The sequence below is a fragment of the Osmerus eperlanus genome, chromosome 5 (genome assembly GCF_963692335.1).
Source record: "Osmerus eperlanus chromosome 5, fOsmEpe2.1, whole genome shotgun sequence".
NCBI lineage: Eukaryota > Metazoa > Chordata > Actinopteri > Osmeriformes > Osmeridae > Osmerus > Osmerus eperlanus.
Window position 1 is genome coordinate 19,994,028 of NC_085022.1, and position 281,130 is coordinate 20,275,157.

The 281,130-nt window shown below is 45.5% G+C and overlaps 23 protein-coding genes and 1 non-coding gene across 35 annotated transcripts in view; 14 read left to right on the top strand and 10 right to left on the bottom strand.

Annotated features, from left to right (window-relative positions):
• Positions 1 to 3,231, bottom strand: part of scamp5a (secretory carrier membrane protein 5a) — a 4,105-nt gene extending 874 nt beyond the window's left edge. Inside the window, exons 1-6 of the mRNA XM_062462476.1 lie at positions 3,056 to 3,231; positions 2,065 to 2,145; positions 1,587 to 1,706; positions 578 to 734; positions 372 to 473; positions 1 to 115 (exon numbers count right to left, since the gene is read on the bottom strand). The exon at positions 1 to 115 is cut by the window's left edge and continues 3 nt beyond it. Of these exons, the coding sequence (XP_062318460.1) occupies positions 1 to 115; positions 372 to 473; positions 578 to 734; positions 1,587 to 1,706; positions 2,065 to 2,071 (501 nt within the window). The 5' untranslated portion in view covers positions 2,072 to 2,145; positions 3,056 to 3,231. The remainder of the gene's footprint in view (positions 116 to 371; positions 474 to 577; positions 735 to 1,586; positions 1,707 to 2,064; positions 2,146 to 3,055) is intronic.
• Positions 3,232 to 3,726: 495 nt separating this feature from the next.
• parp16 (poly (ADP-ribose) polymerase family, member 16) lies at positions 3,727 to 7,540 on the top strand. Its single transcript, XM_062462475.1, has 7 exons — positions 3,727 to 3,880; positions 4,483 to 4,679; positions 4,785 to 4,922; positions 5,259 to 5,465; positions 5,655 to 5,826; positions 5,940 to 6,081; positions 6,610 to 7,540. The coding sequence occupies exons 2-7, from the start codon at positions 4,491 to 4,493 to the stop codon at positions 6,743 to 6,745; spliced, it is 984 nt and encodes a 327-aa protein (XP_062318459.1). The 5' UTR covers positions 3,727 to 3,880; positions 4,483 to 4,490; the 3' UTR covers positions 6,746 to 7,540.
• A 321-nt stretch (positions 7,541 to 7,861) lies between these two features.
• Positions 7,862 to 9,756, bottom strand: si:ch73-330k17.3 (IGFBP domain-containing protein). The gene is made up of 4 exons (XM_062460835.1): positions 9,429 to 9,756; positions 8,921 to 9,008; positions 8,629 to 8,824; positions 7,862 to 8,221 (listed from the first exon to the last, which is right to left on the bottom strand). The coding sequence occupies exons 1-4, from the start codon at positions 9,754 to 9,756 to the stop codon at positions 8,162 to 8,164; spliced, it is 672 nt and encodes a 223-aa protein (XP_062316819.1). The 3' UTR covers positions 7,862 to 8,161.
• Positions 9,757 to 12,654: 2,898 nt separating this feature from the next.
• On the top strand, positions 12,655 to 14,283 carry LOC134021530 (UDP-glucuronosyltransferase 2A2-like). Its single transcript, XM_062462468.1, has one exon. The coding sequence runs from the start codon at positions 12,660 to 12,662 to the stop codon at positions 14,250 to 14,252; it is 1,593 nt and encodes a 530-aa protein (XP_062318452.1). The 5' UTR covers positions 12,655 to 12,659; the 3' UTR covers positions 14,253 to 14,283.
• A 2,899-nt stretch (positions 14,284 to 17,182) lies between these two features.
• On the top strand, positions 17,183 to 26,459 carry LOC134021534 (neuroplastin-like). Its single transcript, XM_062462477.1, has 8 exons — positions 17,183 to 17,467; positions 22,032 to 22,206; positions 22,313 to 22,407; positions 23,638 to 23,771; positions 23,969 to 24,242; positions 25,835 to 25,856; positions 26,056 to 26,132; positions 26,337 to 26,459. The coding sequence occupies exons 1-7, from the start codon at positions 17,380 to 17,382 to the stop codon at positions 26,114 to 26,116; spliced, it is 849 nt and encodes a 282-aa protein (XP_062318461.1). The 5' UTR covers positions 17,183 to 17,379; the 3' UTR covers positions 26,117 to 26,132; positions 26,337 to 26,459.
• A 2,554-nt stretch (positions 26,460 to 29,013) lies between these two features.
• On the top strand, positions 29,014 to 42,105 carry LOC134021536 (potassium/sodium hyperpolarization-activated cyclic nucleotide-gated channel 3-like). Its single transcript, XM_062462478.1, has 8 exons — positions 29,014 to 30,211; positions 33,131 to 33,554; positions 34,106 to 34,267; positions 34,895 to 35,113; positions 35,900 to 36,046; positions 36,567 to 36,807; positions 37,995 to 38,159; positions 38,450 to 42,105. The coding sequence occupies exons 1-8, from the start codon at positions 29,562 to 29,564 to the stop codon at positions 40,045 to 40,047; spliced, it is 3,606 nt and encodes a 1,201-aa protein (XP_062318462.1). The 5' UTR covers positions 29,014 to 29,561; the 3' UTR covers positions 40,048 to 42,105.
• A 486-nt stretch (positions 42,106 to 42,591) lies between these two features.
• On the bottom strand, positions 42,592 to 49,397 carry LOC134021537 (pyruvate kinase PKM-like). The gene is made up of 11 exons (XM_062462479.1): positions 49,365 to 49,397; positions 47,560 to 47,744; positions 47,325 to 47,416; positions 46,268 to 46,399; positions 45,964 to 46,150; positions 45,587 to 45,857; positions 45,331 to 45,481; positions 45,054 to 45,206; positions 44,144 to 44,310; positions 43,362 to 43,543; positions 42,592 to 43,262 (listed from the first exon to the last, which is right to left on the bottom strand). Exons 2-11 carry the CDS (start codon positions 47,714 to 47,716, stop codon positions 43,156 to 43,158), a joined length of 1,599 nt encoding a protein of 532 aa, XP_062318463.1. The 5' UTR covers positions 47,717 to 47,744; positions 49,365 to 49,397; the 3' UTR covers positions 42,592 to 43,155.
• A 4,076-nt stretch (positions 49,398 to 53,473) lies between these two features.
• LOC134020573 (protein mono-ADP-ribosyltransferase PARP6-like) lies at positions 53,474 to 61,528 on the top strand. Of its 2 annotated transcripts, none has more exons than XM_062460729.1 (22): positions 53,474 to 53,773; positions 53,903 to 54,049; positions 54,317 to 54,394; positions 54,986 to 55,080; positions 55,233 to 55,293; positions 55,455 to 55,545; positions 56,193 to 56,259; positions 56,401 to 56,550; positions 56,733 to 56,871; positions 57,191 to 57,322; positions 57,792 to 57,887; positions 58,193 to 58,411; positions 58,512 to 58,586; positions 58,710 to 58,777; positions 58,866 to 58,914; positions 59,124 to 59,236; positions 59,511 to 59,583; positions 59,705 to 59,774; positions 59,919 to 59,998; positions 60,109 to 60,172; positions 60,256 to 60,340; positions 60,706 to 61,528. In XM_062460729.1, exons 2-22 carry the CDS (start codon positions 54,047 to 54,049, stop codon positions 60,800 to 60,802), a joined length of 1,905 nt encoding a protein of 634 aa, XP_062316713.1. In that variant the 5' UTR covers positions 53,474 to 53,773; positions 53,903 to 54,046; the 3' UTR covers positions 60,803 to 61,528. The 2 variants fall into 2 exon arrangements, with proteins under 2 accessions (XP_062316713.1, XP_062316714.1); XM_062460730.1 differs by having other exon boundaries at positions 58,512 to 58,577.
• A 2,202-nt stretch (positions 61,529 to 63,730) lies between these two features.
• On the top strand, positions 63,731 to 119,408 carry LOC134021547 (cytochrome c oxidase subunit 5A, mitochondrial-like). Of its 2 annotated transcripts, XM_062462500.1 has the most exons (6): positions 63,731 to 63,889; positions 64,739 to 64,855; positions 65,098 to 65,219; positions 65,383 to 65,500; positions 65,586 to 65,622; positions 119,384 to 119,408. In XM_062462500.1, exons 1-4 carry the CDS (start codon positions 63,817 to 63,819, stop codon positions 65,494 to 65,496), a joined length of 426 nt encoding a protein of 141 aa, XP_062318484.1. In that variant the 5' UTR covers positions 63,731 to 63,816; the 3' UTR covers positions 65,497 to 65,500; positions 65,586 to 65,622; positions 119,384 to 119,408. The 2 variants fall into 2 exon arrangements, with proteins under 2 accessions (XP_062318484.1, XP_062318482.1); XM_062462498.1 differs by lacking the exon at positions 119,384 to 119,408 and having other exon boundaries at positions 65,586 to 65,741.
• On the top strand, positions 66,204 to 75,267 carry LOC134021546 (AT-rich interactive domain-containing protein 3B-like). The gene is made up of 10 exons (XM_062462497.1): positions 66,204 to 66,400; positions 66,644 to 66,724; positions 67,524 to 68,111; positions 70,487 to 70,564; positions 70,670 to 70,742; positions 71,974 to 72,157; positions 72,845 to 73,095; positions 73,422 to 73,676; positions 73,799 to 73,888; positions 73,992 to 75,267. The coding sequence occupies exons 2-10, from the start codon at positions 66,698 to 66,700 to the stop codon at positions 74,129 to 74,131; spliced, it is 1,686 nt and encodes a 561-aa protein (XP_062318481.1). The 5' UTR covers positions 66,204 to 66,400; positions 66,644 to 66,697; the 3' UTR covers positions 74,132 to 75,267.
• Positions 72,473 to 72,623, top strand: LOC134021788 (small nucleolar RNA U109). The gene has a single exon (XR_009930572.1). It is a non-coding gene; the product is annotated as a small nucleolar RNA U109 (small nucleolar RNA).
• LOC134020574 (uncharacterized) lies at positions 76,255 to 79,379 on the top strand. Its single transcript, XM_062460731.1, has 5 exons — positions 76,255 to 76,598; positions 76,736 to 77,718; positions 78,108 to 78,276; positions 78,796 to 78,962; positions 79,077 to 79,379. Exons 1-5 carry the CDS (start codon positions 76,454 to 76,456, stop codon positions 79,278 to 79,280), a joined length of 1,668 nt encoding a protein of 555 aa, XP_062316715.1. The 5' UTR covers positions 76,255 to 76,453; the 3' UTR covers positions 79,281 to 79,379.
• LOC134020575 (golgin subfamily A member 6-like protein 7) lies at positions 79,682 to 83,433 on the bottom strand. 2 transcript variants are annotated; one of them, XM_062460734.1, is made up of 11 exons: positions 83,404 to 83,433; positions 83,228 to 83,300; positions 82,774 to 82,905; positions 82,603 to 82,676; positions 82,387 to 82,471; positions 82,082 to 82,169; positions 81,797 to 81,879; positions 81,594 to 81,707; positions 81,387 to 81,488; positions 81,031 to 81,240; positions 79,682 to 79,940 (listed from the first exon to the last, which is right to left on the bottom strand). In XM_062460734.1, exons 1-11 carry the CDS (start codon positions 83,406 to 83,408, stop codon positions 79,932 to 79,934), a joined length of 975 nt encoding a protein of 324 aa, XP_062316718.1. In that variant the 5' UTR covers positions 83,409 to 83,433; the 3' UTR covers positions 79,682 to 79,931. The 2 variants fall into 2 exon arrangements, with proteins under 2 accessions (XP_062316718.1, XP_062316716.1); XM_062460732.1 differs by having other exon boundaries at positions 82,774 to 82,908.
• Positions 83,907 to 87,449, bottom strand: LOC134020577 (myosin-10). Its single transcript, XM_062460735.1, has 12 exons — positions 87,336 to 87,449; positions 86,775 to 86,953; positions 86,629 to 86,693; positions 86,267 to 86,546; positions 85,990 to 86,087; positions 85,733 to 85,874; positions 85,503 to 85,628; positions 85,284 to 85,409; positions 84,889 to 85,182; positions 84,548 to 84,777; positions 84,178 to 84,442; positions 83,907 to 84,059 (listed from the first exon to the last, which is right to left on the bottom strand). Exons 2-12 carry the CDS (start codon positions 86,940 to 86,942, stop codon positions 83,931 to 83,933), a joined length of 1,923 nt encoding a protein of 640 aa, XP_062316719.1. The 5' UTR covers positions 86,943 to 86,953; positions 87,336 to 87,449; the 3' UTR covers positions 83,907 to 83,930.
• Positions 88,118 to 93,644, top strand: edc3 (enhancer of mRNA decapping 3 homolog (S. cerevisiae)). The gene is made up of 7 exons (XM_062462480.1): positions 88,118 to 88,260; positions 88,679 to 88,848; positions 88,981 to 89,213; positions 89,312 to 89,665; positions 90,029 to 90,182; positions 90,432 to 90,649; positions 90,786 to 93,644. Exons 2-7 carry the CDS (start codon positions 88,685 to 88,687, stop codon positions 91,118 to 91,120), a joined length of 1,458 nt encoding a protein of 485 aa, XP_062318464.1. The 5' UTR covers positions 88,118 to 88,260; positions 88,679 to 88,684; the 3' UTR covers positions 91,121 to 93,644.
• LOC134021539 (tyrosine-protein kinase CSK-like) lies at positions 94,659 to 104,996 on the top strand. Its single transcript, XM_062462482.1, has 13 exons — positions 94,659 to 95,132; positions 100,190 to 100,281; positions 100,430 to 100,543; positions 100,691 to 100,803; positions 101,433 to 101,652; positions 102,158 to 102,251; positions 102,372 to 102,437; positions 102,599 to 102,698; positions 102,816 to 102,906; positions 102,997 to 103,070; positions 103,439 to 103,634; positions 103,740 to 103,826; positions 103,954 to 104,996. Exons 2-13 carry the CDS (start codon positions 100,270 to 100,272, stop codon positions 104,134 to 104,136), a joined length of 1,350 nt encoding a protein of 449 aa, XP_062318466.1. The 5' UTR covers positions 94,659 to 95,132; positions 100,190 to 100,269; the 3' UTR covers positions 104,137 to 104,996.
• On the top strand, positions 105,092 to 108,372 carry adal (adenosine deaminase-like). Its single transcript, XM_062462483.1, has 10 exons — positions 105,092 to 105,248; positions 105,328 to 105,458; positions 105,607 to 105,667; positions 105,770 to 105,857; positions 105,940 to 106,021; positions 106,433 to 106,559; positions 106,791 to 106,871; positions 107,457 to 107,595; positions 107,671 to 107,771; positions 107,860 to 108,372. The coding sequence occupies exons 1-10, from the start codon at positions 105,204 to 105,206 to the stop codon at positions 108,049 to 108,051; spliced, it is 1,047 nt and encodes a 348-aa protein (XP_062318467.1). The 5' UTR covers positions 105,092 to 105,203; the 3' UTR covers positions 108,052 to 108,372.
• nat10 (N-acetyltransferase 10) lies at positions 108,902 to 206,442 on the bottom strand. 5 transcript variants are annotated; one of them, XM_062462492.1, is made up of 29 exons: positions 116,923 to 116,947; positions 116,474 to 116,591; positions 116,294 to 116,385; positions 116,041 to 116,212; positions 115,825 to 115,947; positions 115,641 to 115,702; positions 115,319 to 115,433; positions 115,114 to 115,221; positions 114,868 to 115,001; positions 114,632 to 114,725; positions 114,443 to 114,541; positions 114,185 to 114,321; positions 113,554 to 113,678; positions 113,301 to 113,451; positions 113,103 to 113,199; positions 112,870 to 112,986; positions 112,677 to 112,778; positions 112,510 to 112,584; positions 112,279 to 112,395; positions 111,703 to 111,836; positions 111,304 to 111,352; positions 111,114 to 111,210; positions 110,914 to 111,024; positions 110,290 to 110,462; positions 110,055 to 110,174; positions 109,868 to 109,966; positions 109,485 to 109,558; positions 109,319 to 109,399; positions 108,902 to 109,235 (listed from the first exon to the last, which is right to left on the bottom strand). In XM_062462492.1, the coding sequence occupies exons 2-29, from the start codon at positions 116,585 to 116,587 to the stop codon at positions 109,112 to 109,114; spliced, it is 3,096 nt and encodes a 1,031-aa protein (XP_062318476.1). In that variant the 5' UTR covers positions 116,588 to 116,591; positions 116,923 to 116,947; the 3' UTR covers positions 108,902 to 109,111. The 5 variants fall into 5 exon arrangements, with proteins under 5 accessions (XP_062318476.1, XP_062318474.1, XP_062318475.1 ...); XM_062462490.1 differs by having other exon boundaries at positions 116,831 to 116,928; XM_062462491.1 differs by lacking the exon at positions 116,923 to 116,947 and adding an exon at positions 116,872 to 116,912.
• On the bottom strand, positions 117,121 to 125,103 carry caprin1b (cell cycle associated protein 1b). 3 transcript variants are annotated; one of them, XM_062462495.1, is made up of 18 exons: positions 124,956 to 125,103; positions 123,996 to 124,175; positions 123,262 to 123,324; positions 123,064 to 123,150; positions 122,322 to 122,560; positions 122,137 to 122,219; positions 121,001 to 121,177; positions 120,840 to 120,892; positions 120,672 to 120,755; positions 120,358 to 120,522; positions 119,968 to 120,076; positions 119,801 to 119,862; positions 119,577 to 119,687; positions 119,072 to 119,212; positions 118,703 to 118,856; positions 118,061 to 118,246; positions 117,821 to 117,927; positions 117,121 to 117,710 (listed from the first exon to the last, which is right to left on the bottom strand). In XM_062462495.1, exons 2-18 carry the CDS (start codon positions 124,173 to 124,175, stop codon positions 117,624 to 117,626), a joined length of 2,088 nt encoding a protein of 695 aa, XP_062318479.1. In that variant the 5' UTR covers positions 124,956 to 125,103; the 3' UTR covers positions 117,121 to 117,623. The 3 variants fall into 3 exon arrangements, with proteins under 3 accessions (XP_062318479.1, XP_062318480.1, XP_062318478.1); XM_062462496.1 differs by having other exon boundaries at positions 118,061 to 118,243; positions 124,890 to 125,068; XM_062462494.1 differs by having other exon boundaries at positions 124,890 to 125,066.
• Positions 128,342 to 130,612, top strand: lmo2 (LIM domain only 2 (rhombotin-like 1)). Its single transcript, XM_062462484.1, has 3 exons — positions 128,342 to 128,937; positions 129,654 to 129,869; positions 130,029 to 130,612. Exons 1-3 carry the CDS (start codon positions 128,897 to 128,899, stop codon positions 130,249 to 130,251), a joined length of 480 nt encoding a protein of 159 aa, XP_062318468.1. The 5' UTR covers positions 128,342 to 128,896; the 3' UTR covers positions 130,252 to 130,612.
• On the top strand, positions 149,234 to 165,694 carry LOC134021542 (homeobox protein aristaless-like 4). Of its 2 annotated transcripts, none has more exons than XM_062462485.1 (4): positions 149,234 to 149,897; positions 158,057 to 158,370; positions 162,921 to 163,079; positions 163,205 to 165,694. In XM_062462485.1, exons 1-4 carry the CDS (start codon positions 149,552 to 149,554, stop codon positions 163,523 to 163,525), a joined length of 1,140 nt encoding a protein of 379 aa, XP_062318469.1. In that variant the 5' UTR covers positions 149,234 to 149,551; the 3' UTR covers positions 163,526 to 165,694. The 2 variants fall into 2 exon arrangements, with proteins under 2 accessions (XP_062318469.1, XP_062318470.1); XM_062462486.1 differs by having other exon boundaries at positions 162,921 to 163,049.
• LOC134021543 (tetraspanin-18B-like) lies at positions 176,346 to 206,234 on the bottom strand. The gene is given in 10 exon segments (XM_062462487.1): positions 176,346 to 177,174; positions 177,378 to 177,461; positions 178,236 to 178,374; positions 178,376 to 178,413; positions 178,728 to 178,826; positions 178,932 to 179,006; positions 179,367 to 179,561; positions 181,860 to 181,955; positions 189,448 to 189,532; positions 205,851 to 206,234. Coding segments are annotated over 9 exon segments (777 nt in total). The 5' UTR covers positions 189,451 to 189,532; positions 205,851 to 206,234; the 3' UTR covers positions 176,346 to 177,126.
• A 23,207-nt stretch (positions 206,443 to 229,649) lies between the features above and the next one.
• Positions 229,650 to 246,258, bottom strand: cd82b (CD82 molecule b). Its single transcript, XM_062462501.1, has 9 exons — positions 246,135 to 246,258; positions 240,564 to 240,636; positions 239,154 to 239,226; positions 235,019 to 235,143; positions 234,142 to 234,216; positions 232,144 to 232,242; positions 231,481 to 231,654; positions 230,782 to 230,865; positions 229,650 to 230,445 (listed from the first exon to the last, which is right to left on the bottom strand). The coding sequence occupies exons 2-9, from the start codon at positions 240,624 to 240,626 to the stop codon at positions 230,368 to 230,370; spliced, it is 771 nt and encodes a 256-aa protein (XP_062318485.1). The 5' UTR covers positions 240,627 to 240,636; positions 246,135 to 246,258; the 3' UTR covers positions 229,650 to 230,367.
• Positions 246,259 to 248,270: 2,012 nt separating this feature from the next.
• On the bottom strand, positions 248,271 to 275,753 carry LOC134021549 (tumor protein p53-inducible protein 11-like). 2 transcript variants are annotated; one of them, XM_062462503.1, is made up of 7 exons: positions 275,741 to 275,753; positions 258,564 to 258,703; positions 253,110 to 253,168; positions 252,850 to 252,898; positions 252,288 to 252,384; positions 251,335 to 251,436; positions 248,271 to 250,727 (listed from the first exon to the last, which is right to left on the bottom strand). In XM_062462503.1, the coding sequence occupies exons 2-7, from the start codon at positions 258,690 to 258,692 to the stop codon at positions 250,594 to 250,596; spliced, it is 570 nt and encodes a 189-aa protein (XP_062318487.1). In that variant the 5' UTR covers positions 258,693 to 258,703; positions 275,741 to 275,753; the 3' UTR covers positions 248,271 to 250,593. The 2 variants fall into 2 exon arrangements, with proteins under 2 accessions (XP_062318487.1, XP_062318486.1); XM_062462502.1 differs by lacking the exon at positions 275,741 to 275,753 and adding an exon at positions 275,583 to 275,730.
• Between the last annotated feature and the right edge of the window lie 5,377 nt (positions 275,754 to 281,130).

A 281,130-nucleotide genomic window follows, 5' to 3' on the forward strand; every position in this document is an offset into this window, starting at 1 on the left:
AGTGAGGGCAATGAAGGACAGCACTGCCACAGCAGTGAACATGATGGTGGGGATCAGCATGACCACAGCCGAGCCAACGTTTGTGCTGAAGAAGGTGATGGTAGCCAGCCAGCCACTGGTGGGGAAGAAAAACTAAAGGTTAATTCAGGATAGTAAGCTTACTGTGCAAAGGAATATGCCTCCAAATTAACAGTCACACCACATCTTACAGCTCAGTAATTGTTTAACTACGACAATTCTACGGTGGGATCATATTTCTGTGATATTAAGCCAACTGATCTATTAACACACATAAACTACACATTACACATACATTATAGATTTTCTACCCTTTGTTGTCTAATAATAAACTGAATGAAAGTGGGACTTACCACACTCCCCAGCCAGGGATTCCCACAGTTTGGATGATACTGATTACAACCTGGGCCATGAAGACGAAGAAGAATGCCATGAAGTTGAAGGAGCTGTCGGTCCTGTAGAATATATCAATATGTTGCTGTTTTCACAATTGTTGACACTGAAGAATCACCAAATAAAGAAGCCAATCACAAGGTTAATCTAAATGCTGTGTACGTACTTGAGGGCCTTGTAGATGGGTCTGAACCAGCATACATAGGAGCAGGGGGTAAAGAGGATGAGCCATAGAATGGCCATACCAAAGTTAGTGGCTCCACCCCCGCCACACATCCATGCCAGGCAGCCAATCAGATTAACAGCCAAAGTTGCACTGTTCACTGTTAACAACATACAGGAAATAAATTAAATACATGACAGGTAAAACTTGGATAATTTGATAATAAAGTGCATCAATATGACCCATAAAGGATGAGGCTAAGTATAATACAGATAGAATTGAGTAGAAATTAAGGTGTAAAATTGTTTAGAAATAGACAACCAGAAAAGCTTCTCTAACAAGGGATCTATAATAAACTAAATTAAACTACATTTACCTCTAGTATACTCAACACACAATACCATTTCTAAACAAAACACCACCATCTAATGGTAAACTAATCCATTATTTATATTTCAGATAAGACTTACATATGTTTTTCAAATAATTCCCAACCAGAGTGACAGTGAAACATGTCTGTATCCTGTATCCTGTATGTGTCATCCATTTCATTAGTAGACAGAATCAGCTCCTGTTATCTAGTCAGGTATATACTGTAGAAAACAATTATTCGGTAGGGACAGATATGACACTGAGAAATGCTGTCATACTATTGGCTAAAAGTTTTATTTTAATGTCAGGTGGAAGGTGGAAGAATATCAATCTATATCAGATACGGTACACATATGGTGACATTAGTTTGACACAAGTAGCATTAAAACTAGAAGACCTGCTAGGCTTGTTTTCCCCTCCCATAATGTTTTGGGTAAAACAAGAGAGAGAGACTATGCTAGACTAAACTTCTGCTTGTGAGGGGTTGAATTACACAATGAATCTAAGCGATGGAGATGAGACCATTACTTAATCATTTCACAAATATAATGTAATAACTATAATAAATATATCTTCCAAATATAGAGAAGGTTTTAGATGCTCAATGAATCCTGTCAACCCCGTTCATAGCAACACTCACATATCCATAGATAATAGAGCCTCTTGCACATGGTGCGGTGTACATCTGGGATCTCATTGAAGTCTTGATAAAAGCATGGCTTCAAGGGGATGAAGCGAGGCAGGGGTGGGAAATTGTTTTCTGTGATAGAAGAACACTGTTGTTACATATCAAAACAATTTCTATAAGAAAGTTCTGTAAAGACCTAAAGAGGTAGCATATATGAACCAAGTGTACATACTTACAGTAACTGATGAGTAAGCAATTGCAATAGCACCCTCTGGATACAATAGTTTGGTAAACTAAGTGAACTAAGCATGAACTAAAATGGCAATGGAAAAGTTGAATTGTAATCTATGAAAATCATAGTTAGCTTATACGAACAGTCTAGGAATATACTCATGTTAATCGTCTATTGTTTGTAAATATGGATGCATAAAATAAAAAAATACATTCTCAAAATGGTCCACAAAATCACATGATTAGGACTGGGACTTACCTGCCATTGTGACAGTTGACAGTGGTCCACCTTTTAGGAAGATGTATCACAAACCTCAGTCTTAAAGGCTGTTTACAAAAACTGCATAGAACATAGATACTGCATTAGTAAATCAGTAAATGCATGCAATACAAGTTTATTATGCAATAAGATCATAGAGCATTTGAATCATATAGGGTACACAGGCTACACAAATAATGGAAATACTAATTTAATGATTCCATAAAATGATTGAGTAGGCTCCATTGGTATGCTACTCAAGCGGAAACTAGGCGCTTCCATTATGCGCCCCTAGTCTACATCCCTTCTTTAAATTATGGAAATAAAGAAAGAATTGACATAATTTCGACAGAGCTGCAAAAATGTCCATGCATACATGGCCTTCTGAAACATGTAGGCCTTCATCGCTTTGCGTTGCCTATACTCTCTTTACATATCCTACCCATTGCTCTGTCAAATATTATGCCAAATGTATGTAATGCTATCAAATTCCACAATTCGCATTCTAACGAATTTTAAAACCAATGCCTTAGGTCTAAAATGTGCCTTAGAGGTGAGGCTATCATGAAGGGCATTTTCTCAACATCATTCTGAACATCAAAATAAAATGGTAGCCCAGCCCTTAATCTGATCATAAAAGAAGCATAAAGGAAATGTTTTTGTTTTTTTATAATGCGATATGAGATAGGACATGATACATTATATTTTAGATGTCATATTAAAGATGAGGATGCTCCACGTTAAACAGTTGAATGGAGGACTAGCAATGGAGAAAGCGCCCTTCAGAGGAGCACGAATGCACGATGATGATGTATTTTAAAATGAACGCTATAAAAACGTCAAACCCAGTTATTGCAGCAACATTGGTTTTAGATTTTCGAATACACCAACACAGTAAGACTATTTGTGTAGTGAGTCGGTTATAATACTCCCCGTCATGCAGTTGAATGTGAATGAATGAAATTATAATACTTTTGAATGTATTCCTTACCTCACTTTATTGCAAACAAAGTGGTTACACTGCAACGTCCTTATTTAGCATTAAACTAATTCTTCGGTTTCAACAATCAGCGCTTAAAACGAGCATATATGAGCAAACACAGCCGATTAAATCTGTTTCCTTCCAGCGGAGGTTTGGGAGTAGATTCCTCGCGTGACGTCACGTTTGTCTTCTTTACGCACATAACCATTCCACAAGCTATGGTTTGAGGAAACGGATTTGTTGCTGGCCAGAACCGACCAACAAGAAAACCGCTTACTCGCAAATTTCACTATACACTTTCCCGCCTTTCCACTGCTCTCCGCGGTGCTGAATTTAAAGCCGTATGTGGTTTAACAAACTATGGAGTATGGAAAAAAAACATATATTATTTATTTCCAAGATAACTCCCATATTTTCAGTTTTTCAGAGTGAACTTGACTTGTTTTCATCATTACCGTAATGCTAACTGCATAGGGATATCATCAAAGATATTTGGGGCAAAAACGTTTACTCATACTAAAGGACGTGCATATTAATAGCCTAGTATCAGCTGGCAAGAGATAGCCAAGACTGCAAGAGAGAGAGATGGGTTCGGTGTCCTAACATTTTATCCTGCACAGATTGTGCTACCAGCACACCATGGTCAGGGTTGGGTTTGCGCTAGTATGTAAGTAAATCTTGTAAAATGTAGGACGAATCGACAGAACACCGGGACTACTCACATCTCCACAGTCTCCGGATGCTATCGTCATCATAAGCTGCCAACATACCCGGATGTTTTGACAGTAAAACAACTCAGGAAGCTAAACATGTCTTGCTATGCTTAAAACAAATGTAAGTTTGTCAGTAAGGGATACAGGTATCGATAACATAGTGTTAAATTGATTAATTATTTGCTTATTCTCATTAACATGATGCAAGTACGTGTGGTTTGGCTGTTAATGAACGTAGTCTTTATTTCGTTTTGTCTGTCTCTTATATAAACTGATGCTAGCTAGCGAACTGTTAAGGTAGAAAGAGCAGCAGCTAGAAAGAGCAGCAGCAGGAACTAGCTTGTCCAGCCTCTGGTGTAAAATCGTGGAAACTAGATAACTAGATATTTTTTCACGTTAGAAATGGTTTTGTTTTATGTCAGCAGTCTAGATCTAACTAACGAACCAGGGTGATTTAGTAGTGGTAAACGTAATTTCAGAGAGACGGGATCTAATCAGATGTTAGAATATTTAAGCTACATAGCTGGCTGCATGTCTAGAGTGTATTTTCATATTATTTTGTGAGTAGTTAGAGATAATAGTGATTCTGGACTTTTCTGATGGCTGGGGGCCTAGGCTATACTTTCGCTACACGATTTTGTGATTATACAAAAAAAAAGTTTTAACCCCAGTGTACATGTATGTTAATTTGTCAGTTTACACCTTATTCTCAATTGTTTTCAGTGTTGGGAATGCAGCCGCCACTCCCAGCTGACGCTGTCAGAGAGCTCGTGTCCTCCTGTCTGCACAGGGACCCAGTAGCGGCAGACCTGCGCTGCAGCCTTTTTGTAGCAGCTGCTCAAAACTACAAGCGAGATTCAGTGCTAAGACCTTTTCCACCTAGATACATTAGTGTGGACAGCAAGGAGTTTGATGAGTTGGTGAGCAATAACACATTTTCAAACACAACATTTACTAGCGTGAGTTATTAAAGCTTTCGGACACAGATAAAATGAGTAGTTGTTTAGTTTTTCCGTTTTTTCCAGTTAAGGGAAGTGAGCTCTTTGCCTGGACTGAGAGAGCTGGTGAGGCTGAGGCCTGGTGAGGGAGACCAACATCTGGCTCTCGTTCACTGGGTTCTTTCCTCCAAAAGCTTTGCGGTTAAGACACTACAAAAAGAAGAGGTAGTAGCCAAGCATTTGAATTTCCCCCTTGTTCTGTTTACCGCATATATTATGGTGCATATTATTGTATTCAGACTTGTACAAAATAAATTATTATTAAATAAGAACTCCCCCACAAAAAAGCTAGTTTTGAGTTTCCCTTTGTTGTTCTGTTCAGATACATCTACAGATCTACAGAATTCCATCCAAATTTCAAGAGAACAACTGTTTAGCCACTAATTCTTTTGTGTGGGAGTTCTTAATAATGTCAATTAATTCTTAATCATATATCAAATGTTTTCCACAAATTATTTGATTTGTCCAATTTCTCTGGTCTTGCCTGCTGAACTGAAACAGTATGCTAAACTGTATAACCTGACTGAGAGTGAGGGGATTTCTGCGCCTGTCCCAGACTTCCTGTTTGAGCTGGAATATTGTGACCAAATGAAGGCAAACTTTGAGAAGACAAGAGATGGACGAGACATTTTCTATGCATTCCATGGCAGCCGCTTGGAGAACTTTCATTCTATCATTCACAATGGGCTACACTGTCACCTTAACAAGGTTAGTTTTGTAAAAGTAAACAACAACAAAAATCAGTCCTTCTATAATGTTCATTGTATGGACGGGTATTTCCCAATACCCGTCTCACATGATGTCATGCCTGTAGACGGCAATCAACACATTTTGGTACTGATGGAATGAGAGCGGAGATTGGAAGCCTGACAGCTGTTATATGTGACTTTCCTATAGACCTCACTGTTTGGGGAGGGAACCTACCTCACCAGTGACCTCAGCATGGCTGTACTCTACAGCCCCCATAGCAACGGGTGGCGGGAAAGTCTCCTAGGACCCCTACTGAGCTGTGTTGCCATGTGTGAAGTCATCGATCACCCAGATGTAAAGTGCCAGGTTAAGAGTAAAGGTATGCAAAGGAGTGACATGCAAGCTGCTTCACAAACAGATGAACCACATGTCAACATGTGCATGATTGTTTGTGTTGATCTTAAAATCAGTAAATCCCTATACTGGTTTCAGACAAGACCGTTGATCGCCAGCGCTCCCGGGCCAGAAACAGTGAAGGAGGGGAGGTCCCTCAGAAGTACTTTGTGGTCACCAACAATCAGCTGCTGAGAGTCAAGTACTTGTTTGTGTACTCTCAGAGAAGACACCTGTCCAGGTGAGTCCTGCTTAGAGCTGGATAGAACAGTGTAATACTCCTTTAATACCAGGCGTACTTAGGAGAGTAAAATTGATACATGAGAAGCACAGACTAGGTGTCATTTAAGACATTATGTTATCCCATCCCAATCCAAAGTGTAATACTTCAGTTGGAAGGCCTGTATAGGCACTTCTGTAATTGACTGTAGTTGAGGAGTTTAAATGTTATTATTGCATGGTGGTATTAATGTTTATGTTAATCAATATTACAATCATACAATCAATATTTGATTGTTGCACTAAAGTAGTCTTCTTTGTTCAATGTGCCTGGTAGCTGAGATGAGGTACCTTAGCAATATGGCTAATACGTACAGACTTGACTCTGACTACAAAAATAAGTAGAACTATACACTTATGATCCTTGATCTTTTGTTGTACTTTCATTTTGCAGGATGTGTAAGTCACTTTGGTTAAGAGCATCTGTTAAAAGAATACAATTTAACGTTAAGGAGCAGTATTGTTGATGTTTCTGTCGGTTTGATTTCAGACATTCCCGCGGCACCTCATGGTTAGTCAGACATCATTTTGCCATTATGATGAGCCTCTATCTTCTGTTGCTCATATTCATCGGTGCCTTCAATTCCACCACCTTCCTGTCCTTTTGGCAAAGACTGTTCCGGTGACACAACAGAGGACATTCCTCCTCAGTGCCTTGCCTTACACAGACAATCAAGCCAGAAAGACAAGAGGACATACCATTCTAACTCAGTTTTTCTTCATACATTTACTGTTATCACTGCAACATATTCAGATGATCTCATCATGTAAATTAAAACCACCAATTTCATTTAAAAAAAACTCAGCAGAATATTAAGACTAGACCCAAAAATGAGAAATCTGTATGTTAGATTTTAGAGGGATGCAGCTAAATATAATCGACACGGCACAATACGTTGACCTGCATAAGGATATAAGTATGAAGGGTTTGGTTAGGTGTACTGTACCTACCATACTTAGGAATTAATCATTAAATATATTAACAATGGGATTAATCTAGCTACGCCTTTTATTTCAGTATGATTGATACAGCTGAGACTTTATCACTATTATCACTTCTGGACTCCTTTATATGATGTTCTATGTGTTTCTGGTGTCTGGAGTCTGATGCACCATGTGACTTATTTCAAACGAGAAAGTCAGTGGAATCAGCCCATTTCTATATATTTTTTGGCCTTTTGATTGCCTGCATTTATTGAACACAGGTTTTTCTTTTTTCTTGAACCATAGAGGGTATAGTGACTAAATTCTCACCGTACATTTTAAGTTCATTGTATTTATTATACATGTTGTATTGAAATGGAAGGAAAACTCCTCTAAGGATTTCTTGTTAAGGTCAGTCACGTTTATGTTCATATAGCGTATGCTTTTGGATCCCTTATCACAGATATATTTCTTGAATAATAAATCTTTGAACTAAAAGGTGCCTTTTCCTTTTCAAGCATACATCATGCATTCAAGTTAGCTGCAAAATAACGTTACCTTTTTTCTCTCTGATAAAAGATGTACAAACAAAAAACATGTTTATATGAAGATTTGAAGGAGAGAGAGAACAAACCTGCCTATTGTTACCTGTCTGGTGCTAGTTTTGTAATTGCAGGCTCATAAACGGTCTGTTATTCAGTAACTATTGGTTGTGTGAGACTGTTCTGGGGAACACTGTTTAATGGGGAATATTTTATTGAAATGTGAGAATCCCTCTTCTGTAGAAACTACGTTTAATGAAGCTCAGACAGTTGTAGTAAAGGTCAAGTAGAGTTTAGTTGCAGTTGTGATAAACACAAAACAATGAAATAACAGCACACATTGCAAGTCTACACTCAATTTGGCAAGTATGAGGGCTACATAAAAGGATAATACTATGATATTGTAAAACTGTCTAATTCTGTTCATGATAAGTGTACAAATTCATTTGAAAGTAGATCAATGCATAAGTCATTATCAAGTTATACCAATACAGTTTAGAAAAATAGCTGCCATCTGTTTTACTGCTACATTTCAGTGAAGGTTCACTACTAGGACTTTTCTTTAGTCGCAAAGCATCAGTTTACTGCATTTGGGCAGGCGGGCACGAAGCAGAGAAAGTGTCCTTGAATATTTGTCTGTTGAGAAAAGAGAGGGAAAACACGACTTCATAATCATAGCATGTGACTAGGAGGGTTCCACTGAAATCTAAGGAACGTCAAGTTGGCCAAGAGTGCAAATAAGCATATTAATAGTAAAAAAAAATAGTGCTTGCGATAAAACATGAGAAAGAAGCAAACATTTACATTACATTTAGTAATTTAGCAGACGCTCTTATCCAGAGCGACTTACAGTAAGTACAGGGACATTCCCCCGAGGCAAGTAGGGGGAAGTGCCTTGCCCAAGGACACAACATCAGTTGGCATGACCGGGAATCGAACTGGCAACCTTCGGATTACTAGCCCGATTCCCTCACCGCTCAGCCACCTGACTCCCGTGACTGACTCCCTGACAAACAGTGAGATGGGTTTGGTAAGACACTCACCTGCAGGTTCTGGTGGCAGATAGGGTTATGGGGGGCTAGCATGTGGTTGTGAACACACCTCCCAAAACGATGCAGGCAGGACGGGTCCGAGGGAGGGCATGTTTGGGAGCAGGATGGGGGTCTTAGCACTACACAGCTGGAGCAGGAGGTGTGCTGACAAGGGCCGTGGCAATGTTGCTTCTCCAGCAACACTGACCTACAGCAGACACACAGACTTGTTTTACCATGATACTAAGACACTTTGTGGGAAATAAAATGGTTTTGTGATCTGTTCCTGTCTGCAAACACCCACCTGGCTGAGCAGATCTCGGAGGGGTTGGCCTGGCAGTACTCCAAGGTGCACTCTGGGCGACAGCTCTCCACATCCAGGGACTCAAGAGCTAGAGCGAAAACATGCAATGAAAAATACACTAATTCTGAATGGAAATGTATGGAGAAGAATGATCTTAAACCTGGTAAGTGTAATTATAAATAATACATTTATTACTTGACAATTGTGTGTCAATGGCATGTCTATGGAGAAGACATCTTACATGGGCAAGATAAGAGGTGTAATTATGGTTTAACTGTTTAGAGAAAGTGCTCTTGAATCAAAGGAAGCTTTGACCGCACCATCATTTTTCACAGCTCATAAATCAGTGCAATAATGCACAATTTGCATATTAAACTACTAAAGTTAAGAATCATGCCTGAAGGAGAAGCATGGAAGCTGATGATTCATTATCATAAGAAATCATTTTGAAATACTTTCAATGGTACTCTTCTGGTTTCCACTGCAACTTTGAAGAAAATGTTGTTACCTGCTTTACAGATTCCATTTTGCTCTGCATCTGGTTTGCCATCAGTGGACTCTTGGTAAACACACACCAGACCCTTGTCACACTTGCCCAGATAGTCCCACGTTCCTCCACAACTCTCCCCGACTGTCCGGGCACACGCCGGGCAGCACCCGCAGATGCCGGTCGTGACACCACCCTTGCACTGGAGTTTGAGGGCCCTGCGTGGAGCACAGTGAATACGTTCACACGATGGGCAGTGAAGGCTGTGCAGGGTCTGGACCCTGGGGGAAGGGCTCTCTGACCCTAACCCTAACCCCAAAAAGGTACCCACTACCAAGAGCATCCACATCATTTACTTGTTGTAGCTGTTTCAAAGTAGGAAAACCAGACTTTTATAAGTCGGTCCTTGGGTAAACGTCACTGGCAGAACCTTGCAAGTTTATGAGCTTCCATACCTCCACCCCCATTGACAGCCAATGGATGAAGTGGTAACACAGTAAGTGTGTGTTGTCTAAATGTGCTGTTAATCATCCCCAAGTCTTATCTTTGCAATCTCTTTGTTGTTTTCTTTTGTTTTCCAATATTTCTTTCTTTTGAACACTTTTAGATAAGTTTGGTCCAGGTGTGAAGACCGGTCCCTTTGTAATAGGAGTCACATAAATATCGAAAGGGGCAATTCAGTCTGATCAGATAATGACCTGTTTTTGCTAGAACAAAAGGACAAGATTAAGACATGGCAAGATATCTGATAAACCCTCAAGTCTGCGAGCCTACTGTACAATAGAATAGCCCCAAATAAAAGTGCCATAAATTGTCAAACAAATCTTTATTTTGTCGAGCAGGCATTGAACTAGTGGCCTGCTCTCAGTGAATCAATGTTTTCAACCACTCAAAATATAAAAGTAAAATCGTTACCACAAGAAAATCTTTACATTTCAGAAATCTTTATGAAATACATTACTACAGAACTCAATTCCACAAAAAACGATTGATTATCCATTAAATGCATGCATATTATTATCATTATCAAATAGTAAAAACAGCATGTATACTTTAAATCAGTGTTTCTCATCCCTCGTCCTCGGAACCCACTGTCCTCCTGCATGTTTTAGATGTTTCCCTGCTCCAACACACCTGAGTCTAATGAGGGGACGTTTTGGAAATGCACCCCCATGTAATTTCTGTTCTGTATATCCCAGCATCAAATGATTCTTACTCTACATTGAGGGGATTAGTATGAGTAAACAGAGTAAGTTTCATGCATGTGGCCCTTTCCTAGTCAGAGTTAGCATGAGGTGCATTTCCTGGCAAGACATAATACAGCCCTGCCCTTAAATGCATTTCCAGCCCTGCCCATAAATGCACCCCCCATGTAATTTCTGTTCGGTATATCCCAGCAAACCAAATTATTCAACCGTGCATTGAGGGGACTAGTATGGGCCAGGGAAAACAGGAAAAACAGGAAAACTACACTGTCCTTTGACAAAACACAGGACGGTGAACAACATAAATTGGTCAATACTAGCGCTCTGGGGCGGAGCATCACAGTTCGTGCAAGTTCTTCAGTGAGATTAATTGAAACACTATCCCTGTTGTCAGTGTTCTTGGGTGCCGGTGTGTCAAATGAAGTAATTTCATCATACAATATGAAAAGATAAACTACACAGTGTATTTAAGCAGTGAACAACTTCTTTCTGAATTTTTTTTCCAAACAAGCACAAGCTGGTAGTGTGCACATACTGACCAGATAAGAGAATAATTTACCACCGATGGCAACAGCTCAGTTATGTGTTTTTGCAAAGGTTGAGATTCTGGGAACATTAGTATAAGGAACATTTATTTCCCTAAAATGCACAATTAAACATTTACAAGAAACAAGATACTGTACATAAGATGTAAACAAGAACAATTTACATCAGAAAAGGAGGTCAACTTTGCCCTATAACAACATTCAGCTTACGGTTTTCAAAAATGTTACACAACTAGGCGTCCTTGGACCTGAGGTATAGTGAACACAGGGATTATCTACACATATGAATGGTCAAACTTCTGTTCCTTTGTAATCACCACACCAGAATCGTACTTCAATTCCACAACTCGTCAGCTTTGTGTATGGACTCAAAGATTAGGTGTAACTGAATTCTTACAGTTGTCGTGTGGTTTTCAGAGGGAAGGAGTACACCCTTTCTTGCTCTCACAAAGAATCATTGTTTAACTCTATATCCCTCAAGAAGATAGTATATTTGACGGGAGGCTGGATAACTAGTAGCTTTGAGGTTATTTGAGGACTTTATTGGTAAGTTTAACATTTTGAGTATAACACATTACCTCAGAATGCTGATTTCAAAATGCTGTTGTTGAACTTAAATCTGATTTAGTTGGACGTGATAAACTGTTGTGTGTCCTTACGAAACAAACACTTTCTTCACTAACAGTAAGGCAGGATAATTTATTAACTCAACTTTCGTATTGTTCCATATTAATAACCCTTGCGTAGAAGTTGAGTTGACAGCATATTTATGCCCCAAACGTCCGGACATAAACAAAACAGAGTTGTTACGTCCACCACCTGTTCACCAGCTAATACACCTAATGTGTGTGTGTGTGTGTGTGTGTGTGTGTGTGTGTGTGTGTGTGTGTGTGTGTGTGTGTGTAGCTAAGAAGCCCTATGTTATCATTGAGTTGGATAAAGGTTGGCTATGTAACTGATGTGACTATGAAAACTTTAACCAGTTGATAACACCAACTCTTCTTAAGTTACTTCCTCTGTGTTAGCACTAGGACAACATAAAAAAATTCAGGTAGTATTTGTGTGTGACAAATAGATGAGTGATTAGAAATTGTCAAAAGGTGGCTGCCATGTACAGCTTTTATTGAGTACTAGTTGTTCTAATTGTTTTTAAGTAGTCATTGTTTTTACATGTACAAGACTGTCATACAGTAGGCACTGCCATTTCAGAAGTTAACATTTGATTATTTCTATACAATTTAAAGTGCAGGAAAGAGGGAAAACATAATATGGAAATGAGATACTGTGTATATGTTTGTATCAGGTCAACAAAAAACATCACGCTTTGAAAGAATTTATACAGCTAGATGTTCTTCAACCTAGATGTGATCGTAATGTAATCAGTGTTGCATTACAGATTTAAAAACATACCATTGTAAAATTCAATTTGAAAAGAAACATATTGCTCTAAAAATGATCCTTTTCTCCCTTGTAGTTTAGTGCATTTCTATTGCAGGATTGAGATGTATGACCCAACCCTAGTTATATGTACAGTGCTGCTCAGCATGATGCCCACTATTGATGGAGGGAAGATTCTAGTGTTCCCATTGGATGGGAGTCACTGGGTGAACATGAAAGTCCTCATAGAAGAGCTACACTCCAAAGGCCACGAGATTACATTGATACGGCCTGAAGATAACTGGTACATTAAGGAGAAGTCCTCTTTTTACACATCTATCACCATTCCCAACACAGGTGGATTTGAAGAGGAATTCTTTTCTACATTTGTGTCCCGACAACTGGATATACAAAGACAAGGATTGTCTTTTTTGTCCCAGATTTGGTCTCGTATCAAAATTGAGATGGAGGTACACGAGCAGTTCTTCAAGTTCCACAAGAGGATGAGTGAAATGGTCGTTGAGATATTTGAAAACGAAGAGCTTATTCAATTTCTCCAGAAAGCTGAGTTTGATGTGGTTTTAACAGATCCGAGCATCGGAGGGGGAACAATGTTGGCTCATCATCTCCGCATCCCTCTTGTGTTCAACGTCAGATGGACAATTCAAGGTGAAGCTCATTTTGTTTCTGCCCCATCACCTCTCTCATATTGTCCTTTCACTGCAACACAACTGACTGACAAGATGACTTTCCCTCAAAGGGTCATAAATATTTTGGCTTATACAATGGGGACTTACACGATGGCCTCAATAACTGAACCTAATTATAAACCTTTAGTCCACCGCTACTTTGGTCCTGATGTAGATTATTCATGGTTTTTCCAGGAAGCTGATATCTGGCTGATGAGGAATGATTTTGTCTTTGAGTTTCCTCGTCCTACCATGCCAAACTTTGTTTACATTGCTGGATTTCAATGCAAGCCTGCCAGGCCCCTGCCTCAAGATCTAGAGGAGTTCGTCCAGAGCTCCGGGGAGCATGGGCTCATTGTGATGTCCTTAGGTACGATAGTGGGACAGCTTCCTTTGGATGTAACTGAGGAAATTGCAGCAGCTTTTGCTGAAGTCCCCCAGAAGGTCATCTGGAGGTACATTGGACCAAGACCCATTAACCTGGGTAACAACACCTTACTTGTGGACTGGCTGCCACAGAATGACCTGCTAGGACACCCCAAAACAAGGCTCTTTGTAGCCCATGGAGGCACAAATGGTGTTCAGGAGGCCATCTACCATGGTGTTCCCTTGGTGGGACTGCCTCTTGTTTTCGATCAGCCAGATAACCTTTCCAGAATGAGTGCAAAGGGAGCTGCTACCATAGTGGACTTTTCCACATTAGACCGGAACACCTTCCTGTCAGCCTTAAAGGAAGTCCTATACAAGCCATCTTATAGGGAGAATATGCAAAGGCTTTCAAGGCTGCACAGGGACCAGCCAATCAAACCACTGGACCGAGCTGTGTTCTGGATCGAGTATGTCATGAGACATAAAGGTGCTCCTCACCTGAGGACACAGGCCAGCAAACTGTCCTGGATCGTTTATAACTCTATGGATGTGGTTGTGACTCTTCTGGGAGTGATATTGTTTGCGACACTAGCAGGCATTTCAATCGTAAAGTTTTTGTGGAAAGTTATTTTTTGTACAAGGAAAGTGAAACATGAATGACAAAATCAAACCTGCAGTTATTGACAGAGAAAGAAATACATGGGCAGAATTTTGCCTTTTGACATATTAGTGTATTCTCATAATACAATTGATAATAATACCACCGAGATAGTACATGATCAGAAATTATATTCACAAGGAGGGGTAATAAAAAATGATGAGTATGAACTCATCACACCATTGTTATTGGACCAGGGTTTCTGTCGGTAAAATTGTTTAAAATTGTACATGCTTAATGTTTGGCTCTTTCATGATCTCCATGATCATCAATTGACTACAATGGAAAGGAACTGTACCGCAAAGGTAATGCATCTTTATACAGTTTTGTTTATAATGATCTTAATTGTGTGATATTTGAAATGCAGTACAAAATACCATGTCATACAAATCTTGAAAGGTATATTCTTACCCTAATTTCTGATTAAGGAACCTAAACACAACTGGAAGTATTGATCAAAATATAGGAAAAAAGATTTTATTGATTGTCTTGTATATCTTATGTACATTTTCTTACTGTATTTTGTGATATTCAAAAGTCTGTCACAGACAGAGAATTTCGAGAACTACAATAAAATAATAAGTAATGAGTATCAGTTTTTTGTCATAAAAGTATCATGTCCATGTTTGAGTTACAGGTTGGGTTAAACAGGACGTCACTGCCGCAAACACATTCAAACTGCAGTCTGGAGGTATTATGTAGAAATGTAGAAAACCTGATCTTTGCATCCTCTGCAATTTAACAAAAGATGACCAGTAAAATCATGTCATCTCATAAGTGTTGTTGATTTCCTGGATTTCCTCTTCCTGCTGGCAGCTTTCTCTGATCACATACACTATGAGCCCCACACAGATAAAGATGAGCAGAGCAATGCCAATCACCTAAAGCATGAACCATGGAAAAACACAACAGACTGACTCAGTGTTACAGGCAAAATACAAAAATGACAATAACTTTGACCTAGTTGTATTTACCATTGAGATTTGTAACGATTTTTCAATAGTAGCAATTGCAAATGTAATTTCACAACACACAGACGCTAGTTTGAACTTTCTTTGACGAATCACACAATCACACACCTGTGTTCTTTTCTCACCTGAGATTCAACAAATAATTCCTGAGAGTGAATCATAAGTTCCGGTAATGTGCCATCATCAAGGACTGGCTCACACCACTTCTGAGGTGCAGCTTTGTCAACGATGACAAATCTGCCACTCCAATCTGTCATTGCACAGGCAAAATACTGTCCATCGAGGAACAGCAAGATCAGCCACACAATGGGAGGGACAAGGCTTGATATAGACACAGTTATTGGACACCCTCTATCATATCTGCATCCTTGTATTATCAGCATTAGCATGAAAGCCATGACAGCGGGAATGACAAAGAACGCAGACGAAAACAGTCCGTTCCATTTAGGATCGCAAGGGCACTCAAACTCCAACTCCACTAACTTCTCCAAACCCATGAGTATGAATCCAAAAGCCACATTTGACACAAGAGGGCTGTTGCCAAATTCACTCTTCAATCTTGAAAGCCATTGTTGTTTTCTTTCCATACTAAATGCTACATAAAAAGAGATTTGTACCACAGAAAAACTCTGAGAGAAGGTGCACATTTGTGAACATGTAGAGTTCAGTGATGCATGACTAAAAGTTTTTGTGGGAAGGTTTGCCCTGCAGGCAGAGGACCACATTTCTGGTGTCATTGGTTCACATCAAAGGAAGGCGTACCCATTGTGTCTGCACTTATACAAGCGATTGGATAACTGGGCTTGACAGGAATGGGATCCTGTGAAATCATAACCATCCTGAAACATGGATGAGGGAGGGCATTAAAGTGGAGGGAAATATAAATACCAAATCATTTACATGTATAAGTCATTTAGAGAAATCCTAGTGAAGGTACACTGAAAATGAATGTTATGCTATACCATTTTTGTATAACATAACAAAATTTAAACTTTTCTATGCTCTCTCTTCTCATGTAAGCAGTTATCCATCTCACACAAACAAATGACCTATTCTATGAGGTATCTCCCATTACAATCTTGAGGCCCTTTTAGGTATTTTCTGAAGTGTCCATGGCGTTATACGTGTCTAAATCATTTTGTTCAGTTAGATGTACAGACAATAGAGGATGGAAGAAGTTTACAGTCTTAATTGTGTACCATTACAGGAAAATGTCAATTATATTTTTCTATTAATCCTTCAACCTTCCAGCCTACATAGTCCCTGGACCCTCCTGTGAATCTAGATCAGGGCATTGGATGTGATAGATTTGGACAGTAGATGGCAGTATTATGCAAACTACAAACTGAACCAAGTAAAGATTTGAAATTGATAAAATATAAACTAAAAAATGTGTGGGTTTTGTTAGCATGAACAAAAATAGACAGTGTCATGCTTTCATATCAGTTAACTGGATCAATGCATAACAATACAATGCATCCATGCATAATCATACGGTAACCTTCAGACTCAGCCCACCTTGCAAAAGCATGATCTTAGTTGAGCATTCAATAACATTGAGAAACTATTTCCGGTTATTCATGTTTCAACCCATATTCTCATTGTGCATGACTGCTATGTTACCCTATTTGAGTTTACAGTGAAATAGGATTATAAATCCAATTGCAGTTTGCGCTGCCGTTGAGGTCAGAGCTAAGCCAGGTGTCTGAATTTAACAGCTTGACCCACAAACCACCTGGCAATCTGTGACGGCCGTAGTGGCAGAAACAGAACATCATTCGCTTATAGACGACCTAAAACCGACCACTCTCATCTCAATGTCATTTTCATCTTATTCTCAATCCATAGTAAGACATATGAATAAGGCCCTTGCCCCCACGTAATATGTATACTTCTAGACATGCAGAATCTCGCGGGATTTGCTAAATTAGAATAGGTTCCCATTCGATTCTTGGGTCGAGATCTCGGCGCACTGGGTACACATTCAACCGCTCAGGTATCGTTGGTACCAGCAGCCTGGTCCATCGACGCATTTTTGCGTGGCCCAATTGGGATATTGTACGGGTCGCTTCATCAGCTCAGTAGCATCCTTCATCCTGTCCTGCTTCCCTCAAGCAACCTCACCCCTTACCGGCTTTTCGTCCCTTTATCTTTGTAGATGATACCTGGTAAACGAAAAACTGCAATAATGTACCTCTCGGTGGCGATAGTTGGACTAATGCTGCATTCGGTTGCTTCACAGAACGGTAAGAATGTGCTCGCCTTATAAAAACCGGGGGAATTATGGCTGCTAAACGGCTTTGGAGACTGATGACTGATTTGCCTCTGCCTTAATCAGTTGATTGTGCATGTAACGTATTGCAATGTATATACTTAGAGGCTGTATTTCTGCAGAGTAATGATTGTATTGCCATTTTTCAAATCTTTACGCCAGTAAATTGTTCCGTGTGATTAGAACGCCAGATTTGAAATGTTCTCCTTGTAGGCTATCAATAATAAAATCATCTTAGCTACGTGACATATTAAGATGACGCTGACTATCAACTAATTAACGCAATATATTTTTGTGTTACAATATTTGTTATGTTTCAATACACTACAAGGAAGGCATACGGTGGATGACCATTTAGCGCAAAGGCTGTTCCTTCAGCAAGGACAAGTTAAACGTTGAGAAGGTGAAGGGACGAGGGACGAATTCTAAATCAAGTAGCCTAGCAGGCTACAACCCGCAGTTACATTTTGAATGCATAATATCTTATTTTCCATTACCAACCCCGTTGAAAATAAGTTTGAGTGTTCCCTTTAATTTTCTCGTGTTCTAAATATGCATATATGTTTAATGACTCGGGAATTCAATCCCCCGAATACAAGAATAGGCCTACAGAACTCACACAGGTAGAAATGGATAAGACCATCGCGTTTCAGCAGTTAAAAGCATTAGGCCAAACATGGAAGATGTGTCATGTGTAGGCCCAATGATCTTAAAGATATCTTCTGTACTGTATATAGCAACAGTCCATTCTGCTGCATGTTTCTATTTTTAGACCAGATATGCAGCAAAAGGGAACTAGCTTTAATGTCCTCTCACAACATCTCTCTTCAAGGGTGGAATCATCATTGTGTGTGTGAACTGAGAGAACATAGAAAAATGTGTGTGTGTGTGTGTGTGTGTGTGTGAACTGAGAGAACATAGAAAAAACAAAGCTAAGAATATGAAGTCAATACAATCTCAGTAATTTAAAAAGTAATTGAAAAATCCATAGAATATTCAAATTAGAACAATCTAAGCAGACTTTATTACAAAATAAATCATTAGTGTCAGTCTGTTACCACAAATATTTGCCCTTGTTCTGAAGCAAGTCATTGAGGGTAACAACAGGCCTGGAGAGCTCTTTCCACATGCAGATTTCATCTTCAGTTTGGTTTACGACATCCCAGATAAAGATAAAGCTATCTAGGGTATCAGAGGTCAAATGTCCCAGAAACTCCTCTCCTAACCAGTCCTCCATACACACACATCTTGTAACCTTAGTGTCATGGTGTATGTTTATTTAGGGATTGGTGCTTTGAATCCAACAAGGGTTGGTAATCCAAATTGAATAGTCCAGCAGACTACATTGCTACAAGGTGTTGTGCATAGGGTGTCCACAGGGGAAGACCCATTTATATCTGCTAATAGATGTTCATATGTAGAGGCATCAGATATAACCCTCTGGTAGGCTGCCACTCCCCAAGGCTGTGTGCTCCATTTGGCCTGAATAACATCTAGGTACCAGTATATCTTTTCACTGCGGAGGTCCGTTAATCATTGGATCAGAGAGAACATTGATTTCCCTCTGGATAAAAAAGCATAGGAATTGTGAGGAACGAACATTGTATCATAGAAAGTGTTTTTAAAACTGTGGTGTTAAAAGGGTTCATTGTAATGTCCAGAATACTTTTGTCCCGAGGTGTGAAGAAAGTGATATATTCATCATTTTAACAGTCCCCTTACAAAGAGGCGTAATCAAGTGTGGGCAGTCAGTGTGCTTACACATTGGAACACACTCATATGAAGAGGCTATTAACCATGACAACACAAAATGTGACAAACGAAACTCATTAACATCCAAGAACATCAGAAAAAGAGCCAAGATGTGATAATATTAAGCTATGCAAACAAAAATGTGTGCTTGCTACATCTCGAGAAGTAGACACAGCAGATCTTAGATTGGTGAACCAATGAATTTTATGTTAAGTCTTCTAGGGGCAATATATCACATTCAAAGCACTTTCACACTTGTCAGTTAAGTTGTTCACCGGCCTGTTATTCACTGGCCTGTTATTCACTGTGTTGGAAGGTAGGTGTTTCTGACACATCCACAGTATGTGTGGAGCTAACAGGCTAGCTAGAGCTGTTCTTGTGCTCATGCAGAGTGAAGCACCTGCTTCCATGGCGATGGGGAAGGACTATTACTGTTCGCCTACACTCTCTCCAGAGACTAACAACTGCCTCCTCTATAAATCTCTTCTCAAACTTAGAAACCGCTCAGGAGCACTGCACAGCTCTGTCTACTAGCCCTCCCCCTCTCATGAGATTCATTATGAATTGTTTGTTCCTTTTTCATCTCATGATTTTCTGAAAGAGGCAGTGTCTTCAAATCAGCACACTGTGAGTTGCATGTGGCAGTGTGTGACTGTAAGCCTGTATGTCAGTTTTGCATTGAGTGAACAGGAGAGAAGGGGCCACTACATAGGATTGTGATCGGTCTGAGATTTTCTGCACTGGTTTGTTAATGAACGGGTCACTGGTCAGATTGAGTTAAGATGATAGTTAGGGATGTCAACTCAAGTTAATTCAGTTTATTGTTATGACAAAGTCAAGTTATATTTTATATTTCATAGAGGAAGAAAGTGTTGAAGACTAAATCATGCAACATGCACACCATGCTATACACAGCTCTCAATTTTTATTTCTCTCCTGTCTAACCATCATTTTGATATTTTATAATTTGCTACAATTCTTAATTGATTTATTTCTATTATGATTTCCAGTCTAATCCATCCTCTTTTTATTTTCCAACTGGTTCCTTTTCAATTTATCCTTTCATTTCTCTTGCCTTTTCATCCTACACCTTTACCCTGTTTTTACCCCATCATCCATCCTGCTGGATACACACCCCATCTCTTCAGCTGGGTTTGTCAAGTCGCCCCTATCTGAAACTAAGCTGACAGGAGACACCTTTGAGCTGTACTGTGACGTGGTGGGGAACCCCACCCCGGAGATCCAGTGGTGGTATGCAGAGATCAACAGGGCTGACTCCTTCAGGCAGCTATGGGATGGCGCTCGTAAGCGCCGGGTGTCCATTAACACGGCCTATGGCGCCAATGCGGTGAGCGTGCTGGGAGTCACACGGCTCTTGCTAGACGACGCCGGGACCTATGAGTGCCGAGCCAGCAACGACCCCAGGAGAAACGACCTGCACCAAAACCCAGCCACCACCTGGATCCGTGCTCAGGCCACTATTACTGTGCTGCAGAGTGAGTGGTCAGTGTAGACGGGCTCCTCTAGGGCAGCTCCGCTAGTGCTCCCCATGCTTCTCAACGTCCCCCTTCCTCCAGAGGACCATCAGCTTCCTAGAAGCCTTCCTGCACTGCAAGCCTTCAACACAGAGGCATCAAACGTCCTTTCCATCGTGATCGGGCCTCCGCAGCGCTGTGTTTTGTCCTTCCCTCCGACTTACATTTACATTTAGTCATTTAGCAGACGAGCGACTTACAGTAAGTACAGGGACATTCCCCCGAGGCAAGTAGAGTGAGGTGCCTTGCCCAAAGATACAACGTCATTTTCCTGGTAGGGAATCGAACCGGCAACCTTCTGATTACTAGACCGATTCCCTAACCGCTCAGCCACCTGACTCCCCGACTGGTGACTTTCACAGTCTTCAGCAGTCCCAACACTCCCTGCTCCTAATTTCCCTGTAGTCCAAGTATTAGTTCAGTGCTATATTGTGTTTCCACTGTCTTGAATAGTTACGTAAATACTGTTTCCTTTTCCCTAATGTGTGTGTCCTAATGTTATTAATCCACTGTAGTTTTGTTATCTTTTTCCTGCTTCAATTGTTCCACATTTTGTATGTTGCAATAATGGACCTCAGATCTAAGATCAGTCTAAGATCTAGGAAGATACTATGTGACCAGCTACAGTGTATGCTGGATACTTAATAGTTTGCATCGTGAATTTAGATGGACCCTCTCTAACAGAGAAGCCATTGGGAGAGCAATCAGAAATCATCAAATCTCCCCTCTCAGTCACTCCTCAAAGAGGAGGGTGGGTCCTGACCCCAAGTCAGATCCACTTGCCTCCAGGCTTAACCAACATTTGATAGCTGCAAATGATGTGAGCTGCAATATTACGGGGTTGTCGGACAGAGCCAACAGACATCTATATGCCTAATGTTTCCCTGTTTGCTATAAAACAAATTCACAGGGCCGTCTTGGTGGTATAAGGTATGTATGAATGTGCTTCGTAACTTTTTCTGAGGGATTTATTCCGAAATGACTGGATACATCTCGATGTACAATTCCCACGTTGCGTACGTCAATATTGGCGCCCTTCAGCAGAGCATTCGGGTCAAATATAACTAATAGACGACATTGTTACAAATGTTCCACACTGCTACTCTGTAACATTAGGCTCTCTTTGTGGTTTTCCAGTAAGCCCTCTGCTGCATGTATTTTGTTTGTTCAGATCTGTCAACATATCTCCACACACGCAGGTGGGCAGGAGCGCCATACATCTGTCACACAGTGTCTATGTCTGTGTTTCAGACCCATCAATCAGCGGATCCGATGCCGTCACACTACCCATGGACTCTCACAGCCCCCCCTTTACCCTTCAGTGCAACCTGACCAGCTCCCAGTACCCCCACCAGCAGAGCTACTGGATGAAAAACGGAGAGGAGATTGCGGAGACCCGCAGCGACCTAAAAGACACTGAATACAGGTAGGATCCAGAGCCTCGTGTCTCCTCTGGCCCGACGTCTCTGCTGGTGTTAAACACACTGTTTTAGAGGGCTGACATGCTGTTATTTGTGCTTGTGTCTCTGCAGGCTGAACAAACCAAGAGGAGATGACGCAGCAGAGTACATGTGTGTTTTCACCTTCGCCATGGGTCCCCCCGCCAATTTATCCATTGAGGTTCGAGGTAAGATTCGGAACGGTCATTCGCTTTACAGAAGAACTGAAGGAGCAAGACAAGCTTGAGATGTTACCATTGTTAAGGACCCAACGTGACGGCATGTGAAAAAGCTTGATTGGCTGCTCAGGGGCGTACAATACCCTTGACACCTCCAATCTAATGATTGGACAGCTCAGTGGTGGCAGATGGTGTCTTGTCTGTTTGATAACTGGGATTAGGTCTCAATGCTGAAAAAGCCCCCAGCTTTTTCCACTGGCTGAGGTGGAGCTGTTGATGCAAAAAGGAAATTTTGGTTAAGGACCCTCGGATTTCATGGCTGATTCCTGACATACTGATAAATGATTGAATTGTTCACTAATACTGTGTACATCTCCTGTGAAAGGTCATTCTTTTAGAATACCTTCACTCGTCGTCGATCTAGTAGGAAGGATTTCACCCACCTATTCAAATCTATTCTCTTACAAACTGGGACCGGAATTAGAAAAGGCATGCAAAGAGAATGATCATGACCTTATAATCTATTGCTGTTTGATCCTCTAAAATCGTGTCTGTTTTGAGGCCAGTTTTAACAACATGCACAATGAGTGAAATTCTAAAGGGACCCCCCATGTGACTTTGATGAATGACTGCTTTTCTGATGACTGTTTATCCCATTTGGAGTCACTGTGTATGTGTGTCCATTTGTTCAGCTGAGAGACTTCCCTATGACGCTCTCTTCTAATCGTGCCTAAAAGACTTAGCAGGAATTACCTTAATTTAGTGGATTAGAGAGAGCGTCTATGATTTCGCTGCTGCACAGCAGCTGTTGAAAGCCAGAGAGCACAGCTACACAGCAAATGTATAAAAGTGTGCTCTCGTGTCTATGAAAATGTGTATTCTGTTACAAAGTACTGCCGTGGTTGTTGTATTATGAATACAAATCTATCTATTTCTATCAATTGAAGAAGTTGAATTTATCCATTTAATTCTGCCATTGTACAGCAATTTGATGGCTCATCATCATTTAACAAATGAATGAACCAAGGTCTAACCAACCAGTTTAGTTAGAATAACTAAAGCGTTTAGCTAGAAACGCAAACAAACATGGTAATGTTTATTGTTTGAAGATGTACCAATGCTATTATTTTAAGATGTACCAATGCTAATATGTTAAGAGCATTCTATACAGAAGTCCTCAGTACATACTTCCCGCCTTTACTGTAGGTCAATGATCACTGATCTTGTTCCTTGTCGTAGCTGCCCCTGACATCATAGGCCACAAACGAAGTGAGAACAAAAATGAAGGCCAGCGGGCCGTCCTCCACTGTAAGGCTGTGGGTTACCCCTACCCCATCTGGTCCTGGCGCAAACTGGACAACGGTGTCTACATGGTAGGACCTACTCCCCCTGCGTAGCAATGGGCGTCACTAAATGTTCCTGTAGCGGGACTTATAAAATGCAGGGAATGTCTTACAAAAGGAATGAGCACAGAATCTGATGTGATAACCAGCGGTAGTGAAGGCTAAATCTATGTCGTTTCTTCACATTGTAAACCACTCTTTTCTTTTCCCCCTCCCTCTGTCTGTAGGATATTGATAACTCCTCTGGACGTTTCTTCATCAACAACAAAGACAACTATACCGAGCTGAGCATTGCCAACCTGGATATTGGGAAGGACCCGGGAGACTACCAGTGCAACGCCACAAACATGATCGGCACCTCCTCCATGATCTCTGTGCTCCGAGTTCGCAGCTACCTGGCACCTCTCTGGCCACTGCTGGGAGTTTTGGCAGAGGTCCTCCTTCTGGTGATCATCATTGTGGTGTACGAGAAACGCAAGAAGCCTGACGATATGCAAGACGGTGAGTCTCTACAATGGCGGTCGTGTTTCAATTGCTGTTGAGTTGCAGATGTTTTCCTGGAAACTGGGTTCCCAGAAGATGTCTGTACCACTGGTGTATCTTTTGATTGTAATCAAACCACAGTGAGGGTGTGAAGTCGGGGAAACAGTTCATTGGTTGCTGCTTGGTTTAGTTCTCTCACAGGAGACATGAGATCAGTCACCTGACACTGTCCTTGCACCTTCACTCAATAATTCAGCCCCGACCACGTTCTCAACATACGGACATTGTTGCAGCTGGATACACCTTTCTAGGACAGTTTTACTGATTCGATATTCATGAGAAAGAAGACACTGCACGTAGCAAAGGTTTTTAATTATTCACGTCTGTCAGGGACCTTGTCATGGCAAAGTTGTCCTCATGGGACTTCACTAAGTACCTAACTGTGACAACATTCAGGGATTCAAGTTTTTTTTACTAAATGTGTTTGACCAGGAAATATGTATTTTTCAGTTACCTTTATTTTCTGAGACAGGTGTATATTTAGTCACTATTCTAGTCTAGTACATTTTGGGTAGGTCAATTACTAATCTTGTAATTTTCAGTTTTTGTATTTTTCGTAATTTATTTCCTCTAAACCTTTAGCATAACGCCATACAGTGCCATGAAGTGGTTGCACACTAGTGCTCCTCTGACCTCAAATATTTCTGTTTGGTATGGTTGTGTTTACATATTAAGATAGCTACTATAATATCTTCCCCTCCCTTTTCCAAATTGCATAACCTAAACCATGTTTGTGGTAAGTGAGAGACTTTGCATGCCTCTTGAGTTTCAATAAGCATTCAATCTCATCTCCTTCCCGGCAATACTATTTCCCACGTGTACAGGATCTGTACCTGAGTACAAGAGCATACAGCATATGTGCTGTATCTCTTGTATGACATTAAATAAACGATTGAAGTCTAATTTCTTAATCAGTTTCTTGTTCAACATGCTAAATCCCCATTTTGGCTGGCTAATGTTTCCGTTTTGTCATTGTTACTCAAGAAATGGATTGTTGTTGTCCTGTTTAAAGGACATGCCAAGGGCGTCTTAACTTTTGAACATATATACAGGATCCCTATACATCTCTCAAATCTGAGTAAATCTATCTCTGTGTGTGGTGCTTGTCTGTGCATGATAATTGAGAAAAAACTAAACTGGCCTTTTGCCTGACGTTGTCAGACAGTGTCCTCTTGGAGTTCTGTTGGTGTTGTGCTTGTTTGGCATTATTTCCTGTTTGTGAGTGACCTCATGCCCAGTTTCGAGCTGGTTTTCCTCCAGCACATGATGGAACTGCACATGAGGGAACCGCTCCACATCCTCACCTCCATTCCTGCTCCATTCCATCAGCATGACTGCGCTTCATGTCTGATCCTACTCATTCCCATATTACAAAGGAATAACGAAGACAACATGCGCCTTGTTACAGTGCTGCCACTGTAATATGTTGCGCTCCACAATGCTCCTTAAAAAAATAAAAAATAAAAAAAATCCCATTTCATCGGGTTGCACAGCATCTCTCCAGTGATTCATTTGTACTGAATTCTCAACACTTTCCTTTCCTGCCTCAGATGATGAACCAGCTGGACCAATGTAAGTACAACTTTGTTCTAGATGTATTGCAATGACAAATATGCTTTTTTACAGTTTCTCAACTACAGAATTACTTGCCTCTATGGTATATATTGTTAACACTGAAAGTTTGAGTATGTCTTGTGTTCTACGGTTGTGTGTTGTATCACTCTCCTGGGTGAAATCTGCCTAATTTCGTCAATTACATATCCCATTTCAGGAAAACTAATTCCACCAACAACCACAAAGACAAAAACCTGCGCCAGAGGAATACAAACTGAACAGATTGTCAACTAAGTGAGTATTTCATCTCCCTCCTCTCTCATTAGTGTCAAGAGATGGAAATGAACTGCTGATCACACTGTTTATCCAGTGAACACGGTTTTGTTAAGCATCATGTCAAGTCTTGAGTTCTGTCATATTGCTAGAATGACTGTATGTCAACATTGAAATTGCTTTGAAATCCGTTTCGACTGACTTTTCTCTGCTCTTCATTTACAGATAGAAACATATTCTCGATGTATTGACCATATGAAGGTAAACAAGGCGGGGATTCATAGCAATTGTTCATAAACATGTATCTGCCATTAAGTATGGATGAAGAGGAGCCAACTGGCTATAATGTATGGGGCATGCCTTATGATTTTATTGTGTAAGGTTCACGGACCCAGAGCGGCCCATTCCTTATAGAGTTGTTACCATTATAACCACTGTTGCTGCATGTCGTTGTGTATGATTTTGTCCCAATTATCAGATTATTATATTTTGACTGATTCCCGAGGAGCATGCAAGATATTAACCTTCTGTTTTATACAGAAATGGCTTTTTGGTTTGTTCATTTGAGAGTGGCTTTACGTAGATCAACATTTGTGTTCTAGGAGCATCATTAACTTTGCAATGTAAAAGAAAATGACACCAGATATGGTATGACAGTTTTGTACAGTTTCTCATTCCGCTGTATACTATTTTATAAGTTGGTACTTGTTTAACATTTTAAGGGCTTTGCAATGTCCCACTGAATTTGACAGAGGTATAATTTAATGGTACTTGTATGTATTTATGTATCAACATCACCTAATATAACTAAACATGTAGTAATATGAAGGCTATTCATACTGTGTGATACATTTAAAAGTTGGAAATAATGGAGAATATGTACAAACTTCATTCAGTAAATGTACTCTGATCCTATAAACATATTGATTTAGATTTTAAGTATGCATATTGTATAGCATGGCTATTCTATCCTATGCAATTATTATCCTTATTGACATGTATTGAAAACTTATAATAACTTTTGAGTTCTCTCTGTAATAAAGCTTTAAAATAGTTGTCACTGTTAGAGCTTTAACATAGCTATGACACAACTGCATGGATTCTTTATAGCTAAAGTGGGAGACAGTGCAAAAGGGCCTATGTCAGGTTTGAAACTTGTCAAGCAATCCCAAAATCCTTATTCATTTTTAAGAATAAAAATCTAAAAAGAAAATGGATTGCTTGTTTAAATTTGGTTGTGTTTTATAGACTGCAATGTGAGTGCATCTACACTATATTGCAAGGAATCTTTGGGCACTGCACTAGTTTTCAATAATGGCAGGTAAGACATCAGCTTAAACGAACTGCTCTTAGTTTTTTATTGTTGCACATGAAAACAGCACCACCCTATGGACATTCGAAAGATTTACAGTTGACCTCCCAACATGCAGGCAGCTCCAGTGTGAAGTTCTCTTAAAGAATGCCAAAGCTAAATATACAAATGTATAGCCCAATGAAGACCATATAAACTAATTATAGACAAAAGTTTCACAAGGTCAGTTTCTTCCTTTGGATCTTGAACCGGGTCTTTGCACATGAGCATACCGAGATGTTGCCTTTTCGAGTACACTTCTGTGTTTTGGAATCAGCGACGGTCTTGATATTAACAAATTGAGAATTTGAACTGTCCATTTAAACAGTGATGATTGTTACCATCCAGTTATTTTCTGTCAGCAATAAGAGCACGGCTGTGTCTAATCAGTGGCACCTGGCGTCCTCCCCTCATCTCTCCGTCAGCAGAATCAATTTGATGAAACTGGAGAGAAGCGTTGAAACTAAGCACAGTGAAATACGTCTCTTTTTACGTATTTACCACTAGGGAATGAGTCAACAGGAGAAGGGTCACTTCATAAACAATTGAGATGAGCGCGGGCGTAGCAGTTGAATCCACATGGCCATTGGACTTTGTTAAATTGGTACGCAACGCATCTGAAACTGCACAATCACACCTGGAGGGGGCACCATTGACTCAGAAAATAAGATGTACAATTAACTGTCAGGCTGTTACACATCAGGATTTAGACTGTTGCATGATATATTTCACGTTTCAGTGGTAGGCATTTTTTTTTTTTTATGTTTTCATCTAGGTTTAGGATAGCATAGAAATATAGACGAAAACACTTAGTTTATACAAAAATCCACATACACTTTTCTATTTAAAAAGTTGGTGATCATATACAGACAGCCAGCTATGTATGCAGCCAGAAATGTAAAGGTCTCTGTTCTGGGTGTGAGTCTTTCCGAGATATTCTTCAAAACCATTCCACGAAAGAGAAAAATAAATCGCTATCAGATTAATTAGACTTTAACAATGAGTGTGCAGAATTACCATCTGTGTGCAGCTAGATCCTGGGCACTCAACAGTTTTCAGTAATCAGCAGGCTATGGCTTATAAATGAACACAGATTTTTGGTGTCTATCCTTTTCAGGCATTTGGGGTTGAGATTGAATCCACACAATTTAGCAGGTTAATGTGTTACCATAGAAATATTGACAGCTAGAATTTTTTTTTTTTTATCTTTCTTTACATTTTAACCAAATACTGCAATTTAATTGGGTAGGCTACCCATGCATGCCTACGTAGCCATGTGAGTTAGAGAGCTATTCAATGTTCAACGAATTCAAAGTATTCAGTGTTTCCAGATTGTAAGGTAATTTGAGTAGGAACTAAACAACACAAATTAATCACTTTTCAAATAAAACTTGGATGCGGACGTAACCTACAACAATTATCTAGCTGCACTATACAGACACCACTTTTATTCAGCACCGAAAACCACAGGCATTTTAAATTCCAAACAGGTGGTTAAAAAACGAGCCATGAAGTCAAAATAAGTGACCAACACAACGGCAAATACTTGAATCATCCTTTAAAATATCCAGACTGGAAAGGGCTGGGCGCATGTGCCGTATTTGCGCCTATGGCAACCCCATTAGCTCCAATAATATTCACGTTATTAGAGAGCACGAGGATGGTGGAGGATCAGTGATGTCAGTGGTTTTTGAATGCTGGTACGGACTGCGTGAATGCGTGTTATCGTTTGCAATTGACAGGACTCAAATATTTGAGCATGAGATGCTTTGTCATTGAGGATCACACACTCTGGTACGTCCTACACACAGCATGCTGCATCCTGGTGTGATCTCATGTACACCTTGATTTTCGGATTTCACGCATCTCATGTCTAATATCGTCGGACTGAAGCGGCACGTTTTAATGGAACATCTCAATGGTTGAAACCGGGAGCACGTTCCAAGTGTCAAAGACTCGACCTGTCCCTGCTGATGCTCCGTCACTGCTTGTTGAATTCTGAACCACTAAGTCTGTAAGATTTATGTTTAGTCATTGCTCCATTTTCCGTCCCTTTGTTCACGGAATTCTTCTAAATCACATTTCTTTTTATTTACATAATGGAGATATTCCATTCTTCCATGCGAAAACGTCTCTACAGCTTGCCGCAAAACATTGGACAAAAAGCCTTTATGACTGACGAAGGAGATAGCGGTGACAAGGACACCAAAAAGAAAAGTATTGGATTGAGGCATTTGCACTCACCGTCCCCCGCAAGCAGTTGCAAAAGCATTGGTCACACCAAGAACGGAGACTTGGAAACTGATGTTACCGTGAAGACCAACTTGAACGGGGACTGTCGCCTGTTTAGAGGCAGTCTTTCCTCCATCACCGGCCGACATACGGTGGGATCGGATCCAGCTGAGCAGCGGCGCCTTATCCCCGAGGCAGATGCTAGTGTCAACGAAGAGAGTTTCCTGGGAGAACATGGCCCAGGGGGCGAACAAGGAGCACTGGGTAGCCGTGGTGGCGCGGCGTCTCTTTTTGACCAGTCGAGTTTTATCAAGTTAGAAGGAACCGATCAAATTATGCCTGACGACGACAGGTTGTATCAAGCGGGCTTCATGCACCGTCAGTTTGGGGCGATGCTTCAACCGGGAGTCAACAAGTTCTCTTTGCGAATGTTAGGGAGTGAGAGGGCCGTGGAGCACGAGCGAGAGCGCGTGAAATCCGCAGGATTCTGGATAATTCACCCATACAGTGATTTTAGGTATTATTTGTTGTATAGATGACCTTTAACTCTCTGATCATGTATTTTTGTTTGATGTAAATTGACAGGTCTAAAACTCCCTGAGGTGATATAATATTACAATATTGCTATATAATAATCATAAAATGTATGCCTATGTTTGAGTGAAGTCACATGTCATATACTCAAATGAATAGCCTATTTAACCAAGGTGTTGCCAAGGGTATAGTGCCAAACAGGCGTTTGAGTGGATATTAGCTAATAGATCCAATAATTGACTTGCCTCTATGATCACTAATTGAAGCATACCTTTCTTTGACTCGTGGAATCCATTTTTTTCAGTGTTGGCTTGCATGATAAAGGATTTAACTCATATTTAAAATCCTCTTACAGCTACACTTACAACTAGCTCATAGGCACAAAAAAACGATAAAAAAAAATATGCATGTGGTAATTGAGAAAGAACGATAAAGAGGTAGAGACTAAAAAATCCAATATTCTTAATGTATAAAATGTCTGTTAGACATTAAATGGAATGTGGAATAGATTTCCAATTGTCACAGACACACTAAAATATTAATTTCATGACATTTAACCTTGAAGTACCCACTTATCGTATTTCACTAGGCAGTAGGCCATCCTGATGTGTGTCACTGCCGTTTTTTCCACTCAGTTGAATTACACTTTTTTATCAGTTAGTGAGGGCAATGGATTACAGAGAGTGCATCAGGGGCTTGGGAATGTGGTAATCAAAATAGGGTAACATGACCATTCAAGATATTAGAAGCACACACCAGAGGAGATTATTACAGCACAATTAGTCTAATGGAGCAGATATGGTGTTGTTGGGGAGGGAACAGCACTCATAACACAGCAGCAGAGAAAGAGATTGGAATAAAAATGATGAGAGTGAGAAATCAGGACGTTCAAGCAAATAGGTCTACCAGCTGTCAGCCCTGCGGTGCGTTTGAGGTGTCACTGCCCTGGGCTTTGTTTGTGTAGAAGCTAATACTCTACAGCTCAGAATGAAATGGTTTGGACATGATGCAACCACTGTTGAAGTCGTAGTGGACAACTCTCAATATCACAGACCCAGATTTGCAAATACGGTGGTAACTTCAACAAAATTCTTAATTTAGTGTAGTTAAAGATTTAGCTTCCACAAAATCCTCGTACACCCAGGGTGCATTCATACTTGCACTTTGTGGTTCTTAACATAGTACATACTTTATGTAATGGACCTACATTTCTAACTTCACGGTTTGCTAAATCACAAGCAGACGTCAATTCCCTCATTAAGCATTTAGTCAGTTCCATAGTTGTGATGTTCAAAAGCGGTGTAAATATTACTACAGGACTCCACTGTCCTCGCAGTCCTGCCCTGGCCCACAGGTGTGTGTATAGGAAAGCGTTGAGCAAGGTTACCACTGTTATCCTTGTACTTTCCTCTGGCAACAAGAAATAAGTACCCAGAACAAATATGATCCCTTTTTCAGCTGACCTGATTGATCTAAGCTTCTTTGACCATTTTTAAGCCTTTTTGTGTTCACTTTGCTTGTAGTTCCCTCCCTCCATCCCTTGTGTACTTTGACATCCCTGTCTGATTCCAACCCACATAAGACTCGTCTCCTAGACCCAACGGATAGGACTTCTTCATACTGCTCTGTGTGCTTATGACCCTCAGGGAATTAGAGGATGTCCCGCAAAGTGGAGGTGGTGCGAGGCGACTGTATGTACGTGGGCCATAATGCACTGCCCTTTCGGTCCAGCTGTTTGTGCAGAGCGGTAATGCTAACTACTCAACATCTGGCTGCTGAGCGCTGACTCCTGGAGATGACATAGACTCCTGGGAGATAACGGTGGATTTAGCTAGAGAGGGGAAGTGCAATTAGGACCAGTGTGTCACTGCAGAGATGAACAAAAATGCAAATGCTTTGTTTGGCAGAGAATAACAGAAAGCTGATTATAACAAATGGTGGCCCTGTCCTTGATGCATTGTGCTTTTTGTGAGGTTACAGTGTCCTCTGGACTCTTCAGTGTTATGTCCTCCCGCTTGCAACAGGCCACGGGAAGCTCATTTGAAAGCAGAACATGTCACCATTTCAGTTATGCATCTTGGGCCCTGTGTCACTGTGGGTCTATTATTTTAACTGCGTACATTTATTGGTCTTCTGAACTCTGCTGAAAAGTGTATTTATTATCTGCAGGCTGAGAAACCTGGCCACTGAAGCATCCATCCATTCAATCACTGTTCACTTTTCATTACTGCTTATACTGTATACTGTAGGTATGGCTGCAGATATCCTCTCGCACGTGATCCGCTTCATGTGCTGGGTTTTGTGTCGGATGAATAAGAAGACATGGGAGATGTCCTTCAGAATATGCAGTTGTCAATAGCTGTACAATACAGGTTATGCTATGATTTTAATATAAAACATTCTAGAAGGAAGGGTAGATGCATGCATCCTCACAGGCCTTCTTCGTAATCCATGCTAGGCTGTGCTGTGTATCATTCTCCTCCTGAATCGATTGCTGGTTAATTACAACAAAGTGATGGAGGGGAATACACAACTAAACACTTGCTGCACGGTACACAAACACTGTTCAAGCTTAGTTGTAGTTCTCCTCTTCCTACATGGTTATATAGCATTCCATTCTTCTAAGATATTTTATTTTGTGGTCTGTTCTTTAGGCAGATCTATGCCTTAATCTCAATTTCACTGGTTAGCCATGTAATAATTGCAACCATAGTTAGTGCAATAGTGCATGCAATAGTTGCTAATCGTTGTAAACAGAAGCTCATACCATATACAGGGATGGTTTTACACCAACACAATAAGAAGCTTATTTCCAGTCACATCGGCAGGTGTGTGAAGGTACAGTACGTTATGATGATCATGTGATTGGCCAGACTTTAAACTCTGGTTGAACCGGTTGCAGGTTCTACTGGGATCTGATCATGTTGCTGCTGATGGTGGGGAACCTGATCATCATCCCCGTGGGCATCACCTTCTTCAAGGACGAGCACACGCCTCCTTGGATCGTCTTCAACGTGGTCTCCGACACCTTCTTCCTCATGGACCTGGTCCTCAACTTCCGCACGGGCATCGTGAAGGAGGACAACACGGAGATCATCCTGGACCCGCAGAAGATCAAGATCAAGTATCTAAAGAGCTGGTTCGTGGTGGACTTCATCTCCTCCATCCCCGTCGACTACATCTTCCTCATCGTGGAGACGCGCATAGATTCAGACTTCTACAAGACGGCCCGGGCGCTGAGGATCGTCCGCTTCACCAAGATCCTCAGCTTGCTCCGTCTGCTGCGCCTCTCCAGACTAATCCGCTACATCCACCAGTGGGAGGAGGTAAGGCATGCTGGGACATGTAGTCCTACTGTCTCACATAGAAGTCTGTGTGTGAACATGGCAGCCCGAGCAATGAAGAATCTGTGCCTCACATTTCCTTTTAATGTTTACTGTAGTTTATAGATATAATAACCACTCAAAAGTTATCCTTGGTTTTACATACTCTATCCTTGAAGCTACATCACCTTGAATTTCACCCATCTCTAACCTCATTGCATCATCAGGCTTCCCCCTGCAAATGGTCACTGAGAAAAAAGGGATAGTCCCTTGCATGATGTTTTCCCTGTAATTCCCACCAAGATCACAGCCCCTTTGTGGGCCATTAGGGACGTTTGCAGAGGATTACATAACACTGAATATCCCTTGTGCTGGTGGTCTAAGGCAGATTAAGAACAATGCAGTCTGGAAGAGGGACTCATATGACAAGCGACCCGCAAAACCACTTTGTTAATCCTGGGCACAAATGTATATTTCATATTTGCACACACTAAGAAATTAATTCACGTTCTGTGATTGAACCCTGATTAATGCTTCTAATCTGTACTTTATAGATTTTTCATATGACCTATGACCTGGCTAGCGCCATGGTGCGCATTGTCAACCTGATTGCCATGATGCTGCTGCTGTGTCACTGGGATGGTTGTCTGCAGTTCCTGGTACCCATGCTGCAGGACTTTCCATCAGACTGCTGGGTAACCAGGAACAAGATGGTGGTGAGTAAACCGAGGAAGAGACGAAAAAAGAAGAACATGCTTTTACAGCCATAAAAATGTGTGACCTTTGGTCACTTGAGCAAAACCACTTGGACAGGACATCGACCATAGATATATATAAAGGGTAGATGTCTCGTCCGCGTTGCCGGACAATGGAGTCGAACGTCCGCACATGGCAGCCATCTTGCTACAGACAACTCGCTCACCCATAACATTGTGTTGATGCTACATGTACTTTTTAAATGACCATAACTTGCTAAATTTTCAACCGATTTTTTGAAACGGTTTGGTTTGTTATCAACGTCAGAGATGTCCTTATGCCACTGCATACTTCTATATATTTAAAAAAAAACATAATTATTCATAAGTATGCAGTGGCATAAGGACATCTCTGACGTTGATAACAAACCAAACCTTTTCAAAATCTGTTGAAAATTGAGCAAGTAATGGTCCTTTAAAAAGTACATGTAGCATCAACACAATGTTATGAGTGAGCGAGTTGTCTGTAGCAAGATGGCTGCCATGTGCGGACGTTCTAGATTCCGCCGTAAGACATCTAGTCTTTATATATATCTATGACATCGACCTCCCCTCCCCCTTCCCCCAACTCCTCTCTCTCTCCTGTAGAATGACACCTGGGGACAGCAGTACTCCTACGCCCTCTTTAAGGCCATGAGCCACATGCTGTGTATTGGGTATGGCCTGTACCCTCCTATTGGCATGGCTGACGTGTGGCTGACGATCCTCAGCATGATCGTTGGTGCCACCTGCTTCGCCATGTTTGTAGGACATGCCACAGCCCTGATCCAATCCCTGGACTCGTCTCGACGACAGTACCAGGAGAAAGTGAGTGATTTCGAAGAAAAAAACGTGACAGCATATGCTTGTCACAAACTGGGCCATAAAAATGGACTATAAACTATTTAAAAAGTTGTAGAAAGCTAAAGGTCAAGAAGATAATGAAAATTGACAAGCAATAAATTATATATATAATAATTTACATATATTATATATATAAAACAGAGACATGGCCCACAGGAAGTGGGTCCAAGTAGAATGGCCTCCCCAAGGATAAGAGTGAGAGGAAAGAGGGGAGAATATGGAGGGAATTTAAGAGGTGAAAAAAAACAGGAGAAAGCATCCACACTTTTGTATTAGAGGTGGATTGGCTGTCCTTGTAGGGCAGACTGGTAAACATGATTACATGCAGACTGCTGACAACAGCTGAATTTATCTGATGCATCAGGTGTGTGTGTGTGTGTGTGGGGGGGGGGGGGGGCTGTCAGGACAGTTTTGAGGACATTACTTAGGATACACACCTTTCCATAATACGGGCGGCAGCCTATACTAATGATTGCCAGTCAGATATTCTGTCGGGAACAGTCCCTATTCTCCCAAACAAATCCGATCAACTGAAGCCACAGAGCAATTACCAAATGGTTGTACAACAACAACAGCAGTTTTGGTACGCTAGTGTTCAGGGACTTAATTCACAGGCACAGGAGTAACCTAATGGGAGATATGACCTACATGCCTAACAAACAGCTGTCTGAATACAGATGTCCCACAGATCACTTCTCTTAAATGAACTCTTCCGCTCATGAATGTGTTCTGTTTATTTTTTTTTTGCAGTACAAGCAGGTGGAACAGTACATGTCTTTCCACAAGCTTCCAGCCGGCATGAGGCAGAGGATCCATGACTACTATGAACATCGTTACCAGGGCAAGATGTTTGACGAGGAGAGCATCTTAGATGAGCTGAACGAACCGCTCCAAGAGGTTAGATCTTTCCGCCATGTCACGTACATTGTCGTGACAGATGCAGCCAAAAGGTTTCTGCTGAGTCATCAAACTTCTTATGCTGTGGCTGCTGTTATGTGCCACCATGAGCATCGACGCTTTAGCAAGTCAAGATGGAATTCAAGTTAATGTTAAGTGTTAATCGTTTTGGTCGTCAAATGAGTGAAAAACTGCACTTCATACAGACCCAGAAATATCAGATTTATATGTAGAATTTAATGTGACCACCTCTTTGCTGGCATCATACTGATAAATGACCATCCATATATGGATATAGCTAAAGGTTACAAATTCCCAGACCTATTCATAGTTTTACTACCACTTAAAGAATGAATTACTGACAGGCCTTTTTTTATTGTCAATTCGAGAAAATAACATGCACAATTAAGCCTTTGTTTTCACATCTCTCATAGAAGTGTCATATGTTCATACTCTTGGTGTCATGATTCTTTAGTTAAGATGGCCTGGAGCCGCCTCTGGAATGTGTATGTTATTGCAGGAGATCATCAATTTCAACTGTCGAAAGCTGGTGGCATCCATGCCTCTGTTTGCCAACGCCGACCCCAACTTTGTGACCTCCATGTTGACCAAACTGCGTTTCGAGGTCTTCCAACCGGCGGATTATATAATCCGTGAAGGCACCATCGGCCAGAAGATGTACTTCATTCAGCACGGGGTGGTGAGCGTGCTGACCAAGAGCATCAAGGACACAAAGTTGTCAGATGGGTCCTATTTTGGGGGTAAGTGTATATGTGGTTTCTGAGTGTGAGGATGCATTGTTATATTTTACCCAAGGGATCTACCAGTGAATTGAGATATTTCAGAAGCTGGGGAAAGTCCTCTTAAACGTAAGCCATTGATTCATCAGATTATATTCTGTGACGAGTTCAAATGGGAAAATTAAAAGCGTTTGGGATTTAGTGGGAGCTTTCTCGTCTCTGCCTCAAACAAATCAAACAGCTTTTCCATTGTGAACAACTATGTGTGCTTTACTTTACATGAAGAGATCCACTCATTTGTACCGCTATTGAAGATTGGAAATCCGACAGCAGAAATGTCTATTGATGAAGCCTACATGTACACATAGCAGCACAGATATTAGAGAAATCGTTCTCTACTTGCGTGTTTGCGCGATACAGTAAATAGATAAGATAAACATAATGAAATGAGGACAGAGAGAGGTAGGGACAGAGTGTCCTTAGCCGTAAAATGTCTGTCCTGAAAAATACTCCCAACTTTATAAAATGGAGGGTTATTTTATTTTCCTGATCTGGCAGAACAGATGAAATCAGGACAAACTCTAAGCTGCAAAAAAAGTATTAAGTGCTCCATCTGTGAAACACAGCTCTTTTTGTGTTTTATCATCTTATGGTGATGATATAATTTTGGACTCTGCTCTCAAACATGGTTCTGAAAGCACTAAAACAGAGAGGAATGGTAAAAATATTTAAAGAGAATTAAGAGATTTTTTTGGAAGTATGAAGATTTACAATGTATCCTAGGGTTGATCCTTTTTAAACTAGAATTAAATTCTAAGCGATCTGTACCTTCCACCTGAAATTGTGCTAATGCGATCTTGGAAATAGCGTATACAAACTAGCATTGAGTATCCCAACATAGCACTATTTAAACAATCCCTCAAAACCCACCTTTTCAACCTCGCCTTCACCTGAACATGCCCTGCTCCCTCCCCTCCACTATTAGACTTATATGTTAGTTTTTTTCTATTTAATGTTCTGTTTGTCTGTTTTGTTCAATCCTTTGTCTTTATATTTTACTGTTGTCTTGTTTTGCTTGTCTTCACACTTGTAAAGCGACTTTGGGTATTTAGAAATGCACTATAAAAAAAATAATAATTATTATTATTATTAGTATGCTAGTCCGGTGAGTAGACAGAGGACATATTTGAATTTACGTCTCCATACAGAAATTTGTTTGCTGACTCGAGGCAGAAGGACAGCGAGTGTGAGGGCTGACAACTACTGTCGTCTCTACTCGCTGTCTGTGGACAACTTCAACGAGGTGCTGGAGGAATTCCCCATGATGAGACGAGCCTTCGAGACCGTCGCTCTTGATCGTCTGGACCGAATAGGTGAGGACTGCACTTAGCAACCTAACCGGAACTAACATGTTTGTCCTTTATACAGTGTGCCATCAACCAAGTGGATTAGTCACCAATACCCTTAATAACGTGTGAAAAGGAGACGTAAACATTTAGTTAAAGTAAAGCAAGCTGGAAGACAGACCATGTCAGCACATTCCCAACCCAAATTCTAAACAAGGAATGTTTTTAACGTGTTTAAAAGACCTAATTGGGTCACCCAGCTAATACTATTCACCAGTCTTGGCGGTAATGACTGTATCTCATTCTATTCTCAAAAGGGAAAAGGAACTCGGTCCTGCGACACAAAGTCCAACACCACCTGAGCGCAGGAACCCTCAACCTCCAAGAAAGCGAGATCATCCAGAGGATCGTGCAGCACGACAGAGACATGGCTCACAACGCACAGCTGATCCAGACGGCAGCCGCTCAGAACCTAGCAGCTCTACCCATGCCACCCTCACCCACCCCAGTCATCTGGGCTCCCCTGGTCCAGGCACCCCTCCAGGCTGCTGCCACCACCACCCCTCTGGCTCTGGCTTTGAGCCACCATGCTCAGCTCCCTCCCATCCTCTTCCACCACCCCCTCTCCATGTCTGGCTCCTTCAAGGACTCGTCGGGCCACATGAGGAGAGTCCATGTGGGGGCTCCTACGGCCAGCTGCTGTGGCTCGGGGCCTGGCTCCCCTGCTAGCTCCAGCAAGTTCCGCTCCGGGGTGGACACTCCTATTCTGGCCTCCCTCAGGGTACAGCATCTCTCCACAGCTTGCACCTCGCCTATCTCCACCTTCCTACCGACCTCCAACAGCAGCATGCACGCCCAGCTCCAGACCCAAATCCAGGCCCAGCTTCAGAGCCACATCCAGACCCAGACCCATACCCATACCCAGCTCAGTTCAGCCTCCTCCTTCCCCATGAGACAGGCCTCCCTAAGGAGGTCACCCTCCATTTGCACAGCTCAACTCCACCCTCAGCCCTTCTCCTGCGCCTCATCCACCCCAGCCCAGCCGGCCAGGCATCCCCTGCAGGGGTCAGCAGGGAGGCCGTCAGGGAGATTCCCAGCCCCCTCTGCTTCCGGGATAAGCCCACTGATCTCCAGCTCAGTCAGCCCCATACTAAGCCAGCTGCAGTCCTCTCACGCCAGCAGCACTCAGCAGATGGAATCCAGTCATGAGAGAGCGGGCCGGACATTCGCTGGTCTGAACATCCCTCACTCTTCGTTCACCAGCGGCACTCAATTCCCCGGCGGATATCTGCACGAGCAGCCAGTCACTGGAGCTGAGGTCCCGTCCTCCCTCATGCAGCGAAGTCTGCCGAGCCTGCAGTCAGTCCTGCTCCCGCAGGTTCTCCCGGAGCATTCCGCGCTAGCGTCTCTGGCTCAGTACGGCTCTAGAGACGCCTCGCCCTGTTACACACCCACATCCCACAGTCCCATCTTTCAGAGCCCTGTGCGAGCCCAGACTGGGTCTCACAGTGACCCCCCTAGTGCTGTCGGCTCGCATCTCTCCCTCACCCCCCAGAGCCCCTGCCCTGGCAGGGTCATCGATCCCCCTAGAGAGAGAGCAGAGTCCTTGCTGGAGCTCTTCACCCAGGAAGTCAGGACTATCTCCTCCTCGCACAACCTCCTGCCTCAGGGAGAGCCTCTGGGCATGGGCTACTCCTCAGAGGGATCAGGTGGGTTCTTTACGTCCCCGATGGCCGTCAGTAGACCCTACAGTCCCATCCCCGGGCACGTGGCGCCCCTGAGCCAGACGCTCTCAGGGACCGGACCTCACACTCAGTTCTCCGGAGCTCAACCCTCCCAGCCCAGTCACGGCGGCTCCCCTGCCAAGACGTCAGAGATGGAGCACGGACTCTCCAAACTCCCTTCTAACTTGTGAGGCGATGAAACGCCCTGCCTGTAATGTCTGGGAAGTTGTTTTTCCTTTCACGGCATTGTCTTTTTCACTCCTAGTATTTTATATTAAAGGAGGAGAGTTTGTGAACTCATCTATATTGGAGGTCTCTGACTTAGCTATGTTTTCTACTAAGAGTGAATGAAGGGAGGTAAAGGGTCAAAGGTGAGGGTTTTCTATAGAACATGGCTACTTTGAATACAGTGGTGCACAGCAAATATTTATTCGTGAATACTGTACATGTAAAACTGCATCAGAAAAGTCATACAATATACTGGACGTGTATTGTACCACACTCTGTGAATTGTGATACTAAAAAAGGTTATCTGAACCATTTAGTTTTACCTTTTGCCCTTTTAGTTGAAAGATTTTCAGCAGTTATATGCAGTTTGGAATTAACCAAAATCCTTTCCTTTTATGAACTTTATGACTATATTGTATATTGTGAAAATGAGGTGAATTCAGTGCCACCCCAAAAAGACTTCATGACATGGGGACCTCACTGCACTATGGTTACCTCAAAGAGTACAGGAATTAAAGTATATAAAATACTTTGCAGATGAGGGTATGTCTTCCATAATCTATTTTCAGCAATACCTGGACATTCTCACAAATTACTTCTTCAGAGGTCAGGAATGAATGGTGGACAAAACTTTGGAATAGTTTTAGAAATTGAGTATGTGGGTGAAATGGTTAAAAAAAAAGAAATTTTACTTTCAGTTGTGGACATTTCTCGCTGTTCCTCCTGTTTCAGATCTATTTTCAGTCCGCCAGCCTTCAGCATCCCATTGAATCAAGAACAATGGCTATTTTCTTTTAAGACCTTGGCCGAGATGATAGTGAATGCCTGTGAGCAGTAGCTAGAGTGGTGTCATTCTGTCTATTCAACAGCTCTGCCATTTTGGTTACAGTTGTGCCCTGATTTCAACTGTCGGATTATAAGGTTATGGAACCTGCAACTGAAGCCTGTGTGTGCCGTTTCCACTTCATGCAATAAGCTGTCTGAATGTATGGGGATAGAGAGATACTAGGAATTGCTGGGGTAGTGGATAATTTAGGTGGTTTCCGGTAAAGAGGTCTACAGCCTCTGGAAACTGAAGTATTGATCCAGATTATTTTAAACTGAAAGCAATGTTGATGCACTGAGACTCAAATCAGAATTTTTATTGCAACAATCAAAGGGCTAAAAGTGGTTACCGGGACACATGGTCGATGAGAAACCCTTGAATATTATATTTCAGCGTATTTTATCCATGTATTTTTTTTTAAATGAAAGATTATCTAATGTTCTATCTATTGTTAAATATCTTTTGTTAAAAACTTGTATTGAAATACTGCTGCTTATGATGCTATGCCGAATCAATAATGAGTCAGTTACTAAAGACCCTTTTGAAAAAGTCTCTTGGTAACACTCAATATATTTGTGTCCTGTTCTTTAATATATATATATATAATTTCATTGTTGTTGAATTGTACAATTATCTCAACCTAACTTGTCAATGACTAAGATTCGCTGGTCACAATGTCAATGTCGTTGACACAGAGTACTCTGTTGCCTAGTGACTGAGCCGAAGGGTTAGGTGTTCTGAAGCTCTGTCGTGTTCTGACTCCAACACTGTTGCTGTGGGAATAGAGATACCATCATTCACTGGTGTCAATCCTACATTACCATTCCTCCCCGACCCCCGTCACAACACCCGCAATGGATCTTGGTCGCAGCTTGACTGCACTTTCATGTGGATGTTGACATAAGGATGCTATGGGATCATATTTAGTATGTGTTTTTATTTTCATATTGTTGCCTTTTTAATCAACCTACAAAACAGTTCCATTACTTATGTTTGACATTTTATTTTTATGTATTGAATTAAATGCAATAAAATAATTTATGGTTTAAGGACTCTCTGAAATTGTTGGTTTTCATATGGGCAGTGGGTATTATAACGTGAGAGAGAATCTGATGAAATAGAAGTCACAGAGTTTAAGACGGATTATAAGTAATTTGTAACTGCATACTGTCATCTAGTGTTGATATTAAAAAAAGACTGGATTATTTTCTTCAATGTTTTTTTTTTTTTTACACAAAGAAAATTACCGGGCATGCACATATTAAGTGTCAAGTTAATCCATACTTCTCCACTAAAGCAAAAATAACTGCATGATGATTCTACAAATACTTTAACTACTAATACATTTCTGTTCTCAGCTACTTTTGCTTGATGAAATAATAGTAGTTAAATTAGTTATAATAGTATTATAATAGTTATATCTCAATTCTATCCATACACCTTTTATTTGTTATTTAATCTATCCTCTTAGCTTGTTTGAATGTACTATTGTTTTTTTGTTTTTTTTTGCCTGTAGTTCTTCAAAGTAACACTAGATGGTGCACTATTCCACTGCAATTTTCCAATTCAGTCAAGAAAGTGTGTCATTTGAGAATTGTGCATAATTTGTTGACTGTAGCTAACTTCTACAGATACATATATTTAGTCGTTCAAATGATGAAAGAACAAAAACAAATGGGTGTCAGGTGTTCAACTCTTTAATGCATGGAATCCCATTTAACAACCTAGATTAGCACATAATCGAGTCCCATATCTTTAACGTCAGTCGAGCCCAATCTGTCAATACAGGAGGACACATGCTTGACTCTAAATTACATTGATATTCCAGATGAATGTACCAGTAAAGGAACTGACAGAGTGGTCCTGAAATGCATAGGTGATAACAATCTTAACTCCTCACACCTGGCAAACTCAAGTCAGGCATGATACATGACATGATGCAAGACAGAAGATTTTGCAGCAAAGTGTCAAAGGAGTACAGCTTCTGGGTTGGATGACTTGGATGATACAGGAGATGAAACATCTGTAGGTTTTTGGAATCAAGTAGTGTGGAAAGTGACTGTCTTTGTTTGAATGGCCCTGCCAAACATCCTTTGGAGAAGTGACCTGCCGTTGGCTTCCAGTGGCTGAGGATTCTGTTTGGGGGGAGTCTGGAGGGGAGTAAAGGACAGCTGGCCTCTATGGGAGTGGAAGGGGGGTTACAGGAGAGGGGAGAAGGGGGATTGGTAATGTCCTTTATTGGTGTTCAAGGCACAAGAACAACACGCATGGTGTTGGTGTAACCAGAACCTGGACGCCATCCGGTCACAACAATGACCACATCACCAGACTTGAAGAACATGCGGTGCTTGCCTGAGGAGCGGAAAGAAGAAGGCTGTTAATGGCGGACCAGTGTCGGTTCTTGATACTCTTCAATTAAAACGTCAAATAACATAGGGTTTTATTACTTACCCATCTCCATGGCAAAGTTGACGCGGAGGTCGACATCCTCGGCCCAGACATCATTGGCGGGCTTGGTGTACATCACGGGGAAGATGCCGCGGTACAAGTGGGACTGGCGGGCGGTCTGACCGCAACGGGTCACAGCAATGATGGGGGCGCGGGGCCTATACCTGGACAGCAGCTGAGCAGATCTGTAGACGCAGAACCAGGGGGTTACACACACTGAGGCTAAGCGACAGTGCAAATACCAAACAATAACAATTATTGAGTTATTTAATTGTGGCACTGTTGATTGCAAATTGCTAGACCTAAAACATGAGACTTTTTGACAGAGCTTCTGTTAAAAAGGCAGAGGGAATCCAGTCATGAGAGCGCGACTACAGCGGTTTAAAGCATGCTCGCTCTCTGACATTTGTCTCTGAAGGGGAGAGAGAGGAATGAGGAGTTAAAATTAACCCTGTGCAAATGTCAGGGACCCCCCCCCCCCAGCTAAAAGGTTGGGTGTACATGTTAGATTGACCCTGGTGAAAGGTGGCAGGTTTGGCATGAGCTTGGGCCCTGGAGGAAGTGGATCGCGAATCAGGTGGCTGAGCAGTTAGGGAATCGGGCTAGTAATCAGAAGGTTGCCGGTTCGACTCCCGGCCGTTAAAAATTATGTGTCCTTGGGCAAGACACTTCACCCTACTTGCCTCGGGGGGAATGTCCCTGTACTTACTGTAAGTCGCTCTGGATAAGAGTGTCTGCTAAATGTAAATGTAAGTGGAGAGGGGAAAACACTGTACGGGTCCCACCTGCCAGACTTGGTGAGCACGATGATGGCGCTGGCGCAGCACTTGAAGGAAGCCTCGACGGCTCCGATGGCGACGGACTCGGTGGGGTCACGGGTCAGGTGAGAGGTGCGGCGGAGCTCTTCAAACATCTGCCTGTGGAACATGGCAGCCTCGGCCTCGCGGGCGATCTGAGCGCGTGCGGACAGACGGAGAAACAAGATGTCACGTTCCGGTCGTTCACTTCCAACATTTTTGCGACTAACATTTCACCGTTGCATGCAAAGGTCAGTTCAAAAGGGGCAATAATGTTATGCATCATGCCACATAACAGACACTGGAGGAGGCGGGTCAGAAAATAGTGGAGGAACATATTCTGCAGGACCGATGGGGTTAGTCTCTGTGTGCGTACTGTACCTGAGAGGACACTGAGGCCTGTTGCTAAACAACAGCAGCTTCCTAGTAGCCGTGGTGAAAACCAGAAGACATCCAGAGGCTTAGAGTGTTGGGGTGCAGGTCCTCAGACACATGCTCCTAGGAAAATCTAACCACATGGTTTGACAGCACAATGCAGAGGAGTGGGCCAGATGCAAGAGGGTTGATTATAGGTAGAGGAGAGGGTTGGGGTGGAGATAGAGGCAGGTGCACAAGTGAGGTTAATACTCATTGTAAAAGCAGTTAGTAGATTATGCCAAAAACACACAACAGGCTGCTTTATGTTCATTTTCTGTACATACTATATGTCTATATTGTCTATCATTGATATGTTGATATTATATAATTGATGGCATTAGTTGTAGCTTGACATGTTGTCTTTGTAATTTGAGTTTTACAACATGACAAAGACACCCAACAGGCTGGTCACTACCACACTGAATCCATGCTCCAAAAACCGGACTGAACGAGCCACTTGAGCCTGCGGGCCGAGACTCACCCTGTGCTGTGTGCGGACAGCCTCCAGTGGGTACTCTCCCTTGGCGGTCTCCCCGCTCAGCATGATGCAGTCAGCACCGTCCAGCACGGCGTTTGCCACGTCGCTGCCCTCGGCACGGGTGGGGCGGGGCTTCTTGATCATGCTTTCCAGCATCTGCCCAACCGCAATCAGTAACACGGGTTCATTAAAATAGGGGTTTCAGGTCAGACTTCACTTTGATTGGGTTTCACAGAATCTATTATTTTCTATTTGAAGGTGCACTAATGATGTCACAGACCTGTGTAGCGCAGGTGATGGGCTTGCCCATCCTGTTGCTGCGGCCAATCATCATCTTCTGGGCCAGGAAGACCTTCTCTGTGGGGATCTCGATACCCAGGTCACCACGGGCAACCATGATGCCATCGCTAGCCTCCAGAATCTCATCAAACCTACCAAGAAGCAGTAGGATTACTTAATTGACATTATAAGCAACCATAAACGAAAAGCACTCACAGAACATGATGAAAAGCTAAAAGGCTACAGATAGCACTCACTTGCGCACTCCCTCAAGGTTCTCCACCTTGCTGATGATCTTGATGTCCTTGCCCTTCTCACCCAGCACCTTCCTGACAGCGTGCACATCGGCGGCCTTGCGGATGAAAGAGGCGAAGACCATGTCGACGCCCTGCTCCACGCCGAACTGCAGGTCCTGTATGTCCTTCTCAGACACAGCGGGCAGGTCCACGGCCGCACCAGGGAGGTTCACTCCCTTCTTGCTGCCGAGCATCCCTCCATTCTCAATCTCACACATCAGGAAGTCGCCGCCTGTGGAACCACACAGGGAGTAAAGAGCCGGGGGTTCAACAAACCTGAAAGGAGAAGGTTTGAAAGGATGTGGTCGCAGGTCGTGAAGGTGCGCTGCGACACTTACCAACTTCCAACACCTTGAGGGACATGAGACCATCGTCGATGTAGACGTGACCTCCAACTTGCACAACCTTGGTGATGTTCTTGTAGTCGAGCCACAAGTTGTTCTCATCGCAGTTGTCCTTGAATCCGTCATTCAGGGTGAGCTTGATTTTGCCGCCCTTCTTCAACTCGACCTCAGCGGTGCCGCTCTACACAAGAGAATCAACTTTGATCTGAGATCTAACACTACCAGACACGTATGTAAATGAGCAGGTTATAATATAATAAGGCAAGTCTCTTTCTATAAGTATTTATGGTGTACTCACGCCCTTGATGAGTCCAGTCCTGATTTCAGGTCCCTTGGTGTCCAGAGCAATAGAAACTGGTCTGTACTCAACGGTTCCAGGTACAAAGCTCTCTGCGGCTTCACGGACGTTCTTGATGGTTTCAGCATGGTACTGTTCGGAAAACACACAGTTTTTTAGGGATCAAACAACTGTATTTTTTTTGTTACACGTAATTATGTTACAAATCAGATAATGAAACCCTCAGTCCCTCCATCCAATCCATGAACAATAACTGTGTTGGTTACATAACAGACGGTAATGAAACTCTCTCTCGGTCTCTTAGCAACTGACCCACCTGTTGCCCTGTTGCTGCAAAGCCTTATGAGGTGTGTGGTGTATATTAAGTATGACCTATGACTGCATCCCAGTGTCCATTTCTAACATGCTATAAATAAGCAGCCCTACTGGTCATGGCTTAGAGCCTTATCTGTTATGAAAAGCACAATGACACATACTTAAAAGTGCTTGGCACCAGACAGGCGATGTCTCAACTCTGTCTGTCCTTGGTATTCTAAGGAAATTTACAACACAAAAATGTTGTCTTGCTTCTCCTGACCTTATGCCAAGTTTGTTTGCATGTTGCTAAACTCTGACCCTCCGAGACATATAGACTGTCACTGTTTTCTACATGTAAATGTAGTGCAGGAAACTATGGATTCACACCTCCTGACACATGAGGATTCAGCGTTAAAGCAGCAACAAAATGGGTCTCTTCTAACTACATCCTCAGGGAAACTTTACAGTTAATTAAATGAGCCAAGACTAAAGAGGAGAGGTCAGCCATTTTTAGTCCAGACAGGACAGCTAATGCCAAGAAGCAGGTGTGACTGTAATAGAGCTCGTATCAGCTTACAAATAATGACATTCAAAGGGAATATGCATGAGTGTAGCAGCAGTAACCTTATGTTTAAAAACCTTGCCAAGGAATCTGTTAAGAGGCGTGGCAAGCCATGAAGCAGCTAGATATTCAAGAACACTCCCCGCAGATGATGCAATTGAGGTTTTATGGTTATTTGTGCAACTGTCTCAAACTGACCTCATGAGTTCCGTGAGAGAAGTTCATTCTCGCAATGTTCATCCCAGCCTTGATCATTTCCTTCAGCATGTTCACAGAGCTTGAGGCCGGTCCTACACAGACAACAGACATACAACTTTAAAGAAACGACTTCAAAACACAATGGGATTTGGGGTCTAGGCCCAGTGTTAAGAGGACAACATGTAAAAGGTAAATGGATGGGATAAAGGGAGGGGTAGGTGTTGGGTTGGCTAACCGATGGTGCAGATGATGCCGGTGTTGCGAGACTTGGTAGGGGTGGAGTCAATGTCCAGCAGACACATGTGCTCCAGGAAGGTGTCAGCCATGGCAGCGTGCAACTGCTGGGTCTGGATGAAGGCAGAGCCCATATCTTTATTCTTTCCTTGGGACATGATTGGATCAGTGTCTGCTGGTCAACTCCTGCAGCAGATAGAAGGGGAAAAGGGAGATTTGAATCAGTTGATGTTCAGTTTAGTGCCAGAGGAACTCTTTCATGCTCTGTCAATATTTGGACCTATTTTGTTTAATTTATCTTTGCATTGCTGAATAAATGTAATGTGTAGTATAGGGATGAAACACAGAAAATGTGTAGATGAAATATCAATTAGGCGGTCTCAAAAGGCGAGCAAAAGTAAACCTAAACCTAACTATTTCTAATAATAGGGGTTTGAGTCTTGTAATGTTAGGAATCCCAGTATTGGATGCCCAGGTTTTTCCAGTCAGCATTAAGAGCTATACTAATAGCCCAGCACAAGCCAACTGCAACAAATGCGTGTTTGAATGCGTGACTGCACACACACACACACACACCCCCTGACACACCCACACATTCCCACAGAGCAGTTATGCAGAGGCATCCTCGAGGAGCCGCTCACTCTAGCCAGGTGTTTGTGGGGATAAACACATTAAGTGGGAAACTTTCAAATGTATTTTGCACACCTGAATTGCCTTGAGGTGAAGTGTGAAGTGAAGTGTGTGAAGGACAGAAGTCATTGAACAATTATGCCTAAATTAGGCTTCAAAATGTTCATACAAAATGCCATACTGAGAACATTACTAATTGAAACATGTTTTAAAGATAAATGCCGCCTTATCAGACCAATGGACTTGCTGACAAGTCCACTGCATGACAAATGAGGGTTGTCTCCTTGGTCTTGATTTAGATTTAGCCCATCCCACGGCACAGCCTATGTTATGTTATGTAAAAAGCACCTGGGTTTTTTACATAACATAACAACACAGCACCTGGCATGTACCCTGCCAGGTGCTGTGCCAACTTTCAACATTCTTTAGACAGATATAAAGTCATGGCAGCACATTTTTGGTGCTGTCTTTTCTTAGCAAGCACCTGACATACATCCAGACTGCCTCACTATACCATCTCTACTTCTGGGAGAGAGTCATTTATTATTTTGTTTGCAGTATGCATGCTATAATATGTCCCTTTGGAACACATTTGATCAAATTGTATCAAGTTTTGCACAGCAGTTCAATTGCACTTGTAACTGGAAGGCTCCTCAACTTAAAAGGTTTTTGTCCTGCAGTAATATCAGAAATTAAACACATAGCTTGAAATAATGTAGTTGATATAATCAAGACAGCAAAGACCTTCAAGTTAGGTAGGGCTGCACATTCTATGTCTTACAATACCCCAGAGTAAAAAATAAATAAAAACCGATGAAAATCAATAGCACAAAATATTTTTGGCCATCCACAATTGTTAAACTCTGAAACAATACGCATATAATCCTAATTATGTATTTGTGACATATTGCACACAAAACATTAGTGTCAATATTTGAATCCTGATTATTGCATTCACATTGAGTTTGAAATTAAGATAATGCAACCACCACTTGCAGATAATGTCTTGACAATTTAATGAGCTACCTACACAGACCCATTCAAGAATCGTTTCAATCAATATCACATTGATCAATATGACTACAATATTGTGGGATACGCGCACTATATTTTGCAAGGATTGTAAGTTCCAATAGAAAAGTAGTGGAGTAATTATGTTAAGATGCTGAGACTCACCTTCTGGGTGAACTTTGCAGGACCAATGCACTCTGCTGCTGTGCACCGGCGAAATTAATCTCCCAACTGACCGGTACTACTTTATTGTGCACACACTGTGTATCCCTCCAACGAGGTTAGAGTAAGTAGTGCCTCACAGTTTTTCAGATACAAAATGTTCAATATGTTAAATAAATAAATAAAACATTCATATTTGCGTAGAATAATTATAGTTAACATCATAAGTGAATTTATTTAAATAATAAATACGTGTATTACAGTCTGAAATATAATATCCATAGTGGAATGTTACAATGTAGTTGCAGGCGTTCTACGGCACGCTCCAAGACCAATACCATTGGCTCCTCGCGGTACTTAAACATGAGCCCTGATGATGAAAACAAATCTTTCCCATGGACAACAGGAGACTAGAATAACACAACAAGCAGTTTTATATGCTTGGTTCTTTTTCTTTGTAATGTTTTTCTATAAAAAAATTTTTTTTACAAAATGTGTTTATAAAAATTGTTTTCGTTATAAAAGCATGAGTAGGTTATTACTAGTATACTTTGTATAAAGATTGCCTATTGTCTACATTTTTGCGGCTGTAACTGGATCGTGCTGCACAGCCCAAGCCTTTTGGGTGGGGGATTAGGTAACTAGAAGAAAAGTGAATCGAACAGATGCACATTGCTGTCAGCCTCATACTGTACAGTATAGCCTCCAATGCTGTCATGTCAAATATATCATGGTACAGTATGATAATTACCGTACCGTACATGAAGGTTGTTTACATCATAGATACCCATTTTGAATCCTCATTTTACATTGGTTATGCATTTTCTAAGGTGTTTTTGAACAGAATCTAAATAATGCTAATTCAATCCAGGAACTGTATTATTATAAAATATTGATGTACCTACGAATTTCTATCGTTGTATTATGTATCATTTTGAGTGTATGTACAGGAGAGTATGCCAAAGGATCTAGTCTAACCTAAGACAGAATCTGTCATTATTAATGGCCCCGATGAAGGTCTATACTTATATAGACAAAACCAGATCAAAGGAAAGATTATACAGCATGCCATAACATGACTAGATTAGATTAGAATCCATATAATTTCTGTCTTTTTTTACTTTCATCTTAAAATATAAAATATTAGATATAAGAATATTTAGGATTTTGCATAGGTGTGGCTTAATTGTTCCTAGATTTGTCAATGCATAGTAAATCAGGGGTCCTGCAAAATAGTCTTGCAGTGCAACGTGCAACATTTCAAGGCAACAATGCCACTCACGTTGAATTTTGCATTTTATTCATGAAGTTTATCAGTCATGTTTTCTGGCTATAATTGTGCATTCAAGGGGTTGCAGGGCAAAGTAGAGAGCATTTGGCCAATCGGAAGCAAAAGGGGATAGTTATGAGTATTGGCAGCCAATATGCAAAGTCACCAAGAGAACTTATCATTCAGCAAGTATCACGGTGAAATGAATTTGAGAGTCCAGATCTCTCTTTAGTGTGCAGTCTTTGTGTCACAGTCAGCTCAAGTTAACATGATTTGTTCCTATAATACATATATGGTTGTCTAGTTCAGCAGCAGGTATATTTTAAGAATTGAGTCCCTTGGCTACCACAGATGGGCTGTTACAGGATTCCACATGACATGATGTGTAACATGACAAGAACATTCTGTGCCAGTGGATAGATTTACATGTGCTCCCATTCCTCTCATGGTGACTACGATCCACACGAAGACTGACCGCTAGCTGGAGCGTTATTCCAAAGGCTGGGCCTCTCTCTTAGTCATATGATAATATGCATTGCTGCTGTTTATTGAAATATATATGGGTCTGGTCATAGATGCCTTCCAGCCTGAAATGGTTTTACTTTTGCTAAGTATGAACCATAACTGTTTATTCCTATTTCCTCTGAGGTCCTCACAGCTCAAACTTTTCACACTATGATCTCCATAAACTTTCAAACTAAGCTAAAGAAGAACCATCCAAACTTAGTAGGCTAAATAATGTGTAAAAAAATAACTAGTTTGATTCTGCCCATTATTATTTAGTTTGTTTGACCAGTGGGTTGTTGATTGTTTTTGTGAAGCCTAATTTTTGTTGAAAACCGTGTATGATTCTAAATGTGCAACCTAATTTTTTCCTTGTTGCATAGCACAACAACGTTGTTGTGCTATCAGCTTTTTTTACCTACATTTCACTGAAGCACAGTATACTCGAGATGAAAGCTAAGTGTAGAAGCCTGAATATCATCTTCAGACAAAACAAATATTTCAGAGTTGAGCAAAGAGGTCTCAGCTTGTTAACTTTCTTCAGTCCAGTTTCCCAGACATGGATCTTGGAAAATGTTTTCAATCTTCATTGCATGTTTCGCTTACTTTAGGACTAGGTTTAATCAATTTCTGGAAAACTAGGCCTTGATGTTTGATGTCTACATTTGTATGAATCTAGAACTGCTTACCGTATCAGAATAACACATTATGGAGAAAAAGAAGCTGAACAAAGGAATGCAAAAACAAATATACTCAGGGATGGGGACTGAACTGGTTTTCAACGTGCACACATGGCCTCCTTCTTGTAACATTCAACACTGAGCATGTGTTTGACATATATATAAAATCCATATTTAGTCATAAAAGCAATTTTGATGCAATATAGAAGACATAGCTACTGACGGATACACATCAGTGACGGCTAAGTTTAGCACTCAGTGAAGACGGCTCTTTTACAGTTTGCACTTACCAAAGCAGATGGCATTAGCAACACTCAACAACCTCCCCCTCACAATCTCTCTAAATATAGTTCAGTTAGGACTGTATTCAGTTCTCATTTGATCCTTGATGACATACAATCAAGTACGTAGTGACAATATACAGTACTAACAAGGGGCACAGAAAACACTGTCATTGATTAGACTAGTAAGTGTAACCAATACTCCCTAACCCAGGACTAAATGGATTACACAAAAAGGAGGCACTTGCTGAAAAGAGTGTGGGCAGCCTGGCCAGATTTATGCCAGTACATGTAGTCATTTAGCAGACGCTCTTATCCAGAGCGACTTACAGTAAGTACAGGGACATTCCCCCGAGGCAAGTAGGGTGAAGTGCCTTGCCCAAGGACACAACGTCATTTGTCACGGCCGGGAATCGAACTGGCAACCTTCAGATTACTCGTCCGATTCCCTAACCGCTCAGCCACCTGACTCCAGTAGAACATGTCTAATCTGACCTGACTGAATAGCAGCAGGTGACAGCCAACAAGGGTAACTGCTGATTAAGGTCACACTGCATCCGACAGGGAGATTTCAGGCTGGTATCCGATCTCAAACATCCATTTGATTTGTTTTCCAGAAACTCGCACAGACAACACAAGTCTCTGTAGATCAGTATAGTCTTTGTGAGAAACATTTATCCCTAATCTAGTACACAGTCTATAGTTGCTAATCCTAGGTGCTAAAAATAGTCCTTGATGGTTTGGTGCCTCCTTGTCACAAGCCCATCCCTTTCAGATTAGGGTGGTATGATACTAATCATGTTTAACAAGCTTGAGACTGAAGGTGGCATCTGTCTGTCCATGACCCTCGCTCCCCTTTCAGGTGACCCCTGTCTCTGCATGCTGCCTATGGAGGTTGGCAAACACAGAGCTGGCTTACAGAGCTGTATCAGAGCTGCCAACTCTCAGGGTTTTGCCGTGTGACACATGCATTTCAACCATTTCTCACGCTCTCACGCCACACCTTGTATATCTCACGCTGAAAAGGCAACGCCAAACAAGTAGCCAAGCTAACCTTGTAAACAGTAACGGACGAGGAGCAGGTTAACGGAGTGAAGCATCATTGACGCGTAAACAGCCGTGTAAGCTCGCCTAAGCTACCAAATCTCACGCCAAGGTTTTTGGAAAAGTTGGCAGCCCTGCTGTATACATCCCTGTAAACGACCTCATACAATAGAGAAACATCCAAATAATTTTGGTTTATTGGTATCACCGACAAAATATGTCATTTGTTAAGCATGATCTGGTTTCAGGCATCAAATCCCATGCTTCTCATGTCTTTGCCTTTCTCTGGATCTGGGTCAGTTGACCAGCCTCAGTGCTACCTGGAGATGGTCATGTGACCCTGAAGCTCAGGACTGAGCATGTGTGGCTGTCGTGTGTGGTTCAGCAAAACTAGTTGGTGCAGGGTGAGAGCCAAGCACCACAAGCAGACGTACACACAGACAAACAGCGAGACACCCTCTGAGACACTTTGGAGATACAGGGTCGTATGGGATACCTACATATTAGTCCATCTTTTTTTACTGCATCATCTTAAACAGCTTTTCTTCTTTTTAGTTGTTTTTGGGGGGCTCCTCTGTTCTCATGTCTCAGCAAAAGACAGATTTTGGAGGTACAAATTATCGTCTTTAAAAGGTAAGGATGTTAAGTGGGTATTTGTTTGTTCATGTGTGGAGAGAACAGATGTCCAAGTTCAGAGGAGACCACAAATAAAACTGCCATACAATGACGTGAATAAAGACATTTCTTCTGACGTTGTTGCAGATGAAATCCTCATGGGAGCAGCTAAAGTGGTTAAGGTCGTTTATCTTGATCACCATAGCCTGTTGTTTTATGGTGTCAATCATAACTGGAATGGCTGGTATAGACCGTTGACACTTGTTGAAGAGGTGCAAATGAACTGAGCAAATGGTGAGTTCCACAATATTGAGTTTTCTTTTCATTTCACCTAAACCCAAATCTCCCCTTTGAATCTATCAATTTATTTTCAAAGGTCCGGGAATCGAACTGGCAACCTTCGGATTACTAGTCCGACTCCCTCACCGCTCAGCCACCTGACTCTGTCTACCCAAATAACTAAATAAATAATTGGGTAGACAGACAGGAAGGTTGAGTGGGTATAAGCTGAGGGCACGGGAGATTTAGTGGACAAATCTTTTTCCATTTCACTACCAACAGGATATCGAGTGCCAGGACTGGACAGACAGCCAATCAGATGAAGACAGTGACCTAGAGGAGTTCCGATACGGAATCCAAGTAAAAAGATATTTTCCTTAGTGTTGGAACTTCACTCTAAATCCTAACATTAGTTTAATACACTGTATACTTACTTCCATAATGATGTATTGAATTTAAACAGTGCCATTGAGTGAGACAAACTTGCCCACCTATTGTGTGGGGTATTAGTGTTGCTTTGTGGGGGAGCTAGACAAGGCTAACATATGGCCTGTGCTCGACACACTAGCTGATCCTATTGCCTCTTAAGTCAGTTCAAAGCAAAGCTTCCCATGAGTGACACATCCTCACACACTTGCATACAGTCCTTGAGGGTTTAGGTTTGGTTGAGGGGCCGTTCTATGGGCGTATGTGAAGCCCTCTGTGACGTGCTTGCGTGTAAAAAGGGCTAGACAAATACATTTTGATTTGATTGGATTTGAGTGCTGCACTCGTACCACAACGAACCCTCTGAAAGGTCTAATAATGGCACACATACCTTCCCATCTCATGTGAAGCCATCTTTCACATTAACTGCTGAGAGAATAATTACACATGCACCTCCCTGTGGTAACATGTGGTGGACTGATCGGGGCCATCCGTTTGATCGTGTTTGTGTTTGTGTGTCTGCAGGAGCGCTGTGATGCTGACCAGTATCGTCACCCCCAGCTAGACACTGACATAGAGGCAGCCAGAGGTCTTTACTCTGACACAGCAGTCTCCGTCAGGTATGTGACGACCTGTCACTCACTTGAACCAGTCTCAGAGGAACGTCTCGCACGCCAGGATCTCGTGTTTTTCATTTTAAAATGGCGTTTCGTGGTTTTAATGTCAAGTTCTTGTTGCGGAACACTTTTTTTCTATTTCTCTTCCCCTCCAGAGAGTATGCGACGATTGACGATGTGGATGTGGACTTGCAAATCAATGTCGGCTTCTTGGACGTAAGTAAAGCAGGACTGTTCCACACCATGACGTGGTAGATGAGTCTAATACCCTCGGTGTCCTCTATTGATTCATGAATAATGTAAGCACACAGGAAATCCACATTTCTTCCACAGTGTCCTGTGTGTCTTGTTTTAGTGCTGACACTTTGTCTCCCCAGGGGGAAGTGGCCAGGGCCTGGAAGATCAACCCGACAGAACCGATTGTTGTCCGTCTACGCTTCTCTCTGTCCCACTACCTCGATGGTCCTAGTAAGCAAAATCTCTCTCTCTTTCTCTCTCTCTCTCTCTCTCAGTTCAGTTCAGTTCAGTTCAAAGGGCTTTATTGGCATGAAAACAACAATTGTTCATATTGCCAAAGCAACGGTAGAATTACAGAAATATTAATCAATGTAAATCATGGCCTTATATATACTTATATTTCACACACTCACATACAGAGACACACACGGCAGTTTAACATATACAGTGTATCTACACCACACAGGTGTACAACTTGTATCCATGTTATTATTATTCAAGTTGGTATATTATTAATGTTGCCAAATAATCTGTATAAATAAGTAAATAGATACACACACACATATGTATATATACATATATATATGTGTACGCATACACACATGTATACACACACACACGTATATATATACACACATATACCCATACACATACATACATACGCACATCTCTCTCTCTCTCTCTCTCTCTCTCTCTCTCTCTCTCTCTCTCTCTCTCTCTCTCTCTCTCTCTCTCTCTCTCTCTTTCTCTCTCTCTCTCTCTCTCTCTCTATCTCTTTCTCTCTCTCTCTCTCTCTCTGTCTCTCTCTCTCTCTTTCACGTTGTCCTGCTCGTTTTAATGTGACTCAAATAAATCCGAACTAATCCGTTGCACCACAGTACCTTCAGTGGAGGTTTTCCAACCCTCTAACAGAGATGGCTTCAGCCTTGGACTGCAACTTCAGAAGTGAGCATTCAGTACAACACTATCTGGCAGACATATCAGCTGCTGTCTGACTGATTGGAGAGGATTACACTATCAAATCAAACAACAAATTACAATATGAAAGATGGCGTCAAGATTTGACTTGTTGTTCCTCTCCTGCAGGGTCCTCGGCATGTTCATATCTCAACAGTGGAAACATCTCACTAATGACATCATCACAACCCAGCAGAAGACCAGACATAATTGGTTCAAACCCGGAGGAACTATCAAGAGGTTCCGTGCCAGACTTAACATTTGGTCACCCATGTCCAGGTACACAAATATACCCTGCTCTACTGCCTGTCAGTACAAATACATGCCCCACATACCTACTCTACTACCTAGCAGTACATACGTACCCTACTCTACTACTTAGCAGTACACATACCCTTCTCAAATACTTTTTCTTGGTGGGTTATGTGGGTTATAATCGCTGTTTCATGACTGTGATCCAGGTCAAATACCCAGGAGCAAACGCTGAAGGCCAAACCACTGGTGCCTGACCTGAAAGTAAACCGTCTGATGAATAGAACAATATCCTACACGATCAAGAATCCCAATGGAGAGCTCTTTACTTACACACCCAATGGAAAGGTGAAGCCCAGTCTACACTGCACTCTCACACTCAATAACAATCAAGATCAATTTCGTTCGAGAGTCAGGTGGCTGAGCGGTTAGGGAATCGGGCTAGTAATCTGAAGGTTGTCAGTTCGATTCCCGGCCGTGTCAAATGACGTTGTGTCCTTGGGCAAGGCACTTCACCTTACTTGCCTCGGGGGGAATGTCCCTGTACTTACTGTAAGTCGCTCTGGAGAAGAGCGTCGTCTTATTTAATCACTGATTATTCAGTCAACACATTCTCTAGTGGTTGTTAGAAACCCTCACATCACATATGTTTTGTTGCACTCTACAGAGAGTGGTGGTGTCCGCGGTCAAGTCTCCAGCCCATATCAGCACTAAACAGCTGTTCGAGCTGCTCTTTTCATCTCAAGCTATTCAGCACTGCAAGAACCCCCCAACACTGCAACATGGCTTCTTAGTTCAGGTAAAGTCTCACTGTAGTATGTTATACTGGAGTCAGTTGGCTGAGCGGTGAGGGAGTCGGGCTAGTAATCCGAAGGTTGCCAGTTCGATTCCCGGTCATGCCAACTGACGTTGTGTCCTTGGGCAAGGCACTTCACCCTACTTGCCTCGGGGGAATGTCCCTGTACTTACTGTAAGTCGCTCTGGATAAGAGCGTCTGCTAAATGACTAAATGTAAATGTATACTACAAACCTAGACAAGGCACTTTACTACAAAACCAGGCAACGAACGGCAAAATTAAATCAAATCAAAAAATGTTACTGTCATGCTATGAAGGCAATGCAAAGCATCATAGGTTATATCTGTGTTTTACCATACTAAACCAGTTTGATTCAAACGGCTAAATAGCAGTACTTAAGAAGTTGTTATGGTGTTTTCATATGTGGTAGAGGTCCCGTTATATTTCACTGTCTATCTCTTCTGTTCATAGATAATAAAGTATGCGGAGCAGAGGATCCCCACACTGAATGAGTACTGTGTGGTCTGTGATGAGCGACATGTCTTTCAGAATGGCTCCATGTTAAAGGTACACTGATCCAGGAACACAATGTGTGTGAGCAACAGTGAAAGTAGGGTCAGTGCAAGGGTCAGATGGCTGAGCGGTTAGGGAATCGGGCTATTAATCGGAAGGTTGCCGGTCCGTGCCAAATGATGTTGTGTCCTTGGGCAAAGCACTTCACCCTACTTGCCTCGGGGGGGAATGTCCCTGTACTTACTGTGAGTCGCTCTGGATAAGAGCGTCTGCTAAAATGACTAAATGTAAGTAAAAATGTAACTTCTTGGCAAATGACACCAAATCTGAAGCTGGTTCTTCTGTCTCTGTGTTTCCAGCCAGCCGTTTGCACCAGGGAGCTGTGTGTGTTTTCCTTCTACACTCTAGGAGTGATGTCTGGGGCTGCCGAGGAGGTAGCCACAGGAGTGGAGGTGGTGGACCTGCTGGTGGGCATGTGCAGGGCAGCGCTTGAGTCCTCACGCAAGAGCATCATTTTTGAGCCGTACCCTTCTGTGGTTGATCCTTGCAACCCTAAGACTCTGGCTTTCAGTCCCAAGGTACTGAGGAAATGTGTGCATTTGAGTTTGAACCGAACTGTTTTCAAATCCCTCAAAACGTCATTTAAAAAAACGGAACATTACACCATTTCTGTTGCAGAGGAAGAGTTATGAAAGGTTGCAAAAAGCCTTGGACAGCGTCATGTCCATCAGGAAGATGACGCAGGTGACTAAAGTAAACATTTGAGCCTACACACCTACCCATATTGTCTATCAATATATAATCAATTATGATTAACATCGGGTTGTTTCTAATGTGATGGATTGGATTTTGTTTTTTAAATGAATCAATTTCCAGGGTCCCTATTCTGAAATCAAGAAGCAGATGGACAAAACGGATCCCCTTGCACACCCCTTACTGCAGTGGTAAGACAGCAACTCCATCCACATCTCTTAGCCTTTCACACTAAGACCGCACACACTCTGACCTGTCTGTTTGTATGTTTGATACCAGGATTATATCAAGCAACAGATCCCATATTGTCAAGCTGCCACTAAACAGGGTACGAGAATATAGCTGTTTCTGTGACTAGTCCATAGTTTGTGATTGAGGGCTAACTGATAGCGGCTAGTTCCAGTAACCAGGGTCCTCTAAAAGGGCTATTTGACTTGACCTCGATCCATGTCACTCTTGTCAACCTCGTCTCTCCATGTGTTTCTCATTCTTGTGCAACAGTAACAGTAACTAGTGTCCCTCTCTGTTGTACAACAGCAGCTGAAGTTCATGCACACACCACATCAGTTCCTGCTCATCAGTAGCCCACCTGCCAAAGAGGCTCATTTCCAAGCAGCCCGGAAGCTCCATGGCAGCACTTTTGCCTTTCAGTGAGTGAAATTACATTTTACACACACACACACATTTACATTTAGTCATTTAGCAGACGCTCTTATCCAGAGCGACTTACAGTAAGTACAGGGACATTCCCCCTGAGGCAAGTAGGGTAAAGTGCCTTGCCCAAGGACACAACGTCATTTTCACAGACGGGAATCGAACCGGTAACCTTCAGATTACTAGCCCGACTCCCTAACCGCTCAGCCACCTGACTTCCCCGAACACGTCTCGATGTTCGTTATCATTGTCTTGATTTTATCTCCTCAGTGGTTCACACATAGAGAACTGGCACTCCATCCTCAGAAATGGACTGGTTAACGCCTCCTACACAAAGCTGCAGGTTTGTTGCAATTAATATAGCAGCATTGGGCAAATTAAATGAAGTTATTGTTGGGAATAACTTGGGAATAGTTTATCAAAATAACCATTGGTAAACTTGACTCTGCTCTGCACTATTAAAGCTACATGGAGCTGCGTATGGGAAGGGCATCTACTTGAGTCCTATCTCAAGCATATCTTTTGGATATTCAGGTAATGATACCAAAACATGTTGTTTATACTTAGCAGTCCCAGTTCAGGTTTAAACCAATATTATGTTAGTTACGTTCACCCATCCTTATCCCTTGTGTCTAACTGATCTATCCCTGTAACATGACGTTTTTGTTGTATAATCAGGGATGGGTAAAGGTCAACACCAGATTCCCTCCAAAGAAGAGCTTATCAAACACTGTAACCGTCTGAACACTGTAGAACAGGTACAGTGTTTCACTTACAAATACTTGAAACAAATACAGTTCGAGACAGAATTGTGGCTTATCTCATGGTACTTTTGAATCGTCATTATTTTCCAGTTTTGTTCTTTCAGGAATGTTCAGGGCAGGCCAGATTTCTCCAGAGCAGAAATTTAAACTGCATAGCACTTTGTGAAGGTAAACAATCTGTTTTATGTTAGACATGAGGACAGAGCTAAGTAGCTATTGACTATCAATTTGGGGATTTGTGTTCCCCTCAGTCATAACATCAAAGGACCTTCTTAGACATGGAAACATCTGGGTATGCCCCACGCCAGACCACGTATGCACGCGCTTCTTTTTTGTGTAAGTACAGCACAGCAGAGAACACGAGCTAAACCCTATGTAGTGACGTACACTGTAGTGCTTAAGTCAACATTGGACATTGGTCTCAACCCAACCCCCGACTCTGACCCCTCCGAACAACATATTTACATTTAGTCATATAGCAGACGCTCTTATCCAGAGCGACTTACAGTAAGTACAGGGACACAACCCCCCAAAGGCAAGTAGGGTAAAGTGCCTTGCCCAAGGACACAACGTCATTTTGCACGGCCAGGAATCGAACCAGCAACCTTCTGAGTAATAGCCCGATTCCCTAACCGCTCAGCCATCTGACCCCCTTATTATGACCCCCCCCCCCCTCCCCCCACCCTATATTTCTGTGATAGGTACGAGAACGGGCAAGTGGGAGATGCTAACATCAACACCCAAGATGTCCAGATCCAAAAGGAGATTTTCCAAGTGACCGGGACAGAAATCTGCTGAAGGGAACGATGGAAAATTACACAAACATCAGGGACCACTGTGGTGTCGAAGATCATATCTACACTTTAAGATATGGCTGGATTTACCATTTTGATCATCTGTGGCTAGATTTCTCATAGCAATTCATCCTGATCAAAATGTCCCTATTCATTCTGCTCACTCATTGGATTCGATTTTTTACAAAGGAGAAAAATTACAAAAAAGTTACATGTGCTCAATTTTGTAGCATTTAACATTTTTCCCTGAGTGATATCATTTGTAAAAAGATACGTTTGGAAAGTTGAATCCAAGCAGGACACAAACAGTTGATCACATATGTAGATCTGCGTTATGTGATATTCTGAGAAACTGTCTGGCTTTTTATTGGATTCCTGGATTTTTGATACAGTGGAGATTTTCTAACCTGAGATTGTCGTGGTCTCTCAATGGTGTGTCATTGATGACATCCGTTTTGCATTTCAAGGAGAGAAGTTTATCCTGAAATATGGGCTGAGCTAAATTGGAGAAGTTTAACTCTGAGATCATCTCCTCTCCTATATATTTTTGTGTACATGGAATTGCCACAGAGCAATTAATTTGACTTGCCTTTAACCTGTTTCACAGTCTCCACGTGATTTGTTTTAAGAGTAATCACTCTTGGCACAACTGAATATGTCTGGTGTATCTAAGATGTTTTGATATGACAATTTCTTATCGTTTTTTTTTATTAAAGTTTGTCAGAACCCATTGTTTTCGTTCAATGAGTCTAAATACACATACACAAGTTTAGCTATCCACTATCTTTAGAACACTTCAGCTAAATCCTTCCTGTGTTCTGCCACATGGGGGCGATATTTACCACAGACATTCTCCTCCAACTCGTGCACATGTTGTACGTGACTCAAACAGTTCTCCTTTTACATGGTACAGTGAAGTGTGGTCAGTTTCCACGAGGGGGGGGCATAGACTTGAAGGTCTTCATATTTATATCATTTCATATTATTTCCTAATTATGGGCATTTGTCTTCATGAATTGAATCTAAATTATGGGTGTGTGTGTTTGGATTTAAACATACAGGTAAAAATGTAATGTGTAAAATAAATGTTTATAAAAATTGTTGATCAGGAACAGAGTAGAGACATCGATGAAGCAGCTGTGAGCCTCAGATGGAATCAGTGCACTGTTCTAATGCTGCATTTCTGCTTCGCAGAACATGCAATGCCAGCCAGTCACTAACTTTCACAGCTAGGACAAATATGTAGTCCCCTAGGGAGAGTATTTAAAACAAGCCCAACATTTTGGGTCATGTATACACAAATGTGTGTGCATAAATCACACAAGTACACAGACATCCACACACACCCCCCCCACACACACAGGCATTGTTCTCACAGTGTGCTAATAGACATTTTAATAAAAGTGCAATGTTTGTGTTTGTGCCTTTAAGAGAATTTTCCATCACTCATTGTACTTGGCTCTCTTTGAACCTCATGTGTTTGGTTGGCGGCAGCTGTTTTCCATATTCATCAGGGTGAGGGACCTCTTTCCTTCACTGTCAGTGAACAGATTCAAGAGAAGATCCTAACCTAAACTGGAAAAGGCAAAAAGTGGATTCTACAAACTGATTGGAAAGCAGATGCATATGCACTTTGGGAAGATATTTTCAAGGATTCAGCGAGGACTCTATCCTTTATACAGAGGACAGGAACTCCTCTAAAGAACCCAGGATTCGGTATGTTTAAGGTTCGAGTTTCAAGAGGATAGTGGGATCTACCTTGCATTCCAAAGATTAAACCACAATTACAGGAGAACAGTTGAGCTGGTTGATGTATATTAAAAAAAAACATGTCTCTACCTATTAGAGGAGACATCAACACCATCTCATGCACCTCTACATGCAATATTGCCGATGTAGAAGCCCTTCAGTCTGACCTGTCCACCCCAGCACTCCCATTCTGCTCCTCGCTCCCATTCTGCTCCTCGGCCGCTCACCAGCACCAGAGAGGCTTCAGGAGAATCAGCATAACCGAGGAACCCAGGCCTTGCCCGTTCCACGGACGAGCTCAAGGAGTGCTCGAGATGCGGGTGAAAGAGGGAAGCAAGATCCGAAACCTCTTGGGATTTGCCACAGCTCGCATGCGGGGAGATGGAGGGGATGTCGGTCGCGCCGGACTTAGACAGGTGGTTTTCACAGGGTCAGGTATGGGAGTTACAAAGACAATCACCTGTGCTGAGATCCTGAAACGTAAACTCGGGGGATTACACCAGCTGTCTAGGGTCTACTTTAAAACAGTACAGGAAGTCTGGGAAAACATGGATCGTTGTGGGCCAAGGATGACAATGCAGAAGACTGTCCCTGCCATCAGCATACTGCTTTCTAAAGATCCAATGGATCCCCAGGAGAATGGGTATCAGGCACCTCGACTACCCAAAGCACTTTTAGATGACAGGGAAAGAGAGGGCTCTCCTTTTGCTATAAAGATGACACCTTGCAGACCTTGTTTACAGCATGTGGCAAAAAGAGTCTGTCTGGAAGACCACTTACCTCAAACTTCCTCAGTGTGATAAATTTATGAGGAATTGCAAAAATTCAATTTTTTCGTTATTGATAACTATCATATATATGAAGTATGTAATATGCTGATTTTTTGAATATGACTATAGGGCAGTAATATACATATTGTGTGACAAGATAATAATCAAATGTATTTTGACATAACCCTAATCCTGTGTTCTTTTATGTTCTAATCTCAGTCACCTAAATAAATGTGTATATGGAATTTATTTTTGTATTCTGTGTTGCCTACTCGGCTTTGTAAGTTTTGTGATTTATTCACATAACTTGATCATACTTTATAATTATTAATAGACACAGTCTAACAATAAACCTTCATACTCCACCAAGTTACACAATTTAAGTTAAATGTAGATTTTATAACAACATCTTTGCGCATGCGCAAAGTGTACGCAAGTGACAATCCAACATCCTGTGCTAGCAAGATAGCCGGCCGCTAGTACCTGCTTGTCCCGCATCATGTTCAGAGCCGCCGTCCGATTCTCAGTCTCCGGTGCCCGGAGTTTAACACGTGCACGGCCTGCGTATCAAGGTTAGTGTTGATTATATGAGTTATACGTTTTTTTTTTTTTTTTTTTATTAAAAGGTTCGTGGAGTAGGTTCAAGTTTGAGCGGAAATCAGTGAGGACTTGAGGAAATCCTAACTTGACCAGCTGGATGGCTAACCTAGCTAACTAGCTCTAGGTAGAACAAGCCAGCTTACTAGCTCATTGATGTATTGCGAATTGAATAGCTATAGTGAGGATAACAACTAGGTATTGTGTGATATTTCATATCAGACTTGTTGTGTGCTTAAAATACGTACGTTGTGTAGCTAAGCTGGTCCTAGCTAGTATTACAGAAATAATTGACAAACGGTGTCCTTGCAATGACCCGCTAGTGCTAATATGCTAGCCTTTTCGCCATATAGCTAGCTACCGTAACGTTTCAAGTAGCTAGCAAGCTAAAGAGCGGTACTAATATTCTTGTTTACATGGTGATCATCTCACACATCTGTAATTCTGTTTATTGCAGGTAGCTAAGAACAATATAATGGTGGTTAGTACAATAAACAGTATTGTAATGCTAAGTTGTTTATCAGCAGTTGAAAATGAAATGTGCTTTTTATACAGCTAGCTCGAACTACAGTTGTAGTAGCAGTGGATCCTGTAGTATAAACAGAGCAATGCAGTTTAGTATAAAATATTACTTATATTTGAGTAGTATCGATGAACCCGGCTCGGTGGGTTATGGAAGGACACACTGGCAAAGAGCCAACTATACTCAACAACCTTTCCCAGTTTACTATCCAGCCATACCCTTGACTGCGTGTGTAGACACATATTCTGTTCTCTGGCCGTATATATGAAATGTGTCATCTGTTTTCTTTCTCACCCTGTAGCTCCGTTGGCCTCAAGGTGTTACTCTCATGGGAAAGTGGAGACAGATGAAGAGTTTGATGCCCGTTGGGTCACGTATTTCAATAAGACAGACATTGATGCATGGGAACTGAGGAAAGGTAAACAGAAACATTTTCAAAGATGTCACCAAAAATAATAGATTTTTCCCTAGATTGGTCTGCATGTTCTATTTCAGGTACGGTGTTAAATATAGTGTGGTTTAAAATTTAATAAAAAATACCATTACACAGTGTCAAAATGTTTTCCTAGGGACACAGACGTAAATTAATTTCAAGTAATGAAGACTTCTAAGTAAAATATGTTTCTGATTGTCTCTTCTTTAACTAACATTGTTTTACAGGGATGAACACACTGATTGGGTACGATCTGGTACCCGAACCAAAAATTATTGACGCAGCTCTGCGGGCCTGTCGAAGGTTAGATGATTTGGCTAGTGCAATTCGGATTTTGGAGGCTGTGAAAGTAAGTTGTGACAGCATTTTTCATTATTATTATTCCTATTTTAAGTTAATACAGTATTCTAGGCATGAATGACAAAAGGCAACAGTAGCAAAGCATTAACATTTATACAATTCTTCATAACCTTGGTCAAAGCATTCTCCTTACTCTTAAATTATTCTCACAGGACAAATCTGGCCCTCACAAAGAAATCTATCCATACCTGATTCAAGAGCTGCGGCCAACTTTGGATGAGCTTGGGATTTCCACACCTGAAGAGCTTGGCATTGACAAAGTATAGAAGGGTAGGTATGAATGCTCACTGCCTCTTTAATTTCCAAAGACAATTACCAAGCAGTCTAACATTTTTTTTCTGAATGTTTCTTCCAGTTTTCTGACAGCGGTTGATGTCATTGGGACATGGGAGCTCTGTACTTGTTATTGCTTCGTTTAATCCTGTGTGTGGTATTTAATTTGGACTTTATTAAGTTCTTATGCTTGTAAACTATTGATGGACCTAATAAAGGAAATTATCTGTGTTGAAAACGTGTCAAAAAATGTCTGGTTTCCAACCATTGGTGGAGTCACATTGAATGTTTTTTAACTGTAATTATCTCAAGCATTACTTACCATGACTGTACTGTACTTGAATGAACTGTGGTAGTAGGCTACTTGTAAAACGCACTGTCTACATTCGTTTGTCAGTTAAACGAATTTAAAGGGGAAAACAACGTGTAATTATGTCAGACCACCAGAGAGCAGAATGGAACCTTTCATTGAAAAGTCTGTGTATTTGTGTCCAACCTCTAGTTGCGTCGTCTTATGTATTTTAAGTGTGTCTTAAGTGATAAAGAAATCTAATCAATATTAGACAGTTCACTTTTTACCTTGTGTTTTAACAAGGTAAAACATTTTGCATAAGACATTTTGCAATGTCATGAGTAACAGTTGAAGACAGTAGGCTACAATTAATCGTGTAATTAAAGTTTTGGTTAATGGAAGTCGATGCAGACCTTCCAAAATTCCATAGTAGGCCGAGGTTAAAGTTGAACTTTGTCCTAAATTGCTTTCATGGCGTAGGCCCAGTAGCCTTTCGCACTATTTGTCAGTTGTAAAACTTAAGCCGCGCCAAATGACGAACAGTATTAACAGGTTTCTAATGATTTCACAATACTAACTTGGAGTATCGTCGTGAATTGCACAGCGTAAGGTCAACTAAGTTTCAAGTCTGGGCGGGTCTTCGTGTACAATTTGGGGGGTGGGGTATTCTGTAAAGATCAGGCTAGGGATGTTTGAGTTTCTATACGCTGTGGCCAGGGTAGGTGAGGCGGCTGGGCAGAGCTGTTTACTGCCCTCGCCAGTTTTAATCACCAAGGTTCTGAGATATTTTTGGTATCGCTTTTATTTTTGATTTAATAATCTGTGGAGAGATATGATCGTGTAAATAGATTTTCGACAAGCAACAGAAAGACAGTAGAAAAGGTGTGCCTGGAAGTGGTCTAATGATGGACAAATCAAAGGCTGAAATGGTAAGTTCGGCGTTTAACATGTGGAAGTGATCTGATCAAGTAATTGTCACTTTTCAACTATTGGCTACATTGCAATTAAATAAAAAATGCAGCGCACCTTAAAGTTTGTACTGGATAATTAGATAATTTTAAAACCCTCATTGTAGCCTACTTAGCAGATAATTTGGGACTTGTTTGTAGCTAAGTGACCCGAGATACTTCCGACTAGCTTTGAAACGATGAGTCGTTTTATTATATTACATTCATGTTGTAATTATTTCCCATTTTAAACACAGCCTTTATCACTTTCGGCCAATGTGCCGGGGTTTCAATTATAAATCAAGCTCTCAAATGAACCTAAATTTGACCTGCTCGGGCACGTGTAGGTCAGCTTGCCAACGAAGAATAATTTCTACTGGATCAATGTGAAATTATTTACTGTAGTAGGCCTACCTTCTCCCACTATGTTTCTGCTGTTTAAATCTTTTTACCAGGTTGTTTGAGCACATTCAAGGAAAACTTTAAGCACATTTGTATTATTGAAACAAAGGATACGTTATTGCCCTATTAGTAGCGTATCACAGTGTGCCTTCTGTGATCCTGAAGCCACAAATTAGTTGTAGCTACGATTTGGCTCTCCTGTGCCGCCATTTTATTTTCAAGTTAACGCATACAGCTGTTGCTGTCTGAAGGCTAGCCCTAGAGTTTACGGTAAGACTGTCGTGAGTGTCAATTTTATTTATGATTTAGCTCCACCTATTTGACCTGTATATGACATAACATATGTTTTTCTTTATCTTGTTAAATCTTATTCCTGCAGGACAGTTTGGGAGCAGGGTGCCATGGAAGTCCAGTTGGCGTTCGACTGGGGGCAGTGATGGAACATCTCCAGAGGCAGCAAGAAGCCAAACTGCAGTTGGAACGCGAGGAAAAGCACCTTCGTCAAGCCCAGCTCGCGTTTGCCAAGCATGTGGCTGCAGCAAGAGTCTCAGGGGCCCCACTAGACTCGACTTTCCGAGGAAAGAGCATCGAGAGGACACGAACAGAGCAGCAGCAGACTGGTGATCGCCACCAGAGCAGTATAGGTTATGAGAACGAAGAAGACGAACACGGCTCTGAAGGGGAAGACGATGAAGAGGATGACGACATGGATGACGAGGAGCACAGTGAGGGAGAAGAGGGCGAAGATGCTCTGGCACTCAACTTAAAGAAACCCCCACTCCAACAAAAGCCCATTTTTTCTTTTACTCCTTTTTCAACATCACTTCCCACTGATCAGCCAGCCTCGTCACCTCCAATGACTTTCAAACAAGAACCCGAGGAAAAGGAGCTGTCTCCCATCGACCAGCATTCATTCACATCACCCAATGGACTTACTGACTGGAGTTTTGATGAGCAATTCAAGAAAGTAAGTTGGTATACAGTATTGGTGATCATTGTGACCCTGTTACTATATTGGCATACCATCGGCCCCTGTCAAATGCGCCAATCATTGAGGATGTTTTTTCGAACAATCTACATCCATGTGATGTTTTTTGCCCTTCTTACAAACTAACAGGTCAGACAGACTTCTTATAAAAATAATAATTGCATCAAATGGCATGCTGCACAGAGGGAAAGAAATGGAACATAATTCCCCCCCTCCGGCTATTGTATGTGATTCTATCCTGCTCTCATTGTTGACCTGCTCCTGTTGGGGGTGGAGGTCTTATCTCTGGCACGCTGATCCTGGGGGAGGCCTCCTGTTGTGAAGGAAGATGTGTGTCCTCTTTGGTAGGGAGCCAACTGCAGCAGGGCTTACTTCGGCTGCAGTTCCCACCTCAGACTTTTCTTCACCTCATGTGGCTTTTCGGAGAAAGGGTTCTTGGCAGGACTCAGCGGTGCTGGCACTGGTCCAATCCTCCCGTGTTTGGTGTGAACTCTGAAACAGCTGGTTGAGATGTAATAGGGGTGAGGGTGACGCAGAGAACTGGAGTGATGTCATGTTGTAGTATAGACTATAGCGCGCTGGCTGTATGTTGTGCATGGTATGCAGATTACAAATTTCACCTACTGACTCAAATTGATGGGTAGGGAGTGATTTTGCTTTAATACCATTCTGTACATTTCCATCTCCCGGCAACGGTTTATGGCACAGCTGCAAGTGGTCAATTTACAATTTTGTAGACTGTGTTCTCGCGGTGTGTTTTATTTCAAGTGATTCGTTTTTTTAGTTTGCCTGGGTAGTTGACAAGGATCACCTGTGTGGGGGTACAAACAATAGCAGGAGCATTATGAGAACACCAAGATGGTTTAGAGTTTTGCTTTCTGTTTCTCTTGGCATCTGATTCTGACTATCCAATGTTGACAACTACAAGCTATAATAGGCTCTTTAAAATCGAAAGAATTAACATGGTGTGATAATGTTGATGGTATTGCAAAGGATCTAGATGGAAACCACGGGATGCATCCGATAGACGCCTGGATCAAGTAGACTTGCAGCCAGAATCACAGCGTGGGGCCAGATACATTTTCACTCGGACAGGAGAATAGAGGCCAAATAATTCAATTTGGATTAAAGATTCGCCCCCTCCTGTGGCAGTGTGTCTGGGTCAGAGTATACAGCTGCTTGGAAACTATCCAAATGAAATTAATCTTATGAGTCCCCCCCCCAAAAAAAAAAAAAACCTTCAGTACTCATAATGTACAGTAAGATTGGCTTGTCTTAAGTGACTGTTATTGTTTAAATTGAGTAAGTGTATAATAGTTGGTTGACCTACAATATTTGAGCGTTCTACTGGTTGTAGAAGTAGCAATTAAGGGGGCTCTTTGTGAATAGATCCACAGCAGGTCTCTGCCTCACCAATGAGGGGGGGAGGGGGTTTATTATTTTCGCTTGATGACTGAGGGACGAGCCATTTTGATCTCCCTCCACTGTCAATAGGCTGCAGGGGAGATGGGCTGCCACTATTCAAATGGCTTTGTCGAAGCGATGGGTCAACAGATGTATTCTCAGGGGCACTGTAGGGTGATTGCAATGCGGCCAGAACAATTGAACACAACTCCCTGAAAAAACGCCGAATAGGGTAGATTGTCCAAACGTCACCCTACCACCAAAGCATCTTGGGGTCAATGTGACAGGATTTTTGCGTAGGCCACTTTTGGACCAGTTTTTTCTTTTTACTAAACTTTTATCTGCCGTCATGGCTCTCGATCAGTGCTGACCCAGACACAATACATCCCAGTGTGCTTTTCCACACGGTTGCACAGATTCGTGTCACATTCTTGGCCCTCTCAACTGTCAGATATGATATGGACTGGGGGGGGTGGAGGACTAATGAGTTTCATATGAAAGAGCCTAACGAGCAGGGCCCCTTTCATTGACCCTTCATTCTAGCATGCTATGCCTTAGACGACCACTGGCCAAACCTCCCCAGATGTAACGCTGGAGACTCTTAGCATGTTGCCATCCCCCGCCCAGGCTGGTCTTCACGCTTGGGAAGAGAACAGGTTTTTTTGACATCGGGGGTGGAACAAGTCCTAGTGTCCTTCGGCCCAAAACTGGATGTCTTATAATCAATCGTTGCAGCTGTATAAATGAACACAGTCACACAGAAGTCACCGTATGCAAATAAATGCAAGACCCCCCCCCCGCCTCCCCCCCTCTTTCTTTCCTAACGGCGTTCCTGATATCCTTGCAGCTGCTGGTTGATTTTGGCCAGAGGGCAGAGGCCTTGAACACAGTGTACCTAGCGACATGGCTGTTTTCATTGAGTGTTCCTTTCCTTTGCTGTTTGTTTCCAGAAAGGTAGCGTGAGCTGGGCTGAGGAGAATGAAGAGCAGAGTCGTGCCAGAGCAGAGCCGTCCAGAGACTTCGCCAAGGTAACGGAGACGGCCACGCAACACGTTGTTGAGGCAACAGCAGCTAAATACTGGTTGTTCCACCAGTGTTTAACTCCCGTGTTCACAGTTGGTTTCTACCCACAGCTCTACGAATTGGACGGTGACCCAAATCGCAAGGAGTTCCTGGATGAGTTGTTCATCTTCATGCAGAAAAGAGGTAAACGTGGTGTTTTTTTACAGTCCCAAAATCCACTTCAGCATGATCAACCGTACAAGCTTCAGAAGCGGTCACCCACACTGTAGTTTCATCAGGTGGACGTCTCCAGCATGCAAGAACACCATTTTCAGTTTGGGCTGTTGGAACAGTTGCCTCAAGCTTGAATGCTATAAAAAATGCCAAGTGCAATCACCTCCCCCCCCGACCAGATTTGCTACTTGAAACCCATCTTTATTTGTGCGTGTGTGTGCACGTCTGGGTAGGCAGTGTTGCGAGGGTGGATTAGGAGGCCCCACTTGTCTAGCTAAGGATGATGGATGACTGTGCCTCACCCAGGGACTCTGCTTCAACACAGGAGGAGAGACGGACGGGACTAGTGGCCCTTCATAAAGTTCTATACTCTTCATGTTGGGGGGGGGGATAATGTTTTTTATGGCTGGTTAGCCCATGGGAACAACAGGTGTCATAAATATCGCGGCCATTCGTGGTGAATACAGCGCCCTTGTTTTCACATCGTAGTGTGACGCAGACTGCAGTATTGTTCGTGACAATAGGCCACGGTTCACCTAGTGTTTGTTGCTCTGCGGAGCTTCTGAATAGATGTTGTGGAGTTGCCATGGTTGACAGTAAATAGCAGACCCTGCACCTCCCCCCTCCCCAGCATTAGCAGAGACCTCCCTTCAAGATGTCAGCCTTTCCATACCACCCCCGAGTTGTAAACATTTCCAAATCCGAAGCCCATGTGTGTTGCACAAATGTCCAAAGGAAGAAGTAATCTCTCGTCCGCAGCAACTGTTGTTTGAGGCCCTTCCTCATAAATTGGATTTATTTCAAGGTAGGATTGGTACCATAAACTGTCACTCCTTGAATTGACAAGCCATGTTGTGTCTAAATCTGACCCACGCCTTGCTGTGCAGCCAATGACTGAGAGGGGGGCTGGATTACCCCCCCCCCCCCCCCCCCCCATCCAATCTGCTTTAAGGAGATTCATTAGAGGGGCCTATCCATACAGATTAGAATTCTAACCCCATGTTAACCTAATGACACGTGCCATTTATCATGCAGGCACTAATTGTCTGCCAGCTGCTTGTTCACCTGCTATTTCAACTACCAATCGTTTTTCCAGATAACAGAAAAATATATTTTGGACCTCCATTTCCAATCAGTCAGCCATCTTGGTTGTCTGGTTGCTCAGTGGCCCCTCTGATGTGCTGTCGCTGTCTTCTCCCAGGCACCCCGGTGAACCGCATCCCCATCATGGCCAAGCAGGTGCTGGACCTGTACAAGCTCTACAAGCTGGTGACGGAGAAGGGAGGCCTGGTGGAGGTCATCAACAAGAAGATCTGGAGGGAGATCACCAAGGGCCTGAACCTGCCCACCTCCATCACCAGCGCTGCCTTCACCCTCCGCACACAGTCAGTTCTCGTCTTATTCACCGTTTTAGTGTCGGTTATATATTCATTTTCGAGGAGCGAACCCGGTGACTGAGCAGGCAGAGCGCGTACCTCGTGGGCTGAGGCCCTGACACAGCGGCCCAGGTTCGATTCAGGGGGTCAGATGGCTGAGCTGTTAGGGCATCGGTCTGTTAATCAGATTCCAGGCCGTGCCAAATGCAGTTGTGTCCTTGGGCAAGGCACTTCACCCTACTTGCCTCGGGGGGAATGTCCCTGTACTTACTGTAAGTCGCTCTGGATAAGAGTGTCTGCTAAATGTCGAATGTCTTTATTGACTTGCATGCTCTGTGACCTCCTCGGATGGTCTTGGCCCCTCTCAGTGTTGGGATACGGGTGTTCAGACATGCTAGAGGAAACCATATGGAGTTAACAGGGCCACCAGTCTCTCGAGAACAGACTGAGTCGGTAGTATAAAACTCCAACAGTCCTAGTTAATGCTCTCTGGATGAACCTCTGACTGCTTGTTGCTAGTGTGCGGTAGATCCAAAGACAGAAATAGTGCATGAGTGTTGGTGTCACCATACACAGCGCGTGTGTTCATCTCGCATGTCTAATTTAAGTCTTCTTCGACTATGGGTATGTTTAGATGGATAAGAGTGTATGTTAATATTTGGATGTACAGTATCTGTTCCCTTGTGGTCCATGCAGGTATATGAAGTACCTGTACCCGTTTGAGTGTGACAAGAAAGGGCTGAGCTCCCCGGGCGAGCTGCAGGCCGCCATCGACGGGAACCGGCGCGAGGGCCGGCGGGCCAGCTTCAACAGCAGCCTGTTCCGCTACTCGCCATCGCAGGCCTCGGGCACCCACGCCCTCCTCTCCTCGCCCAAGATCCACACGCACACCTCCGGACACAACGGCCTGCACTCGCCCCCCAGCCAGGCCCTGAAGAGGAGAGCAGGTTTGTGGCCCCGTCCTGTGGAGGACAGGTTAGCGTGGAACGCTCGGGGGAGTGTTGACATTGAGGTCATTATATAAAAGGAGTCTGTTTTAGGCTTGGCATGCATGGCATCTGTGATCAGCAGTCCCGTCCCGTCCCCCACAAGTGTGCGCCCCACGTGATTAAATGCAACATCGGTGTTCAGGTCATTGCGCCCTCTGCTGTCATGAATGTATTACGACATCCAGGACGTCGCATGTGACAGCGGGGCCAGTCAGGACGCCGTCCTTCATCGGATGACAGGAGTTGAATCAAAGTCCTCCCTCCCTCCCCTTGTGCCTCCTCAGATGACGCGAGCGGCATGCTGCCCGGCCGGCTCCCCATGGCGCAGGGGCAGCAGCAGATGGCCCAGGCTGCCACCCTGGAACACCTGAGGGAGAGGCTGGAGAGGGCCGGAGGGGGCGAGGGGCCAGAGAGGAAGATCGCGCGGCTGGCAGAGGAGCAGCAGCGTCTGATCCAGCAGGCCTTCCAGCAGAACCTGCTGGCCATGGCCTCTCACTTCAACCCTGTGAAGCTCCCAGCAGCAGCCAACCACGACCATGGTCAGTACCCTGCCATGGTGCAGCGCACTGCTGCACATGATGGAGATGGAAACTGCAGTGGTGGTGATGCAGGTTGTTAAAATTGCCCTTCCTCTTACCTACCCATTCCCCCCCCCTCCCAGAGAGCAAACAAGATCTGTCTCTGAGTATTTCCACCAACGGGGCTGCTAGCATCAGTGTGTCAGTGGAGGTGAATGGCACTCTTTACTCAGGTGGGTCATCTTTATTCTCTCTACATGGGTTTGTTGTCTCCATGGTGACCCCTCCCCTCCTCCCCCCCACACACACACACACATTTATCGATCTGCTCTCTAGGAATGCTGTATGCCCAGAAGTCCTCCGCAGCCTCGTTGGTGTCCATGACAACAGCTGGTCAGAGTGGGTTTGGCAGCATGTCGTCGACACACAGCCCCACCTCCTCCTCCTCTCCCTCGTCCTCTAAGGGTCCCAACTGAGTGCATCACTTCTCTCAGCTGAGATGGAGCCGTCAGAGTGCATCTAACAGCTAGATACATCAGCCAAATTCTACCGTGGAAACACTCAATTCCCTTCCCCTTGCCTCGTCATGCACCTCCTGCTTGTCGACAATATTCTCACGCACGAGCTGCTCACAGTGGTTCATCACGTTGTGTGTTACAGGTAAACACTTATTTTTGGTGTCTTTCATTTTCCTGATGTCAACTGTGAATTCAAACTGACTTTGGTCTTTGTGAATTTCTTCCTCATTAACTGTTTGTATTAGCATTAGTCATATCAAGATGGTCTGTAGACTTGATTTTAATTTCTTTATGAAAATATTTAGAATTGCGGAAATGGTAAAGGAGTCTTGTACAAATGCAGCTTTTAAGACGGTAACGCTGTATGATAGTTAAGTTAACAGCCAGCCCAACTGTAGAGTTGGGTGGGTATCTACCTCTGTGGACCAATGAATACAGAATATCACTTGTTTACATGTTCGTCTCTAGCAATAAGACAAAATCATCTGTCTTTGTAACCATTTTGTGTCCATGCATATTTATGGAAAACCCCCCAAAAAAGCCTTGGATACATTTGGCTGCAGTTCAGAAGGGCGAGATGTTTATAATCAATCAACTTCTTACCTCATTTGCTTTTCCATGTTTTGGGAAGGGTCTTTCTCAGGAATGTCTGTTAGGCCAAGATGGATACCCTGATTTACAGTGGCAGTTCATTCTGTTCCAAAACACACCCACACCTTTGTGTTTTTGAATTTTTTTTAATTCATCTTTGCATTGATCTGAAGAATATCAGAGAGACATTCAACCAGGTCTACCTCACTTTCTAACAAAGAGTTGCTTGTGTTCTAATTTAGTAGTTTAGTTTCATTTTTAGATGGAGTGTTTGAATCACTGCAGGAAGCATATGGCCTGTCTTTATTTAATACTGCTGTATGCAATCAGAGAATCAATATCCTGTATACCTCTCACACTACACAGAATGCCTTGGGAGTGCTACAGCTGACAACCAAAGACCTGTTTGGTATTGTAGGAAACAAGTCTTCTTTTTGATAATCACCCAATGTATTTCCTATGTGGACATTGCCTTGAGGAAATAAATCTGATGTGAAAACCTGTATTAAAGCCTGTTTTTTTTGCATCAAGTCTTGATCAAGTGATGTGTGCATCGAACCTACAAAGCCAGATGGTGGTGCTGGCGCCCTCTCCTTAGAGACTTTTCTGGAAAACAGTGCATCGTTGTATTTGTCCGTCTGCGATTTTTAATAATTCAAATTTCTAGAGAGTGTCACTGATGTGAGAGAATTGGAATAGTTTAATCATTTGCAGAATGAGCAAAAGTTCTACGTAAGTTAAATTGATTGTGAGAGTGCACGGAGGAGAATTGAGTGTGTACGTTTAACTGTGGCTAGATAAGAGTTTATCCCTGAATTACCAGACAGATGGCTGAGGACTAATGGAACTGACAGCTTGTGGGTCGGGGTGGTGGAAGGGTTTTCACTGTTGTGGAAGTGGATGTGCACCAGTGACTGCTGGACGGGCATCTGGAGTACAGGAGCGGTGGGAGGTGGAGCGGCCTGATGGGAGGTATCAGGAGCTGTGTCTCCGCCCACGGCCCCCCGCCTTCTCACAGAACAACCACTGATGGTGTAAGCAGGTGGAGCCCGTCTGGATAGATCTCGTAGACTCGGTAGATAGAACATATCCTTTCACAGTTTTCAGAGAAGAGTAAAATATCTTTCAACAGACTTTTTAAGATACTTTTTTTTTGGGTGGGGGGGGGGTGGAGTTCTTTTGTTGTGTTTTGGGATGATGAGCTTAGCGAAGATGCTTTAACGTTGAGGGTGCGCCCATCTGCGTCAGTAGTGAAATGAGCAGGTTGCATGCTGCTCATTGTTGCAACTATTGTTGCAACTACTTTGTCATGTCGTCAAGACTACAACAGAATTGTGATGTTGAACTCTTTCATTGGAACACAAGCAGAGATTTGGCAGGTGTGCCCCAGTGACATCAGCACTCTGAACAAACGCCGGGCATCCAAGAGACTTCTGAAGAGGAAATCTAAAGGAGAGAAAAAGGGAGTCCTCGGATTGATCAGGAAACCAAAAAAAAAGGAGAAACAAATCTGCAGAATATAATTCTGGTTCAGTGGAGACCAAAAACGTTATTGGTCCTTGTAAGAGAACATTACTACTCCAGATGGAATCATGGAATCTGCACTGAACCACTGAGCACTTTCAGTATGGAGTGAGCTCATCTTGTGTTCCATAGTTTCTGCTTCAGGAGGGCACAACGGCAGGCACCATGCCATACCACGACGAAGAGTACCCTGGCCAGTCTCTCTGCCAGTCTGTGGTGCTCTTCTGCTGCAAGGGGATGATCGAAGTCATCATGGTCCTACTCTTCTTCTGGCTGCTCATCCAGGTGTTGTTCACCAAACAACTAGAAGGTAAAGCCCCCTCACATCTTCTTTTAGGTGACAGAAATAGCATAGATGTGATGTGATTCTGCTAGATCGTGCAGTGGCAACGACAATCCTTATCTGTGCGTCTGTTGTAAATGTTGCCATTGTCCACTTTTGTCCAGTTCACCTTCAGGTTCTCCTTATCGTTGGCCTGGTGGTGTTCTGCCTCTGTCTGATCCTGGGCTGTGTCCTGTGCATGAGGATGAGTGAAGTTTGGCCCCACCAAGATAAAGAGCTTGTGACAGCAGTCCTGGTTGAGCCGGTCGCCTTTCCGACGGCGACCGCCGCGGTCCGGGAGCAGTACGAGGATCTGGACGTGGACGTCCAGGAGTTCCCCTCCACCTTCAGCAGCCCGACGGCCTCCAACGACAACTTCATCAGCACGCCCTACTCCCCCCGCTCTCCAGCCTCGGAGATCAAGGAACACCCCAAGTCTTACTCCCCCCTGCGGCGCCTCAGCACCCCCTGCCTCTCCTCCCCCGTCTACAGACCCATGACCCAGGGCCGGGCCTCCTTCGGCTCCCTCCCCAGGCTCGGGGTGCTGTCGAGGACGCGCAGGGCGCCGGAGCGCCGCTGCAGCGCGACGGGGCATCACGCTCGCGACGGCTCTCCGTACAGCGAGCGCAGCAGACTCACCAGCACCTGTTCTTCCTCCGTGCCTGAGGGGCCCATCCCCCTGGCCACGCTGCACTACGGGTCCAGCTGCAGGCAGCCAGGCCCCAGCCTGGACTTCAGTATGGCCTTCTCTCCAGAGCACGGCACCCTCACTGTCAGTGTGCTGGGCATCACCCGGGCCTCCCACAGGCTGGAGGAGGTGTCTGTGCTGGGTAGCCTGGCCCCTATGTGCCCCTGCCCGGTGCAGGCCGCGGTCCGGCCCAGCCTCAGCAGGGAGCTCTACGCCCTGGGTCTGGTGCTGAACGTGGGCTGTGTGGAGGAGCTCCAGCGCTGCGTGCTCAGGCTGGCCGTGTACACGCGCCATCCCCCCAGTGTGAGGGGCTCCCCTCTGGGGGAACTGGAGGTGCAGTGCGGGGGGAAGAACTGGCATCCAGATCGTCCCCTGCATGTCACTGAGGAGCTTAGTCCAAACAAGTGGAAGCTTAAAAAGGTACTTGACGTGGATTGACGCATGTGTAGAGGAAAACACTTTTTTTTTTATATAGTTTTTTTTACCAAAGACAGAAATCAGTTGAAATTGGGGTAATGTGCTGGAAAGAGGGTTATCTTACAGAGAGAAGACAGCATCTAAATGAGTGTTTGTCATTTCATGTGTAGCATATCAAAGTGAAGGGCATGATCTTTTTAGCGATAGGGATCATAGAAACGGCTAAGCTTCCTTTACAAATGCTGCTTTTGGTTCATGTGGAAAAACATTGCCCGAAATGAGATCATCGTAATTACACCTCTCTCTCTCTCTCTCTCTCTCTCTCTCTCTCTCTCTCTCTCTCTCTCATTCTCTCTCTCTCTCTCTGGTGAATTTGTACCCTTTGACCCCAGAGCCTGACCTCCCAGGATGCATCGACAGGCCGAGGAGGAAGCAGCACGCCACAGCCCCTCGGTCAACTCTTCATTCTGCTCCAGTACCAAACTCTAGGCCACCGCATCAAGGCCATGGTGCTGAGAGCTGACAACCTCGTCAAGCTCACACATGGCTCACTATCACCAGGTAGGACCCTTACCTAGGGCTGACCCGCTACAGAGGATATCCATGGTGCCTACAGACCACAGCGTGTAGGGTGATTGTGCAAGCTGCGTGGGCTGTCCTGAGCTTTGCTTTTTAGGGGCAGAGGTATGTAGTAAGCCCTAATGTTTGCTTTTAATGTTTTGGGATTAAAGCGTGTCTTACTGGATGTGAATGCGGCTGGAGATCATCCCTTTTTTAATAACATTGTGGTTTTAATCCCTCACTCGCTACTTCAATCCTCCAGACAATGTTCCAATCCCCTCCAACACTGAATGATCTAACAGAGCCTGTCTTGGTAGTGTCAGACTGACTAGGTTGTTTCCTATTTGTCCATTGACGCGAGAAGCTTGGTACAGATGCAAAAATACGTTTGATTCGATAGGCAGAGAGTATGTTAAACCCGTTTCTTCTGTACATTAGGTTGATGGTAGGTCAGTAATCCTCCAAGCCTTCCTATCTGCAACTGAATGTGTTGTACTGTGTGTCTTCACCTCCACACAGACTACCAGGTGGTCGTGAACCTGCGCCAGGAGGGAGTTGTGATTAGCACAAGGGAGACTAAGGGGGTAGGTGGGGCAAACACAGTGTGGAACTCCCCTTTCCTGTTCGAGCTGCCTCCTGGAGATGTCAATCAACTTCCTCTCCAGTTGGAATTCATTGTCACGCAGGTGGGAACCGCTTTTGGCGCTACCTTCAGCAAAGGAAATATGTATTACCTTACAAAAGATTCCCCTGAATACATCCAGAAATCACAACACCCCTTCCCTGTTCTATTGTGACAGAACCAAACCCATTCAAAGAGCACGGTGCTTGGACGCGTCCTGATTGGTCCTGAGGCCTCCGAGGGAGGTCGAAGCCACTGGAGGGACATGTGCAGCCAGGGACAGGTGGAGAGGGCACGGTGGCACACCGTCCAACCGGAGGTGACTGACTCCGGCAGCCAATCAGGCCCCAGTACTCTAAATTTGAAACCAACTGGGATCTGATGAAAGGAATTATATTCTCTTGTGAGTCTGGTTGACTCCTCCACATGTATCTCTGTACACAAATACATGTATTATCGGCTTTGATCTGTAATAAACCATTTGTTCCATCATTGTTTTCCACACACTTCCACGTTTAATGACAAGTACCATTTATTTCTTCTGTATTCATGTACAAACGCATCACACTCATGACAAGGGTCAGTTGATTGATGTTCACATGGATTAGTCTGGAAAAATGTTTGATTAGTCTCTGATTTGTCTCCACAAACAAGTGCATAATAGGAATCATCAGCAAGCATAGCATTACCCTCCACACAAAGCTGGCCCAAGGTGTTCGATGTTGAGGCTGTGTGTACTGTCTTCACAGTATAGTATTATCACAGCTATCAGTACCCGCTCTCCCCCTGTGAGATGCAACAAGTAACTTGCACCCCCACCCCTTCTACCCCTCCTCCTCCTCCTCTTCGTCAGGACTAGAACAGATCTCCACCTGTCGAGCCAGATAAATTCCATCTCCACAGAGGAGGGGTATCCCAGCCCCCACGTGGTCTTCCTGGGTAGGGTCTGACAGTCTGGGCACCCTGGCCTCTGGTTTCCTCTCAGCATGCTGGGGTGCTGCGGTACGCAGGCCCTGGATCTGCTGCTGGAACCTTAGCTTGGCTAGGTCAACAAAAAATACAAAAGGAATCAAATCCTAAAGGAAGGAATCAAATCCCATGAGCTACGGAATCATGTAGTGCCTGTTGATTTGATGGGCAAAGTAACAGGAAAGGTGCCACACAAGCAAGACTAAAAGAACAGGAGTTATGAACTGGAGAAATATTCAATCGGTTAAGTCAAATCTCTTATTGCTTAAAGATTTTGTTTATATCATGCTGTGTCATTAGGACTTGGTTAAAGTAGGGATGTTTCTCTCGTGGAAAAGCCCCTGTTCAGGGTGTCTTAATGCCCAAAGCTCGTTCCAGAAGAGTAGAAGTAAAACTAAGAGCAGAAAACCCAGATCAAGAGAATATAAATTAATCTACTAGACGACTGGTGATTGTACCCGATTAAGTCACACTTTCACCTTTGAGGAGATTCTCATTTTTTTCTTTCAGATTGCGGATTTCCATGCTCATTGCTGACATCTGGCAAGACAAAATGGTTGTTTTTAGGCCGATGGGTTATCTTGTCTTATTTACCAGTAGGTTTTAATAGGGATCTCCCTTGAGATGTTCGTTTGAAGGATGTTTAGCATGGCCATAATGTAGGATGGCGGCTAACTGCATGTTTGGTGCAAGCTAGTGGTTGGTATGTCCTGGAATGCTATCTGGGTAGTCAGATGTTGTGCATCTGAGCTCTTGACCAGATCGTTCAGTTTCTTAGATAAAATTCTGATTAGTTTCTCAGTGGAGCATCGTATGTGAGATTAACTCAATGCTGTATCCTGAATCCCTTCCCCTATATACTCTTGATTAAGACAGAGACTGGAATTAGGGCAGTCTGCACAAATTTGCTTATATGTATATATGTGTGCAATCCTGATTGGTCCAAGGGGCCCAGAGCGTTAATTTCAGTACTTAATCTGAAGAAGTGTCATGATCATGCCTGTTAACATCATTATGATCTTGGGGGAGGGGTGTGTGTGTGTGTGTGTGTGTGTGAAGATTCATTGGCCATTGAGCCTCCTGTGTTAGAAAGCAGAGAGATTACAGAGAGGGGTTATACGATGATGTCAGTGGTAGGGGGTGAGACCAGGAAGACATCTGACCATATGTGCTTTGTTGTGGAGCTCGTCCCTCAGACAAGCCATCTCCTTCTGCTCCTCCTGCTCTCCCTCCTTCCTGTCTCGGCAGTCCACCTCCTCCCTCCGCTCCTGCTCCGTCAGCCCCGGCTTCAGTCCTGCCCCCTGCTGGTGGCCCCCGTCCCTCAACGGCTCCTGCTGCGTCTTCCTCTGGCCGTGCAGAGTTTCTACCGCATTCTGCCGAAGCAAGGAAGCGAGTGGGATAGATTCGCGTCGTCTGGAACAGGTCTACGTTGACCTTTTCCGAGCACGTCGACGCGAACCCATCCCATCTCGCAAATCTCAGTGGAAATGAGTCGCGACGTGTCTGCTCTGTCCTTTACCTTGATGACTGTGGACTGCTGCGTGCGCCCGTCGCTCGGATCTCCAGCCGAAAGGTCACAGGTCGGCCCCTGCAGCTCGCGCTCTTTAAACAGGGTCTTTAGCTAGAACACACACACGCGCACCAAATGTTTGATCATATTTCCCACAGTTTTGTGGGAAATATGTTTTGAGTGTGTTTTCAGTTGGGTTTTTAAAAATCATTCTACCTGCTCGGTAACCAGTCTTCTCTGTTTCTCCTGGTCCACAATATCCAGAGTAGCCGTTTTCTCCTCTTTTTCCCCCTTCCTCTTCCTGTCGAGAGGAGGCTTCCCTTCTTTACTCTGTGGAGAAGGAGGCGATACCAAACGCTTACAATCTTTCAGTGTAACCAACGTCACAGCATCAGAGTTGTGAAGAGCGCTATGAGGACCTGGTGAAGTTGGCGCAGCGACTGCAGCCTCTGGACCGCTTGGTCTCTGTCCTTCTCCAGCTGACTGGCTTGTCTCCTGCTCTCTGAGATCACATGAACACACACAGCACCGGAGGGGAAAGCCTCTCAACCATGGATGGGATTCAGGATCGATATGTACTTGTTGTTTTAAGTCAGTTGAGGGATTCAATGTCGATTCAGATGCTTTGTGAGTGTTTAATAAGTAACGCCTTCACTCTGTAGAGCAGAGCGTGAAGGAAAGAACAGCTATATGGAGAGACTGACCTTCCAGCTGGGACCGAAGTGCGTTCAGGACGTCCTCTTGGCTCTCACCGCTGTGACCTTCTGCATCCTGGTCCTTCTGTGTAACAAGCTGGATGTCCATGCAAAAAATATTATAAAGTAGATTTTAAAGTAGATTTCTGTACTACAAACCTAGTTGTCAATGATTGCGTGAATTTACAAGATCAGTACATCAGTTCATAGAAACAAATAGTTTGAAAAAAGAAAAAGAAAACATTTTTAATTTTAGAAGGATGGGATGATGAGTAAATGTAATTAAAGGAGATCTTTAATATGATGACTTTTACCTTCAGCTCAAGTGCAGAGATCTTAATTTGTGCCTCTGTTCTCTCTGCATCTCTCAGTCTCTCCAGACTCCTCAAGCTATGCTCCCTGCCACAGAAAACAAAACACACACATTAAAACGTCAGTTGGACATCTGGAACACATCTGGAACACACTACTTAAGTCAACGCTTCAGCCAGTTAGCTCTGATAAGAAGTCCGCAGGGAAGGCATACATACTTTTCCCTAAGTTCCTGCTCTCTCTCGGTCAGTTCCAGATCCAGCCTCTGAACTTCACTAATTTGCTGGTTCATCTAGTCATGGGATGTATAACAACAGATGATGTGTGATGTAGTAAAGGGACTGTATCCTTCCTAAACATCTCTGTCCAGTAGTCCAGGAGTCCTGTACCTGGCCTCTGGCTGACTGAAGCTCCTGGTGTTGCTCCTCCAGCTCACTGTCTCTGTCCCGCAGCATGTCCCATACCTTCTGCAGCTCCACCTTCACCAGGCCCAGCTCCCCATCCACCTCCTCCAGGGAAACCTGCTGTGCGCGCGCAAACAATGCATGACAGTGTGTATGCCACACACCAACATGGCTGCACACACACCAACATGGTTGTGTGTGTGCAGAGACCAAATTGTTTAAGTGGGGTCAGATGGCTGAGCGGTTAGGGGATCGGGCTATTACTCAGAAGGTTGCCGGTTCAATTTCCGGCCGTGTAAAATGACGTTGTTGCCTCGGGCAAGGCATTTCACCCTACTTGCCTCGGGGGGAATGTCCCTGTACTTACTGTAAGTCGCTCTGGATAAGAGTGTCTGCTAAATGACAAAAATATTAATGTAAATGTAGTGATCTGACAGACCTTTGGGCTGGTACTGGGTCCCGAGGGCCTCCGGTCCAGAGTGACGGGCTGTGTCACTGTCTCTGGTGGTACACTAAGTTAGACAAAACAAATCAAAGAAGTAAGTTTTCATGCAATTCTTAAAGATGTATTAATGCAGATGAAAATACAACATCCACACATTAATGTAAACTCACTCCATCTCTGTTCCTATGTCCACAGTCTCCCCACCTACGGACATAGGGATGCAGAAAGGAGGTTTATCGCCCCCTAGTGTTTTTTGACTGCACTAAATCTCTCAAGGGGTCATTACAGGAGTTGCATATGCTCACTAAGTACCAGGTTGATGATAATCACACCGAGGATGTCTTAGACATGGCATGATAATGTTACCTTTCCCTCTCCCTTTGAGTCTGTGCAGCAGACCTTGGCTCCTGCTCGCCTCCAGCTCTAACTGCTGTTTACAGGCGTCCAACTCCAGCCTCAGCAGAGAAGACGTCTCCTTCTGCGGGATAAGAAAGACACATATGGATCATGGCAAATTTGCTCCTGTAATCCAGATGAACACAGTCTAATCCCATGAGCGTCTATGCAGACAAAAGTGGATGGAAATGAGGGAACAGCTGGGAGGGAAGGCCAGCACCTTGACTCTGGACAGATCTGCCTCCGAATCAGCTCTGTTCTGGAGAAGGGTCTGGATCTGATCCCTGGGGAGGAAAGCACCTCATGACTGGTGAACTGTCACAGAAAAACAAAGATTTTTTTGTTTGTTTTCGCACACTTGCCTGTCTTTCTGGCTCTCTGTCTTAAGCCTCTCAACCTCTGCAGTTAGTTGAGAAGCCTCCTTTTGCAACTGTAACGCAAGATATTAGATAGATCAATTGTTCCATGGCCACTGTCCACGAAAAGGATCTAATAGTAAACAGTGTGCTTTTATGTGTTTCATTACGATGGGTTCTTAACAGCCTTACTGCATCCCCGGGGCTGTTCTGCTTGAGGCTCTCTAACTCCCCCTGTGTGGACTGCAACCTCAAAGCAACCTCCTGCCATTTGTCACTCCAGTGAGAGACCACACCCCTCAGCTCCGCCATGGACTGGGCTGTCTCTGCCGCCATTCTCTGCCGCTCCACCTCCTTCTCCTGCAGCTCCTGCTGCCTCGCACGAAGCTCCGCCTCCAGGCACTGGCCGCGGTCCCGCAGAGTGTGGTTGTCTGACTCGAGGGCCTCCTGGAATTCTCTGATGAGAAACGCCTTGTTGTTTTCATTGCAATACCAGCGAGCCACAGGTCGTTTGTAGTACAGTCACATTGTCCACTCCTGTTTGATGTTCCTCATCACTTACCTGAGCTGGTCACACCTCCTCCTCACTTCCTCCAGTTCTTCCTGCCCCTCCTGATGAAGAGTATTCAGCAACTCCTCCTTTTCTCCAATCAGCTGTGAGCGCTCTGTCTCCAGTGCTGCAATCTGATTGGTGTGAATCACATGCTCAGCCTCCAGTTCATGCTGCTGTATCCGTGTAGTTTCAAGCTTCTGTTTCACCATCTCAAGCTCAATTGTGAGCTTCTCGTTAACCTGGAGTGCAATGAGATGGGAACATGGGTAAAGGCCACCACAATGGAGATGAACATCCAAAAACAATGCATGTGTCACGATTAAAACGTCTTCACCATTGATTGCTCTCACCTCTCTGACAGAGTGCAGCTCTTCTGTCAACAAGAGGGTCTCCTGTCCCTGCTTGCAGGTGCTGGCCTTGGCCTCAGCCAGCTCATCATGGAGCTCACACACCTGGTCAGTGAAACCTTCTCTTCCTCGCTGGGCCCTTTCCAGCTGCAGATCCAGACCCTGGGCCTTCTGATGCAGGTCTGCCTTCTCCTGCAGCAGTCGATCTTTGTCCGACAGTGCCCCAGACAGCTTGGCCTTCAGGTCCTCCACGCTGTCCTCCAGCCTCAGCAAGTTGGTGGACAGGAGGTCTCTCTCCTGGGACGGGTTTGGGAGAGGGAGAGACTGGTCATGACAGGAAGTCGTGTAAGATGGAGGATATCATGTTTCAGTTCAGGATAATGGCTGAGGTAACTCACCAGGCTAGCCTGGCCCAGCTTGCAGCGAGCCTCGCTCAGCTGGTCCTGAAGTTCGCTGTGGGACTGAATGGTGTGACTCAGTCTTTGATTTATCTCTTCAGTTTGACTCAACACTGTTAGCTGAGTCTAGGACGGTAGAAGAGAGGTGTGGAAGGAGCAAAACGTTACTAGCAAAATGTGAGTTTGACCGATATTCTCCTTTGTCATGAAAGAACAGACCTCTTTAGAAGAGTGGAGTTGCTGGACAGCCTGGTCTCTCTCTGCCTCCAGTGACTCTGCCCTCTCCTCTGCCTCTTTCAGGGCCTCCTTCAATCGGATCAGCTCTTTTTCGGCCTTCTGCTTCCCCTACATGTTCATAATATCAATGTCATAATTATCAACAACATTGGAATGTTCTGCATTTTCATATTGGAAGAAACTAAGCTTCAAGATTTCTGTTGTTGGGCTACCTGTCTGTAAAAGTCTTCTTGAGTCACAGGTAATGTACTGCTAAGAGATCTAGGATTTTTCTGGATGGAGGCAGACTGGATGTTGCCGCCTCTCTCTAGAGTCGACCTCATTTTCAACATGTCCATCTCCAGCTGCAAGACCCTTAATCATGGTCGTAAATCGTATTAACAACAAACTTCCTGGGCTCTGTATTAGATCATCAGCAAGTCTCCTACGTCACGACGACACACCAGCATCAAACAGTATTAATGCTCACTTGTCTTGCAGTTCTCCACGTCGCCGGCTTTCCTCAAACCGGGACAGCTCAGCTGCGTCCTTCTCCTGTTCAAGAGCGCTCACTGCCTCTGCCAGCTGCTGGGGGAAGAAGCAAGCAGGGGGTGAGACGAGGCTGTGTCACACACACACACACACACACACACACACACACACACACACACACACACACACACACACACACACACAGCAAAGACAACCAGCCAAGAGGAATAAAGAGGTGGAAGACGAATCTAGGTGCTCTAAGGGTATTCTTCTACCTTGTGTTTTATATCCAGAAGTTGCGCTGCGGTTGTGCTGTGGTGTAGGTGTGTGTCTTTGGATTTCAACAGGTCCGTCTGGCTGTCTAATCGTTCGTGAGCCTCCCGCAACCGCTGCACCAGCTCTGCCCGCCGAAAGCCGCTCTCAGTCAGGGCAGCCCGCAGCTCAGATCCTGGAGAGGGGGACAGGGAACGCGGAGCACCCTCTGGAGCCATGCGGGACATCGACTGCCATCTTCTCATCCCTGGCTCATTCTGCCTGAAGCCACCATTGCCAGTGCTGGGACAGAATGAAACATTTGTTTGGACACATTGTTCATTATGAAGTGTGATGAAAACACTGAAAAAGCATTTTCGCTCACCTGGTGCTGAGTTTGGACAGGAAGCCTGCTCCAGAGACACTAGCCACATTGTACCATGCTGAGGACTGAGGAGGAACACAGAAATACAATTTGAAATGGCTCTTAATTTTCTCTCAAGTCAAGATAATCTGCCTATTTGCCATTACCTGAGATTTAAAGTGAGACTTGCTGTCCCACATGTCCAGGTCAGAGAGGGAGAGTGGACTTGAGGCTCGGAGTGAAGGTCTAAGGGTTTTGGCGATTCCACCCAAATCCCAGTCGTCACTGTTCTTTCTAGGGGAAAGCCTCCAGCCCTCACCGTCCCACACTTCCATCCCCGCTGGCTCTGCCCACAAGGACAATGACACGTTTTTTTGTTTTTTCTTTTTACAAAAGTGACAGCTAAGAGTGTACGACTATTCATAGAAGACTTTCCTTGGCTGTGTCAGTGTTTGTTTACTGGATCTTCTCTATTAACTTCCAACAAAGCCCTGACAGTTATCACACTCTGGCTCTGTTCCACAAGCTTTGTCACGCAACCTCTTCAGCAACACATACACATCCACGAACTAACGAGAATGAACATGGACATTTCACTCTAATACACAATCTTAAAAACATCAGCAGTTGTTAAGAATCATCGATAAGTTACGGATTTGTCTACGGATTTCAAAGAAGCAGCAAGATGCATGAGAAAAGCCACTAAAAAGAAGCTGCTTGCCTCCTACCTTCCTGCTTAAGCCCTCTTCTGTTCCCTCAGAATGCCCACTTGCACTGTTACTAATCAAGTCTGCTGTGATTGCAGGAGCAAGCTGTTGAGTATGCACCCCTTAAAGTATCCATGGTAACCAGCACACACAGGACGCTGTGGGTGTGCGAAGTCCAACCCTTGCTAGATACTCTCCACATGACCTCACTGGCTCATTATGTACTGTAATACAAGTGTTTGTTGCTTCTTGTTGTTTTCACAACAGCTCAGCCATTCAAACGAATTAGCTTCCCTCGTATTATACTGTATTTTGATTAATGGAAGGGTATTTGTGTTTTAAATCACGTTTATAAATGTTAGAAAAGCAGTCACTTGTTAATATCCTTGTCCTCCAAAGAACGACAGACATGCTGGTGGTTGATAATATTGTAAGGGAGTGACATAAATGATGACTAGACCATACTTTCACCAATACACAGCTATCTGCCAAGCCTCCACAGCTATATGAGAAATACCACATGCCCGAAGGTCCAAAATAACACTTGTTCCCCATTTATATCATTACAAACCATGTGTGCCAACAACATCCCCTGCTTTTGACTATTTCAGTGTGTTAGTCTAGTTATATGGTCCTAATCAGAAGTGAGTTTCGTTTTTTCACATGTTGAATTAATTAGAATTGGTCTTCATTCTATGTGTGCATCTACCCTAATACCTAAAAATAGAGAGTCTCATGACTTAACTATTTCAACCAAAACACCAATTTTGAAGTTTGAATGGAGAGGGGAGGAAACGGAAGTCGATTGTTTTTAGCATTCACTACTGTACTGATGCGAAGTTAGCAAGCTCACAGCTGGAAGACGCAAATATTTACTTAATAGTCCGATTGAATAATATTATTGGGTTTTATTTTAAAGGATCTGCTAGAAATAATAGCTAAAAAGGTATGTGCGTTTCTTAACAGTACTGCAGCCAATACTGTCTATTGCCATTAGCTACGTCAAAGTGGTGACTGGTTGAGATGCCATGATGCCTGTTAGTCGCTAGCCTGCTTGAATTAGCTGGTTATAGCTACCGAACTCAACATACTATTGTAGCTAGGCTACCTTGTTAATAGCTACGATAAAGGTCTGCCAATTGTTCTCTTAAATATACTGAGTAATTTCAAGGATGGTTTTCCTGTTTATTCCGTCATTTTTGATAGCGATCATGTCATTAAGTGTAGCCTATTCAGTTAATGTGTTCTACTGGTAGCTTTTTTGTCAATACTACAAGTACCTAGTTAACCAGTTAGCAATGCAAGTAACCTTAGTTTTCTAGTTAATTATTATCTTGTCCTGAACCATTGTGTTTCTCCCCCAGGACAGAATGGCGGCAGATTGGTTGGGAAGTTTAGTGTCAATAAACTGTGGTACAACTCTGGGAGTGTACCAAGGAGAAGTTTCATCTGTGGACCAGAGCAGCCAGACCATCTCTCTAAAACAGCCTTTCCACAATGGTGTCAAGTGTCCTGTACCTGAAGTCACTTTCAGGTAAAGAACAGTCAATGTCTTGCCTTATTTGATTAGTAATTAAAGTGTAATGTGCATACTGTTTTTGATCAACTGCGCTGGATGGATGGCGTTTCAGAGTTTAAATGAGCTTTTTGTGTTTGCCAATTGCAGTGCTATGGACATTAAGGAACTAAAGATTTTGGACATCCGGAATGGTCAAGATGGGTGGAGTGGCAGGGGAGGAGGTCAGACCAACAGTGTTCCTATCGCAGTCCCACTCAAAGGTGACCCCAGGACCCAGGAAAGGCTGATCTCTCCCCAGCAGCAGTGTTCTAAAAGCTATGGAGATCCTCATCTCAACGTGCCAGGCCAGCCCAAGGGATTCCGACGGAGACACAACTCCTGTAAGTATAAACAGTGTGCTGCCCGCGACTGTCACAATACTAACCGCTGCTGTTTCAACCAGTTGGAACTTTGGAAACGTTTTATCGTCCTGTCGCAGGGTCGTCAAGTAGCCGAGGAGTAAACCAAGTCACACCTAAGAAGAATGGCGTGAAGAACGGAGGCGGGGGGGGTCCGATGAAGCAAAGGGACGATGAGTGTTTCGGGGACGGCATGGAAGAGAGGTTGGACACGGACTTTGACTTTGAGGGGAACTTGGCGCTGTTTGACAAAGCGGCCGTGTTCTCACAAATAGACACGTCGGAGCGACGGGGCAATGGAACGCGGTCGCGAGGCACGCCAGGGGAGCAGACTCCCTCTCGGTATCGCCACGACGAAAACATCCTGGAGGCAAAACCCATTGTTTACAGGCAGATCGACGTCCCTCAGCCCGGGGCCAAAGAGTACTGCACCGGTGAGTGACTCACACGGACACGTGAGCATTCTTCCCAGGATAACTATGTACACCAGGGTGTCCTGCAGAAAATGTGTTTGTTAGGTGGTAGGGTGGGGGTTGCCGGTGGAGTGGGAAGGAGGAGGGGGGGCGGGCGTTCTGCAGAGAAAGTAGACTGGCGTTGGTCAGGGTTTGGAATGGAAGAGAGAAAACAGGACAACGGCGGATATCGCTATAAATAAAAAAAACTAAAACGACGACGTAGTTAGGCGGAAGGCGTGTGTTGCTTAGACGGCCGCCTTAACTGAAAAAGGCCTGTTTGAAACCCTGTACACCATCCCTTATCCATACAACCAGAGTAATCGTCTCTCTTCCTCTGTGCAGACTCAGGGCTGGTGGTGCCCAGTGTATCTTATGAGCTGCACAAGCGTCTGCTGTTGGTAGCTGAGCGACATGGTCTCTCCTTGGAGCGGAGACTGGAGATGACTGGTGTGTGTACCAGCCAAATGGCGCTGACTTTGCTGGGAGGCCCCAACAGGTGAGTCTGGTCTAGTTGGGTCTAGTCTGGTCTAGTGTGGTCTAGTCTGGTCTACTCTGGTCTACTCTGGTCTAGTCTAGTCTGGTCTAGTCCAAAGGACAGGGCACTGCACCATGCACATAGTCCATTACATATTGCAGATGGTTTATTTATTTGAAACCATTTTGCATATCGTACTTCCTCCCATTCATTTGAGAAAGCCCAACGGATTACGAAAGTATGCCTGCTTTTGTATTGGATCACTTGCAGACTAACCCCCAAGAATGTGCACCAGCGGCCCACTGTGGCCCTGCTGTGTGGCCCTCATGTGCAAGGAGCCCAGGGCATCAGCTGTGGCCGCCACTTGGCCAACCACGAGGTGGAGGTCATCCTCTTCCTGCCCAACTTTGTCAAGATGCTGGACTCTGTTACCAGCGAGCTCACCCTCTTCAGCAAAACGGAGGGCAAGCAGGTGTCCAGTATCAAAGGTATTTGATGTCAAATTTACTGTAACAGTAGCAGAGTTGGTTTATTGCAGGGATGCTATCTGGTTTTCTGGGGTGTGTTAGAGTTTTGGCGGGGGTGGGAATCTTTCTTGAGATTCTGTTTGTTTCTTTTCTGCAGACCTACCAGACAGCCCAGTGGACCTCATCATCAACTGCCTGGACTGTCACGACAACACATTCCTAATGGACCAGCCGTGGTACAGGGCTGCTGCAGATTGGGCCAACCAGAACCGAGCCCCAGTGCTCAGCATAGACCCTCCAGTCAGTGGGCAGGGCCAGGCAGTGGAAGCCAAATGGTCCCTCTCCCTGGGCCTTCCCCTCCCCCTGGCCGAGGGGGCAGGCAGGGTTTACCTCTGTGACATCGGTGTCCCTCGCCAGGTGTTTCAGGAAGTGGGGATCAAGTACCATTCTCCGTTTGGGTGCAAGTTTGTCATTCCATTACACTCAGCATAACTGGACTGCTGGAACAACACAGACTAACACGTTGACCCTTCCTGACCATTTGGGTTCTGGGGATTTTTTTTTTTAAACACAGAACAAGCCTTCAATTCCGGTATATTATTGTGTTTTGATCGTTCATGTTTAGGTATTCTGATTGCAGCTGCGGGGTGCACTGGAATGTGTTACAAAGAGTGTTACAGATGGGATACAACACTTTTTGGTTCAGATCGGATGAGAGCATTGAGTTTGTATCATCCAGGACTCATTGGATGAGAGCATTGAGTTTGTATCATCCAGGACTCATTGGATGAGAGCATTGAGTTTGTATCATCCAGGACTCATTGGATGAGAGCATTGAGTTTGTATCATCCCGGACTCATTGGATGAGAGCATTGAGTTTGTATCATCCAAGATCAAATCTATATTTTTCCTTACATTTCTTTTCATTTGAGTCTGCTCAGCATGTAAACAGTTGAGGATGTTTTCATTGTGACAGATTATTTTAGTGGCATGGGCAGGTAAGGTTTTTTTCCTGAAAATAACTACTTTTAATTGAGCTGTGACTGAGCCTGCCGCTTGAGCTGTGACTTGAGAGATTTCAAGAGTTTGTTCAGACAGTACAGGATATGTGGTGACCCATTGATGGGCCTTTTGCAAACACAATCATCCTGCAGAAATGTAACGGTGAGATATGTAAATTGGTGTAAATTAAATTACACCTGTATTGAAGGCTGATATATATATATTAAATAGACTATTTTATCAATGGAACTATGAATGTAGTATGTGTTTAAAGATGAATAATCAGATTTTTCAATTTTTTATTGGTCCTTTCGATTTACAGTTTTTTAGTCTAAGACCAAGTCTCGTCTTTGATCTCTGTCAGAGGAACATCCTTTGAAGTTATGAGAGCAGCACTGCTGCACAGAAGGAGGTCATGTGAGCAGACCGTTTCCTCGTTGGCAAAGCCAGTTAGTTTGCCTTATTTGTGTAACATCTTGAGAGCGTTGTGCATATTCATGCGCAGTTGATTTCTTACCAAAATACGGACTTGTTCAGTCCTTACATTGTAGAAGATTGCCTTCTCTGTGTGAAGGGCTTAGCTGTTTTGTGTGAATTGATTTGATTCTAGAGAACAGAAAAATCTTAGGACCCTCTGATTCTTCCATACGAGGACTGAAGGGTACATTCTTGTATTTGCTTGCTTGAATTGTAAATCCCCAAATGGTCACGGTTCTTGTCTGTAACATGCATTCATGTACATTTGGCCCAACTCAAGTTGAGAATGTGTTGCGCGAATCTTCACATGTTTCATCTTTTGTTGATGATACATTACTGATAGTATTTTCTGAAAATTTCAGGCTGAAGTATATTTTTTTAGTCTTTTGAAATGTTCAAATTGAAGGACTAAAATGCTGCTCAATTTTGCAGACAATTTGTTAATTTCACAGCAATTATTGAGGCATACCACTATTAATAGTGCTACCTGTCATTATCTCTTTTGTTTAACAGACGATTGTTGTAGTTATAATGTTATTTGGTTACATGACCCTTTGATATATACCACTGGATATTAGCAGACATGTCTGATATGTTAAACATTTTTATTTTCAAGGATTCATTCATTCTTTAAACATTTTGAAGATTTGGCACAATATTTTCTATCTGTTTTACATGTATTCTGAATAATACATGAGGCAAAGGAAAAAAAAATAATCTTAGGTTGATGTCAAAAATCTATTTTACAGATTAATTTGAATTATACTATTAGGCCATAGTAATCCGTTATAGGATCAGCATTCAAATGATCTTACTCAGTTTAATTTAGCTATTGTTAAAGTATGGCAGCGTTTTAAAGGTACAGTCTTCATCTGTGTTCCCTCCTACCTTATACAGACATAAACAAAGACAGAATTCACATATTCAGACAGCCATCATTGATTATTTTCAGAAGTTATTTGATACTTAGAATTCTATTTAAAAAAATATGTTTCTTTGTATGTGCCTGTAAGCAAGATGTTTACAGGACAGTTCTATGTGTCTGCAAGCAGGAACTTGATTGGAAGTTGTTGAATAATGTTGCTGCCTGGTTTGGGACCTTTTCATATCTGCTGGGTGCTTACAAGGTATTATGTGCATATATACTAGAGGACAGCGAAGCTAGATGCTTAATTGAGTATTACCAATTGTATGTACTTTCAGTATCGATGTTCATTTTTTATCATGATTCAATTTAGTTTAATTTGCCTTGTTGTCTCATGTTTTCTTAATGGCAGTGATAACCTTTTTGTGTGTTTTGGATTAATGTACTAATGTGAACATTATATCCTGGGTGTTGCAGCACTGTCTCCATAGACTTAATGAAGCCCTGTCTGAAACACCTCATTGGTGGGATGTGTTTACACGTTACTGACGCCACAGTCATTTAAAAAAAAATGTCAAATGGGTATGTGTGTGTTGGAGGGGATGGGGGTGTTGGCGAGAAACTTACTTTATTCAACATAAGAGACACCATTTAGAGAGAGAGAGAGAGAGAGAGAGAGAGAGAGAGAGAGAGAGAGAGAGAGAGAGAGAGAGAGAGAGAGAGAGAGAGAGAGAGAGAGAGAGAGAGAGAGAGAGAGAGAGAGAGAGAGAGAGAGAGAGAGAGAGAGAGAGAGAGAGAGAGAGAGAGAGAGAGAGAGAGAGAGAGAGAGAGAGAGAGAGAGAGAGAGAGAGAGAGAGAGAGAGAGAGAGAGAGAGAGAGAGAGAGAGAGAGAGAGAGAGAGAGAGAGAGACTCTAAAATACTTCAACCACCGGGGGGCAACAAAATCCAACCGTTTCATTTTCTTTAGTAAACAGACAATAGCGAGTGGCATTGCATTGGAAATTCTTAACTTCTTAAGAATCACTCAAATTCTTTAAACAGTCAGGAGTTATGAGTTCAGTCTGGTGTTAATCCACACATTTACAATTAAATTATAGCCATACATCCTGGTAAATCATTTAGAATTGGATGGAGGTTTGCTACTAATCCTCTTGGATTTATGTGATTGCTTGTCGAAAAGGTTTGGTTCGGAATTCGGCCAAACAACAGAATTTATGTAATAGCCTACCTTTTATTGTTGATTTTTTTTTTTTTTTTTTTTAACATTGGCTATTACAGAACTAGTCCAAGGGACCATGAGTACCATCACAAAGTACCAGGAACACATGCGTAGGTGGGTCTCGAGTTGTTGTCGACAGACATTCACCCACGTGTTTTGATCTAAGTAAGACATTTGTAAACTGCTGTTTCTATCCACATGTTGCGTTATTGTTCAAATTTGGAAAAAATAAACACGTTGAAGAGACTGATTCTGTATAAGCTGGGCTCATTTTATTACATTTAAATTATTTTTGGTTTATATTTTAATAATGGGTATTCATTCTATTGAGTTTATTTGATTCCCTTTCCACAGATAATTAAGTGCAACGCATGCGCGAAACAACACATCAAGGTGGGGCAAAACGTCCAAAACGTTGCAGATAGAAATATGGAACCTAGAGTGTGACAGTAGCTCTCAAACTGGCAACGTGCGTACATTTCTATCTGGAAGTTTTCTCTTCACTGCCCCTTTTGGCGGACTCAGTTTATTTCCTACCCTAGACCGACCAACGTTACCGAAACATCATAGCAGTAGCATGGGGCACGAGTGTTGCATTTCGAGATATCTACGCATTGTTGTAACTTTTTGCTAGTTTGACTACATTCGGCGGACAGTGAAACGTTGACGATATCCGCCTTCCTCACCAAGATCAAGGGTGGATATTGCATTACCGGGATCGTCTTAACAGACTAAACATCAGCTTACAACTCTGAATTAACCCCACTGCATGCTGTTTTAACTACCGCATTAGCAACGATCGCTTGCTGTGTAAACGAGCGAACATTTCTTTCAAGAGTTACATCTGGTTCCTTTCCAATGGATGTAGAGCACTTGAAAACGGACGTCGTACAATAGGGCTAATTGTCTTCTTGCAATATTGCACACCACCTCCTCAAAGGTATGATAATTATCTTGCAGTTATATTTAAGTGCCAACAAACGTATTTATATTTTTCATTTAACATATTTAACAAGTTTTATTTTGTTCTGTTGTATTGCTCGTTGTTGGATATCCGTTTATAACATCCCCTCTAATCAAACAGTATTTCAACCCTTGATTATGGGCCTGTTTTTGATATATAGAATCACCTACGGTAATACCATAGCGCCATTGAGCCGCATGTAAAATATCTGATCACTATCCATCCCAATTACAGATGACATTACATTACATGCCCTTTGTCCATGCCTACACTACATCATGATGCTCAATGATTCAGAACCATGCTAGGAGGTGACACCATACCAATAAAATAGGCCAATAACCAGCCTAGCTGCCTGGCGAAAGGGGTAATACCAGTGGAAGTGGCACACAAACAGAAGACATGCACTCACACACAGACATACTCTCTTCCTCTCTGTGGAAATGCATATCACTTTCCCTGCTTATTTGCTTGTCTAGTTGTTAAGTCTTCTAACCAGCCTCTGTTAAAACCACTTCTCTGGCTCCCAGCGCCTCATGCCGAGCTCACCTAGCTAGTTGATTTGCCAACCATAAGGCCCCAAAATGTAGAGGCAGGGAATTGATCAAAATTCAGCTTGTGGATGTCTGGTGAGTCTTGTCACTGAACTTCAACCATGAACCTCGAGAATAGATGGACATACAGATGTAAAGTATGGATGTGGTACTAATGTTCTTAACTTGGAATAATTTTGCTATACACTCATTGGAAGTCTTTTCTGGAATTTTCATCAATAAATACAAATAAAGAATTTGAAGGTGCCAAGAAATAGCTGGCTAGCTGGTTTGGAAATGCTCTTGCAGCCTCGAGGCAGTAGTTCAGACAGGTCATTGACCCTTCCTTTTTAGACAAATGCCAGCATAGAGGGCATTGTACTCACTTATAGAGGACTCCTCTATGGCTGAATGATTTAAAAAGTTGCTCAGAGACTAGAATGAGCCCGGATGAAATCATGATGACTAAAACTGTTCCCCATGCAGATCTGCAAAACTGGAGTACAGCGGAAGCTTCTTTTTCACACAGAAGTTACTGTTACCCTGGCGATAGTGTAGTGTAATTCTCCAGTTCTCAGGACAGCCAGATAGACAAAACACCAACATTCAGGCAGAGGCTGCAGCTTCTTACTCACGTCTGGTGACTTGGAAATCTGTCTACATTTACCATGCAATTTGTATGTTTACTAGTGTAGGCCTAAACTTTGATCGAGTGTTTTGGGGCATTATTGGGTACATTTGTGGGCATTTCTATAACTCACTGTCACTATTTCCTTGTTTGCTGTTAGAGCTCAGGTATTGCTCTAGGAGACCGTAACGCTTCTGTCAGTGTAGAGTACTATGGAAAGTTTAGTCAAGACCTCTTTTGTGTGGTTTGGCTAATGTTAGCCATCACATGCAAATTTGACAGTAATGTGCTTGGTTTTCAGACTCATGCCATTTATACAGGGACATTCCCGTGCTTGGTTAACAATTTCATTCTGTTAGCCTGAAATGGAAGCTGCTCACAAGGGTTAAACTTAGCTTATATGAGTCTTGGTTTGTGGTCGCAACACCAAAATTCACTTTGTGAATTTTCAACTTTGTGTATATATATATATATATATATATATATATATATATATATATTTTTTTTTTAATCTTAAAAAAAAGTCTGCTTGGTTTGCATTTCTAACCATTTCCTGCAGTTCATACTTCATAGGACAATGAAACAGCACTGTTCAGTCACACAGGGTTTTCTCTATTCTTTCCCTGGAGTTAACTGTAGAGTAAGGGAGGCACTTAGGTACGGCAGAGTCCAGCTGTTGTCCCTGGGGCCATGTTGATTTCCTCCTCCTTTGGCTCCACAGGAACATCTGCAGGCTGTCAGGCCCAGCTGGATGGACCTGTGACACGCTCTGTCACTCGGCCCCTTCACCAGTCTCTCTCGTTCTCTCTCGCTTTCCTGCCCCTCGCTCATTTTCCCATCTCTCGCCCTATCTCTGTGTTCTGCCACTTGGCTTCTACCCTGCTGCTGCTGTAATGCTGATGATAACAGGCCCACGGCAGCATCAAAGCCGGCTGCAGTGCATCCTCAGCCCGCAGGGGCAGGATGAGAGGCTGGCTACCCAGACCCCCCGCAGGGCTGGTTGGGGGGCGGGGTAGGAGTAGAAGGACACACTGGGCCTAATTGCATGATGGTTTAGGAGTTGTTTATGTGTGAGCACCAGGTCCACAGTAGCCATTACAGACCACTGTTGGAAGATTTTGGGGCATTTAATGGCTGACCATTTTTACTTCTGTAGTTCTTTAGTAGTCTGTAGTGTAGACTCTAATCTGTAGTTATTTTTGTATCTGTTTGTTCTACTTAACAAGTAACTTAAGAATCTGGGTAACACTCTCTGTCTGGCTAGGATCACTATATTGAGAAATCTTTACCATCACCAACTAAAGAATGTTGTCCATGGGTTTAGTAATGTTTTATGTTGTTCAGGGCAAGGACATCATAGAACAGACTGCAACAAGTTGCGTGAACGGAATTCTTTAAACCTGTCTCATCTTGCAGCAGCACTTACACTGCTGTTGAAGTTCCTCAGTTTGAACAAACTCTACACTGTTAGAAAACGAAGCCGACACAAGACAATTGACTTATTGAAATAAAATGTTGATCATTCAGTTTGCTTTAAATGCTTGGAGAGGAATGGCTGGAGCAATAGCTGAGATATTTGTAAGGTTATGCCCTCCACTGGCTTTTTTCTTCTTCTTGATTTCTGTTTTTGTCTTTTATCGTGTGTTCTTGTCATGTGCACTACTTTCTTTGTGCTGTATCACAGGGCACATCATGTCTCCATGGCCAGTCTGTCACTGAAGCTAGTTTCCTGGTTCCTGCTATGATGATGTCACGCAGAGCTTTTAGCTACAGCTCGGCTACATTCATCCTAATGCAGACTTTCTGCATTCAGTACCCTCTCACTGGTATTCAAGAATGAAAAGTGTTATTGACATGTAACGAAGGCACCTTTTCAGATAAAATGTTTTACAACAGCTAGTTATCTCCAGACCTGAACTGAAGTGTGTCTGACTGTGTCTGAAGTGAGTGATGATGCCCCCCCCCCCCCCCCCCCCCGGGCAGCCGGGAGCTGATTGTCAGCGGGAACAGGACCACAAAGACGGCCCTGTCTCCCCTCTGAAAAGAGAAAGCTGGAGCTTCACACGGAGCCTTCTGGAAATGTCCGATGTCCTTATCTGTTATGTGACACCAGGACAAGCTGAATCCTGTCCTGTTCACTCATGCTCTGGCCTGGTGACCTGCCTTGACACACTGATGTATTCACTGGCCTAATGGAGAAGAATCCCCCAAACCAGACTTGGCCTGTGTTTATGGATTTCCTGTGTGGTGACATCACTCTTAAATGGGAGACTTTGCCCAAACACACCCAATGGATATCAATGCCAGCAGTGTAGCTAAGTTCCTTATTGCAGCTAATGCATAGATTTTCTGTGGATTGTCCAAAGCAGTTGGTTAATTGTTTTTCTTCTCTGCTGACACAGCGTCTGTTTGGCTGGGATTCTGTGTGTGGGAAGGTTGGGCGACTTATTTTACAGCTAAATCAGTCCCTCAACAATGCAAAATGCCAGCACACCTCTGAGTCATTCATTTTTCTTCATTAGAGAGGCAATGGTTGTTCCACTGGTGTCACAGCTAGGCCCAGGGATGTGGGAATGTGTTCCAGCTAGTCTTCACAACATGGAGACAGTTTTTTTTTTTTTTTTAGACCTGTTTGATTGTTCCTACTATCGAGTATCGACCTACCCACTGGCAACTGTTGAAGATCTGACTCAGGCTCTGTTTAAATTTAGGCTGTCGTAGTGACAGTGGAGGAAGCGTGTGTGTTTTGAAAGGGAAGTACCGTATATCTCTCTGACCAGTTGCCGTAACAGTGATATGAATGCAGATACTGGCTCTGTTTTTTGGTCACCCTGACCCAACCCCATCAAATCATGAAGCACAGTCTGGGCTTTCGTACAGAACATCCTCTGAGCCAGTGGTGTGTGGACATGGTTGGAGGATGTGACCTCATGTGATGGCACTGGATGCACGTTCTGGAGCCAGATCTGCCCCTGAGCTCTGACCGCTGGCTTCCACTGCCTCTCTATGGGAACTGAAGTCGAGGGGAAGTTGTATATTGTGGAATTACTTAATACACTGGCTATTCACCGTGTGCCTCTCAACTGTCATTCTTTTTTGTTCTTTACGTAAATATCAGTAGTCAAAGGTCAAAGGAACTATAGTTCGCTTTTGCCACGTACACTCCAGCCTTTCTTTTCTGTGGTCTATATTTGGCTTAGAGAGAACACATATGTTGAGGTTTTTTCTGTAATGATGCTACCTCAAGTTTACATTCCAGAACTCAAGAGTTCTATCTTGAGGCATCAGTGGGGTGTAGAGAATCAACGTGCCTGTTTTGTATGTATTGGGTTAGTTCATTCAGGAAACAAAGGCTACACAACCCTATGATAGCATAAGTTCATAGTATAAAATATTGCCTATATATGTCTTGTCCAACCCATTGGTGAGCCCGCTCTGACTTCAACATAGTCACAATGAGGACGTCATGGAAAACAGCTCCCCCGAGTTGTGAAAGTGAGAAAAAAACCCAGCTACTTCTGCTTTCTGTAGCTGCAGGTTATTTTTGGCCTTTGCCCAGCGATACTACTCAGACACATTCCTCTCCTCCACCATGGCAAGGTACTTCACTAGATTTGACAACCTGCTCTTCGGTACTGTGAAAATAAAACGTGCTTGTGTCCTGCCATGTACACTGTCTGGATCAGACAGTAAGAGTGTGTGCCGCTGCATGCCGTTTACTGATACTGTGTGTCTTGTGTTCCTGTAGGTGTGTGTGTCGGGTCTGATGGTAGTAACCAGTGTGATACTGTGTGTGTTGTGTTCCTGTAGGTGTGTGTGTCGGGTCTGATGGTAGTAACCAGTGTGATACTGTGTGTCTTGTGTTCCTGTAGGTGTGTGTGTCGGGTCTGATGGTAGTAACCAGTGTGGGTTCCCTGTGAGCGGACACCACCGCCCCCCCTCGTCAAGTGTAATGGAACTTCAGGTGAGGCACACTGCAGTAACACCTGTGTAAGGGGTAACGCAAATAATGTTGGCAGTGAGAAAATGGGCCATTTATTACCGACTTTAGATTAGATGGTTGATTGTATATTAACTGTTAAAAAGCTCTCTGGTTTTCCTTTTGTCTCAAGACACCATGGCCGCAGGGCACAGAGTGCGTGGCCAAGTATAACTTCAAGGGTACAACGGGACAGGATCTGCCTTTCAATAAAGGCGATGTTCTGACTATCATTATGGTCACAAAGGTAATCTGATGTTGATAATGCATTTGAAGTTTATTCAGATACAGAAAATGTGTGAACTTTTAACTGCTGTCCTATAGAATCTTCTAGAAATGTTGTTTCTTTGCGTTGTGTTTCCTAAGAGCTGTGGGGACACATCTTGTCTTTCAGGACCATAACTGGTACAAAGCCAAAAACACAACAGGCCAAGAAGGAACCATCCCTGCAAACTACGTTCAGAAAAGGGAGTGCGTCAAGTCAGGGGGAAAACTGAGTTTAATGCCGTGAGTACAGACATGATTTTATATCTCATCGTAACTGTTGCCATGTACATTTCTCTATTTCAATTCATTAGGGGCATACACGGCCCATTGAATTTGTCTGGCATCATTGACTTTGCACTCCCTCTTGATATAGTGTAGTTAGAGAAGGCAGATGGCCTGTTTGTCGTGGCAGGGTTGCCACTGTGAAGTGGATGTAAACCACAGCTGGGCCGGGCTGGGTTGAGTCCTGGCTCTACAGCCCTGTAATTGCAGTGCACTTGTCTCTGTTTCCCGCTCGGCTGTTTGTGCACTCTGCACAGCTTCCTGTTGTTTCCGTTCAGACACTGGCAATGAAGAACCTCCCAATTTAGCCAAAAGAGTTTCTAAGAATAGGAGTGCGTGAACTTCTGTGGATCTGTCTTTTGTTTTGTGCTTGTGTTAATCTGTGTATGTGTAACTATTAGTTTAACCTATGTGCTCTCACTGGTATTTCTCTGTCACTGGGGAGAGTTTTGTGTGTGCGTGCGTGCGTGCGTGTGTGTGTGTGCGCGCGCGTGCGCATGTACAACAGAGCTAGTATTCTGATGCCAGTCCACTAGTGTGCCCCTAGCTGTACCCCCGTTTATAACGGTGTGTCTCACCCCTTCCAGATGGTTCCATGGGAAGATAACTCGGGACCAGGCAGAACTGTTGCTGCACCCTCCGGAGACTGGCCTATACCTGGTGCGAGAGAGCACAAACTACCCCGGGGACTACACCCTGTGTGTGAGCTGCGAAGGCAAGGTGGAGCACTACCGCATCATCTACCTCGACGGCAAGCTCAGCATCGATGAGGAAGCGTACTTTGAGAACCTCATGCAGTTGGTTGAGGTGAGGAAATTAGATTTGTTGCCAGTTGTGGAATAGCGCCAGTGTAGCCTGAGTGTGTACGCATCGATGTGCAATGTGATTAACCTTTTAATGAGGTCCTCAAACCATTGTCTTACCCCATAGCTCACTTATACTGTAGTTCCTGGAACAAATAATGAACAGGAAGTGACAAAGAGGAAGAGTGAGCGGTACGTTAGAGATCATTGAACCTCTGAAACTAGGGTTTCAATTTCAAGGCCCATCTTGTATTTCTGTAGTTACTAAAATAATGATCAGAAAATGTGTTTAAAATTAAAACTGGCCATACAAGAAACACAACCGACTTGATGGACTTACTTCGATGTTCTTGACCATGCTGCCCCCTCTTGGTCATGAGAAAGTACTGGCAAATTAGTGTTAGTTTCAATTTCTAACACCACCATTTTTGGTCTCCCACTGAAGCCTAAATCTTTATGCACTGATAAGGTTTGCTGTTTAAAGTTTCTGTGCTACCATCTGTATGCAGCACTACACCAAAGATGCGGATGGCTTGTGTACCAAACTGATCAAGCCCAAACTGGAGGAGGGGACAGTGGCAGCACAGGATGAGTTCTCCAGGAGTAAGACCAGCATATTCAGTCTGCTACACTCTGAGCCAATCACTAAGGAAGCAGTTTTTTGGCTGGTGGGCTGTAACTCATTTAAAAAAGGGAAACCATATGTATCCATCCATTTCTCAGGTGGCTGGTTGCTGAACAGAAAAGAGCTCAATGTTCTTCAGTCCATAGGAAAAGGAGAGTTTGGAGGTAAGCTGTCTTTTTTTTCCTCCACTGGCTGTTGAAATTGGTTATGTGACAATACCACGATGTGGTACTGGGATTGTTCTTGTTCTTACTAACAAAGCTCTCTGCTTTTTCAGTGACTGAAAAAAATCCTGCAGTTACTCTAACTGATGTCTTTCTTTCAGATGTCATGGTGGGAGATTACAGAGGCACGAAAGTAGCTGTGAAGTGCATCAAGCATGACGCCACGGCGCAGGCCTTCATCGCTGAAGCTTCAGTCATGACGTGAGTTGCATCCCAGGCCACTGGTCTTTGACCACTTTTTCCCATCAAAAATAACTCAAGATTTTGAGTATTTGGAGTTCCATCAACAAAAGTGAATGCTTTTCTTCCTGCTTGCAGGCAACTGAGACACAACAACCTGGTCCAGCTGTTAGGAGTGATTTTAGAGGAAAAGGGAAGCCTGTTTATAGTCACTGAATACATGGCTAAGGTAGATCAAATGGAATCTATAGTAAATACAATACAACAAGATATAGAATCCCTAACGAAAAGCACTGATCTCCTGTTTGTTCATTTCCAGGGAAGTCTCGTGGACTACCTGCGCTCCAGAGGTCGGACAGTGCTTGGGGGGGATTCTCTCCTGAAGTTCTCACTGTGAGTGTGTCTGTAAATCAGTATCATAAAGACTGGCCTTTTTGTTTCGGTCGGTGATAAAAACCAATGTTACGTTTGATGTGTCAGGTTTTACTGTCAACCTGACACATCAAACGTAACATTGGTTTTATCATTCTGAAGTGTGGTGAAATGTTGATTCTAGGGGTAGGGGGAAAAAATCGATTCACATATGAATCGCGATTCAGTCTTCTAGCGATTCACATCGATTCAAATCGAAATTTGATTTTAAAAATCGGGAATCGATTTTTAATCGAATCGTGACCCCCCAAGAATCGATTCGAATTGTGAGGTACCAAAAGATTCCCACCCCTAGTTGATCCTGGCTCTGCCTTGCCTGTCTTCTGTAGGGACGTGTGTGAAGCGATGGAGTACCTGGAGAACAACAACTTTATCCACCGAGACCTGGCAGCTCGTAATGTGCTCGTGTCAGAGGACAACATTGCCAAGGTCAGCGACTTCGGTCTGACCAAGGAGGCCTCCTCAACACAGGACACTGCCAAACTGCCAGTCAAGTGGACCTCACCAGAGGCCCTGAGGGAAAAGGTACGACTCAATTTTAATGTTGATTTTATACCATTGGTAAGACTGTTCTATGTGCATTGAATGTGATTCTCTGGTACACTGCATTTTTTCTTTGTCTATGGGTAGAAATTCTCCACCAAATCAGACGTGTGGAGTTTTGGAATACTGTTGTGGGAGATCTACTCGTTTGGGCGGGTGCCGTACCCAAGAATTGTAAGTACCACTGTCTCCGATATAATTGAGTTTCTCACGATTCCTTTCCACATTGTATGTTATTGCTCTCTGCCTCATTTTCTACTTTTAATTTTGCTATCTACTTTTTCCATCATCCTCTCCATAGCCACTTAAGGAGGTAGTGCCTCGCGTAGAAAAGGGATACGTGATGGATGCCCCGGATGGTTGCCCTGAGGCGGTGTATAAAGTCATGAAGCAGTGCTGGATCCTGGACCCTGTGGTGCGCCCATGTTTCCGTTTGCTAAAGGAGACAATGGAGAATATCAGAGCCAAGGAGCTTTACCTGTAGAAGGGGGAGGGGGGGCAACAGCACCAGAGAGGTTTGAGAAAACTGTCCTCCATTTTTTTTATTGGACTCTTTTGACCATAGCCCGAGATGTGCACCAGATCTCAAGGACTGCAGAAGCTCCCTTTCTTCATATCTTCAAGAGGAAAACTTTTTTTGTTTTGTTTCGAACGTTTTAATTGGTTGAATGGGTTTCAGGCAGACCTGGGTTGTAAAATGTATCTTTATGTTGATGTTTGCCACATTTAACTTTTTACATCTTCTGAGTTGAAACCCTTACCTCAGGGTGTGTCAATACTAGTAGTACAAGTACTAGACAAGTTCTGCTGTGTCAAATCTACTTTGTAGACACTGATTTGTGGTACTAGTAGGGCACTACACATTCCGTCTCTGATATGCAGTGCAAGTGAATGTGTAACTAACTAGTGTATCAATCTGTGCCAAAGTGCCTCCTGAACAGAGATGCTCCTCAACTTAATTCGTTTTATTTTTTTTACATTTTTATGTTTTGTACTTTTTATTTGCTTTATATGTGTTCACTCTATGACCATTTTTCATCTCAAAGGAAGCATTTAAACTTGAAAATCACAAATCATTTGTCTTGCTAAGGATATATTTTAACATTTCAGGAGAGGTATAAGGGGTTGGAATTGGTTTAATCCTAAATGGTATATATTTACGTTCATGGTAAATATACAGACATACGACATTTTCTGATTTCAGCAGTGGTGAGTACAAGGAAGTTGGTGGGAGCCAATAGGAATAGAGTGCATGTGGATGAAAAATCTTATTTCTACTGATGTTCATTTTGTCCTAATTATAATTATTAAATCATTCCACTTTAAATAAAACAAGAAAACGTGCATTTTTGTGTTTGTCTTAAAACAAATTGTAAAAAAATAAAATAAATACGTTGACAAAAAAAACTGCCTTGCAAGGAGGAACTACTGTATTGGTTGCAAGAGCGAGTCGGAATTGTTTATGTGCTGCGCACTGGTGCAACAAGGAAATGGACACAAAAACAAAGCAACACGCAGAGTACTTAACGTCACAGGCACAGCCACGAAAGAATGGAGACAGAAGCTGATGCTTTTTACCGAGAGCTGCCAAAGGTGGTGAGTAAACATTGGAAGCATTGAATTAGTTAGTTAAGTGGTCATCAGTGTTAAAACCATCCACACTTGTTTGTCTCAGGAGCTGCATGCCCACCTCAACGGTTCTATAAGTTTCGCCACAATCGAGAAACTCATCGCCCGCAAACCTCATCTCAACATTGGACACAGCATGACAGCTATTCAAAGTGGACAACGCAGGACGCTGGAGGAGTGCGTAGGCTATAATAGGATTACCACTGCACTGGGCCGGAATCCAGGATGTGGATTAACTATTGTAATTTACTCGTGAACATTATTTGTTTGACAGTTAGCTGTAGCCTACTCATTTGACTTTGACCTGTAACATTTTCGTTTTCAGATGTTTTCAGGTATTCAAAGTAATTCATCAGTTAGTGGATTCAGAAGAGGATATTTTAATGGTAAAGTAGACCGTGGGTGCCCTTAGTCTATTATGTCACGAATCAGTATTACAACGATATATTTTTTACTATAGCTACATGAAACTTCCGTTCATATTCCAGGTTGCAAAAGATGTCATAAAGGAGTTTGCAGATGATGGAGTAAAGTATCTAGAATTGAGAAGTACACCAAGAGAGGAGAAAAACACTGGCAAGGAGCTTAAAAGTTACTCATTACTTAAATGTGTGGTGTTCTGTATGGTGGTTACTCTGAATCACTTTGTATTATTTAGGATTGACCAAAAAAAACTACGTGGAAACAATCATTGAGGCCATTCACCAGTGTAAAAAGGAGGGAGTTGACACTGAAGTCAGGTAGGCAGCCAATCCAATTTCAGTCGTTTGGATAATTATGTTATTATGCTAACCCCTTTGGTCATTTACCCCAAAACACACATACTAACCCCTTTGGTCATTTCATCCAAAACACACATGCTAACCCCTTTGGTCATTTACCCCAAAACACACATACAAACCCCTTTGGTCATTTTATCCAAAACACACACACTAACCAGAGTGCGAATTATACAATGAAAATCGGGGGGGTCAACTTCTTCTCCAGGGTGTAAAGTAATAATTAGGATTACAGGTAAGAACGATATATAAATGTATCGACCCCCCCGATGGGGTGGACTCCAAGTCTTAATTTCGGGGGGTCAAGCCCCCACCGTAATTCGAATCCTGGTTGTACGTAGACATGGGTTTAACTCAAGTTTCTTTTATAAGGTTCCTTGTAGCTGTTGACCGCAGGAATGGTACTGAAGTGGCTATGGAGACTGTCAAACTGGCAGAGGAATTCATGCTGTCCACTAGCGGTTTGGTGGTCGGACTTGACCTGAGCGGAGATCCAACGGTGAGGGGGACACTGCCTCTGGCAAACGCTCTCACACGGGTGTTCCAACGCTCTCACACGGGTGTTCCAACGCTCTCACACGGGTGTTCCAACGCTCTCACACGGGTGTTCCAACGCTCTCACACGGGTGTTCCAACGCTCACACACGGGTGTTCCAACGCTCACACACAAGTGTTCCAACGCTCACACACGGGTGTTTGTAAAAGAGTAAAACCGTTTTCCCGCCAAAAGGTTGGCCATGGCAAAGATCTACTGCCTGCCTTGGAGAAAGCCAAGCACAGTGGGCTGAAACTAGCACTGCACATGTCAGAGGTGAGTAACCAAATACCAGGGGCGTTGCTATACCCTTTTTACAGTATAAATCTGCTGTGCCCCAGTAAAATCTAATTTCCCCTTTGGTAATTTCATCCAAAACACACATACTAACCCCTTTGCTAATTTAATCCAAAACACACATACTAACCCCTTTGCTAATTTCAATCCAAAACACACATACTCTTTGCTAATTTAATCCAAAACACACATACTAACCCCTTTGCTAATTTCATCCAAAACACACATACTAAACCCTTTGCTAATTTCCTCTTTGCTAATTTCATCCAAAACACACATACTAACCCCTTTGCTAATTTCATGCAAAACACATACTAACCCCTTTGCTAATTTCCTCTTAACTAATTTCATACAAAACACACATACTAACCCCTTTGATAATTTATTACATGTTTGTTATGACGTTACTACACTAGTTACACTGTAGTTACACTGTAGCAGACATGGGAAGTAAATACTTTGTTACTGTACTGTACTCTTTTCAACATGAGTATGTGTACTTCTACTTGACATGTCTGACCATCTGACCAGTGATTTTGATAAGTGCTCCATTGTTTGTTCAAGGTCCCCTCTCAGATGGAGGAGTCTGATTTGCTGCTCAACATTCCACCTCACAGGATTGGTCATGGTACATTTTTACACCCTGAAATGGGCGGGTCCCAGAGCCTTGTTGATAAGGTTCAGAAGAACAACATACCTCTGGGTAAGAAACACTTTTTTTTTTATAAAGGAAAAATATAAGTGGGATAACACTACCTTTTTGTTTTCTTTTTTACAGAATTATGTCTGACCTCTAACGTCAAGGGTCAAACGGTGGCATCCTATTCCCAACACCACTTCCCTTATTGGTACCAGTCAGGACACCCCTGTGTGATCTGTGTAAGTCTGCTTTATACTTGCAACCCTGGCACAGGGACTAACAGGGTAAAGTGCAAGCATGGCATCGTTGTCCTCTGGCCTTTTTCAGACTGACGACAAGGGAGTCTTCTGCACAAACCTCTCTCTGGAGTACCAGCGGGCTGCCTCCACCTTTGGGCTGAGTCACGAAGCCATGTGGAAGCTGTCCCAGCAGGCCATAGACTGTAGCTTCGCCCCGGACGCCCTGAAGGATCAGCTGAAGGAGAGGTGGACCGAGCTGAGGCCAGCAGTACTTCGCTAAAAGTTGTAGTTTTTTTAGTAATCATCTACCGCAGTGGTTCTTGACCATGGTCCTTAGGGACCCCCCTGTCCTGTATGTAGACGTGTCCTTGCGCCAACACACCTGATTCAAATGAATGGGTCGTTTTCTAGCTATGCAGAAGCCTGGTAACAACCATTCATTTGAATCAGGTGTATTTGAACACTGTTCTACCCCGTAGGTGTACTTGGTGTGAGTAGAGGATATTGTCCAAATCCTTTTATATTAGAAGGGAGGGAGGTGTAAAGATGTTTGTTGTTTTTAAACAGTTTGAAGCTCTTAATAAATAATGATTAACTAGAACTTTTGGTTTGTGGATTGGCTGCTTCAGCGTACTGTTGCAAAGGGCAAATCACGATTACGTAGTCAAAGGATTCACAGGGGTCTTAAAAAGTCTAAAATTCTGAACTTTAAATTTAAGGCGTTAAAACCTCTTAAACGGCCACAAACATATATATTACTTAATTGATATCAGTTAAATTAATTATCATTTGGTTGGAGCGAGATTTGAACCAGGGGTACCATGTTTGGCAATAGACTCAATGGTACACGTTTACCCATTGAGCCAGAGGGTTCCTGCAAAGTTACCTTCTACAAGACAGTGTAATTGCCCTTATGACACTACTAAATGCCTAAGGACAAGGTACATTTTGTTTCTGCTAATGCCAAGTTATAAAACAGAATACTCTGCCTTCTAATCATACTTACAAAACAAGTGAAGGATTTCTAAGAACTCGTTCACGAAATACAGTGACGATAAGTACACTTCTTGAATAGACTTATTTATTTCTGCAACACGGTTAAATATTAAACAGAAATGTACAGCTTACCGTCCATTCAGCGGAACAAATGTGTTACAGAATACAATGTCGTTCATAAAAAAGAAAAATATTTTTTGCAAAATATGTCCACTCTGAAGCTTCTCATCCACTGGAACATAAGCAAGTCCATTCTCTCCTTCTCAAACCCAGACACCACAGAGAGGGCTGCAGGTCCTCGGCCCACTGTCCAGTCCTCGGTTACAGGATTGTTTGTTCCAACCTCACGCCCTCTTCCCAAATTTGCCTTTCTTGTCTTTGTCTTTGCTCCTCCTCTTCAGTTTCCCGTGCGGTGAGTCTCCCTGGCTGGCCCCCTTGTTGCCTCCATCCAGCTTCCTCTTCTTGTCACTGTAAGAAAGGACAACGTTAGGAGACGCTCAACACAGACTATACTTTGTCCACACACCATTTTTCTTCTCCCCTCTTCTCACGTTTTGATGCTGATGATGGTCGGGCTCCCTGCTTTCTGCAACACCTGGTCCCATTCCTCGTCGTCTCCACGGATCGTGTACCTGCATGACGACGGGAAGAGTTGACTACAGCAGGAGGCTCCACAAGTGACTGCCCGATGCTCCTTTCCCCTTCCTGCGTACTCACTGTGCCAGGTCCATCTCCTTGACCTTCTCCATATCCTGTTTGTGCTTCTCGTCAAACTCCTTGGCCGCCTCATTCTGAGATGGACAAAAGCTCAGTTACTTTTCATTGCGTTCTAACTGGGACCTTTGGGCTGCTATATTTACATTACATTTTACATTTTGTCATTTAGCAGATGCTCTTCTCCAGAGCGACTTACAGTAAGTACATGGACATTCTCCCCGAGGCAAGTAGGGTGAAGTGCCTTGCCCAAGGACACTACATCTTTTTTCATAGCCAGGAATCGAACCGGCAACCTTCTGATTAATAGCCCGACTCCCTAACCGCTTAGCCATCTGACCCCCTCATTTGTATGTAAACGATGTGTTTGTAAGGGGAGCCCATACCAGATCCTCATTTAGTGACCGCACTGTCGGCTCCATTTCAATTTCTTTGGAAGTGACCATCTCTGCCTCAACGGCCTTCTCCTGGATTCTGTTGAGGAACTAGGGAGAAGAGAAATAACGATCCAATGACAAATCTGTGAATCAACCGGTGGATTCTTTAAAAAACGTCTAAATTCCCTTTGCTCACCTGAACCACTTTGCGAATGAGGCGGTTGAAGAGGCCCATGAGCTGGCTGCTGGGAAGGTTGATCTCCCCTTCTAGAGTGTCCACAGACTTGTGCTGCAGCCCCACTCCCAACAACAACGCCTGGGGGAACACACAGACACACACACACACTCTCAAACGAGGGACTACACTAGACATCCCATAATAAAGGCGGGAAAGCGCCTAACGATGTGCGGTGTGGCGCCGGCTTCCTCACACACTGCGCCGCTGAGAAGGACACGTCTCCCAGCTGCTTGAGGAAGAACACACGGGCCACGGCCGGGATCAGGTCCATGATGAGATGGTAGTCCACCATGTTCCTGGAGTACATCTCCAAACGCTTCAGGTCGTAGGGGCTGAACTGGGCGGCCAGCTCGGAGCTGCTGAGCGCTGTGGACAGATGTTCAGGTAGAGGCTCGTCACACTGAGTTTTGTGGTTGGGTTGTTCTTAGGGGAATTCTTTAGCACTACATTTCAAATTCTTGCCTACGTATAGTAGCTCATAGGTTAGGACTTAATTACAGGCATGGATTTAATCCAGGTTTAGATAGGCCGGTAGGAATTGTCATAAGGAGCAGGACCAAATAATTCCAGAGTACCTGTCCTTGTGACAAATGGTAATAAACAAAACAATACAGTGGAGAGTTACATTTACATTTAGCAGACGCTCTTATCCAGAGCGACTTACAGTAAGTACAGGGACATTCCCCCCAAGGCAAGTAGGGTGAAGTGCCTTGCCCAAGGACACAACGTCATTTGACACAGCCAGGAATCGAACTGGCAACCTTCAGATTACTAGCCCGATTCCCTAACCACTCAGCCACCTGACTCCTAGTCTTACTATAAGGGGGGTCCTGCTTGGCATTCTTGTTCTGGAGGATGTTGAGGGCCATGCTGGGGCTGAAGCTGCTGAACTGGAACGACAGCAGGGCCAGGAAGCGCCTGCGGAAGTCTGCAGGGGAGACAAGTGATGACATTGATCTACGGGGGCTCCATATAGAGGAGTGGCATGAGAGGTGCCCAGTGGGAACAGAGCCTCACCCTTCCAGAACGCAGCCAGCCACTGGCCCTGGTCAGGAGCCTCCTCTGTGTTCAGCTCCTTCAGCATCACACATGAGTGCTCCCCCGTCAGGTCATTCTGGGGGAAAACAAACACCAGAGTTCAGAGGGAGCATCACCGCGGTGTGAATAATAAGACGGGATTCATTTGGACTTGCAGCAAGCTACTTACAGGAGTCTGGCGTAAATACACTGGGATGAAGCCAGCTTTCTTCCAGAACCTGTCAAGTAGATCAATCAATACATCGTTATTGTCCCAGGAGAGCAATTCTGGTGTAGCTTCAAGACAAATACACTGTACATACAGCCACAAAAACACAAACAACGAGCACTAGCAAACACCAAGTTTACTAAATGCAACACATGGAAAAAATAACAAAATCGAAACAGTCAAATAAAATCCCCAAAGTGCAACAATACATTTACATTTATTAATCAAGCAGATGCTTTTATCCAAAGCGACTTCCAAGAGAGATGGTGGACTACTATTCATGGTTGATGGCAGCTACTGCCCTAGCTATCCTAGCTCTGGAGCTCCTCAGCCCAGACTTGGGATGTCTCTAGCACGTACCTGAGCAGCTGGGAGGTGAGGCCGTAGGAGACCCCCAGGTAGTCCAGCCTCTCTGCCCTCCTCTCAGTCAGCTTCAGCAGGAGAGGCGGGAGGTCCTTCCTGGGGGACAGCACCTCGGCCAGGAGACTGACAGCCTACACACAACACAGTTGATGTTTCAATGAAAATGAATAAATCAGGTCTTATCAAAAGCTGAATCTTTAACAAATTTACATGGATTCCAGAATAGCTTAGTATTTTGTATGTTGCACCTGAGCATGGACTCCACGACCTGATGATCCCAGCATGATTACATTTACATTTAGTCATTTAACAGACGCTCTTATCCTGAGCGACTTACAGTAAGTACAGGGACATTCTCCCGAGGCAAGTAGGGTGATGTGCCTTGCCCAAGGACACAACGTCATTTTTGCACGGCCGGGAATCGAACCAGCGACCTTCTGGTTACTAGCCCGACTTTTTAACCGCTCAGCCACCTGACTCCTGATTAGATCATATTCCAGAGAGCTGCTTGTGATGTCACGGAATGCTTCGCTTTCTCTGTCATCCCCCATTAAAAGTTCAATGTGTAGTTACCTCACTGCTGACTGAGGTGATCTCACTGGTAGCAGTCTGGGAGTTCTCATCCATGAAGGGGAACCGGCCCTCATAGTACAGCTGCAACTGCTGCAGGGCCCTGGTGCCATAACCCATCTACACGCACACACACAAAATCAACCACTACTCAGTGGACACCTCATATTCAGTGTCACCATGAACACATCTGTCACTGCTAGAGGAGGAAGAACGCTTCTCTGAAGGACTCACCCCTTGATAGTCTGGGTTGACAGCGATGCGGACCACCCTGCCTCCGGAGAGACTGCCAAACTCTGGATCTTGGAACTGGCAAAAGCAGGACAGCGTATGGGTCATACTGGTATGGATGCGTGGCAGAGCGCTGAATGCAGCGTAACACTAACTGGCCGTGTGCCTACCTGCTCAGACACAGTCCAGGGGATGAGGTCGCCCGAGGCCTTCTTCCCTCTGGACAGGCTGTTGAGGATGGACTGGCGAGAGATCTCTCCCTCCAGACACACCTGCGGGGCACCAGGAGAAATGTTGACCATGGTCCCACATCGAGACACACACACAGTTTCCAGCTCAGTAGAGAGCGTACACATGTCTCACCTGCACCACTGCCAGGACCTCTGGTAGAGAGTTCTGTGTGGGGGGGACAGGAGGCAGCAGGCAGAAGAGGTGGTGCGCCGGGGCGTCAGACAGCAGCTGCAGGTCATTGGGGGTGTTCTGAAAGCAGGAGAGTCATGGTCTAACGTGCAGAAGGAGGCCAACATCGACAGTGCTTAAGTTCCAAACGTTTGGTACACAGTAGACCCTTCAGGCTCTTTATAAGGTCCCCTCACCTTATAGTGCGATGCCACATAGAGGGCCATGAGTCTCTGCAGGAAGGCCTCCGACGCTTTGTGGTAGCAGAAGAGAGTGTCTCTGTTTACGTAGTATCTGCACAACCGGCGCTTAGGAACACAACACCGAAAGGGGGAACGGAATCGGTACATAAAACAAGACATGCTAGCATGTGAGATGGCGTCACTGGAGGATACAGGTCACATGTCTGAGGCAGGGGACAGCCAGAGAGAACCCTGGGGATGTTCATGCAGTCCAGACACAGGATCTCATTCAGCCACTTCTCTACGGGGTCTCCCGGGGCGTACCGAATGGACTCGTGCAGAGACACCTCGTGAAGGGAGCGGGCTGCAGGAACAGGACAGATTCACATTAAGCACAAACCGTTTTCCTAACCAATCAACACGGAGGGTTCCCTGAAGAGCGGTGCTGGTTGGCTGGGTGGCTCACCTGCTGCCAGCCTGGTTGTGTTGGTGTTCCTGTTCTCAGCTGACAGACTCTGCTGGCTGTCTGAGCTCTGCTGCCTCAGCTGCTGAATCAGCTTCAGGGAAAGGGAACAACCTGTGCCCTCGTACCTGACAGAGGGAGGAGTCAAAGATTCAGAATGAGTGAACCAAATCTAAATGAATATTTGTTTAGAAAGCTCCAGAGCTTGCTAGAAACTATTTGACTGGGCATTACAGATGCCCACAGATCAGCATCCAGTTATCCTCTGTACAAATACAGTACGGTCCAGAAGTCTGACACCACACTGAACATTAACTGGGAGAAGTGCAGACTAGGAAAACCCAGCATTCTGTGACATCACAAGAAGCTCTCTGGAATACTGTCAAATCATGCTGGGATCATCAAGTTGTGCACACAGTATAGAGTCCATGCCAGTTTGAATGCATGCTGTCACTCAAGCAAAAGGGGAACATTCCAAATAGTAAAATATTCTGAAATTCTTGTACAAAGACTTACAACTTTAAATAAAATCGTTAATCTGATATCATAATTTGTCATGAATAACGTCAGCGTCTATTTTACTTGTGGTGAGGTCTGAGATGTTTTGGACCCCTGCTGTAAACTCGCTCCTCACCCATTGATGGTGGAGGCCATGAAGACGAGGTAAGGTCCCAGCAGCTTCTTGACCAGGGGGAGGGGGATGGCGGCAGCCTCGTCTATGACCAGCAGCTCTGCCTGCCCCAGCTTCACCGCGTCAGCAGGGTGGATGTACTGTCGGGCGGAAGGTCAACACAGTTCACATACTCCCGCCAACACACACGTCAGAACAAATAAATACAAGAGTTCTCGCACACAACATAGCGAGTGGTGATGACAGCCCGCGCCTGCTAACCTGTATGGTCTGCCGATGTTCTTTGAAGATGTTGACGCGTACCACTGCTTTGTTGAATTCTGGGTTCAAAGACTGGATGATCTCATAATCCAGGTGCTCCTGTTGGTGGGACAGAGACATGAATCGACACAGTAAGCCTTGTGGGATTTCCACTGGAACTACATTTAGAGAACGGGCCTGAGGGATTACCTGGTACTGTAGGCCATCAAAACCTTTGAAGATGAATTCGAACAGGGTGTGCAGGTTGTCTGGGCTGGGTGAGGTTATAAAGATGTTGGAGTACCTGTGGGGAGAGATAGAAAAAAGTGCCCATTACAACAACAACAAGGCAGGGGAGCACCGTACACAAAAGATCCAGAGTATTTGCTGCTAGACTGCATCACTGTAGAAACTCATGGAACTGGTGAAGCAGAGGAAAACCTTACCCAAAAGCCACTGCTCCCGCCACAGCCAATCCCAGTGCAGCAGACTTGCCCCTTCCACGGGCAGCTGTCAGGGCCACGGTGCTCCTCAGGGTCTTCTCTGAGATGGCCTCGATGAACTTCAGCACCCCCTTGGCCTGACGGGAGAAGAGGGAGAGTAAAATCAGGATGGAGTCAACATGGAGATGATTGACGGGTGTTCTGGGAGTGATCCCAAGATGTGACTATAGTCTTAGAGGATCAATGTACCTGGTCCATTGTCTTGCAGCTGTCCACAAGCACACCAACAGGCTGCGTGTCATGCAGAGACTCTTTCAACTCCTTCAACTCCTGTTCCCGTGGAGACAGGCTGTCCTCCTGAAAAAAAAATGGGGGGGGGGGGGGGTCAGATTGTCATTTCAATGCCAATGATTGACATCTTCAGCATGGGATGTTTTGAAGCACACGTGCCTACCTGAGTCTTGGGAGGGACAGGCTTGATATTGGCAATGTGGCTGGAGACGGGAAGGACGTTGAGCTGGTCATCAATGACGACGCAGGTTTTGCAGGATGAAAGAGATAAGATGAACCTGGGAAACAAGCAAGAGTGATTCATGTCACTGCATGACCCCTAGAGTTCAACGTAGGGCTTGGCGACATAACTGAAAAAAATTACATTTTATATAACTATTTTCTTATTACCAAGTGTATCGCTGTACATATCGCTACTGTTTTATGGCCAATGCGTAGTTCAACATAACATATTTAACAGGAACAACAATTCAGCTATAGCTGACCTTTCATTGAATCTTCCCACCACATCTTGATGGGCCTCGGTTCTGTACCGAGAATGGACATCCTGGTTGGACAACAAAATTACAACAAAGCTGAGCTTACTCATACAGGGGCTGAGAGCCTAATAAGGTCCGTAAACAGTACAGTGAGGACATCCCATCTGAAGGCTGAACCGGAGGGGTTTACCATTGTCATTGTGTACAGCTGCTTGAGGGAGTTCATAGTCCTGAGCAGGATGACCACTATGCCCCCTCCTTCTACTGTCTCAATGGTTCTGGCCAGAAGATTGGGAGTGAGAGCTTCAAAGTCCTTTGGGAAAGAGATGACCAGGATCAGTACACTCCAGGTGGATGAACTGGAACACGACAACACGCCTGTCAGTCACGTCAATGTGGGACTTACCTGAAGGACGCACATGCCATATGTGTTACCCAGGATCTTGTGTGTCTCGTTGTAATAACAGTAGCGGATGTTGGTCGCAGCAATGAAGAGCTCAAACGGGTCATCCTGCTTCAGGTTCAAAGTTCCGGTTTTGATCTTCTTCTGCAGCTGCCTCATGCGCTTCTTACGGTTGCTGGGCAACACCACAACAGATTAACACCGACATAGTAACACATCTATGTACATTACACACAGTTAGCAATAGGTTATTTACCTGCTAAATCCCAGCTCTTTTTTGTAGCACCAGAGAACAGATGGTCTGGCTCTGACTGAAGCTTTGGACAACATGTGATGCAAGATGACAACCTAGATGAAATTAGGATGGAATGAAGTTAGAGTTCAAGACCAATTGTATATCTCCAAGGGAAGACAAATTGAAGTTTTAGCCAAGTACCTGGTCTTTTCCATGATCCCCAACCACCACAAACATGGTACGGTGCTGCAGAGACACTCCATTCTCTATCTGCACACGGATCCGGTTATCCACCTTCTTTCGAAATGTGGCCATGATTCTTATTCAGAATAGATTTAGAAAATGCAAATTCAATCCACAGTAAGGAATAACATTGTGTAGGTTTCTAATTTAAAAAACGTGTCAACTCGCCGGTGTAGCTTAGAAAAATAGCTAGCTAGCTCAATGTAGTCTTACATTACAAAAGTTTATATCATACCTAGCACTACAGAATCCCAAGATGGTTTTAAAAGTATTTCTCCACAAACGTAATTATACGCTGTAATACTGTGAACTCACCATCCAACAAGTAACGTAAATTTGTAAGAAAACCAGTTTACATTTGTGAGCTACAGTTTACATGCCAGACGTCATGCTGCAGATACACTCACGTGGGGACGGGTGAAGAAAAAGGACCCCTGATTAGACGTCAGAAAAATGCGACTTGAACACACTGGTGCCTAGTTCATTGCCTGACCTAAAAGTAAACGACCCCATGTTCAAGTTAGTATTTTGTGTGTGAAATGTAGTAAGCTATTAACTACGAATACGATAAGAGACTAGCTAAAATACCAACCACGAAGCAAATATAATGCAACACATCTTTATTGAAACTATTGAAGCAACATCAATTTACAAACGTAAAAATTGGGAGCTTCGTAAGAACTAAAACAAAAAACGCTTTTAGAACCAAATAACGTCATGTTTAAAAAAGGGGGCTGCGCTGCAAAAACAAAATAAAAACTCCCGGGGAATGGACCAGCAGTGGCAGGTATTTTTGTGTTTTATTTTATACAAAAAATAAATTAATGAAATCTTTCAAGTTTACAGGAATATTTGTTTCAAACACAGGCTTGCTTAAAACTGTGACATTAAGGATTTACAGCTTGGCTCATAATTAGAATCATTAAAACATTTAATATTTTCAAATATCAAAGCAGGCATACTTTGATCAAAAAGCCTGGGAATACCGCTGATGAGAAACAAAAAAAGAAAGTGTGAGCTGGGGACAAATGCATTCTCGATTCTCTGAAGGTTAAGTGTGGCGCAGGTTCAGTCGGTCAGCGAGGGTCAGTCACGAACACCAGTCTTATCAGGATCGCACGGCCTGGGCGTTTCCTCTGGGTACTCCTCGGGGTCCCTGGCCCGATCCTCGCTTGTAGTTCGGTTGATAACCATCCTGAAACAGAAACGACAGAGGCAAAATCACTGGCATTGCTTGGACATTTTTTTTACCTGAGGCAAAGGGACTTGAATACAATAAATGACTGACAAAGAGGTGATCCTTACCCGCTGGTAGTTACTGTTGGAATAGTCCCGAGGTGTGCTGAACTGGGCTTGTCCATATCCAGAGTTTGGAGTGTTCGCAAAAGGAGGGCGGTAACCATCATATCCACCTGAGGCCAGATACACCTTAAATCAACTACTTATGGAACATTTGGTGTCCAATACCACTAATAAAAGGAAAATCAAACCAAAAATCCCTCACAAACTTGGCAAATCGAACAAAGTTACAATGTGACTAGCTACCTCTGAAGCCGTTGGATGATCCCCTGTAGCCGTTGACCATGCCCCGGGCGTTGCGGGGCCCACCGCGGGACATGCCCCTGCTGTTGTAGAAGGCCTGTGGCTGCCGGCCAAAACCTGGGCCCTGCTGGGAGGCCTGCTGGTGTCCAGAGCTGGGCAGGGACTGGTCCTGCGAGTGGAAGGCACCTACTGAAGACATGGAAACGTTAGGGGGAATTATGTGGGTGTAGTTAAGTGCTAGACTGTTTGACTGTTAAATCATATTAGAACCTGTCTTTGAATAAATGTGTCTGTTAAATGAATACATTGTACGGTACATTCATGACCTAAAGGTTAAGTTATCTGTGAGGTAAACCTCGAGCATTACAAATACTCACAATTGAGATGGAGACATCACATATTGCAGACTTGTTATCTTGCTAATTAACCCTGCAAGACCCCTGGTTGTAAAATTACAACATCATTTTTAGCTCTCTAATTGGCCATTTTATTTATTTATTTATTTTAAACATATTTGAAAAAAATATTTGCAAATATGTTCTTTGGAGAGCTAAAAGTGACGTAATTTTAAAACCGGGTTTTACAGGGCTAAGCATGTTTTCATCAGCGATACAGCAAACGTCAGCTGGTCCCGCCCCTGCTCACCAGACTGCAGTGGTTCCGACTGCATCTCAGTCTGCTCTGCAGATAGCTGTGATTGGCTGCTGAAGCCCTGGCTGTAGTTGTTCTGGTATTGGCTGGCCTGGTTCAATGCTTCTGTCTCATTCGCTGGTGGGACGGGGGCGTTGAGGTTGAACACCTGAGTATGGAACAAGGACCCACTGCGTTAAACTGAGGTGAAACCGAAGACAGAACCAAAGTTCATCAGGAGTGTGAATAGAATTCTGGGGACCAAAACATTTGAATGGGCTACCAGAGAGCCTGCTACAAATCAAAACATCAATTGCTACTTCAGCAGATTCATCTCGAGTTCCTCTCGAACGCGTTCATTTTATCGACGATAAATACTCTTACTGTCTGCATGGACTGGAATGGCGCTGCATTGACGTTGATGCCGCTTGTGTGGGGGGACTTGCAGACAGGCTGGAAGATCTGTGTCTGAGAGGTGGGGGGGAACGTGGAGGAGGGAGGGGGCTGATCTGACGACAGGGAGGCCTGAGGGAAGGGAAAGAGCCAACATCACCATCATATATAGTGGAGTCAGGTGGCTGAGCGGTTAGGGAAGCGGGCTAGTAATCTGAATGTTGCCAGTTCGATTCCTGGCCGTGCCAAATGACATTGTGTCCTTGGGCAAGGCACTTCACCCTACTTGCCTCGGGGGAATGTCTCTGTACTTACTGTAAGTCGCTCTGGATAAGAGCGTCTGCTAAATGACTAAATGTAAATATACACGACCACATCAAATCCATGTAGACTGACTCAGGCACAGTGCAAAGCTCAGGGGACCTAATTTCAGAGGGCCAGGGCGGGTTAATGCTTTAGGCTGTAGCTCTGTAGGTGGAGGTGGGTCAGGGTGTACCTGGATGGGGTTGATGGAGTCTGTGGGTGGCCGAGGGTCTGGCGTGTGTGAGGGCTGGAACATGGGGGGTGGGGTGGAGTAGGCCTCAGGCGTGGGGGAGACCATGGGGACCTGAGGAAGGGGGGGAGATCACTGATCACACACATCCTTTGTTTACACATCCTTTGTCCAGGCTTTACGTAGAAACGATGCAAACAAATGATCAGACGTCTTCAGTCACTCACTTGCGTGGGTTCAGGCTGTACAGTAACGGGGTTGGGTTGGGACAGACGCGAGTCAGGGTGTACTGGTGAGGAGGAATCATCCAGACTGTTACATGCTGAATTGCATTGTCCACTTGAATGACCCCATAGTGAGGTACTCTCAAAAGGAGAAGTGCGCTGGGACTCACCAGGGGAGCACACCATCTGAGCCAGGTCCATGTTCTGGCCCGGCTTCATCGGCTGAGCTGACACGATGGCTGGGTCGATGGGCTGTCCGTCAAACTCGAGCATGGAATCCTGGGAGAGGAAAAGCGCACACACACAGAGAGATCAGTTAACCTGCAGGGGTGCTGGGCGTCTTCAACTCCAGCTCCAACACACCTGATTGAAACGAGCGGGCCGTTATCAGGCTTCTGCAGAGCTTCGTAATGATCCCTTCACTTGAAACTGATGTGTTGGAGCAGGGAAATGTAAAAAATTAAATTAAAAAAAAATGTAGTGGGCCCTGAGGACCAGGGATGAAGACCACTGCTCTAGATAACGGGCCAATCACAGGAGGGATGAGGGCAGCTCCTCACCTGCATGAAGTCGTAGGGTCCCTGCATCTGTGCCATCAGGTCTTGAACCGCCTGCTTCCTGACAACTGGGTCCGCCGGGGGGGATGGGGTGGCGGCAGACAGCGGGTGGGTTTCCAGCTCCGCGTGGGGAGGGGCTAACTGTACGGTCTGCATCGCACCTGCCACCTGGAAGGAAGGGCGGAGGGTCAGTGGGCGTCATGGTGCCCGATGCCGAAATGGCGCTTTCTACATGCGCCATTTGTGCGTTGCAAAGTGAATGTCATGGAAACGTAAAAGGCGAACAGCTGTATTCAAAACCCACGGGGGACTGTTACCTCTGCTTCTATGGTCCACTCATCTCCCTGATCCTGCTCGCTGCCGCTGTATGTGCCGTCTGGAATGAACTGTCTGTTTACAAACTGCAGAGAGAAACTGCCACGTTAGCGACGGCGCTACAGGTAAAAACAGCGCTCAGAAAACGGCGAGACATGAATCCTTCTCACCTCCGTCGCTTCCACCTCGATGGGCTCCGTGTAGTCCTCTACCACTTCCGCCTCTGGAAAGGACGACACTTTTAAGAACCCAAAACGTACTTAAAATTATATTAGCGTCTTGCAACTGCTTCAAAAGAGAAAGGTTTCTCAGGACGGATAATGAAAGTGACCTGGATGGGCGAACTGCTCCTCGGCCTCCTCCTCCTCCACCTCCTCCTCCTCCACCTCCTCCACCTCCACCTCCACCTCCGGATCCTCCTCGGTGCACACCCCGTTCTGGTGGGACTGGGATCGGTTAAAGTACCCACTTAGCACCACTCTGTCCAAGCTCTCTTTCAGAGCTTTGTCTGGGGAAGAAAGGGAATAATCAAATCAACAACATCAGACCAATCCGATACTGTAGCTAGGACATCCCCTTGCTTTCATAGGTGCTGCATCAACCGTAGCTCCAGCTGAAGTAGCAATCTTATAAATCTCATTCACTAGCCATTATGGTGCTGTTGAGCCATTAATATTCAGAGCAGTGTTTGTCTAAAGGCTGTCCACTGTGCCCCATGCCAAGAGGTCATCTGCCTGAACTAATATTCCCTTAGGGAATTCTCCACTGATGGGGGAGTTTTCCTAGAGGATGTGACAGGCTTGGCCGGTGGCGATCAGCTAAATCGGGTCACCAGTGTTCCTGCAGAAACCCAGAGTGCTTGCCAGGCGGTTCTGTGTGAATGGGCCCTCAGAGGGGAACCACAGGAGACTGGACAGGGCCACTGGCACGCTGCCCCAATGCTGAGTCGGAATAAGCTCTTGGCATTCAGCCTCCTGATAGAATGCAACACTGTGTGTGTGTGTGAGAGACAACATGGCCTGGAGGAACTAAGTCTGCCACCAGCGCTCCCAGCCCTGAAGCAGCCTAAGGGGGTCTCAAGTGGTAGATCTTATGAGGTAAGAGTCAAAAGTTATGGGACAAGAGTTAGGAGACACTGCCGGTTCCTTGTTCCCAATCCAATCTCAACACACACAACAGTCTCTCTGTTTCTGATACTGATTGCTGTCACCACCATCAACCACAATGTCCTGCCAAATAGTTCCCACACCTGCTGTGTAACCAGGCGTCAGGCGTTGCATAATAAATGTGCTTCCTGTCTAACGAACAGTTTTTGACACAAAGTCAATGACCGTGCAGAGTCATGAAACAAGGGAGGAATTTCAAACTCTAGGCAACTTCTACTTAAAATCTGAAAAAGGAGAGGAGGGCTTTTTGGCAGTTTACATCAACACAACCATAAAACGGAATGCTGGTTATATAACCTACATGTTGTTCCTGCCACAGTCCTGTCCTTTCCCTCCAACAGCTCCCAAAGGTGTAGAGAAGCCCCTTCGTACTGGTCAGTCAACCTGAAAGGACTACAGTTACTAAACTCTGTCGATAAATTCGGAATTCAACTCAAGTCATAAGATTTCAGAACTGGCCAGTGTGAGCAAGTGGGTCCCATTGACCTGGTGTTTTGGTCGCGTTCTGGCCCAACGAGTTTGTAGAACTCATCGAGGGCAGCGAGTTCGGTGTCTGCGAGGATTGAAGCCCCTCCGCTGCCCTGCCTCAGCTCCTGCCTCACAGACGCCTCTCCCAGACGGTCCAGCAGGAACTGCAGCTCCAGGACACTCTTCAACCTCCTCTGCTCAGCCTCCCCTCTCTGCAGCTGCTCCCTCCGGGCGGCCTTCTTCACGGCTTTCTGGATCTGAGGAGGACAGGCGTCTTGAGAGCAGGGAGTCAGGTGGCTGAGTGGTGAGGGAGTCGGGCTAGTAATCCGAAGGTTGCCAGTTCGATTCCCGGTCATGCCAACTGACGTTGTGTCCTTGGGCAAGGCACTTCACCCTACTTGCCTCGGGGGAATGTCCCTGTACTTACTGTAAGTCGCTCTGGATAAGAGCGTCTGCTAAATGACTAAATGTAAATGAGAGCAGGGAGAGCATGACCTATGACTCTTGAGGGGGGTCCCCCTAAAAATGGGTCATACATTTTGAAGACTATTTTATCTATATATTTTTTCTTTTTTTAATGTAATGAAATCTTGTTTGGAATTTGAACATTTCTAATTTAAGATTAGCCAACCTGATATTCACTCCTGAACCCCCCCCCCCCCCACACACACACACACACACACACTCTCTCTTATGGGGCTCTCACACACCCCAACCCCATCCTCATGTCAAACCTTGCTCGAGAGAAATATGTTCTTACATCTTGTCCCAGAGTAAGGAAGCTCTTCTGCAACTCTCTGGCAAATTCCAAGTTATTGGTCACTTCCTGGAATTTAGACAGGGCCTCCTAAAAAGGATGATAAGAAATGAGACACTTCAGGAAAGCAGAGAACATGACTGCAGTCCACACACTCCAGTAGGATTAGTGTAATGAGGAACCTCAGGCCTGTTGACCCACCAGCTGGTCCTGATTGAGACGCTCCCCTTTATTCTTCTTGGCCTGATAATCATCCAGTTTGCCCTGGAAAAATAGCATGTTGTTAAAAAGGTGTAGGTAAAAGTTGTTTACACACTCTGGATAAAGATTTGTTTCTAACCTCAATGTTCTATTTTGACAAGCACTATTGCCCAAGGCTTTTCCAAGAAATTCCAAGTCAGTATTAGATTTCTGAGGGCATAAATAGTAACGCCAGTCGAGCTGTCTAACTTCATTGCAGTTTACAAAAACGGTCCGAGGTGGTCAGCAAGATAACTTATTATTAGTAGTACCTGATATCCATTCTAGAGAGAGCTCAAGTAGTGAGCTCATCCAACAAGCCAAACAAAAGAATGTGAAACCAACAACATTGCTACATTGCGGAGTGCAGAACTGACTGCACCAAACCATTGAACAGTGATAAGATGAGGTTACAAAAGGAGGACACATTTTGTCAGCTAAATATACCTGGAAAAACAGCTTCGTCATCCTCCCCATAGGTAGCCATCAATAATACTGACAAAACAGGACGACACTAGCCCATCCCTGCATGACTGGTTGTCAACCATACTGGTTGTCAAACATTTCAATCTCTCTACTGACAAACATTCTAACAATAACTGGAAAATGTGTTTCCTATTCCCAACAGAACACAGAATTCTGGAGACTTGTCACATTCATCCATGTTGCTGGTGTACCTGTTACCTAATAATTACCTTTTTCTTCTCCATGTTGCGAACCTTTTTTTCAATCACACCCAGCACCTGCTTCATGGCTTCGGTCTGAGCCCCAGATGTCTGCCCCCCAAGGGTAATCTGACCCATCGATCCAGGTGCAGATCCAACTTCCGGGCTGGCGGACTGCATTGTCCTGTTGCCATTCATTGCTGAGGGCATCTGTTCAGGGGAAGGTAAGTGAGGTGATGGGGGAAGTAGGGGAATGTCGTGGTTATATTGTCAAGGGAAAGATGGCTATAACATGTGGACTGACACATGAACAACCATATTTGCATACACAAGCTTCATGGAAAACGGGTTAACTTAATCCGTCTATCAAAGGGTTATTATTATCAGTGCTCTAACATTCCTGTTGACACCAGCGCCTTAGGCACGATTTTGAGACTCGACATGCATAGAACTTCTCAGCCTCCAACCTGAACCGTTAACACGTTACAAGACCAGGTGGAACATTCTAGGCCCCGGCAAATGCCAGTGAGATCTGCATAGCTATTTTATCAGAATGAGAAACATTAGAGAAGACCTTATAAACCACTTGTCATCAAGACCATGCCAGCCAGAACTGCAGCAGGTGTGCCCGCAGTTGGTCAGCTTTTCTAAAGCCTTGCTTTAGTACTAGCTTGTAAAGTGTCAAAACTACACATTGCTATCTGGAAGGTAGCTGGTGAAATGAACGTAGGACTGAACTCAATTGAATCAAAATGGCTAGCTACATAAATAGTCAGTTAAAATGTATGCTGTCTCTCAAGATGAAAAGCGAAACGGTAGCTAGCTCGCAGGCTATAACTAGCCATCTTTATCATGGCTCATTCAGAAAGAAACGTAGCATGTAGCAAACTAGCATTAGGCCCACGTTGTTCTGGATTTTCTTACCTTTATTTTAATATCTATGTATCCGCAGGGGAACTTGTTCGAGAGACAAGCAGGATAACCAGATACCTTTATTGTGTTGCTTTCTTGCTCTTTAAATTTCTTAGGGATCCGCCCCGCCGGCCTCACCGACAACTGAGACTGATTTCGTAGGCTAATAAACTCTTTATAAAGGAGAAGGTCCCCTTTCAGTTGGTTGTCTCCTTCCTATCCCCACAAAGAACAGCACATTGCCATGACCGTAATGTTCTGATTTAGCGCATCAGATCAGAGCTTTGGTTCATTCACAACTCTGAACTAGGGTTTCTACATCGGACAAAACTACCATGAACGACTTCACTCATGGCATAGTGATATATAATAGTGTAGCTTATATATTTATTCATTATGTTAGTAAAGGATAGGTTTTATTTTCTGTATAGCTTACAAGTGGTCTCATAAAATGGCTCACCGGTGCATCTCAGCGTATAGGTCCAAAAAGTGGTCTGCGCATATACTAGGTTATGTTGGTAACCAAAATCGCGTAACTTTGCGAGTTCAAGAGTCCTCTGTGTACATTGGATCTAAAACATTTCTTTTCAGGCGTCCTAAGGATGCCTGACCGAAACAAGCACAGTCTAAATCAGAACAAATCAAATTAACTACCTTGAAGCATAATGTTCAACTGTATAGGGCGGATACAACAATACGACTTTTATTGATATGAATCAATACGTGTACCGAGTACGAGTATATTTTTTTGCTTTGTCATGCTTTATGATCAAGTGATGGTTTATTTTATTATCTTTAAAAATCTATATACAATTGTACTTAACAAAATACACGTTATTGATTATGTGTATGCGTGCTGTATCATAAAAGCTGGTATTTTACTATGTACAATCTACTATGCCTCCGCTCAATGACCCCAGCAGGGGGCAGTAATATTTAGTCCACAACCATGCTTTGTTCTTGATTAGATATTCAAAAATTCTTAAACGTGATATGTGGCCTCCACGCAGTAGATAACACGCACATTTATATAATATACATTCTTTGACATGTTATCCGTCTTGGCATGGACCCCTTATTTCCTATGAACCTATAGGCTGTTCCAGAGTTCATGTGCAGTTTGGGGTTAGGGTTAGAAAACACATAAAACATATTTTTGTTTAGTTTTTAATATATGTAATCTTAGGGTGAAGGCTGAAAGAAAGCAAACTAAAGTCTTAAGAATATAGAAAACAGCTCACAAAAGAGTTGGCAAATACAGGAAGCAGTTAACATGGCTGCACGGTTCTTTGATTGCGCTTCTCCATTGAAAGGGTATTTTCTTTTAGGGATAATAATGATTAGAGGAGGATCCCAAGGGGAAGTGAAGCTCCCTTTCAACGAATGACTCATTTCCGTAGCCTGCTGTATTTCAGTCAGGCAACACATTTAGCCAAAGACAGCTGACCTTATTTCCAGCCAGAGAAGTCAGGGTGCATCTGGGTCTGACTACTGGTCTCCAGTACATGTGACGTTGAAGTTCTCTACAAGAGAAGTCCTCGCAGTTCCCTGCTCACTGGGCCTGTTATGAATCATGTTGATGTCCACTATGAACTAAACATGTTGAGGGGTTCAGGTTTGGTGCTTTAAAAAAGGAACACATTTCTTCAGATGAAACATGAAGCAGTGGCCTTGTTGTTGCTGTTCCAGAATCAAACAGTCCACAACACACCTCGAAATCTCTCATGACAGGAAATAGGCTTGCATGACTACCTTTGTGCTGCAAAGAGACTTATTAGGAGAGAACTGACCAAAAAATATTCTAGGTCCGGTATGGTATATAATCAAATTGATATAGAAGTAATGTCTCACATTAAATATGATGGCCCTGTCTTAACATGATGTTCTATTAAATGTTGCTTTCTTTGACCCAATTCCCTTGTAATCCACAAATGAAACAATGGAACAATTGGTCTCTAACAGTTTAACTGTTTATTTAGTACTGACCCTAATTTTCCATTTGCCCTAAAATTCCACACAGCCTTCAACTCTATAATGCTCTCAATGGCAAACACACCAAACAGGAAGTCAGACATGAGTGACACCATTTCCCAGAAGGTTGTCTAGATTTTTAACTGTTTGCCTCCCAATAATTTTGCTGCTAGAAATTGACGAAATATGGAAAGTAAAGTTAGTATATTCTGTTCTAAGACATGTGTATCACTTAGAAAGAGGCAACTGTTTCAACAGGCTATTTTGACTGCAATTCTCTGTATTGTCACATAAATTAGATGTTGTCTGAGATTAGATGTGACTAAATGTAAATGTTCTCTCATTATTCAATACAAAGAGATGTGTTGCAATATATTTACAATAACAGTCCTTGTTAAAAGTCTCCTTGGGAGAAGTGTAAGGTACAAGTAAATAAGACGAATATGAAACCTTAAGGTAGAGAGCAGTGCTGTCAAAAAAAGACAACATTCTAAGTTTCTACGATACTATTTTAGCTCTGTTACATCTGTTAAGTTGAGCCATCTGGAGTCAGGACATCCAGGTTAGGGTGCCATGGGTGGTAACTAACTGCAGCAGGCTTCCTTGCCCTCCAGGAAAGCCCTGTCTTACTTATTTATTGCACATCCTCTCAGCATGCCCTGTCAAATCTACAGGAAACAGAGGATGATTAAGTCAGCATAGACTGTTTGAAACATGTCATACAAGTCCAATTCTTAATATTCTCTTCCTCAACATAAAGGTTTACTCAACTCAGAAGGAGACCATCATTCGACTAAAAACAAAGTATCAAACTGCAAGTCTCTATCTCAAATTGCCCCAGGTACAGTTGGCACAATGTAAGCAGCCTCGAATGGTCTTCTCTGGAGACTCCTCGTCAGCCAATTGGATCCACCACCCAACCAGGCTCCAGCGTTTAGCCACTGGCTGTGTTGAGCCTTCATTTAGCATCTGTCGGCAGAGTTATACCCATCCTACCCGGTGTGTCTGGCCAGAGAAGTGAGTCTAAATTTGCACAAGGTGCTTTATCTCCCTACCCAGTCCAACTGCTGTCTCAGGCCCTCCCTCCAACAGGCAGCCCAGCATCCCTGGAAGGAGATAAGAAGCTTTTCAGACAGCATTGGTTAGGATGGGTGTAAATACACAGATAGTGTGGAGGGAGAGATAGGTCCCCTTGCTCTGGTTAGGTACGATTAAAGTAAAGTTACATCACTGTCTAACTGGATTAGCGCAAAATTTAATGGGTGTAGTTTTGTAAGTAAGGCACATCAACACAGCCAAGGCCTGTGTCTCTGAAGGTCTAATGTGCTACAAAACAAATTGTTATTTGTTTTGTGTACAGGGTCATTTGTCGAACTCGTGTTGTGTGTAGTCACGACTCATTTCATGGGTGGTGGAACGTAAAATCCCTCTCCAGCTGTTATCTGTCACTTTAAGAACGATTTCCCCCCATTGTTGAACAGTCGTGAGCAGGAAGCAGGGACACGAAACCAGAGACGAGGGGGCGATGTATTTAAAAACACGATGCCGCACAATAACGAGACCGCTGCTTTCATTCTTAGTACTATAAAGTCAGGGCATGAGGGCAATAGAGACGCTCTAAAGAGGTGACTTAAGCAAGGATGTTGTTTACTGATTGAACGCGAACAGGGACGTCTACGGCACACGTGCCGTTAATTAAATTAAATTGGGTTATACGCACTTCTTCTGAAATATTTTATGAATGTCATATTGCCCCAGGAAATGGTGAGACCGCTGTAGCCTCCATCATCGCAGCAGCGTCACGTCACATTTGCCTGTGATGTTACCCGCTGGACTTCATTATTGATGAAAACAAACGAGGATCGAATCCGCGCGCCACTGACGTCCCCATTATAGGCTACACAGCAGGTGCAGTGCGTCCTACACCGTTACAGACTACGTGGTTTAGATTGGAGAATTATTTGACTTTATTGACACAACGTGCAAGCTGGATCAGAGAACGTGTTTGGTTGAAACTTGGACATATCAACCTGAAAGACATCGATGAAATGTCTTCCGCTATTGAGAGAAAGACGCTCGAGGCCAATGAGTAAGTTGTTCATAACGTTATCATTTTTTTTTGTAAGACGTTGCAGTCGTGTTAAATTCAAGGACGCACGATGCCCCCAGGGTTGCCTATGGATTAGTGAATAATTGTTCAGGCTTTTAAACAGTAATTGCATGGTAATGCTGTTCAAAGCCGGTTTTGAATTAATATTAGGCTACATTCTGAGTGGGGAGAAGGAAAATGGAAATTAAAAATTTGTAGATGAACCAGACTAAGCTAATTTTATAGCAGACCTAGATTGCTGTTGTTTTCAGTTTACAATGTGTTTGTATTTACATTATATATTATATATGTTCTATTTTCTATGAATTCAAAACAGTTTACAATGGATTAACTTGGCTCACTTCCATCAGTTAAACAAGCTTTGTTAATACCAATTATCCTCTTCATCCATTTTCCTTGATTGTTGGTTAACCTTGTGCTGCCTTCGGGTCACATGACCCAAAGGTTCATAACGAACCATCGTTGTGTTTACCCAATTTTACCCAATACAAAAACAAATAAAAATAATTTTCTTTTAACCTTTGCAATGTGGGGGGTCTGAGACAGCCCAACGGTTAAAAGAAAATGCTTCACTTTGTTTTTGTATGCGGTAAAGTTGTCGCAATACGACGGTGGGTCACAATGACTGATGGGTCAGAATGACCCGAAGATAACACAAGGGTTAAGATTGGTCTCCTGCTACTCATTGCCAACAGGGAGCCAGTTGATGAGGTCCTCCAGATTCCCCCAGCCCTGCTGATGTGTGGTGGCTGCCAGCAGAGCATTGGGGACCGTTTTTTCCTGAAGGCCATCGAGCAGTACTGGCACGAAGACTGTCTGAGCTGTGACCTGTGTGGTTGCAGGCTTGGCGAGGTCGGCCGCAGGCTTTACTACAAACTGGGACGCAAGCTGTGTCGTAGAGACTACCTTAGGTTGGTGTTGTGCCCTTGCCAGATAATCTGGCCACGTTTGTGTCTCTATAGCGAAATAATATTGTGTTGGTCTACCCATTCGTACCTCAAGGCAGGTGTCATTTTTCCAGCTCGAAACTCTTGCGTTCTCTGAAACTTTCCCTCCCTCTCTCCACCCAGGCTGTTTGGGCAGGACGGGCTGTGTGCGTCCTGTGAGAAGCGGATCCGGGCGTTTGAGATGACGATGCGTGTGAGAGACAAGGTCTACCACCTGGAGTGCTTCAAATGTGCAGCCTGCCAGAAGCACTTTTGTGTAGGTGACCGCTACCTGCTCATCAACTCGGACATTGTCTGTGAGCAGGACATTTTTGAGTGGACCAAACTCAACAGCAACATGGTCTGAAGACCGGTTCCCTCATGGAACCATCTTATTGTCTGTCTCTGAAGACTGGTTCCCTCATGGAACCATCTTATCGTCTGTCTCTGTGGTCTGTGGTGTCATAAGGATGGTTTCACCAGTGCAGGTGAAATCATGAAGGCTCCACAAACAAAATGGAAATGCAAAACAATGCTTTACATGCAATAATTCCTGTTCCTACACAAATACACTTTTATAGAGATTTTAACTAAATGTAAAAATTGTTTCTGGAATTTGTTGTAGTCTATACACTGTTGTATAATCACTCAGAAATGGGTTTCTGAACTTTTGGGAGTCATATTTTTGTATGTTCTTGGAAATAACAATAAATTGGTTGTCCAATCAGTGAGTATACACCATGTTGTCTAAATTAGTCGTGTAGCACCCCCTGGTGGCTCATAAACCCCCAAATATTTGGGGTTCGTTTTTTCTTTCTAAAAACTATTCACCATAAGGTGTTTTTTTCCACCAAGAACCCTGTGACTGGATGTCTTGCAGTATTTGAGAATTCCGACCATGTGGCCCGTCCACAATCTCATAGGAATAGCAAATTGTATAATCAGCACACTTTCAATTACATGTATACATTTTAAAGACGTGTATATGTTATTCAAGGCTTTTACGTCTTCTTCAATTTCGGACTTAAGTATTTTCATTTTAGTTGAGCTGTTTGTCGTGTATCACCAAAAGGAATCATGTCATGGATCCGTCAGTTTACTTGACAGGACATACCACCAGAGGTCACCAGACCCTTGAGTTAACAGACGTCCTCAAACGTTGAGTTGAGCAGGTATCCGTGGACACTGCTGTCTACTCTAGAACACCAATATTCAAGATGAAAAGTCTTATCTGACAAGGCGTAAATCCTGCTGTTTGTTAACCCTTGTGCTGCCTTCGGGTCACAAGGGGGGGTCTGAGACAACCCAACGGTTAAAAGAAAATGCTTCACTTTGTTTTTGTATGCGGTAAAGTTGTCGCAATACAACGGTGGGTCACAATGACTGATGGGTCAGAATGATCCGAAGATAACACAAGGGTTAAAATAGACTCTATAATTTTTTTGTACTCTTTCAGAAAGGGTGGTAGAGATGGAGAATAGAGTTTGGAATGAGGTCATGTTTTTCCCAGTCAACAATTTGCCAAAGCTGTTGAGAACCCGGTTCTGTCTAAATCTGTTGGCATCACATTGGTCCTGCCCTCCTCTTCATCATGTCTGCCAGATTTCAGCCCACAAGACGTGATTTGTCGGAACAATCCCACAAGCCCATGTCACCCCCAGTTATCTTGAAAGTCTTAATGCAAATAAGTGAAGCCATGGATCCTGCTTGCCTGTGAGGTCATGTAAGAAAAAGGCTTGAATATGACACATTACACGTTGGAAGACGCAGTGCTAACAGACACTAACAAGTAGTTTAAGAATGTGATCAGGAAACAATTTGGACCACATGGATGGTGGATAGGAAAATGAAGAGAAGATGAAGGGGAAAAAGCTCAGTACAGAAGCCGTGAGAGTGAGAATGATGTGTTTTCTGGGTGATCTGTCTATAGCTCACTGGATGATGGGATGATGAAGGATTACACTTCCAATGGAACAAAACCCACCCATTCTGAAATGAGCTGCACATGCACACAAGCGCACACACACACACACTAACTCAGGCATAGAACTCTGTTCACTGCTAATTACGTTTACCCACGGAAGTCATGGTAATACAATGGCTAAAAATAAGAATTCATTTTTGGAGAACTAGAGATGGAAGAATCTGCAATCAAAGAGGCAGATAATGTATTCTATGCTGGTTGAAGTGTGGCATAGCTGCTGTCTAGGTAAGATACAGACTTCCTGCGGTAGAAATGTCAAGAACTCATTGCTAAGCCAGGCTACCCAGATCATGCTCTGATAACGCAGCCTGCTGCCTTGCTCCAGACTGTAGGAATCCGAGCACAGTTCACTGGGTTTAAGAAGACTGAAGCCGTGGAGAAGCTGCCCGTTTCTCCTCACGACATCCCCACAAAACAACCAAAGCCCCCCAGACCACCAGGCAGGGCACCAGCCAAGCCGCCTGCTTTCCATCCTGCAGCTTTCATCCAGGAGCCTGAAGACTGAGCGGGCCTGAGCCTTACCAGAGCGCCGGCCTGACTCACACACCAGCCTCAGTAGAACTCAATAAAGCCCTGTGCCTTTGGTGTCATCCTCAGCAGCTGCAGACAAGGCCAGGAGTGTAGTGCTGTGTTTGTGTGCAGAAGGGGGCCTGGTTCGTCTCCATTGCCCACGTCACAGCAGGCCAGCGAGGGTAAAAACCTAAAAACATCCAGCTGTGCTCATGGAAACCGAGGAGGCTTTTCTGAGGATGAAACCGCAATGTGCTGTGCCTTGTTTCTGTCAAACGGATCACCCACGTCCCACGCCAGTGACCACTACACATCGTGCCCCTGCTCATGCCATGGCGCGATGCTTCCTGTGAACAGCAGGTGGCGATACTGTGTTAAGAAGGCAGGATGAATCGATGGATGAATTATAATATCTAACTGTAATTATAGGAATTTCTGTCTGTCTGTATGTCTTTCTGTGGCCTGATGGTCTGTGGCACCGCCATCGGGAACTTTTATTGCACCATTATGCAATAATAGTTGAACACGCCCCTTTTATGCATTAACACCGAATCAACTCATGGCATCTTAACCCTTGTGTTATCTTCGGGTCATTCTGACCCATCAGTCATTGTGACCCACCTTCGTATTGCGACAGATTTACCGCATACAAAGACAAAGTGAAGCATTTTCTTTTAACAGCTAGGCTGTCTCAGACCCCCCACATTGCAAAGGTTAAAAGAAAATTATTTTAATTTGTTTTTGTATTGGGTAAAATTGGGTAAACACAACGATGGTTCGTTATGAACCTTTGGGTCATGTGACCCGAAGGCAGCACGAGGGTTAATCACCATCTACATCATGGGCACTGCACTAGTCTAACAATAAGGCAGGAATCTCTGGACGTTTGTGCCTGTGGCTCGATTATCTTGAGAATGGGGGGCTGTATGAACAAAGTGTGCCATCAGCTCAGGACCCCGAAACGTGCACAGCTGAGTGTGAAAAGGTTTGGATGAGCAACAAATAAATATATAATGTGAATGAATTTGCCACCATGTCGAGCTGCAGTTAGCTTAGGCGAAGCTGCAGTCAAGCAATTATCTGCAACGCATACGTGATTAATCACAGCATGATCCATCAGTGTCAGAAAGGATCTGATGAAACCAGCTAACTGCTATTGATCACGCCCGCCTTAGATTTCACTTGCACTCACACTTTATCAGATGGAGCTAATTGGTAACATACTTTGTCTGTGGTCTTCAGAGGTCTGTCTGTCAGGAGCCACATTCCTGCCGCGATCTCTGATAGCCCACAGCGCCTGCTGTCTGGGGGAGGGGATGGGGTTGGAGGTAAGGGGATGGGGGTGGAGGTAAGGGGATGGGGGTGGAGGTAAGGGGATGGGGGTGGAGGTAAGGGGATGGGGGTGGAGGTAAGGGGATGGGGGTGGAGGTAAGGGGGAGGGGGGGTGGAGATAAGGGGGAGGGGGGGTGGAGGTGGCGATGAGGGTGGAGGTGGTTGAGGAAGTTTGAGTAGTGGGTCAGTTGGGGCCGGGGGGTGTGCTGTGTGTGTGTGCTGTGTGTGTGTGTGTGTGCTGTGTGTGTGTGTGCTGTGTGTGTGTGTGTGCTGTGTGTGTGTGTGTGGTGTGTGTGCGTGTGTGGTGTGTGTGCTGTGTGTGTGTGTGTGCTGTGTGTGTGTGTGCTGTGTGTGCGTGGTGTGGTGTGCACACAGCAGCACACTAGGAGATGGATGAGTGAGTAATAAGCGTGCATCCTTAAACTCTCCCTGGACGTGTGTACTGACTGGAGTAAATATGTGTTGAGGATTTATTGCCTGATGGACCACTGGGGCCTCCTGCAAACAGTACTGAACAGTCTCCCTGCTCGCTGTCTCGGCTTTCTACCTCCTTCACACTTTTTTTCCGATCTTGGTTTCTTTCTTTGTTCTTTACTCCCCTCTCAGCTCTCCTCCTGATGTTCTCTCTTGGAATTTTCATATTTTCTTTCTCGCCTCCTTCCCTGCATCCTCTCAGGACTCAGTACACAGATGTCTGAACGTGTAAGGGGATGGATTTTCAAAGAGTAATGATTATCACATCTGATCTTCCTCTGACCTAGGGCCCATGTCAATCTAGAGGGCTAGGAGACCACACCATAGGCATCAATCAGAGCACACACACATGCACGCATACACACACACACACACAAACAAGGCCATTACAATCTCTGCTTCGTTCTGTAGGTGAGTCAAAAGCAGTTGTATTTATGATTGACATATCTCACACTCTGACTCAACTATAATCTACTTCAAGTTAGTAAAATTGCTCAAATACTACAGATGGACCACAGTCCATGGTGCAAACTGTTGCAAATCTGCCTCAAGACCATCTATGTCTTTTACATATGTTTCTTGGGCGGTAAGTCATTGTTCCCTCTGAAATGATCCCCACATGTGGAGCAGTGTTCCTGGCTTGTGATGAACCAGGCCCAGTGTGGACCAGGGCCCAGAGAGTCGTCGCTCCACACATGCAGAGAACGCACAGCATGGTCACTGGTCACTACTTACTACCCTGAGCCCGGCTCACACAGACCTGGCCTCGGGGCTTCCAGCAGACAGCGTGAGGTACTGGGAACATATCCATAGAGAAAAGCCATGCAACTGTACAAAGAAAATTCGAACACCGTATGTACTGCTTGAGATTGTAGTGTTTCACAACATAATGGTCTGGTTTAGTTATTGTACTCAGTTTTCCCTTGCTCGTTGACGCTCAGAACATCCCCTTGAGTTGACGCTCAAGGGGATGTTCTGGCTGGTAAGACCAGAGGTGATGACAAGGACTCATTCGAGGACCTATGAGAATTTCCCTGAGCATACATCTACATCAGCATCAGGTCCCATGATCTGCTCTGATATAACCCCAGGTCAGAAATAGTAACTGTCTGGACCAAAGAATATGGATGTAAGACTATAATGAACGGGATTATATATATGCACTGCAGATGTATTATTTTAAAAGTTCTACAGAGGAGGAAAATGAGCTTGTACAACATGAGAACATTCCTGAAGTTAATGGATGACTGTGAGTGAGTGGGTACCATCTATGGGGTTAAAGATGAAACTGTTTTCTGGGATGAAAAGGGAGAGATCTACAATGTGAAGATTAAACTTGTAGTACTGACCATACAAATGATTCTTCATTACACCAAGTATGTTCGACAGTTCATTACTTTTTAATTTACCTGCATTTCCCTAACTGTGACATCAGCCTGTGGGGCTGTGAGGTTTACTGGTGCATGACCCTTCCTTCTGCCTCCTCTTCTTCATTAGTCATTACGTAGCCTATATCTACATTTTTAAATCAACAAAATCCTTCTCGTACTTGTGATAGCACAATTTGTTCCAAGTATAAATCACAAGTTCTGGGCCATCATTTCCAGTGGATGAGCTTAACACTGGATTCATGACCGTGTGCCGTAAATCTAAACGGCACCCCCATGTCCCCCATAGCATACATCAGTGAAAAACCAGACCATTTCCTGGAAGTAGACCGTAGCACTGTACAGTATTTCTTTCATGATATAAATGGAGAAAAGTCCAATTAAGGTGGTGGAAAAAAGCAGCCACTGGCTTTTCAAAAGCAGGGCAGATGTGCAGGTAAGCGAGGGGGCGGCGAGGCCTGGCCGTGCCGTGTTGTCGGGCTCGCTGCAATTTCCGCCTCTAATTGGACTTCCCGCGCCATGCCTGCTTCCAATCAGCCCACGCCACTCTGAGCTGGGCCAGAACAGGACCAGAGAGGCCCATCTCTCACCACTCTGAGCTGGGCCAGAACAGGACCAGAGAGGCCCACCTCTCACCAGAAGCCCTCCACTCTGATCTGACTATAGATAATGAACTTCAACTGCAAAATCCATAAGCATTTCGGACAGGAATTTGTGGTTCTGTAAACGGCATGTTGTATTTGCACAGCTTTAGACAGCTTGTCTGAGGTACAGTCCTGTCCTACAGCATAGACACAGGCATCCAAACTCTACCCCTATTGCCTTGCAGGAACCCTGCCGTTTTGCCACCCACCTCAACATAACGTGAGCTTCACCGATTCTCCTCACCCCCTCAACTGAATCCTACAGTAATGCTAGTCGTTCAGGAATCCTGGAATGCCGTGTTGAGTACAGAGATACCCTTCCCCCTGGGTTTCCCTCTCTCCAGGACCCGCCTCACCTGGAACCAATCTGTAACACAATCAAAGTGTCCTGACATAAAAGCTCAGTTCCTCTCTTTCAGTCTCGGATACTCTCCAAACATTCTGTCCTTCTATCTCATACATGGAAACCCGTTTTCAGGCTTTAGATTACACTAGTGGGAACCTTTCTTTTAACATTATGCTAATTGACTTGGATAATTCTGGTGGGCTTTCCTATTCCAGTGAACACTAGAGAATTGCGTCTCAAAACAAGAAGTGCTCATTGGACGATTTACAGACTAACCAGTTGCATGGCAAGAATCTAAAAACATTCTTGAAGATAATGTGTGCATTGCATGTGCCTTTCGTCTTACATACATGGGGGAAAGATCTGGATTTTGACATTAGTCAAAAAGTGGAAAAACATATTAAAAAGAGAATAATCCTTTTGAAAACATTCCTTTGTTACAGAAATGCCTGAGCTGCCCAGTTAAGAGATGTCCCTCACAGATCTGGAGCAGGCCCAGGACAGCAGGCCCAGGACAGCAGACTCAAGACAGCAGGCCCGGCACAGCAGGCCCAGCACAGCAGGCCCAGGACAGCAGGCTCAGGACAGCAGGCCCAGGACAGCAGACTCAAGACAGCAGGCCCGGCACAGCAGGCCCAGCACAGCAGGCCCAGGACAGCAGGCCCAGGACAGCAGGCCCAGGACAGCAGGCATGGCACAGCAGGCCCAGGACAGCAGGCTCAGGACAGCAGGCCCAAGACAGCAGGCATGGCACAGCAGGCATGGCACAGCAGGCCCAGGACAGCAGGCCCAGGACAGCAGGGCTATTAAAACCTAATAGCAGCCTTTTGAGGGGTCCGGGGGGGATTTACTCCTGAGTCAACATGTCAGACCCCATTTCCTCCTCACTCACCCTCTTCTCTCCACCAGGCTCCAGCCATAGCCGCTGTTCCCAAACTTGTCTGGGGGCTGTAGGAAGTGGCCTCATACTTATGGAAACATGCTGTGAAGTGTTGCATTATTCCTGAAGGATACTGAGGATTTTTGCTACTTGACCTTTACCTGATACAATTACATTTACATTTAGTCATTTAGCAGACGCTTTTATCCAGAGCGACTTACAGTAAGTACAGGGACATTCCCCGAGGCAAGTAGGGTGAAGTGCCTTGCCCAAGGACACAACGTCATCTGACACGGCCGGGAATCGAACCAGCGACCTTTTGATTACTAGCCTGATTCTCTAACCGCTCAGCCACCTGACTCCCTACAATGCCACTCTCTGACCAGGCCCTGTGATTGACGGAGGCTTCTAGCAGCGGTGGAGTTCCTCCACACCCTAGATGCCGCCGGAGGCCTCACCTGTCCTCAACGCCCGCACAGCTGCCAGACACGGAGCAAGCTGTCACGGTTCTAGCATGTCAGACTTCCCACGGGTGACAACACTGCGTGCGTTATCTGGGGACCTGTGGCTCGGTCCAGGAAACTTATGCTGCTCCTCCATGTGACTTTAATTGAGTGATTAGACTTAATTCAATAAGCAATCGAAGGGCAGTGCGCGTGAGTTTGAGGCGTAAAGCAAAAGGGGGCTGGTGAGTGGACCCTTTGTCCTTGACCCTTCGTCATGGCTACTACCCATCAGACCCCATCACGAGCCCTGATCGGCACCGGGCCAGAACCCCTCGATGCGCCCCACCACTCTGAGTGTCCAGTCCACCAATTTGAAGAACCATAAACCTTTGCGTCTTCAGTGCAAGCAGCTCCCGTGTCTTGTGTTTACCATGTGAGCCGCTATATTTAGATTGGAACCACAAAAACATCCCAATTAGGATTGTCAGACGCCGCGAATGCCTGCAGAAGTCTTTCTTATTGTGCAAGAGATTTACACCCCAACTCGGAGTCGTGTTTGTAATCCAATTCTAGATGGCTGAGTGGATAGCCAAGAGAAGTTGTCCAATATCACAGTGGTAAGAATCCAATAAAGATAGACACGACCTCCAACACAGGCACGTTAATTAAAGAGAATTGAGCGGTAAACCATAAATACTTACATTTTTATGCATTCAATTCCAACATGCCACATTCTCCCCATGGTGGATGAATTAGACCCACACTCACAGGGGCGTTTACTGTCAATCTGCAGTGGCTAATCCACCCAAATATATGGCATTACAAGAAAGAGAAAAGAAAATCGCCTGTTTCATAGTTTTACTCTGTGGCAGTGAAGCAGTTCCATAAAGTCTACAAATTTTCAGGGCGATTCAAAATCACCAGCAGAGCTGAAGTCTCTAAAAAATGAAAAATTACGACACCATACAGGATGTTACTGTGAAAGGGATTTGAGAGTCAAATGCAATTACACAGACTAGATGAAAAATCGATCAGTCTAAATCCTTCATTTCCATAGATTTCTGGAGAACCTCTGCCACCATCAGAAGGCCCTCATGGGGCTGTGAGCAGTCTTGGCAAGAACATGTAAAGACAAGTGCATTATCCAACATGTGTCATTAATGACCTGTCATTTCTCTGGCCAAACTCAGTCAATCACTGGACTGCACCCTAACAGTTAGGCTAGGGCTTTACAATAGAACTCTACTGCATAAACAATGGTGAGGACAGATCCTTGAGGGCCAGCTAAGGCCCTCAAGGATCTCACTAGAGTCCACATCTTTGGACCCTAGTGTCCAAAGATGTGGCATCAAGTTTTAATAATTGTTTTAAATACTTGTTAAACTGCCGGGAGTAATCAGGGATGTGATGATATTGCAGCCAGCTCTAATCTCCTCTGAACAGTTTATGGATGGTGTACGTACGTTGAATAGTATCACATAAATGCCCACATAATGTTACCTTCCATTTCCTCAAAGATGAAAGAGAGGGACGAGGAATGGTCACTAAATTGCACCATCCAACTTTAATCATCAAGCTCCTACCCATCTAATCAAGTCAATTTGGACAAATATTGATTACTGTAGCTTCATGATGGCTGGCCTGTGTCTTGAGTCCAGCAAAAATAAATAAGGTTAAGTTGATATCCTGGAAGAAACACAACACCACCAGTCTGAATATGGACAAAGTTTGTCTGCGAGTTGTGCCTCTTATACTTGACATATTTTGAGTTGTCCCTAATTGATCCACCTGCCACATATTGACTTTTCAATGTGATGCAGGAAAAGCATTCCATAGATTTCATATTCAATTTCGCCACACCATTCCTGCTGTTAGACAGAGTTGAGCGGCCAAGAGTTGAGTTAAACAGGTGACTCTGAATGGGTAGTATGAGGGCGATGGAGACACAGCTGTCGCTGTGGACAAACATAAGTCTGTAGTGGTCCTACAGGGTGAACAGGGCACCAAGCAGTCGTTTGAATGAAGACAAGGCGGTTGTTCAGCAAGTGTCCTCCCAAATTAAGCTTGGGCAGCATGACTCTGATTAGGGAGCCTTGTGAAAGAGCCTCTTTCTTGTCTCCATGTGGACATTCCAGGCCATTAGAACAGAAGAGTACGCCTCTGTTTGTCCCTCGCTAGCGACCTCTGGCTTTGGGGTCAGCGATGTCGTACTATCTGAAAGTGTGGTTCGAACACGCACACAGCCGAGCCATGTGATGAAAACCATCAAGGTTCCAGAAGAGGCAACTCTACAGGGTGTACGTAAACAGCACCAGGTCTGTGGTTCCGTGGTGTTAACTGTACACTGGACAGCTTACTGTACTCCATCAAGGTTCAGTCAAGAGTGGCAGTAAGCAATGAAGATTGGAGTTTGGTGAATACAGAGAATATGTCACATGCTCTGTGGTTGGGGCCATACAAACAACCACATATAAAAACTGTCTGTAATTTAAAGCCTTAAATCAAGAGAGAGAGTGACAGAGAGAGGACGCTCATTCGTTTTTTAATTAGGTTGAAAGTTTTGAGGCACCCATGTCGTTTTGTGTGACTGAAGTGGGGTTCTCAGATGCAATCACAGAGTGAGCCTAAAGTTCATAGGGGACTGCAGATTGGCCAGGGAGATTTTATGACGCAGCCGCAAAACCTTATCCGGATATTGCATTCTGGGACATTGCCTTCTACTGAATGTTGCAAACCAACCCAAATCAACCCACTCATAAGGAGAGAGAAAAAGAGAATTGGAGATAGGGACAGAATAAGAAGCAAAGACAGAAAGAAACCAAAGAGAGAGAGAGAGACACAGAGAGACAGAGACAGAGAGAGACAGCTTTCTTGTCTGACACACATTGATGTAGTAGGTTCCAGTCGGCATCCTGTGAAGGTAATTCCAGGCTCAGGGGGTGTTTATGAGAGTGAGGACCAGAGCTGATCTCTCTGTGACCTCCAACCCTGACCTTGGAATCAGTACAGCGATGGGGAACATGTCAGTCCAACACAGCCCAACTGTTGCGCAGCCAAGCCACCACAGGTTTGTTTCGCCTTTACACAAAAAAAGTCTCCTATTTTCATCGAGAATAATGACTTCTTGCCCAGTGAAATTGAAAAGTGAGCGTGCAAGAAAGAGAAAAATAAATGACACGATCAACTATTCCAGCCGTCGGACTGATGGGGACTGCGGGCGACCAGGGGAGGGTCATGGAAAACCAAACTGTCAGGTCAAAATGTTCTCTGTTCTACTGGCCCCCCTGAACACATGTAGACCAGGGGGTTGGGTGGAGGGGGAGACGGGGGGGGGGGGCAATGGTGGGCCTTAGCCTCCACTGACCCCCACGGTGTCTTCCTGCTTCACCTCCCTTCAAGACAAACCTCTATTGGATTAACATTTGCCCGAGGGGGAGATGGAATGGATAGGGGTAACTGCAGAGGAGCAGACAGGGGGGGTCACTCCACTGTTTCAAGTAAAAGTGGAATTTAAGGCATCTGTGTTTGTTTGTAATTGGCTGTGTTTGGGGGCTGATTCTGACATCCTGCAAAGCCTTAGGATAGAGCAGAGGTTGTCCCTGCATGGTGCTCCTCCAACCCCCGATGGACGGGCCTCCAAACCTCAGAACTGAGAATGCAGCCCTGTGCCGCTGAAACCTCCAGGACCTCCCCTCTTACTTTTATGTCATGTGGATAAAAGGACCCAGGACTGAGACAGTTCAGTGGCCTGTGACCCCGTCTCTCTATTCTTCTTTTCCCTGCTTAGGGTTATCCAAGATTGGGGGTTCATCAGGACGTCAGCACACTTGTGGCAGATAAATCGTCTGCTAACAGCTTTCTGCTGACAGCTCCTCTCCTCTACTCACCCCCACCACAAGCTTGATGCCATGGAGGTGGCCTCCTGCACAGCTCCCCTCCTATCAGTCAAGGTCTGACCACGGGTACATACATGTTACGTAGGTGCTTCAGCTGTTTGAATACCAGTTAACACACCTTTCCAATCTGCAATCTTACTTTTCCTGAAGTATGTAATATTGTTCCTCTCTACTTGAATTAACGAACAGTGACACAAACAGTGACTCTAATTAATAAGTATGTGTTTTCTTGGAGAGCAAATAAAGGATGGTCACGCAAGCAAATGTTCTAAAATAATTCATTGGAAACCGGCTTAATGTGATCATGGAATTAAAATACTGACATCCTAAACACTTTCTCTTTGCAAACTGTGACATGTGACCCTGCAAGCCGGCCTCCCTGGGCACACCGCTGGTCCTCCTGGGGTGAGAGGTCGGCTCAGTGACAGTGGCCGCTCCTCTGAGAGTTTGCCCCAGCCCCAGCAACCAAAACACCAGAGGGCAGAGCAGCAGGCCAGTCTGCCCACCCCCACCCCCCGGGCCCCTCTCCCTTGGAACCTGGCAGGGAGGGAGGGAGCGCAGGATCAGGGTCTCCCCCTGGACAAACACAGACAGGGTCGTGGGTCATCTGGGGAGCTCACACAGAGCTTTCATCCCAGAGAAGCTCATTTCAGGGGAATGCAGCCCCTTCTCTATCTAGATAGGGCTCCTCCATGGGCCCTGTGTGGTGGTGCTGAACCCTGGATCTCCGGGCTTGTTCCCTCAGACCCCCTTTTGTTTTCATTGGGTCCTTCGCCTCTGCACACACAGCCTGGCTTGACCAGACTCTTCTGTGGGAAGAGTAGGTCAGGACAGCTCACCCAGTGTTCTGTTACAATCCAAACACCCGCTTATACAGTATCAAGCTGGGAGAAAGAGGGGACTTGGGTCAGAGACGGCATTCTAGAATGTTCTGCTGTTACCTTGCCCACCTTTGACTTCTGAAACGAGGTGGGCGTCTTATATCGTCCTGCTCTGAGAAAATCCACAATGACGTCACACACGCAAATTAAGTTACCTGTTTTATTCAATCACTGGAACACATATACTGTGTCAATCTGAGCATGTTAACACAATAGCACAGACATTGTTACTTTGGAGAAATGAGGCCTCAGTGTAGAATGCATGGGCCTTGTGTTTATTTGGCTGCTAACCCCTATAAACCTAACTCAGATGTAATTGGGCTATTACATTGTTTATATATGAGCCCAAACCAAATTATCCTCAATCAACTGAACACAGCCCTAGAAATACATTAACCGAAGTTAGCATGAATGTAGTAATGAGAGGTAAAAGTTTAATTATATTTTATATTAATATTTATACAGATAATATACAGACTAAACCTACAATACACCAAAATGAATCGTTATTTCTGAGTAAACTGCATTGAAATGTCTGGGCAATTAATAGAAAAGAAGATAGTACTATTTTCAGATCGACAGCATTTGACTTCTATTAAGTTGTGGTTGAATACAAGTCTTTGTCTGCCAAAGTGTAGGGTATTGTTGCATTTGTACAGTTCGTGACAACCTTTTCTGTCTCACCTCACCTAAAACATCTTTACATCTTTACATCCTCCATCAAGTACAACATAAAACACCAAGAATAGAACAAAATGCTAACGGAAACTAAATAAATGCTGCTTTATTACTGCAATCATTTACTTTGATGATTTCAGAACAAACCACATCTGGCTTTCTCCAGCAATATTAAAGCGAACATCAAAATTGCAGGACATTCGTGTAATTTTTTCATAATGCTCAGCATACGGCGCGATCCCTGTCTGCGATCAATTTGCAAACCATTAACAGTGCGACTCATTATCTTCATTATCTCATGTGCTATTGAAGACCAACTGATTCTGCATCGGCTTTCTGTAAAAGACATGGCAGGCAGCTGTCAACCACAAGTTCTGAAAATGTGGAGATTTCACACAGTCGATTCACAAACTCCCGGTCTTTATATTATATACAGTACCAGTCAAAAGTTTGGACACATGGGAAAATGTGTCCAAACTTTTGACTGGTACTGTATATATATTTTATATTATTATATATCAATATATTAGTATTGGGGATTCCGTGTATGGAGATTGTTGGAAACCTTCCCAATTAAGCCAGTGTACTTTGTGGACACTGTCTGCTAGCATGTACCCTCGACTCTTCAAAAGAACCTTCTGAGAACCATCTTCTCAGAACCCTCCCATGAGCCCCTGACTCGAATAATCAGGAGTGCTACCTCACTGTTTAAATTACCAACGAGAGAGAGCTGCAGCCTACACATGGTCCAACCACAACATGTGATGCTCCAATTATCCACATGCCGTCAGTCAAATGGAAACCACTGACAGTACCTCATTGTACAGATGAAGAATTTCACTTGTTTCTCTATAATGACTTGGAGTCCCTAATCTAAGTTTAGAAACAGGGCTTGTATTTCTAAATCTCTTTGGGAAGTGTGCACCTCTGGGATCCAAGATATTGCACCTGGTTGTGTCAGTGAGAAGACCTGACATGAGAATAGAGAATCTGACCTTGTGTTTTAGAAGAAGGATGGAGGAACCCTGATGTCCTTCTTGGAGCCTTCCTCCCTCCCCCCATCCTCTCCCACACACCCCTCAGAAACGTCCAGGGGTGAGTCTGGGTTAAGGACGGGATTTAGAAGAACAAGAGGAATCTGTTGTCATGCTAACATTCACAGAGACTGGGCCAAAAGGTGCTGCTCATCGATACTGTCTCATCCACATGTTCTGCCCCTACACGGAACGCTATGCGTGTTTATGGATTCCTTTGACTCCTCATGGGAGTCAGGTGGCTGAGCGGTTAGGGAAGCGGGCTAGTAATCTGAAGGTTGCAAGTTCGATTCCCGGACGTGCCAAATGACATTGTGTCCTTGGGCAAGGCACTTCACCCTACTTGCCTCGGGGAGAATGTCCCTGTACTTACTGTAAGTCGCGCTGGATAAGAGCGTCTGCTAAATGACTAAATGTAAAATGTAAATGTCCTCATGGAAGGTGGAGGGAGGACAAGTTGTCCAAGTTGTTGAGATGCTGATGGATGGAGCTCTGCTCCTGTCTTGACGGGCCTGTGACGGGTTAACCGAGGATGGACGTGATAAAGAGCCGGGAGAATACTGCATCCTTCTGTCCCCCCTCCTTGGTCCTGTTTATTGAATTATAGATCTGTACAACCGCTGGCTCTTTGCTCTCTCTCCCCATCTCTGGTTAATTTGATCAGAGAATCTGCTGACGCAGTGTGTGCCCAGCTCATGTGAAACCAATTTGAGCTACACATAAAAATCTGGAGTCTCTCTGAGAGCATGGGGCGCACGCCCATCCTAAGAAGAGAGCAGGACCCCCCTATCCCTAACCAAGACCTCCCGTGTGGAAAAAAGACTAACACCTTGTCAATACATGGCCTTCAGGTGTCCTAATCACATTAGTTGGTATAGTACCAACATTGGTCAATATCCACTGTTGAAACAACCAAGCCTATGACAGTATGTGCCAAACCTCCCACTGACACACAGCATCACAGAGGAGGCTCCCTGTCTGGTTGTCATGGCGAAGGATCAACACGATAGTGGAGCGAGGATGTTTACCGTGGAGGAGTCATCGCTTTGCTGAGGAGGTTGCCATGGCGCAGCACCCACAGTGTCACCATGGCAACCACAATCAACACTTTGAGGAAGCCATAGCGTCACATCATCTGGCGACCATGTCTAGCGTTACAAGATGACCTCGACTAAAAGCTGTGATTCACTGCCAATAGTACACTGTCACTCAGCTGTCTATGGGAGTCCCATAATGCTCTTAGATCACCAAGAATGATCATTTGGAAACTCTGATTACCTTGTAGCTTCGTGTAGGGCTCTATAAATAAAACATATTCTACAATCAAACCAAGACAGGAATCAGACTTGCAGCAGCTGTCCCCAAACAGAACGTGTGAACAAAGGCAATAGAAGAATAAAACTTTGCATACAACCCATTGGGAAATGTCACCCTAAAATAAAAACCTGAGACTACTGACAGATGTGGGGCTGTGCAGCCCGGACCGGCACACTGAAGAGCGTTTGTTGAAGCTCAGCTGGTATTCCTTGAATTCCCAACGTTCCTTTAATTACCCCAGACTCCAAGTATGAGCTGGCTGGACTTCACAAGAGACAGGTTCAACTCCAACTCCGCTTTCCATCAAGCCTGTTGTTTCTCTTAGCGATAGAGGACATATTTCTGATGTTTTCGTTTTATTTGCTTGAATAACATGACATCGGTCATCATGACTGAAGCTGTGTCTGTACTCCACAGACTTTATTACATACTAAACAATGATTTCAGGGAGTTGATTTTTTTTTTGAAACCCTAAAGTTCAATATCAGGCGTATTGAATATTATTACAAAGAAAATCAAAGTATGTTTCCCATCTCCCATCAACAGCCTTTTTTAACATGTGCTGTGAATATAGGCTGTTATGGTTCCATCATACATTCATCCACCAGGCATCGACCAGAACTCCCCTTCCCCCTCCCTTCTCCAACACACACACGCCCACCCCCTCACCCTAACCTGTCTCCTACGAGAGGATCTGATAGCAAGGGACTTTTACGGAGCCTGTTAGGGTTCCAGAAGATCCCTCTGCCAACATAAACCCCAAAGGCGCTGGGCTGTTGAGTCTGGGGATAACCGATCCTCCTGTCGACCTGGGCTCCGTGATGCATACCTGCCCATGTTTCCTCCAGGAAGTCAAACACGCTGACTGGAATAAAAACCGTGCTCCCCATTTACTACAAAGCTTTTAGCTAGAGAGAATGTCATGGTTGAGTGACTTATATGTGCGTGACGCTTGGGCCTTTACCCTGTAGCAAATGGGGTGTTTTGTGTTAGTGGTGGTTTACAGTATACCAGAGCTTCATAACACTACACCACTTCTTCTTGCTCAGCTCTCAGACCCTATCATTGGGGACTGAGTTCAGTACATTTCATAAATCAACCAGACTCTGGCACTGGTTTGTGGTAAATCTTCAATCACTTGCTTGTGTTTATTGGCATAACATAAGGTGTGTAAGCTTTTACTACAATCAGCTTTAATCATAAAGTCAGACAAAAAACCCTATTTACTCAACTTAATAATAAACAAATGTTACCATTATTTTTGGAATATTTGTTACAATCATTACCACTCTTTAGTAGTTATAGGCTTACCTTTCATTTTTTGAAAGGCAGGTGAAACAGCCATGCAGATGCAGGAAACACCAGTACAAAATAAATAGGACTTAAATACCTTATTTCATGAAGGGAGAAGATCTTTTTTACAAGATAATTTTCAATTAAACGATGACGTAACAGCAGCAACAAGTCTCGTTAACAAATACCTGCACAGCACGAACGGAGCCAGCGGAATACAAACTAAGCCAAATTGTTTGCGGAATTCCAGTTTTGGCAACACATTTGTATATTTTCTTTTGTTTTTACAATAAGGTGGTTTGATTTTCTAAATGTAATGGTGCGGCTGGGAAATGACGTGTCAGATGATCCTTTCAATCGCGATAATTATTACAACCCCTAATTTGAATAGCCTATAGGCTAATTTCTAACTTTCTGAAAATAATCTTGGGCTCATTATGATGTAGGCCAATGTTTTTCCAAAATCAACATTACATACATTATTGAAACAATACAGTCTGAAAAAAATGGACTAAATAAGACTAAATTAACAGTCGATTGTAGCCTAAATATGCATGTTAGCCGTTCATTTGTCAAATATTAAGCTAACTATAGAAGACAAAGTCCATCCCATGCAGTTATTGTAGCCTACTCACCATGCAAACTTGGACAAGAAACATCTCTTCTAAATAGGCTAGTTCACACACTCATATAGGCTACTGCTTGAGTCAACTGACACGCAAATATGTTCTCTGCCGGCTAAAGAAAGCAACGTTCTCATTCAAATTAATTTGATGTAGGCAATTCTAATTTAGTTTCAAAATGTTTTAAAGCTTGTTTAACGAATGAAAGCATTAACATGCAGATACTAAAAGGATCATAGAGGCTAATGACCCTCGTATATCTTGCTTGCTCAGACCATGCAATTTGGCCATTTAAGCTTACTTGCGAACGTATAGGCCTTTAATGTAGATATGCGCCACGTTTACTTTCGATGCATTTTTCCTCTACAGTAGTTTTTCAAGGCTATGAAATAAGCTACAGGCTATTGGGGTTTAATATCAGTACGAGGCTAATATTGCCGATTATCACTGGCTTTTTTTTACTGTCCCCTCGTGAAAACCCAGGCTATTTATTAACAGTCGACGGTTTAGGCCAAAATATGTTAACATTCAGTAAAAAAAAAAAAAAAATGTTGTTTATTTATTTTTCTATTTGTGAATGTTCGATTCAAAATATTATAGTGATTGTAGGCCTATTATTATTTTCATAATTTGTCAATGCCACATAATTAACTTAGGCTAAAGGGTCAACAAATATCCAATACATTAAAAAAGAATACTATAAAAAATAAATAAACAATAGGTTAAATGGTGTGGTATGGGCCATTGGCTGGTAATTGCGACAATGTTGTTTACCTAATGAATAGCCTATAGAAGTACGGGAAGTATGAGAGGATATGTCCGTTAAAACCAACATTTGATCATTTTAACAGAACCGGCGAGGCTATTTCACAAGAACTTAAACGTGAATTAAATTTGATGTTATGCCATCATATAATATGCTATATTGTTCACTGTAGGTAGGAGATATGAGGAGGATGTTATAAATTGAACAGGCAAACTTGGTGCCAATGAAATTATTCCTCCGATAATTGTTAATTCTCCACATAAATCTTTATTATAGGTCCACTCCCTGAGATTCACCTCGAAGTCTGCAGTCACAAATAAATGTAGACTACTGTGTCAATTTAAATCATGATTAAAAGCCCAACTAAAACCATTAGTTAAAGAAGATCTGTCATTTCATAGGGAGACAAATGCATAAAGGACTTTCTTTTCTTTTCGGTTTACTATTATATAATCTCCGAAATCGATACACCGTTTCATACACGCATGCACCACACAAAGTCTAAACGTGATACATGTGGGCTATGTGTGTTGTGTGACATAGTCTATACCTGCAGTGTTGTGGCTAATTACCAAAGACATCGGCTATACGCTTGCTAGTCCCCTCGCCAACAAGAAAGTCTAAAATCTTTCTTTTGAAACATAAAATAAATAACTCAAGACTTTTTGATTAATAGATGCACAGCCATGAAATTGCACTTCAGGGCTCCTTCCATAGGCCCATCAAAGCACCTATATTCATCCCTAATTGCATTAACGTCATGTGTTGTGTCTCCCGCGTGTTTACAAAAAAAAGTAGTTCAGCTAGGATTGACCTCCCATCTCTAGTGTCTGCATAATAACGGTGGACAAGTTCACTTCAAATCTATGAGCGAGAAGGTCTGAGTGGCGTACTGATCGTGGACCGTGGGGCGGCATCAACTTTAGAGCAAGGCATTTCTGTTACCTCGGTAAACCTTGAGGGGGCTTTTAGCATTTGTTCAGTCTGCAGCCTCTGGAAAACATCTGATTCGTTTTATAACCAGACCCAGATGCGGTAGTGCATGTGTGCGAGAGAGTGTGTATGCCCGCATTTGTGTTTGTCAGCCTACACGAGAATTTGAGGAGAATATCTGAGTCGAGCTACAAGGGAAAGGGACAACCGTTTGGATTTTGAGATTCTAACCGTTTTTAGGAATGAACGCAGATACGTGCGTATCATATTGCGATATGACATCCATGGATTCATATTATAACTCATCTACTGCCCAAGGTAGAGATCATCAGGCGAACCCGTTTAGGACATTCCAAACGAGTGAAACAAAATACAGCCCGACATTCATACCGGGCAAAGGACATAGTTACGGTGAGAAGTCTCGTAGTCCTTTTGAACAGGAGTGCCAGTCATTGGATGGCGCTGCTGAGGAGAGCACCTTCAACAAATACCACCTCTTCATGCAGCGACCTTCAAGCAAAACTCCCCCCGAAGGCAACAAACTACACCAAGAAAGCGGACACAACGGAGCGCTCATCCCTTGCTATGGTGAGTCCAACATGGTATAGAAAGTAAAGTTTGTGAACTTGGAAACGATCAGCAACCGCAACTGGATAGGCAAGTACGATATGGCTATAGCATTGTCTCCTTGTGTAGCAATTAAAGGGAATATTTCAGAGTATAACTGACCATATAACTTGGAGGTGAAATGGTAAAAGACACGTAGGATAGTTTTTTGTTTGTGGACACTGCATGACCACATAAGGGACGGACTGGTGGTGAAGTCAATACAATAATGCGTAGTTAGGTTACGCAAAACGTTATTGAAGGAAGATTTTTTTTTTCATCCATGAACTATTAATCAAAATGTCGCTATTTCATTGGTCACGTTTGACTTGCGTTTTTGTTAGAATAAAAAATAAAATAAATATAGACCTATATATAGATTTGTATAGCCTACATGTCGTGCACACTAGGCTAAAAAGTCACAGCAAAGCCATAGGCCTATAGTCGTGATTATGCCAAAGGCTGAACTTGATGTTACTATGCAAGACACAGGACAGAAAGATATTTCTGATTTATTTGACTGATGCCCTGAGAAGCCTAATTTGTCTTAACTTTTGACATTGTTCTAAGATTGATCACACAGGACGCGCCTATAGAAAAACAAGTGTCCAACACACACACACACACACACACACACACACACACACACACACACACACACACACACACACACACACACACACAACAGAAAAAGGCTGTGCAGCAATATCGGTTGCAGTTCAAGTGATTTAAATGTAACCATAAAGACTATTTGGTTAATGTAGATTCATAATTATCCATGTACTGAAAAAAATAAATGTGTCCCATAACTGCATAAGTCATTAGTAAATGGTATAATTACTTATTTATTTACACTCAGCTCAGCTCAAAACGAGATTCGATAAGTCAATTTGTAATGGATTTCAGAACTATCAATTCACAGGTTTCTAGATTGTTATGATCAGAACGCATATATCCTAAAAAGGGCATGCATTTCTGTTAGTTCGCCAAACATTCAGAGAAGATTGCATTATCATGATTTGTGTCACATTTGTCACATTTTCAATCCATACAAAATGGTCACGGCTAAATAACCATTGAATCGACGATGACTGTAGAACAGTTAGGCTTAGCATGCTCTTTAGGTTCTAGTATAAAATGTGTCTGGAAAATAATATAGGCCTACTATAGTCATTGTTTTAGCCATGTTGATTACAAACTAAAAAGTAAGACCGTCATAAAAAACGGGGATTGATGAATAATTTATGATAGAGTTGTATTTTGTATTCAACAATGACCCAGACCAATTAAGCAGCTACACGGTAAATATTATTCCTTTAACACAGAGGCTCAAGTTCAAAGCCACATTGAACAAAATACCGTAGACCGTAAATTACAGCAACAACACGATGAACAGGCAAATGCAGCATTCGGTCAAGTCATTCTAAGGACATAGATTAAGTAGTCTACAATGTAGTTTTAAACGCAAGAATGCTCGTATATGACGGCCTACTCGTTTATGTCAACACGTCAGTATGAAGATTTAGATTTAGGCTATCATATTATCTTGTATGATGTCAAATGGAATGAAAAATGTATTTTCTCCTTGAAAATTTGACAAAATAATGACCTAGTCCTGTTAAACTTAAGGTAGGACTGTATGAAGGAAAATGTCATTCATAAGCGTGAAAACACAATGCAGTGCATACACTGAGGGTAAACTGAGGAAGGCCTATTACCCACTCGAAATTTGCACAAAGAACAAATAATTCTCCACTAAAAACGCGTTTCAAACAGATAAATAATTTTGAAATTTTGTGCATTTGCCACAATTGAAAATTGGAAAACGTAAAACGATTTGACCAACTTCTGAATACAAATACAAATTGCAATTCTAAAGTAGATAGTTCATAAGTCTTTATACGGGCTATAGGCAATTATATGTACAAATATGGTGAAGGAAGAAAACAGATTTAATCTGTACAGTTGAGGTTGCTACTTTCTAATTGTTTAATAACAGAGATATTCAAAGATGCCAGCACCTGTCCAAGCCAAAGTAAAGGCCTACCCCATAAAGTGCAAAATTACGTGACAGCAAACCATTGTTTTGGGCCTGTTATTTTTGCTTAAATCACCAACATACTTAAAGTGTTCTTTTCTTAAAGGTGAGAGCTATTACCTCCTGCAAGGATGTAGACCCCTGAATTGAAGTCAACATTTGGCAGAAGCAATGACAGAGCCATTTAAACTCCATCATGCATTATGTTTCCCCAGAGGAAAGCTCTGCAATGTTATTATTTAAAATGTTGCAGCCAGATGAACGCATCATAGCTTAGGTTAGGATATGTTGGGGTGAAGCCAAAACCTCAGGCGTCAACAGACTTGTGTTATCACGTGTGGTCCTCAATGGGAGATTCATTGCACAAGCAATAATGCATTATCTCCATCAGCAAAATAAAATAAAAACTGTACACTCCTAAAAAAAACCTTGCTCTAGCCATCTCCCCTCTCATTGCTCCAGAAGGTTACAGGGCCACACAGAGGTTCTGTAAATGAATCCTCACTACATACAAAGCATTGTTTTGTTGTGAATAGCATGGGTGTGCTTAAGCCAACGTCAGAACTCAAAACAAACTCAACATTCAACTATTGTGCAGATGTGAAATATGAAAAAAAACCCACTGTATAATCATCTCACACATTAAAGGAATGTTCAACGTTAGCATTTAATGATTTCATGCTGAGACTGGGGCATTCACACATTTCTTGGAATCACACCCGTTTACTACAATGCCTCTAAATTAGAAAAATTCAGTTTTCCTTATTAACACCAGTGTGATCATATACTTTCCAGAAGCCACAGGCTTTAGGGCAGAGGGTACATTTCCAAAAATGTTTGCCTGTTTGAGGTAAAAAGCAAACTAGCAACTACAACAGCTGGGCCTTACAAATTAGTGGTACTGTTGAAGTTACACTTTTCAATACCTAGAGCCTTCAGCCATGATGCCTGGGGTGATTTCAACAGTGTGTTGTCTCAACAGGAACCTATGTAGCTTTGAGGCTGGGTTGTAACAGTGGCATTGCATTTATATTTAGTCATTTTAGCAGACGCTCTTATCCAGAGCAACTTTGAGGCAAGTAGGGTGAAGTGCCTTACCCAAGGACACAACGTCATTTAGCACGGCCGGGAATCGAACCGGAAACCTTCTGATTCATAGCCCGACTCCCTAACCGCTCAGCCATCTGACCCCATTGGAGGCTGAGAGCCATAGGAGCCGCCTTACCTGACCACAGCAACGAACGAAATCAAACCGCTGGAACTGATCGAGTGCTGCGCAGTTTGCAGGAATGCAGGCGAGCGCTACAGGAGAGCTTGCCATTAATCCGGGACAGATGTGCATTACTGGCTCCTATGGTTATTATTCATACCGCTCAAACACAAGCCGCCCCAAAGCCACAGAGTGTCCCTGAGGTGACAAACTCGGACCGGTTTGCGTAACCTCTTCTCACCAATACCCTGGGTAAACACACTGACAGTCAAAAATGGAGGTTGAGTTGATGTGGCGTTTTGAGGGATGGAGGAGAAGTATTCCTGAGGATGTCACACCCGTGCTGGAGTGAGTGTTTACATACATATCCTCTTGCCTCATGGGGGGGGGGGGGGGGGGGGGTAAGAGGTTCTCTGTGTAGTAATTGCTTCAGGGTCAGGATCTATTTTGGGTTTTCAGCTGTGATAGCAATGATACAAATCCTGTGGACAGTCACCCCTAGCACTGTCTTGTCTCACAGTATTGTATGTTTCCTCTAAAAGATAATTGATGATGAGTGAGTTCTGGAGTCTGTGTATGAGTGAAAGCTACTTAGGGCTCAGAGGAACATCTGGGGAACAGAGACAAGACTGCATGGGACAACGTGAGTCTCCCTCCACGTTCTAGACTTGTGCTTGATGCAGAGACCCAGGGGGGAAAGGGCTGCTGACTGCCAAGGCACAGTGTCCGGTCTGCTGGGAAAGGGGGCACCGTTGGTGCTTGGTGGACGAGAGATTTTGTTGCTGGATGCTGAATGGAAAATAGTTTCTTACTGTTTTATGTGGTTATCCGAGTTTGAAATCATTATGGAGATTTATTAGGTGTTACAGTAGAACGGCAGGATGACTTTCTTATCCTCATTTTGTATGACGTGCTGTCCGCGAAGGATAAAACATGTTTCTCAACATGTACGCAAGAATAAGAGTTATTGGTTTAGTTGTACATGCATGTCAAAATGTAATACTATTACTAAGTGTTAAAAGACCTATAGAATTGATGTCACAGGATGTGTATGCGTAGATCACTACCACATTGTGCAGCCTCGATACAAACTATGAGTACAAGAATGGTCCCATGTGTGGATGGATGTGAATGTCTAATATACACGTTTGTGTAAGCACAGACTTCTGTGACACTGTTGACATCAGAGACCAACGTACAGCCAATGAACTGAAAATATATGATTGACTTTTATCATTTTTAACTCACGGTAGTCCCTATAAACAATGCAAATGAGCATGTTGGAGGACTGAACTTCGTAATCAGAAGACGAAGCTTCGTGAGGAGATCGTGACTGCTTCCTCCCCTTACTGTCCAACTGTATTATCTTTATTTTCCTCTCTTGCCTTCCGCCGTGTTGTGCCTTTTTACCAGATCTCCCTCTAGAGTGGCGAGAGGGAGGGAGCTCGGGCCTCCATTTCCTGCCATCTCTGTTCCAGGGGGAGATAGGACCCCCCCCCCACCACTCCAATCCCGCCCACCCCAGTTCTGTAAGCGGGCCAGAAAAAGAAGTGATTCGAAAATTCCAACCAGGTGGCAAGCATTTTGATCCCTGACTCCGGTGTTAACTCCGACTCTCACAATCAGAATCTTTTCCTTCCTCCCTGCTCCCTACGTATTCATGAACATAGACAAAGGCGCTGAGGCAAGTGTTTCTGAGTGCTTCTTTTAGCCAGGACATGAAGTAATTTAGTGTTGTCTTCAATGATGTCAGATCCTTGTCAAGGATAACAGAGTCCTGTATAAAATCGTCTGGATTATTGCCCTTGATTCTCATCAGTTAAACTGTGTTTTATTGGTTGTAGAAGTGGTAGAAGAAGTTTCTGTTGTGCCAATTCGATTTCTTCCAACACACGAGGCCACATAATAAGGAAGGACAATTCAAAAGTGCTACGACAGCAATAACAGAGCTATTGCGCAGACAAAGAGCAACTTTATGTACCGAATGATAAAATTCTCATGAAACAGACTTCACAAGGCCTTCACATCCATGACAGCAGTGAGCCCGCATGAGTGGCGATTTATCAGGAGCTGAGTTTGAACAGATCCGTTCGCCGTGTTTCCCACGGAATCTACATTCCTGTGTGAACTGCTGGCATTGATCTCTCGTCGGGAACATCTGGGAGGGTCTCTTCCTCCGAGGAACAACTCTGAACCTGAACTCTCCAACTGCGACCTCACCTGGAGAGCTCCAGTCTGAAAGAACATGACTACATCTGTTGGTCAGGGTGGAGGAAACCAACACTTCTGAGACTGGACAAGGAGACATGGTCTGTGGGTCCACGCAGAGTTGGAATATAACCGGTTGTTCTGCAGACTTCCATCAACCGTGAGCTTTTTGGAAAAGCATTTCAGACAACTCTTTTTAAAAGCTTTCCTTTCCATCTTTAGTGTTTGGTCATTAACCCTTCCCCAGGTTACTAATTTATAGTGTTTCTTTTATTTGACTTCAGCTGACCCCTTCCCATCCCATTCTATAAAAACAGAGAGGCCACCCTGTTGCTTTACAACCAGTTAAATTACACTTTGATGTTTTTGTCTCTGTTTCCAACAGTGATTAAACGGCCGACCCTAGTAAAGACCTGACCTTGGTTAACTGAACGGGTCTGCTCCTTATCAAAGAAGAACCTTAGGAACGTGTGATATCAGAGCATGACAATGATCCATATGTGGCTGAGGAAAGAATTCAAGCCAAAACCCGAGAACATTTTCTGTCTGCGTGCAAATTGGAGCCAAGGCAATGGAATCTTGGCCCTCAGCTGAGAGAAGCGTGATGGTTGTGCTCTCCGAAACTATGTGCAGCAGAGACAGCTCAGCAGAAAGACACTTAGAGATGTTTATGGGCAAGAACTTGTGCACAGGATCCAGACACTGACGGGAAACTAGACTTAGAAAATATGTGGAAATCGTTGGTGACATTTGATGAAATGTTGCGCTTCATAGCGACTTTCATAGCTATGTTCAGTGGCAAGACCGTGGCAATCTACTCATCTTTATCGTGATTTTGTCAGGTCAGCAACATGCACCAGAAAGAGATCTTCAGACCAACGTTTCGACAAACATCGCCCCTTTCACACCGTTGAAGCTTTAGCCTTGCCTTGGCTACTCAGGATACGTACCTTGCTCTGGGGCACCGCTACAGCCAGCTTTCCCTATCAGGATGCCGAGCAGGAACCTCTGCGCGACCTGCCCCACATCTAAACCGCACGGCCTCGGTGCTGCCCTGGGGTGCAGCCACCATATTAAACCAGGCTTTAGAAGAGGAGGCCATGGCAGGTGATGATGTCACAGTATCTGCCTGACTGGAGCCTGTGAGGGAGGTCCGACAGGTGGGCCACAGCGATGTGAGGTCACAAACTCCAGCTGGGCGGCCTGTGTTTCTCTTTCCTTGTCCCAGAGAGAGGACTGCTCTCAGCCTGGGAGGAGGGGCGGGGGGAAGGGGAGGGGGGTGGGCCGTTGTAGTGCTGAGGTATGACTTGACTGTCTCAATGTGGGACAAGTTAGCCAAAGGCCAACTAATCTGTAAAAACAAACATGCATGTTGCAGACAGACCTCCGCCTAGCCCCGTCACCGCGAAGCTATTCTCCTTCATCCCAAACCGCTCTTTAACTCGAGACACACGAGGCTACTCGGTGACGATGGGGCATCACCTTCAGAGCTCCCTGGTACCTGAGAGGGACACGAGATCTCCATCAGTCTTCTGGTCAAACAGTCATGGCACAACAATGAGCGCTTCGTCCCACATGCACGCATCTCCTGGATCATGCATTCTCTCCACATAGGATCTCCAAGTCCTAACAAAAATAAAGTGAAGCATTTTCTTTTAACCGTCGCGCTGTCTCAGACCCCCCACAATGCGAAGGTTAAAAGAAAATTCTTCACTTTATTTTTGTATTAGGTAAAGTTGTCGCAACACGACGGTGGGTCACTCACAATGACCCGAAGGTTCACAATGAACCGAAGGCAGAACAAGGATTAAGTAGACACATGTGGATCTTATATGAGGAGATCTTCATGCACTATGGCTCCTGTCCAATCAGGTCCAAGCCCTGGATAGGGCACATGCCCATGGCCAGGAAACACAAACAGAACCTGACAGAGTTCACTGTTCCTCCAGGACCACAACCAGAACCCTGAAGTCTATTTATTCACACAACTGTTTGTTTATTGAGAGAAAAAGCTCTGCTTTAGCCATATCCTTGAGGAAAACACAAAAACACACTAGGACAGGAACAGAGTGAGGTCTGTCACCGAATGGAGGCTCTCAAAATTGAAGGTGACAAATACAATGTTGTTTACGTCTGTGGGGAAGGGTTGTGTGGTTGCCGTGGTACACAAGGCCCACCATACATAGCTGAGGCTTCGACAAGCTCTGTGTGGTTCATGTTTCACATGGCGTGATTGGGAAATCTAAGGAGTGAGGACAGAGCTAACTTCAGGGAATGGGGCTTTGAGGGTTGGGTCACAGGTCAAACCAATGTGTTGTGACGAATCTTTCAAACATAGAACGCATGTGTCTTCTTCGCTAACTTTAGATTTGCAGAATAGAGTCGAGGCCTTTGAACTTGTAAAAGTATAACAGGCATGAGGTAAGCAGGAGTAAATGTCACTTGGTATGACCAGCCAAAGGTGACGATGAGCAGACAGCTCATAGGTTGGAGGTTGGACACGAACACGAGAGCTGGAAGTCATAAATGGCTAGATTGACCATAAAATACTCTTGGTCTGGAGAACATATTTACCACACATTAACATAAAAATGCTAACACAGATGGATGAATACAGGGTTCACTTCATACAAAATGACTCACCATTGTATCTAATGCTTGCTCTCTCTCTCTCTCTCTCTCCAGCCAAAGACAACAGTGGGCTGACCGAGTCCGATTTGACCCCCAACGCCGATGGTCCAGGGATGGACGGCAGCTACCTGAACCTGAAGGAGCCGGGTGTGAAGGGGCCGTCTGACCGTCCGGGCTCCGACCTCTCCAGCCCGCTGGATAAGAGCGAGGCGGAGAGCAACAAAGGCAAGAAGCGACGGAACCGCACCACCTTCACGTCCTACCAGCTGGAGGAGCTGGAGAAGGTGTTCCAGAAGACGCACTACCCTGACGTGTACGCCCGCGAGCAGCTGGCCCTCCGGACGGATCTGACCGAGGCCCGCGTTCAGGTAGGCAGCCAGATGTGCATCGTTGAGAGACAACAAAAGGCGGGAATTGCCAGCAAACTGTGAGCTAAATTATCCCTGTGAACAGGGAGTGCTCGACAAGTCACTCCCTGTTCATATAAATATTCACTCATGGAACTGACAAGAAGGCCTGGGAGAGGGAAGACTGGCGTGTTGACAGACCTTGTCCTGAGTCGGAGAGGGAGACAGCGAGGCCTATTGTTCTCACTCCTCTTCTCTGGCTGCCAGTTTCAGAGTTGGGTTGGGACAGGCAGGGGGGGGGGGGGGGGGTGTTGCGACTGAGGGGAATACTCTGCTCTTAATTCTATGTGCTGCAGACTTGGTTAGGGGAAAGGGGGGGGAGGGTCAAAGGCCAAGGGTTTTTCTTTGGAAACCACCATTTTTAAACTTCGCTGTACAGCATTTTGGAGAGGGAAAAAGCTGCAGGGAAGAAAAAAAAAAAGTCATCAAAGCCATTTGGCAAGGGAATAGAAAACACTCCGAGATGCCAGTTTCAATTTCCAAGCCTGCTCAGAGACATAGTCAGGATTCTGGCCTGGTCTTCTGGAGGTACAGTAAAATAACTGCATTCACGTTGTATCCACACAGAGCCATCTATCCCCCCCACATGACTCCAATTACCTCAGCAGTCAGACAGGCACACAGCACACACTGTTGAGTCACCATGGGCATTGACCTGAATTTCAAGAATCGTACTTTAAATACACAAGCAATCAAGCCTAAACTCCCATGCTCCATCTACAGGTCCATCCAGACAAAGTACAGGAACATCTAATCATTCTATTCTTCCATGTCATGGGGTTCAGAGTCACTATTGAGTGTAAGTATTGCAGAAGAAAGCATTTCATCTCAGAGCAAAACATTGACATCAGACGTACAGATGTTTTCAAACTGTACAGACGCCTTAGTCAAGGTCTTCCAGTGAGATTTCAGGATTGAAGGTTGATTCGGCATTTAGCTATAATCACAGTCTTAGTAGCTTGTAGCTTCGTGGCACCTCTCAGTTGTCATGGAGCTGCCATCCAGCTGCCTCAGACCTGACCTCCACTGCTGGACGTGTTGAAGCAGGAAGAGGGTGTGCCTGACTGAGTGAGTGCAAGGTCAGTCCATCAATCGCCCTGGTCCAGGATGACAGAGATGAGGTGAGACGGCTAGACTTTAAAGCCAGTCTCGGAGCCCTGCTCTCTGCCCTACTTCTCTCTCTCTCCGTTCCTGCCTTCTGGCTCTGGAACATAAATAAAGCTCTTTAATGGCTCTGTAAGCTGCCTTTTGCTGTCAACGTCTTTAGCAATTACTGCTTCACTGGCAAGCCCCACTTTGAGCTCGGAGATCTCAGAACCACCTTCCCTGCAGATGTCTGTTGGGTAAAATAAACAAGGACTGTAAATGGTTGCAGTTGGTCGACTGCATGGTTTGGTAGCTACACACACACACTGTGTGTGTGTAGGGTGGGGGGGTCACACTGTGTTTATGGGTGTCTCTGTGACTCCAATGTTATTTGCGACTTATTTGCAACTTTTTGATATTCAATTTATAAAAATTGTTTTTTTTCTAGTCTGAATTTGTGAAGTGCCTGCTCCCTCAGTTGAGTTGCGAGACTCTGGATTTGAGGAATAGAGGACACAGAGCTCTGAAGGACACACTTGACTCTAGAACGTTCCCTATGATCTCTCCTCTCAGCTATTTGGCCAGTGTCTCTAATACCGTTCGAAGGAAAAGCTGCACAGAGCAAAGCCCAGGAGGAACACGACACACCATGCACCCGGAGCCTGAAACTAGATGGACACGTGTGTTCCTGCACGTGTGTGTGTGTGTGGAGAGGGTGCATGTTGCTGTGAGCATGGATTTTTATGAGATGGAAACAATGTGTATTTGTTTGCAAGGGTTCAACAACAAGTGTTCCCCTAATAGAGTGAGTCCATGGTAAGAGGGTGCATCTGCTTGTGTTTGAGATTGAAAATGTGTTTATGACCTAGTGCATGTGTGTATGCATGTGTGTGTATGCGTGTGTGTGTGTGTAGTTAGTCCGCTGCTTCAGTCTGTGAGCCTCTGAAAGGTCAGAGGGGTTAGCTGCGGAAAGCCAAGGGCTTAGGCGTCAGGAAATTAAACATGAAATGAAAACAAGCTCCAGTTTGAACATTCTCCCATCTCACTTTCCAATATCCCCACTTCCCTTCTCTGACTTAAAAGGGAGGAGAGAGAGACAGAGAGACCGGTGGGGGAGAAAGAGAGAGGCGTGGGGAGGTGGGGGCAGAAAGAGAGGGGAGAAAGAGAGAGGCGCGGGGAGGGCAGAAAGAGAGAGGCGCGGGGAGGGGGGGGCAGAAAGAGAGGGGAGAAAGAGAGAATTTTCTTAACCTTGAGGTCTTCTGTCTCTATATCAGATAATACACTATGTGATCTGTACTGCAGTATTGATGATATAATTCGCCAACAATCAGAAAGTATCCAAACTATAATAAAATACTAGCCATAAAATGGCCCATCAAACCAAAGTGCCCATGTAACAAGAAACCTTTAAGAAAGCTACATAGGGATGTTAGAACCCACAATGACAAAAAAAAAACACTGACTTGACGTACCTTCAAATGCAACAGGAACCCAAGACCCCCTAGGCGCATAACACAGACAGCAAAGCCTTTCCAAACAGATGATATAACTCAGAGGGCGACAACCTATCACCTTGACATTGGGGTTCAGCTACAGCACAGGTATCGGGTTTCCAGTGGAGATCTGTCCCCTCATCCCCCTGACGGGCTGACCCGGCGTACGCCAGCCCTCCTGACCAAACCCCAGTGGATCACCTCACACATCTCAGTCCAACTCTGTCCACGTCTGAAATTAATGAATTTGTTACTGGATAACTAATGGAAGTTATATTTGAACAGCTGTGCCGTTAGAAAAGGAGCCAAAATATGTGGCTTGTGGCTGTCATATGTGCCTTGTTGTGTGGGACGTTCATTAAACAACTGTCCTTTCATATTCTGTTCATAGTTTTATCATGACAGATATAATTGTGTTGGTGTACTTAAGAGAATGCCTATGAGCCATTGTGGTTTGAAATCAGATTGTGCTAGTGTAGTGTGTTGGTGTTACGATACATTTTTGTGTATGCGTAAAAGAGAAAGATTATTAGAAAGAGAGAGTAAGAAAGATTAATAGAGAGAAAGGGAAAAATACTGTTTATGTGGAGAGTTGACTAAGGGGGAAATTGCACGTAAGGGACTGTGAAAACCACAAGATGATTTGGTTGGGTCTCATCCCACAATCCAAGTTCAGACCCCCGTGTCCATGTTGGACTGCTTCTTTCTTTGAAGAAGTCTCCCTTTCCCCTGGGAGGATAGGAGATAGACAACCAATAAATAAATACTGGTACAGAAGTGAAGGGCCTCTCTTCAGCATTGACCCACAAGACTCTGTTGCACAAATCAGCCTGCAACTATCAAGATTTGGCTGAAAACACAGCATGTCAAAAAGGCAAAAGATTAACCTCATGTTAACCTCATGTCATCATTGCAGGATGTATTCAGTTCAAGCACATTTATAGAGGTACTATGCTCTCCCTTGCTTTAAGAGCATCCGACTGCATCTCTCGCTACCTGCAGAATCTCATTCTCGGCTTCCCTGCAACGTCACCTCCTCCTGGCCTGCATGAGAAGTGGACTGAGGGGCCTGCTATCAGTCAATCATCAGTCCGTACTAGAAACAGCCCATTCCTCCCAGCGCCTTTCTCTCTGCATCAGGAAAAACCTTCCAGAAGTGCTGCCTGGGCCATAATTAGTAATAGCACTGTAATAACATCGTACACAGGCTTTACGGAACATATTCAAGTTTCTGGGCGTCTTTGCTCCGGTGACGGCAAATATTGTGTTGGGAACGAGAAGGGTGCCTCCTTGATGTCCTGTTGGCTGTCAGGCTGAGGTGAGCCCCCCTCTCTAGAGTGATTTATGAGTGGCTGCAGGCCCAGATGTGGATCCCTTCCCTTGCTGTAGCTCCTTCAGTAGGGGGGGGGGGTGGGGGAGACAAAGGGGGAGGGGGGGGGGGGGAGAAACCGAGAAGGGGGGGAAGGGAGAGAGAGGGAGTGAGTGAGAGGGGGTAGGGAGGAAGACCCACCGTCCGTCCGTACATCAATAGCTTTCTGCAGACACCGGCACTTTAAAGACCCATCAAACCCCTTGACCTTGTGACGTGTCTTTCATCTGCGACACGATTTATGGGTTCAACCCTCCTCCTCTGTGTTTGAATCTACCAACATCTACTCCACTCTCCTTTACGCGCTACGGAGATGACTCCATATCAGCTCCGGATCTGTTCGGATCACTTGATTCAAATCAGCTCCGGATCTGTTCGGATCACTTGATTCAAATCAGCTCCGGATCTGTTCGGATCACTTGATTCAAATCAGCTCCGGATCTGTTCGGATCACTTGATTCAAAGCAACGTCCCCCCCCCCCCCCCCCCCCTGTAAATCCCCAGAGCGCTAGGCAGCGGGGCAGGCTCGTCTATGACAGGCCCTGATCTGTGTGTTTCCGCAGGTGTGGTTCCAGAACCGCCGAGCCAAGTGGAGGAAGAGGGAGCGCTTTGGGCAGATGCAGCAGGTCCGGACGCACTTCTCCACGGCCTACGAGCTCCCCCTCCTCACCCGCCCAGAGAACTACGCTCAGGTACAGATGAGGGATCAGAACTATGACTGGGTACTGAACTATACGTCAATATTTACTCTCACGACACACGACTCATCATCACTTTTGGAAGTTCAACGACTTCACCCGTGTCTGTCCTGTCCTGCTGACGCGTGTTGTTCCCACTTCCGTTGCAGATCCAGAACCCGTCATGGATTGGAGGCGGCAGCGGGGCGTCGCCCGTGCCAGGCTGTGTGGTGCCCTGCGACTCCGTCGCCTCCTGCATGCCCCCTCACCCCCACGCCACCGGAGGGGTCTCCGACTTCCTGGGCGTGCCCAGCCCTGGGGGAAGTCACATGGGACAGACGCACATGGGCAGCCTGTTCGGGGGTCCTGGCATGGGCGGCGGCATCAACGGGTACGACCTCAACGTGGACCCCGACCGCAAGTCGTCCAGCATCGCCGCACTGCGTATGAAGGCTAAGGAACACAGTGCGGCTATTTCCTGGGCCACATGATGCCCCGCCCCAGGCCCCGCCCCCCTGACCTGGGCCCCGCCCCTCCCCCGGAGCAGCCCTGCCCAGCACTGCAGTGGAGGAGGAGGAGGAGGAGAAGGAAGGGGATGGGATTATGTCTGGTCTGACAGCTCTCATGATAACACAGGTCAAATGAACTGGGAGACACAGTGATAACGGCAGCCATTACAGCCAAGATAACATCCGTGACTATGACAATCAGCAGACACCAAGAAGAAGAGAGACTGAGAGAGGGGAGTGGGAGAAGAAGAAGGAGGAGGGGCTCGGCAGGGGGAAGTGGTGTTACGCCTCGATCTCAAGGAGGAATGTGGTGAAATAGGTGAGGAAGAATGGAGAAACCAGCTCGGGGAAATAACACAGCTCGACTGTTCTGGATGGGCAACTGTTAAGCTAATAGTCAGGAAAGTTTTTGAAAAAGTTATTTTAAGTTAAATGCAATAATCATGTTGAAGTCACCAGCCATAAAAGCATCCTTGCAGGAACTATACATTTCCTATTTCACAACATCCATAAATGTACATACTGAAACAACTTCTAATCCCCTCTTCTGATCTCCATGCCCTACAATTTCTGTAATAGTTCCACTGAGACAAAGCCACTTCAAACAGTCCACCTGAGAACACAAATGTCCATTTGAATCAGTCCAAGCCTTCCTAACAACGCTTTCGTATCATTGCACAGAAACCAATTGTTTTGGAGACACAGTAAGAAGGAAACATCCGTTTTTAAGTTCAAACATAAACATCCAAGTAATTCTGGACTGAGGACTGAGCTGTTCTGCAAAGCTGTCATCCCCTCACAGTTCCAGAAAGCACTAGACCAAAGGTGCGAGAGAGCCCGCGCTGTCTGACAGTTCAACGGCTCGTGCCAAATTAGATGTGGAGGAAGCCAGGTTCAGACGCGGTGGGATTGGCAGTCACTTGAAGTGAACGTGTCATTTCCTCCCCCAGGGCCGCCTCCACAGGTCTCCATCCCCTGGCAGGGTTCGGGTTACAGGAAGTCCCGCCTCCACTGGTCGCCAGGCTGGACTAACACACAGCAGCAGCCGTCAACACTAACTACTCAGGCCAGCCTCAATCAGCCTCCAACAGGGAGAGAGAGACACTTTCAATTAGCCTCAAACCAAGCTGTGCTGGTCAGGGCAAAGCACAGGCACTCAAATTCAGCATGGCCAACATGGTGGGAACAAACTAAGGCTAATTCCACATACTGACCTAATCATGGCATCTTCAGAGTGTGGTGGTGGTGGGGGGGGGGGGGGAGAGATCAGAACAGATGACACTGAATCCTTAGTATTGTCACGCTAGTAGAGTTTGTCACACGCCAGGCGCTAGCAGGCAAAGCAGCTATAGGATTAGGAGACCTAATTAGGCCTGGGCAGCATTCTTTAGGGTCTAGGTAATGTGATGACATAGAGCAGACTTGCAGACATGTGGGGAGTATGGCCCCGTGGTTGTGTTGCCCTGCCTGATCAGGCCTGTCAATAAGAGCTGGGGCCAACAGACTGAAGGGCTCCAGCAAGGCCTCATCAGGCTCGTCGCTGATCCCTGAGTGTGCGACACCCGCTGGGCCACATATCCCCTCACACTGCCCTTCCTTTCAGTGGAGGATTGGACGTCCTGGCTCTCTCCCTCGTCCTCTTCTCTGAGTTCTGTCTCAGCTCTGACATCACAGGAGGACACACGATGACAGTTTCAACAAATCTAATAACGAATGTTATTTTCTAGTTTTATTTTGGACTAATTTATTTTGGAAGTGTCGACGTGATCCTGAGATTAGAATGAACGAGAACATTCCGATCTGACCGAGAAAGCTCTTTTCCCTGGATATTCCTGTTGAAAACTCACAGCTCAAACGAGGTGAAAAAGCACTGATTTAAGCCACAGGAATCTCTGTTAAATGAATCAAGTGTCTCTCAGTGCTTTGACAGTAAACATGGCCTGACGATGTGTGATTTTTAATGATATCTTAGCATTTCTGTCTTCCCCAACCCCTTAAAAAGCTCCACTCACACTGAAAGTATTTTGGCAGCAGTAGAACACAGTAGAACTGACCGAAGCCCAATATGTATCCTCATTGCCATGTCTGTAGTTTAGTTCATTAGTTGTTTTAAAACGTTTGTATGAAGTCATTTACATTTAGTCATTTAGCAGACGCTCTTATCCAGAGTCATCCTTTTAACCCTTGTGTTATCTTCGGGTCATTCTGACCCATCAGTCATTGTGACCCACCGTCGTATTGCGACAGATTTACCGCATACAAAGACAAAGTGAAGCATTTTCTTTTAACCGTTGGGCTGTCTCAGACCCCCCACATTGCAAAGGTTAAAAGAAAATTATTTTAATTTGTTTTTGTATTGGGTAAAATTGGGTAAACACAACGATGGTTCGTTATGAACCTTTGGGTCATGTGACCCGAAGGCAGCACGAGGGTTAAACTATTAAATCAATGACATTTGTTAGGTCAAGTCCAACTAAATAATGACTGTCAAGTCCACCAGATCCTGATGACAAAGGAGTTGCTGGGTGTCTAGCCCAGTATTCTGCCACAGTTGTCTATTTCTCAGGCAGTCTACCTGCCCCCCGCCCACCCCCCTGCCCCTACCTTACCCCCTCCCACCCCCCTGCCCCTACCTGCCCCCCTCCCGCCTCTCTGTCCCCCTCCCACCCCTACCTGCCCCCCCTCCAACCCCGCCACCCCTACCTGCCCCCTTCCCACCCCTACCTGCCCCCCTTCCAACCCCTCCACCCCTACCTGCCCCCTTCCAACCCCTCCCTGCCCCCCTCCCACCCCGCCATCCATCCCTCCCTGCCTTCCCTCCCACTCCGTTATGATACTACTGAAACAGGGCGACAGGGGTCCATGGTTTATATGATCACGTTTGTGTGAATGTGTGCAAGTCTGATTAAATTGTATTTTCCTTTTGCTTGTACATTTGTTTTGCTTGTCCTTTTGTTAAATAATGGATTTCCAGAGATAAACCCTTACTTTTGAAAATGTACTATAATTGTTTGAAGTATTACCGTAACTCATGCCAAGAAATGTCAAGATTGTGTGTATGATAAATTCCTCTGGACTTTGACCAGGTTGAATCAGCTTTCTAAATGGTTCATGGCTATGAGCAGCAATTTGTATTTTAATCTCGTATTTCTATTCTTGATTGTGACTTAATATAATTTTTTTTGTGCCATTGCAGTAAGTTATTGCACTTATAATGTTTCTGAGTGGTGTTTGCCTGTCTGTTTAGGGCCAACAGCTTCTCTGCGTTCTCCAGAATCCAGCTGTGCATCTTGAGTACTAAAACCGTCCATATTTAGGTGAAGATCTGCAACATGCAGACATGCTCCAAGTGTTCGACCTTCATTTGTACAGAATTAACTTGCTGTTGATGTAAGTGATATGTCTGAAGTGATTTTGAAATAAATGGGTCTTCATGAACTGAATGATGTAAGGCAACTTTTTGTATACAAGTTCCTAGGCTCCCCTTCATGTGTGAATGCACATACTGCATAGTACAGTCCTGTAGGCACAATGGGAGAGAGACACACACTCCTCAAAGTGCATATTTGGTTGATGGGACAGGATCAGATCTTTTTTCCTCACCGTCCCAGTAATGTCCCGAAGTCCAAAATTATTAATTAAAAAAAGTTTTGAAAGGTTGAAAAAGGGTTTTCGAAAACAAACAAACAAAAAAAAATATATATATATATATAAGTTTTTGGTTTTGAAAACTAATATTTGTGATAAAAAAGGTTTGCATCATTGATGAGAACTTGATGAGGACTCTACTAAACTCTCTATTGTACTCTGCTCTGCTTTACTCTGTTTTAGGCTTCTCTGTTCTCCTCTCCTTTCGCTGTGTGAAAGAAAGGAGGGGGGAAAGTTTAAAAAAAAAATATATATATCGAATAGAAAAATATCTTCTACAAAAAGTTTTGAAAGATTAGAAAAATATATTTAAAAAGAATTATCCCAGACATCTTTTTTATTGTCCCCGGGACGACGGGACACCGTTAATTTCCAGCCCTGGACAGGATGTTCAAGGTAAGGTTGCACAGATTCTTGTAATTCCACTGTCAGTGGGGGAGGACATTCAGAACAGGAAACGGACACAGGGACACAAAGATACAGACAGAGAAATAGAGACAAACAGAGAGGTACAGAGGTTGTGAAATAGGAATGCGGCTAATGGAGTTTGCAACTGTACTTTACACGTTCAGAAAACAAGCGAGTATCAGAGTGGGGGAGAAAAACAGGGAAACTCACAACTCACGACTTCACAGCATTTCTGTGTCATTACTGACCTTGTGACCCAAACCTGCTGCTCTTTTCATGGCTTGTTCAGAACCATTATGTTCCATACTGAGCCAAAACTTCTCAATGGGCGTAAACACCCCCAGGTGTGCCTCAGATCATACCCAAGTCATGGTTAGTGTCTGAGAGAGCTGGACAGGAACTCCAATCAAATTCCTTTCCTGACTGCTAGCTTCCCTCCAGGGATGAACTCATTCACTGGGCCCACCCTGTTCACCAAACGGTCTTCCCAACACAAGTTTCACAGTTCTCAGAGGTCTCCTGTAGCTATCCCAGATGTAGCAAACAGAGAAATAATGTGTAAAAAAAACCCAACATACATTTCAAAGATTGCGCCAGAGCTTCTCCTCTCAAGACACAAACACTTAGAACCACTGAGACGCAGCCAGGAAAAGAACAACACAACGCCAACTCCCACCCTGCCATCGACTGGACGGTTCCCCGGGAGGAACACTGGGGGTCTTTCGTCCACTGCACTCTTTTTCCAAGGTTGTCTGAAAGAGATTTTGTCCTGAAGGGGTCCAAGAGCGAAAGCAAGCGAGACCGCACAGAAATAAACCTGTCACCCAATGAAGGCCAGGTCAGGTCTACGTGTGCAGGGATATTGATAAGCCGATTCATTTATACATTCACAAAGTTGGTCGTTTTTTGGTATGTTTTCCTTCCTGCCTTTGGCAGCAGCAACTGTATCGCTTTTAGCCTGCATATTATACCCTCAGTATGTTGAATTGGCTTGTAGCCTAGAATAGGCCTCGGGCTAGAGTCGAAACCAACACACTCAAACTCACAACCACGACAGGAACCAATGACATCAGCATGTCCCTGACCTCAAAATATCCAGAAAAGAAAGATGATTTCCATTTTAGTCATTTAGCAGACACTCTTATCCAGAGCGACTTACAGTAAGTACAGGGACATTCCCCCAAGGCAAGTAGGGTGAAGTGCCTTGCCCAAGGACACAACGTAATTTGCCTGGCAGGGAATCAAACCGGCAACCTTCTGATTACTAGCCCGATTCCCTAACCGCTCAGCCACCTGACTCCCGATTTGAGAGACACCCTCGCGATGAGAAAGCGGTGGGGACTGAACCCCTTCCAGCCCCCACCCTACCGTCACCCCCACCGTAGTCCGACATGGGCGTTACGAGATAAACAAACAGATTCAGAGGGAAAGGGAGTGGCTCACTGTGGCCTGAACAGCTCTCATTAACCTTAATAGGTCACACTGGTCCAGCCAGGCTTCACTGACACCCTTAATAGAGGGCCTGCACGGTTAAGGGACCATGAAGACCATTAGGGGCACTTCAAAGTTCACCCTGCTACATCAGGGGTCCCGGCGACACGCCGCTGAGTGGGACGGATCCTATTCCTCGTTCGCCGTTTTTTTATTTTTCCATCGGCCCGACCTGTCAATCAACCTGCTCCATAAACAAGTGGATGCTTAAGCACCTCGTTAAGGGCCATCATTAGCAGGGAAGGCCCGGTAAATCAGTCCTTATATCAGCTTTCAGCGACACATCTCTAATAGGTCATATTTTAGACCTGACACTGGCTTACACTGTTAAATGATCCCTTAGGTCTGATAGTAAAACTGGACGGTTGTAGATCAAATATTTCCACTCGCTCCTGGACCTGTGACACAGGTCCTGACTCCCACAGATCGGAGTGACTGGAACCAATGGAGATGTATTAATGTGCACGGCGACCATTTAAAGACTGGCCCAATGGAAGAATGGGCTGTCTGGATTAGCACCGTTAACGTTCGAGGGGCCATAAAAAACGTGAATAAGAACACTCTGGGTCTACCTCAGCTTCACAGGCTAGATCCCAATCCAGCCATAAATCAGAAGAGCAAGCAGCGAGATGATATATTGATGATGTTGTAAGTTACATAAAAAGATGGAGAAGACTCCTGTAGGGGTCATAAGTCAGAGGTGGGACCAGTCAGCCCTCCAGCCCAGAGTGGAGGCAGGTAACCCCAGAGAAGAGCAGGGGGTTGAGGAGAGACCTGAGGCAGGGGGAAATCAATCCGTTTGACCACGCTCAAAACGGTCGCTCTCATTCCAGGTCAAGAACACCGGTAAAAATCGCCCAGTCGAACTAACTTCAGGCACCAAAAGAATCGAAAGAAATCCAAGAACCCATTAAAGCACTTATCTCAAAACAAAGGTTTTGTACGTTTTGGTTACCCGAGTCCTCTGTTTTCAAAATGTCTTGTCATCGCAGCAAAGTGAGTCAGCGTGAGGAGGGTTAGCCTCCTCAGGGAGACCAGAGTGGGGACTGAAGGGCTTATCTCAGCGAGGAGGAAGGGAGGCTTCTCCTTGCTAGCCTCCCCTCTAATGGTGTCCCTGGCTCGGGCCCAGTCCTCCCATCACCGTGTTTTACAACTCAGCTCCGGCACCGGGATCAGTTCCACCTCTCTGCTTCTTCGCTCACAGCACAACGCTTCCTCGGTGCGGCTATTACACACATTCACGTACAGTGACATCAACGTACAGTGGAGAAACCAGGTGTCCTGAGTCAAGCCATTAAATAGGAGGTAAAAATACAGTATATTCGTTAAGCAGACACTTTTAATCACAACTTTGTTCAGGAGAGATTTGACCTGCAGTCAAGTGCCCTACACACTGAGACATACCCATAGCCATCTTAGAGAAGGGGTAAGCTAGTCAGATGGCTGAGCGGTTAGGGAATCAGGCTACTACTCAGAATGTTGCCGGTTCGATTCCTGGCCATGCAAAATGACATTGTGTCCTTGGGAAAGGCACTTCACCCTACTTGCCTCGAGGGGGAATGTCCCTGTACTTACTGTAAGTCGCTCTGGATAAGAGCGTCTGCTAAATGTAAATGGGCATTTTTAGGGCATGCCTGTCTCTTCTCCAGCATCCTAAAAGCCGTCAGCGGCCAACTAACCACCTCTGGCTCTGCCAGTGGCCCAACTCATCGCATTTTTCACAGAGTACCACTAATAAAACTCCCGTTTATTAGTGTGTGGAAATGTCTAATGTGGCTTTGTGACATGCTAGCATAAACAGTCAGGGCAAAGCATTTCAAGTGGTTCTGACACATGGAAGTGGGTTTGGGCAGGATGTAGGAGGTGAACAGCGTGGATTTAACCACTGGGTTACAAGGCTAAATCAACACTAGGGCTGTGCAGCAATTTACTCTCATGTAAACTGTAAATCGTCGAAATTACAGACAAAATCTGACATGACGGAAAAACACCTCTGTCACTCACGTTTTCAAGTCCTTAGAAAACTGTTTTTGAAGTTATTGAAAATTCCTAGTGAAGGTAACCTTGCAATAGAGAGATTGGGGATTGTAACTTGTAGAATGAGACATTCAAGTGTATCTCAACAGTGACACATCTCTCTTTGGGTGCTACGGACGAGGAGAACAGAGGATTTAGCTTCTTTGAGGAACAAGAGCTGACCATGTTGTTAGGACTCATGAACGCCGTCGCCCTCACTACTCCACCCTTGAATGACTCTGGCCTCTAGCCACGGGTCACCCTGTAAAGCAGGAGGGTCACCATTGAAGGGATTGGGGGGCCTCCCCCACCTCCCCCCCTAAACATGTAGCCACCCTCCTCCCAGTCTCCACCCCAGAGGAGCTACAATCATCCCAAACATCACCCCCTCACCTTAAAAGCAGCCCTTTGCCTCTCAACGCCACTCCCCTCTCCACAATATGCTTTCAATTACGACGCTGGTCGATATGGGGGCCCGTAGATCCCCCCCCCCCACACCTGATTTATGGAGTGCTTCGGTCCAGTCTCGCTCAGCACGTTTTCACTGGAAACGCAAGCTCTTCTGCCAAAGGGGGTCAAAGATGAGAAACGCCGCCACAGTTAACCTCTTGTGTGCGCTCTCTCTCTCTCCCCCCTCTCTCCCCTCTCTCTGGTGTCTCTCTCTCTCCGGTGTCTCCCCCTCTCTCCGGTGTCTCTCCCTCTCTCTGGTGTCTCTCTTTCCGGTGTCTCTCTCTCTCTCTCTCTCTCTCTGACGGAGCTCTGACAGACAGGACAGGACAGGAGGCACGCCCGCAGAGGCCAACAGAGACTCCATAGAGAGAAACGAGGTGCTGCGTTATGGGGAATTCCACGCTACATTAGCCCCCCGCTGCACCGGGGGCCTAGTGTCACTGCGCCGGAGAAAGAGGAGAGACCGCTGAGGAGAGGAGAGACAGACAACAGCTCGACAGAGACGGACGACGTGAACAGGACTTCCAGACCGAAACCTGACCGACAAAGTCATACGTCGCCCTCTCAGTCAATTCCTCTTGTCACGTGGGACCTCCATGACCCGAACAGTTTGGTGGAGGACGTAGGGGTCTCTGAGGATGACTGTGACTGATGGTCTCCATTCATCTCTGCCTTACCTCAGCGCTCATCGCTCCTGAGCTACATAAACCACAACACATTACTCGCTACGACTGTAACCTGAAAAATAACTGAATGTTTTCAAGTGAATTTTAGGGATTTAAAAAAAAAAGGCCTACGTGTACATTCGAGTCGTTTGGAGACATTACTCTCTGACTGTGTCGTCCACCACAGAGAAGTTTGTGGTCCTCTCACATGACCCAGCTCGGGACATCTATTTGTAGTCAACAGCTCCATCCAAGTCCTGTTGAATAAAAACACATGGACTCAGAGTGAGTCACCAAGTGAGAGCGATCTCATGACACGACCGATGCTCTGCCTGAGAAACACGCAGTCCCGACGGGGACCCATTTCCTGGCAGATCCAGCTCACTTCCTGTGACGCTGCGGTAAGCGCGTGCCACACTATGCGTCACAGACCTAGGCCAGGCCACTCTCAGGCCTTCGGTTCTGTGGGACTCCTGTCTGACTCTTATAACGCTGTGAAGGGACAGAACCTCGGCTCAGACTGAGCTCCCGGTCCATATCCAATGTCTCGATCACAACTTGTTTATGATATAGACTCTTCAACGTTGAAAATAGCTATTGTCAGTGTGGGACCAGTCAGCCCTTATTTGCATGAGGGTTTGCATTGCCTGCCCTATCTTTAAAACCAATTTTTGCAACGGGCATTTGTTGCCGGGGTAGTATTTCTCCTCCGGGGCTTCCTCAGGGCCCGGTACCTTCCACCGGACCTGACACCTTCCACACAGGATAAACACAAGTCAAGACAGAGAAGCTATAGCTGTGTGTATAGGGGAGCTTTACATGCTGAAAAAAAAACCCAAAACATTCCAATTCCATTGGGAGTCCAACCACCCATAAATCAGCAAGCAATGAAAGTTTCCTCTCCAAACAGGGGGCTAAAACAAACTGCGCACCCCATCCCCTCCCTCTGCCTGCCTCCCTCCACCCCCCACAACCCCCCCTCCCCCCTTTCCTGGCATGACATTTTATGAAGAGAGAAGAGTCGGAGTCACACGTTTGAAGATGCAGCAATGGCTTTTTCAAAATGAAAAACACCAAGATCCCTTGCACTCTTCATATCCACGTCCTGCACATCATGTCCGTGTTGCAGATGTCCTCAAGCTAGGTAGAACGACCGATCAGACTTTTAAGGCCTTCTATAGGTAACTCTACATCTGCCAACACCGTTATTCACTATAATAATGAGCACAGACACATTGATTCTCTATTGGCAGACAGACTGGACTGCAGTCACAATGCAGTGGCCCAAATCCTATAACAGATTGGCAGCCAGACAAGAAGAGTCTTAGTTGGGCCTGTCAGTCTCAGACATGCCAACATCAGTGTGGGCCAAATACATGTTCTGGTTCTCCTCAGTAAAATGACGGGTTTTAAGACTGTCTGGATGTGAGTGTACAACTCTATCAACAGGCCCACACACACATTGCATTGCGCCATAGGTACATTTGAGCCTATTTCCATCATCTCTTTTCGACAAAAAATACCCCCTTGGATCCTTACCAGAACTAGATTTACATTTACATTTAGTCATTTAGCAGACGCTCTTATCCAGAGCGACTTACAGTAAGTACAGGGACATTCCCCCGAGGCAAGTAGGGTGAAGTGACTTGCCCAAGGACACAACGTCATTTCGAACTGGCAACCTTCAGATTACTAGCCCGATTCCCTAACCACTCAGCCACCTGACTCCCCCTTAATAGATTTGACATGCATTCATTTCCGGCACCAGCCAGAGCAGTGCTGCCTCTGCCTCCTTGAACGGAGTGTGAGACGGAGGCAGTCCTGACTCCAGCAGATCCTGATGGAGAGGCACTCACCTCGGGCCCGAGTTAACGAGACACGGGTGTCATGTGACCCATGCCGTGCTGGAGAGCCCACCACTCCTGGTTCAGGAGCCGGTGCTGACCAGCAGTAACACTTAGCAGCTGTTAAACACTCACAGTGAGATCCTGACCTGAATCAATGCAGACATTTCTAATGGAGGGGCTGGGGGCTACACTGACAGATGGTGCTACTGGTGCTATGCTTGCTGATTAAAAAGGTCAAAAACTAAATGTTTCTGAAATAGCTACCAGGGACACGTTGCTTTAATCTGGAAACAGGCGTTTGAGAGATGTCAAACCGTGATTCGGTGTCAAGGTGTGAAGAGTTTGAGCTCTCTAGGAGTTATATGAACTAATTCATTAGATTTGACTTGAATTATGAGGACTCAATGGAGAGTTTGACCACATGACATCCAGCACAAGCAGGTTAGAGAGTCTGTAATGGTCTATTAGACAGAATGTCTCCTTGCATTTCATTACATTACATTAAGATTTCTGAACTCGAAATTAATCTACACACCCTTGACAGAACTATCAGTGTTTATGGGAGAGACAATTCTACTGTTACTGTTCATATTATATACAACATGCCGAACATTAATGAGAAGATTTTTGAAAGGTTGTTTCCAATTTTCACTGGTTGACCTGCCACACACGTTAAGATAATTCAGATGTGCTACTGCCCTCTTGTGGTACTAAAGCATAGTTTGTTTCCTACTTGATGCACAAGATGTTCCCAGCCCAAGCAGTCTCCTTTATCAACAGATCACAGATGAAAGGCATTCACAGGCAATTATTGTAAAAGAAAAAAAAAAACTAAAAATAATTTAAATTATGTATTCCACATTGAGTGTGTAAATGGGTGTGCTTGGCTTTGGCAAGGTCGTAGAGCTCGAGCTAGTTAGCTCAGCTGTAAGTTACTTACCGGTCCGGGGGTCAGGTCTGAAGCTAGGAGTAGCCTAGCTACCAACCAGTATACCTAGCTTCATATTTGGTCAGCTTGGTTTCCCCTGTATTTGCGCTGTTGAGCTAGTATTGTGGTGGGACTGATAGATTATCACAGCAATCAACCACAGGGTATCAAATAATTATCTTGTAGAGCAATCGATGCCATTCAATAGCTGAACGATTGGAGTGGATAACACTAGGAGCACAAGGTTTTCCATACTCATAGCGCGGGTAGTTGGTCACATGACACCCATGACGAGTCTTCAGATAGGGAAGTTGTTACTGACATGTAATGATCGCTAGATAGCGCTTCTTTCATAGAGAAATGGGAAGATCGGAAAATAAAAATATCCTTGCAGTGTATAGGCCTAATACGCAGTGGATAATAACATTCTGGTTTGAGAATGTCTATTGTGGTATTATGTAGGCCATTAATGTGACCTTGGGACTCCAGTTCTAAGTGTGGAAGGCGGGAATCAATGGATTTGGTCGCAACAGTTAGGCTACTTTCATTTGAGTCAACCACCCATGACAAATATTGTTTTGCTCCAAATGTTTGGATGTTTGTTATTAGTTTAAACAATAGGTGGGAGGTGATACAGTAAAAAAAAAAAAAAACACAAAGCACAAAACTCTATTTACTGTTATATTTAACAAAGTGTACCATATGTTAACCATTTATACACTTTTAGCTCATGTGCCAACATGTTATGCATAATGTAATTGACTGAGCTGGACCCTTCCATCTGGAGCAGCACAGGCAAACCTGTCTCAAAAGACAGTTGACTAGAATAAAGAAATGTGGTAATTAAACTTGACATTCGTCATTAAACTACGTCATTAAACTTGACATTCATCATTAAACTACGTCATTAAACTTGACATTCGTCATTAAACTACGTCATTAAACTTGACATTCGTCATTAAAATATGTCATTAAACTTGACATTCGTCATTAAACTATGTCATTAAACTTGACATTCGTCATTAAACTATGTCATTAAACTTGACATTCGTCATTAAACTATGTCATTAAACTTGACATTCGTCATTAAACTATGTCATTAAACTTGACATTCGTCATTAAACTATGTCATTAAATTATGTCATTAAACTACGTCATTAAACTTGACATTCGTCATTAAACTATGTCATTAAACTATGTCATTAAACTTGACATTTGTCATTAAACTATGTCATTAAACTTTGTCATTAAACTTGACATTCATCATTAAACTTGACATTCGTCATTAAACTTGACAAAATGTAGCCAATGTATCAATGTTCACAAGAATAAGTATGCGCCAGGACAACGAGTTTGAATGCCATTTTATGTCATTCTTTTTCAAGAATCTAGTACAAATGCATACACATACATTTCACCAAAAAACCACATATAACCACTATTGCAATTAACATCCAAATACAAATAAACAATTAAAAAAGAATCAGAAGTTGACTTTCAAGCTTGGGGATGATCACGATCACAAGGGGGCCACATTCTTACACAACACTCTCTCTCTCTCTCTCTCTCTCTCTCTCTCTCTTGCACACAAGCACATAGACACACTATACTGTACATGGAGTTGTATAATACAGCATCGGAGATGTGAAGCTTTAACAAGGACGTGTTTAGGGAGGGTGTGATCGCAGTAAAAGGAAAGGGGTAACAGCCAAGTGTACGCAAAACACATATTTCTATACAGTTCAGCCAACGTTACTGTACTCAGTATAAATATTCTTCATCCAAAAGTCAGTGCAGTGCCTTCTGGTCAGGCTTCACCTGCATGGTCCCCCCTTCATGCCTGGTCAACTTTACACACGGCCCATGGTAGACCTGGTCCACAACTTAACACACAAATCACTTTACATTTGATTTCTCATTTCCATTTTTCTCTAAGGGTTATGCTTGGTTGAGACCCAGTACCTCAAAGTTCCAGCTGTGAAGTACGAGTTGTTTGAAGGTTGCTTTCCATCGAATTTCCGGATATAAAAAGAGAACGAGAAATTTGCGGTTCATTTTGAGCGTGTTCAAAGTGTTAGTTTTTCTTTTCTCCTGGTTTCCCTTTTCAAAAAGTTCCGTGTTGCAGTAGACCTACTGGATCCCCCTGAACAGACACATGGCGAAGACCATGGCGAAGAGCTGTGGACAGAGAGAAACCACAAGAACGCAGACATTTTACAACATGCAACTAGACTTTTCACCACTAGATGACACTCACACTACAGTTAAAACTCCAGGATATTTTTTCTAAACTGCCATTAGAACGATAAGAAAACAACGTCTTTGAAAGTGGTCACTAGCAACAAAAGTACGACAGAACGCTAGCAACAAAAAGTACATACCTCAATCGTCAGCACCACAATGGCCAGCGCTCCAGCCACATAGATGTACAACTCAAAGTAGTCGACCACTGAAGAGTAGCAGCCCTGTAGACAGACAGAGATACACACAGGCTCACTCACAATCTCTTTGTCAAGATTAACACAATCATACGCAAAGACAACACTGTACATAGCATCAGAGCTATAATTGAGCGAGCCTCTGAACAATAGCTTGTCTGAATAGCGTCGAGACGGGTCCCCCCCGGGCCTCAATGCCTGTTAATGAGGGCTCTTTGTGTGAATGGAGGAGACAAAACGCCTTCCGGATAGTTCTCTTTGTTCCACAGGCTCAAACAACAACAGGTGAAGGAGAGAGCAGGGGCGCTCGCTATCAGCTTTCACTGTAATTATGTTTCCCTCTCAAGGCATTCATTTACACACATGCATGCACACACACTCCCTCTCAAAGATAAACAAAGGCTAATGAACGTGCAACTAGACCGAAATGCTTGCATTGTTGCACGTGACTACCCCAGACACGGTATACAGCGCATGGATATACACACAGCAATAAAAATAATCATTTTTTTGAATCTTACACATGCAGACACACACACGCGCACACACGCGTGCGCACACACACACACACGTGAACCCCTTGACACTCCAAACATGGAAAAGCACACTAATCAGCCCGAGAAGGAGGGAGCCAGTCCCATGATATCCTCTCTCCAACCACACTGTCTTCTGCTCTCATTAAGCTGATAGGAGCAGAGGCTCAGAGAGCCAGTGAAGAGCCAGGCCCCTCACCTCCCACACCAGCCTGCTGACCCCCGGGGCCCCCCGACAGACACAGCAAGCCCCTGCTCCAGAACATACCTTGTTGTTCCGGACATCATGTGGCCCGTCAGGACACTGCTCCTGGTTGATGTAGGCCAGGTCTGCGGCCTGGACGCTGCGCTGGCAGCAGGCGGCAGGCACCATGTCGTTAGGGTTGATCAGCCGGAACAGGGCTCTCCTTAAAGTCCTCGGGACTGTTTACCCCGCAGCAGTCAAACTGAGGGGAGGCGAGCAGAGCGAAGACAGAAAGTGAGATCTAAGTGCCTGGTGTGTGTGTGTGTGTGCTGTACTTGACTGTCAATTCTCCAGAACTGTGTGCACATTCCGGTATGAATATTGACCGAAAGGAATCTGTCAATGTTGACGTCTCTGAAGAGGCTGACAACCTCTTAGGTTTGTCTACGGAAGTTTACGGCTGTTGTTTTTTGTGTGTGTGTGTGTGTGTGGGGGGGGGGGGGGGGGCTGTACAATGACAGGATATGCACTGCCAGCAGCTTTTTGTACTGTGCCGTGCATCAATACTGGCTTTACCGTGGTCATGATGGCGTTCCATGTGGAGGTGAAAACATCAGTGTTGTTGTAGCCCTGGTAGTGCCTCTTCAGCTCCTTGGTGAAGTACTCTCTGGTCAGCTACGGCAACAGCCAATGGGATTTGAGGTTAGAGTCGCCATGTACAGTATCAGGGTAAGTCATTGGACAGAGGCGAGAGGTTCAACTGCTGCAGGAACAACTTACATGCTCCCGGAAGATGAAGGCGAGGATGGCAGCCGCCAACTCTGCCAGGAAGATGAGGAGGATGAGCATGAAGAACTGTGGAGGGCGGGTAAGAGGGCAGGAGAGAGAAAGAGAGTAATTGCAGAGTGAGTGTCGGCGAAAGTGGGTGCGAGTCACTAAAAACCTGAATCTGGCTGTCCCTACTTCACTCAGCATTAACTATTCACGAGGCTTGGAACACAAAAGGCCCCAAAGGCGGAATGTTCTTGTCCTCTATTTATTGGACCGGACTCTGTTCCATTTTAGACCTCGCAAAAAAACACAAAATCTCTGAAATGAGATTTTGTGTTGTCAAACTAACTTAAGTTCATAATACAAAAATACCAACATTACAAACCCCTTCACACGCACAAAGACCACAGCCACAGACAGACAGACACCCTGTGTCCCACTTACAAACAGCAGCAGACACTTGTTCTCTCGGATGGCTCCGCAGCAGCCCAGGAACCCCAGCAGGAAGAGCATGCCCCCCATGGCCAGGATGATGTACACCCCCGTGAACAGCAGGGGGTTGGCCGCCACGATCTCCCTGAAACCTGTCGGGTCCACCAGCACCCAGACCCCCACCCCCAGGAGGAAGGAGCCCCCCAACTAGGAAAGACACACAGAGAGAGGGAGAGTGAGAGAGAGAGAGAGAGAGAGAGAGAGAGGAAGAGTGAGAGACAGAGAGAGAGAGAGAGAGAGAGAGGAAGAGTGAGAGAGAGAGAGAGAGAGAGAGAGAGAGAGGAAGAGTGAGTGAGTGAGAGAGAGAGAGTGAGAGAGAGAGAGAGAGAGAGAGAGAGAGAGAGAGAGAGAGAGAGAGAGAGAGAGAGAGAGAGAGAGAGAGAGAGAGAGAGGAGAGAGAGAGAGAGAGGAAGAGAGAGAGAGAGAGAGAGAGAGAGAGAGAGAGAGAGAAAGAGTGAGAGAGAGAGAGAGAGAGAGAGGGAGGAAGAGTGAGAGAGAGAGAGAGAGGAAGAGTGAGAGAGAGAGAGAGAGAGAGAGAGAGAGAGAGAGAGAGAGAGAGAGAGAGAGAGAGAGAGACAGAGAGAGACAGAGAAGAGTGAAAGAGGAAGAAAGAGGGAGAGCAAAAGACAAAGGGGAAGAAAGAAGGATAAAGAGAGAGAAAGGGAGAGGAGAGAGGTATATTCAAATTCTGTATTCATAAATGGGTTCCTCTTATAAACTACACAACCACATACTGCCTTCAATAACAAGCAATGACAAATTACTTTAGTTGAGAAAATCAAGTTCTGTTTGGTATGCTTCAAACACAAGATGTGCTATACATAGTAGCCTAGAAGAAGGCAGTGTTAAACACACAACCACAGGGTGAGAGATGAGAGAGCCCAGGAGATGAGAGGAGGGGTGAGGGAGAGGTAAAGGGCGGGATATTTGAAACATCTTAACGCCTCAGTGGGGGGTTGGGACCACATCCTCTAACTGGAGGAGTCAGGTGGCTGAGCGGTGAGGGAGTCGGGCTAGTAATCTGAAGGTTGCCAGTTCGATTCCGGCCGTGTCAAATGACGTTGTGTCCTTGGGCAAGGCACTTCACCCTACTTGCCTCGGGGGGAATGTCCCTGTACTTACTGTAAGTCGCTCTGGATAAGAGCGTCTGCTAAATGACTAAATGTAAATGTAACCGTCAAAGACATCTCCCCCCTCCACTCTCCCTCTTTCACTCAAACTCCATGTCTCATGTCTCAACGGGAGGCTTCGACATGATTAAGAAAAGGGAGGTACATTGGTGTGAAGGGAGGGAAGGAGGGAGAGAAGGAAGGGCAGGGGGGAGAAATGAGCCTCACACTTCTCTCCTTCCTCCTGTCTGGGGCACCTGGCGCTCCTTTCAGTGAACGTCACATCATGAACCCGTCAAGCTCTAAACGAGAGGAGCCGTAGATGGCAGAGGTAGCCATTTTGAGAGCTAGCGTGGGCTTCCGAGACAGAAACGCCCTGAGACGATGACACACAAAGTGAGGCTGATAAGTCACACTGGTTGTTGAGTAGTTAAGGATCAGGTTAATCCAACCCGTTGATACTGTTCACTGCTCTGGAGTGAGAGTGGCTTGGCTCCCGTTACAGAGCACGGAAACAAAAGGACGCCTCTTCCTCAATCCCATCCCCCGTGTTGTCTGCCGTGATGCTATTACCTGTGACTGTGTGATCAGAACGGATAAGCCCAGGTGCCAATCAACACAAGCACATCCAGTGCGCCCTCTTTATATGTGTGTGTGTGTAGAAGCTGAAATCGAATCAATAAGGGATTTCAATAGCATCAAGATTGCCTCTGTCTAATGAATTGCAAATGTGTCTGGCTGTGTGGAAGAGGGGAGACACATCAGAGAGAGAGAGAAGGAGGGAAGGAGACAGGGGGGAAGGAGGCAGCGGGGAAGGAGACAGGGGGGAAGGAGGCAGGAGGGAAGGAGGCAGGGGGGAAGGAGGCAGGGGGGAAGGAGACAGGGGGGAAGGACACAGGAGGGAAGGAGACAGGGGGGGAAGGACACAGGGGGGAAGGAGGCAGGGGGGAAGGAGGCAGGGGGGAAGGAGGCAGGGGGGAAGGAGACAGGGGGGAAGGAGGCAGGGGGGAAGGAGACAGGGGGGAAGGACACAGGGGGGAAGGACACAGGAGGGAAGGAGACAGGGGGGAAGGACCCAGGGGGGAAGGAGACAGGGGGGAAGGAGACAGGGGGGAAGGAGAGAGGGTGTCAGATGGCTGAGCGGTTAGGGAATCGGGCTATTAATCAGAAGGTTGCCAGTTCGATTCCCGGCCGTGCAAAATGACGTTGTGTCCTTGGGCAAGGCACTTCACCGTACTTGCCTCGGGGGGAATGTCCCTACTGTACTTACTGTAAGTCGCTCTGGATAAGAGCGTCTGCTAAATGACTAAATGTAAATGTAGAGAAAGCTACTTACAAAGATGAGGAAGTTGAAGACAAACATGAGGTACTTGATGCAGCTGAGACAGTCGCCCTCCATGGCTGTCCCTCTAGCTGAAGCCTCTCCCAGCCCCTGAGGGAGAACACACACACACACACACACACACACACACACACACACACACACACACACACACACACACACACACGTCTGTCAGTTAATGAATTCTGCCAAATGATTGCGCTCACATTCTGACACACACAGTTCAGTTGTTCAATTCAAACTGCCAACAAAATGTTACAGTTTATACCTTTTTTTAATGAGTTCCGCCTGTCATACGGACACAACGTTGACACACACACACACAAACACACGCTTGTCTCTTCACAAAATCCAATCTCAACAACAAATCCTTACATTGTCCCCTCGGGCATCGAATTCTGTAACCGCAACTCTCTCGAAGCCATCCCTAAAACCCCGATGAAATGTTCACTAGGTCTCTCGCTGTGACAACCCGTGTCATTTTACTTTCAACTTAAACTGAAAGATGGACAGAATCTCCCTCAACCCCTCCCCTCCCTCCCCGAAGGTGCGTGTGGTCTGTGTACCTCAGCGCATTTTAAGGATATGAGCCCCGAGACTGGGACACTAGTGTGCATTATCCTGAAAGCTCAGGCCCTTTAATATAGAGCATCTCCCTCTTAATGTAATGAGGGCCAGAGGCCCCCCCTGTCCCCCCCAGGCCATCTCTCCACCTGACACACACTCTCCCTGATGAGAGCCCATCATCCAGGCACCACTCCAACCTAATGAAGGGCACATGGGTGTCCTGAGGCCCCCTCCCTATGCCACCCGCCCCCTCCTCCTTGATGAAGCCCCCACTAAACCTCCCGTTTATAGAAGGTTGGGGGTACAGTAAGATACAGCTGAGGGGACACACAACCTGTGTCCTCTCTCTACATAATACTAGCTTAGACCATAAAGGCAAGCAAAGCCATCTGTAATAAAAAAAAAAAAGACTTTGAGGCAGGCACTTGGTTGCCATGTTTATTGTTTTTTGGCTGGGAAGCTGATTATGCACAGCTTAAGGGACATTCTGGAACAGACACTTGTACCATGTGGCTGCTGGAGTGATGGAACTGGGCTTCTGGACACATCCACCCGGCCAAGCTCTGAACCAAAACCTAAAGTGTCTTCCTTTCACCTCATCTTTACATTTACATTTAGTCATTTAGCAGACGCTCTTATCCAGAGCGACTTACAGTCAGTACAGGGACATTCCCCCGAGGCAAGTAGGGCGAAGTGCCTTGCCCAAGGACACAACGTCATTTGGCACGGCCGGGAATCGAACTGGCAACCTTCTGATTAATAGCCCGATTCCCTCACCGCTCAGCCACCTGACTCCCTCTTCCACCTGACTCCCACTCCATCCCAGTGTGTGATCCTGACATCATCTTCTGGCAGTCTTTCCCTTCTGCCTGATCTGCTGTGATATGACTCTCCTGGGCTGTCTGCTCTGAGGCAGGCTCTGAGACTGGGGGTTAAGGCTGGGGCACTATCGACCCCGGCTTTCATTCCTCTCAGGTGAGGCAGGACCCAGCAGGCTGCCTCAGCCCTTCAGCTGTGAAATAACCTTGATTCCCTTTAACCAGACAGCTTTCAGTCTCAAGGATTCCCGTTTGTGCAGGTTAAGAGAGCCAGAGACTGGGCAACGGACCAGGCATGCTGGAGGGAGGGTTCCTCTGATGTGTGAAGGGCGGGAGCTAGTTTGCCCTTTTTTCTCCCTCCCCCCTTCTCTTCTCATCAGAGCTCCAATGCTCTTTTACATTTACTTTCCTCCTCTCCTCAGACTTAGGGAAATTGATTTAGAGCTGTGGTTAAATACCTCCGTTCAATCATAATGATACGCTTAGGTATTGATCATACCTCCCGGTATTTCTATGGGAGCCGCTGGCATCCTCGGGGCTAGTGAGGATTTTAATTACCCCCCGCCTTCCCTTCTCTAACACCCCCCCCCCCCCAGAAAAGGCCTAATGAGGGCACATGAGTCTTAATTGAGATTTGCATACATTACAGCTCACAGGGAAAGTGTCAGAGGTGCCTCTCTCCCCTCACCCCCCCCCCCCCTGTTCAATCCGGGGCCCCTACAATGAGGAGAAAAAACCCATTCAACATTGGAGCGAGGAATGGAGAGGAGGAGGAAGAGGAGGAGGGGGGGGGCAAGGCTGGAAAGGCCCTTGGCTCTCGACTTGTGTCTGAAACTCCAAACAAAATGTCCGATTTCTCTCCCAGCAGTGCCCCCAACGCCCCTCCAACCGCCCCCCCCCCAAAACCAACCTCTTTCTCGAGGTCAAACCCCTCTTAGATCTACAGCCAATGTTTCCTTTCTGTATTAAAATGCATCCCTTGTTTAAAAAAAAGAAAAGAGAGTTGATCATGAGGACTGAGTCAGGGCTTCCAGTAACAGGCCCATGCAGCAGCAGCTGAGGATAAATCACACTGCCACAGGACCCAGGAGAAAGTGCAGAATAAACAAACTCGCTCTTTCCCATGACTCCCGGAGGGATCACATCCTCATCGATCACAATGGAGCCCTGGGGATCAGGCCAGCTTAGTCTCTGTGAGCATCCTGCGGCAGGACCGACTTCCACGGACATGAAAGCAGCGTTGCCTCCCAGGAGCCCTGCTAAGACGGTTAACTACTGGACCGAGAAGGGAGGACTCTGCACATCCATGGTTCTTGAAGTCTCAAGCAAACACGACCGCTCACAAAACAGCCCCTGATAAGTGCTGGGCAGAAATAGAAGTGGTCGCGGTGCGATCGATCGATGCAGACGGGAGAATAACATGTTCTCTGTCTGACGAGCCTAGCGAAACCAGTGTGGCCTGGAGGTATTTGCCAGTTAACGCCAGCTTGGTCTGCCACCAGAGCCTCTCTCATTACCAACATCATAAAAATGTCACGCAGCGCTGTATCCATCTCTGAGCCATATTTACTGTATGTGGTTACTGGTCCGGGGGTTTGTCTGTTTACTCTCAGAGTGGTTAGGGATGAGCCTGAAGGGTTGAGAACTGATCCCAATTCAGCTCCTTACAGTAACGAGAGTACTGTAATCCCACATGACCTACATTCTCCCCAATCAGGAGCAGGGCTACTGAGGCAATGGGCCCAAACCAATCCTCCTCAACTCCTACAGTAGCTAGGAGGAGCGGGGAGGGCCGGGCTGAGCTTAAGAGTCCAAACCATCGACATGTCGACAGTCCCGTCATCGCACCGTTATTAGAAGATAAGGAAGACGCTGGACAGAACACATCTCCTGTTAAAATAGAAACATCCTTGGGTGGTTCTCCTTGAGAGTTGACACTTTCAGCACGATTAATGAAGTGACTCTAAGTGGCCGAGCCAACACGGTACTCCCTTATCCCCTCACCAGCCACCAGGACAAATGGATTAGGACAAGGACACTGTGTCTTCACCCAGGCGCCACCCCCCTCTAAGCCACCCTCAAACATAACCGTGTGCCCGCATACCAAATCATCATTAGTACCTCAGACACCGCTGAGATCATGAGGGTTGGAACTTGACCCTGTTTAAATGTCACGACTCCCCTAACTGATCTCCCTTAATTGACCCCCGGGGAGGATGGAAATTGTCCCACTAGACCAATAGTGTAGCTGTAGGCGGCGCAGATGCATGTGGTCTGTATAGACTGACCGCTGAGGCCACTAATACCCCGCCCCTGCCCCCGCCCCCGCCCTCACACCGACAGTACACCCTCTGACAGACACACTCCGGGAACACACACGTGCGCATGTGAAATCACCCTTCATCTCAATTAAAAACCCATTTTCGTTTCTCTCGTGACTACCCCAAATGAGTCTTGGCAAGCAAACAGCCCAAAATGAGAGCGAGGACGGAATGAGCGTGAGCACCGGGCTCCCTGGAGGGCCGTCAGGTCCCTTAATGAACCTCCAATTAGGAGGGAATGAGCCCTGGGCTGTGCTGTCACACGGAGGGGCTTTGAAGTGTGCTGAATGCTAAGCAGTGAGTATCTACAGGACTGTGCTTCTGTAGAGGGCCGCTCGCACAACAACGAGGAAGGCAAAGCTAACAACCACAGATGTCAGTGTTCTAGTCGCATGCTGTACATAACTCTGGTGCTGTAAAACCTCCAGAATGTTGGCTTGGCACACGCTCAGGGCAAAAACAACTATTCTCTGATTTGTATCCTAAGAACGGTGCCATTTGATATGGTGGGAAGGTAGTTAGCAACCATCCCAGGTTCAAACTACTGTTCAGCTCCGGGCAAGGTGCTTTAATTGGTTCAAAATATACGGGGTGCCTGTAAATCCAGACCGTTCACAAGGAAGAGTGGGTGGTCTAGGATTAATTTCACATCTTTGAGGAACCAGCAGGGAACTCGCATGAATTTATCTCCTGTGTCCAATTAGAATTTCAAGTAGGATCAGTTCTCTGCCTGCCCTCTGGGAGGCGCTCTCTGTGTTTATGGACTGGAGTTTTTCTACAGCCTTGGGGTCAGTGATCCTCTGACCAGGCAGCTGACCTACATGAACAATAGTCGGATGAGCTCCAAAACGCCCTAGTCAGGAGGAACAGGGAGCCAGATGCAGCCAGACCCTGTGCCGTCAACCGTCCTGCAGACCACTATCTCAAGAGCCCAGCTGGACTTCCATTTAAACTCTCCCCTAAAACCTAGTCACCTTTCTTCATCCGATACAGAAACCAGATAAGGAGAGATGGTGAACACGGGGAAGACATTCAAGTGCCTGATATCCCATTGCCTCTTGGCTGCACTCCATTGGAAGGACATGTGGTTGAGATGGAGGGGAGGGGGAGGGAGGGGGAAGGGGAGGGGGGGAGGGGGGGAGGGCAGAAGATCTTGGCTGATTTCCATCCACAGTGTGATCCCTCCAGATTCTCCTGCAGAAGACACTACAGAGCAGCAGAGAGCCTCGCACTAAACGTGTGTGTGAGTGTGTGTGCGCGAGTGTGTGTGTGTGTCAGCACCTCGATCTGGCTGAGTGAAGATCCTAACCGGCTCTGGGAGGACGGATCAATAGCGAGCGGGTGGACGGTCGATGGGTCATCGATCCCCCCGCCCCCCCCCCCCGGAGCTCCGTCTCTCTCCTCCGTCAGCGAGAGCATGTGGTCACGGAGGAACAATGAACACATAAACACTTCTCCTTGCGGCCTGTTAAGACTCAAAGAGGGGTTTCCCAGGGGACGCTGGTCAGCAGAGAGATGGACACCCACTGGGGCATTCCATGAAAATGAGCTGTAACTCAATTTAAAGCCTTTGCGTTAAGTAATAAGTGTGATGACAATGGGAGAGATTATCTGCGCCTGACATAAGACCATTTGAACCATAATGCTCTGGGAATGTCTGAGTCATACTGGATCGAATTCATTTCGAGACGCAAACCATTACTTCCCCATCTCATTCGACCAAGTTAGAAAATCCCAATTATTATTCAAAAGTGTCATATACTCACTGAAAACACGGTTCTAGGAGAAGGTCAACAAGTATTCTATTTTCCAGTACATTGTTCTGAATACAATGATAGTTTTCATCACATTGTTGTACTTTGCAGTACATGAAAACACATTGACTTCCCAGCTGGTATTTATGGCAGTAGACAATGGCACCCCCATCTCCAAGAGCCGCAGACACTCACATACCTGCGCTCTCACACGCCACACACAGAAACTCAGTCTCCCTCCCTCTCCACACACACACACACACACACACACACACACACACACACACACACACACACACACACACACACACACACACACACACACACACACACACACACACACACACACACACACACACACACACACACACACGTTAACCCATCCCCCTGCTGTCACGCTCACAGCAGGCGCCTTGTTTGGACTGAGACAAGTTACAGAAAGGTAAGCAGAGTCCTGGGCAGTAAAACCAAAACGACTCCCTGTTCTTATTTGGTCAGGCCCAAATGTGCACAGTGAGACATATCCTTCTGAGGAACACGCAAAACACTTTCTGAGACAAGTGAGCGTGCGCGGCGTAAAAAGGACATCAGTTTCCTTGGTTACCAGGATGTGGGGGATGTGTGTGTGGGTGGGGTTGTAGAGGAGAGTGGCCTTTGTGTGCTGGCCAGTTTGGAATATCCACTTAGGCCTAGTTCCTGTTCCCCACAAACAGAGCAGAGCAGAGCACTCGGGGGTCGGAGGACAGCCTGAACAGCCATTTGTCTAACGAGCGATCACTCAGGGCCGGTTACAAGGCCATATGTTAGAGGTCCCAAAGCCCCATGCCTGGACTCTGTTTACTCACGGCCCTGCTCCAGCGCTCCCGAGCTGCCTGATTCCAAAGGTACACAAGGCTTAGAAGAGGCGGATCAAAAACCAATAAATGAAAAGAGAGAAACAACAAACAGCAAAGCCTAATTGTGCACCGGGCTGAGGTTACACTGAATATTTATTCTAAGATCAAAAGCAAAGCCAAAGGAATGTGTGTGTGTGTGTGAGAGAGAGATGGGGGGTGGTGCACATATGTTCAAGTGAGATGCTCAGAGGAAGATGTCCACCTACATTTGAGGCCCCACAGCACATATGCCATCTCACCACTCATGTAAATAAATGAGAATATGTGTGTGTGTTTTTGTTTGAGAGTGTGTGTGTGTGTAAACGTGCGTATGCACATGTACGTCTAAATGTCAAAGATTCATGACTTGTTAATGTTCCTCAGCCAATAAGCTCCCACTGCAGAAGCCTGGAAGAGCATGTGCTTGGATATTAATGTGACAAGGGGGCTTATGCTTAATGCATTGACACCATTACATGGCAAGAGGATCTGCAAAAGAACTGAGCTTTTGTGTTTTGGGTGTCGCAGTCAAAAAACACCCATAGGAAGCATGTATTTGTGTATTCCCAACACACAGCACTGAGAACCAATCAAAACACTGAAAACCAGATACATCACGAACAAGCCGCCTCTTTGTTTGTTTGGTAAAGAAGCACCATTAAAAAGTGACGCGTCTCTGACGTTGTTGTGTCTCCGTCTGAAGTCCCCTTTAACCTCTCGATCCATGCATGTCTGCCTCCCCTGCGTGCTCTGAATACTAACGCGGATCTCAATGCAAATCCGGCCTTCACAGAGACCAGGCTGCTGCCGGCAAAGTGGTAGAACAAAAAGCTCTGTCGGCTGTGTGCGGGACCTCTGGCCCCTCTGGGCGACTAAGGCAGGGAGCCTCTGCAGTCGGAACGATGGCGAACGGCAAGGCTGACGACCACTTTTTTTTCTTTTCTCCCTGTTGTTTCCTTCCCACTTTTACCAAGGTTCTGTTAGAGATGACTCACGTTGTGTGGTGAAAAGTGGGCCTGAAAGAAGCTGCTCTCAGCATGGGGTCTGAAGCCCACCCCAGCACCAACACACACAGGGAGATGGGATGTAAACTGTGCATTTCTGGGGAGGGGAAGATGGGGAGGAGTGGGTGGTTTTGAGAATAAATTAAAAAAAAGAAGCTTTTCGAATGCCTTCGTCTAAATTGCCAGAACCACACGAAGGGTTCACAGGTCGCCCATAGACGTGAATGGATGAAGTTACGTTACCATGGGTAACCGTTGATGACCTTTTCGTCGTTCAGGTGCGGCTGAGGTTCTCTCTCTGGTTCCTCTCCACTCCTGTTGTCATGAGCTGCGGAGACAGAAACACAGACAGGGGTCAAGCGGGGCGCCTGAGACACGGACATGCTCGCGTCGTTAGCATCCCTGCGTGGGAAGCTGCTACGGCTCCAGTTCCCTCTCAGTTCGAGGACTACAAACCCCATTTCCGAACAACAACATCTGGGTATTGAGATACAATTTACGATCTATTATTTATGACACGCTCCCCTGTGGTGAGCCAATACGACATTTCGCTGGCGTATTACTTATTTGAATATTCCACTGCTCAGCTGGAGGGATAAATTAACAGTTAACGGTGTTAAAAAAATTAAAAAATCTGCCTTTGATAGTATCAAAGTGCCTTTGATAGTAGCTATCCAGTTGCATTCAGTCAGGTAAAAATGTAATGCTTACTGCTAAGTATTGTGATCTGTACACCATCGTTCTTGGCTAATTACCAGGTATCACTGAGCCTCTAGTTCACTGCTCATTATTTATTCATTACTCATTCATTATTCATGGAGAACAGCATACTATACTAATTACATGTTGCTGGTTGAACTGTCAAAGTGGATCTCCAACAGAGTGTAGCTAACGAACCTTAATGCTTTAAACTTTTACTGTTCAAGTTGCTTTGCCACAAGTGTCTCCTATAGCTGAAAATAATGAAATGGCAGCGCGAGGCAATTAAACTGCTGGTATTGTTGCTTCAACTCACAAAAAAAAAAAACAAGAATTGAAAAACGTGTCAGCTGCAGAGCTATTCTGACTGACAATACTTTGGATTGAATTTCAAAGTACTGGCAGTGACAACTAGGTCTATCAAATATGGAGAACTGTCAATGTTGCCGATCAGCTTTTCCAGCTGCTTATTTCAGACCGAGTGTTCCTACCCTGACAGGAAGGGGAATAGAGAATGTCCCTTGAGTGTTGAGACAGGGATCCAGAAGACTACCTTCATCAACACCATATTGCCACCAGACTTCCGACTCACCAGGACACAGCTGACGGTCCCTGAACCCCCTCCCCCATCTAGACCTGCACTGTGATTACATCTAGCAAACGCAATCAAAACCTGAGTGGAAGGACTGGGGCTGAGAGGCTGAGAGATGCACTGTGATGATACACTCTCTTATCACAAGGCCCAATGTTCACACATGGCTACAGAAAAAAACACAAAATCAATAACACATCTGTGTAGACCAAAACACAGCATTTGGTACCTCTGACAAAGTACTATACTCCACTTGCCTACACAATACAACCCCTAAGATGATCAAATATTATTGTATTTGTGTTTGGTGGTGAAATAATGAATTTGTGTTACTTCTCAGCTCCCCTCCTGCATGTCACTTAGAGAGTCCATTAGAACAAGCGCCGACACACTTGTAGCTGTCATCCTGAGGGTTATAATCTTGTGTTATAAAGGCGATGGTCACATTGTGTCCTCCCCCTCAGCCTGCGACAGAGCATCCTCTCCGGAGCCTGTGTTTAGAGAGCTATTAGCTGGTGGAGAGTAACACAAGCGAGGGGGCTGCATTATTCCCCCCTCCTCCCCCCCCACCCCCGTTTCCATGGTAACCCACACAGGGGAAAGTGGAGCACCAATAGGATGGCGGCGGCGGGGGGGGGGCGGGTTGGTGGGGGGGGAGGGGGCTTGACGATATCAGGGTTGGGAGGGTGAAGAGAGAGAGGGAGAAGCTCGACAATGGGAGAGACCCTCGCGGGGGAGCAGAAAGGCCACGCCGTCTGAGGCTCTGTCGGAGCTGGAGAGAAAGACTCCACATCAGACAATGATCCTCATCTGCATCCGCTTTCACGTAAATCCCTCTCATTCTCCAGTCGCTGACATTTCGTCTCGAAGCCGCAGCACGTGCGATCCAAACACCCCGCGGCTACTTGATGGGTCTACGGTCACGTTTTGGGGCTGTGATCTGGGTTACGGTGACAGTATCCAGGGGTTCATCTTCCACTCACATTTCAGTAGTTCTATCCCATCTGCGCCGGAGGAGCGCAACTTGACAACATCTGCCCGCCTCTTCATGAGTTTAGGATACGCTCATTGAAAGGTCATAGGTCAGATAGCACAGATACAACAGGAAGTAATAACCTTGAAAGATTTCCATTTCCTGTCGCTCTTCCTGTGTGGCCACGTCCTTGCCCTCCCACACCGCCTGGGACCGCCCAACCCTGGTAACCCTGGTAACCCTGGTAACCCTAGCTACAGGTCATCCTGTAGGTCAGAACACAGCAGGTCCGCTTGATGAGACACACTTCCTTCGGATATGGGAAATGGATCAGGAAGTGAGAGAGGAAGTGACAAGCTACACTCCACAACAGGATCTATAGCACCTATTCTCTGTCAACTTTTTATCAAACTGCATCAAACCCTTTAATATGAAGGTCTGCCTCCTATAATAATCTACAAGACTATCCTCACTGATCTACAGACTCTTGCTAACAGCCTCCATATGTACAGTTTCTTTCTCTCAGATCTTAGATGCGAGTGAGAGAGGCCAAGAGCTACGGGCTATATTTCCTCTGGACGTCTGCTTTAACCCTTGTGTTATCTTCGGGTCATTCTGACCCATCAGCCGTGTGACCCACCGTCGTATTGCGACAAATTTACCTCATACAAAAACAAAGTGAAGCATTTTCTTTTAACCGTTGGGCTGTCTCAGACCCCCCACATTGCAAAGGTTAAAAGAAAATTATTTTTATTCGTTTTTGTATTGGGTAAAACTGGGTAAACACAATGATGGTTCGTTATGAACCTTTGGGTCATGTGACCCGAAGGCAGCACAAGGGTTAATGAAGTGAGTCAGACTTATCGCCTAAGCCAATCCAGATTTATTGACCTGGCTGACACTGCGAGTCAGCCGCTAGGGAACCAGATAAGCTACTGAGAGACAATCCTTCCTCTGATCACAGAGGATCAAACAGATCACTCACCCCAGTCACTGGCAAAGGTTGAAATAGGGTCCTGTGCTTTCAAGGCAAAATGAACTGGGCTCCGATTCGTATTCAGTGATGCAGTACACACACTCGCCCCAACTAAATGATTTAGAATGACTCATAACACTGTCCTCAGGTTTCACCGTGTTAACGGTTTAGGGTGAGATGGAATCCCGGTAGGAACGTGGCCCCTGAAAGTGTGCTTGGGAGGGTGTGATTTTGACGCTGATTGAAGCTGACGTGAACCTCCACCTCTCTTCCAAGCTGCAGGCAGACATTACCCAGGCTTCCACCAGCAACAGGTTCCTCTGGCAGGGCTGTGGAATTCACCGCTCCTGAAGGGAGGGGAGGACGAGCTTACCGAAGGCCCCTGCCTGAAGGGGGCCTCTCTCGCGTGACTGCCAGCCTCATGACTTGTGATGATAAACAGTCTCCACGGGGCTACTTGTTGTTCTTTTCGTTAACCTTCCCCTGCCTGCGTTTCACCCCCCCCCCCCAAACCCCTCGCCAACACCCCCAACCCTCCAACCTCACCTTCCCATGCCCTCAAGTCCTAACCCAGTCTTGAAAGAAGGAGAGAGCTAGGGGGCATCACAACACACCTTTGAAGTGGAGCGATTAAAGGGGAAAGACCTGTTGGATCGTGCCGGAGGTCGGGGGAGGAGGGGTAGCGCGGGTCTTTGCGAGGGACAGGAAAAGGCTGTGAATACTGAGAAACTGGGGGGCCCCAGGGACACAATTAGGAACAAGGCCTCTTTTTCCTCCCATAAAGGGTTACCAAAACATAGCGAGTATGTCCACAGCACAGCCTCCCTTCCCGAGCCCAGCCAAGGTAAGAGTTCATTACCACAAACATAGAGGGGGCTGGGGCTGTTAAACACTCCCTGTTCTCTCGTCTCCACCCACAGACCCCGCTAGCTGATGCTGAACAGCTTCATGTTAACCATTTCCATCATCGTTCCAGCCCAAAGTCCCATAAAGCCTTCAGAGGAATGCAGCTTCAAACTCAGAGCTTCCGAGCCACTGAGGAATTTACTGGAGTCGACTCATGAGTCGTTTGTTTAGCTGGACTGACAAACAAGCATGGTAAATGTCTCAAAGCAGAAGACCAAGCAGAAGGGGCACACACACTCCCAATTCCGTTGTACCACGGAACAACTCACTTTAATCATTAAAACCAGAGGAGGACCTTTGAGTTTGCCCTCCAGAGAGATCTTCTTCCTAAGTATAACCGGCAGCTGTTGGTTACCTGCACCTTCACAGAGGCTCCCTACAGCCTTTAATCCATCTGCCCTCTGTGAAGGTACACAGATGTGTACAGCTCCAGCTGCATCTGGTCTGCAGTATTACCAAAACAGATCATATCACAGAAGTTTACACTGAACAGAGCAGCAATCCCTTTGTTTGGTACGACACAGCACATATAGATTGTTTATTTCCCTCACCTAAGAGCATTTGTTCAATAATACGTCTCCAGCTAATGTGCTGAGGGACTGCCTGAGAGCTGGTGTATTAGTCCGGCCCCCAGTGTGAAGCCCCATGTCTGGTCCTCATCATGCATGGTTTCCCTGAATACCTCAGAGTGTGTGCCCTCAACCAGCCCCCGACGCCCCCCGCTCCCCCTATAAACAGGGTTAGGGTTAGGGTTAGAGCTAACAACTCTCTGCCTCAAGAGGTTCTGGCAAGAACGTCAAGATGTCCGAGGAAATATCAGAGCTGTACACAAACTATGAAATGGGTTGAAGATCCCAACACTATGCCACCAACACACATGGCGTAAAGGTGGTAGAGCATCGGAATTTCAAGGTCATGAATAAGCAATATGTGAACACACCACAACGATGCTTAGAGAGCACTATATGACAACATAGGGTAGAGAGACAGGCACGTTTAACAGCCTTGGTGGACCAGCCAGCGTGGACCAGGGGGCCTCCCAGCGTGGACCAGGGAACCTCTCAGAGGGACACCCGTTCTGCTCCAGATCTCCATAACGATTTCACACAGAGCCCAAAAGGAGCAGGAGGGCAGGTGTCCTGCTGGGTTACGAGTGCCAGGAGTCCTGCATCTGGATCATTTCCTCAGCCCCGACGAGGCTCCAACAGGGGGGCCGCCTCGTAAAGCAGCCCACGCACCCGACGAGCATGCCCTGATCCCTCGCACAGCGCACCGTCCGCGGCGAGGCCGCGTTTCATCCAGCCCGACACTATTTAGGAGAGGAAAATGCGACATCACACACGCGTGTCTAACATTGGGAATGCAGTAATGCTACCCACAAAAATGCTCACGACAAGACGTTACAGGTCGAATATCAATTCTTACTTTTATCGTCTGTGCTTAACAGCAGAACACGGCGAGATTGATAGCAGGAGGATTAGGAGGGAAGCGGACGATGAAACCAAGGATAAAGCAACACAGTGAACCGTGTGACCGAGAGATCCATCTCCCTCCCTAAACCCTCAAGCTGCACCCCCTCTCCATCTCGGTTCACTCTAAGCCAAATACTCCCAGGAATGGGAGTTGAAAGATATCCTTATATACGCTAAGCCCCCAAAAAGGGGCTTGGAGGAATGGAAGGAGGTGGAAAAAGGGGCTGGACGTTTTTCCACAGAACAACCTGGTGAAAACGCAGCAGCGTTTCTCCCGGCAGCTCGTGGAAGGCGCACACTGAGACATCGGGAGAAATCGCGCTTGGCACAACACAAATAGCACTCAGAGAAATGTGATTTAATCTGAGGGGCTGCGAGGCCCAGAGACAGACATAAACAGCGAGGTCCAGCTGTGAGAAAGTGAACTTCTCACACACACTCAGAAAAACAACATTATCAAGGAAAGAGTTCCGCTACCACTTGCTGAGGTCTTTTAATGGCTGAAAGAGCTTTCACAGGCCGGGGACATTAGACGGGTCTGACAGGGCCTCACTAGAGGGGTTTTGGGAGGTGGGGGTTGGGGTTAACTGGCCGTTCTGAAACACTTTCCCTGTGAGAATGCACTGCCTCCAGACCCAAGCTGTGGGAAAGGGAGTTTACGAAATTACATCACGTTGATTTATGGGGGAGAGAGGAGAGATGGGGAGAGGATGGAAACTGAGCCGTTTGGATGAGGTCCAGGATTAAGTCCCTGAAGCAACACAAGTCAATAGGTTTCCACCACAAAACATGATGGATATGGAGCAATAGTGAGGATGAATGTGGTCAGAGAAGGCCATAGAACATGAGCCATCGAATATGGCTGACCAGTATTGGTTTGCTGACAGAGAGATTGTATTTCAACAATGACGGTGACCAGGGTAGACTTTGTTCTTATAAAATCGACACCATCTCCACAAATCAATGTTTTCTGTTTTCCCTGTGTGCCGCGATGCAACATCTTTAGCCAAAGTTACATAAAAAAAACATGGAGCACAACCTTAGTCACATAGTTTCATATTTTCAGTCCGCTCTAAATGGAAAATCGTGCTAAAGCGAAGAATGGGCTACTGCCTTTCTATTCTTTTGGGTGCATTAACTGATGACAACTGTCTTGCTACAGCAGATTCAGCACAAGCTGTGAGAGTATCCATGTGGTGCGGTGATGAAACTGTGAGTAATGTGCCAGGCATGGGCAGCAGTTTCAGAAGGCAAACACTGCATTAGGCCTGTGCAGTGTTACTGTTTAAGACATAAATAGCCCACTTAGCTATTTCCAATCTAGCCCAGTCTAGCATAGGCCAAGACTCACCATAGCTGGAGTTTTTCTGAGGTACCTAATTACTAAGAGTAAGATCAACATATAAGCAAATGGAGCCTTGGAGCGCTTAATAACCCAGTTTCCACCTCAATTTAAGGCACAAATGATTTGAAATGAGTATGCTTTGGCTGGATGGAAGCCGTTGAGATACCCATCACCTGTAGAATGCACGCTTGAGCTATTCTCTGCTTCTCATGGAAATAATCAGATTGTCTGATATGAGAATGTTCCAGATCATGGCTCTACATTTTAAGCCTGTTCAGAAAGGCGATATCTATTCAGGGGCGCTGTCTCAGAGAGGGGTGTTTTGCCCAAATCCAGACACAATCACAGAGGGATTATGGGCTAGAAAATGAAAATAGCGTTTTATCTCTCATTAATTTCAATGCGTGAGACTTGGCTTTGATGAAAGCCACCAAATGGTAAAGATCCAGAAGAGGCAGAGGGAGATTACAGACAGCGGAGCATATTTATAATGAGATGTTGAGGTGCAGTTGAACATACTTAATGGGTTTCCTTTTCAAACCGTATGCAATCTGACGTCTCGAGTTCCTCAAAAGCACAGTAGGTCAGTCAAAAGGCGACAGTGTACAAAATCAGACAAGAAAAAGGTCCTGGCAGTTTTGATGAATGTTTGAAAGCCCAGGATCTAAATAAAATAAATAAAGATTACGAAGGATGGTGGTTGATTGAGTTGCGGTGGGGTGAAATGATCCCCCACTGGTGTTTTGAGGACTAAAACGTTTGGCACCTGTTTTCAGTTAACGTGAAAAAACCATAGCGTGCCAAACAGCCTGAAGCGATGAGCAGAGCGGTTATGGCTCACAATACAGGTGCTCCGTTCACTATTGTTTGACTTCTCCCCTGTTCTTGTGAGCAGTCTGAGGTCATCTTCAGTACTAGTCTCCATGACTGCATTTATTTGCATTCTGGAAAAATAGGGTTTTCTATGCCTTGTTATCACTGAAACCAAACCTCCAGCTTGAACAACATTGAAGCCCAGAATCGTTCGTTGGCAAGCTGCTGCATTTGTGGGGTTGAAAAGGCATCTACAGACACCGTCCAAATGAATTTGCCTTAACCTTGGCACTGAGGCCTGGTCACATGGTAACCCTGTTCATCAGGACAGGCTCTCTGAAGTGCTGCTGAAACAGAGGCTGACACATTTCAGTCTCGAAGCCCTCACATCATACACAGGTGCTCTTAATTAGGTTCCAGCACTTTCATCACTCTCTTGAAGAGACGCAGGCGACTAATCAATTGGAAGGCATTCAAATGTTCCTCTGACAGAATTAACAAGAGAGACAAATAGGTTTTAACTCACAGCACAAACAAACGAACACTGAAGATCATTTTGGCACTCTCTACCGATTCAGAAAACACTTGCAATGTTTTTGTTATCTCTGGCAAACACAAGCGATGCAACTCCCCTGGACTCTGCCGTCATAACATCTGGGGACGAAAATCCATTTCAATGACAACACCTTCTCTCCCCCTCAAACAGTTAAACAGTTAGGATTTTCAGAAGCTCTGGATTCTTCCTCACTGGCAGCCTCAAAGAGAGAAGGACATATGGGAGGTAAGGATTAGGAGCGGAAGGGATTATTTTTCAAAGTATGCATAGATTTCTCCTACTAATAGCCAACAAATAGTAATGGTCCCAAGCACTCCCCTGAGCCAGAAAGAGAAACTCTTCTTGTAGGACTTCAAAATCTTTGAATCGAGGCTCAGCATTAATCACCTGTGTGATGTGGCGTGGTCTTCCACAGTTGTAGAGACCCAGTGCCCTCGGCTTTCTCTTCACCCAAAGGACAGAGACCATGTTTTAGTGCATTGACCCACAAACGCTGTCGAAAGCAGTGTGCTTTTAAAGTGGTGGGAGGCTAAAATTTTTATAAAGGAATATTAAAAAATCATGAGGCACTCTTCAGGCTTTGCCATCTAATCGTTTTCTCCCGTGGAGGACGACAAATAACGGTCTACAACATGTAGATTTTATCCACAGTTAACCAGCACACATATTAGGCAGCCTGACGTGACTACTACCATCTACCTTTACAGTAGGGGGTGTTCAGACAAGCATAACCATGTGAAGGCCTCAAGCATACAGTGTTAGAAGAGGGTTACGTTCAAGAGCCAGCACTGCCGTGGATCACAAGAGCCCCGGATCACTTAGGGTGCTTGAAGAGCCTCAACAGCTTGAAGAGTGAAATTGTGTTTTAATAGTTGTGCAGCCTTTGGCTTTGAACTTCAGAAATCGTACTTGTGCTGTGTGATGGTTTGATGGGTGGCTGTTGAGGTTGAACGACATCTGAAACAAGCCTAGCGTGGTGCAGTGACTCTGAGGTGACAGGCACCCGTCCTCTCCATCACTAAGCATAACGACAACCTCCATATCTGCGAGTCAAGATCGAGATAAGACTGTTTGTCTTCATCTTTACCGAAGAAATCCAAGAAAGAAAAAAAACTGTGCAAATAAATACATATGGCCAGGTGTCCTGTTTACCTGGCCAACATGATGCTACTGTACTACAGCGGCTTCAAAATGCAAGTAGTATCCTGCCAGGTGCCTGAGGTTGGATCAGAAACCTCAGTCTGAGTCTGAATGAAGGCTGTTATCCTGGCAGGAGAGGGATCATTAGCTGGTCCTTCTCCCTCGGTACAGTTGGAACCACGAGGGGGGATTTTTTAATCAAACACTGATCAGTCCCCAGGCAGGGAGCCCACATGTCTAATAGAGCAGTGATGAGGCTCGACCTGTGGGGGAGACTGGAATATCATTTCTAACCTGGCAGAACCACTGGGAATTAAGGAATCATAGGTGCATGTGTGTGTGGGCTTCTAAGAGTGTGAGGAGGCAGTTGGCTCCTATGTCTGCGTTGTTTGTGAGGGGGGAAATAAATAAATAAAATCACTTATACGCGCTTTACTTGAACAGGAATGCACGCGATTATACAGTACAGAGAATCTGCGAAGAATCACATTAACCTATTTATGTCTTTTTGACACACTCACCTTGAAATCAAAGGCAAAATATGTCTGCTTTGCTCTTACCTCGGGCTTTTCCTTTACCACACTGACTTTCTGTATAATTAAACATATAGGAGCCTAGCCTAGATTCCAATACTCAAACATCTGACACATTCAAACGTACACAATATCTACATAACCCATACAAGCCCCAATGTTCAGATTTCCAACGCACAGAGATGGATATTGCATGGGTGTGTGTGCGCTACCATAATTTGGAAGAGTGTGTGTTTACGGGCATTCCTGTTTGTATATTATGGGTTTTTATGCTTTGTGTCAGTGACTGAAACCATAAAGTGTTATTGGGAGACTGTGAAGCAGACCCATATCAGGCTCAGAATAAATCTCCAAGAGCCGGTCTATAATTCAGCCACCACTGAAAAAAAAACAACGAAAAAGCAGCCAGCCAGCCTACGTCATGCCCCAAATCTTCAGTCGGCTTCATGTCCATAAATGTGATTTAACAGCTCCCCTTCAGCATGATACAACAACTTTCGTTCACAGATCTCAAATGCAAGGGGATGTATTAAAGAATGAGATAAGACGTGGACACTAAAGGCCATTTTAATTTGTTTAAACTGACCCTTAACTAATTGACTCAGTCATATTAAAACACAACCCCATCTAGGACGACTCTAATCTGTTTGCCTAAAATTAGTCAATTTGTGTGTGTGTGTTTATGTGTGTGTCTGAGCCACACTGTTGCTCAGTTCATAGTCATATAATGAGATGCTACAGGTCACTGAGGTATGTATACTACACTATACAAATTAATTAGTACAGCATCGAATGGAGAAACTGAATTTACATAAGAGCACAAGCACCTCATAGCCCACAGTCACGGAGGTGGGGCTGTCTCCAATGTACTGCTCGGTTGCTCTCAACTAACTTCATATTGAAAGAGCAGGGGCATTCCAAAGAGGCATGCACACAGGGAGAGAGAGAGAGATAGAGAGAGACAGAGAGAGATAGAGAGAGACAGAGAGACAGAGAGACAGAGAGAGAGACAGAGAGAGATAGAGAGAGACAGAGAGACAGAGAGACAGAGAGAGACAGAGAGAGACAGAGAGAGACAGAGAGAGAGAGAGAGAGAGAGAGAGAGAGAGAGAGAGAGAGAGAGAGAGAGAGAGAGAGAGAGAGAGAGAGAGAGAGAGAGAGAGAGAGAGAGAGAGAGAGAGAGAGAGAGAGAGAGAGAGAGAGAGAGAGAGAGAGAGAGAGAGAGAGAGAGAGAGAGAGAGAGAGAGAGAGAGAGAGAGAGAGAGAGACAGACAGAGACAGAGACAGAGAGAGAGAGAGAGAGAGAGAGCGAGAGAGAGAGAGAGAGAGAACATGGCTTGTGGCCGGAGAAACAGGAAAAGAGAAAGACCAGAAGCTGGAAGAGTCCCATTTCATGTGAAGAATGCCTCAGTCAGGAGAAGAGAGTCATTATGGCCTTGTGAGTCACAAGCGGAGGCTGTGAAAACAGATCTGAGTTCAGGCTGGCTCCACCAAGCTCCCGGTACCAACTCACAAGGACAGCAGGAGAGGCTTGCTCGACCAAACTCTCATATGACTACACTAAAGACCACTGTACCATGCCCTTGGCCTCAGCTGTGTCCTCAGGACTGAACACTAGAACAGAGGATGCACTAAAAGTCCCAACAATTGTGTCATTCAGCCTCCAGTCTCTACCACAAAAGCTCTCTTCCATAGATTAATTCAGTGATCCATATTTTAAGCGCACATTCTCTTGATAATAAGTATAAACTGGTTCTCTGTAGATACATTCTATGTGCAGACCCATGCCAGGAACGAGAGTCATTTAAGCAAGAATAACAATTGGTGGATTGGTGCACAAAGACTACTGCCAACAGAAGATATCTAGAGCTGTTTTAAATTGGACAGCCCGTGAAAGACACTTGTGTTAACCGAGAAGTTGGAGAACGATCGTATATCACGCATTCCCTCTCATTCACTCACCAACAGTGTTACAAGAGGAACAGCCATGACTAGTGCATTTGGAACTCCGCCTATTTTCAACACTGAATATCAAGTCACCATAGTCTCCGTTTGGAAGTCTAATAAAAACTACTGTATCACTGCACCAAAAAAAGACCTAACCCTTACCCTAACTTGGTGTGAAGCTCTACATCTCAACCTCCATCTGATCCAGAGTCCACTGATCGGTGAGGCATTGGTCTACCCCCTGTACCATCTTGTCTCCCAGGCAGTAGCAGGCATCTAATTAGCAGAATATCGCAGTGGGCTAGATCTGCCCATCCTAGCCCAGTTAGTCAGGTAATCTATTCAGTTATACCATAGCCTGACACATGTCCATCAGTGGCTGTCTAAGCCCTTCTCTGGGGTCTGACTGAGGGCGTAGGGGGGGGGGGGGGGGGGGGGGCGGGGGGGGGAGAGAGAGAGGAGAGATGAAGCCTCCCAGGACCGGGATTTAGTCTGTGTGCTCACTGTCTGTAATGACCAGGAGCTTCCTGCCTCTAGACTTTAACGGACACGTGAGTGACACGGCTTATTAGGTCTGAAAACATTGTGGTGGAAAAAGGTGGCTAAGGGGATTTTAGGGGAGATGTGTTTTGAACATCCAGAAGACTGGGGTGACGGTCTCCTCGACAGACTGCCAGCCTGCCTGCCTTACCTGCCTGTCAAACGGGTCTCACAAAGCCCACTATCTCCCTTGCCCAGCTTGTCAAATACATACCTTTCCCTCATTATATTACCTGCTTGGAATGGCCATTATTGAAGGAAACTGCCGGAATGCAAGATAAGCACAAAGAAACCTTGGGCCAAGCACAAACAAAAGGCCTGCTTCCTCAAGATAAAGAGGAAGTCTCAGTGAACAAGCCCCTGGACTTCCTGTTCTCAATGAACTCCAGGACTTCCAGCTGTACCCACTCTTAAATCCCTCGCAACCTCGCAAGATCCAGAAACGCAGTGGAAAATGTTGGTCCGTGTCTCAAGAGTGTATGTGTATGTATTCCTTTTTTTTTTATGATTGAGGAGGCCTCCTTCATTGAGAAACCCACACTGGAGGTTTCAAGCTCTTTCGAGGCCTCGTTTTTACAGCAGCATTCTTGTCCAAGCATTCTGTTGCTAAAACCACTTGGTGTTTATGTTGAGCGGTTCTGACAGGATTCTCACACGACACAACCTTCAGTGTGAAGAAATAACCCGCTACAGGCTACATCAACTTACAACTGTTCCAAGATCCTGTCTGTCTGAAAAATAGGTAGACTGCAGAATGCCTGTGGTAAAACACAGAGCACACGTACAACAGCACATGGGTCCTTTCAAAAGCAGGAGACCAATGCACCTTTCCCTGTCCAAATTATTTCTGCCTGCTGAAAAGCAAATTTCATTTCCTCATGTCTCTTGACAACAAAGATACCGAACCCATTACTGGCATAGGCCTCTACATCACACACATTAAATAAAGGGTCCTTCAGCAATCGAAAAAAGCAATTTTCTCATTGAGCCATTTAGTTACAGGCTCTCTACGGACCGCTGGTGCCGGAGCCGGGCTGATACGGGGAAGTCGAGAGCAGAGTGATGACCCGGTCTCCTCTCTCACTCCGCCCTCTCCCCCCCTCTCCCTCTTCCTGTCTGTCTTTCTGCCTGGTCTTCTAAACCCATCGATACAGACGTGCTCTGCAGGGAGACAGAGGGGGGAGGAGAGGGCAGAGAGAGAGTCCAAGGAGGGGAGGGAGGTAAAGAGAGAGAGAGAGAGAGAAAGGTAGAGATAAACGGATGAAGAGAAGAAACGTAGAGGAAGACAGTGAGATGGGAGGATATGGATCTAAGGGAAGAAAGAGAAAGGGAAGATAGGTGGTGGGGAAAAGGATGGTGCAGAATGAATCACCTGGTCCGATTACTCGTAGGGCTGTGAAAATGAGGCCAGCGATCAAAGACCTGCCTAAGCGGGCAGCAGGCTCATTTGCAAGCACATCAGCATATAATACAGCCAGACTGAGAAAGAAGAGAGAAACAGAGAAAGAAAGAGACAGAAAGAGAAAGAGCGAGAGAGCAGAGCAATCCTACCATGCAGAACCTCAGATTGATTAATTTCAGCCATTTAAAGTGTGGTACACTTCATGCCCAGGAAGCGTCATGTCAGCCCCTTCCCTCACCTCGGCCCCTTCCCTCACCTCGGCCCCTTCCCTCACCTCGGCCCCTTCCCTCACCTCGGCCCCTTCCCTCACCTCGGCCCCTTCCCTCACCTCGGCCCCTTCCCTCACCTCGGCCCCTTCCCTCACCTCGGCCCCTTCCCTCACCTCGGCCCCTTCCCTCACCTCGGCCCCTTCCCTCACCTCGGCCCCTTCCCTCACCTCGGCCCCTTCCCTCACCTCGGCCCCTTCCCTCACCTCGGCCCCTTCCCTCACCTCGGCCCCTTCCCTCACCTCGGCCCCTTCCCTCACCTCGGCCCCTTCCCTCACCTCGGCCCCTTCCCTCACCTCGGCCCCTTCCCTCACCTCGGCCCCTTCCCTCACCTCGGCCCCTTCCCTCACCTTGGCCCCTTCCCAAGTCAACGACAGCAGGACGTGTGACAGGCGTTTCACACCTTAACAGTCTTGTCTAGGACTAGGTCACAGCAACCTTCCCTTCCTGTACGTTAGTCATCCTGTTTGGGTTGACTTATCTCTTATAAAATGCAATCAATAATTACTAAAGATGCTGGATTTTTTTTTTACCAGGTTGACAATTAAATTCACTCAAGCGGGCGTTTTCCTAATTGATAACTACATAAAAGGTTCTGTGGGGAAAGCAAATGTAACTGCTAATCTTTATCCTCTTAAGAACTACACTACAGCTTTACAAACTGTGTGGAGATAGACTTTATCCTCCGGACAAAACTTCTGTATCTGGGCAACAACACTGTTTCCCAACACTCATATGAACCGAGTTAAGAAAAGAAAAGCTTCAGGGGAGTTTAGTCATCCATGTTGGCAGCTGTTCCAGCAGCATCAACGCTACTTCTGACAAGGCAGAGACTCACCCGCGATGTGGTAAACAAACGCTCCTCTGTTTGCTCCTTTCCCACTAAAAATGGTTAGCTTCCACACATTTGGTTTGGTAAAAGAAAGGGGGGAGAGAGATAACAAACATGTGTGCGTCCTTGCTCGGTGCTAGCTCAGCCCCATTTATCATGATGGGAGAGGACTCCCTTCCAGCCCGGCAGTGGGCCGTGGGGTTTGCCTTCACCCTCCCTCTCCACTCTGCGCTGTGGAGCCCCGTACCGACCACTGAGATGAAGAGCCTCCCTGAGTGATTCTGACTTTAACTAGAGTCTGTGGAGTCCGACTCCAGCACACACACCTGACCAGAGGGCTGTGTTAATGGATCCTCACACACACACACACGTGTTGGTCTAATTGAAAACTGATTTGCAGCGGCCCCAGTTCTATAGAACAAGTGCAGCAGAGCTCTAACACAAAAGCGACTATGGAAATGTCAATGCCCAGGGGATGGTCTCTGACTAGCTTCCATGTTTGAAGGCGGTGCAATTTGCACTCCCTTGTTCAGTTTAATACAACAGTAACGCTGTTATGGTTTGCTAGCACAGTAGTTTAGAGATTACTGGAATTAATTTGGGGGGTGGGGTACTTTCTGTAATCTGTGAGCCAGAAAGTATTGGAAATGTTATATGGCTATTCAAGTGCTCTCTAGTGAACCTAATATCAGAAGTCTGCATTGGTCGTAAATGCCCTTAAGTTAGATCATTACATGTACGGCCTAGAGCGATACCCCTGATGCAAACTAATCCAGGATGCATTCCACTTTCCAAAATAAATTGATGGAAATTGGCAGTGAACTTCTGCCCCGAAGCAATGGTTCCACGGACTAAAACGTCCATCAAGCGACCCGGTGAATCTTGGGAGACACCCCCGGTTGTGAAAGGACCTCCTATAGGACATGGGTTTCGCGCTGTCAATCCGCGTGGGAAATATGCCAGCTTGAGGAAGACTGGCATTTTTCTCAGCTGAATACAATGTCTGCTATCGCTCTCACCATGGCGACAATTTGATTTTGATTATCTTTGGAACAAAACAATGCAGTTGAAAACGACGACGGATTATGTATTGCTGTTTAAGTAAAGAAAGCAAAAAAGTTGTTACCATGTATTTGTAATATCGGGGTAAATTTAAATACTAGCATAATTCATTAATCTCACTCGCTGAAATGCACTTTGAGTGTACGATTTTGTGTTGGATTATTGCACAAACTAGCCTAGACCCCATGACACGAAATGTAGGTTATTTAGTACAAAAGCAGTTATTTCTTTTCATAACAAAGTAGTGTAATTCAACGTCGAAACATGTAATATCACAGTATTAACAAACGTATTATCGAACTGAAAACTACATTGAAACTATAATATTAAAATAAATAGTAGCCTATATGAAACTTTACATTGTCAATGTCTACAGGCTAAACAGTGCGCCACTCTCATTGCACACAATTTAATAACACACTGACAACGCAAGAACGGATGCAACAAAGTAGCCTACCAACAATATTTTAATAAGGTATCGCTCATGGAATAACGTTTTTCTTGAGTAGGCTTTAAAATATGTTTTTATCATCATGGTTAAAAAATGTAGCCTATAAGTTTTAGAGATCTTGAAAAGGCAGGCTGTGCTTACCTCAAACCGCAGTTCAGTTGAACCCTCTGCTTGTTATTAACGGAGACGTCTACACCACTCAAATCAGTAGAAAATTCAATGAAGATTCTAGTAACTTAGAAAACTACAAGATGTCCACACAATACGCCGCGACACACTTCAGATAAATTCCAGAGCTTTCAAGATCTGTAGCCCCAATTTGGTCATGCAGTCTCGGAATGAGATTGGTATGCAAACAGTTTTCTCCCGAACGAACTCACTGCACGCTGAAAAGCTTACGACCCTTCCAAGCAGTTTAGCCTCGAGGGCGGGCTCTCAGCCGACGTTCACACCTCCTTGCTTCTCCTTTCCAGTTGAAACGGATAGGCGGTGTTGGATACCGTCTTTGTATTCTAATGTTAACTTAGTTTGAACCACAAGTTAAAACCTTTATTTAGATTTATTACATTTAATGTGTTTATAAAAAACTATGAGCACAATGCCGCTTTGAATAAAGGGGTGTGTTTTCTCTAGTGGGAGGAGATAGCGTGGCACAACCGAAGTGTTTTCTTTTCCGTCTCCTGATATCTACCGCTGATGGAAAGCACGATAAGCGCACCAGACCACAGATCTTTTCCATTCTCCCTGAAGGTCGTGACACTGACATTCCCAGTGGCGTATAATACCTTTTACCCCAACACCGCCTCGTTTTCTTTTTATCTTGTCCACACTTGGTTGAGCTTTCTGTTAAGTAGGCTTTATATAAAAAAAATAACGTTTAGATGATATAAACATATTTTCTGTCTTCTTTCTACTTCTATCTCGAGTCCATGTCAGTGAGTAAGAACAACTTGTTCTTGTCTGGCTGCCTATCACAATGTAGACATGAGCAATTATAAGACAGCAGCTGTCTTGGTAAATTTAGACAAAAATGTACTCATAAATGCATGACCATTTGAAGGGACCCTGATACAGGAAAACAATGATACTGGGTATGAATTGACAAAAATGTAGTTTGCTGTCATATAGATTAAATGGTAAAATATTTCTATTGCTAGTTTTCCTAGCAATAGCAACTGGTTTAGTAGCCTATTCACGTTGAGCACATGGTCACCATTAATTCATACTATTTCAAGTGACTTTCGCATGTATTAATGGGTGATGCCATACCGTTTATGGTTTCTAAATAATGACTGTTTCATTTTCATCTCTTCTCCATCCAGCTCCTTCTAATGAAAATAACCCCAATGTCTAATGTTAATCATATTGGTAACAGACATGCCACTGGCTCCAGCTCCTATGCTTATCACACAGCCCCATTTAATTGAATTTTCAGAGCGTGCACTTTAGTTTCACACCCAGCATCATAGCACATCCTAACTTGATGAAACTCACCATGGTCGAGCACAAAAACTCACCATCTAGAGCGGTACCTTTCTCTGACCCCCAATCCACACACACACACGCACACACACACACACAGACACAGACACAATAACACACACACAATCCCATCCACAGACAAACACATACTCACACTTTCCCCCTTACAGCCTCATTCTGTCAGGGGGCATCAGCCAGCGCCCATGGGACAAGCACCATGCATCATGCCTCCCCTCCCAGAGCCTCCAGGAGAAATCCTTGAGACAGGGCGCAGTCTGGCCCTGTCACAGCGCTGTGCTCTGGAAGAGAGGGGCTGGAGAGCTGTGTTCTGGGAGAGAGGGGCTGGAGAGCTGTGCTCTGGGAGAGAGGGGCTGGAGAGCTGTGTTCTGGAAGAGAGGGGCTGGAGAGCTGTGCTGTGGGAGAGAGGGGCTGGAGAGCTGTGCTCTGGGAGAGAGGGGCTGGAGAGCTGTGCTCTGGGAGAGAGGGGCTGGAGAGCTGTGCTCTGGGAGAGAGGGGCTGGAGAGCTGTGTTCTGGGAGAGAAGGGCTGGAGAGCTGTGCTCTGGGAGAGAGGGGCTGGAGAGCTGTGTTCTGGAAGAGAGGGGCTGGAGAGCTGTGCTGTGGGAGAGAGGGGCTGGAGAGCTGTGCTCTGGGAGAGAGGGGCTGGAGAGCTGTGCTCTGGGAGAGAGGGGCTGGAGAGCTGTGCTCTGGGAGAGAGGGGCTGGAGAGCTGTGCTCTGGGAGAGAGGGGCTGGAGAGCTGTGTTCTGGGAGAGAGGGGCTGGAGAGCTGTGCTCTGGGAGAGAGGGGCTGGAGAGCTGTGCTCTGGGAGAGAGGGGCAGGAGAAGCAGACTGCTGTTTTTCAGACAGTCTGGAACTCAGGCAATGAATAGGCTTTCTGTTTCTGAACTGTGACTATTGTATTATCTGCATCAGGGTTTTATCCAAGTCATTTTATTACTTTGTCATGTGTTTCCAAATGCCTTTGGTACAGCTAGTAACTAGACTATCAAACAGCGAAATTATGATCTTGACTTTCTCTCTTCCGAGGGCACTTGAGGTTCAAGCCATATTTATTTGGACACAATCCATTCCAAACATTTGCGAGTGTAATGATTTTGTGCACATGGCGTTACCGTGGCAACCAGTGAATGTTGTAGTGTGTGAGTTAATGAAAAATGGACAAGGTGTATTTGTGGAGACAACATCAACGTCTTTCTATTGCGTCAGCAACACTGTTCGGCCACATCTTACTAAGTCCTTAACTCCCCTGTCGCTGGCCTCTCCTTCTCTGCGAAGCAGCACCTGGATGTGTTGTAAAGTTCTTGGCTCAGTCCGTAATTGCATCCTTGTCTACCTGCAGTAGCTGACTCAGTGATGGGAGCTTGAGGGCATGTGTGTGTGTGTGTGTGTGAGAGAGAGAAAGAGAGAACATGAGAGAAAAAAAGCAAGAGAAATAGAGAAAGAGAGAGAGAGAGAGAGAGAGAGAGGCGCACATCATTCTGTCAAGCTGTGACCCACTAACTATCCACTTTTCGAGCAATCACCAAACGGAGACAACTGCCAAAAACCTGGCCCGTCCGGCTCTGGAGAAACGGGGAGGGAGAGAACCGCAGTGAGACGCAGGGAGAGACTGAGGCAGGAGGAGGGCAGGACCTCTCTCTCGTCCACACGGTCTCTGTGCTCTCCACCTCCACCCCTCCCCCCGCCCACGCCTGGCCTCTCTTTGGCGTCTTGCAGTGACAGGACAAGCGTGGCCGAGCCCCTAATACAGAATATACCTTCCACGTTCCCACGGGAACGTGCTGTTAAGTGAACGAAGAAAAGTAGGGCAGGGGGAACTGCAACCCTGCACACCCCCCCCCACCCCCACACACACACACCTTATCCACCCTCTCTTCCTCCCCCTCTTCCAACTCAAGAAATCCGATTCCCTGAAAGGGCACGATCGATTCCTCTGTCACATGGAATTGCACTCCTCTTCCATTTCATTTAGCTTTTCATTTTTCCCTGGCAAGGAAATATTGCGTTGTAGACGTTGTGTTATGCTTGCCGATGTAGCCCTGTGCATTTGCTGTCCATGTATGGTGAATAAAGACTTTATGGGCTTGTTTCAAATCACCCAGCTCGGGAACCAGAGCAGTCGTGATGTCAGAGGCGGCTCTGGTTGTCCGCAGGTTTGCTCAGCTGTATTGCAGAGCTGTGTGATTGATGGTGCAGCCCAGACACATTCTGGTTTGGGGAGTTGGGGAGGGTGGGACTGCGATACATGGTTTTAGAGACACTTTTCTGGAACTGAGTTATGGAGTGTGGTGTTGAGGAGTGGTACAGCGGGTAGATTTTACAGTTGGGGGTTGATCCGGCGCGTTTTACAGCACGAGGGTGCCTCTAGTGGGGTTTGTAAGGGTGCTAGCTCAGGGATGGGAATAAAAGGGTAGCCAGGTGAGAAGGCAGAGACATGGGGGCTATTGTGTTTTCTCACTGTGGCCTAGCCGTTCCTGTCAGAGTGGATGTAGAGGCTGATGTGAAAACCTGTTAATGCCGTTTCAGAGGGACCTCCACAAAGCCGTAACTCTTACCACTGTATAACCCCACCACTGTTCTGGGCTGTAAGTCTGTGGGACCGTAATGATGTTCACAGAGTTTATTTTGGACTGAGTCTGGTTTACTCAGATTTTCACAAAGCCCCCCCCCCCCTCCTAGTAGTCCCCCGTCCCCCGTCCCCGTCCCCATCCACACTGGAGAAAATGTACACGTAAATAAAACGCGTGCAGTGTGAAACCAGCAACCACAGCAGCATTCAATCTCCTGAAACAACTTTGGGATGTTTCCCTGCCAACTCCTGCTTGGATACCAGCACTTCCTTAGCAACCGTGTGTCCAGCGGCTATATATAAATTTGTGTGAGAGTGTGTGTGTGTGTGCATGTGTGTGTGTGTGTTTGTGATGCTGACAGGAGCTGTAGGACTCAGCTGTTGATGGAACACTGTTATCCTTTCTCTCATTACTGGCCCTGATACGAGGCAGATCAGGCAGTTCTGGCTGAACCCATCAGGGGCCCCCAACATGAGTTAGCTGTGTGGCTCTAATAGGGGAGAAACAGACATTTCTCTGGAAATAACACCTGTCCAATCTCTCAAACAGAAACATGAACAAACAGACAGACGATGTCTCTCATCGAGTCACACCTGTGTTCGGTAATTCATGTAAACACGGTCCCAGAGACAAAGGACGTTTCCCAAGCAGGTTCTGGAAGTGTGGATTTTACCGCAAGGCGTATCCTGAGTGGGAAAAACAAAGATTGGAAGAATCAGGGTTGTCATTTGCTCTATTGTACTCTAACACACACTGTTGAACACTCATCACGAGCCAGCTCATGTTTACCTGTCTCCGCATGCACAGCAGGCTGCCTGATTCATTCTTGCAATGACAAACAACTAAGATAGAGAATGCCCCAAAACCAAAACCCAAAACACAACAAAACCACAACCAGGTGAGTGCGTGTTTACTGTGGATTCAGTTTCCTTGGAAATGGTGTCCTCAACTTGTGGCCGTAAAAGATGATGTCATGACCCATGTCGGCACCTGTGTTGGGGGAAAAAAACAAAAAGATAAAAGCCTATGACAATGTTAGAAACCAAAGAGACAAAGTCCATCACTTAAATGTTGATGTCCATGTTAAATTACAGAGAGAGAAAGAGAGAAGGATCATGTCCTTATGTGTGAGCTATGTTTTTGCCATGATAGTCACGACTACAGCCACTAACCGAGTATATAGATAGGTTGATTACCTGTCTACCAAGTCATTAAAGCCCACTAGTGTGTCGGAATGATGGGACACATTCATTTACCTTCGGTAAGCCTGGGAGCAACACATTGATCGCAGACATAATAGCCATTCAGAGATAAACCATATGATTGATTGGACTGATGTTGGACAGAATTGGTTTATCCACATGATGAGACTGAGGCTTAAGACGCCCGTGTGAGGTCATTAATCCCCCAGAAGGACAAGCAAGGTGAAGGTGTGACATTTAACCTGTACATGGATCAATATGGCTTCATGTACCATGTTCTGCAGTTAAAGACATACACCAGATATAATATCTACTGCATGTTACACCATTTAGTCATTTAGCAGACGCTCTTATCCAGAGCGACTTACAGTAAGTACAGGGACATTCCCCCGAGGCAAGTAGGGTGAAGTGCCTTGCCCAAGGACACAACGTCAGTTGGCATGACCGGGAATCGAACTGGCAACCTTCGGATTACTAGCCCGATTCCCTCACCGCTCAGCCACCTGACTCCCCACCACAGTGTCACATGAGATAAAAACCCAGGCCTTGTACTGTAACTTCAAAGTGTTCAAGAATGTGCCTTCTGTTATACAGTTGCCATGTTATTAACAGAGAATCAACAGGAAAGGATTTTTTTTTTCTAGGCCTGCCCCTCTTTAAGTCTTGGCTCAGAGGTAGTGTTTCGGGGGGGGGGGGGTCAGATCCTGACGGACTCCCTGATACCAGCGTCAGATCCTGACAGTCAAATGAAACATTTACGCGAAACCCACACCTGGTCGACACAGATCAGGTCTCTCTGAAACCACTTTCTCCTTTAAGTACATTTTTACGTGGAGAGGTGTAGTAAATCTGTGCCCACCTCACGCCTTGTCTTAAACTTCCGTTTTTAACTTCCGTCCGCTTATGAAACTGTTTACCCTGTAGAGAAGCTCACTGGTAATTACTGCTAACAATACAGACGCCATAGCTTCAGGGCCTTGTTTAATAATGGAAGCCTTTTCCACTCTCCTGGTGGGAATGTGACAGCCTGCACAACCCAGGGAAACTGGAACGAATTATGGCACGTTCTTCCCCTGCTCACTCCAAACAATGCCGAGCACAGATACCACCCAAGAGCAAACACCACGAACAAGATTTCCAAAGATACGCAGGGATCATGTAGCCTTCACTGTGTTTGGTCCTTAGACATGGAGTTCCTTGGAACCTAGGCTAGTCTAACTTGGCTCTCCCAGATAATTGGCATTCAAGGCTAGCAGTGAGTGAACTTTGGATAATGTAACATAGCATTGATCCACTGTGACAATCTGGGGGCACTGTCGCAGATGTATTGTTTTTACAGATGAAAGATTAAATAGAGGAGGACATGCTCAGTTGAGGGAGAGAGAGAGGCAGAAAGAAAAAAGGAAGAGAGAGAGAGAGACCACAGTCTGAGTCTCAGGCCACGTCCACCATTTTCCTTTCTGTTGAAGTCCGACTAATGGCTATTTAATTCATAGCACTAACGGATTATCAAAGCCATTTAAATTAGTCATTATGGAGAGGGTGGATTGTGAGAATGCCGTGGGAGGTGGGTCACATTAACTAAGAGGCCCAGAGGAGAGATGAGGAAAACATGCAAATGAAATAAGCCTCTTTTTCTTTTTTCAAAGAGCCCAAAATGATTTCCTTCCCCTCTCCTCACTCGTAAACTCTACAGGCTCTGCTTATGATTTAATCTGCTACAGAAGCCAGCCCGGCATGAGCTTCCTTCAGGGGGAGTCTCCTCTGTACACTATAACCAGAAATAATGTTGAATTTTCTGAGTCGGAAAGAGGAGACAAAGGAGATGGAGACTGTAAGGAGTATGTGTGGGTCTGTGTGTTTGTGTGTGTGTCTGCGAGTGTGTAAATGTGTGTGGGTGTGTGTGTGTGGGCCAATGAAAGAGGTGCGGGTGACAGACAGGAGGTGAAAAAGACAGGAAAAAATACAGGACTGAGTTAAGTGTGCAGCCTATAAAATATAGAACGGTCCGTCTGGCTAAACTGCAATGCCGGTTACCAACTAGGAACACATACGCTCCTATTCCCACAAACCCCGAGAGAGAGAGAAAGAGAGAGAGAAATCTAACATGGACACACACACTCGCACACACACACACAAACACACACACAATCCCTCACTCACACACCACTTCATCAACTCATGTCACCACTCGCCACAGGCCACGGCACTTCTCAACCGTGAAAATATAATCCAAACTACTGCATACATATTTATGGTCATTAATAGTCAAATAAGGGGGGCAAGTACATGCAGAGCGCTGTGCGATGGTCGTGTTGTTCCAAGGAGATGCATCCAAGTGCCACCACATCTCCATCACCATGACAACAGAGTTCACTGCGAGCCAGGCGGAGTCGGCCCTGTCACTGCACTCCTCCGACAAAAGAAATGCGATTTTCGGGGGAAAAGATGGCAAATAACATCACATGTGAACACCAGGTCAACGTACAGATGCAGGTTCCACCTGGCTACATATCCACCAATGGGAACAGAGAGAGAAAAAAGGATCTAGGCGATGAGAATGCCCCTAGCAGACGCTCTTATCCAGAGCGACTTACAGTAAGTACAGGGACAAATGCAAATGCCGTAGATATGGAGTGGCACCAATCACCCGATACCACTTACATTTACATTTAGTCATTAAGCAGACGCTCTTATCCAGAGCGACTTACAGTAAGTACAGGGACATTCCCCCTGAGGCAAGTAGGGTGAAGTGCCTTGCCCAAGGACACAACGTCAGTTGGCATGACCGGGAATCGAACTGGCAACCTTCGGATTACTAGCCCGCTTCCCTCACCGCTCAGTCCACCTGACTCACTTCCATGAAGAGATTTCCTGAGGAGTTTATGTTCAAAGCAGATGTGTGGGATTACAAGCTATCGCATTCACATTCCACAGACTGGTGTCTGAGTCCAAACACCAAAGCCTTGTCTTTACAAGGTAGGCAAGATTTACTGGTTTCTTCCCCCTGTCGTAGAGGTGTTGGGGTGAAACTCAGACAGAAATGCATCCAATTGGACAGGAAGGCACAGAAACACACACAGCCGGTAGCACAGTAGTGTAGGTAGAGCCTGTCAGTACAGATGGTTTCTTTTTTTTTGTTGTTGTTTTTTTTCCAACAGAGACATGATTCCTCTTTGCTTTGACATCTCCTGAGGGAACGGAAAAGGGTGAGGCTGAGTATGGAGACGGGGGGGGGGGGGGGAGGGGGGGGGAGAGGGGGGGTGTTTGTGGCGCGGCGTTCGGATGAGAGACATATGAAAGACAGGAAACACGGGCAGAGCCAGCGTGTCTGAAAACAGAAAGTGAGTGTTATTAGTGAGCGTGTGGAATAGAGCGACTACACCAGGGATTAGGAGGACTGAGAGGCAGCGCTCCGCCAGAGAAAGGCTTACAGACGCCGCTTTCAAGGTAACACCTAAACACGACACACAGCCGCTGCTGGAAGATTATAGGAGCACCGCTTGTCTGAGGAATCTCAGAACCCCCCCACCCCCCCCCCCACCCCCAAAGCACAAAAAGTTGAATTCAACTTCATTCGACAAAAAAAACAAGTTTGAATTTCACAGTTTAAAAAACTCAGTTTGGTTGGTGCTTTGGCGATAGGCCATCGTAGCGCGGGCAGAGTTCTCCTTATCAAACTCTGCCAGGCTGCTGTCGTGGCTTGTGCTTGATTCTTCATAGAGAGTTGGCATCAGCTCCACTGTCTGTCTACAACATGAACTCAAGTCCTCTGCCTGTCTATCTAGACACTGTGGTTTTGTCTGACCCAGAGATGGTTGATATAATTAGTTCAGACTCTGACCCCCGCCACTGTCTGCAGGGGAGAAGAACCCTGCGGAGACTGGCCAGTCTGCAGGAACAGCAGGGCAGTTCCCATACTTACTATACACACATCCCTCCCTCCCTCCCTTTTCTGGTTCCCCCAAAGCAGTACTCACTGCAGGCAAAAGAGGAGGGAGGGGGAGGAGGAGGTGCTCATTGCCTGAGGACAGCGAGACAAGATCCAGGGAGGAGAATTCAGACACACACACACGTTATAGCATGCAGAGCCTCTGAATAACACAGACAGAAACAATCACACACACACACACACACGTTATAGCATGCAGAGCCTCTGAATAACACAGACAGAAACAATCACACACACACACACACACGTTATAGCATGCAGAGCCTCTGAATAACACAGACAGAAACAATCACACACACACAAAAACTCTGTCTGGCACACAAACACACTGGGGCCTCGTGCGTCATGCGACACTCTCACTGCCATTAATACAGGTCATCAATTAGGCCTGATCTAAAAAGCCTGTCTGCACGACACCAACAGACTGATGGACTCAAATCAGCCCCAATCCTCTACACTTATCTCACTGTTTAAACCATGGATTAACCCACACAGGCCAAAACACACAGGCAGACAAGCATACAGTTTATGGCTTAACAAAACACACCATAAAGACTTTATATTCAAAGACAGATTTACAGATGCAGTTACACACACACACACACAAGCAGTCGAAAACACAGATATAGGCAGAGCGCCCACGCAGTCATTAGGCAACTAATTTCACGTCTTTGAAGTCACTTTCTGTGCAATTGTCAGCAAAACCAGAGCCAACTCCAGGCAATCAGCTCCAGAGTGTGTTTTACTTCTCTCCATGAAAGCTGCTATGTGTCCCCGCTGGGATTCCGCAGTGAGAGGAACCTGGCAGGGAAAGAGTGGAAAGGATCGCTCACACGCTAACCAGAAGCGAGCGATGGAGCCACAACAGAGTCCCTCACACACGCCCGTGGAAGTCTTCAGACGTCTGACTCGGAGTTCTTCCCTCGAAACTATCCTTCTGGTTACCAGGAGCCCCACTGTCGATCCGCAGCCCAAGCCCCCGGGCCAGCCCCGGGAATGTTAGCACGGCGGGGCCAGAGGGGATGGAGGGGGAGTGAGGCGAGAGCAGGCGAGGGGAGGGGACAGCAGGGGAGGGGAGCCAGGGATCTGAGGATCCTGGATGCTCTGAAAGTTAGGATGGAAAGGTTCCCCCGCCCCTCTTCTCTTCCAGGCGTGCGTGTGCATTATTGGGGCAGGGTCGTAGGCAGGGGGCCCGTGGACCACATGAGGGCTCAGAGCCACGTGCCAGGACCCCGAGAGCTCTTTCACATTCTAATCCAAAATAGTTTATTTCTCTCTCCGTTGTTTTTCCTCAGGACTCTGGAAAGGCTTTAGGCCTCTGACTTCTACTGAGCGCTGGATGATAGTGCCAGGCTTGTCATAAATCCCTAAACCCTACACAAACCCCCTTTCCTCTTCCCCCTCTCTGATCCCTCTTTTTTTTCAGCCCCTCTGTATATTATAGTTTTCTCCCCCTCTTCAGTTCAGTCCCCCCCCTCTCCCTCTCCCCCCCCCCCTCTCTCTGTCTTCCTCTGTTTTCTCTCTGTGACAGCGGAGAACCGCCTGGTTCTAATCTAAACCAGATGACTTAGAAAAACCCAGGGCCTCCTCTGCCGGCCGCTCTCTCTCATTAGCCCGGAGGCCCATCCTTCCTTGTCCTGGCCAATCGCAGCGCTGCCTTGCTGTGGTTGACCAGGCCGTCTGCACATGTGCTAAAACAGACCGGCCTGTTAAACTCCTTCAGGAATGATTTATAACGGACCTCTACGGCCCCCGCTGTCCTCCTCCAATGGGACACCAACAGAGGTGATCCGGTATCAAACCACCTGTTGAGAAGCATGGCGATGGTGCATCCCTCTTAGGGTGTCCTCTGTCTAATTGGGGACAGTACTTTACCGTGGTACCGCACTACCTCAATACAATCACTCTTTAACTGTTGTTGCTTTTAAACCACACTTTTGCTTGAAACCATATTTCATGCTGACGTCACACACAATGCTTTTCCCCGCGACAGGCAGGGCTGCTGAGGACCTTGTGCAGAATCTATGCTGCTCTGGAGTCTGGTCTAACGTTTCATAAAGCACAGAGGGACTTTGATCACCTCAGGCCTCTGCTCTCCAGACTGCTCCCTCCAGCTGCGTCCTCGACGCATCTCCCGTCTGTCACTGCGTGTTTGAGCTGAGGGGTTATTTCGGACCCGCGCTCCTCTCCGCGGTGAGGCAGAAGGACAGCACGGCCCTCTGGGAACTGTCCCGTCCCATCACATTCACTTCCTCATCCCCCAGCCACGCGTCCAGACCAGAGAGAGAGAGAGAGAGAGAGAGAGAGAGAGAGAGAGAGAGAGAGAGAGAGAGAGAGAGAGAGAGAGAGAGAGAGAGAGAGAGAGAGAGAGAGAGAGAGAGAGAGAGAGAGAGAGAGAGAGAGAGAGAGAGAGAGAGAGAGAGAGAGAGAGAGAGAGAGAGAGAGAGAGAGAGAGAGATGAGAGAGAGGAGAGAGAGAGAGAGACAGAGACAGAGAGAGAGAGAGATTCATGGATGGATGGATGGATGGATTGATAGAGAAAGAAACGAAAGAATGAGATGAAGGATGAAAGGATGAAGATAAGGACAGAAGGGAAGTTGATTAATAACAATCTAACTTTAGATGTTCACAAGTCTGAATGATTGAATCATGCCAGTAGAGTTGGGTTGTGACTCCTCCCCCAACTGCCCAGAGATAAAGACCATAGACAGGATCAGCATCAGTTTTACGAGAGACCACCCGTCATCCTGATCCATCGTGACAGCCAAAGCAAACACTGTCCTCTGCCTTTGTTTGAACAACACTTCAAACCCCTCAGCAGGCTGGTGAGAAAACCTCCTGTTGTGGCCAAGAAACCGACACATGCCAAGGTGAGAAGTGAAAGCAAGGCTGTTTCCTCAGAGTCATGTGCTCGGTGTAATATTGCCAGTGTGTTCACAATGGACCGACTCTACTGTACTGTAGGCTGCATACTAAATCTACCAGGCTGTGTGCTTACTATGGACCGACGACTATAGGCTATATGCTCCTTCTGTTGTAGGCTGTGGACTCAACTGTAAGGTGTATGCATACTTGACAATGCTGCTTGCTTATCGTACAGTAGGGTGTGTGCTTGCTGTGTAATTACTTCGCACTGTGTGCTAACAGCTCTAAGCTTTTCTGTAACCCCCCCCCCTCTTGTCTACTATCCATCTGCAACACAGAAGATATTGATGTTTCAATCAGCAGCCCACCAATTCAAGAGAAGAGAGAAAACATTTCGCTCTTGCAATCTATCATGTTTCGCAGCCCTCCTGCAGTCTGGCAGCCTTTAGAGGGCACAGGGTAGACGGTAAATTAATCGCACACGGTGAACGCTGGCACAGGAAGAGCAGCGCTGGTTCCCAGCGTAACACTCTCCGACGGCCCCACATGAATCAAAGTGACAAAGCCAATCATGGCAACAAATTCTATTTTTCTAGCGGCAGTTCTATACTGGATCCCGCATTGGGAGAATCTAGCATGAAAACAATGCTTCAGACGGAACTGGAAAATTCAATTAGGTATCCAGTTAAATCGCCTATAGCCTCCTATCGCCAGACTTAATAAGGTCTATGTGGTTTACAGGACCGCCATTACTAACTAGGATGCAAGCTTGTCCTTTCAAGGGAACACAAGCCTCCTATTAAGCGTGGACAGCATTGCTAAGGAAGCCTGGTAAAGTCTCCTGGGCTCATTTACCACCCTAACAGCCTGTGGAGTATAAATAAATCAGAACCACAAGTAAACCACAGGTCATATGTTGCTAGACCACTGTACAGTGTACCATATATAAAATATCCTATGAGGCCCTCATTCATCATGGCACTAGGTCATAAGAACCACAGACTGACCACAAAATTCTAATTCTGCTGCGCTGACTGGACTGCATGCCTGTTATTCCCCACTTTCCACTGTCGGGGGAGGAAATGGGCAGAGGAAATAAGATTTGGAGGCAGAGGGTGGAAGAGGTTAAAGTTTCCTCCCCAGCCAGACAGCCCAGGTGCAGCGAGGCCCAGGCCAGGCCCACAGGGGGGCTACTGAGGGAGGGGGGCTTTAACAAGGCTGGGATGGAATGCTGCTATCACCACAGATCCATAAAAGGTGGTCTGCCAGGCCCCATCCTCCCTCTCCCTCTCCCTCTCTCTCTCTCTCTCTGTCTGTCTGTCTGTCTGTCTGCCCCCGGCCTCATAAAAAAGACTTAACAGTCTCACGTGATCCACTGTCCCCCCCCCACCCGAACTTTGATTGGACGGTTTGGGACAACACCCGCATGTGACTGGCTGGTCTCCGATGGCCCCGGTGGACTGTGGAGGACAGGGTTAGAGGCGGCGAGTGTTTGATGATCCCAGAGATGAGCTCATCAGTCCTGTCCAGTCCATCAGAAGAGGCCCCCCGCTCCTCCTAACTCACATCAGCTGGGCCCCGAGCCACCAGAGACCTGGGCAGCGTTGTGTCATCTTTAAAACACTGACCGGCACGGAATGTACGCAGTATCCTTTGAGGGATGTGCTACAGAGTGTAAGATACAGTACTGCAAGGTATGGTGGTATTATGTGGTACGGGACATGGTGCATGGCCCATAGTGTATGGTCTGAAGTCTGGAGGCTCTGGTTGCAGGGTTTGGACTTGTCCTGGGCACTCTGTGTGGAGTCGTGTGTCTTGACGGCTCCCTGGATGTTTTGTGTTTCTTTCCCGGGGGGGGATGTTGAGCTTTCTGCTCTGTGAAAACACAGCCCCCCCTTCCCCACCACCACCTCCCCCCCTCCCCCTCCCAGGGCCTCCCTCCTCTGACCTCTCCTGACCCCCCCTCAGCTTCCACTTCATTTCTGTGGCTGGAGTCTGTGAACTAACAACACCGGGGGCGAGCGGCCTGGAGGAAACCATTAGCAATGGAGGTCTCTCTCCCTCTCCTGAAACAGGATCGCCTCCGCACACACATATGCACACACACGCAAACAAATAGACATCCCCTCAATGAGAAAGCCCACTTAGGGAGTCAGGATATACCTCGTTCCCTCTGCAAAAATCCCTTTCCTGTTCTCTCTCTTCATAAATCTCCACCTCCAATTTCAATTGTTCAGACTTTTTCAATCCTTTTTGTCTCCATGCCAAGTAAAATTAATTAGCTCATTCTTCCCTCATTAAAACTGTTGCTATCACTTTCTAGGGATTGTTGTTCCAGGAGTAAGTATTTTTCTGTGAAGAGACAGTACATCAGTGTGTTTGAACTAGCAGGATTAAGGGGCTCAATAAAGCTGAAAGCTTGAGATGTTCTCCCAGTGAACTCATAGTTAAGCTTGATGAGCTGAAACATCTGGGTGCTTTCTCTGTCTCTCTCTCTCCTGCTCTCATCTTCTCATCTCTCTCTTCTAAAAGCTCTTTGCTCATGCTAGATAGGGAGCCTGCAGGATCCTACCCAGAGTTCCACACTGCAGACCTCAGAGGATACTGCACCACTTTGACTGACAGAACCCAAGTGCCCCCAAAATGCACTGCAGCGGCAGAAAAACCAACGCCAGTGACAGGTTAGTCATTATTTCACTTAATGTGGCCCAGCTGCCTGGCCGTCACGTGGAGCCGCTCCCAGTCCCAGTCCCAGTCCCAGGCAAGGGCCTGTTCAGGCCGCTGTGAAGGGAGCCGGAAGGAGACGGGGGGCAGCGTGTACGCGTGCGATGCTAAATGTAACAACGCCACTGCTGTGATCCTCCGAGAGCACTGTGACGAGGGGCAGATCTCCCCTGGTGACGGCTCTACTGTAAACACGACTGCTGTGAGGGACACAGAGGGAGGGAGAGGGGGGAGAGAGAGATAAGGGAGAGAGAGAAAGGGGAGGAAAGAGGGAGGGGGCGAGAGAGAGAGGGGGGGAGGAGAGAGAGGGGGGAGGTAAGAGGGTAGAGAGAGAGGGGAGAGAGAGAGAGAGAAAGAGGAAAGGGGGGGAGAGAGAGGGAGTGGGGGGGAGGAGAGAGAGGGAGTGGGGGGGAGGAGAGAGAGGGGGGAGGTAAGAGGGTAGAGAGAGAGGGGAGAGAGAGAGAGAAAGAGGAAGGGGGGGAGAGAGAGAGGGAGTGGGGGGGAGAGAGAGAGGGAGTGGGGGGGGAGGAGAGAGACAGAAAGAGGGAGGAAAAGCGAGAGAGAGAAACAGAGAGACAGTGAGAACACTGCCCACAGGGGACTAAGAGAAAGAATATGGGGAGAGAAGAGAGGAGGGGGGGAGGAACAGACAGACACAGCAGGGGGCATTCTGTTCTCCACATTAGATTGTGCCAATGAATCTCATTAACATGACTTCTCTAATCAGTCTCCAGGAATATTCCGTTGTGCCGTCCCATCCCCAGATCCCTTCTCCTTCCTCTCATTTCCATTTAGATTACACTAAAGTCGTAAAATTGTGACGATAATTTTTTACTTTTTTTTATTAAGGAGCTTGATTAACCCTCCCCTGGAAAGCCTTGTGACTGGCATCTATTGCCTGCGGTGTACATTGTGTACAATAACCTGTCCTTTTCTTAAACAAACAGAGAGTCTAACACCAGGGCTCTGATGTTACCATGGGAGACATCCCACGCACATTAGGAGGAGAGGGGGAGGTTTCCCTAGCATTTCCGCGCTCCCAAAATGAACATTTGAAATAATTGGGCACTTTTCCAGATGACAGCTACTCAGATAAACACATCTGTGTGTCTGTACTCCAAACACGACTCACTGACACTTACATTTAGGGTTGTGGAAATAGCTGTTTATCGAACACGAGGATGGACTGTTCTTGACCCCCAAAAAGCTCTTTGACCCCCAAATATTTTAAATCTGTGTTCTCTTGCAAAGACCCATATTAGGCCACAGAGACAATATTCAGAGTGAGAGGCCATGGACAGACACTCAGATCTGTCAGAAGTTGTGCATGATAGGCCCTCACTGACAGGAAGGTGGAGTGGATGCAGGAAGACCTGAGGAAGGAGGGGCCTTCGTCCTCTTTATACTTCCTGTGTTTTTCCTTTATGAGCTCTGCACAACCCCATGCAAACACAAAACAAAGCTCAATTCACCGTCCACACACTTGAGAGAGATAGCATGGTGTTTTTAACTAGTCTCAGACACAGTGTTGAGGTATGAGGCAATGCCAAAAAAGGTTTGGGGCTGAGCCGAGAACATGTGCCAAGATGTCCAACATTGCATTCTCTTTCAGGTCTCGCCAAAGGGGAACTTAGGGTTGATTTCTGAGGCTCCCTCAACTTCAATCTCAGTGGAAACGAACCTGTCTGTCACAGTCCATGTCCGGTCTTCATTGAGTCCAGATGAGTGACTGTAGGTAAGCGAAGGTAGACTCCCAATACATCCCTTTCACCATCTTTCTCTCCCCTGTCTCTCTCCCTCGATTTCTCTCTCGTCTCCCTCTATGTCTCTCTCCCTCATTCTCTCTCCCTCTATGTCTCTCTGTCTCCCTCTATGTCTCTCTCCCTCTATGTCTCTCTGTCTCCCTTTATGTCTCTCTCCCTCATTCTCTCTCCCTCTATGTCTCTCTGTCTCCCTCTATGTCTCTCTCCCTCTATGTCTCTCTCTCTCCCTCTATGTCTCTCTGTCTCCCTCTATGTCTCTCTGTCTCCCTCTATGTCTCTCTCCCTCATTCTCTCTCCCTCTATGTCTCTCTGTCTCCCTCTATGTCTCTCTCCCTCTATGTCTCTCTGTCTCCCTCTATGTCTCTCTCCCTCATTCTCTCTCCCTCTATGTCTCTCTGTCTCCCTCTATGTCTCTCTCCCTCATTCTCTCTCCCTCTATGTCTCTCTGTCTCCCTCTATGTCTCTCTCCCTCTCTCTCTATTTCTCTCTCTCAGTCTCCCTCTATGTCTCTCTCCCTCTCTCTCTATTTCTCTCTCTCTGTCTCCCTCTATGTCTCTCTCCCTCTCTCTATTTCTCTCTCTCAGTCTCCCTCTATGTCTCTCTGTCTCCCTCTATGTCCCTCTCCCTCTCTCTCTATTTCTCTCTCTCAGTCTCCCTCTATGTCTCTCTGTCTCCTTCTCCACGTCTCCTCTCCTTCGTATCCTCCACCATGACAGGCAGGAGTTGGTTCTGACACACGGCTTTGTCTCTCTGATGTAGAGGCTCTCTGACGGCGTCTCTCAACTCCCTGGCACGGCGGCCAGCATTCCCACGGTCCTCTCCTGCTCCCAGGGTGTGTTCCTGGCACCGCGTGTCCGGACGGGATAAATAAATCACACAGGCCCTCTGGATACCAGGGGGATCAGGCGGGGGAAATAGAAGACATCTGGTGGTGAGGCAGGAGCTTCCTCTCAGCGTGGGGAAATGGGCCGATGATGAGACGCTTATTGGTAAGGATGCTAAGAACCCTAATGCAGTCTGGGAAAAGGAGTCCATTAAACACGAGACATCAGACAACACCGTTGCTAAGTCGCGAAGAAAACGCAGGTCTGCTCATGTGAGATAACGTTGCAAAAACGACGCATGCTTTCCTCTGTGTGCGTGTACACACACACGCACATTCACACACACTACTGGGAAACCACTGTGCTGTAAGCAGTGTAATGGCACGCAAGCCTGCTTGTTAGGAACCTGCTGTTGCAGTAGTTCATATTCAAACAGGGCCATGTGGACAGCTACAGGAACCAGTTGGTCTGGCATCAGTCTCATTGGGTTACTGAACAAATATATTAGAATCTGTAGCTGCTACTGCCCTGAGGAGAACAGGGTACACACACACGCTCACTCTCTCTCTTACACACACACTCACTCTCTCTCTCTTACACACACACGATCACTCTCTCTTACACACACTCACTCTCTCTTACACACACTCACTCTCTCTTACACACACGCTCACTCTCTCTCTTACACACACACACACACACATCTGTTACAATCAGGCGGAGGGTCACTGAGCTTCTAAACACTTTTATTTGTGTGGGACAGACAGAAAGAAGACAGAGAGAGAGAGAGAGAGAGAGAGAGTTTAGCTAGAGCACAGTAAGAACTCATGTGTAGCTAGCCAGATGAGGATAGTCATCCGCAACAAATGGGCTGTAAGACTCAACACATCAGTGTGACAGGTGCATTATCATAGGTTAATGAGAATCCTGGAGCTGCCTGTAGCTGTCATCAGGGAATAGCTCTCGTCACTCCCACATTTATCAGATCAGACAGAAGGTGCTCAGGAACAAAGGCCCCAGGTTCTACCCCAACACAAAGCTCATCACAGCTTCAGCTATGTATAGGCCCTCTTTGCATAAAGACAATAACGTTTTAACTAATATATGTCCTCACACCATGTTGCATTTGGGCAAATAGGCAGATGATTGAGTATTACTGACATGGAAGAGCTCCTTCTATCTCAATAAGTCAATAAGTCTTTTTCTACTGCATTAGCCCAGCTTCTTATGCTGCAGTGGTTGAGGCCTGCAGTGCCATGTGGTCGGTCCGCTCTTTGTGTGGCTTTATGGAATCCACAGTATGAGACTCTCTCTCTCTCTCTTTCTTGCCCCCCCCCCCCCCCCCCCCCCCATAGGACCGGAAGCAGCATGTTTTCCTAGACTCATATTCCTGATGCTACCTGATCTCTGGCAGCTCTGCAGAGCCCAGCCAGAGTGATGTCAGCAGGGCTGAGCTCTGGTGCATGACAATGGAGGAGGAGAGAGCTCCTATCAACCCTAGTGAGGAAGAGGAGGAGAGAGGGAGAGAGAGAGAGGGAGAGAGAGAGGGGCGGGAGGAGAGAGACAGAGTGAAGGAGAGAGAGAGAGGGAGAGAGAGCAGAGGGAGAGAGCGAGCAGGAGAGACGAGAGCAGGAGAGAGAGCAGGAGAGAGAGCAGAGAGAGAGAGGAAGAGCAGAGGGAGAGAGAGAGCAGGAAAGAGAGCAGAGGGAGAGAGAGAGCAGGAGAGAGAGCAGAGGGAGAGAGAGAGCAGGAGAGAGAGCAGAGGGAGGTGTGCTGTCTTCTCTTGGCTCGGCGGGCCACTGGGCAGGAAATGAGGCGCTGGGTGCCCGCTGACCTGAGTCGCTTGCTGCCTCTCAACCTATCAGGGAAACAATTTAAACAGCTAATGGAACGAGACTGATCTTCCATCCAGGAACACAGCGACGCACACGGCCCCGTTCTCTTATCAACTCCTCAGGCTCAGGGCGATCTACAGCAAGGAGGAGACGCTCTCTTAGATGGGCTGACTCACAGATGAATGTGGGTGAGTGTGTGCAGACTGCACTGACCTCATCCTGGCAGGGTGTGTGTCTCTGTCTGTGGCAGTGTCTGTAAGGGGGAGGGGGCACCTAATCCCCAGCACCCAATAAAAACAGGATGCGCAGGGAAGGGGGTGCAGGAGGGAGGGGTGGGGGGGGTGGGGGGGGGTAGGGTCAGCAGGTGGAGGTGGGTTCCATTGTGCTGTGAGTGAGGGTCGGAGGGAAAGCAGTGAGAACAGGAAGCTGCTATGAGAAGAGGAAGAGGGCACTGGGCAGCGCTGGGGAGCCCATTACAGCCTCCGGCTTGGATCTGCACCAACGGTCCTGGAAGCTCAGAGGGAAAAAACACACCGTGATCCGCAGCCAATCGGTCGCTGAACCACATCCTGTAGGGCAGAAACCACACACACCTACACTCTTTCCTCTGTTAGTAAGGCCCAACTACTAACAGAGGAAGCTGTATGACATCTGACCGGTACAGATGTCATACAACTCTATAATTCCGACCAAAAGGCTGTAGAAATGGAAAAAAAGAGCTACTGGGGGACGATACTTCTAATGGGGTTGGCTTCCTCACTGCTTCCTTGTGGAGCCCTGGCCTTCACCAGCGAACCCTTCCAAACAAGCCCAGCCTCTCTGATGACCCTTCGGACCACTTCCTGGTCTCTGGGTCCAAAGACAGCGGTGTGGAAACACACTAGGCCTTCCTTCCTCACTACCTCAGGCCTGTGTGTGTGTGTTGAACTTATATTCCGAAAGGAACTCTGAATGGATCCAACAGCACTGGCCTGGCCATGAGCCCACTCTCTCTCCACGACACACACACACACACACACACACACACCGTTTCCTCCCAGTGGATCCACGCTAGAGGTACAGAGAGCGGGCGAAACCAGAGGTCCAATCATTCCACCAGAACGTTCTTGAACTTGGAACAGATAGAAAACACAACAGTCAAAGGGACATTCCCCAAATCCTGTTTTCTCCCTTATAAGGCTCTTGATCTCTAAGCCCCCCAGCTCCACAGGGGTCTTCTGTTGGAGAAGATATGCAGATTGAATTCTGGGAGATTTCCAGCTTGGGTGGGTTTAGCAGGTAGAGGCCCCCTGATGGCACATGTCCTATTTGAGATAGTCAACACAGTCCCCTGAGATAGAGTTAACCCTTGTGTTATCTTCGGGTCATTCTGACCCATCAGTCATTGTGACCCACCGTCGTATTGCGACAACTTTACCGCATACAAAAACAAAGTGAAGCATTTTCTTTTAACCGTTGGGCTGTCTCAGACCCCCCACATTGCGAAGGTTAAAAGAAAATTATTTTTATTTGTTTTTGTATTGGGTAAAATTGGGTAAACACAACGATGGTTCGTTATGAACCTTTGGGTCATGTGACCCGAAGGCAGCACAAGGGTTAAGCACCTCTCATTATAGCTAGCTGTGTGTTAAGGTTAGAGGGAGTCAGGTGGCTGTGCGGTGAGGGAGTCGGGCTAGTAATCCGAAGGTTGCCAGTTCGATTCCCGGCCGTGTCCATGACGTTGTGTCCTTGGGCAAGGCACTTCACCCTACTTGTCTCGGGGGAATGTCCCTGTACGTGCTGTAAGTCGCTCTGGGTAAGAGCGTCTGCTAAATGTAAATGGTTAGGTGTCATGGAAAACAGAGCATCAACGGGTTAGAAGAAGGCTGTTATACACACTCCTTTGTTTGGCTACAGCTTTCTGCCACCGACTGAGGCAGTCACTGGCTCTACAGATGGAAGTCATGGCCTCAAAACCTCGCTAGTTCTGTATTATTAGTCTGGCCCATAGAATAATTTTTCATTTCAGGTGTAAACATCAAGTGCTTGTGTCTCATATAAAAGGAGGGTGATTGTTTTAAGTTATCCCTCTGGATGGAGAGTTATGTCAACAGTGAAATGTCAAAACAATTGTTAAAAACATCTTGCATTCACAACAGAATACACTTCTCCAATGCATGAGCTCTATTATTTGGTGGCAACATATTCGACTTAACCCTCGTGCTGCCTTCGGGTCACATGACCCAAAGGTTCATAACGAACCATCGTTGTGTTTACCCAATTTTACCCAATACAAAAACAAATTAAAATAATTTTCTTTTAACCATCGCAATGTGGGGGGTCTGAGACAGCCTAGCTGTTAAAAGAAAATGCTTCACTTTGTCTTTGTATGCGGTAAATTTGTCGCAATACGACGGTGGGTCACAATGACTGATGGGTCAGAATGACCCGAAGATAACACAAGGGTTAATATCATGTCACACCCATAATTCTATCAACTCATTAACATCCAGGGCTCTCAAATCTCACGCATTCGCCGTGAGACGCATTTCAACCATTTCTCAAGCAACACTTATGTTTCTCACGCTGAGAAGGGATAACTTGTCCAGCTATATACAATTAATAGACGAGACGTAGGCATACGGAGGTAAGATTTCTGACGAGTTGAGAGCTGTCTTGAGTTGTACAGTGTTAAATGCCACCTACCACCCAATCACCAGTAGTGTCCCGTTCTCCAGGATTTTAGTACCCAAACATTGACAGTCATGGTAATATCACGCCAAACTTTTGATAAAACTCGAGAGCCCTGCATGAATCAATAGACATAACACATTTCTCTTCTTCTCACCTTTTCTTCTTTTATTGACGTGTAGAATAGCAAGATGTAAGTGTGCATACGCCGCCATCTGGTGTCCATCTTCAGTATTGTGCAGATTGTTGTGACGTGGATTAGTTTGGCAACATGATGACGAACAAAAACACACTGAGAGGTGGGTTTAGTTTAATAACTATTCTTGATACTGAATACTTTGAACATGGTGTCTACCAGGTTCGGGTAATGTTTCATTTTTATTTTCCTGCACAACAAAATACATAGGATCTTTTTTATTTATAAGTAAAACATTCTTACAATACAATAAAAAGCCTTAATCTACACTTAAATATAACAACATAAATTTGGCAGGTGTTCAAAGATTGTCTAAATTATCCAACTTCATAGATTAAAATCTGACTCATTAAGGGAGTCAACTTCGCAAGACATTGCCAGCTTTGCTAACTTATATTTAAACGGCAAATCAAACTTACTCCAAATGAACAAAACTACTGTGAAATACATTAAGAATAAAACGTAAAAACATAACAAAATATATTTTTTCTTCCCCAAGATTTTCAGTCCCTCAGGTTTGCTACGGTATATTGTGTTTGGAAGGGGGGGTGGGGGGGGGCAGAGCTGAAGCCACCAGACCAGAACAAAGGGGGACCGAACCAACACAACGTCATCTCCAAACTATCAAGTATCAAGAGTCAGATTCTGCCCAAACAGTCCTGACACGGCGCTCCACCGGGCCAAAGCCTGAACCTCATTAACAATAGAGTGGAAACAAAGAACAATAACATGCTCCAAACTAGAGCAAACAAGCGGTCGCTTTCCTCTGCCGGGTTCTGTATAAAACGCTGATCAAGGGAGCTCAGACTACTATTAATCCCTTACTAAAGTTATATATTTATATGTATATACAGATGTAAAAAACGTTTTTTTGTTTTTTTTTTTGATAAAAGAAAATGAAACAGACGAACACGTTACACACACATAGTTTTTGACAGAAACCAGTCAAACCCGCCCGGGGTGGGGGGGAGGGGGGTGGGGTTGAGTTGGGGTTGGTGGAGGAAGGTTATTATTAGGGCTAGGGCGGTGGAGGAGAGAACCAACCTAGGCCTCTCCACCCTCCACCCCCCTTCCAGGACCAAAAATACCAGCTATGGGGATTAAAGGGTGGCCTTAATTCACGATAGCATCCACCACCCACACCCACACCACGCTCCATCTCCAGCCTCCCCCTTTCCCCCCTCTCCACATCCGGCCTATGCAGGCCTCAAATGTCTGCCACACCGATCAACAGTTTACAAGATGTCTCTAAAGTACTCTCACAAGTCTACTCACTATCACCAGAAGTGCTTGAGAGAGGAACGGGACACAGGGGGAGGACAGTGGAGAGGGACACAGGGGGGAGGACAGTGGAGAGGGACACAGGGGGGAGGACAGTGGAGAGGGACACAGGGGGGAGGACAGTGGAGAGGGACACAGGGGGGAGGACAGTGGAGAGGGACACAGGGGGGAGGACAGTGGAGAGGGACACAGGGGGGAGGACAGTGGAGAGGGACACAGGGGGGAGGACAGGGACACAGGGGAGAGGACAGTGACACAGGGGAGAGGACAGGGACACAGGGGGGAGGACAGGGACACAGGGGGGAGGACAGTGGAGAGGGACACAGTGGGGAGGACAGGGACACAGGGGAGAGGACAGGGACACAGGGGGGAGGACAGTGGAGATGGACACAGGGGGGAGGACAGTGGAGAGGGACACAGGGGGGAGGACAAGGACACAGGGACACAGGGGGGAGGACAGTGGAGAGGGACACAGGGGGGAGGACAAGGACACAGGGACACAGGGGGGAGGACAGGGACACAGGGGGGAGGACAGTGGAGAGGGACACAGTGGGGAGGACAGGGACACAGGGGGGAGGACAGGGACACAGGGGGGAGGACAGTGGAGATGGACACAGGGGGGAGGACAGTGGAGAGGGACACAGGGGGGAGGACAAGGACACAGGGACACAGGGGGGAGGACAGTGGAGAGGGACACAGGGGGGAGGACAAGGACACAGGGACACAGGGGGGAGGACAGGGACACAGGGGGGAGGACAGTGGAGAGGGACACAGTGGGGAGGACAGGGACACAGGGGGGAGGACAGGGACACAGGGGGGAGGACAAGGACACAGGGGGAGGACAGTGGAGATGGACACAGGGGGGAGTACAGTGACACAGGGGAGAGGACAGGGACACAGTTCATTCGTTCACGCCGACGACGAGGACGTCATTATGCCTGAACTTCTGGCTTCATTCAAAACAGAATCCAAAACTGGTGCTAAATAAATGCTGTTTTGTCTGATAAAAATATGAATTATTGGCGAACCATTGTAAAACAGCGAGTGCATGTCCAAAAAGAACAAGGTCCTTTGTTCATATAGAATGAGATGTGTGTGTGTGTGTGTGTGTGTAAAAATGGGAGACTTGACTGAGAAGAGACAAGAGTTCAAGACCTACACAGTTGTCTTGACAGAGGATGGTTAATGGCTTGAGACAGCTGCCTCTCCGTGTTTGTGTGTGCGTGTGTGTGTCCAGGCATGTGTGGGCTGCATGGCTCCAGTCGTCATCCGTCTCAGTACTTGGGAACCTTGGTGTAATCTTCCTGGACAACACTCTTGCAGAGGCACATGGACAGGATCATGCCCAAAAGCTAGGAGGAAGACAATACTGGGTTAGACACACACCATCAGGGCTTACATGCACACACACACACACACACACACACACACACACACACACATCCAGAACTGGCACAGGAGCAAAGAAATGTGTTTGAGTGTGTGTGTGAGTGATTGGACTGAACCAGTGCACCCCACCCCCCTGAAACACACCCAACACACACACACACACACACACACACAGGGCAAAAGGGGAGCTCCTATAATTAGACTTCCAGGGGCATCCACCCACTTGCTACACCCCTGCTACCACACATGAAAGCTTGTGTGTGGGAAGGAGAGAGAGACAGAGAAAGAGAGAGAGATACCTCCACAACTGCCACTCCGACACAGATTCCAAGAATAACTCCACAGTTCTCCAGGAGCCAGCCTTCCACATTGTGTATGCAGCCCTGGAGCGGGGGATGAGAGTGAAGAAAGGAGAGAAAGAGAATGAGGGATAGACAGTGAGGGAGAGGAGAGTAGGAGGGAGGGAGGGAGGGAAGTGGAGAGAGGGAGATTAATGGGGGAGCAATTCCAGCCGGACAGAGCAGTGTCTTCTCTAAACACCAACTGTTGTCTTTGGACATGGCCGCACTGAGGAAGAATAATACGGCCTCGGCCAGGGGGATCCTGAGAGGGGCTCAAACCAAGCAGCGAGCAGGGAGCCATGGGAGACATCTGAATATAGGCCTTTGCTCAACACAAACAAAGAATCTGAAGTCTGAAGACAGCAGCTGTCAACAGACACTCGCAGCACACGAGGTGCCCGTCTATTCAGATCCCTACACTGTAGGTGTACTAGGACTGCTCCAAGCACGATCAGACCCTCGCTTTAAGGGTCTAGGTTTGGGGGATGGCAGCGTCTACGATCTAGGTTCTATGTTCTGTCACGTCTAGGTGTGGTTTGCTGTGAGGTTTTCTACTGCACGTTCTAGATTTTGGTGTAGGTTTTGCATTGTGAGTTCTAGGTATTGTACTACATGGTCATGGTTTTGTAGGGTCTAGGTTTTGGGGCGCAGGAATACCGTTTGGTAGATGGGCATGTCCGTGGACATGCTCTCACACAGGCCTGATTCCTTGATGTCGGTGCCGGGCAGGGAGGCGTTCCGGCAGGAGCAGGGGTACAGAATCTGAGAGCTGTTCTTGATCCACACGTTCTCCGACCAGTTAGAAGGCTGTGTCCATCCACAGCACATCATCTGGAGAGGGAGAGGGAGAGAGAGAGAGGGGGTGAGACGGAGAAAGACATAGCGTGAGAAAGAGAAAAGGGGGGTGGAAAATCTTAAAAAATAAGAAGACAGAGCAAAGGCACTTTTCGACTGTTCAGTCAAATTATAATCATCATTCATTCGATGCTCTCTGCTGAAAATGGACCATTTTCAAATAGTAAGACTTTGCATGGGACAATGCAAAAGGCTGGTGTCTTGCCAGAGATCTGGAGGGAGGGGGGGGGGGCGGGGGACTTGGCTAGAGAGCGTGTCTGAGGCAGGAGAGGAGGGAGAGAAAACTCAGCACTCCCCTCAGCAGTGTTCCAGTACTGCTCCAGTCCTAACAGAGGTATGGAGGCAAAGTCACGAGCGTCATCATTTTAGTGTTGTTACCCGGGAACCTCGTCTTAAGCAATCCTTTTGAGTGACGCTGTCACCGAATGCCTTGATAAACAAAACCCTTTGGTGTTGTAGACCCACCGTCCTCTGAATGTAGTCCCAGGTCAGCTCCGAGGTCTTGTTCTGGCCCGTGTAGTTGGCCAGCATCCCCTTCATGATGTTGGACATCTCGTTCTTCAGCTGTAGGGACGAGAGACAGGAGAGGGACTGAAACCCCACACAGAACGGCCAAGAACACGCAGGGCACCTGCAGTGTGTGTGGTGCACCTGTAGTGTGTGTGGTGCACCTGCAGTGTGTATGGTGCACGGCCAGTGTGTATGGTGCACCTGCAGTGTGTGTGGTGCACCTGCAGTGTGTATGGTGCACGGCCAGTGTGTATGGTGCACGGCCAGTGTGTATGGTGCACGGGCAGTGTGTATGGTGCACGGCCAGTGTGTATGGTGCACGGCCAGTGTGTATGGTGCACCTGCAGTGTGTATGGTGCACGGCCAGTGTGTATGGTGCACGGCCAGTGTGTATGGTGCACGGCCAGTGTGTATGGTGCACGGGCAGTGTGTATGGTGCACGGCCAGTGTGTATGGTGCACGGCCAGTGTGTATGGTGCACGGGCAGTGTGTATGGTGCACGGCCAGTGTGTATGGTGCACGGCCAGTGTGTATGGTGCACGGCCAGTGTGTATGGTGCACGGACAGTGTGTATGGTGCACCTGCAGTGTGTATGGTGCACCTGCAGTGTGTATGGTGCACGGGCAGTGTGTATGGTGCACGGGCAGTGTGTATGGTGCACCTGCAGTGTGTATGGTGCACCTGCAGTGTGTATGGTGCACGGGCTGTTAGGGCGGCTGGGAGGTGGAGCGTCTGCAGGGCACTGTCTTAGAGGAGAGGAGGAGAAGAGGTGAGAGGAGGAGAGAGGAGAGGAGGGGAGGTGCCAGGAGAGGAGAGGAGGAGGTGAGAGGAAAGCAGAGGGGGAGCGAAGCAGAGCAGGGAAGGAGAAGAGAGCACCTAACCCTTTTCTAGGAAAAAGGTTGTCCTCTGCCCTGCCCTGCCCTGCCCTGTGGTAAGCCCTAAACACAGGGAACATGTCTGAGCCAAGGACCACGATCATGAACACACCTACACCCACCAACTGTACACACTCCTTCTAAAGGCGAACACAATCCCACACTGCTGTAGTTGCAGTGCTACAGGGCCTAGCTGTGTTTGCTTAACTGGAGCCGGACAGAGGGGTGGAGGTGCTCAAACAAAACACTCCTCTTCTCTTTCAAACACTCACACACACACACACACACACCTACATAATTGGTAGGCCTAAAGCCATTATACATGTTTTCAAAGTCAAAACCAGTTCGCATTTAAAAAGCGTGATTGGATGTGAACTAGAGAGCCAGGTTGGGTCTAACTGGAGAGTCTGAGATCTGCACTGATCTGTGCTGCTGCCACCTGGAGAGGGCGCTGTGGGCACGTCAGGACCAAAGTCCTCCTCCAGACTCTCTTCAGACTAACCTTGCCATACCTTTGACACATATCCGGAACAGTCTCTCTCTCCCCACACAAACACCGGTTGTGGTCGGAAGGGGAAACAGAGAGAGAGAGAGAGAGAGGGGGGGGGGGGGTACAGTACCGTTCCCCTGCTTCTTCCTCACAAGAAACATCTACCCCCGGGAGCACCTGTTCTCCCACGCTTTCAGTTGGCCCCTGTTCTGAGTCACGGCCCACGCCAGACTACGCTGCTCTGCTGTCAGATCCCACCCACACCACTCCGGCAGAGCTAGCTCCGTCACGGGGGGGGGGGGGGTCCTCAGAGGCTGCTGTTGGGGAAAGGTCTTAAAGGCGGGCACAGCTGTAGGGGAGGGGGGGGGGGGGATGCCCAGCACGTCCCAGCTGTGCAGAGAGAGGGAAGTGGGAGATGGGGTCGGATGCGAAAAAGGATTAAATGGGGGGTTGGAGGGTCAAGGGAGAGGTGGGCCTGGAGGGAGATAGTGTGCGTCTGTGTGTGGTGTGTGTGTCCGGTGTGTTTGTGCGTCAGCGTGGGGTGTGTGTGCGGTGTGTGTGTGTGCGTGCGTGCTGAGGTCAACTCACCAGGTCTCTCTGGAAATAGATGAGCACGCCGGCTGTCACCTGGGCAACAAGGATGAGCAGGAGGCAGGTGAAGTACTGTGGAGAGCGTGAGGAGAACATTATGGGATGGTCACCTTTTGGCGCTCAGCTCAGGCCGCGGCCTACGGTTCGGACATGCACGGTCACCATGGCAACACAGGGGTCATCCTACCGGCATACTGTAGAGAAAGTACGCCAGAATAGGGCCTCTCTCTCCATTTCAGTGAGAATCCTCCTTAATCGTAATCTCCAAAGGAGGCTAACTGTGAGTTGTGTTGACCTTCTCTACCCAGTGTCTGTAGACATCCTTAGTTCCCATGCATAAAGGCCAGCGTGTACAGGGAGGTGGGGGGGGGGCTCCCTAGACAGAGGGCCTGACAGCTGGTCATTGTCATCAGGGTAAGTGGGTCAGCAGAGCTTACAAACACGACCCCTCTGCAGGTTGCAGGTCCCCCGCCCAACGCCCCCCCTCGCCCCCCGCCCCAGCCAAGGCACCCCCACGCCATACCCCCAAATCCCCCTGGCTTATCCCTGTAACCCCCTCTTAGTGAATCCACACATGCTAACCTGGGGGACACACAGAAGGCCGAGGTCAGTGGAGCCCATGACAATCTGCAGTGAGCTTAATCCTGGCGGTACAGTAATGCAGAACATTGTTCCAGAAAAACACATTTCGTATCGGCATCTTACAACCATGCCTCGAAGGGTTTGGTGGTTTCTTGTTGTGTTGGCAGTTGGTTGAGTCACATGTCTAGTTGTAACCACACTGAAATGTTACTGGCTGGGGCACTTGGAGGTTGTTTAGGTGTGTTTTCCGTGTGAGCCGGTGTGGCAAGCTGGGGCGCGCAGGGTGACTCACCAGACCAAGCAGGCAGCGGATCTCGTAGATGGCTCCTATACAGCCCAGGAAGCCCATGACCATGGAGAGAGACCCCACACCTATCAGGATGTAGGAGGCCACCTTCAGGGTGTTGGAAGACTCCTCTGTAGGAAACACACACAAACACACACAGGAAGAGGTTAACACTTTACTCGCAAATTCAGCATCTCCAGTTTACGTGGTGGTGATGCACATGCACAATTTAGTCTAAATGGCAGCGTGTGTGTTTGATACAGTGTTTCCCCTACCATTATATTAGGGGGGCGCCCCACCCCCATTTTTAAAATTTATATATATATATAGCGCCCGATCACAAAATAAGTCATTTAAGGTTACCTTTCCTATAACACAGGTCTATAGCTTGCTCTTTTATTAAACAAACTAAATGGCCTTATGTTATTTATCTTATTTACACGACGGCGTGTCATTTCTGTCTCTACATGGTCGCCGCCCCCACCCCACCCCCCACGCCCGCCCCCCCCCCCAAAAGCTGTAAACCTAGGGGAAACACTGTGATACATATATAAAGGGGGGGGGTGAGGGGTTGGGGGCGGGAGGGTTTGGGGCAGATCCAGTGTGAGGAGGAACAAGGAACCAGGGGGAAGAGAGTTCAGCCATTTTGCAGCTCTGTGTTATCTCTCCTGGAGGGGCTCCAATCAGAGGCTGAGTCTGCTGGGGATGAAGCCAGCCTTCGAGCTCTGTGATCAGGGTCCAGCTCGCCAAGCGCCTGGCCAAGGAGAACCAGAACACCGTTCTCACAGTACAGTGGGACAAACCCTGGATACCAGAGTCCCATCTATGCTGCCAACATGGAGATAAATCACCATGTTCAGCAAAGGATTGGCTGAGGAAGGAAGCTGGATTCCTTTCATATTCCCATGTCTTGTTCTTCACGCAGTCACTTTGTGACTAATTATTTGCTTGCAGATATATTTTGTGTGTTTATGTTAAAATATTCATAACACCTGTAGTATATAACCTTGTGAGAAAAGCTCTCACACACACACACACTTTAGCATTTGTGCCTCTGTTTAGCTTCCTTATTTAACCTCGCTCTACATAGTCGTACATCCATATGCCGATGGTCGGAGCGTAATTAAAAGCTGAAGGTCTCTCTGCGGGCCTCCTCCTCTGGTAAGTACAGAGCTCAGCCCATCCAGAGAGGCTGCATGTGGCAGCTGAGGTAGCATTTATAGAGGAGGAACACACGGATCCAGGCTATATCCAGCCCCGTCTCCATCCTAGATTACTGGTACGGGCGGCCACAGGGCCAGGTCTGCCGGCCGGGCTGAGAACCACCCCTGTCGAGCCTGAAGGAGATGTCACACGGCTGGACGAGGACGCTCGTTGGAGCGCCAGGCGCCAGAAGCCTCTCGCCGCAAACATGGATGTCCACCCAGACACAGATCAGCTGTTTCTGTGACGAGGGAACACATCTCACTGCTCTGCGGAAGTGCAACACACGATGGGTGTTTTCTGGTTCGAACGACACTTCCCCAAAAAGGTCCAGGTGTCAGACTGCGTGATCCAGGGCGCTGCAGCGCTGCAGAGCTGCAGAGGCACAGGCGCGCCTCGGTTGGGCAGGCAGCAGCTGTTCGTATCTCCAGCGGTCAATGTTACGGCATAGCTTTCTGCTGAAGTCAACATCTGTATGCCTGGTTACTGCGCTCACTGCGAGCTCCGCTGTCTTGTACTGTGGCAAGTTTCCAATGTATGTCTCCACTGTAAATGTTAAAATAGTTCCTCTGGTGGTTTCCACGGAAATTTCCATTTAAAGAGACAAGAGTGGTGGCCTGTACGACTGCGTCTCAGGGGGGGTGAGCGATGGTTTAAGCCCTGTGAGCCTCCCTGTATAAACACACCCAGGGCTACACATTCAGCCTTTGCAATGGGACCAAATGAATGCCCATAATGAGATACAGATTCAAACTGTAAACATAGGGCCATGTGTCAGCAGCGTGAAAGCTGAAATTAAAGCTATGACACCGTTATGACTCGGATATATTATTTGCAGTGTTGCTTAGGGTTAAACGAAAGCCAACGTTAAAAAACTGTTGAGCGAGAAACAGAAAGGCCCCACAGTGCTTTGGAGCGCACCAATCTGCTTCCCCAAGGCCGTCTCTTGTTTAAACTAAAGGTAAGCTGTGTTTTGGTGAGTGCCAGTGTGATAAACTCGACGTGCGAGGTTGCTATGGTAAACTATCTTACAGTACGACGCCGATAGAGAGAACATTTGGTTGAAAGTCGATCCTTTAAACGGAAAACAAGACACTGAAACTAAAACATTCTCAAGACTCCCTCCCCCACCCCAGAATAGTCAGGCAGGCAGCTGGAGAAGGCTCTATTAATATAGCCCGTTTAGAATGGAACATGAAAAACACAAAGAGATCCTGTTTTCAGTGAGACTGTAGAGTAACTTCTGAGGACCTGTAGAGTCAATAAACACGGTGGCTTGCTGCTGTGGTTCTCTGTACTGACCCAGTATGGGGGTAGGCATCCTGGGGCCATGGTGGAGCACTGTCCCCCCCTGACACACACACACACCCAGGGTGGAGAGGGATGGAGAAGGAGGGCTGGGGCGACCACAGGGGAGGGGATATTCTCAGGCTAGCAGGCCTGTGGGATCTCAGCTATCTCTGCAGGAGCAGTAAACAAAGGTCCAGCCTACCTCAGGTGATAAAAAGGCGCCATGCTTAGTCCACTGTGTTCCGGAACACCATATCAACGCTATGCAGCCTCGGCTTGGTAATGACCTTGACGTGGGTCCAGTCCAGATAGGGGTGAGGACATCGTCCTATGAAATATGGTCTTCGAAGTCCGGGAAACTCGACCAGCCCTGGTCGGTCTTTGTCAGGCTCCAGCTCATTATTCAAGCCTGAATGGACATCCCGTCTAAATATAGACTTCGGCTCCAAAGGCAGCCCTTAGAGAGGGATCTCGCTTTCTGCTCCAGTCATTAGATTTGTTGATGGATTACCTACAGGCTAACTAATAATTCCCAAACTGTAAACTTGGATTAAGAGGGAAATGGTGTACTTTTTCTCTCCATGAGACTTAACTCTTTGGCAGTACTATAGAAACTTCATTTTTGCAACCAACACTGAGTGAATAACTAAACTTCTGCTTTCGGCAATGCTCCATCTGTGCTGAACACATTGAAATAATTTTGGGTGAATCAGAAAGATTTATAGTATTTTCCATCCAAGACTCCCTGTTCTTCCCATCAGAGTTCGACTGCACTTCCTAATGGAGTGTGGACCACATTTCTTACGTTGTGGAGGGTCAAATCGCAGCCATCCTAAGGAGCTGTTGAGGCCCACTGGGTAGGGTGCTGCAGGAATCAGCGTGTCTGTAATGTCATTATCCTCTTATACGTTTCTGCAATAGATCCCCGACAACACACTTGTGTGTGTGTGTCAACAACACGTGGGTAACTGCCATCAGGCAAGTTGGCAGATAAGACCACCCTTGCTGTGAGCGACAGTAAGAAGTAGGAAGTGGACTGCTGTGAGGTAAGCTGCTATTCTGTAACGCAGGATGAGACTACTTGAGATGTTGTGATAACTAGGCCTCCGTCTACTGTTAGTCACCTCCTCCTATGACAGACACTGCCCTCTCTCTCTCTCTCTCTCTCTCTCTCTCTCTCTCTCTCTCTCTCTCTCTCTCTCCTTCTGTCTGTCTCTCTCCCTCTCTCTCTATCCCTCTCTCTATCCCTCTCTCTCTATCCGTCTCTCTCTCCCTATCTCTCTCTCTCTCTCTCTCAGAGTGTGTGTGTGTGTTTGACCACAGAGCAGCTTTCAAGCGGTTGCGAACCCCGTAGGCTTGCAGTGGGGGTCACATTTTTGGTTTACTGCTGACATCCCTCTGGTTTTATTGCGCTCTTCCCTTGTGTCCGTGGGAACGAGGCCAGAGAGCTGATATACACATAAGCTGCAAAGACTGGGGTGTAGGGTTTAGGATTATACACTCTCCAATCGGTATGACTGTCTCTCTGCCGCTGCTGATAGACACTGGTGCATGGTAGAGGGTTCAACATCTGGTTACCACCACAGGATATGGTAGGACTGCGTGCTTGTGTGTCTGTGGGGGCATGTGTGCGTGTGCATGTACTTACGTAGCACTGCAATGAAGCTCTGGTTGTCAAGGAGAACCCAGAGCCCGAATCCCATGATCAACGCTCCAAAGATCTACAGAGGAGGAGAGAAACTCTTTAGACCGGTTGAACCCGCTGGAAGTTTCTGTAGGAAACAGTCAGATCAAACGTGCAGCTATTTGGGAGATGTGTGCAGAGGAGAGGAGAGACAAGGCAAGGAAGAAGCCTGCCTCACTCTCTCTCTCTCTTCCATCTGGAAAACATCAGCTCCTCGTCCCACCCTCCCCTCGCTCTTTCACTCTTTCTGAGGAGACTGAGACAGGATAGATGATGTGGACCAGGATCAAGAAGCCAACCCTGGTTTGGATGGGAGATCTTCCATTCCACTCAGTCTGACCCCCATAACACTGAACAGCTCTGGATGGGGAAACAGGAGGTGTGTGTGTGGGGGGGGTCTCAGGACCAGGACCGTGGGATCTGGATCTGATCAGGAAGTACCGGAAAAACACTCCACTGGGCCTCCTCTCACCGCTGGCGTAAGTGGGAGGGGGTAATCGTGGGCATGAGTGGCCCCGCTGCAGTTCCACTGGGAAGCAAAGCCCAGGACTGGTGTGTAATTTACGGGGGTCTTGTTTGAAGGGTGTTGGTTTGTGAAGGGGGGGTGGTTGTGTCGTCCAGAGCATGTCAGCAGTCAGTCCTCCCCCCTTAAGGGTGGGTGTTAGCGCCACGGGAGCCGCGTGGCCCGCCCCTTGCTCCCCTCTTACGGTCGGCCTCTTCGCACCACAGACGCTAGCCATTAAAGCCCAGACTAGGAGTGTTCACATCAAAAGACTCGCTCGGTTTTACTAGGACTGTCACTGGAAGCGTCTGGACATCATCAGGGAGGGTTGAGGAGGACCCGAAGGCTGTCGAGTCGATTAAAAAAAGCACGTAGGGGGGGTTGTTGGGAACTTGGGACACATCTGTGATGCTGTGGTAGATGTGGTAGGTCTGACATGGAACAGGTAGAACTCATCTCTTCTCAAGTGGGGCCACTTTAGAAGGCTTCCCTTGATGGTTCCTAATGTGCCATACCTACTACAAGTCTCAGAAGCTGTTTTGATTCTAATCTCTTTAAATATGGAGTCAGGTGGCTGAGCGGTTAGGGAATCGGGCTATTACTCAGAAGGTTGCTGGTTTGATTCCCGGCCGTGTCAAATGACGTTGTGTCCTTGGGAAAGGCACTTCACCCTACTTGCCTCGGGGGGAATGTCCCTGTACTTTAAGTCGCTCTGGATAAGAGCGTCTGCTAAATGACTAAATGTAAAATGTAAATATCCACTCAGTTACTACATGCGAAACAAGAGCATTCACATTGCAAGAAAAAAAAGCATTGGAACTCTGCAGGATATACAGAGGATGTGCTTATGGATTGAATATCTGATCACTTACAAAGAAGAGGAGGTTGAACAGGAACAGGAAGTACTTGGTGGCCGTTATGCACCCCGTTGCCATGGTTACGATTCTAGAAAAGAGAGGGAAATTAATTTATTTTTAGTTTGACTTCACGGCAGCTGAAAACTAAATATCAGAGAGACAGAAATAGAGAAAGACAAAGATGGAAAGACAGAAATAGAGAGAGACAAAGATGGAGAAAGAGACACAGAGCGAGAAGGACAGAGATGGAAATATACAAAGATGGAGACACAGAGAGAGAGAGAGAGAGAGAGAGAGAGAGAGAGAGAGAGAGAGAGAGAGAGAGAGAGAGAGGAGGGGGTGAGATTCAACCCCATGCACAGCATGTAGCCTATCTTGACAAAGCAGGGCTTTGATATAAAGCAGCATCATTTTCAGACAGCCCATAACCCTTAACTTAGTTCTGTTCTATAATGTGCCACTACCTCCTTAAGACAACAGCAATCTTGTTTCCTAGTTAAGCTTACCCACCACTTATGATACATCTAGTCTTGTTCCGTGTAGCTTACACGTGGGCCATCAGTCTCCAAAGCTTCACAGAAAGAGCAGCTTTTAAAGACCATTCTGGACTAAACCAACCCCTCTGGAGGGGGGGGGGGGGTGCTCAAAGAGACAGACTGAGAGCCATGATCCTTGTGAGACCGTGGTGTGGTCATTGTGACTGTGTCTGTGGTGAAGCAAGCTACTGCCGTCACATGTCAAATGAACTGGGTTGTACTACAGTGTTTACAGACACGGCAGTGAACCCAGTGAACATGTTAACTGCCATGTTTATGGACTTTCCTAGGCAAATGAAAGAAGCAAAACTGGAACATATGACCCAGTTCATTAAAAAGCTGATGTCATGGCAACATATTGTCAACCGAAAGTTTTTTTTTTCAGATACAACAAGACAACAAGTTTAGCTTTAATTGGGTTCAGACTTCATACTTTGACATAGAAACAGCAACAGATGTCAGAGTGAAACCCAACACACACACACACCTATAAACAGACAAGATCATAAAAAAAGTGTTTCAGAGAGACACCTGCCGCATACTGTCATTAACGGTACCAGAGATTGGTACGTTTGGAAACTCCCTGGCAGGTCTCTCTTCCACCAAACCAAAGCAAACACTGGCCAGTTTGTTTTCCAGAAATCTCTGAACCACAACCAGCCATTTTGGTTATTTGCAGTCTGAAAATATTGCATGAGGACAACTCCTCATATGTAGGCTATCGCATGACAAGCCTGTACCACAAGGTCCTCTCAGCCAGGCCTTGTTCTATAGCACACACCTTAAGTACATTAAGTCATTTAGCAGACGCTCTTATCCAGAGCGACTTACAGTAAGTACAGGGACATTCCCCCGAGGCAAGTAGGGTGAAGTGCCTTGCCCAAGGACACAACGTCAGTTTGCATGACCGGAATCGAACTGGCAACCTTCGGATTACTAGCCCGACTCCCTCACCGCTCAGCCACCCCCCCTTTTCCCACCTAATACGATGGAGCTTGAAAAACACGAGGTTAGTGTCGCCAGCAAGTTGTTAAGTATCTTCAGCGTCAAATGCTACTGTATTGTGTGTGTGTTTGCGTACATCATTCACAGCTGAGCCTATTTTTCCCTTGAGAGCCATTACAGGCTCTATTTCTTCCCAGGCATTCCCCTGTGAGGGCACTGAGCTGAATAAAGCAGAGACAGTCATTAATGACTAGTCTGCAAAAGAGAAAGTGATGTGACGTATAGGACAGCTTCCTCCTACGCTCATGGAAAGACTGGACATGAGACTGTGCAGTTGAGCATGCGAACTCAGTGGTTCACTGGTCGTTGCTCTACACACCAGAGTGTCTGAGGAGGTAGGCCCAACCCCTTCCAAAGGAAAAGATCCTGACACTTCAATGTGTTTCCATGGTGATCGTCCATAAAGCATTCATTAAAGCTTGGTTCTAAAGGGCTTATATAAGGTAGGCCTATGCAATCTCACACTATGCTGGTTTCAGTGCAAACACCATGCACTGACCACATACAATAAGACCTCCCACATATTCTCCTCTCTAAGCACCCCCCCCCCCCCCCCCCTAACATACACTCACTTCAAACACACACGTACTTCAAAAGGCACAGATAGTACTACAGGCTATGCTCGGTCTTAATATGAGCAGTAAATCCTACTGCTGTCAACTGGCCTAACAGGTCCTGACATGGAAACATATTGGTCCACACACACACACACACAGGCATGACCAATAATTATTCAAATGGTCATAGCTATTTATTACCCAGTTATTGAACTGTTCAGACGGGATTGAACTGAATCGCAATCCGGAGCACAAAGCAGTATCCTCGCCTCTCGTGTTTACAACAGCAGCCCTCAGAAAAAAACCTAAACCACACAGAGTAGCAGTCAGATACACACACAAATCTCCTAATCCCCTAAAGCAGATTGTATGAGTGGACGTCTAGATAGAGAGAACTGGGGATTTAACACAGGCTTAGGTAGTTATGAGTTCCACCTACAGTCTGTTTGTTGACTGAAGCCACTTCCTGCCAGTTATGAATTGGCTGATGTGTCCTTGCTGTAAGTGCTTCTCTGTCAAGGTTTAAATCTGAGAGAAAACAGCGGCCATATGGTGTAGGCTACAGGAACAACCAGGCCAGACTAGGAAGACCACAGGGTAACTATTATTGGGTGTGCTTTGCCTTCGGCAAGGGCACAACCTTTGTTATCTCACATATATATTTATTATTATTTATTATTGTTTATTTTCGCCCCCCTAAGGATCAGTCAATATTTGGACTACATACACAACGGCGGTGTCAAAAGGTTCGTCTTGTTAGCGATTGCGTTGGTTGTATTTTTATTTACGTTCCGTTGCATGGTTTAAGTAGAAATTGCGTTTTTGTGGTGAAAAGTGAAGCTAACGGTGGCTAATTTTCTAGCCACAGTCACTGACGTTACTAACGTCACTACGTCACTAACGTCACGAAAACACGCGTGACTACCTGTAGCAGAACATTCGTTTCGCATCTGTTAACTTGGGGGATAGCTAGGCTAACTATAGCTTTACTGCAAGGCAGCTGCAGAAACGCCACAAGCAAAGAGGCCAGGGTGATAACTATTTACTCATTTGACTTTGTTATGTGAAACACTTATGAAATGTAATGTACAATAGCTGATATTATTAAGGAAGTAGGCCCACATCTATTTTCGGAAACGGTAGTCTACTATTTCACTGAAGCATTAGCATGACATTAGCCTCTGTTGCCCGGGCAACACACCACAGTGGTCTATGATGCATCTGTTTTCAATCGTTAAAATAAATATTCCTCACAAATACATTTTCTTTGTAGGATTTACTATGACATTACATTACAAGTAAACGATTTGTTGGTGAAATTATCATTACCTGTGGTTTCAAACCAGTGTTGCTCATTGCAACGCTGTAGCCTACGCGAGACACACGACAAAAACATCTAACTTACACAGCTGTTTAGGAAGTCAAACGGCGATAGAACATGTTCGGCACTCCCCTTACTTAAATCAAAAGTCTATCTAACTACTAACCTGAACTTCATTGCCACAGCCTAAACGTTGTCAATCTGTTCATGAAAATAATTTATTTCAGCCTAAACCGTACAACGGAACGTTAAATCCAATTCAACCAACGCAATCGCTACCAAGACGAACACAGCAGTAGTCTACTAGTTCTGTACCGTAGTAGTACAATTTACCGGGGCAGCTTCTCCACACAGGGCTATGTCGCATTTTGCGTTGTTACTGACAATGAAAGCTACCAGTGAGATTTTTATGAATGAGCGATTTACCACTAAATAAATGTCAAGCTTATTTACGTTTTGGGGGGCATATTTTCAGTTAGCAGATGGGACTGTCTGAATCGCGATTCCATCTTCTACTGCCGGGTAACGTCGTAGAATAATCTTCAAAGGGGGTTCTTTATTAATGAATGAATGCAATGAGTAGGCTACATGCCTGAAAATATCACGAGAAGGGAAAAAATTAAAATGACGTTTAAGTCATAGAGATTAGGTCCATTTTTACACCGGTCTGCCAAATTTATTCGTTTTGATTCAACGATGAGGCTGCCTCTTGCAGGGGAAATAAGACATCTATTTCATTCTACACTTCACTCGTATTTTCAGTTGTAAATGAGCAGCAAAAAAAAATGCTTTTAAATCTATTTAATCTTTATAAATAACAAGTATGCATTTTCATATAAAATATACAGAAATCAGTTGTAAAAATGTCATTCAAAAACGGACCCCTGTGCAACCGACGCAAGCAAGCACACCCTACAATTTCCCCAGAAATTGTACCCTCTCTAGTTATAAATATAACCCTCGGTATTCAGAAAAAAACAAGTGAGAACAGCCTACAGTAGACGCCGTGGAGTTGATGTTCCCTCCTACAGTATCACACCTCTACTAACAATGGTAAGGGGGCAGTGATTGTGAGTCACATTACTGATACCACAGACCAAGAGTGATGACTCAATCATTCCGTTGTGAAACTTGAGAAAGACCCAGAGACCCAGAACCAGAGTTGGACCGTGCCAGACATTTTAGGTGCAGTAAGATTAAAACAGAAAGTGCCTTTATGCCTTTTGGGGGGGATGAATTTCGGCATGGTGTTTTAAGCTGTAGGCACAGGAAAAACAAGCACAAAGTCCTTCAGACAAAGAGGGCCTCACTTGACACACACACATACACACACACACACGTACATAATGGTGAATGGCAATAAGAAAACTGAGAAAACAAGAGTCTTGTCAAAGTCTTGCCAAAACTGACCACTCAGAGACCAATACTTTAAATTTACAGCAAGGCTTGCTTTTCATAGCCCCTAGTCTATGAGCCTTCTCATAAAAAAGCAGGTATTGCCATGGAGGCTAATTTAACACCTTTAGGCTAATCCTGTATTGGAAATATTTGTGTTTGGTAAGCACAGACTCTTGCTTGTACCATTCAGTGCATTACATCCTAATGACGTGACCTCTGCCAAATCCTCGGACCAAAACAGACCCCTAACGGTTAAATATGACCAGACAACACATCTGTGTCCATTACCATGGCACACAATGAACTCTGTTTAAACAAGGCATCTAACTGCCGTGATAGCAACAGCAACACTTTCATGTAAGCAATGAATGCCTCTTGAGATTTTTTCGTCACAAAAACATTTCTTGCTACTTAGGCTACATAGCTAGTGTTAAGTGGTCACTCGACCGGTGTTGTAGTGACAGCTGGTTGTGCTGGCAAGCACAGGAAGCCAATGACGAATTAAGTACACATACATATCTCAATTCTCCAGCGAGTATGACAGCTGAAGTGAATCTCACTGAGACACTGATTCCATGACAAATGTGTTCCAGACACCAAGAAGTACAGTAAGACATGCGTTTCCTCGAGGACTTGCCTAGCATAAAGTCGCTGGAAAAGTTCTGAAATACCACATTCAAAGCGTTTCGAAACGAAACCTGACATTAACTCCTTCACATATAAACTTAACAACTATGACACATTGGCGGCACCGATACATTATACTTACATTTATGTAAAAAACGGAGAACCGTTAGAAGATGGACTGCTGCCTGCCTACCCGTCCCGTTGGCGTTGTGCGTGTGTGAAACTGTGAAGGCTGTGAATGTAAATGATTTGGGCAGAGGTTCGTCCCAGAACCCCACCATGCGGTAGACATGAGTTAGTTCATTAACTCCTTCGTGTCTGGACGGTCCCTATAACCTCCATTAGAAGTGCACACTCATTTAGGGAACGTTCTTGTTTTGGGGATGCTTTCGAATCAATTTGTCACAAACAGGCAAGACTTACTTCATTCAAAACATTTGGAGTTGGTCGACTAAGTAAATTATTTTCGTGGAACTTGATATTGTACGCTTTTCATGCTTGTTGGCAAAATAGACATAATGGCCTAAAGATCCCAGGATTAACATGCTCGATAAATTGTATGCTAAAAGCATGGGGAGAATGCAAACAGTAACACTAGAGCTTTTAGCTACATTGCCACAGAATCCCTTAATCCTCAATCTACACATTTGTTTAAATGTCAGACAGTCGGCCTTCTTGTCACCCTAAATTTCTCGTCACACACACACACACACACACACACACACACACACACACACACACACACACACACACACACACAAAATTGAAGTACTGACTACACTTTTTCCACTCAAGTTAAAGTAAAGAAGTGTGGGCTCATACTTAATAAAAAGGAGCCATACTACCTGTTTTAATGTGTCGCAGGTAACTGGACCTCACATCATATTAATACATTAATACAAGACACAATAGACACATTTGCCAGGTGTCCGTTTTGACACTGACAATTTGCTAACCACCCCTGTCTCATCCATAAGGTACCTTTATTCACACACACAGTGAAAGGAGGGGAGAGGAGAGGAGAAAGGAGGAGAGGAAAACAGAGAAGCCTAAAACAGTATGTTAAAGCAGAGTACAATAGAGTACAGTAGAGTATAGTTGAGTCCTCACCAAGTATTAATCAATGATGCAATCTTTTGATGCAATATTTTTTCAAATTGTCAAAACTAGGGTTTGAGGGTCCTCTCTTTTCACAGTCTGTGTGGGAAAACAGACAGTGAAAAGTTTCCCCCAAAAAGTTTTGTGTGAAAGTAAAAAGTTATCAGAAAAATAAATAGTGAAGTAAAGTACTGATACCAGAAAGATCTACTTAAGTAGGCTAGAGTAACGAAATATTTGTACTTTGTTACTTCCCATCTCTGATTAAAGGACATGTGACATTTGGGGTAAGGATTCCAACTCTAACAGGTAACCCTTTAATTCATAACTGCAGTTCATCATGGGCTGTTCATGTTAAGTCATGTTCACAGGAAAAACAGAACACATATAAACAAAAGGAAAATAATAGCGTCATAGGTCCACTGTTACAACCTGCCCAAACATGCCAAAACGTATTTTATTTCATACCAGTCTGCAATTTGTTTATTACTTAACCAACACATTCTTGATTGAGGTTATTTCCTAAGTAACTTAATTTACTATAGTTTGACACACTCGGTTATTAGCGACCAGCCGTCAGAGGTGTGCTGGTGTATATGTACCAGCGGCCGTCCCCCACCCTGGCTTCAGGGCATCCTTGATACGTACACCCAGAAAGTCGTTAAATGGGGCAAAATCCGACACCGAGAAGCGCGTGGGTGGATACGGTTCGCAGTAACAACGAGTCTACTCGTTGAGTATTCTGGGTGGAGATATGTTCATTTGTTCAAGACATAGATTACTGTTTTAATATATATCTGATATCAAATCATTAAGATCACCTTGTCACATAGTTTTGTATGTGCATCTTACAAGGATGTATTAATCTGGTTCTTTACAATGAATTACCTATGTTTTATATAGACTAATGTGACATCTTTATCACAGAGAATAAAGGGGAATTTGCCGTGCTTATTTGCACACAATTCTGTGGTTATTGTGTGTAATTATCCTTTAATGCCACGGTCTCAGATTCCCATGAGGGTCTGTTGGGCACAGCAGCCAGCATGATTTCAAACATGTGTCCCAGTTTCTGGAATGAGGTTCACGGTAGGAAGAACACATTGTAGGACATACAACTCTCTTCATTAGGGTTACAGACAAACAAAAACGTATGGAGATGAAGAGGAGATACACCAAGTTCCAAAACAACAATGTATTCTTTATTTCAAGCTAAACACTAAAGGTCCAGAACAATATAGTAACTCTTATACAAATATACTAACTTTTTCGAACAGCTTGAAATACATACTTGATGAAATTGAGCTCTTGTGAATATGGTTTAGAAGAGGATGTATCTAGGGTGGGTTTCTCATCACTGTGAATTACAACAATGACAGTTCTTTAATATCAATGATTTCAGTGAATATTCAAGGGCAATCATTACATTTCAATTCTTAGTCCGCAGTCTAATACTTATAGGTTGTATATGTTTAGTCAGTGTTTTGTATTTATTTATTTATCCATTTCATGCATTTGCCAGATACAGTCTACAGTTTTCTGAGTCAAACCTTAGACAGTAGACCACGAGACCATCATACGAGTGAGCTGCAACCCTCCTATCTTAAAATAAAACTCCTCAATCATCTTGAACGTTTCATGAGGCAGATTTTTTGGTTCGTTTTTTTTTGTTAGGTCCATAATTACAATCCCTGTTAGGGCAGAGTAGTAGACCGGGACGCAGCCAATCAGGAGAGCTGAGGCTAATTAAACACTGCAAAAGGATAATCACTACTTTATGCGTGCATCAGAGACCTCACCCATGCTTCCCATCTCCTATCTGTACTGAACACACACCGTGAGGAAGGACAACATCTGCCTCCAGTACTGGACTCGTGGAACCACAAAACCACAGCCGGGCAGAACCTGGGACCACTCCCTACTCACAGAGGCATGAACATGGTCATTTACAACAATATGGAGCACACTGAGCTGGTGTTCTCTGTGGAGCTCTTCTGAAGTGATGCCACAAGCTCGGCCGTAGAAGATTCTTGCTATATCTCTGCTTTTACACCATAATGAGAACACATACTTGTTTCTGTGAGAAAACAGCTACTAAATAATGCTACAATAAATGTTTGTGCAAAAAGGAACCATCATGCATTCCATTTCCAAATATGTCGATTAACAAGACACACAAAATGTCAAATCAATTAAACGGAATATTTTTGGGACAAAACTGTTCAATAAAAACTGACATTAACTTTTGAAAAACATTGACAGTGATGGATGCGTCACGTTCCCTGTTCTGTTCAAAAGAACATCAAATAGCTTGAAATACACTTTTATTTACATACAATATGTATCAAGATGGTGCTGCTCCTTGTTGGTTGTCCTTTATAGATGTTTTAAGGCAAGGCTACAGATGTGTTGACGGCCTGCTACATTACTGTCGACAACTCAGCTATACAGGCGTCCTCTGCTCTAAACTCACGTCCTCCGTGTCACAAAATAAGTTTACATATCAAGAGCATAAATAATTTACGATGTTAGGGCCTTGCAGGCAAAAAACATGCCTCACAAAAAGGTCATGTGTGCTTTTAGAAAGTAGGACAGAACATATTCTCTATTGGCATTGTTAAATAGACACACATTCCCCAAATTACATATGACCACATCTGCGTATTTGAACAAAAATAACATGTCACCATGACCCATAACTTTGGTGAAAACCCCATAAAGAATACAAACGTTTGTAATCCCTGACTAAGGTTTCCTTCTGTGCTTCAGAGTGTGAGCTCGCTATCAGTAATATGTTTTTCGTCGACACATTTTCCATAAAAGGCATAGCTGAAGCCTTTCTCATGGCTATCGAGTCTGTAACCTCAAATTCTGCTATTAACTGGAGAACTGAGAGAGATACATGCGTGAGAGCACAGATATTCAGGCTTCACTTTAGTGCACAAGAAAAAAAACATCACCAACACCATAACATTGAGCAAAACCAAAAGAAAAGTGTTGATCCTGGTCCACATATATGACAAGTCGATCCTATTTAAATGCAATTTTACAAAACAGATCACACTGAATACTGAATCAGAAAGAAAACGACTCAAATTACTGTACATAACACGAGATAGTGTTTCAAATTACTCTGTACATATCAAGTCATGTGACTAGGAGCTACAGGGACAACCTTACTACACATCCTATCAACACTAACCCTCCAACTGCCATCAAAAGCGAGCGAGCGACCCAATTTCTGTCCAATAAAAATTCAGTTCACTTCCACAACAAAGCCATTTCTCATCTCCGTAGAGCCTAGGATGTGAGACTTAGGCTCCCTCTTGTTGTTTGATGTAAGGGGGACTAACGGCTAGGTCCGGTGGGGGTTAGGGCTGGGTGCATACACAGACACGTACATGCACCAAGCCCTGCAACAGTGACATCCAACTCTGACCCACTCCCTCCCCACTCCCTGTGAGCAGCTGGCCCCTCCCTGGCCCCGGCTTGTGGGCAGGGGTTCAGATCTTCTTGTTTCGGCGGCCCAGGTGGTAGTAGTAGGCCAGGGTGACCACCAGGAAGAGCAGGCGACTGAGGAGGAGGAGGATGGCAGCGTTGGGCAAGGAGCCTATCTCCACCAGGGTGATGGATGTCACTGTAACCACAGTAAAGTTTTGGATAGTTTTGGATCTCACCTTTGATCCACTGCAGGGTGGATACATGCATATGTTTGTAGCTAATTCTGGTTACATTTATAATTAAGGCATTGATGTTTAACTGTTTAACTGCAAAGAAAACTGCTCACTACCAGAATGGAATGAAATGTGTGATTTTATACATTGACCACTAGAGGGCAGTGTTGGTGCATGCACTGCCTGTAAGTGCAGAGGACTCTTACATTTATCTTTCGTCATTTAACAGATGCTCTTATCCAGAGCGACTTACAGTAAGTACAGGGACATTCCCCCCGAGGCAAGTAGGGTGAAGTGCCTTGCCCAAGGACACAACGTAATTTGGCACGGCCGGGAATCGAACTAGCAACCTTCGGATTACTAGCCCAATTCCATAACCGCTTAGCCACCTGACTCCCCTATATCCTGAGAGGACCCCCCCCCCCCACCCCCCCCCCCCCCCTCCTCCCTAGTACCCCCACACCCCTCAGTATCCTGATCATTCAACGTTTTCAAAAGTGGCACTGCAATTTTGAAAGGCAGTCTTGACAGCCTTGAAGTCTCACCCCGTCTGTCACAACGTCAGCTCACCTAGAAACTGGATGGCAAAGTAGCAGGCCTCGCTCAGTAGAGTCCACTGCATGATAACCTTCTCGGCAGTGTAGAGCCCGTTCCACAAGATGAGGGACAGACCTGGAGGAGCAGAGGGCAGAGGTCAGAGGGACATGTGACAGGCTGAGAGGTGAAGGACTTCTATTTTTAGACGCATTTTCAATCTTTCGCCGACACACGAGGCCGGCTCTGTGGAAATAACCGATAGCCGATTTTGAAAACGTAGTCATCAGGAATTGGAGGCCAGTGTCAGAACAGCCGTCTAGTGTTGATCTGCGGTGACATTAGGGTTGTTTGGTTAAAGTAGCACAATAATAACAGAGAGGAATGGGGCCATCCTCCATATTTACCTTTAGTCATTTAGCAGACGCTCTTATCCAGAGCGACTTACAGTAAGTACAGGGACATTCCCCCCGAGGCAAGTAGGGTGAAGTGCCTTGCCCAAGGACACAACGTCATTTTGCGTTTTCAACGTCTATATCAAATGAAACGAATGAAGGCAGTACAGCCCTCTTCCTTCTCCCTTCCTCTCATCTCAAACTCAGAGAGGCAGGCCAGGTCTTTTTGTTGCATTGGCCTTATAAAATAATAGTTCCCTTTGGGAATTTTTTGGCAGGAATAAGTAGGATGGAGAGGCAATAATTACAAGCGGCTCTTGCGAGCATCTATTGTCTGACACTGATGGCAGAAAAATATCAATGTAATGTGTAATTAAATTAGAGTGGAGCATAGAGCATTTTCATCTAGAGAGATTGTCCTTCTCTCCCACTTGCAAGCCCTCATAAGCATGAGTGCGCACACATACGCGCTTACCATGTTTGTTTGATTCTCCATTGTCCTTCCTCCTATTCCTATCCTTGATTAAAATGTTTACAGCAAGTCAAGTGTAGTGTGTGTGTGTGTGTGTGTGTGTGTGTTAGTGTGCCACTCACTGAGCAGTGCGCCCCCATAGAGGCGGATGGAGATGTTGGTAGTGGACAACTCCTCCTCAAACGTCACCTCGTACAGTTGGTTGGGGAAGACCAGGGCCTGTAAGGGGGAGCAGCACCATGTTCACACAACAACAAACCTCTCTGTCCTTCGCAATGTCTCCAGTCCTTCAAAACACAGAGCGGATGCTGTCAGCACTGAGCACAAGAAGACAACCTCGTCCTGTTAGCCAGGCCTGCGCTCCCACACGGACACACACAGCAGAACCAGACAATGACTGAACTGTTCCTCCTCCGTGTTCTACAGAGACTTCAGGAGAGGATAGACTGTACTGTATTACACTGTCGGGAGGAACGTTTCCTCGAGGAACACTGCATCCCTCACATCTTGAAAGAGGCTTTTCTCTGTCTTTGTACAGTCCGACTCTGGGAGAGCCCCCAGAAACGTGGCGATGCGATGGTGACATTGGGATTCTGGTCATGGTCTAAAAATAGAAGTTGTAAATGGCTGGACTGTCTTCACTACACAGGATATCATGCGTGCAGGCACCTCCGTAGTGCTTACCATCAGGGCCATAACGGTGAAGAGCACCGCTGAGAGGAGGATCCACACCCTGCAGCCAGGGAAGGAGAGAGAGAGAGAGAGAGAGAGAGAGAGAGAGAGAGAGAGAGAGAGAGAGAGAGAGAGAGAGAGAGAGAGAGAGAGAGAGAGAGAGAGAGATGGGGGAGGGATAACGATGACAAATTATTCCTTCATCCGTATTTTATGGGAAAATCCTTGCTCCAGTTACAGTTGCTGTTTATAGAGTAGACCAGTCTTCTCACCTCAGACCCAAAGGCTCTCGCAATGCAAACTTGATTTCATTCCCCAGCATCTGACTTATCTGAGAGAGAGAGAGAGAGACATAGAGAGTGAATGGGAAAGAAAGAGAGAGTTGAGGCAGAGAGAGATAATGAGAGAAAACCAGACAGAAAGAGTAGGACAGCTAGTTCTCGAAGGCAAAATGACAATGAATTCCAAGGTTTAGATTACAACAGTGTCATAAAAACAGACAGACAGTGTCATTCATTCACGACACCTTATGATCAGTCCATATTAACAGACACGGCCCACGGCCTCTCGCTCGCTCTCTCTCGCTCTCTCTCTCTCTCTCGCTCTGGTGGCCAAAGAAGAATGATTAAGACGCTTTCTAATTAGGACCCCTTCATGTGCTCATCTTAATCACCCCGCACAGATGGACAAAAAGCAGACACCCCTTTCGCCACCACACCACACCAGCACCTCCAGTGACGGAAGGATTAATAAAGTATATTTAGCAGAAAATTTCACTTAGGCTAAATTAGCTTTAATCACAGCACCCCACAACACACGCTCATCAGTGCTACAGAGAAAGAACAGGCCTTGAGGTGCTTGAGGGATACCTCTGCCTGGTCTGACAGTGAAAGCAATGACTGTTGAGATGTTTACATTCAGTTATATTTATCAAACTAATTACTGCATGTGGGCTTTATAGTCAAGTGGCGCATGACCTGCACAGGACCTGGTCTAGAGGAATGCTAGATGCCTGGCAATTTCCTGTGCCTTCCCCAAGGTACACTGACATATTCACATGACCTTCTCTCTCTCTCTGTGTGTGTGTGTGTGTGTGTAAACAGCCCCATACTAGCTCTTCCCTTTTCGCTCAGAGTCTGAAATAATCGGGCCGACTGGACCTGTAACAGAGAGACTGCCTGCAAGGGCAGCGTAACCAAGGCCAGGAGTGGTGATGTGAGTCAAATACCGTCTCCAAGCCGGCAAAGGACAAACTGAGAGCGCTCAACCCCGGAGCAAGTTCATCACGGTTGAACGTAGCTCCCCTGTTTTCTCCTTTTATTGTGAAAATGAAGAGAAGACTTCTGTGCTCCCCACGCTCTGATTTGATCACATGGCTGAGATAGTTGAATAATGTCATTGTAGATGACTTGCTCCCTCGGGCTTCCTCCAAAGCAGTGGCAGTCGAGGCAGCAAAGCAACGAATGACAAAGCTCAATTCATGTTGCGATCAAATCATCGATGAATTGAGAAAGCCTTCTCGTCATTGGTGAAATCTAGCTGTACTATATTGTTAGATAGTGAGAAGATTACTACGAGTCTGAATTCTGTCGGCCGGCTAGGGTACCTGGGATAGATCTACGCTTCTGTTCTCGGAGCTTCAGATATGCGCCATTTGATTTGGGCTGCTGGACAAAGAAGATTTATTGTCGCCAAGACAGCAGGAAGACATCAAACAAACAAACAAACAAACACAAACCCACACAAGGAATTATGTAAAAACGGAACCGGTTTGTTTTAGAGTGGAGAGCACATACAACAAGAGAGAGTGGAAGCCCAGTTTGGTGTGTTCGATTTGTGTGCTGCTCTCTCCATTAGATATCTCAGTATCCAATATCTCTTAGGTTTTATCGGCCCTGACAACCATGCAGCACAATCATATGAATAGGCCCTCTAAAAAGAAATACATTTCCCTCAGAGATATCAAAGCCTTTTAAGCCCAAACAATAAATTGGCAGATTCCTTTCTTTGCCTGTGGCAGAGGAGCAAAGTCACAATCGTTTGGAAAGTGGTTTTCTGCAAGAGAAGCCTGTGAAATGTCATGGTGAGTGTAGAGAAGAATCGATTCCATATCGATGTAAGGACACTCCCAACGTCCAACACCAAGACATAGAAAAATACCATTCCATTCCATTAAAGCGATGTGTAAATAAGTGATCCATTATACTATATGGAATTCATTCATCTGATTCCATTCCAATGAAAGGAATGAGCTCAAGATGAGAGAGAAAACAAACAAGGGATTGACATCATCCTCCTCTGTCCTCAGACTTTTACACCAACAAGTTCATTCTAATCTCATCTCCAGCCCTCTCTGAAACACCTTCTCCCAGCGGCTCCACATCTAGACTCATTTGAAATATCAATCTCAGGCAGACAGAACGCAAACCTGATTCCCCCATGAGCCACTGCTCATGTGGTGAGGATAGTGGGGGGATAAGGTCAAGACGGAGCCTTTGTTTGCATAATGACATTAACCTTTAGCTTGAGCATCCTGGGTTGGCTAGAGGCTTAAGACATCAGAGAAGTGGTCTTCCAGACGGCCTCCGCCCGCCCTCCAGCTCTCTCTCGTCATGGCGGCACCGGGTGCAACACCTAACAGGTGCTCGCACAACTCACAGCTGCCTGATGACTCACTGTGAGCCATAGGGCCTCACACAAACGCGCTAATGTGCGTGCACACGCACGCAAAGGAATTAGTATGAAGAGAGGGTCTGAGGGGTCTGTGTTTTCACTGTTCAAATTTGATTAGAACCTGCTTGCACAGTCCACTTGAACTCCCCAACACCCTAGTCTGTAGTCACATAGCAGGCCTCATACTAGCCAGTGTAGTCACACGAGGCCACTGCAGGGACTTTCGTTTCCTTGCCTTCTCTCCTGCATCAATCACCATCTAGCCACTACATTTACATTTAGTCATTTAGCAGACGCTCTTATCCAGAGCGACTTACAGTAAGTACAGGGACATTCCCCCCGAGCCAAGTAGGGTGAAGTGCCTTGCCCAAGGACACAACGTCATTTGGCACGGCTGGGAATCGAACTGGCAACCTTCAGATTATTAGCCCGACTCCCTCACCGCTCAGCCATCTGACTCACTACCAACTGTGATCATGTGACCTGGTGAATAATGCTCAGCAATGTTTCGGGGGGGGGGGGTTCTTTTTTTCTTTTTCACAGGAACAGTTAAGTGTCTGAGTAAAGGGGGGGCGGGGGGGCTCGATGACTGACATGAGAAATGTTCAACAGGAAGCAGGGCTCTGCCGTGACACCAGGCTGGCAGGGAGGGAGGGATGGAAGGAAGAAGGGAGGGATGGAAGGAAGAAGGGAGGGGGAGAAACAGGAAAGAGCAGGAAACACACAATGGGGTGGTGAGGAGCGGCGTTACCGGAGCCTCGCCGCCAGCGGCCAGTCATTCAGCCGCTCGTGCCCGCAGACAAAGAGAAGCTTCCAGAGAAGTGTGGTGTAAAGAATGATCCTCTGCATGCACAGAGCACCTCCTCCCAGCTCTGGTTTCTGTCAGCCTGTGATAATACGAGACCTACTGACTGGCATGATCATTAGCCTTAATAATGTGTTCATTTTGCAGACTTGACTTAAAATGAGCCATGTCCAAAGTAACTTACGGTTGGGGGTATTTGGGAGATGGGTTTGAACTCACCACCTCTCCAGTCAAAACCACAGAGCTACACTCCCGTCCAATCATTCCGACAGATGCCAGAAAGATCCATCTTTGGTGCATCTCTGCACCAAGAATGCTAATGTACTGTTCGACTCAAGCAAAGTGGTGGGAAGCTAATGGCCGTATCAAGGCACGCTTCACTCCTCCATCCCACGGCTCGAGCCCGCGTGACCCCACTGATGGGTTGGGTCGGTTGATGAGCGAGGCACATGTGGTGGAAGGGCTCCAGGGACACAGGGCACACGTCTGTCCACATGTAGCCTGTGTCGTGGGGAGGGATGGGGGCCCACAGGAAGGTCTGCCTTCCCCGCCCCTCCTCACCCGAGGGAACATCAGGATAGATTGTGTGGAGGCAGGAAGGAAGCAGGAAGTCGACAGGCGGAACAACTTCCCTACTTTGTTGACATGGAAGATTGGGATCCCGTAAAACTTTCCCTCTCCGACCAACTCCTGTTCCCTCTCTCTCTCTCCTCTCTTTATATCTCCTTATCAAACACACGTTTGGGGAAATGCAGCAACAGCCACAAAAAAAAAAAAAAAAAAGATTTGTATGGAACGCAAAGAAAAAACTAGGAAGTTATTTTATTCCAGAACATGTTATTTGTGCCTCAAGGTGGTCCTGAAAAGATAATGCTGCCAGAGAAACTTATTGTTGCATCATGCCAAGTGACTGTATCTGTTTCCGAATCTCCAGCCTGTGCCTCCGAGAGCTTAGACTCCGAGTCAGAGAGCAAACTGTTGGATCGGGCTGACAGATGTCTGGAGCGTCTGTCTTCCTGCTAAAACATTAAGAGAGAAAATAAACACTGGGGAGGGCTGAGAGAAAGATGGAGGAAAGACTTTTGTTTCATCCGCAGCCAGTAAGCCTGCCCTTCCTTACCTCCTCCCCATATGGAGTCCACTCTTCTCCTCTCCGCCTTACCCATTAGACCCCTCCCTCCCTCCCCTCCCTCCCCCTTCCCTCTTCCCCTTCCCTCTTCCCCTTCCCCTCCACTCGATATCTTAGCAGATAAGATGACTCCACTCTGCATGTGCGGTCTACCTCATTGTGACGCAAGATAAAGGCTGTTCCATTTCTAATGAGCGTGCGAGCGATGAGATGGAGATAAAACCAAACGTGTGTCACTGTTGGAACGTGCACATGCAGGTGTGGGTCTGCTGTATGTCAAAGGAGTCCAAGTGTCCCATGTCAGACTCAAGCATGCCTGTGTGCAGAGTGGCAGTGTGTAGGGTAGTGTGTAGGGCGGTTTGTGCGGCAGCTTGGCGGAGCATGAGAGATGCAGGGAGTAGTGTAATGTAATTTTCTTTATATATATATTAAAAAAAAAAAAAAAAAAAAAAAAAAAACGCACAAAATCTTGAATCGATTTTTATCGATTTGTGACACCAAGAATCCATTTGAATCGAATCGTGGGGTACCAAAAGATTCCCACCCCTAGCAGGGAGCATGGCCTCCGAGCAGCACTTTCACAGCGGAGCTGCTCTTTGTGATAAGGAGATTCATGGCTCGCTGGAGTGCGGTTGAGGGTGTCAGCACCAGAGCTCGCTGAGAATAATAGGGCAATTAACAGCCGATACTGATTGTCAGGAGAATCAGCCTGCTAATGAATGACGCCATTGTAGAGCTCAGGTCTAGTTATCACAGCAGGGTGTCCATGGCAAGGTTTGACACAGGATACATCAACACAGAGAGAGAGGGAGGGTGGGAGAGAGGGAGGGTGGGAGAGAGAGAGGGTGGGAGAGAGGGAGGGTGGGAGAGAGGGAGGGTGGGAGAGAGGGAGGGTGGGAGAGAGGGAGGGTGGGAGAGAGGGAGGGTGGGAGAGAGGGAGGGTGGGAGAGAGGGAGGGTGGGAGAGAGAGAGAGAGAGAGGAGAGTTAGGGAAGACCTATAGGGAAGGAGAGAGGGAGGAGAGAGAAAGGGCAGGAGAGGAGAAAAAGGGAAGGCGAGAGAAGAGGAGTGAGAGGGAGGACAGAGAGGGAGGGGAAAGAGGAAAGAGAGAGCTGCTGACCTTTGATCTGTGCACCTCTCCATCGTCATCTTCTCCGCCCACGCCCAGGATCTTGCGGGTCTTGAGCCGGCTCACCAGGTCTGTCTGACTGTGCTTCTTCATCAGAGGAGGGTGGGGTTTGCAAGACATGGTCTGAAATCCTGGAAGGAGGGGGGGGGGGGGTTGTCAGAGAGCTACCATGGAAACCTTTGATCAGTGCAAACTGCAGTGAAGTGGAGCTGACAAATGTTTCCTTCAGCACAGCGAACAGACACGCCAGATAGTAATTATTTTTGGCCCTGTAAAATACTTTGTCTTCAAACTGAAAGGCCAATGTTGGTCAAGTGCATTATGTGTCTTGTGTTTAAAGAGATGTAGGATGCTGATCCAGGCCAAGCTAATGACATGGCCCTCTCCTGTCCTGGTGCCAGACAACCTGGCATGCTAACAGTAACAGGTGCCTACTCAGATATCTCCTACGTATGATGTGTGCACACAGTAGGTACCTCAGGCACACAGAACACACAAACATCATGCAAACACACACACACACACCTAGATACACACACTGCAAACACATACACACACAAACACACCATGTGGAGACTAGTGTAAGGAGAGCTGTCTTCTCTCGCTGGAGACAGTGGGGCTAACAAATCGATCAGGTTCCACCATCAGCAGATTTGGTTACAGTGCCCTAAATGCAGTACCCAGGTGTGAGAGCTTAACACGCCACAAGGGTGTGCCCACAGTCTGCCCGGCGCCCGCATTTCAGGCACTGACGCCTGCACCACTCCTTTCTGCTGACACTGCCCACTCGATTTGATTGAATCAGCGTTGTGCTTCTTCATATAGCTAGACTGACATCCCGGACTGTACCGTGTTGGACAGAAAGTTTCCGTTGACGGTTTGTGTTTTATTCATAGGCTGTAAAAGGGAAACCTGGACTCCTCGCAGCTTCTTAGGTCACAGGACAGATGTGAGGCAGGTTGGAACAGACAGCCGAGGAACGGACTGACATCAGATACACAACACAGTTCACTGGGTCTGAAGGGAAAGTGACTCAGATCACCACTCAACCCTGAATGGCCCAGAACACAGCACCTACACACAACCTCACTAGTTCCTGCACTTGGACAGCGTCTTGTGGACTATGAATGCCAGGGAACATGATTGTCGCAAATGGTAATGCAGTTTAGAGTCCTGCATAGAGTCCTAACCCTAACCAAAAATGGATAACATTTGAAGGTCAAAAAACGAAACAATGAACGATTTCATAACAAGATTCAATGAATGGTCCTCAGTGAGATGAGGAAAACAAATGGTTCACAAGAAATTATAAGAGATGCAGGACAAAAAGGCAACAGGCAAGGCATAGTGGGTAAGAACAAGGTGCCTCATGTCTTCCTGAAGAGAGAGTATCAACCCAGCGAGAAGAACAAAGTTACCATTTATGAAGGTCAACAGAGAAAAATAACCATAGTGTGTGTGTGTGTGTGTGTGTGTGTGTGTGTGTGTGTGTGTGTGTGTGTGAGTGTGTGTGAGTGTGAGAGAGAGGAAAAAGGGATCACTGAAAAGGTTGTTATCTACCTGGGTTGGGCTAACCTGTATGCGCTGATTTAGTGAGACACGAGCTGGGTGTTTCCTGGTGCTGGTCTTGACACAGTGAAACGGAAAAAACACAACAGACAGGAGCTGATGAATCGAGTTCAAAACTAGGCAGGAACTACCTCACTGAACCGGTGCCTGTATGTGTACATGAAACACAGGCTCCTACACATTCCTTTGTAAATAGGCTAGGGCCAGCATACATTGCGTCAGCATAGGTCACATACCATGTGACTTCATCTCATGAAAAGCCTTTGACCCATGAGGTTTACCTACACGGATGATGGCACCAACAGACGAGCAAAAAGCACCACAGAAGGAGAAGAGAGTGTCCAGAGAAGGAGCTCTGGGATTCACAGTCGCTGATCCTAACCTCAGAAGAATCCAATCTGTTGCACGGCATTATTGAAGATCCTCTTCAAACATCCTGCCTCATCCACAGATACACAAAGTCCTCTGCTCTCTGCGCAAGGGATGTTTACGACCAGACCTACAGTAATAAATTAGTCTCAGAACCAGCCCTCATACCGGGAACAGAAAGTACAGGAAGCCAATCATCTATGGCCCCTTTCATCTAAAGGACTATTAGGCTTCTATCAGTGGAGCAGAAGTATCTGCACATTGACCGAAGGCACTAAAAGCTCATATGTCTGAAGCCACACTCCAGTAATGGCATTCTGAGCCATTATCTGAGTCCCACAGCATGCTAGGTTGGATTTTGTCTGCACAGGTGACTGGTGCCACCCCCATGACCCCCAGTGAAAAAGCACCAAAGAATGCGTGCCTCCTCGCTCGTGTCAAACATCAATAAGTTCTGGCCCCGCTGCCCTTACTTCGCACCCCTTCGATAATTTCCCTGCATCTCAAGTCAGCCCTCCTTGACTCGCCTGTGTAATGCTGATGCAGTTACCTAGCAACGGCCAATGGTGTGCCTCCTCTCTATCATTGAAACCAGCTTTAACGAGGAGGTATTTTTTCAGGGGGCCATGCTGTACTCCTTGCCGTCAGAAGTGATGCTTCAACGGTGGTGTCTGAACATGTCGATCTCTGATGACGAAGACGGGTTTGAGATGGCACAACTCTCCTCACAACTGATCCAGGGTTCTAGAATAAGCTCTGCGGGTGGGTCTAAGAGGGAGTTGAGGAGCAGAGTTAGAATGAAGAACTAAAACATGGCATTATACCAGCAGCATTCTCTTAAGGCACTGCGAGTTCCCTTTTCCAGAGAGGGCAGAGAGGGGGAATGTTTGTTCCAGAAGCTGAACTTGCATAACACCTGCCAGCCCCAACTGTTCCAGCCAGGCTGAGCAGGACTAGAGCAAAGACTGTTTGTTATTGAACGATGAATTCATTATTTTTAATTAATTCAAATGACGCAACAGTATCAACATAGAAGTTGGGTTAGCCAAAAAAAAAAAGCAATTGGACCCCAAGTTCCATGAAGCATAAGTTTGATGTTAATGATCCCTGTGGAAGCAGACACGACTGCTGCTAGAGCTGTTGCCGTAAAAGAGCGAATTACAGACGCTCTCCTATTCACCGCTCTCTTTACGTGACTGAACGGAGACAGTCTACCCTATTTCACTCCTGCAGAAGACATTCCATCAGTCTGAGCACGGATCTGTTCTTAGAATAAATGGATTGCAATCCTGTAATCTAATGATGGCACCATTATCATATTTCCATTTAAACTAAAGCATAGAGAAGTCATAAAACAAAAGCTCCCAGTCTATCTCCAATAAAACCTAACTACATCTATCGATCTGAGACCCAATCCAAGGCATATCTTATCTCCGCTGGCTCTAAGTAATGTTGAAAACCTTTCAAGATTCCACCCGGTAGTTGAAATACAGCCTTTTCACAGTGCTTGAGGGAGGACTGCTTTCTCTCTGGCTCAAGGGCTTGTATGATGACGACAACAACACACTCATCAGGCTCAAGCTGAACGGCAAATTCATCTATGGATTTGGACGAGAGACAATGTTCTCCCCACCCCACTCCCATCAGCCCCCCCCTCCTCCTGCCCCCACCCATCCTAGATCATTAAACATGTCTTGGTGGAGAGTCAATGCATTTTCCTCCCAGAGGTCCAGATAAACAATCAGACTTTGAACACATGAATATTAATTAAGGAACAGGGGAGAGAGCTCACTTCAAGAAGGAGGATGAAGCTCAATCTTAGAACAGCAACACGGATAACACTGGTGTCAATATGAAGAAGGGCTCAAAGGAAACAACAGCCTTTCTTCTAATCCCTGTATCAAGTGAAACAAAGTCTTCCTTTGTTACCGGGTAAACAAAGGAAGATGGAAGACTTGGATGAAACTGCAACAAGACGCTGACGCTTTTATCCAGAGCGACTTACAGTAAGTACAGGGACATTCCCCCCGAGGCAAGTAGGGTGAAGTGCCTTGCCCAAGGACACAACGTCATTTGACACGGCCAGGAATCGAACTGGCAACCTTCGGATTACTAGCCCGATTCCCTCACCGCTCAGCCACCTGACACTCCGTGGTCCTCAGAGACGTCAGTACCCACAATTCCCTGACGACGGCCTACTTCCTAAGTTCTAGTTCTGCGGCGGAACCGAATCAAAGAACGAGTGCAGTACTCGCACTGAGCATGTGCGGAGGTGTACATCAGTCCACCGTGTCTGCGGCCTGCTCTCCAGGAGCCCCTTTATGCATCGTCACAGGCGTTAGGCCTCTCACACCACAGTGACGGAGCTGTTCACCAGCCTGATGTTCAAGGTAAAACAGGTACTGGCTGACACGATCCGCAGGTGCCTAGAGGAGGTGTGCTGGTTTTATTTGAGGGAGGAGGTGCTGACAATAGGAAGTCTCCCACTCCTGCGCTCTGCTGGAATAATCACCATCCACGTCCCTGGATCTCTCCCTCTGTTCCTCTCTCCATCCCTCTTACATTTACATTTATTCATTTAGCAGACGCTTTTATCCAAAGCGACTTCCAAGAGAGAGCTTTACAAAGTGCATAGGTCACTGATCATAACAACAAGATAGCCACAAAAACATTGCGAGTAGCCAAAACATGAAGCACACATTGTGAACAACCAAAGTAAGTGCCAAAGGGAAGAACCATAAGAGCATGTAGTTAAACAAGTTACAATTAAACAACATGAACCGCTATAAGTGCAAGTGTACTTGTGGAAAAAACAACCAACAATAATAAAAACAATATATCACAGCGAGTACAAACATTTTAAATCAGTTACCACTAACCACAAGAGCAACAAGTCTCTAAGCAAGAGTCATTGTGATCCTTGAGGAAACTAACATCGGGTCAAGCGAACCATTCCTAAGTACCGTTGTACTCCCGGAACAAGTGCATCTTGAGCCTTTTCTTGAAGGTGGAGAGACAGTCAGTGTCTCTGATGGAGGTGGGGAGTTGATTCCACCACTGGGGGGCCAGACAGGAGAAGAGCTTGTGTTGGGACCGGGCGGTCTTGAGCGGTGGGACCACCAGGCGGTTGTCTGAAGAAGACCGTAGGTGACGGGTGGGGGTGTAAGGCTGCAGGAGAGACTTTATGTAGACGGGTGCAGTCCCGTTCACTGCTCGGAAGGTCAGTACCAGGGTCTTGAATCTGATACAGGCCATGATAGGTAGCCAGTGGAGAGAGATGAGGAGCGGGGTAACATGGGAGCGTCTGGGTAGATTGTAGACCAGACGGGCCGCTGCGTTCTGAATCCTCTGAAGAGGGCGGGTTGCACATGCTGGGAGACCAGCGAGCTGCGAGTTGCAATAGTCCAACTTGGAGAGGACAAGTGCTTGGACTAGCAGCTGGGTGGAGTGCTCAGACAGGTATCTCCTGATCTTCCGGATGTTGTAGAGGGTGAATCTACACGACCGGGAGACTGCACCAGCAATCCAGACCCAGCAATGTGGGCTGTGAGGGAGAGCTCGTCGTCCATGGTAACCCCAAGGTTCCTGGCAGAGGAACCTCTCTTTCCCCCCCTCTCTCTTTCCACTGATGCAGTGGAAACAGGCTGGCGTTGGGGAGAGGGCAGAGAAAACAGAGGTGCTAGGGCTCCACATGGGACAAGCTGCTTTTGACAGACTCCAGTAAACAAGAGTTTGGAGTGCTCTAGCGTGTCTAGCGGCGAGTGTTGCGGGCTTCCACATCCAGTCATTTACCGACATAATTTCAAGGGCTGTCAGATGGGCTTAGGGAGATTGACGGGTATTTGTGTGTGTGCGTTTGGAGAACACAGCTGGGTCTCCCTGGTGGGAGAGACAGGAACCACCCCTCCCTTCTTCCCTCCCTCCTTCTCTCCACCTTCCCATCTCCTACCTGCTCTCCCCTCCATACCAATCTTCCGCCCTCCCTCCCCCCCATCCCCACTTCAGCTAGGTTATATAGATTATACCCAGCTGTCACTGTCTCTATCACACTAGTTGTGATGGGGTCTGCCCCTGCTCTGAAGGGGGGCAGCTAAGGAGCTAAGTCACCCGCTGTGTGGCTGCTATGCCCCTTGGGCATGCTATCAGTGGTGTGCTATTAATGGCATGCTATCAGTGCCCTGCTTTTAGTAGCCTTCTTTCTATATGTATCATGCTAGCAGTGGCATGCTAGCAGTGGCGTGTGATTAGCAGCGTGCTAGCAGTGATGTGCTGTTGATACTGGTGTGTTATTAGTAGCACACTTGCTTTTAAGTAGCGTGCTAGCATTCGCACGCTCTTAGCAGCATGCTAGCAGTGGGGTGCTAATAGTGGCATCATGCTGTTGGTAGCGTGCTAGGAATGGGAATACAGTTGTGTGCGCAGGAGCTGCAGGGGCCGACTTGAGGTAAAGCAGAGCTGACACTCTGCTGGGAGGTGAATCATCTCACCAGAGGAAAACACCGGCAGCTCCTGGGGCTGAACCAGCACTCAGCCACTAAGAGCAGACGAGAGGCCACCTTTTACCAATACCTAAACAATAGCAACGGCTTGAGGCGGCGTTGAGGTTCTACAGAGCACAATGTCTCCCTCTCTACTGGGGAACTAATGCCAGACTCAGAGCAAGTTTTAAACAGGCGCAAATGGACTGTGCTCATTTTAAGTGCTGCATGGACCATTTGTCAATGTGGCTCACGGTAAATACACCATCTAATCGAATAACCCTTGTGTAGTTCAGTGAATTTATGAGACTCGGAGGGCGATACCGGAAAGAAAAGGAACATGTTTCCAGTTACAAGGATTCAGCATGGCCTCAAATTGTACGCTCCTCATGTACAACTATCTCTCTTTTTCATCTCGCTCACCTTCAGCTTTGTCCTATTCCTAAATGAATGCTGAGAAGAAGCAAACATGGCGGCGTCCAACAGCTTCCAGAACACACACACACACAGTGCCGCTGCATAGCAACTTATCGTGGTGGATTAAGTGGAGTCACAGGTTGCTGGAAATGCCAGATGTTAACTGCTTGTTGCCAAGGAACACAGTTGGCCGAGGATAATTCATGGACCTTATAATGCTGGCTTAATGAGTTGAGATAACAGACTAAACTTTCTAAACCTTGTTTGCTCCCAATCCACAACGTGCTGTAGTGAAGGTCTCACTGTATAGTATGCTACAGGTCTATTGAGTGGATCCTGAGTGGATCCTATACGTGCTAAAGTACTGCAACTAACCCTATACCTACGTTGAAGCACCATTAAGGCACCACTGGTTGTAACTCTAAACCGTGACTGAAAGAGTACTTTGGACCAATGAGGAGCTCTCTACAGTGTTCCCCGAGTGCTCACCTCTACTCCTAATCAGGAGCGGAGGTGAGGGAGTCAGGTGGCTGAGTGGTTAGAGAATCAGGCTAGTAATCAGAAGGTCGCTGGTTCGATTCCCGGTCGTGCCAAATGACGTTGTGTCCTTGGGCAAGGCACTTCACCCTACTTGCCTCGGGGAGAATGTCCCTGTACTTACTGTAAGTCGCTCTGGATAAAAGCGTCTGCTAAATGACTAAATGTAAATGTAATCAAACCAGGCAGTATTTCACTCACTATACTGCTAGCAATGTGTGCCACATTGTAAACACTAGCACACGTGAAGGCAAACATGTGTCCTGCAGTCTGTTTTCCATGTGATGCAGTCTTCTAGCACGCGGGAACAAAGAAAAAAAAACAGAGAAAAAATCCATCCCAATACACCCGCACACAAATCAATCATACACACACACACGCAATACAAGACACTGCAACCCTAATGGTTGTTTTCAAATGATTATCCAGAGACCGCCAGCGGCAAAGGGAGAGAGTGGGTGAGGTCACACTGCTGTAACTTAATGCATTTCTCAGAAGAAACTCTGAGAAATCACTCGCATAGGGTAGATAACATGCTGTATCAAAGCACTTATTAACAGTAATGAAATTGTTGCAGGCTACCAAGCAGGAGCTGGCAGAGAGAACAACACCTTAAAATCACTCTTATGTTCCTGTACTTCCGATATTAAAAGGCTTTGTCTTTTTTTGATGATAGGCAGGTAGACAAGACAAGCGGGAGCCACTGAGGAGCCTCTGCCAGTCTGTTTCTTCCATGTGAGTGAGTGACTGGGCGGGTCAGGCAGATGGCCCACCCTCACCAGAGGGGACCCTTGGTTAAGAGTAGAGCACAGGTTAGGAGCTACAGCTTCTTGAGGAAACCACAGCACATGGTCTGGAGAACCCCAGGTTCTTCTGAGGTTCCAGAAGAGCAAACGGCATCAAAAGCATCTCATCTCTCCACTGCGAGAAGCTAATCCTGTTAAGATGTTTCATGTTCAATTGGCAACAACAACAAAAAACTAGTGTACATGAAATCGTAACCATGTTACACAACTTTTGAATGAATCCAGGTCTTTGTACTTCAAGTCCTTCTCAATAAAGTTTTGGCCTTCTAAATGTGTGTCTGTATGTATGTTCTGTGTGTATGCGTCTACAGTATATGCATGTATGTTTATATGGCAACCAGTGTTACAACGATCCCATCGACAACCTGGGCCCTCCCAAACACCATCTCTACTGTTCACTCATGTTCTACCTGGTTGCTAGGCAACCTGGCTGATGACGGACATCGTTCGATTGAGGGCTTGCGTCATGGAGTGCATCTTAATGAACAGGATACATTGTCTTATAAAAGTCAGGCACACACACTAAACAATTATGTCTGCCTTCCCTGTTTGCTTCTCTGTTATGCTCAAGTCCCAAATGATCTGCCTCTACAATCAAAACAATTTAGATTTATATGTCTACGGGTCCCGCTTGCTATTACCTGTAGTCATTGCACCATGGACTGAACCATCTCTCCTTAATCTGGTCATGAAACAAGGATGAGTCTCTCTGGTAATTTAATCATTCCTAACATCAGATGAACTCATACTACTGGTGTTGCCCCAGGGGTGAGAGGATGAAGAGAACATTCCAGGCAAAAAATTGAGTGGCAGATTTTAATTTTTCGTTCATCGTTTTTTCGATGCTCTCTTTCTCAAGAACGCAAATCAACATGGAGAAGGGGCAGGTTATGTAAATAGCATAGCATGTAGGCCATACGCTCAATATCACAGCCCCCTCTGAGTATAATACCAAACGCTGAATACTTGTGTGGTGCAAAACCCATTAAGAGAGCGATAAAATCAGGATTTTATTGCCCACTGCTGTTCTTATAGCTAGTAATTTAGGGTCTGGCATGTGAGCTGTCTCTCACTTTTCCCAGTTCCAGTCTAGCACAGATACCATTCCTTTACCTCAGATTCAGATACCTTCCAACTGACTACTCTCCATCTCCCTTTAGGCTCTTTCCTTTATTGGTTTTGAGCGGCAGCCGCGGGGACAGTTCCGACTGTTGTTGCTCCTTCCGCACCAAGGCAGTGGTTGAGCCGTTGATTAGGCTAAATGGTTTCCTTTCCATTATCAGACAGAGCGTATATACCACACACACCAAAAAGCATACGTGTCACACAAGCTCGTCTTTGTAGTTTTATAACGCTCTGGAAATCGGCTTGTTCGTCGCTGTGCGTTTTACTGGTGAGGACAGCAAATTACAATAAGTGAGAAGAGGACAGAGAAGCAATAGAAAGCACACTTGTGTAATGACGGAGATTACAGAACCCCGTTCTCTCGCGTTAAAGACTACATTAGACTATTACACCAGACACTTACACAATGATATAAATGCCATTGTTTAGCATGTGTGTGGTTGTCTTAGGTTTCGTGCTTCCTGTTAGTCCTTCGACCGCTTGCGAATCCTTGCTAGACTACCAGAATAGCCAATGCTACTGAGATCAACTCTGTTAAAGGGATTTCACTTTGCTTTTCACAGAAACTACAAACTTTTTCCTCAGTGTGTCTGAATGTGTGTATATCAGAGTGAGAGTCTGTGAATCAGCCCTTTGATCTGAGGGACCCGCTCCACACAGATGCTCCGCTACCCGACTAGGAAGCCAAAGACAACCAAGAGAGCCTGGTGCCATGGTAGCAAAATCTCTTTCAATAGGCCACCAGCACAGTAGAAATAACAGGAGAAATGCATATGTGGCCTAATTATCCCCCTCTCATTCAGTGGGAAAAATAATGACTTGTTTGTCTTTGAGGCTATAGTTGATGGCTGTGGAGGTGGCTAAGAGTCCATTTGTCTGTGTGTGTGTGTGTGTGTGTACTGTATGTTAGAGAGAAATAAAATGTGTGAGGGAAATTGTTCCAGTTTTCAAATATCTGAGACCCCTGAACATCAAACATGGGAGAGTCCATTTGTTTGGGTATACGGGGGTGGTCTACTTGGACTAGGAACTCACATGGACATTTACCGTGGTATGTCTGTGAGCAAGGTGTCCTGCCATACCACCGTGTGTCTGGGGCATTGCCCTCCACAGGGGATTCCTGCTATTCAGGTTCTCACAGAACAATACTGCCTGCAGGGGACTTGACAGTTTACACAGAAACAAATTACAATCAACACACACACACACACACACACACACACACCTAGGTACAGACCCAATCATGAAGACATTGTCTGTCTTGCCATGAAGTGTCCATGGAGTGGATATTGGATGCACACTCAGACAGATAAGACAGACAGACACACAGAAACACACAGAGGAATGCACACTGCAATCACCCCTCAAAAAGCCATAAATCAAAGCATATTAAAGTTAATTCAATTTCAAGCACAGCACACATAGGCCACACCTAACCATCTAGGGATTGGAATCTGCCCTGAACATCCAAACAATTAAGACATAAAAGCAGTTTATGTCTGCTATCAATGGAAATGGACAAAGCATGGGAGTAATTGAGCAGCATTAACAGGCTTCAGGGTTTTTATTAGGATATTTCCCTAATCAGAAAACATGAGTCAGTAACCAAGCTCTGAACCTTAGAATAGCTTTTGGCAGCCAAGCATTTTATTAACAAAGACACTTGTGGAGCATACCCAATATAAAAACGGCTCCAGAGTTTTGGATTATTGAGAGGCGGATATCTACTGCTGATTTGTACAGAGCTACCGCCACAACTAGCAGGCAGTAAAATCACCACAGGAAGAAGAGGGATTTTCCCTGACGGTGCTGAGAGCAGCCATGCTGAATCCCAACCAACTTGTACAGTTGTACAAACACCTGACATGCACAGAGTTAAACCAGAAAGTACATGTAGGCCCACGCAAACACACTTAGCTTTTGCACAACACAAACTAGCGTTCTGACATATCTGGGTTGCAGGGTTGTCCTCGCCTGATTTAAGTGTCACCATGCAATCATTTAGGCTCAGCAGGTGGCCATCTCATTTGGTTACATTTGCATTCATCCCCACATATTTTCACAGCTGTCATTATTGGTTACTTTAAAGTGCTCACATTTAACAACATGAATAACTTAATACTCTGAATGCAAATCAAAAAACGTCAACGTCTGATGATCGTGCGTCAGCAACATGCATTTACATAATGTCTACATTCACAGGTGGCACAATATGTTCCCTTTAGCATCAAACATTTGACTTAATCCATTTGAGTTAAAATCCAATGATGAATAACATTCAGTTGTCTGTTGTTCGTCAGGATTACAGCTCAGTAGGCAGGTTATGCCACATGCCAGGGCAAGGCAGCAATGCGTCAACTGCGAGCACAACTTACACTGCACCGTGCCCAGGCACCAAAGAAAAGGGTGGTTTTCTGGACCAGGGGTCACCAGTTCCTCCAGTCACAGGAACAGGGCCATCACTTTTACAGCATCACATCCACATGATTACTCACCATGTAGATTACAGGAAGTGATTAAATTCTGCATTCCGGGACAGAACATGCCCAAATCTGGTCAAACCATTGAATGTGTCAGCGAATGTACAGTGTCATGTTTATGTATTCATTTAGCCATAGCGTAGCCTTACCTGGTATCCAGGCATGAAAAGGAGCAAAGCATGACAGACTTTGGCACAGAAAAATATTTGGTATTCAGATTGCCATCTTTGCAAAAGAAAATGATCAACTAAATAGATTGCATGGAGGGAGAATCTGCATATTCTGCTTCAGTCAACCCCCCCCCCCCGCCCACACACACACACACACACACAAAAGGGAGGGAAAGAAAAGGTATACATTAGTGATAAAACATGTTTTGTTTATGTCTTTTCAGTATTTCAGTATTCTCTGACTTCTCGAATATTAAAAGTACAAGTCATCTGCGTTTGTTTAAGTTTTTCTTTTATACCCCCTGTACCTTTTAGGAAGTAATTAGAGCACCTCCATGTCGACCAAAAATAAATAATCCCACAAAAGAGCCCTTCACCAAAAACCATTAATAATAATACCGAACATCTAAGAAAAAGATGTCCTGATGAACGATGACCGCTCTATGGTCGGCTCTGCGTTGACAGAGCAAAACTGAGGTCTTCCAGGGGGATTTCCTTTGCTGTGTTAATGAAATTAGTGAGTGAGCAAATGAGGGAAGGTGACAGTGTGCCGGAACTGTGGTTGTGTACTACTGTAACAGCCTCCAAGGTGATATCTCCGTGGTGACTGGAAGTTGACAGAGAGATAAAGTTGTTGTCTTGTGACCGTCAGCAGACAAATAGTGTGGCAATACTATACTGGATTTATTTATTTATATTATTATTTCGTTTAACAAACTTCTAAGTCAAGTTGTTAGGAAGCTATACAACACCACAACACTTTCAACTTCGAAATGTGCTTCAGACACAACCCCAGAGAGGGGGGACTGTCTGGCATAGATTCATGTGCGAGCACCAAGACGTGAAAGGGTGCTTTGTCTAAAAGGCCAGAGGGAAATGTGACACCACGTCATAAAACACACACACACACACACACACACACACACACACACAGTCCAAAGGCACAGACTGATTCCAAGCAACTGCTCCCTTCACACTGTCAGGAAACAGTGAGTGGCCCGAATGCCACACCAACACTACCCCTCCCTGATTTCAGAGTCTGTAAATAAAAGATTCAATGACTGTGCCCTTTTACCATACATAGACGTGCCTTGTGCAGTGTTGTACCCTATTGAAGGTTCAGAGAAGGAGACAGAGAGACATTACAGAAGCCTGTAATGACATTGAGATATATTGCATGCTTGGATTATGTTGTGGGATCCACGCCTAGCACCTAACCCCAGTTAACGTTGTCTCAATTGTGAAACAATTGCTCCAAATAATATCTGTGGATGACGTGTGTCAAAACATGTAATTTAGAGTTTGCCTTAAAGACGACACATTAAAAGAAAAACAGCAAGGCTTTCTGAAGATCGAAGAATCCATTTTGGTGGGCACCTGGATGGAGCGTCTAATGCTGCGTTCACACTAAACACGAAGCTAATTATTGGCGCGGCGAGATTTCATGTAAAGTCAATGCAAACACGCTCATTCATGTGAATAATTCGCTTTGCGATTGGTATGAACACAGCATACAGCGGGGGGGTTGGGGGGGCTGCAGACTCGATGTAAACTTTATACTCTCGCAATCTTTCACAGCTCTTGCTGTACTCCCGGGAGGGACAAATGTTTTTCCGTGTTCACTAGCGATCACAGTTGGGGGTAGCTGGTCCATCAGCACCACGGTACAAAAGCAATATCATAGAATCACCAAGCGGCTTGCTTCCTCTAAATCTTGTCCATGAGAAGTCCACAGACAGAGGCACATCTGCTGTAAGCATTCAGTATAGTCAGCGTCTCTATCAAGGCCCATGGCTACTCCTGCTAGTACAACAGACAGGATATCAAGGAGATTTGAGAGGAAGGTGCCAAGAATAATGTCTTCCCCACCCTTTATCTTGTCAAGACGGTTCTTGACCAAGAGAGTCAAGGTCTGTTCCCACTGTTAATAGAACAGTAACTTAAAGATTGATGATAATATGAGTCAACAAGCATTAACTAGACCGATGTATATGAAACCTTTTAAAGGATTCTCCTACAGCAAGCATTCTAAATGTTTTTCCTCATACTCTAACAGAGGAAATGGTTGGAAAATTCCAAGATTAGAATTAGCAACCTGCAGGTTCGAGCCCAGCGTCAGCAAGGATGAAAAATGAATGACCTCCTCCACATCCTCCTCACAAAGAAGGCGGAATGTCAGGAAACAAGGCCCAAAGAAAGAGAGGCTTATTGTGCTCACAGCCATTCCCAGGAAACCAACCTCACTCTACCACGGTTGTTTCAGACACAAAAGCCGTAGGCTAAGACAGGTCTAGAAGTAAAACGAGAAGTTGGCTTCTGTCCAGTCTTCATGCCATGCCTAGACCGCAGTACATGAACCCAAACACAATGCTGTTATGTAATTCTACAATTACACCGCTCAAATCAAAGTGAAAATACCAATTAACATAACCGCAAACACAGGACATTTTACATCGTTTTCTGTGTACTTTTCAGAAACAGGAGGCTTTCTGCAGTGCCCGGTGAAAGGAAAGTGAGTGAGCGAGTCGCAAAGGGGATAAATCCAGAGAAGGGGGTCACCATCTGGTTGTGCCACGCAGCTTGCAGTGAGAGTGGGGGGGAGGGGAGGGGGGGGGAATCACTACTTTACCGCATACAAAAACAAAGTGAAGCATTTTCTTTTAACCGTCGGGCTGTCTCAGACCCCCCACATTGCGAAGGTTAAAAGAAAAGTATTTTTATTTGGTTTTGTATTGGGTAAAATTGGGTAAACACAATGATGATTCGTTATGAACCTTTGGGTCATGTGACCCGAAGGCAGCACGAGGGTTAAGAAACGTCGAGCAGCAATCAACGTTGGCCTTGTTAATCTTGCACAACGAGGTGAGAGAGGAGCAGGAGAAGTACTGCCCTGACGCTACACGGACCCTGAAGCTACACGGACCCTGACGCTAACACGGACCCTGACGCTACACGGACCCTGACGCTACACGGACCCTGACGCTACACGGCCCCTGACGCTACACGGACCCTGACGCTGACACAAACCCTGCGCCCGCTGCTGTGACAAGAGCCATGACCACCACCCCTCTTCGTCCACCCCACGCACATCATCGCCATGGAAGCACATAGAACATATCATTTCTCTACCTCTCCTCCATCTCACCTCCATACTTCCTCTTCCTTCGCTAATTAGAGCCCCCCCCACACAGTGCCCATGTGTCATGCTGACTCCTGATCAGTGTATGATTAGAGTAAAGTGCTGCTGTAGTTATTATGTTTTAATTATGGGAAACACAAACGAAGAGGGCAAAACCATTTGCAGGGTTGCTTGCAGGAAAATTAAACATGTCCCAAAGCTCTGTCTTCGACATAACATTTGTTTCAGACAAAAAGCAGCTAGAATGTTTTCAGCTGCCAAGTTGACCATTTAGCAAGTACCTTCTTCTGCCTTTGTTTACATGATGAAATACGGTCAAATATGGCCTTAGCTGAGAGAAATCCCTATTGGCTCATAATTCCTAGCAAACATACATGAACTATGGGCTGAAACCTTTGCAAACACACGAATCAGTGGAGAAAAGATTCAGTTGAGGGAAAACACATATTTGTGCAATACAGACAGGCAAGATTCTGCAACGATTTCCTATGCTAATAGTAGGCTACACTGAGTCCCCACAGGGATGAAGCCATGTTCACTGAAATGTCAACCGCACTGCATTAACACGCTTCTACAGACCGGGACAATGCATGGTCATGAGGTGACACCCCCTACCCTTCAGGTGTGATTTCAATGGCCTTCAAATGGAGTGATGTCCAACTAGCATAAACAAACAAGCATTTAATTTGAAAACAATATAAATAACCACCACTGCTAGACTTGGCTCACTACATGGCCGTTAAAACACACAAAAAAAAGAGTTAGGACTCCTGAATACAGAGGTGGACGAACCACACATACCCCGTCACTACCCTTTCCTCCATCTGCAGGAGGGATGATAACATGTCTAACTGGCAATGGACCATTTCTCCTGAAAAGGGCTCACTGCCCTTAGGCAGTGCAATGGAAAGAACGTTAATTTATGTCCTTCGGGGAACTTTTACATAACAGTTGAGTTAGTGTTGGGAAAATATTAAATCCCTCCATCCATCCATACACGCATACACACATACATACATATATACATACATAAAAAGAAGCAACGACAGTGTTATGTTCTTAATTCTACTTTGATTAAATTAAGTTTAACAAACAAAATCAGCCAGTAGGAGGACGAAAAGAGGAAAAGAAGGTGTAATTATTACATCAAATGTATTACGGGTTTAATTAAGGACTGGCATAGCATTGTTTTGAAAGCGGTTTGATGGTAGCGGAGTTTAAATCGAAGATTGACTTGAAAGAATACACTACAGCAGACCTAAAAATAACTTTCTCCGTGGCTTCATTGCAAAATAAAGACAACGTTTTCATGGCATGGCAATCTTCAAATAGGCTATTGTTGCTACCAGTGCATCAATCTAAAACATGTTTCATTGTCACGTTTCTGCTTGTTTATGGCTCATGTTACGCATGAAGTGAATGTCTGACCAAAGTAGTGGGTGAGCACATGTCGATTTTCTTGTGAAACCACTAATAACTGTAGTAAAACGAACCAACACTTATTAATGACATGATGATTGAGAAGTGTAAAAAGATTTCACAAGAAATTGACCACAAGCAACTGTCATTCTGAGTCTTGCTGCTACAGTCAGCCTTTATAGGCAGTATTTGATCATAAATACATAAATTATAGCATTGTTTGTCTTTGAAGTTATTTTGTTGATAACGTTAAATAATTCCACATGTTCGTCATAAATTCCGACACAGTAGGCTGGCTGTAGCAGCTGTTCAAAACATGTTTTAAGAGTATGGCTGTTGAACGCTTATTATTGTTCTGAATATTCTGACATTTAAGAAACAGAACGGAATCATCTGCCTTAAGACGCAGGGATCTATTAATTAAGAGAAATACAATGAAACGCAAAGAACGACTGAACAGAATAAAATCCCACTAAAAAAGTATGTGGGTAGCCTACTTACAATATGCTACGGGAATGCGACAATCCAGATAGTTTTCTTTCACTCGTAGACAGTAACAAACGAGTGGGTAGACGCGAACATGCAATTCACAACGATGTTCTCTTTAGGTTCTCAAACAGTCTTGAAATCGAGAGAATCCTACAGTTGTACGCACTTACCGTAATGAAAAGTGTGCACGACAGCGAAGGTAAAACGAACTTCTACCGTAATATATAGAATGGTCGTAACCATCAAAACAATGCAAGGTTGATTACTTTTGTATTTTTTATTTATTTTGTTGTCCTCATGAATGTCTTACAGGCTGTTGTTGATCAAAGATTAGGTAAATTAGACAAACGTCGCTGTAGTTAGTCTATAGCTTAAAATGCATCCTTATCCCTCATCAATAAATGATCTAGGCCCAGATTCTCAGACATGGATTAAGACTAGTCATAAACTACAAACTTTTTCAGAGGAGATCTTCGTTTAATTTTTCTCATAAGAAATCTTATCTTTTGGCACAGCAGAGTATACTGTGGAAAATGTGCTTTACCGTCATACAGAAACACCATCCAGCCTCCTGCATGCAGCCTAATCCAATTAAACAATCCAATTCTACATTACAAAAAACAGCACTGGCCACTCCATTATGGACCAACCAATTGTCCCTTTTTAGAATTCAAGTTAACTCTTGCCTTCCTCCCACAACAAACACATAATTTATGCAGTGAGAAAGTGAGTGAGATGAAAGGGTTTAGAGAGACCAAGACAGTCCTAAATGGTGTCAGGGCTCATTGGTGAAGACGGCTGAGATGTATACAGTCACATAGAAGCCTGGGATGATAGAAGCTTGTTACATAACTGCATCCAACCACGTCCAACCTTACTGACTAATCCTGTGAGACATTTACATTTATTCATTTAGCAGACGCTCTTATCCAGAGCGACTTACAGTAAGTACAGGGACATTCCCCCCGAGGCAAGTAGGGTGAAGTGCCTTGCCCAAGGACACAACGTCATTTGGCACGGCCGGGAATCGAACAGGCAACCTTCAGATTACTAGCCCAATTCCCTAACCGCTCAGCCACCTGAGACGTCTTCCCACACGCCCCTCTTCCACTCCACAGCTGCGCCAACATCTCCCTATGGCGACCATCGAGTGATGAGCAGCACAGGACCCGGTTGGGAGAGTGAGAGGTGGCTTTGCTACCCTAATCCTCACATGCGCTGGCATTGAATGGATTTTTCTCTCTGTGCTTGCGCAGAGGTAATGCACAAACATCTTGGGAGAGATTCAGTTTGGGGAGCCTCAATCCCTGTGTGACTCCCACAGACGAGCGTTGAAAGGAGGGACTGGATTTGTGGTGTCAGAGCCAAATTGTAAACGCATTTGTGTTGACTCGAAGGGCTGACGTTTTGTCGCGAGGGAGAGGGAAAAGGTTAGTCGATTATTGTAACAACGAGACTGATGGGAGATGGTAGTTTTCCTCAGGGAGCGAGTTTGAGTGTCAGGCATAAAGGAACAGAGGGCCAATAATCCCATCTGACTGGGCATTGATGAGGAGCCGGTGACAAACAGCGGGAAGGGAGAACAGCGGGGGGGGAGGGGAGGGGGGGGGGAGATCCACCCCCCTGCCACATACACAGGTGGAGTCACCTATCCTTATCCGATCCTTAATCCAATATACACCCTGCAATGCTCTCCTAGTTCCCTCCCCAAGCTGCTCATCCTATTTGGAAAGCAGACTCCCATTATGACTTCATTGGACTTTCTCAGTGACATATCCACAGGTGGTGTGGATTTGTATATATCACATCTATCTGTGTGTGTGTGTGTGTGTGTGTGTGTGTGTGAGGGGAAGGGAGCATGCTATTTTGTGGTCAGCTTCTACAGGGTTGTAAATGACAGAGGCTTAATCATTAGAATCATTTCACTGCCAATCTACTGGTGATCACTAGCATTCTATCTTTGGTTGGCTCTGAAGTTAGAGGTATTAAAGGTCAAGTGTAGCTTTCAGATGTCCGTGTGACTGTTTATTTTTCTGTCTGTTCTGCCTGTGGTTGGTGTTTGTACTGTGAACCCAGGACCTGCCCCCCTGGGTTACATCCAAAAGCCAGAGTTAATCATTCCCCTGCCTCATCCTTTACTTTTGGATTCATAATTATTCTCCTTTCAAACCTGGAGATAAAAATGCATAATGATTTAATTGTCATCGCAGTTAGCTCAAAATTAATAGGGCGACTAATCTCCTTTGCTGAGACTGATTAGAAAGGAGAAATTTAGAGCACAATATTGACAAGAATACTTTCTTTGTATCACACTTTCTTTGTTGTCATTTAAACATAAATTCAAAGCATGTGAAGTAGGTTGAAGTGCCTTGCCTAAGGACACAACGTCATTTTGCACGGCCAGAAATCGAACTGGCAACCTTAAGATTACTAGCCCGATTCCCTAACCGCTCAGCCATCTGACTCCCACAACGTGAATCATGATAGGATGTTGTCATCTTATAATTTATACAAAACATTTTGTATGAATGCCTTTTATTGTCATTGCACATAACAACAAAATGAAAGTCGTTGTATATATCCAAGAGGGAATGTCTCCCTCAGGAGTTTCTAATGGCTTGGCATGTTTAAATTGTTGTATCAAAACAAACAGTTCTCACTCAAATTGTAGTCCTTTAATGGCACATTTTTCGTATATAAGTACATTTCAGCTTTTCCACTGCCAAGTGCAAAGGAGGCTATTTTAACCCTTGTGCTGCCTTCGGGTCACATGACCCAAAGGTTCATAACGAACCATCGTTGTGTTTACCCAATTTTACCCAATACAAAAACAAATTAAAATAATTTTCTTTTAACCTTTGCAATGTGGGGGGTCTGAGACAGCCCAACGGTTAAAAGAAAATGCTTCACTTTGTCTTTGTATGCGGTAAATCTGTCGCAATACGACGGTGGGTCACAATGACTGATGGGTCAGAATGACCCGAAGATAACACAAGGGTTAAGACAATGCCTGATCATGTTCCTGGATTTGAGTTTAAGAGAGCGTTACGAAAACGAGCTAATTACATGTATAAATGTGTGAAACATCATTCATTTTTCATGATCCGATTATTGCCCCGATGTGAGTTGCAAATCTGATAGAGAGAAGATCAAAGAAAAAAACGTAAGGGTAAATCGGAGCAGTTGTGAAGGATGTTAATATGTCTCTGCTATCAGACAACAACAAAACTTTTTGCAAACAGCTGGCTTATTAATTCTCCTTGTGGGCCAAGCTTGTTATCAACAATAGATATCAGTTATCAGGAAGTGCTGCTATTTCCATTGGCTTTTTAGCCATGTTAGATAACTGTGATAACCTTAAGTAACAAATGTCTAGCAGATAGCAAACTGTATTGTGCACAAAGTAGCCTACATTTGAGTACAGCGACATTCCTACTTATAAAAAATGAGAAGGAAAGTCAACTTTTGCCAGCACATTGTATGAGTCCTATGGGCATTATAGCGTGGTAGTCTGGGAAATATTGGCTCTCATTCACACATTGACAATAGGATCATCGGTCAACAACACTGTTTGCACCTACATGTCTACTGCGTTTACAGTGTGACCACATCCTGGGATTTGTTATAACCCGGTCATGTTTATGGAACCCTGCAGGAAATGGCTGATTACCAAGGTAAATCATTTGCCAGCTGAGATATTGTTGCCAGGTCATCTCCACTAGAGACTCACTGTAATAGATCATCACCTATTGTAAAGATTCAATGTCTTAGTTACTAGCAGCGACTAGCATTAAGAACATTGCATCACTGAGGGAAAGTCAACCATAAATAACCGTGGTGGGAGTGTGCTATGCCTCATGCAGTGAATCCACAGAGCTAACACTTTGATACAGCCAACTTGGGAAACGCTGTTATGTCAGTCTTTCTGTTAATCAGGAGAAAAGGCTGTGAAGTTCCATAAGAAATCTTCAATCAGTGCCTGGTGCACCTCAAGTGTACTGCCCGGGTTGGGGACTGGGGAGATGGGGGAGGGAGGTGGGGAGTTCCGCTTGGATGGAAAATACATTTGAATAGATAGAGAGTTAGATTAGAGTGGAGTCTGACCTTGTTGCCTATGATGAAAGAGAATGACTGAGCAGGGCTGTGCCTGGTCTAGGACCGGGAGAGAGATTAGCTGGTCGACACGCTTCGGTGACCCCAGCCGGACTTCTCTCAGTTAGGGTTCACACCGGATGATTTTTCAGCTCCCATCCCGACACCTTCCACCTCTTGGAAAAATGAGAGGAGGATGAAATTGATCGTGGGTCACATTTATTCAGCATCAGTGATGATTTGATGTGCACTCACCGCATCTAAAGCGTAGCGAAGGGCCATGCTTTGCAGCTCTGAGATGTCAGACTCCTCTAAAGATAGGATACACAGATGTTCTGAGCTAAATGTTTCAAAAGGGTTCAAATGGGGACACCTGACCAGCCACACCGAGACAATGTTTGGATCTCAGCTTTGAACCATGTACATATAGCTCCCCAAAGAAGGTAGAGATCAACTTCACTGTGGCTGTTAAATATAACCCTCAGGTTCTGTGAGACTCGTGTCATTAAGATATTCTCATGTAAAGGATGCCATTGATTTGTACAGGGCCCTACTGACAGGGCCCTACTGACCAGTCGTTAAATTGACAAGAAGCAAAGGGACAGATAGTTACGCTGTTTCGCTCACCGAGAGGGGAGTGGATCCCAGATTGCTTTTCTCATCACCGTGAAAACATGACCTTTCTTCAGGGAAATCAAAATCGTATAAAAAAATGATGCCAACTTCCTTTAACACTTGGCCCCGTCAGAGGCTGTCTCTGGATGCGTTCATCTGGACCAAACTGTTACTGAGGGCGTCACGAAGCCAATCTCATCCCCTGCCTCCCCTGAGAGCACAGCGCTGGTCGAGCACACACTGTCCTGGTGATTAGACGTACTGTGACGCCACAACGCCCACTCACTACCTCGCTGGCAAAATCTCTCTGCATCTTAGCTCCAGTTTGTGTTGTCTGTTGACAGTTGCTAGTTTATTATATCTGGTAATCCTCAGTGTTTGGAGCCTGCAGATAATAGGAGGAAGGAAGGAAGGAAGGACGGACGCAAATCCTGAGTGCGTTCAGGTGTGAACCGTGTGTTGCCTCGGGGAAGAAGTGGCATATTCATTGGGAAACACAATCTGATATCTGAATGACTCAGTTGAGAAACAGCTCAAGGACCACCTGGAAGAGAGAGAGCTAGAAACAGATAGATAGATAGAGATAGATAGATAGATAGATAGATAGATAGATAGAGAGAGAGAGAGAGAGAGAGAGAGAGAGAGAGAGAGAGAGAGAGAGAGAGAGATGAAAGGGGGGGTGAAACAGAGTAAAGTGAGACAAAGAGGAGGTCATTCAGAGGTCCACACTCCAATAAACCCTACAGGATCTTAGTAGCAGGCACACCCACACATGCAAGACAAGTAACAAGTTCAGATGTTTTCACACTCAAATGTTTCCTATGAATTCACTGCTGCTCACACCAATTACAGC

Coding starts and splice junctions, on each gene's coding strand:
- LOC134021542 (XM_062462485.1), top strand. CDS start 149,552: ATGAACGCAGATACGTGCGTATCATATTGCGATATGACATCCATGGAT. Junction 158,371..162,920: donor TGACCGAGGCCCGCGTTCAG/GTAGGCAGCCAG, acceptor GTGTTTCCGCAG/GTGTGGTTCCAGAACCGCCG. Junction 163,080..163,204: donor GGGATCAGAACTATGACTGG/GTACTGAACTAT, acceptor CTTCCGTTGCAG/ATCCAGAACCCGTCATGGAT.
- LOC134020573 (XM_062460729.1), top strand. Junction 58,915..59,123: donor TCAAGCTGCCACTAAACAGG/GTACGAGAATAT, acceptor GTTGTACAACAG/CAGCTGAAGTTCATGCACAC. Junction 60,173..60,255: donor CTGCATAGCACTTTGTGAAG/GTAAACAATCTG, acceptor TGTTCCCCTCAG/TCATAACATCAAAGGACCTT.
- LOC134020575 (XM_062460732.1), bottom strand. Junction 81,880..82,081: donor ACTTCGGTCCCAGCTGGAAG/GTCAGTCTCTCC, acceptor ATGTGATCTCAG/AGAGCAGGAGACAAGCCAGT. Junction 81,708..81,796: donor CGCTGCGCCAACTTCACCAG/GTCCTCATAGCG, acceptor CCTTCTCCACAG/AGTAAAGAAGGGAAGCCTCC.
- edc3 (XM_062462480.1), top strand. CDS start 88,685: ATGGCGGCAGATTGGTTGGGAAGTTTAGTGTCAATAAACTGTGGTACA. Junction 89,214..89,311: donor CCGACGGAGACACAACTCCT/GTAAGTATAAAC, acceptor GTCCTGTCGCAG/GGTCGTCAAGTAGCCGAGGA. Junction 90,183..90,431: donor TTGCTGGGAGGCCCCAACAG/GTGAGTCTGGTC, acceptor GATCACTTGCAG/ACTAACCCCCAAGAATGTGC.
- LOC134021539 (XM_062462482.1), top strand. Junction 101,653..102,157: donor ACCTCATGCAGTTGGTTGAG/GTGAGGAAATTA, acceptor ATCTGTATGCAG/CACTACACCAAAGATGCGGA. Junction 103,071..103,438: donor TCTCTCCTGAAGTTCTCACT/GTGAGTGTGTCT, acceptor TGTCTTCTGTAG/GGACGTGTGTGAAGCGATGG.
- LOC134021534 (XM_062462477.1), top strand. CDS start 17,380: ATGATACCTGGTAAACGAAAAACTGCAATAATGTACCTCTCGGTGGCG. Junction 22,408..23,637: donor TTTATCCATTGAGGTTCGAG/GTAAGATTCGGA, acceptor TCCTTGTCGTAG/CTGCCCCTGACATCATAGGC. Junction 25,857..26,055: donor GATGAACCAGCTGGACCAAT/GTAAGTACAACT, acceptor ATCCCATTTCAG/GAAAACTAATTCCACCAACA.
- LOC134021549 (XM_062462503.1), bottom strand. CDS start 258,692: ATGTCTTGCAAACCCCACCCTCCTCTGATGAAGAAGCACAGTCAGACA. Junction 252,899..253,109: donor CGAGAGCCTTTGGGTCTGAG/GTGAGAAGACTG, acceptor CCCTGGCTGCAG/GGTGTGGATCCTCCTCTCAG. Junction 252,385..252,849: donor TCACCGTTATGGCCCTGATG/GTAAGCACTACG, acceptor TCCCCCTTACAG/GCCCTGGTCTTCCCCAACCA.
- LOC134021536 (XM_062462478.1), top strand. CDS start 29,562: ATGGAGATATTCCATTCTTCCATGCGAAAACGTCTCTACAGCTTGCCG. Junction 30,212..33,130: donor CACCCATACAGTGATTTTAG/GTATTATTTGTT, acceptor AACCGGTTGCAG/GTTCTACTGGGATCTGATCA. Junction 35,114..35,899: donor GACGACAGTACCAGGAGAAA/GTGAGTGATTTC, acceptor TTTTTTTTGCAG/TACAAGCAGGTGGAACAGTA.
- nat10 (XM_062462492.1), bottom strand. CDS start 116,587: ATGGCCACATTTCGAAAGAAGGTGGATAACCGGATCCGTGTGCAGATA. Junction 115,948..116,040: donor ATGGCATGTGCGTCCTTCAG/GTAAGTCCCACA, acceptor TCTTTCCCAAAG/GACTTTGAAGCTCTCACTCC. Junction 115,002..115,113: donor GCTGCAAGACAATGGACCAG/GTACATTGATCC, acceptor TTCTCCCGTCAG/GCCAAGGGGGTGCTGAAGTT.
- si:ch73-330k17.3 (XM_062460835.1), bottom strand. CDS start 9,756: ATGTGGATGCTCTTGGTAGTGGGTACCTTTTTGGGGTTAGGGTTAGGG. Junction 9,009..9,428: donor AAATGGAATCTGTAAAGCAG/GTAACAACATTT, acceptor TTTTCGCTCTAG/CTCTTGAGTCCCTGGATGTG. Junction 8,825..8,920: donor TCCGAGATCTGCTCAGCCAG/GTGGGTGTTTGC, acceptor TGTCTGCTGTAG/GTCAGTGTTGCTGGAGAAGC.
- LOC134021530 (XM_062462468.1), top strand. CDS start 12,660: ATGTATGACCCAACCCTAGTTATATGTACAGTGCTGCTCAGCATGATG.
- caprin1b (XM_062462495.1), bottom strand. CDS start 124,175: ATGCCCTCAGCAATGAATGGCAACAGGACAATGCAGTCCGCCAGCCCG. Junction 118,857..119,071: donor CATTCCAGTCCATGCAGACA/GTAAGAGTATTT, acceptor TTCCATACTCAG/GTGTTCAACCTCAACGCCCC. Junction 117,711..117,820: donor CCAACAGTAACTACCAGCGG/GTAAGGATCACC, acceptor TTTCTGTTTCAG/GATGGTTATCAACCGAACTA.
- lmo2 (XM_062462484.1), top strand. CDS start 128,897: ATGTCTTCCGCTATTGAGAGAAAGACGCTCGAGGCCAATGA. Junction 128,938..129,653: donor AAGACGCTCGAGGCCAATGA/GTAAGTTGTTCA, acceptor CATTGCCAACAG/GGAGCCAGTTGATGAGGTCC. Junction 129,870..130,028: donor TGTCGTAGAGACTACCTTAG/GTTGGTGTTGTG, acceptor CTCTCCACCCAG/GCTGTTTGGGCAGGACGGGC.
- parp16 (XM_062462475.1), top strand. CDS start 4,491: ATGCAGCCGCCACTCCCAGCTGACGCTGTCAGAGAGCTCGTGTCCTCC. Junction 4,680..4,784: donor GCAAGGAGTTTGATGAGTTG/GTGAGCAATAAC, acceptor CGTTTTTTCCAG/TTAAGGGAAGTGAGCTCTTT. Junction 5,466..5,654: donor TACACTGTCACCTTAACAAG/GTTAGTTTTGTA, acceptor ACTTTCCTATAG/ACCTCACTGTTTGGGGAGGG.
- cd82b (XM_062462501.1), bottom strand. CDS start 240,626: ATGGCAACGGGGTGCATAACGGCCACCAAGTACTTCCTGTTCCTGTTC. Junction 235,144..239,153: donor GAGCTTCATTGCAGTGCTAC/GTAAGTACATGC, acceptor TGTTTCCTACAG/AGGAGTCTTCCAACACCCTG. Junction 230,446..230,781: donor TCGGAGTGGCAGTTGTGGAG/GTATCTCTCTCT, acceptor TCTTCCTCCTAG/CTTTTGGGCATGATCCTGTC.
- LOC134021537 (XM_062462479.1), bottom strand. CDS start 47,716: ATGTCCCAAGGAAAGAATAAAGATATGGGCTCTGCCTTCATCCAGACC. Junction 43,544..44,143: donor GTGCTCACCAAGTCTGGCAG/GTGGGACCCGTA, acceptor CTGCGTCTACAG/ATCTGCTCAGCTGCTGTCCA. Junction 43,263..43,361: donor CAACTTTGCCATGGAGATGG/GTAAGTAATAAA, acceptor TCCGCTCCTCAG/GCAAGCACCGCATGTTCTTC.
- LOC134021547 (XM_062462500.1), top strand. CDS start 63,817: ATGTTCAGAGCCGCCGTCCGATTCTCAGTCTCCGGTGCCCGGAGTTTA. Junction 63,890..64,738: donor TGCACGGCCTGCGTATCAAG/GTTAGTGTTGAT, acceptor CTCACCCTGTAG/CTCCGTTGGCCTCAAGGTGT. Junction 64,856..65,097: donor TGCATGGGAACTGAGGAAAG/GTAAACAGAAAC, acceptor ATTGTTTTACAG/GGATGAACACACTGATTGGG.
- LOC134021546 (XM_062462497.1), top strand. CDS start 66,698: ATGATGGACAAATCAAAGGCTGAAATG. Junction 70,743..71,973: donor CATCTTCATGCAGAAAAGAG/GTAAACGTGGTG, acceptor GTCTTCTCCCAG/GCACCCCGGTGAACCGCATC. Junction 73,677..73,798: donor AGCAGCCAACCACGACCATG/GTCAGTACCCTG, acceptor CCCCCCTCCCAG/AGAGCAAACAAGATCTGTCT.
- adal (XM_062462483.1), top strand. CDS start 105,204: ATGGAGACAGAAGCTGATGCTTTTTACCGAGAGCTGCCAAAGGTG. Junction 106,560..106,790: donor ACCTGAGCGGAGATCCAACG/GTGAGGGGGACA, acceptor TCCCGCCAAAAG/GTTGGCCATGGCAAAGATCT. Junction 107,772..107,859: donor GACACCCCTGTGTGATCTGT/GTAAGTCTGCTT, acceptor GGCCTTTTTCAG/ACTGACGACAAGGGAGTCTT.
- LOC134020577 (XM_062460735.1), bottom strand. CDS start 86,942: ATGGAAGTGTGGGACGGTGAGGGCTGGAGGCTTTCCCCTAGAAAGAAC. Junction 85,183..85,283: donor AGCTGGGCCAGGCTAGCCTG/GTGAGTTACCTC, acceptor AACCCGTCCCAG/GAGAGAGACCTCCTGTCCAC. Junction 84,778..84,888: donor AGCTGCACTCTGTCAGAGAG/GTGAGAGCAATC, acceptor ATTGCACTCCAG/GTTAACGAGAAGCTCACAAT.
- LOC134020574 (XM_062460731.1), top strand. CDS start 76,454: ATGCCATACCACGACGAAGAGTACCCTGGCCAGTCTCTCTGCCAGTCT. Junction 76,599..76,735: donor GTTCACCAAACAACTAGAAG/GTAAAGCCCCCT, acceptor ACTTTTGTCCAG/TTCACCTTCAGGTTCTCCTT. Junction 78,277..78,795: donor ACATGGCTCACTATCACCAG/GTAGGACCCTTA, acceptor ACCTCCACACAG/ACTACCAGGTGGTCGTGAAC.